The sequence below is a fragment of the Leiobunum rupestre genome, chromosome 4 (genome assembly GCF_980474605.1).
Source record: "Leiobunum rupestre chromosome 4, qqLeiRupe1.1.hap1, whole genome shotgun sequence".
NCBI lineage: Eukaryota > Metazoa > Arthropoda > Arachnida > Opiliones > Sclerosomatidae > Leiobunum > Leiobunum rupestre.
The window spans coordinates 66,731,749-66,975,541 of NC_143387.1; the positions used below are offsets into that span (position 1 = coordinate 66,731,749).

Genomic DNA, 243,793 nt, shown 5'->3' on the forward strand with positions numbered 1-243,793 from the left:
AATATCTTTTTGGTGATTAATCCATTGATTTGGAAATATCATTTTGGTGATTAATCCATTGATTTGGAAATATCTTTTTGGTGATTAATCCATTGATTGGGAAATATCTTTTTGGTGAATAATCCATTGATTGGGATATAACTTTTTGGTGATTAATCCATTGATTGGGAAATATCTTTTTGGTGATTAATCCATTGATTTGGAAATATCTTTTTGGTGATTAATCCATTGATTTGGAAATATCTTTTTGGTGATTAATCCATTGATTTGGAAATATCTTTTTGGTGATTAATCCATTGATTGGGATATAACTTTTTGGTGATTAATCCATTGATTGGGATATATCTTTTTGGTGATTAATCCATTGATTTGGAAATATCTTTTTGGTGATTAATCCATTGATTTGGAAATATCTTTTTGGTGATTAATCCATTGATTGGGAAATATCTTTTTGGTGATTAATCCATTGATTGGGATATATCTTTTTGGTGATTAATCCATTGATTGGGATATATCTTTTTGGTGATTAATCCATTGATTTGGAAATATCTTTTTGGTGATTAATCCATTGATTGGGAAATATCTTTTTGGTGATTAATCCATTGATTGGGATATAACTTTTTGGTGATTAATCCATTGATTGGGAAATATCTTTTTGGCGATTAATCCATTGATTGGCAATTATAATTTTGGCGATTGTTACATTGATTGGCAAACATATTTTTGGCGATTATTCAATTGTTTGGAAAATATATTTTAGGCGATTATTCCATTGATTAGCAATTATATTTGGGGCGATTATTCCATTGACTAGCAATTATATTTGGGGCGATTATTCCATTGATTGGCAATTATATTTTTGGCGATTATTTCATTGATTACTAAATTGCTTATCACGATTTCCATTGCAAGATATGTTTATTTCGATTTTTCCATTGATTACCAGATATTTTATTTCGATTTTTCCATTGATCACCAGATTATCCAGATATTTTCTTTTGATTTTTAAATTGGTTATCAGATATTTTTTTACGACTTTTGCATTGATTTCTAGACATTTTCCTTTGATGTTTTAAAAGGGGCTTAACAGATATTTTTTACGACTTTTGCATTGATTTCTAGACATTTTCCTTTGATGTTTTAAAAGGGGCTTATCAGATATTTTTTACGCCTTTTGCATTGATCACCAGATAGTTTATTTCAATTTTTCTATTGTTTATCAGATATTTTCTGTACATTTTTGCATTGATTTATGTGCTGCGTTCAACAACCTTCTGATTCATTCCCGATTATGCATCAGAAAAACAGTAACAGTTTTTGAACGATTTTTGCTTCTTCCGGTTGTGACGTCACGATAGGTATCGGAAAGCTATAAAATTAACCTGTTCTACGAGCAGGTTTTTCTGATATGTATCATAGAGGTCACGCGCACGTAGAAGATTTCTGCTGGCGGCCATTTTGATTGATTCATTTTAAACGGGTTTTGAGCGTTTTGGCGTTCAATAACCCTTTACGTCACTATAAGCATTAAGCGATTGGACCGAACGGTCACGCAATCAGAAGTATTGGATTATTTTACGATTTTAGTTGTTGAACTCAGCTTTGATATTTTCTTACGATTTACGCATTGATTACAAACTGATTCAGTAACGCAAATCTTGGAAAAAATCGGTTTTTACTTGATGTTTGCTTGATGATCGCATGTCGTCATAGTGACGTAGCAAGTTATTGAACGGTTTTATTTTTAGTGAGCGCGGTTTTTAAAGATGGCGGCTATAAATGTTACGGGCCCGAAAATCAAAGGAAGCGAAAAAATTATTTTCAATAATTAATGAGTTGGTAAATGGCGAAATTGTTGACGACCAATTTCTTTATTGTTGCAACGATCAGTCTTTTATTAAAAAACCGAAAATGGCCATTTCAGTAGCTGAGGCATTGCAATTAAATGATAGGCCGTTGACCAAACCAGTAGAATTGTTTATTAAAACTACAGTTGTATAATTTTAACCCCTCCGCCAGCTAAACTGTAAACACCGACGCGTTTGACGTTAAGACATCAAAAAAATCTTATCTCCGAAATGTTTTTTTTATGAGCATCGGATGCCCATCGTGACGTCAAATCGGAAACGCGAAAAATCGTACAGTAACAAAATGTTTGCATCGATTACTCATGGATGTTTTTTATGAGCGTTACTGAACATACCGCAGATATGTTCCTGATTTCTATATATATTTATTGTGATTTCCATTGATATATTTATTGTGATTTCCATTGATATATTTATTGTGATTTCCATTGATATATTTATTGTGATTTCCCTTGATATATTTATTGTGATTTCCATTGATATATTTATTGTGATTTCCATTGATATATTTATTGTGATTTCCATTGATATATTTATTGTGATTTCCATTGATATATTTATTGTGATTTCCATTGATATATTTATTGTGATTTAAATTGATTACTTCCTTTGATTTTGTAACATATTTATTGGGATTTCCATTGATATATTTATTGTGATTTCCATTGATATATTTATTGTGATTTCCATTGATATATTTATTGTGATTTCCATTGATATATTTATTGTGATTTCCATTGATATATTTATTGTGATTTCCATTGATTACTTCCTTTGATTTTAAAACATATTTATTGTGATTTCCATTGATTACTTCCTTGGATTTTAAAACATATTTATTGTGATTTCCATTGATTACTTCCTTTGATTTTAAAACATATTTATTGTGATTTCCATTGATTACTTCCTTTGATTTTAAAACATATTTATTGTGATTTCCAATGATTATTTCCTTTGATTTTAAAACCTATTTATTGTGATTACCATTGATATATTTATTGTGATTTCCATTGATTATTTCCTTTGATTTTAAAACCTATTTATTGTGATTACCATTGATATATTTATTGTGATTTCCATTGATATATTTATTGTGATTTCCATTGATATATTTATTGTGATTTCCCTTGATATATTTATTGTGATTTCCATTGATATATTTATTGTGATTTCCATTGATATATTTATTGTGATTTCCATTGATATATTTATTGTGATTTCCATTGATATATTTATTGTGATTTCCATTGATATATTTATTGTGATTTAAATTGATTACTTCCTTTGATTTTGTAACATATTTATTGGGATTTCCATTGATATATTTATTGTGATTTCCATTGATATATTTATTGTGATTTCCATTGATATATTTATTGTGATTTCCATTGATATATTTATTGTGATTTCCATTGATATATTTATTGTGATTTCCATTGATTACTTCCTTTGATTTTAAAACATATTTATTGTGATTTCCATTGATTACTTCCTTGGATTTTAAAACATATTTATTGTGATTTCCATTGATTACTTCCTTTGATTTTAAAACATATTTATTGTGATTTCCATTGATTACTTCCTTTGATTTTAAAACATATTTATTGTGATTTCCAATGATTATTTCCTTTGATTTTAAAACCTATTTATTGTGATTACCATTGATATATTTATTGTGATTTCCATTGATTATTTCCTTTGATTTTAAAACCTATTTATTGTGATTACCATTGATATATTTATTGTGATTTCCATTGATATATTTATTGTGATTTCCATTGATATATTTATTGTGATTTCCATTGATATATTTATTGTGATTTCCATTGATATATTTATTGTGATTTCCATTGATATATTTATTGTGATTTAAATTGATTACTTCCTTTGATTTTGTAACATATTTATTGGGATTTCCATTGATATATTTATTGTGATTTCCATTGATATATTTATTGTGATTTCCATTGATATATTTATTGTGATTTCCATTGATATATTTATTGTGATTTCCATTGATATATTTATTGTGATTTCCATTGATATATTTATTGTGATTTCCATTGATATATTTATTGTGATTTCCATTGATTACTTCCTTTGATTTTAAAACATATTTATTGTGATTTCCATTGATTACTTCCTTGGATTTTAAAACATATTTATTGTGATTTCCATTGATTACTTCCTTTGATTTTAAAACATATTTATTGTGATTTCCATTGATTACTTCCTTTGATTTTAAAACATATTTATTGTGATTTCCAATGATTATTTCCTTTGATTTTAAAACCTATTTATTGTGATTACCATTGATATATTTATTGTGATTTCCATTGATTATTTCCTTTGATTTTAAAACCTATTTATTGTGATTACCATTGATATATTTATTGTGATTTCCATTGATTATTTCCTTTGATTTTAAAACATATTTATTGTAATTTCCATTGATATAGTTATTGTGATTTCCATTGATATATTTATTTTGATTTCCATTGATATATTTATTGTGATTTTCCTTGATATATTTATTGTGATTTCCATTGATATATTTATTGTGATTTCCATTGATATATTTATTGTGATTTCCCTTGATATATTTATTGTGATTTCCCTTGATATATTTATTGTGATTTCCCTTGATATATTTATTGTGATTACCATTGATATATTTATTGTGATTTCCATTGATTATTTCCTTTGATTTTAAAACCTATTTATTGTGATTACCATTGATATATTTATTGTGATTTCCATTGATTATTTCCTTTGATTTTAAAACATATTTATTGTAATTTCCATTGATATAGTTATTGTGATTTCCATTGATATATTTATTTTGATTTCCATTGATATATTTATTGTGATTTTCCTTGATATATTTATTGTGATTTCCATTGATATATTTATTGTGATTTCCATTGATATATTTATTGTGATTTCCCTTGATATATTTATTGTGATTTCCCTTGATATATTTATTGTGATTTCCCTTGATATATTTATTGTGATTACCATTGATATATTTATTGTGATTTCCATTGATTATTTCCTTTGATTTTAAAACCTATTTATTGTGATTACCATTGATATATTTATTGTGATTTCCATTGATTATTTCCTTTGATTTTAAAACATATTTATTGTAATTTCCATTGATATAGTTATTGTGATTTCCATTGATATATTTATTTTGATTTCCATTGATATATTTATTGTGATTTTCCTTGATATATTTATTGTGATTTCCATTGATATATTTATTGTGATTTCCATTGATACATTTATTGTGATTTCCCTTGATATATTTATTGTGATTTCCCTTGATATATTTATTGTGATTTCCCTTGATATATTTATTGTGATTACCATTGATATATTTATTGTGATTTCCATTGATTATTTCCTTTGATTTTAAAACCTATTTATTGTGATTACCATTGATATATTTATTGTGATTTCCATTGATTATTTCCTTTGATTTTAAAACATATTTATTGTAATTTCCATTGATATAGTTATTGTGATTTCCATTGATATATTTATTTTGATTTCCATTGATATATTTATTGTGATTTTCCTTGATATATTTATTGTGATTTCCATTGATATATTTATTGTGATTTCCATTGATATATTTATTGTGATTTCCCTTGATATATTTATTGTGATTTCCCTTGATATATGTATTGTGATTTCCCTTGATATATTTATTGTGATTACCATTGATATATTTATTGTGATTTCCATTGATTATTTCCTTTGATTTTAAAACCTATTTATTGTGATTACCATTGATATATTTATTGTGATTTCCATTGATTATTTCCTTTGATTTTAAAACATATTTATTGTAATTTCCATTGATATAGTTATTGTGATTTCCATTGATATATTTATTTTGATTTCCATTGATATATTTATTGTGATTTCCATTGATATATTTATTGTGATTTCCATTGATATATTTATTGTGATTTCCATTGATATATTTATTGCGATTTCCATTGATATATTTATTGTGATTTCCATTGATTCTTTCCTTTGATTTTTGAACATTTATTGTGATTTCCATTTATATTTTTCTCGCGATTTCCATTCGTAATTAAGTATATTTCTGGTGATTTCTCTAGAATAGATTTTTGTCAAGTGCGTGTTTAAGGGGGGGGGGGTGTGTTCATGCCCCTTCCAAAAACGGGTGTGCACAGTTTAAAATTGAAATGAAATTCTGGATACGCCTTAGGTTTCTGTAAATTGTGTGCGTTATTTTAAGTGATTTCTTTATCACTCCTCCTTCTCCTGTGTTGCATATTTTAGAGTGTTTCCCAAATCCTAAGGGTTTTGACCCAACTTGTTTGTATGAAAAAAATATGTTGTAAATTTCAATAATGTTACTTCCAAATAATCCCAAAATTGTTTCTAAGCATTCCTAAAAATGTGAATCATTGTAATCCATTTAATTTAATATTTAACCTAAGTGTATACCATTTAAAATTAACGCGTTTCCCGAAGGGACGTTGTAAAACTATAAAAATAAGCCAAAATTCGAACCCTAGCCTTCGTAGCGTTAATGTTGTATTTTACCGTCCCTTCTAAGAAAGCCCATTTTTGTCCCTTTGCCATTGTAAAGAAAGGATGCTGGCACCGAGCGTTACTGGGTTTCCCCAAAATCCCTTCGGGCGATTTAGCGATGACCGGGACAGCCCGACACTGTGACGCTCGGAGCTTGAGGAATTTCTACCCCAAAACAAAGAACTTTCCATAGCATGGTAAGCGCTATTTCTGTGGAAAGTGAAATGCGCGCGAAAAGAAAGCAATTTGGCGCGGGACCCATCAGGTCCAAATTTCCTCACTTCTCCAGAAAAAGAGAAACCCCAGAAAAATTCAAGTCGCGGTCGCTCCATAAGAGCGAAATATAATTCAATTTGTTATTAACTAACTGTGATTTATTAATTCAAAGTCATTAAATTGGTTAACTGTTAATTACCTCGTCGTCTTCAATTAATTCCTAATTTCCTATACTTAGAAATTTTTCAGTCGGTTTTTAAGTAAATTTAGTCTCTCCCAACAAAAAGGGTGCCACATCCTGTAACTAAATTCGGAAGAAGGAAACTCGTACCGAACTAAAAATAGTTTAGTTTTCAAAATGAATGTACCCGGAAGCAATTAGCAACTCCTTTGTTTTAAACAACCCTTTCTCCGAAATTAGCAGCGGACTACAGACGATGGGAAACCGACGATTCGTGCTGAGCTTTGACCATGGCTATTACGCTCCATTGAATTTCAGCAGGGACTAATACGATGAACCGCGCGCTAACGTCATTGATCCCAGTTCGGTGCAGGCTGCTTTTGTAACAGGCAGTGGTGGGCGGGCTCCGCTCATTTTGGAGCGGGTTTGAGTGAGATGATCGAGGATACTAAATGTTATATCGCTGGTCTTGTTATTTAGCAGGAAAAGATACGTCTTTTATTTATTAACTACCACGCTCACTACCACGCAAGAACGAGCTTAAATGTCGCGCGTGGCTCTTGGCTAGTGGCTACAATTTGATTATTTCGACAAAATTCGAGATAATTTTGCTACCTCTAATGTGGATCAAAGAATCTCATGTTTTTGCCGCTGGAAGCTCTTTTGACTGACTGTTAGAGGAAGATTCTGCTAAACAATTCACTGTGTCAATTTGGGAGAGCCTTCTATCATACTATTAGGGAGTGCTAAATTTGGTTGCGTGAAATTTCAGTTTGAGTGTAGTCCTAAAAAAAAGAACCGGGGCGCTACCAGGGTACGGCCAACTTCGATCTCGCGCGTAATCGAAGTTGGCTGTATCGGCTGCTATAAATGTACGTCCAACTTCGATTTTTAGCGTGATCGAAGCTGGCCGTACCTAGATAACTATTTCAAATTGTTATGGCTATAGAGATAGAAAATAAGTAGAGGCCCAGACAGGTTGAAAAAAGAGCTTCTTTCTGTTATGGAAATTCCCGTTATAGGGAAGAAGTACGTAGCGCCACCACACCGTTCTGGAGGAACTAGAAATAGGCGTAAGAAACCATGGAAACAAACTACAGCTTTCGAAAAACAAACTTTTTAGACTTAAGGAAGTTTTTGTAACTTGTAATAGGCTTTAATATCATAAATAAAGTATCATTTTTTGAAGTTTGAAATATTACTTGTTTTACATACAATTTTGAATGAATTATAATAATTTAATTATAGTAATTATGTAAATTTAAATAAATCTTAAAATAGTTGAAGCTTGTGAAGTTCCAAATTGGATTTTCCCTTGAGATTCAACAAAACCGAGAGAAAAGTATACAATTTTAAGGGTTTAATAATATTAGTGATATCAGAAATACTTCTGGTGATATCGGTATATACCAAAAACAACTTAATAGCGTACTTACTGCTAACATATTGATTTGGTCAGTTCGAAGACTCTCGAGATTAATAATATACATCTAGCATCTACTATTGCACGGAAACATTAAAACTCCCAAAAACGTCTTTGGATATCCAATATGAAACGTTCTATGGTCTCGACACTCTCGAGTTAAAAGTGTCATCCTCAGATACCCGAATAATTAATATTCCATGATTAATGTTATTTAAAATTTGTAGTCAGCATGGATGGATTTTGAATCTACTGAAATGGACCAACTTCAATAGAACTGTTTAAATTTTTACACCAAACTGTATTGAAGAATAAAAAACAGCAATACCCTCGGTTACTACGAAGCTTTGCCATGACAGTTCATTTTTATTATCCGAAAGCATACGATTTCTTGAGAAAAAACCTTTGTTTACCACATCCCAACCCTCTACATTAAAAATGAGAGTGACAAATCAGATCATCAACTTTTAATAGCATTATCTATTGATGAAACGTCAAGCAAGAAACATAATGAATGGACAGGAAATTAATTTTCCGGATTCGTAAACTCAAGCCACTGACGAAATTGCAACATCAGCCCTTGTATTTATGGCTGTGGCTATCAACGGCCATTGGAAAGTCCCCATAGGATACTTGAAAATTAAGAAAAATAGGCAGATACATACTGTGTTGTCAAAAACATTTTCGGTTGCCATGGCAAAACTAATGTCCATTGCAATTTTTCCCTTGGAGAAATTTCATGTTACCATAAGGTCTACATACCCACCTAGTTTCAACCAAATCGGTGATTATCACCTCGGGTAGTCTCCTCGTAAGTGATTTCATACAGATTGGATATAAGGTTTTTTACCGGAGAATATGATTGAGGTGAGAAAACTGTAGCTGTAATTACAGTAAAAATGGTGTGATGAAGGAGCAATAGATAAAATAAGCTACCCATTAATCATTAAAACATCAGACAGGGAGATGAGCGGTGTTATAAAAAAAATCTAAAAGGTGAATGAGAGTGAGCCGTTTGTGAGCTGAGATTGATTTTTAAAAAATGCCCATCACGGACATCGCCAGTTCTCGGAATATATAGAATCCATTTTGATGGCGAACTAATTACTCTAAAAGGACGTGGACCGCGGTGAGGGGGATGTCGGTGACTGCCTCCCCCCTTTCGCGCCGTTAACATTAACAAGATGATTGAAACACGTCGCTAAAACAGCCTCATAGTCGACTCCTACGGCCCGAGTTTCGATCATAACTATAATCGTAAAACTCAGTAACGTCCGAGGCGCGCCACCTACGAGCAGACTTTACTTCCAACGAATGAAGATTCTAGTCTAGTAGCTTGGAGATATTTTTTCCAAAAGTTTTCGCTTATCGTACGATGAACAGTATTTCGAAAACGGTCGGTCTCCCTGTTTTACGACTTTCAGTATATTTCGGAACTGATGGGGAGGCGAGGGGGAAGAAGGAACGCTAAGCCTCGCTTCACTCCGTTCCTCCTTTATCGGTTTCAGATTTCAACTAGGCTCTGAAACTAACACTTTATTTTTTATTTAATTTTTTTCTCCTTTCCTAAAAATGAATGTGGGACGTACAGGGTGTTGCCTTCCTTCTATGGACCCGCTCGTGCTTTCCCGTAAGGCTAGGCGCCCACTGGCTCTCCATTTTCTTATCCGTCCTGCCTTCCACAAGGCATGGTCTCCGTTACGAAGCAAAGGCTTGTGAAAGGTAGGACGGAGACGTTACGGAGAGCAGTGAACGCCTGGTCTAAGCTACGAATAGCGAAATGTATTACCTTAGATTAATAATAGTAGTTCCTACCACGATATATCACTTTTTAAAACAAAATCCTGACCAGCAAAGTGCTTTTGCGACAGCAGCGCCGGTTAACGGACAATTTCCGAAACTCCCGTAACACTTAACCTTCTAGAAGGCAGAACCCGTAACAAACACTTAGCAAATGCACGCGGAACGCTAGAGTGATATATCCAGGTAGGAGTTACTATTATTTATCCACAGGGCCGTGCTTAGAGGTCTCGCGGCCCCGGGCGAAATGCATGGGTGAAACTGAGTGTAGCGGCCCTCCGACATATACATCCCTATGGTAAAATTTTAGCGGCCCTGGGCGACCGCCCTGCTCGCCGTCCCCTAAGCACGGCCCTGTTTATCCAAGGTATTACACGTTTTGTGACTATTAAGTATTAAGTATTAAGAAGGAAGTGGCGTAGTGGATAGCACTTTCGCCTCGTAGTCAGAGAAACCAGGTACGATCCCAGCTTGGGGCACTCGGGTCTACTCCTGCGTTGAGTTTGCAAAGGGTTTCCCCTTCCATAAAAACTTGTAGAGGTTAGCGGTAATAAAGTGAGTGTAGGGTGATGTTGGTTCGCGTGGCTTGAAGGGCTTGCCAGTACCCTCCTACGCATTGTAACCCAGCCACCTGAATTAATGGCTTTAAACAATTTGTTTTAAAACGTTTTAAACTACTTTTTTTGAAAATGTTTTTCTTTTGAAGATAAACTGTATATTTTTTTAAGGGGTATTTTACTGGCCTATTTATTGTGTCAAAAACAGAAATGAATTCTGATCTAGTTCTTTTTGAAAAATAAAAAAGCAGATTTGACGAGTATATTACAGAGTTTAAGCAACGTGCCTGAACCCCAACGTCGGCAATACCTGAACGTTCACGAAATTCAGTTCTTTAAAATCAGCTTAGAGTGTTTTTTCCCACTGGCTAAAGAAAATTGGTACGGTTCCAATAGTTTTTAACTTTGCCAATTCGATAAACCAGGGTGCTCGACGATGATTAAAAATTGGTTTGAACCATACTAAAATGAGCTTCTCTATGATGGTTACATAGTGTCCTAATAATCATGTTTTAATCATTTTTAAACTTTATAGGTCAAAGCTACATATTTGATTTTAATCAGGTTTAACTACGAGTTAATCATACGATAGTGCTCCATTTATCGATTTCGCCTTAATTATACAAAGGTCAAGCGGCATTTCAATTTAAACCAGTATTTACACTTTTGAACACGAACAACTTACTCTTTAGATTGATTGAACAGGAAAATTGTAATATGCCGTATTTTTAATTAAACACTATAAATAGTTAGACATAAGGACGACAGAAATAAGGCGTTGTGTTCAAACATTCGGCTCAGAGCTTAACAGTTTCATTTGATGCGGAAACGTTACCATCCCAACCCATTTCCGTTTTCCAACCATTCCCATTTCATTTGACACAAATATTATCCCAATTAAGTCATCTAGCGACCTTTAAAGCCATTAATTCAGGTGGCCGTGTTACAATGCGTAGGAGGGTGGTGGAAAGCTCTTCATGTCACACTTACTATTACCAGTTTGACCAGGGAAATTAAACGAACAATTTACAAGAAAAATAGGAAATTTGAACGCGCTTGACTTGGAATATTTTTGATGTGCTAGCACCACTTTGATGCTTATTTGAATCACTTTGACAATTACTTGACTGTAAAGTGGGTTTTTTGGAAGGAGGTTGGGCAGAGCATCCAGCGACTTTTATTGCCTTTAATACAGGAGGCCGGGTTACAAGGCGTAGGAGGATGGTGGCTCGCGAGCCAACAGCTCCCTACACTTAATATTACCGTTAACCTCTACAAGTGTTTATGGAAAGAGGAAAACGAAAAGCTAAAACCCTTTTAACCGGTGATTAGAAAACTTGCAAACTCTACGCGGAAGGAGTTGTTCCGAGTTTTCACCCAGTGCCACAAGCTGAGACAGAATCCAGCTCCTCTTGCTGTGAGGCTAAACTCCACCAAGCCATTCCCTGATCAAAGTATTGCAAATAAAAAAACACTCCATTCGCGTACCATTAACGAAATTCGAAAGGCTGAAAAATGGTTAATATTAAGTATTTTTATACATTGTTTTATAAATATTGTAAAAATGGGACCTAAACTCAAGCTATATAATGTAGGACTCTAGAGCGCTTTATTTTATCTCTCTACTGCCCTACGTTTCAGAAACGCAATATCTCCAAAAATGGCATTTTGAGATAAATTGATTTTTTTAATTCTTATGAAAAATAACAATGCTACATTATTTAGGTAACTAAAAAGTAGTTGTTAGGGGTTTCTTTTAGTCCGCAATCTAAAAATGACAACGACTATTGCCAAAATTAAATAAATCTCAGAATAATTTGACATAATGCGTTTTGTACGTTTATATTTGGCTAAAACTCTTGGCAGAAACGCATTATGTGGTATAATAATACAGAGTAACGGCCATTGTGACTGTTAAACTGGGAATGCGGCTGAAGAAATTAGAGCAGAAGAAATTATACGAAATGAAGACTCTTATTGGTTAATAAGTAATGACGACATTATGCGTTTCTGCAAATTTCCGACGGTCGTTAATGCGTTTTTGTGAAGTATTTTCGAAACTTTTCGATTTTACTGCGTTTTTGCATTTTGGCATCTCGGAAACTAGACCAGATAGAAAAATACGGTCTTCAAATTTAGAATCAGCGCTCTAAAATTAGTACGAGGGGCATTCAAACTCAAAAAGTCAAAAATGGTCGATAATGCGTTTCTGAAACGTAGTAGTGTATTCTCCTCAAAGTTACAATACACCCGGGTGGGCTGGTCCCAGGAGCAACGCGCCACCCTGTATGTCCTTCATAGCGATATTTATTTTTCTCCGTCGTTTGCTGATCTAGGCCTGACTCGGAAAAATATTGAGCCGCGAATTTTTGATTTATGTCGGAAAGGGGGTTTCGTATTACGCCCACTGACGCCAGCGCCACCGTCTGTATGAAATCATTTCTATTTATTACCCAAACTCGGTTGTATTTTTGACTTGAGAGTATACTGTTTTTTCCGAATTTACTTTGTAACCTTGACACGAGCTCCGTTAAGAATGTATTTATTTGTACTTATAAAATGACCATGTTGAGACAATTTTTGGCGATTCTCCAAAACAGCTCTGTCCATTTTTCTGAATAAAATAATTTCATATCATTATTATCACTTTTATTTTGTTCAATGTGTACGAAAATTATTATATTTAAATCAACTGTCGGCTCTATTATTTTCACCTGTATTATGAAAACGCCCCTGTTATTAGAGATGGCCAAGAATCTTTCCAATTCTTCCAAAAAAAGAGACTTTAGTGGAGAGCGTGGTGCCATCTATTAAGGGAAAAGGAAGTTAAAATTTAAAATAGCCAAATTATGACAATGTCGTCAGAGAGTCATTGTAGAGTATTATATTTAGACAACTTATACTCTATTTAGTGGGCTTTAACCTAAATTATATATTTCCAGTAAAAATGTTGTAATTTATGTTACCAAAAGTAGCATAAGACCCAAAAGTGTGTCAGCTGTACATTCGCGCCTATTAAAATGTCTATTGAGACCTAGTCACACTATAGACTACATAACCTACTAGTTGCAATAGTACTAGCAACTTTATATTTAGTCTTTACTCTGGCGCGATTTTTATCTCTTCGATTTACTCGAACGTAGACATACGTTCTAAAACGCCTCACTCGGCGGCGCTGGAGTAACTCGATTTTGATGACGTATTTTCCGACCCCCTCTTCGTTTCCCTTTTTTACTTTGCAACAAACTCTCATTAACTACTATACCGTTCTGACACACTTTTCGGTCTTATGCTACTTTTGATGTTACTGACCAATTTACAAATTATTCAATCAACGCGAGGGGCACCTATAAGTACCGCCTTTTGGGTCAAAATGTAGCTTAAAATTGCTTCTAACAAAAATAAATAGACATAAACAGAAAGTCTCGCATTGGAGGCAAAGTTCGCGCCATGTAATCTGAGAAACTACTTTAACCCCTTTCGGCGGTGCCGACCCCCTTCGCGGACCGTTACAAATTTAGGGCATTGCACGAGGTACATGCGAAAACTGGTTTTAAAAACGTCGTTCTCCGCGAAATAGCTAGCAGCTAAGTTCGTAGTCTAGGCGCGCACGTGTGTACCAAAATCAAAACTTAATGTTTTAGTTTTGTGTTATAATGATGGAAAATTCTCGGGGAGTTATGGATGTTATTATTAAGAATTATGCTGAAGACGTAAACCTATTTATTTCATCCCATTTACTTAAAGGAATTATAAATCCGAATATTTCAGTGTTCGTTTCTTTCTCTTCCACAGATTTTGGATATTCAGTTACAAAGCCTAGGTCTACCTTATCTAAGTCTTCTAACGCTTTGCTTTTTTTTTAAATATCTCCATTGTTTTCAATTTCAACGAGTTCAGTTTGGACTCCAGTCGTATGCAAATCTTTTATGTATAAATTACATTGACTTGCCTGGTTTTTAGAATTTTCTGGCATTCATGCTGGGGTTTTTTTTTGAGCCATTTAGAACTGAAAATTAAGCGGACGATCGAAAGAGCTTACAGGCGATCTGATTGGGTGGCACTCTACGGGTGGGAAGCATTGGGGGTTTGCACCTTAGATTTCATGGAAACCAAAGGGAAAGGTACAGAATACCGCAAATGCGAGACTTTCTGTTTATGTCTATTTATTTTTGCTTCTAATCCCCTCATGTACTAACAGGTATCTCATGGGTTCCCTAAAAATGGCGTCTTCCGGTGTCACCGAAGCGCACGCCGGTGACAATTTTCGCTTCCTCTCTCTCGTAGAGGTCGCGAGTTTTCTCCTCGAATTGTTCGGTTTCCGCTTTCCATAAAAACCTGTGGAGGTTAACGGTAATAGTTAGTGTAGGGAGCTGTTGGCTCGCGTGGTACGAAGGGCTTGCCACCACCCTCCTACGCGTTGTAACCCGGCCACCTGAATTAATGGCAATAAAAGTCGCTACACGATTTGGGTGATAAAGGCTGCGTTCAACAACTATCAACGGAGAAAAACCGTTGAGTTATCGTTGATTTCTTTTAATCAACGTTACGTCACAAAAATCTAAAAGTTGTTGTACGATTTCAAGTTCGCTGACTTAACGAACAAAATATCGTCTGCTACCCCTCCTTTAACTTTGTCGAATGACGTCACGACACCGATGAGCGACGGAAAAACCATCTCGCTCAGCTGATGTTTCCGCTGAGTCTCCGATGATCAACGTGACGTCAAAAAACCGGTTCAGCAAAAAACCGCTGACCGTTGAGCTCAGCGCTGAGTCCGCTGAGTCCCGCTGAACGTAGCCAAGATTAGCGAATAAAGCCTGGTTTTCACTTGGCGGTTTTTGGACGAAAAAGCCCGGCGTCGACGGAAAATGGGCGAAAATTTCCGTCGACGCCGGGCGGAAATTCCGTCGGTTTTCGGTTTTGTGTGGCGATTTTCATTTCTATTTTTTTCGCTCAGTTGGGCGATTTCGCTCTTTTTCAACCAATCAAAAACCATTTTCGAAAGGTGACTGTGACGTCAGGGGGGATGGTTAATGCTTTTCTGTGAATTTTTTTAACGTGTTTTTTTTTCATGATACCCTTGTTGCCTTCTTTTCCAGTATGTTTCTTTCACACAAACCGATCTTTCATAACTCATATTTCTTTGAACACGATAGATCATGTAAAATAACATTAAATTTAAAATGCTTACATGAGCTTTAATCAATAGTTCACTATTATGATCAGATAAATCATCCATTTTTAGGCCTAGGCTTAAATCTCCACTATCAGACGAAAACCGACGAACTCGCTGGCAGAAACAAAATCGCTTTATTTCCGCCCAAAAAAAACGCCAAGTGAAAATGCTAAAACGCCGACAGTGAGCGAAACGTCGAAAACCATATCGCCGACGTCGAACTTTCTGTCGGTGATTTTCCGCCAAGTGAAAACCAGGCTTAAAGCTGGTTTCACACTCGACGGAAAATATGCCGGAAAGACGATAATAAACGCCGAGCTGAAAATTGGTTCTCATTCGATATACGGCTAACGTCCAACTTTACGCTGCTAATTTTCCGTCGAGTGTGAAACCAGCTTTAGTAGATTAGTACATTATGAAAAGGGAAGAAAAGTTAAACCCTAAACAAATTTTAAGAAATTTAAAAACTTACAAATAGCTCGTACCAATAGGTTTTCGAGCAAACAAAATGCCGGGAAACTCGGACCAAATAGATCTTCGAGTGAACAACAAAATTAAATTAAATAAAATAGCCAGAAATTCCAACGGTAGACCGGTTTCGTCCTATTTGGAACTCGTCAGTACCGTGCGGGAAATCTGGCTCGCGACTATTACAACGAAAAGATAAACTAAGCCTAAACATTAAAAATTTCAAAACGAGTTGCGTAGCAACGGAAAGCCGAATAGGGGGAGAGTGGAGAATAATAAAAAAGAAATGTTAAGTTAAAAGGAACCACGGGTATGGACTACATTGCAAAGGATGATAAAATTAGCGAATAAGTAAAATTTTAAATGAAATACAATTTTTCAGGTCAAAATAGTCATATGTAGAAGAAATTGACTTATTTCAATTCCAAAATGTAGATCGATGGCTCTCAGATCAATTTAAAGTAATAATATTAGATGAAACTCTTCTATTTATATGGAATGCAATATTCCCGGTCGAAATCGTCATATTTCAAATAAATAGACATTTCAAAATCATTTTTGCTTCTTTCGAAATAACCCCTAACAATAAGAAAATACTTACATACACCATCTTCTACGGCGACGAAAAATATACAGGGTGTTTCAAAAGGTTGTGCAAAAATTTGAAGGAGTTGTAGGTGGCGAGTTGAGAAGTATGCCTTTTCCCCCCCATTTCCCTACGATGAGTTAAAAGAGCGCCAGAGAGGTTCAAAGTGTGTTCTACTAGCCCCTGGAAGTAGGCTGCAACAAGCGCCAAACCAAGCAGCGGGGAAATGCGAACATTAAGGTTTGGGTTCGTGTGATAGGTGAAAAAGGACTTTGGAAACGAATCGAGGTAACCAGCGTAAAAAAGTAAACTTAAACAGTATTTAAAGTCACCGCTGCTTGGTTTTTCGCTTGTTGCAACCTACTTCTGTGATAGGAAAAAAAGGAATCTGTAAAGTGTAGCCTACTTCCAGGGGCTAGTAGGCCGCACTTCGAAGCTCTCTGGCGCTCTTTAAACTCATCGTAGCAATATGTGGAAAAAAACCGGCATACTTCTCAACTCACCCCCTACAACTCCTTCAAATTTTTGCGTAACTTTTTGAAACACCCTGTATATATCGATAGAAAATATGGGATATCAGTCGAAGCGCGAAGAACACTTCTACACCGGCCAATATAAGTGGAAATAGGGAGCTACTTCCGTTGAAGAGTTATTGCCGATATTAGACGGGAGAAGATTGTCCAATAGAGGAGTTGCTTTCTCCGCGGGAATCGAGGTCGTTCCGGATTCCAGCTCAGTCCATGGTGCTCCATACGGGGGGACCCCGCGCTGCCGCCAGCGCTGGAATGGCTGCGGAGAGACAGAGAGGAAATGAGATGGACGCTGTTAATTGCGGCCAAGAGTTTAAATTAGCCGCTCGACTCTCCTCCTTTTGTCGCGTCCATGCCACGGATGTCTCCCATTCTGTGTCTCTCCGAGAATCCATCGCATTCTCCGAATAAAGGGACTGTCATTCTTTTCTTCCACTTCTTTGTTTGGGCCGGCTTCTTAATGAGTTTGCAGCCAGTGAAACATTCCATACTCTCTCCTTCATCACTCCATTTCACTGGAAATAGACTAATAGTTTTTGTTTACCGTATTGGTCGAAGAGTAATTATAAGGTGCAACGGCGGATATTTTGCGGTTTTGACCACCACATTTTTTAGATCCCAGTTTCGTCGCCGTTAAAACAAAACCACGTAACTTGAGATACGTGGTTTTGCCAAAATTGACATATTTAGATTCTACACCCCAATTTACGTATATAACATTAAAAACATTAATAGGTTGAAATTGGATTTATTTTTTTAAATCGAGAAAACATTTAAACGTATCTTTGATATTCACAACTTATTTCGCGCAAAAGCACGTATCTTGCTTATTTTCAGCTCCTATCTCACTTCATGACGCAAAACTACGTATCTCTAAAAATTCCCCTTTAGCAAAATATTTTTTAAATTAAAATCCTCATAAATTCCATATTGAAACGAAATTATTTAACTATAAAATTAACTCGCGTGTAAAAACCTAACACGCGATTTCATAAGTCCCTGCAAAATTAAAAAATCCATTTTTCTCAAAAAGGCCACCGAAGAGATACGTGGTTTTGTTTTAACGGCGACGGTTTGTGGCAATGGGTGAAAACTCTGAGCAGCTCTTTCTGTGTTGACGTTTGAAAATTATCTCCCCACTGGTTAAAGGAGTTTTCACATTTCCATAAAAACTTGTTGAGGTTAACGGTATTAGTTAGTGTAGTTAGCTGTTGGCTCGCGTGGTACGAAGGGCTTGCCACCACCCTCCTACGCGTTGTAACCCGGCCACCTGAATTAATGGCAATAAAAGTCGCTTGGTGAATTAGGCTGATTATTAATATTATTATTATTATTTTAATTATTATTATTATAATGTTTAAAAAACAAAAAGATCTATATTGAAATGGTGTCAGAAAATTATTTTCGCTAACTCTTTATAAAATACATTATAGAAAAGTTATCGTATTTGTTCGTATTTTTTGCTATTTACCGTTTAGTTACTGGTTTAATTAATTTTAATTCGACGAACCAACTCAAAACCATACATTTAGACGACTTTTAAATCAATTTTTTTGTAAGATTAGCGTTAGATAAATGGATATGGTTGGTTTTACTTTAATCAGCTAAGCTAATACACAAGGAACCAAACAGGCCTAAGTCAGTTAGTGACTTGTGGAAGAAATTACCGGGTTTAATTACGTAGGAGGGTGTCCCTAAAGCCACCAGCTCCAACACTTACTATTACCGTTAACCTCGACAAGTTTTTACGGGAAGGGGAAATCGAACCAGTAGGGATATAACTTACAAAGTCAACGCAGAAGGAGTGGTTCCGAGTTTTCACCCAGTGCCAGCTAGGAGCAACAAACACAGCACTGTCCACACAAGGAGAACGCAACCCGTCAAAAGTCGTGCATTTTCTCGCGTACAATTTTCATTGGTTAGACACTTTAGCACCTGCTGCCGTCGGAAGGGGAAAATTCGGAAATTGTCTTCCTCCTTTCCGTAAAACGCTCAGCGTAATGGCTCGTCCAATGAAATTTGTACACAACACAGCGTTAGCGTGTTTAAAGGCTAGCTGCGTTCCCCTTGTGTTTGTTGCTCCTAGGTGCCACAGGCTGGGAATGAACCCGGCTCATCTTACTGCTATAGGCGAGAAAGCACATAATTATTTAAAACAATTGTTTAAAATTGGCGATTTTAGTAACAGCTACATTGTTCTCGACATATAACGCCCTATGGACTCTGTTTTCATATTATTTATTATAGATTCAACACTATTAAACATGTAAAAACTCCAGACATTTTAGAACTTTATTATTTTACTAAACATGGTTTCCCCATAAACATTTTTTTGTTTATTGTTAAAGTTTGAAAATAAAACAATATAAATATGAAATAAATGCACAAACGGACGTATTTGATCCTGTAAGAATAGATGAATATTTTATATTGAAATATCGACACACTATACGTTTTCCTGTAAAATTTAATATTTTATGAAAATTTGGTTTGGTGGTAAAGCGTTTTAGAGCAATCCTTCCATATTAATACTCATATCATTCCCCCTAAGATATTTAAATTCGATAGCCGTAAGAATATCAATAGTAGTAACATTAATGTTTATCACGATTAAATAGTAGACGTAACTCATTTCAAAGCTTCACGAGCTCTCAGTACAGGGATAAACATCGGAGTGCCTCTTCCGCCGCAAAACCTCGTAAGCGCCAAAAGGGAAAATTTTATATATTTAAATTTTTTGCTTAATTCATTGATTTTAACGACGTGAGTCGTACATGTAAGTAATTTCTAAGTATTATTTTAAAATATTAACCAAAAATTTTGTATGTTAATTAGATAATTAACGCCCTCCAAAAAACTTGTTTTGTAGGAAGTTGTAGGTCCGAAAATTTTCCGGAAATATTTAAGTATTTTTCTGAAAATCAGAAGAAAAAAAGTTTTCATTCCATGATTAGCCTAATATTGTTCGCAAATTTAAATTTCGCAGCATTTTCGCCTCATTTTATCGAATCCAAAAGTAAAACTAAACCTCTAGACTAATCTAGAATAAAAACCCTTAAAAAGTAATATATTTTTAAATTTTTTATTTTTCCGATTTGTGGAAATTTTTCCGTATTTAATTTTTAACTCTATTTTGCCCTGAAAAATTTAAATAAAATCCCATATTTTAATGGTAAAATCTCTTACGTGGGAATTATATGGTTCTGGGATGTAAAAAAATATCTAAATTCCGAAGTCGAAACCATGGACGCTAATGTCGAAACCCAATAAATTGGATTTTTTATGTTTTTATTTTCTAAAGCTTTAAACTCAAATATTACCGTGACAAAATCAAATATGTTTTAAATTATATTGGTTTATCTAGAACATATTCCCATGGTAAAAAATATGTGGGAAATCAGAATGATCAGTAAACCAAATATGCAGCAAGCACGTTGTTTTATAAAAACAATTCAATTACCATGGAAAAATGAAGCACGTTTTCGCTTTTAGTAGGTCGGTCGATGGGCATTTAATATCCCAATGGTAAAATGGTATTTTGCAAATACTGCCTTTCGACATGAGTTATCGAGAAAAAATATTGAATTTAATGATCAAGATTTTTAGTTGGACTATGCTGGAGGAATACCTATTGATTAAACTACAGTCTCGAACGTAGTAGGCCATTCCAATAGGTCTTTTTTGTAACGACGGTAGCTTAGCCTTCCTTGCTTGTGTAGTGTTAACTTAACTTACAAGGAGAGTACCCGAGGTGTTTATTGCCGATTTTGTTCAAAGTCGTAATGTAGTCGTCTACTACCAATTCTGAATTCGGCGCTTTTATAGCTCATTGAAATTATGTTTTGGCCGGGGTTCAGTTTGTAAAAAATCCTTATTTTAGGCCCTGATCTAACAATGTGAGTACCCGAGATGTTTATTGCCGATTTTGTTCCAAGTCGGGCGTAATGTAGACCTATATGAGATATGAAATTTCCCAAAAGGAGACATTGCACTACTCATTCGATTTGCCATGGCCATTGAGTTGGGAATATTAATCTAGAGATCCAATCAAATCTGCTCCCCGCGAAACAAGTTTTTGAAAATTACGAATGTGCCGTATCCTCTAAAATCATATGACCCGTGGCGCCATCCATTATTTAAAAAAAAAATCTTTTTGCCGGAAAACGTGTCTTATTTGAATGAACCATTGAGAGATAGACGGCGCCACGGGTAGAATCAAAGACTATAGAAGCTTACGCTAAGAATTATTTAGTTTTATTATTATTATAATTATTATTTATAAAGTTTTCTCGTCATTTGGGAGCAGACGGCAGTATTCTTTTTTTTTTAAACTTGTTTCGCGAAATACTGAAATTCGACGTTTTGATTGGATTAATATTCCCAACTCAATGGCCATGGCAAACGAAAATGTTTTTCACCACTTAAAACAAAAATCTCCATATAAAAAAGCATGGTATTTTTTGTGTTTCCTAAGAATTTTTTTTTAAATTTGAAAATCACGAAATGGGTCATTTAGACCACATTTAGGTAAATTTTATCAAGTTTGGGCAAATTGGAACATTTTTGGGGTAAAATTGTAACACTTTTTGGGTAAAATAATAAAAAAAATCTTATTTTAGTTTTAAGTGGTCAAAAACGTTTTCGGTTGCAATGTCAAATCGAATGGGTAGTGCAACGTCTCATTTTGGGAAATTTCATATCTCATATAGGTCTACATTACGCCCGACTTGGAACAAAATCGGCAATAAACATCTCGGGTACTCACATTGTTAGATCAGGGCCTAAAATAAGGATTTTTTACAAACTGAACCCCGGCCAAAACATAATTTCAATGAGCTATAATAGCGCCGAATTCAGAATTGGTAGTAGACGAATATTTTAACAAAATTATGAGAGAAAAAAGGGCTGTAAATAAGTAACTTACAATTGTTAGTTCAGCAAAATGGGCTGCGTTTGTCGATATGTACCAGAAGCGCGAAGGGGAGCTGGTCGCCCCATTGCTGCGCCTTTTGTCGGGATGAGTGGCTCGCGGCGAGGGTGAGACCATCAGTAGTAGCATAAGCCTATCAACCCTAAGTTTGAATCGAAAGGCAGTGTTGGTTCAAGCAAACGACTGGCGAAAGTACAGCGCTAATCCACCCGGTGGGGGAAAAGAGAAACGTAACGCGTCCCGCAATGCATGATGCCAGCTGCTTTGTTAAGAGAGAGGTGCGTAGAGAGAGAGAAAGGGGGAAGGAAGAAGCTTCAATTTATCTCTACCAGGTGCCGGTACTATCGCCTGATTTCTTCTTTTTCGCCCGTCCAGTGGTGGTACAAAGGGCGCCATGCGCGTTTCAAACTTAGATGTTATAGGCTTATGGTAGTAGGGTACTACTACCCATGCTGAATTGTCACCTGTCCGGCCTTGTGGACGCTGATGTAGGGCATTCTGATGAGACCACCGGTCCGGTGTAGTAGGCTGTTTGATCGCTCGGAGCACCGGGATATAAATTCCTGACCACTGGAAAAACCCATCGCCCGCGACATCTTCCATGAGGTTATCAGATATTTTAAATTTTTCATACTTTTTAGAGATAAATTCACGATAAATAAATAAATCCGATTTTTAGAACTGCCCAAACTGTCATAACTGCCCGCTATTTTAGGCCCTGACTTCGATCGAAGACCATTTACACCTGGACAGGAGAGGTAACGCTATTCCGCTTTTTCTGAATTGTCCCCGCCAAAACACCAGCAAGCGGAGAAAATCCGCGATTTTCGTCCACAAACTCGTAGTCCCCTTTTATTTTTCAACCCCCTTTCCGAGGCGGTGAACGCTTCGTGTTTAGAGTTCTTAAATTATCGTAATTTAGGAAATCAGTAAATTACGCGGTAATTGTCTTTTTTAAAATAAAAAGGTTTTTCTTACGATTAAAACAAGAAAAACAAAGAAGAAACGCTTTTGTTGGGTATTATACATTTTATAAATTACCACAATAGGTTATAAATGCCCAAAAATGTTCATTTTGAGATGCATTATCAGTATCATCATATTCCTCAGGGTACTCACTACCGTTTTCATAGATTCACCGATAGTTAATTGAACCGGTATAAACAGGGTTAGACATAAGTATTCTTCCTATTAAACGTATCAAACTATTCTAACACGGCCTTCGACTGCTTGGAAATTCGCAACCAAAACGAATCTAGGTGGCGCAGCGGTGCCTAGCTCTTCGACTTAGTGCGTTAAGTGGTTAACGCCTATGACATAGTGTTTGCTGGAGTGAAATTACATTATTAAACGATGCAAAAATACACTAAAACGCGAATTACGTTAGGTTTTGAGTTTTGTAATCTTGCGCGACGTATTTTAGGTACATTTTAGCCCGAAAGATCAAAGAAAATTGAGAAACAGTGAAACACGAATACGATGGTAACACAGTAAATTACCCTGGTAATATGTAATTACCATTTTCGTAATTTACCCGAGAAAATTGTAAATTACGGTTACCAGGGTAATTTACCGCGTAAATTACCAGGGTAAATTACCGATTCGTATCTCTATTCGTGCTCCGTAGTCCGGTTCGAAGGCAGCGGGATGCGCGAGAGAGAGAACGAAGTAAACGTGTTTTCTCAGGTCCCTTTTTTTGTGGGCGAAAGTTTCATAAGAGAGCCAGTGGTGGCGCTTCGGTAGCGGGGACTCTAGTAAAACGGAAATGCCTATCTTGACTCCAGTCCAGGTGTAAATGGTAAATTCGAAAAATATCATAAAAGGAGGAGCCGGGTTCGATCCCAACTTGTGGCACTGGGTGAAAACTCGGAACTACTCCTTCCGCGTTGAGTTTGTAAGTTCACTCCGCACTGGTTTAAGGGGTTTTCCCCCGAGTTGTTCGGTTTTCCCTTTCCTTAAAAATACTTGTAGAGGTTAACGGTAATAGTGAGTGTAGGGTGGTGCTGTTGGCTCGCGTGGCATGAAGGGCTTGCCAACACCGCATTGTAGCGCGGCCCCCTGTTTAAGGCATAATAAGTCGCTGGATGACTTAGCCTAGCTGATTATGAATTTTTTTTTAAATAGAAATACGATACAGAACACGACAGCTGGGTTTCTACTCATTTTAAAAATTATTTTATTTAATTTATTTACTGGAGATGCGAAACAATAGTTTTTTTATAAAATAACCTTGGCCATCTTGTTGAAATGTTGCCTCCCCGCTCAGGGCCGGCGGATCGTGTTAATCTCGGGTGGGTAGTGAGACGAGGGGGGGGGGAGATTTATTGGGTTATCCTACATAAAACGATAGGCCTATATAATACTAATTAAGAGAAATTGATAGAGGTAAAAACTACAAAAATTTAGTATTCTCAAATTTATTATCACATAGTATTAATGGTGCAATGCAAAAACTGTACTGCGCTTTACATTTTCGGAAATGAACTGATTCAACAATTTTTCCAAATATTTTGACGCGTGACTTCATGTAGGTCTTAAAATTCATATGACTCTACATGTAAAGATGTTTGAAGGATCTGAGTACAAATATTTAAACTCAATTATATAGAAAGGTAGAGTCAACGTTATAAAACGTAGTACTGACAACTGTGGGTACTTTCCCTACCCCAGTTTGTGGTAGAAAACGTCGTTCCTTTAAATTAGGCACCGATTATTTAAATTACAATTATTTAAAAAATAAATGGAGCCTTTATGGCTTTGGTGTCAAATAAGCAGTTTTGGGAGAATCAGTTATTTTTTATTTGAACACTTACATTAGAGCCCACTACTAACCGAATAATCAACTCAATTTCATACAGGTCATATACATTTAGTATCGTTTACCTTCTAAAAGTTATAGTGTACGCACTTATCAATCCTACTTCACAACGCGGGGTAGAAATGTAACAGCTGATAACTATTTTATATAAATGTTTGATACAGAGAGACTAATGACGACAAACATTAACGTTTAAATACACTTATGAAAATTATGCTTTTGTCATTTTATGTATTTTTAAATTTTGATTTTGATAATTTACTTTAATCTATTTCAATCGGGGCAGTGCCGCGTGCATAGTTGTCAACAGCACCGATATTTAAAGCGTGAGATAAAGATAGTGTTGTATTGATCTTCCGCATCACTTCCCGATATAAGTCCGTCTTTACCGTATTTTCAGAAATAGAAAGGGGATTGACGCGAGGGAAATAAAAAAAAACTTGTCAAAGGTCTATGTTTAAGTTGTGATTTGCCCTTTTGCGAAGACTGCGTTTTATTATTCACGCTTGTCTCATTAGAATTAATAACTTATATTTAATAACCTATTTTACAAATTTACTTCCGCAGTTTTTATACTGAAAAGTGTCACGCGTTACTCGGACTCATTCCTACAATGGGGAGAAGAAGAAGGTGGGGAAAAACAGGGAAAGCGGTTCTTCTCTCAGTGACGAATTTTTAATTGTGGCCGGTACAACGAAAACCATTAAATATGATCCCGTTTATGAACTAACTTCATCAAGGAGGGGATAGGAAAAACACGTAGTCCCGGGAAAATGGTGCAAATTATGATGTAGGCGGCATGGCTCTATTATTCGTTGCAAAACCTTTTCGAGGAGAGTGGAAACCAAGCTATTCTGTGACAATGGCCGTGGCTCTATCCCCACAGTACCGACTTTGATGACATCAATTCCGGGTGGGTACTTCTACCCACCATACCCACATTATCCGCCGGCCCTGTCCCCGCTTCAGCTGTGGATCCGTTTTCTCTCCCACTAAAGAGTTTATGAACTCATTTTTAGGCATTGGCTGAACTATTCCAGGGCAACATTTCAACAAGTTGGGCAAGCGTAAAGACATTTTATAAAATCAACAATTCCCTAAACCTTAAATTAACTAGCAACTAGGAAAATGAGGAAAATGTCGTTTACTAGTTTCTGGCTCTATCCGCGCTGACTTCATCTGGAGGGCGAATTTGGGGGAAACACATCGAGGAAGAGGAGAGCCAGATTTGATAAGCGGGCCCGAAAGGGGAGCATTTCTCATCAACGGGACTACTGAATTTGGTGATCTATTAGCTGGGATAATGGCGAAGGGATTTAAATTCTCTGCTTAATGTTCGAGAGCCACCCGCCACTTGTACCGCGAGAGGGGAGTTCCCACAAGGGCGACCTCTATCTTGCTTTCCACGCCCTACTTATGTTCCGCGTATTCTCGACTTCACAAATTTTACCAAAACCATTTTGTACATTTTTAATGTAAGAATTATAGGATCATTTATTAGCTAATGAGCAACATAAGGAACGTAATCAAAATAAGTATGATACTCAGTGACGTAAAAAGAACTCTGGAGTAATGCCCCGAAAACTCGTTAAAGGGTGCTTTTTATTCATGAGGACCAATTATTTTTCGGGGCCCTTATTCTTCCGGGGCCCGCACACGAAATCCATTTAGGGGCCCCTTTCTATCACGAGTGCTTTATTTTTCGGGCCCTTATTCTTCTGGAGCTTATCCGTGAAACCCATTTAGGGCCCTTTTTTATCATGAGGGTTTTGATTTTTAAGAGTTTTTTAAGGCCACTTATTATTCCTGGCCCCGCCCCCGTCGCAGGCCCTACGGGTCCATTATTTACACTACGGATGATCTGTGTCATTCGCAATAGTTTGTTCCGCCACTGAACATAAAAATAATTACGTAGTTAAGGACAGAAATTTCCTCGAGTGGTTACTAGTCTTTGGAAATGCGGGAGAAATACCCAATGTTAGCCTTACTTACGGAGTAGCCCAGTGTCCTACTTATGTTTATTATGTTACTTATGAAAGTGATAAACTTTGGTCGCGAGTTTCCTACCTCCGAAGACGGTTTTATTGCAGGGTTTTAAATCACAATTTGTTATACGAGCTGTTATATTTGACTTTCTGAAACGTTGAGAGTTACTTAATTAAAGACTTTAATTAAATTTTTCTTGACTAACGGCGAATCTAGTTGATATTACAATGTAATACACCTGGTCTTAAAATCAACTTAATTATACGCCAGTCACTAATTATGAATTTTAAATAACTTTGTTGTCAAACTTTTAAATGCCAAAACACCGTTAATTAATTTTATATTTATTATCTTAGTGATAGCGGAAGTACATAATATCTGTGTAAGTAATCATCAATGTATACTGTTAATGTTGTTAACTTGTTATTGTTAATGTACCTTCAAGCTGAATTTTCAAAATAAGTTGAATTTAAGTCTCCCGTGACACATCGTCACCCGTGACCTGTTTGTGAATAGCACTACAAAATGGCGGACATAGCCAAAACTACGAAGTTACCCACTTTATTACATAGGAAACTGACTCAAGGGTGTGAATTAAAGGGGATTTCCCCGAGTTCTTCGGTTTCCCCTTTCTATAAAAACTTGTTGAGATTAACGATAATAGTGAGTGTAGGCACGGCCAACTTTGATCTCTCGCGCTACAGCGGCCATCTCATTCCATGACGTTTCTGTGTTAACCTATGAGCAAAAAATGTGTATGACGTGAGCGCCCCTAGCGGATTATTATTTTTAGAATAGCTTTTACATTGCAGTCATTATAAAAACCGAGCGTGGCGCTGAACTCCTACACGTTATAGTACAGTTTATAGGGGGAAAATCCTTGCTCGAGGAATTTCGACGAATGTGTTGGCCGCTGTAGCGCGAACAGCGCGTGATCAAAGTTGGCCGTGGTGTAGGGAGCGGGTGTCACGAAGGTCTTTAAATTACGTAATTATGTTAATTTTGGTGTTACGCTTAAAATGTAGGTTGCGTAATACGTGGATGAAAGCGTTAATTTTTTATTAATTAATTCCTAAATAACGTAATAACCATAAGTATAACACTTTCTATTATTTAAATGCTAATTTTCTTATCAAACTTTTTTTCAAAACTGGCTCTCTAGCCCACTTTCTACTTGGTGTTACAACTGAACAAAGTAACTTAACATAACATAACATAACTGGGTAACAAAAACTTATTGAGGTCAACGCTATTATTGAGTGTAGGGAGCTGTTGGCTCGCGTGGCATGCAGGGCTTGCCACCACCCTCCTACGCGTTGTAACCCGGCCACCAGATTTAAAGGCATTAAATGTCACTAGATGACTTGGGCATAAGGTGGTGCCTTAGGTATTAGCCTAGCTGAATATTATTGTCATTATTATTATTATTAAAGAAGGAAAAGATCTCGATTGAAATTGCGTCAAAAAATAATTTTCGTAAGGTAAACGTTTCCTTTTCACAGATGGATACTTCTCTTTAAGCTGTATATTATATACTTCTGACGATAGTCATTTGAGAAGCGAGCCTACGAAGGTGCCCGTTTCATTTTTCAAAGATGGATACTTCTCTTTAAGCTGTATTTTATATACTTCTGACGATAGTCATTTCAGAAACGAGCCTACGAAGGTGCCCGTTTCATTTTTCACAGATGGATACTTCTCTTAAAGCTATATTTTATATACTTCTGACGATAGTCATTTGAGAAGCGAGCCTACGAAGGTGCCCGTTTCATTTTTCAAAGATGGATACTTCTCTTTAAGCTGTATTTTATATACTTCTGACGATAGTCATTTCAGAAACGAGCCTACGAAGGTGCCCGTTTCATTTTTCACAGTAGGATACTTCTCTTTAAGCTGTATATTATATACTTCTGACGATAGTCATTTGAGAAGCGAGCCTACGAAGGTGCCCGTTTCATTTTTCAAAGATGGATACTTCTCTTTAAGCTGTATTTTATATACTTCTGACGATAGTCATTTCAGAAACGAGCCTACGAAGGTGCCCGTTTCATTTTTCACAGATGGATACTTCTCTTAAAGCTATATTTTATATACTTCTGACGATAGTCATTTGAGAAGCGAGCCTACGAAGGTGCCCGTTTCATTTTTCAAAGATGGATACTTCTCTTTAAGCTGTATTTTATATACTTCTGACGATAGTCATTTCAGAAACGAGCCTACGAAGGTGCCCGTTTCATTTTTCACAGATGGATACTTCTCTTTAAGCGGTATTTTATATACTTCTGACGATAGTCATTTGAGAAGCGAGCCTACGAAGGTGCCCGTTTCATTTTTCACAGATGGATACTTCTCTTAAAGCTGTATTTTATATACTTCTGACGATAGTCATTTCAGAAACGAGCCTACGAAGGTGCCCGTTTCATTTTTCACAGTTGGATACTTCTCTTTAAGCTGTATATTATATACTTCTGACGATAGTCATTTGAGAAGCGAGCCTACGAAGGTGCCCGTTTCATTTTTCTGGCCTACTTTTGATAAATGAAGACTAGAAAGGAGCAGAAAATGTGATCCGCTTGGGCCCGCTGGGCGACTCTCGAGGTGTGCGCGTGTCGGATCTTTCTTAATTAGCTATTGTCGGCACGCTCTCAGTCTCGCCTCTTTAACGAAGATAAGAAAATGTATATTTTATTAAGGCGGAGAAAATGATCTAGTTGATGGTGCAATTTCGGTACTTATTTAGCGAAGGGAGGAGCCGCTATTTCCCGAGGAATCTCCAATTTTCGCCCTTGAGCTGACCATTAAATATACGACGCGATATTGAGTCATTTTGGAGCGTGTCTGGCGCCTAATTTACCAGCTACGTCTCGCGTAAATGGAATGCCGAAAATTTGCATTTGTAGAAGAGATCTGCAGTCGCGATTAAACCTTCGCCACGAATCGTCGAGATCGGGCCCGGGCCCCGGTTAAAATAATAATTACACGCCCCAAGAGAGCCGTTATTACTGGAGATTAGTATACGGGACAAGGGTGCTTCGTTGGCTCAAACCCGGGCCCTCCAGAATGCACGGGCCCCGGTTCCGCCGGCCTCTCTCGTCGTGAAATTGACATACTTTGGACTACACTCTTAAGGGGGAAGACTACATTGGCCATTGTCTACTTTCGCGCTATTTCAAGCTGAACTCTTTTAATTTTGTATTTTAACTTATAAAATTAATATTTAAGTGTAGAACAGCCTCTTGTTTAGTGACTAAAATAATTTTAACAATTTTAAATTTAAAAGTAATTAATTTATTACGTTTTAATTCGGACCCCCGGAGCTAAACAAGTTGGGCAAGTGCCCAAACTACCCTTTAGTTAGAAACTTATATCTCGTTAACTATTAATATTAAAATTATCAAAATTATTTTAAGCACTAGAGGAAGGTTCAGCCTAATAATAAAAATATAATTCAATTATGTAATTGTTAAAACAGAAACGTTTAGCTTGAACGAAAAAGAGGCTTTTACTGTATTCTTCCGCCTTAATACTGCCCAGTTACGGATTCGTACGAAAACTGCCAGTCATAATAAAAAGCAGACAGTCTAGAATAACGAAACTCTGGTAAGATTCACTTGGAAATACGAAGCATATTTCAGATGACTCACAGTTACCAATAAAAAATAAAATAATTTCCTTTAGAAATTTTAATTACTGATTATATTAACTTACTTTGCATAAGATTATTAAACTACTAAACGTTAAAGTCAGATAACAGTTCAGCTAACTGAATTTGGTGAGATATATTATGGCAGGTTTACCCCCATTTCGCCCAAAATAGTTCTCCCAATTCCAATTTATCCCAATTCCCATTTCTCCCAATTCCCATTTCTCCCAATCCCATTTCTCCCAATCCCATTTCTCCCAATCCCATTTCTCCCAATCCCATTTGTCCCAAAATTACACTTGGTATAAACATGAATCTAAGTTTTATTTTAATATGCAAGTACATCAAATTTTGCCCATTTAACCTAATCTAACCTAACCTAACGCCAAGTCAATTCACATATTCACAAAACGGTAAACTTACTTTGTTTACCGATTCCAAAGGGCTGGACTCAACTGCACGTTTTTTGATTACTCGTAAATGATCTATGGCGTAAATTTCTCGTTTTGGGCCCCTTCCTATTTTATTAGACAATGTCGTCAAAAAATATAATGCCGTCAAAATGTTACGCTGTATTTTTTTCTACATATCGACTCGTACCGATGAGATCTAAAACCGCGCAATTACCATATATTTGGAAAATAATGATTGGGAGAAAGAGGAATCCATATTTTTGGGAATATTGATCGTTGGGAGAAATGGGAATCAATTTTTTTGGGAAACTTGATCGTTGGGAAAAATGGGAATACATATTTTTGGGTTAAATGAACTCCGGTTCGGAGAAATGGAATTGGGACAAATGGGACACCATGTTTTTGGGAGAACTGATAACTTTGGGAGAAGGTAAAATTGGGATAAATGGGAACATACCTTATGGCAGATCCGTTACGGCAGAAGAAAATAGGGGAAGTACGTATCTGTAGCTTTGAGCCATAGAAGTCGTCGTGTGACCCACGAAAATGCCTTTTTACGCATAATAAACCAAACTGAAAAAGTAGTTCCACTTTTGTTTTGATTCAACTCGGCTATAAACGACGAAAGCAAATACGCCTTAGCTCAATTAGCAGAGAATGAGAAGGACATTATGTTACAATTGTTCTATTTAAGAAAAATTGATTTTTTAAACGATGTATTCATCCGCGATTTCCCGCCAAACCGTTTTGGCGCGAAAATTCGTGAAAAGTGACGCCTTTCCAAAGCTGACTAGAAGCGTACTTCCCCCTATTTTCTTCTGGTTACGGGTAATCAGATACCATTTGAGATAAGATACACCTGATCGGACTAACTGATTATCTTAAGGTATCTGAAAATTACCACCTGAATAACCTGAACAGTTGGTCGTTAAAAACACTAACAGGATATACTAATAATGTATATATATTCTAAATATAAATCAATGCATTCTTGATAATGATCTTACGCGTGGTAATGAGGATCTAAAGCCCCATTTTCATGCTCGCTGGTAGCGGGTAAAAATCGACAAAATCCGCTTCCGCTACACACTTTTTCACTTTCCGCGTCGATCTGTTTCAAACAGATATTTTAGCTTTATTTTCACGCTTGCGAGTGGCGGATGCGAATTTTGACGATTTTTATCCGCTACCAGCGAGCATGAAAATGGGCCTTAAGAATGAAAACCAGACAGCGCTTATTTATCGTGAAAACTCTCTAAAATGCGTCTAATGTAAAAACGATTCTTCTAAAGATGACGCCTTACGAGAATGCCACGAACGTTGTAAACTAAGCCTTTGACCATAAATATTATTTTACACGATTTCACAACAATATATGAAGGAAGAAAACATTTTATTTATAATTTAAAAGGAAATATTTCATCGGAAATTAACTTAACACTCGGTTTTCTCTTAAGGGCCTAGGTTTTCTTCTGTCTGTCCCCCTTAAATTAACTTGCCTGAGAAGCAAATACCCTGGTGGTAGGCCAACCGCTGAACATGTTGGCCCACCACCAGGGTATTTGCTTTTCAGGCAAGATATTTTAAAGGGGGACAGGCAGAAGCAAACCTAGGCCTTTAAATTAATTTTCATCCACAAAAATGTCATATTATTTATTATCTTCAGCATCAAGTAATATTAGCTGCCATTTTTATTTATAATTTCCCCCCCTTTTTGACCAAGTGAGAATACTCGGAGGCATTTTCACTTTTCTCAAAAGAACTCGTGCAGCATTGCCAGATTTTCCTGACCGAATTGGTGTACAAAGGGTAAAAAATTATAGTACAACAATAGAAATTATGGCACCAATATAAAATAGTATTAATTACTTTTAATTTAAAGTGTTTGTTGCAAAGCATGCGGATAACTGTTCTCGTGTGTCGTGTCTTTATGGGGTCCTGGGGAGTGGATGTACTCATTGTCAATATCGACCATAGAAATCGGAATAACCAACTAGAACGATTTTTAAAATTTTGCCGCGCGCGCCGATTAGAAATTCCGATTTCTATGGTATGGACTATCGAGTGATCTGGCAACACTGAACGTGTGCCTAATATTTCGTCACCTGAAAACAAAAACTACGTAACTTTAACTATACTTTTAATTAGTGTAAAGTTACGTGGTTTTTGCTTTCAGGCGACGATTTTATGTATAGTCAATAAGAAATTCTTAATATTTAGTAGTGAAATAAATGTAAATATAAAAATAGTACCATAATAGCACGATAGGTTGGAAATATGGTACATTTTGGTACTAATAATAATAATAATAATCAGCTAGGCTAATACCCGAGGCACCACCTTAGGCCCAAGTCATCTAGCGACTTATAATGCCTTTAAACAGGTGGCCGGGTTACAATGCGTAGGAGGGTGGTGGCAAGCCCTTCATGCCACGCGAGCCAACAGCTCCCTACACTAACTATTACCGTTAACCTCGACAAGTACGCTCTCAAATAATAGTATCATTTATAATATGATGCAAAATTATTGTATTTATACCATAATAGAGTAATGGCAGTGTGACGTCACGTCACGACACCCATGCTTTTTCCTATAGATAAAAAATCGCGACCAAAATGGCGACCATGGTCAAAGCTACGGAGTGCCATTACTCTATTACAATACGTATGGTAACGCTGAACTCGTGAGAAGGCCCGTCAAAATTTTGAGAAGTGCGAATTCTCACTATCAAGGGAAGAATTCTTAGAAGCCGTCTAGATCAGCCACGCCATTAACGGCCAAATGTTCTTCGCACATTTCGTTTTAGTATTAAATAAAACGGACGCCATTTCACAAAAAATTTACAAATATATTTCAACTATGGAACTACTAATCAATAGAATAAATTAGGAAAAGGGGAGCGTACGGGTTATTATTTTTTGAAGTACTTCGTTAATACCCCCGCTAATCTCCCAGAATAGTTTATTCACAAAAGAGCCCAGTGTTTTGTGTCTGCACCCACTTATAATATTCTCCTGGATCGTCTATCGCTACTCCAAAACGAGTGAAGCAAAGTTAAGGAATAATGGTAAAACCGCAGACGTTAGGGAATGGCGAATTACGACGGGCTTAAATAATATTTCACGACGAGTCTCATTTTCGTTTCGACGCGGCTACGAGAGCTACTGGCTCCCCTACCAGGAGCCTTTCGAGCCCAACCGTACAGCGTGGTCCCTAAAGCCACTAGTATACGCTATTAGTTAATCAAATATCCAGAGACTTCGCTGCCAGCTAGGTTTGAGCGAAGGATTATCATTGGAGTAGTCGTCGCGCTGAGTGGCGGAGGATTATTTTCGCTTAATCCCTCTTAATCCGAGATACTGAAGGGGCACGGCAGAGGATAGAATCCCCTTTTATTGGATAACGGGCGATCTGCAGCGTCTATTACCCCGCCTGCCGGTAATTAGTGGCGTTATTTGAATTAATTACAACATTGAGTAAACTCTTCATTAAGAGGACGTGTTGGGTGTCTCTCGAGCTCCCTCTGTCGGCGATGAAGCCCTCCATCGTCTCCGAGCTGTTGTCGTCATAGCACATCCCCCCCATTGCCTTACCCCTCCCACCAAAACCTCGAACTTAGTTCTGTGTACATTAAATTTTAGCAGGCCTATCAGCTCCCAAAAACGCGCGATGTAACTTACGCTCGATATAAAGACTGCGTTTTGGAAAAGCGAGGGTCCTTGATTGATGTTGTTTGTTCCGTGACGTCTCTCTCTTCATTGGACAGTTTTTCTTCTCGTTGTTTCAAACGATTTCACGCACTCTCGCCTATCAATCGTCCACAGTTACGATTGTTCTGCAGGATCGTTCAATCGTTTTTATCACGGGATGAAAATCAATTGGAGGTTTTCGATTAACTTGTTGTATCAGAAGTTTATAATACGAAGTATCCACAAATGAAACGTGTACCTACGTAAGCTCTACGAACCTAAAAAAAATGTCAAATTTATCCACGAAATGAATGATTTTAACCACGGGTAGTTTTTTCCACAAAAACGTTTGAAAACCATTTAAAAAATACAATATTCCACAATTATCCTCAGATTTTTTTAAATAATAAAAAAATAAATAAAATCTAATAAAAAACTTAAATATTACCTATAAATAATAATTTCCATTGGGAAATATCGAACTGCACATGTCCAGTGTTTTTGAAGACGTACATGTGCAAGCATATCATCGGAATCAAAAGTTGGTGCAAACTAGGAGCAACAAACACAAGGAGAACGCAGCTAGCCTTTAAACACGCTAACGAAGGGTTGTGTACGAATTTCATTGGACGAGCGTCCCGAGCCTTTACGCTGAACGTTTTACGGGCGGGGGGGAAGACAATTTCCAAATTTTCCCCTTCCGACGGCAGCAGGCGCTAAAGCGTCTAGCCAATGAAAAATGTACACAAGAAAATCCACAACTTTTGACGGGTTGCGTTCTCCTTGTGTGGGGTGTTGTGTTTGTTGCTCCTAGGTGCAAGTTACCGAAGAAGCCAAAAACGTCGCTCTCGGGGAAAAAAGAAACATAATAATAATCAGCTAGGCTAATACCCAAGGCACCACCTTAGGCCTAAGTCATCATGCGACTTTTGAAGCCCTTAATTCGGGTGGCCGGGCTACAATGCGTAGGAGGGTGGTGGCAAGCCCTGCATGCCACGAGATCGAGCCAACAGCTCCCTACACTAACTATTACCGTTAACCTAGACAAGTTTTTATGGAAGGGGAAACCGAAGAACTCGGGGGAAAACCCCTTAAACCAGTGGGGAGAGAACTTGCAAACTCAACGCGGAAGGAGTTGTTCCGAGTTTTCACCCAGTGCCACAAGCTGAGATCGAACCCGGCTCCTCTTGCTGCGAGGCGAAAGTGCTAACCACCCCGCCACCCCATAGAGTGGAAGGCTATCAGTGAAACTTGTTCATATAGTATGTTTGAACTTATAGGAACCTTGAAACTTGTTAACACTTTTCGTACGCGGGAAATAAACAAGTTGTCCTAAAGTTAATGTACAATATCTGGATAAAAAAGTAACTTTATACTCCAAAAAATGTAAAAACAATACCATAGCTCTTCGGACTATATTTATTCACGCCTCGAAAACAAGTTGGCCCGTTATGATTAATGTTTCATGCGCTTCCATAGGGCCTTCCACTCTATGCGAGTGGTTTATTCTATGATCAAAGGCTAAGAAAGCTTTGATTGTTCAATAAACGTTCATGTTTTTATGCCAATAAATTTGTGGTTATGATTTCTTTATTTGTGGACATTTGTTCCTATTTAGTGTGGTTTTTATTTAATGTTTGTGGTAAATTTTACCCTTGAATAAAATTATTCGATTTGTGGTTGATTTTATGATTCCATGTAGAGAGCTGCGGAAATTATTCCGTTTCCGCGGACTCCGTTCCGTTCCGCGGCGCTGGAACGGAATCGGAGCTAATTTATAAGAAAGTAGAGGAACGGAATGGAATCGGAGCAAATTTCCGAAAATTTGTTGTAACGGAACGGAATCGGAGCAAATTTCCGAAAAATTGTTGTAACGGAACGGAATCGGAGCAAATTTCCGAAAATTTGTTGTAAAGGAACGGAATCGGAGCAAATTTCCGAAAATTTGTTGTAACGGAACGGAATCGGAGCAAATTTCCGAAAAATCGTTGTAACGGAACGGGATCGGAGCAAATTTCCGAAAAATCGTTGTAACGGAACGGGATCGGAGCAAATTTCCGAAAAATCGTTGTAACGGAACGGGATCGGAGCAAATTTCCGAAAAATCGTTGTAACGGAACGGGATCGGAGCAAATTTCCGAAAAATCTTTGTAACGGAACGGAATCGGAGCAAATTTCCGAAAAATCGTTGTAACGGAACGGGATCGAAGCAAATTTCCGAAAAATCTTTATAACGGAATGGAATCGGAGCAAATTTCCGAAAAATCGTTGTAACGGAACGGGATCGGAGCAAATTTCCGAAAAATCTTTGTAACGGAACGGGATCGGAGCAAATTTCCGAAAAATCGTTGTAACGGAACGGGATCGGAGCAAATTTCCGAAAAATCTTTGTAACGGAATGGAATCGGAGCAAATTTCCGAAAAATCGTTGTAACGGAACGGGATCGGAGCAAATTTCCGAAAAATCTTTGTAACGGAACGGGATCGGAGCAAATTTCCAAAAAATCGTTGTAACGGAACGGAATCGGAGCAAATTTCCGAAAAATCTTTGTAACGGAACGGGATCGGAGCAAATTTCCAAAAAATCGTTGTAACGGAACGGAATCGGAGCAAATTTCCGAAAAATCTTTGTAACGGAATGGAATCGGAGCAAATTTCCGAAAAATCGTTGTAACGGAACGGGATCGGAACAAATTTCCGAAAAATCTTTGTAACGGAACGGAATCGGAGCAAATTTCCGAAAAATCGTTGTAACGGAACGGGATCGGAGCAAATTTCCGAAAAATCTTTGTAACGGAATGGAATCGGAGCAAATTTCCGAAAAATCGTTGTAACGGAACGGGATCGGAGCAAATTTCCGAAAAATCGTTGTAACGGAACGGAATCGGAGCAAATTTCCGAAAAATCGTTGTAACGGAACGGGATCGGAACAAATTTCCGAAAAATCTTTGTAACGGAACGGAATCGGAGCAAATTTCCGAAAAATCGTTGTAACGGAACGGGATCGGAGCAAATTTCCGAAAAATCTTTGTAACGGAATGGAATCGGAGCAAATTTCCGAAAAATCGTTGTAACGGAACGGGATCGGAGCAAATTTCCGAAAAATCGTTGTAACGGAACGGAATCGGAGCAAATTTCCGAAAAATCGTTGTAACGGAACGGGATCGGAGCAAATTTCCGAAAAATCTTTGTAACGGAATGGAATCGGAGCAAATTTCCGAAAAATCGTTGTAACGGAACGGGATCGGAGCAAATTTCCGAAAAATCGTTGTAACGGAACGGGATCGGAGCAAATTTCCGAAAAATCTTTGTAACGGAATGGAATCGGAGCAAATTTCCGAAAAATCGTTGTAACGGAACGGGATCGGAGCAAATTTCCGAAAAATCGTTGTAACGGAACGGGATCGGAGCAAATTTCCGAAAAATCTTTGTAACGGAACGGAATCGGAGCAAATTTCCGAAAAATCGTTGTAACGGAACGGGATCGGAGTAAAATTTTCCAAAACCTTTGTAATGGAACGGGATCGGTGCAAATTTCCGAAAAAAACGTCGTATATTGAAGCATGGACACTGTTTTCATTTCTCTCTTGGGCTGCTGATTGGGTCTCCCACTTTTCCAGACAGTGAGATCATAATCCCCCTTCTTCACCGGCTCGTGGGAAACATAACTGCAACTGAAGCCTTTTTCTCTACGTTGCGTACATCAATGCGCAGTATCGCAAAAGGTACAAAGGCCGTTTAGCGAAAAGGGGGAATAAATTGGCGGGGTGACCCGGATTCCGGTAAAGTTTTAGTTTTACATTCAATTCAATAGAAATAATAATTGTTTCTGTAAATTTCTGTATTCCGGAAAATAAAATAATTTTTCCTCATTTTTCAAGACTATAGACTCTGAAACGCGCCTTCCCAATCGACCGCCATTACCTTACAGTCTACGGGGAGGGTGATGAGAAAACCGGTTTTGGGGGGATGACATTTCTGCGGTAGAGGGCTTGCTTGTTGGTTGTCTGTACGATAATGGCGGCGCCCAGTAAACGTTTCTAAAAAGAGTGTATACTGAGGGAAAGCAAAATATAAAACGGGAGCGTAAATAAATATTAAGTAATATAGACGATTAATGAAACTGAGCGGAACACGAACGGAAATAATATCGGAGAAACAAACGGAGCGGAAACGGACGGAAAATATTGACGATAAATGAAACGTAGCGGAAACGGACCGAAATGATAGGCGACAAACAAAACGGAGCGTAAATGGACGGAAATAATGGGATAGAAATAAACCGGAGCGGAAACGGACGAAAATAATGGGCTAGAAATAAACCGGAGCGGAAACGGACGGAAATAGTTGGCTAGAAATAAACCGGAGCGGAAACGGACGGAAATAATGGGCTAGAAATAAACCGGAGCGGAAACGGACGGAAATAATGGGCTAGAAATAAACCGGAGCGGAAACGGACGGAAATAATGGGCTAGAAATAAACCGGAGCGGAAACGGACGGAAATAAAAGGCGTGAAACTAAACGGACCGGAAACGGACGGAAACAACGGATGAGAAACAAAGCGGACCGGAAGCGGTATGGTATTTTCGCTGCTCTGCAGCTCTCTAACTCCATGCCCTTTTTAATAGGGGCGAATATCTTCTCCAAATTGAGGATCTGTACACCGCATTAAAGTTCAAAATTTACCTCGTTTCAAGCCAAAAACATTAGATGGATACTTCTCTTTAATAAACATCTTATTTACTTCTGCTATCGGAAAGCTTACATTATAAAATGAAATATTTAATCGCATCAACTATTTATTCGGTATGATATTTTATAAAAGCTTGACTGTTTATAGTTCTCGTGTTTCTCACTAGATGACAGCGCGCTATCCATAGGCTAGTATAGCTCGATATACCCTTAGAAGTAAAATATTTACCAAAAACCCATATAAAATTTATTGAAAATGCTAATTGGTCCCTCCAAGCTAACGTATTACTATTCGAAGTTCAAATATACTAAAAGTTTCAAAATCATAGAAACTGTGGAAAAAGTTTTTTGTACGTTTATGTATTTGGTTTTTGGTTATAATATTTGTTGGGGGAATATATTCGGGTGGTAATACGGTAAGATGTAAATCAGGATTCGTCATTGTTATTCCATATATATGCGGATTTTTTTGGGTGGAGGTTCTGTCCTGAGGGACCGAGATAGCCCCAAAATTGTCTTTCCAAAAAAAAAAACACTATTACCGACGAGCTTCAACACCCTCTCGGGCCCCCACCCCTCTAAGCCATCCCGCCAATCTCCGTTTTTACGTCTGTTTGTTCTTTGGCGTGGTTGTCCGGAGAAAGTCGGGAAAAGATCAAAGTCGTATCTCTCGCTCTTCTCGGAAGCTGAATTTTGATGAGAGGAAGCTCTTTACGCGCGTGCTTGCTTTTTCGAGTAACGAGATTCGGATTTGTTGAGACATGTCTTCGTATCATCTCCGCAACAGCCAGCCCGGGATTATGTTTTGAATTATTGATTATGCTCGCATCAAATGCAGCCCCCCCTCTCCCCGCAGCCTTCTCTTTTGTTTTGTTTTTCGAGACAGTCACTTCATTTCCGATCCTCTTTAATACTCTTATGATGGAAATGCTTTCGTGTAAGAGCGTAAGAAGTTGTTTAAATTTGGATTCGCTGATAACAATGGGGGAAACGGTAATGTCTCGACGTTTGAGGGAGAAGAGTTTGCTTTGGGAGTGAAATTCATAAAATAGGATCAGATCAACGACGTAAATGGGCGCCTTCAAGATGCGTAACGAGGCAAATACTCCCCCTTTCGTGGGTATGAAGATTGATTCTATGTATAAAGATTGACCCCTTAGAAAAATATCTGCAAGTGTTAGAGCTCGTGGAAACGGATACATTAACCGCCAAAATTTCAATTAATCATAAAAAATTTGATTAACTGTTTATTTATGGATATTATTCACTACTATTATACGATTTAATGGTGTTGGTCCATTTGATCGAAAAATATGTAATCGGCAGTCGATCATTATACGTTGCAATTGATCGAAATTCCATTTGATCGAATCCCATTTGTCATTTGTTTCATAAGATCAAACCTTCAAATGATCGAATACTATTCGATCGAATTCAAAAGTATTTATAGTACCAGTTGGTATGTTTTTATTTTACCGAATGTCAATATGAAGTGCAGAAGGAATAATGATGGAATAATTCATTGCTTAAGTGCAGAAGGAATAATGATGGAATAATTCATTGCTTTAACTGTATTAAGCTACAAAGATGAAGAGATTTTTACTTTATACACTATATGATGCAATTTTTTATGACATCGACGATAACGGCCCGTTGTTTTTGATATATATAAATAGGGTCAGGTTAGGTTAGGTTAAGTTAGGTTAGGTTAGGTTAGGTTGATGTACGCGCGCCGTAGGCGCGTATGCACCGTTGCATTTTCGATTTACTCCCAAAAACTAGTAGTTTTACCCTACAGTAGCTTTCGATCAAATTTCGTTCGATCAAATGCCATTCGATCAAATGGAAATTCGATCAAATGGGACCCGTTCGATCATTTGGGAATCGATCAAATAGACTTAAACCGATTTAATATGCAACAAATAAGTTTTTATTCTGATAATTTTCGGATATGGTTAAAAATGAAATGAACGGAAAATTACTTATCCGAACGCCGAGCCTTAGCGAGTGTGCATGCAATACCGGATTTACTGAAGGCCGATTTTGGTGTTGGCCTATGTAAGGAAAGCGTAAAAACGCAAAGCTCCCATGTCCCGAAGCTGAGCTTATGCCACGAGAATAATGCTTTATCAAATAATAAAGCAACAAGCCTGATATGTTTTTCTCTTAAGCCGAATCAGTGAAAAATCCATTGATTTCATCAGTGGTGGCGGCTGCGGTTGGTGGGGGCCCATAGGCCTGTGCCTAGTAGGCCTAGTCCTTAAACCGGCACTGTGTCCATGCTGCTGAATGCTTTACGTTCCTGAGTCAATGTTGTCACGGGTGAGGGAAAACAGATGAAACAGGGTTTTTTTTTAAGTTTTAAAATGTCAGGGAATTTAAAATTATTTTGACAATTTTAAGCTAAAGTGTGTTAACGTTGCGATATAATATTTTTAGTTAAAACAGAACACGAAGAATCAACGTTTTATTATAATATAAGATGAAGTAATTTCATTAACTTTTGATAAATGTAAAATATATAGTTAAAAATAAACTAATTTTGGCCTTAAGTTGAGCCATTCTGAAAATGGCGTTTTCTGATGTGTTGTTATCCAGTTTGTAGGCGTTTGAATTAAGATTTACGATATGCACTCTAGGTTTAAATCCCTATATTTAAAAATCCCAAACACGGGCTAAATACTCAAAACTCCATAATTGCCAATTTCACGGTCACCTTTATGGCAACTAGCTGTTCTGAGATAGAAAATTGGGGTTTCGTTTACTTTGTTAAGCAGATATTAGACAACTAGCTGGGGCCCAGTCGTAGGCCAGCTAGTTGTAGTTATAATTAGTGTAACAAAATCTTAAAAAATTAATTAATTTTTCTTGTAAGTAATATGTTATTGAAAACGATAGGAAAATTTATGCCTTAGATTCGAAAAAATTAACTTTTAGTTTGGTAGGCAGCGTCACTCTCGAAAATGCCACGGAAAGCTGACCATAAGAAAAGATTGTCAAAATTACCCTGAGATTATAGTTACCACTGTGATTGAATAGAGTGGTAAACTTAAGGCCTAGTTGTCACAATGTAGCAAATCACACCTTTAAGTTTTGGAGTAAAAAGAACCCCCCCCCCCCACACACAATGCCCCCCCCCCCCTCCGAAAAGTTATAGAGCTCGGTAATTTTCCCTTTGTTTTCAAAAAGCAGCACCCAATCATTGACCCCCTCCGAAGTTTTAAATAGTGGCCAAATTTAGGTCTTGTTAGCAAAATCAAGTGTATCTTACCTTCGAGTTGTGGAGTCTAAAAGTACCCTTCTCCCCCAGAAGTTGCTTAGACTTGGTAAATTTAGGCATTGTTGCCAAAACGAAGTGTAACTTACCTTTGAGTTGGAAAGTTAAAAAGCTTCAAAATTAAGGAATGTTCAACCTAAACCGCTGAGAGAAATCTCATTGAACAGACCACAATGGGAAAATTTGATCCTAGACATCCTGATGATAGAGTTAAAGACCCTGAAAGAATTAAACGTTTTGTTAAAGCCTTAATCGACATTTATCCTCAAACTGGAGCTTGGCATTTTTGGGATCTTGATGGTGGAACGGAAACAGTTAATCTACCTTATCACAGTATCGAGGTGGAAATATCAACTTCCAGCAATGAATCAAGTTATGATATATCTCTTGATCTGCTCTATCAAGCCTCAAATCTCATCCTGCCGGGTTACTTGGACTGCTGTGCGCTCGTCATTCCCCTTTAGGAGCTCACTCCAAAGGGTTTGACTCTTTACCTACGTAGGTAGAGTGTCGGCTGGAGTTGCTACAGCATCCTCTCTTAATCCCGCTGCTGTGTGCGAAGTGGGGATTGGTCCACCCATTGCTGCACCTTCTGCTGGGTTGTGTGGTTCGCGTCTAAGGTGCGACCATCAGTAGTAGGGTACTACTACCCATGCTGGATTTGTCACCTGTCCGGGCTAGGTGGACGCTGGCGTAGGGCACTATGATGATAGGCCTCCGGCGGTATGGTCTCTGTTACTAGGTACACCGGGCTATAAATTCTGACACACAATTTATGGAAAACCACACGAATAGGACGAGTAACTAGTTCAATGTTTGGACTAATTTTTAACTGTAGAGAAAAAAAATCCAACATCGATTGTAGATTCAATATTGCACCCCTCGAAGTTAGATAAATATACTAGACAAGCACCCGCTATTTTGCGGGGTAGAAATCTGGAACCTGTTGCCAGAAATGAATATGAAAGGTTATTTGGTTTCAATGTTCAACCTAGTGGCTTGTCACTAATAGCGGAGCGATCATTTATTGGAGCTAGCGGAGATGGCAAAATTACAGATTGAACCGAAAGTACTCCAGGTGTTTTGAAAACTAAATGTTTAGCGTCAATTAAAGGGGAATTGTCACCAAAACCAAAATTTACGAGGTTTTTTTACAGAATGATAGAAAATATATTAATGATTATATCCCTGAAATTTGATAGTTATTGGGAAAGTATTTAAAAAGTTACGCAACTTTTTCCGCAACCTACATATGATCAAACGGCTCCAAAAATGTCAGAAATCGCGGTTGAACCTACGTGCAGCGCCAAAAGAATGAAACGGCAAAAATTTGAGAAAGTGCGGCGTGTAAGGCATTTTAAAAACACGATTAACTACTACGAATATAACTCGGTTAAAAAGCCAAGGAGAATGTCGTAGCAGACGACAGTTCCGACCAAAAAACGATAAAACCGGAGAAAATAATATTTCGTTCACGAGATGGCGCTGCTAGTAGGTTCAACCAAGCGGTTCTGAGATTCTCGAGTCGGGGGGATAAAACTCGAAATTTGGTTGCTAATAATAAATCAAATACTGGAAATATTAACATACATTTTTTGTATCACCATTTTCGGACGTCCTCTATCCATTCAAATGGTTTTTAACCAATTTTAGGGTGGTGACAATTCCCCTTTAAGGGGACTGATATTACAAAAATGGCAATCACAACCATTGTTGATAATTTTCCTAGCTTTTGTTTAAAACGGAACATTGATGGAGTAATAAAACTAGATATGAAATCGAATTATTATTGCCAAGTTCCAGGGGAGATGGCAGTGAAAAAACTTAGTTGGGCAGATTTTGTTGTATCGGAAGATGGACTTTTTAGAGAAAGAATTCACTTTGATGATAATTTTTGGAATGCTGAACTGTTGCCAAAACTTATACATTTCTTTGCAAAATATATTGCTCCATTTTTAATAAAAGCTAGTGTTTCTCTTTAAAATAATTGTTCCTAAAAACGAGGTGCTTTCAAAATTTGTGATGATTTCATGAATATATTGATTAAATATGCAATGTTTACAAAAGTGGTTCATAGATATTTGTTACATAAGTGCAAACTGTGAAAATTCTACTTGCCATTTTAGTTATTGTTATTGGCATAACACCGTCAAATTTGTTATTTTTTTTCTTTCTCTACATGTAGTCTTAACTCTACAATTCTTCGAGTTTCAATAATTTCATTTTCAGAAAACTGAGCCTTCCTTTGAGAAAAGGAGGCAAATTTAGTGTACATTTTTTTCTTTCAATAAGTCTTCTATCAAGAAATCCGCAACAACGTTATCATTTTCATTAAGTAAAAATATTAAATTTGATTTATCAGTTATTTTTTATCGGATACTCTCCCTCCCCATCCTTCAGATACGAAAGAAATGACACCACCTGGTGTAATGCCTACAATAAATTTTATGGTGTTATGCTGCTTATAGCATAATAATAAATTAATAAATAATTTAATAATTTTTGATTTTGATTTTATTTATTTAACTTTGTTTTTTTGCGTTCTGTAATCTAATTTATTTGTTTGTATTGTCCTGGTAACCACCACGTATAGGCTTTGAATCTGTGGTTGCCTGTAAAGTTTGTTTCTTTGCGAAATAAATATTATTATTATTATTATTATTATTATTATTATTATTATTATTATTATTATAGTTAGAAAATGTAAAGTTCTGAGCGGTTAATGATATTGAAAGTTCTATGAACAGCTCTGAACAATCAATAATTATTCTCGTGTTCGGATACTTCAAGAGCCCTGGAAGGAAATGGAAACATGCCCTTTAATTCTTTTAAATCCACGTTTAAAACAAGTCCGAAAATGATGAAGGAGAAATGTGGAACCGGTCAGCAATATCCTGAGAAAACAAGCCTACCTTGAGTCTCATCATTACTGCTAAGAACTGATCAATTAAAGGTAGTTTAAAAGTTTGCTTTCTTATACCAGGAATTTGATTTTTCGTTCCTCTTTTAAAAGACATTCTTTCAGCTTCCTCCTGAAAAAAAAATAATAAACCACAATATGAAAAAGTGCATAATATAAAATTTTAATTTTTTTTTAAATTATAAAATATATTTATTCACTTTAAGCACTTAAACAAAGTTACATAGAATGTTTATGGTGAACCAAAATAAAATAAAAGAAATTAGCACAAGGTTGCCAGGTAATCGGCAAGCGAAGCACCAGAGAGGAACGAGTTTAGAACTGATGCTGCGTTCCCTCTTTGAACCGCAATAGCAATTCTTTGCGTGAGAAATTCCACCAATCGCGGCTCGCCGGTAACCTCACGAATTCGACGCCCGATGGCATGTATCAACGCCAAACCGTCCCGACTTTTAATTACTTCTTATGTCATACCTATAAAGCCACAAGAAAACTGCAACAGTTGGCAATCTTGCATAAAATTTTGTCATCTCATCGTTATCCTTTAATTGATCAGCATTCCATGTTCGTTGTTTGAGGGTTTCTTCAAGCTGCGATATCTTCTGTTGCAAATTTCTATTTTCCGTTTCCAAATCACAGTAATTTGTTTGAGTCCCTTGACTAAAAAATATTCTTGGATCTTTGATATTCATTGAGAAGTCATTGTCAATAGGAATTTCCATTTGTATTTTTCCTGAAGCTGAAGTTTCAATAGGAATGTTTCTATAGAAGTTTCTTTCTCTACGCTTTCACTTAGGCTGGTACCAATGTGGTCATGAAATCTTAATGAGACCATAGTATCCACAAATTGATTATACTTTTCATCCTAAAATAAGAAATACGAGACAGTGAAAACGGCAACGGCTTAAAATATTGAGGAAGTTTTATGACCTAACAAGATTCATATAACTTTTGCTTACCTTAATTTTCCTACTTTTTTCGTTACTGTTATTTATCCTATACGCTAATTGCAGTTGAGCTTCATATTTCCTTAAACTTCTTGGCAAATTTAAAGTAGGAACCGAGGAGTCGGACATTCCCAAAAAAACGTACGGGATTTCGAAATCTCTGAGATTTCGCGATTTCGTCAGAGATTTGGAAATTTGGTCAGAGATTTTGCGATTTCGTCAGGGATTTCGCGATTTCGTCAGGGATTTGGAAATTTGGTCAGATATTTTGCGATTTCGTCAGGGATTTCGCGATTTCGTCAGGGATTTGGAAATTTGGTCAGATATTTTGCGATTTCGTCAGGGATTTCGCGATTTCGTCAGGGATTTGGAAATTTGGTCAGATATTTTGCGATTTCGTCAGGGATTTGGAAATTTGGTCAGACATTTTGCGATTTCGTCAGGGATTTCGCGATTTCGTCAGGGATTTGGAAATTTGGTCAGAGATTTTGCGATTTCGTCAGGGATTTCGCGATTTCGTCAGAGATTTGGAAATTTGGTCAGAGATTTTGCGATTTCGTCAGGGATTTGGAAATTTGGTCAGAGATTTTGCGATTTCGTCAGGGATTTCGCGATTTCGTCGGAGATTTCTTGCTAAGTGTACGGGATTTTGTACAAATGTCCGACCCCTTGGTAGGAACCCAATCAGGATCACTAGGTTCCCATCCTGCTACACACTCGCGAGTTCACAGACGGAGTGAAATTTTTCCTATTCATTATTTTACCCCATAGTCTAATTCTGGCGTCAGGAAATCTATAAAACCTTACATTTTACCAAGAATTTATTTATTTATACCTAGGGAGAATGTCTATGTCGAGACGGTTTTTAGCCTTTCTCTCAATCCACCCGTTGGTCCCCCCAGTACGCTCCTCCGCTTAAAATAAAACGAATAGTCCCGGTATTTCATTGGCTGCTTAAAATTTACGTCACCTAACGCGATGGAAATCAAACGCCGGTGACGTTTTGTCTTCCCCCCCCGCGCGAGACGGGGAAAGGCATTCAACGTGCCCGGCGATTGTCGCAACATAATCATTCTTCCTAAATATAAATAAATACATTCTTGATTTTACTATATAGATGAAACCACTTAATAATTTTTATAAAATATTTTATATTTTATATAGGTTAATGGTACACTTTATTCATATTTAATTTAATGTCGTTTAATTTAATGTCGTTTAATTTAATGTCGTTTAATTTAATGTCGTTTAATTTAATGTCGTTTAATTTAATGTCGTTTAATTTAATGTCGTTTAATTTAATGCCATGTCATGTCATGTAATGTCATTTAATTTAATTTAATTTAATGTAATTTAATTTAATTTAATTTAATTTAATGTAATTTAATGTAATGTAATGTAATGTAATTTAATTTCATTTAATTTAATTTAATTTAATTTAATGTAATTTAATGTAATGTAATTTAATTTAATTTAATTTAATTTAATTTAATTTAATTTAATTTAATTTAATCAGAAGTAAATGAACCGAAGTTATCGAAATTATTTTATTTTATTTTATTTTATTTTGTTTGGTTTTGTTTTATTTAGTTTTATTTTGTTTTATTCCGTTTAATTTTTTTGTTTTTGTATTTGTATTGTTTGGTTTTGTTTTATTTTTTATTCGCCCTTGTTCGGACAACGTTAATTTCAACCTAATACAGAAACATAGCGCGAAGCTGCGGGCTTTCTCCCCCCATCTAGTGTCAGACGCCCGTACTAAATATCCGCAAGGTTTCAACTTAAAAAGGTCAGGGATCATTTCTGAAAATAGGGAAAAGTCACGGAATTTCAATCTGGAAATATTGTGGCAACTTCAGTGTTGGATTAAAGCTTACTAGGTCCCTGGACCCACTAACTTATTAGAAGCCCCTAAGTTCAAGTTGCACTTGTAGGGATGACGACGATTTTCCCTCGAGTCCGAATAAAAAAGCATTTTAACCTTTGCGGAAAGCGTAAATGCAAGGGGAAGTTTCGAGGGTAAGCAAATTTCAAGGGGCACAGGCAGAAGAAATTCTAGGCCTTTAAGAATTAATTTTTATTGAGATTTCGTAAAACTACTCGAAAAATATTGTATAGGGTATACAAAATGATTTAGACCGAATTTTTGATAGACGCTGTTTGTAGGGGAAATGTAACATCTGATTTCCAATTAAAAATTACATTTTGAATTCTGCTCCATATTTTAATAAATTATTATTAATACTTTAAAGGAATACTTTAAAGGAATAAATAAACCTGTATTGCACACTAAAAACCTTTTGTTTATTAAAACGCTACGGCCGTTTCGGCGCACTAACCGGCGTATTATTATTATTAATACGTTCAATAAATACCAATTTAAAAATAAATTATTAATCATTTCAGTTAAAATGAGCGTACTATTGCATCGTCGCCATGACGGCAAACTCTAGCTAACTTTTCAGGGGCGTAGAAACTGGGCCATGGTCTTGAGGTAGAAACGTAACCTGCGGCGTTAGCACTCACAAGGAGACATCCCGAAGTGTAACCCACCGATTTTGTTCAAACTCGGGGGATTGGTAGACCTTCATGTATCATGAAAAAACCTAAAGAGAATTTATTCAATGGGAAACCGTTTTGCCATGTAAACGAAAAATGTTTTTGACAACACCAAATAATAAATTTTCCCATTGAAAATAACATGGGATTTTGACCTCAAATTGATCAAAAGTTGATCAATTTGGATGGTTTTTTTTGTCAATTTTTATCTATTTTTTCAATTTTTGGCATTTTCGAAATTTTGAAATTTGTTCAAATTGTTCACAGGGGGGGACCCTCGGAATCGGTCAAAATCCCATGTTATTTTCAATGGGAAAATTTCCATTTGTTGTTGTCAAAAATATTTTTCGTTGCCATGACAAAACGGTTTCCCATTGAATAAATTCTCTTTAGGATTTTTACAGTTACATGAAGGTCTACCAATCCCCCGAGTTTGAAAAAAATCGGTGGGTTACACTTCGGGATGTCTCCTTGTCAGAGCTCCCGAACCATTTTTAAAGGAGAAAACATTTTTATGAACGAATAAAGAATGCATTTCTTTATACTTAGGGAAAATGACTAGGATGAGAACATCAAAATTTGCGCGCTCCTAGGCCGAAAAAAAAAAGTTTTTGGTTTTTATGAAACCATGTTTTATACATAGAAATAGCTATACCCACCTTTCTCAAGTGCAATTTATCGCATCAAAAGACTGGGATGGAAATTAACATTTATTTGACTCGATTTTATCATCATTTTCATAAGGAAAACGCTCTCCGATTCTGAGCGCTATATTTCGATAAAGTCGGTTCATTTACTTGTGGTGTAAATTGATGGGATATGTTTTAATCATTTTTCACGAATACTCAACGTACGCTATCGAGTTGAAAATCATGTCCACCTACAAAGTTGGACAGAAATGTTGGCTCGCGTGAATGCTCCCTTAATTTTATTGATTTTACTTTTCAACCAATTAAAAAAAAATAATCAGCTAGGTTAGTAATACCCAAGGCACCACCTTAGGCCTAAGTCATCGAGCACCAATTTGTAGATTGTTAATTATTACTTCGTTCTACTCTTTTAAAAATTTAAACCCTCTTGTTAAGACGTCAAATTTAAGAACTTTAGCGATAATCTGATTAAAATTAAGAATATTTAGGCTAAGACTGCGAACATTTCTGGAGTTTTTCAGTTGATAAATATATTTAAAGTTCAACGGAAAAGTTTATTAAAATTAATGAGACAAAGCTTCTTCGTTATATTACCAAGATTAAATTTTTAATTTTAATTTTTCCAGTTGAAGAAATTCTTCGGACCACTTTCCTCCGAGAGTAACATTTCCCCCACGAGAGATTATTTTGAAGCCTGGAGCGAAGCTCGAATGCCCTAAACCTAGCAAATAAATTTATTCATTTTTGAAAACTTGCAAATTAAAAAGAGCCCTTAAGACGAACTTTAACGAGGTACGGCCGGCCAAATGATTCTGATACAAATCTTGGCGTGTCGAGTCCCGGAGGCGAAGGCCGGATCCTTCTCTCGTCCGCAACATGTATTGTGGGGGAAGCGGAAAGGTTGGCAGGGGGGGGGGGGGTCTTCCATTTGGTTAGATAGCGGTGAGAGAACCGAGTCTACTTCTCCGGCATTTCGGATCTCGCTTTCTCGGAGGCGAGCTTCACCGCGGAACACTCTCCAGTTGGCGGGCGTCAGGAGCGAACGGCTTACCCCTGCAGCGCGCGCTTTTCTGTCTGGCTTTCGTTTCTGGGGACAAGAAAAAAAAGCCTATATACGGAGCGAACATTTTAAAACTTATTGAAGTCTTAATTTTATCGTCGCAATATTTTGCGAGGCATCGTGATCAGGATTCAGATGTTGGCAGAAGCGTATTGTGGTAAGATGTCATTTTTTTGTTGTTTTGTCGTGTGTTTTGAAACTGTTTGATGTACTTTTTAAAGGGGTTGTGCACGGCTCTTTGCAACAGAGTCAAAAGTACCGGAAGTGGGGTAAAAATAGGAATATCTATATATCGCTATTTTCCATCATCCGTATAAAACCCTAAAAACCTTAGTTTTCAATTTGAGTTAGCAACACACGTTGCTACACGACAAACACTTTAACCTGCGAAGAAATTTACTCCTAGTTCTTAAAAAATGCCTATTCTACTTCAAAATATGTTAATTTAAATTAGTGTTGTTAATTTTCCGAAAAAATAAAATGCGGAAAAATTTCCAGAAAATTTTTCGCAAATCGGAAAAATAAAAACTTGAAACATAAATTACTTTTTAAGGGTTTTTAATGTTTTTAACTTTTTATCGATATAAAATGTCTTATATCAGTAAACATATTACAAAACTTTAATAGTGTTACATTGCTAATCAGTTTAAACTAGTCTAGAGGTTTAGTTTTACTTTTAGATTCGAAAAAATGAGGTGAAAATGCCACTTTATTTAAATTTTCAAACAATATATTAGACTTATCATGGAATGAAACCTTTTTTATTTTTTTCGGAAAAATACAGAACATTTTCCGGAAAAAAGGTCTCGGTCATTTTCCGTGGAAAATATTCCGACTTAATCGTATTTCATATTGATGTGTCCGTAAATTATTAGATTTAAATATTTGGATTTAAGCCTCGGTTACTCAAACAACAAGAGCGTTTGCGTGGCCAACACGTTGAGGAAATATTTTCTTCATTCTCTCGGCTTGGGTTTGGTCAACAATGTTTTGCAAAAATCTTGACTCGTGCATATAGATTTGTTACTTGTGGCTTGTTTGTTTTAGACTAGCAATACACTTTAAATTCCTATTTATCTATTATATTTAAATACTATTTATCTTAGGCGAAAACCTTGTCAAAATTCGAGTATTAAATTCCACAGTTTGTTTTGATTTTCATATAACAATAATATTCGACCGTGCGATTAGTAAATTTAAAAAATATTAAAACAATAATATGTAAATTAAAACGGGTAAGCTGATCCGCGTTTAGTAACTTGCATATGTTATCCCCATCGTTTATTTCCCTCTCTCTCTCTCTCTCTCTCTCAGTATCTTCCATCTCTGAAAGGGGAAAGTTCCCTGTTAAGCTTTCTCCGTGAGTCGCCAATTTGCCGCTTAATTTTTAATTTCCAAAATTTGCAATCGTCAGTAAATAGTTTTCGCGACTCTTCTTAAAAGTGTTCGTTTATTTTGCAACCCGTTCTTTCGAAAGGGTGCATTCCAAATTCTCTTTGAGATCCAAACCTCATTTTCTAAATAAATATTTAATTTCAAAGTGCACTTTGATTTCATTACTTTTATTTTAATTTTCGGAAATAATTTAGTTTTATCCGAAACTTCGCTTGGATTCGAGGAAAGATAAATTCTTAAATTGGAAAAATATTTAAAACTTTTGGTACAAACTAAAAGATTTGTTTCTAAATTTATTCCATATAGCTATGCTCAGTCAAAGTGGAAACTTCGGAATTTTACACGTCGAAATTTACAATGTATATGGAAGTGATGCTTTTTGGGAAATTTTGAAAAAAAAACATCCTATGAACTTTAGTAGATAATTACTATTTTAGACTATTATTAGCTCGAAATTTAAGCTCCATCGATCCCCCCCCCCAAAAAAAAACAAATTAAATCAGAAGCCATTTAAGCTCACTTCAGTGACGTTTTTTATTCCCCCCTCTCATGCCCCTCGACACAGTTATTATCCCAAAGTATAAAGAAATACATCATTGGTTTAATTAAATATTCTAATATCAGAATTAATCACAAACACACTATTCGGAAATTAATCAAAAAAATTTCGCAAATGATCCGACAAACAATTATTGTAAAGTGTTATATTGTTCCATTAGAAAAAGGGTGTACCAAAGTAGGTTGAATGGACGAAAAAAGCTGCCTTCATTTTTCCAACTCTACACAATTGTTTCCGAGTCATTGGCGAAATGTTTTTTGAATTTATCTTGAAAATATAGTTCTTAAAAAAAAAGGTCACCAAAACCTTCGAAATGAGAACAGGACCTCATTTTGCCAACGGACCAAAATAATTCGACGGCAGGCAAAGGGAAGTTCCTGCACAGACGAATTTACATATCAGAACAATCAGACGCGTTTGCTTCTATTTTCGATCGGTAATGTAAAGGTTTTAACGCCAAACCACCAAAACGCTCGGATTTCAACGAATAGTTTACGATGTAGTATCCAATAGAGTAAATAGGTGGGGTGGCGAAGTGGCTAACACTTTCGCCTCGCGGCAAAAGCAGCCTCGATCGATCCCAACTTGTGGCACTTGGTGAAAACTCCGATAAACACCTTCCGCGTTGAGTTTGCAAGTTCTCTTCCCACTGGCTAAAGGTTTTGTTGAGGTTAACGGTAATAGTGAGTGTAGGGAGCTGTTGGCTCTCGTGGCATGAAGGGCTTTCCACCACCAACCTACGCGTTGTAACCCGACCTACTGATTTAAGGCATTATAAGTCGCTAGATGACTTGGGCCTAAGTTGGTGCCAAGGGTACTAGCCTAGCTGAAAATACTATTAAGAAAAATTGTCAACCGAACAATTTAAGAAGTAGAAAGTACAAGATTTTACTACTAAACCTAACGTTTATCAATAATGTTTGTCTTAGTAATAAAAGACTTGTAGCACCCTGAAGGCGTATCTTGCTGGAGCAGAGCAATTTTAGTTATATTGAAAGTACGGTTTTCACAAACACTTTTTTCTTAAATTGCAACCGTCGGTGGCTTCGCATCTTTTAAGCCAACATAACTTAAATAAGTAACAGAAAGAATCAATTAGTGAAGTCAAAGACGCCCACAACATGACCTTTGGTTAATGCACTTTTTCCAAATGTCCTGGACGGGCAATCAAATGAGTAAGGACGCTAGAAACTTAAACCCAAAGAGGGATGCCATTTTAATCACATGTGATTAATTTGACGTTCCAGCTGACGTATTATTCCAGCAAAATTAGAATTTTGGAAATAAAGTATTTAGCGTTAGAGAGTTGTACTTGAAAAAGAAACGTTACCATTCCCACCCATTCCCGTTGAAAAAAAAATACATTCCCATCCCATTTTCGTTGATTAATTTATCTTCAATCATTTGACATAAACTTTTCGAATACTCCTTACCGTTTCCGAAATCCCCATTCCCGATTCAAAATATTGAGAACTGATGAAAAATCCATTCCCCATTTCCGAACTAAAAATTTCCTTTCTATTCATATCTACCCTTACTTTACCTTTTATATCCATTCCCTGACCCAAAATTACCTTTTCCATTCGTTCCCTACCTCAAAATTACCTTTTCTGTCCAATCCCTTTTCCATTAAGTTCGTAACCCAAATTTATCCTTTCCATACAGTTCCTAACCCGAATTTATCCTTTCCATACTGTTCCTAACCCGAATTTACCTTTTCCATACAGTTTTTAACCCAAATTTACCTTTTCCATACTGTTCTTAACCCAAATTTACCTTTTCCATACACTCCCTAACTAAAATTTATTCTTTCAATACAGTCCCTAACCCCAATTTATCCTTCCCATACAGTCCCTAACCCGAATTTATCCTTTCCATACAGTCCCTAACCCGAATTCATCCTTCCCATACAGTCCCTAACCCGAATTTATCCTTTCCATACTGCTATTAACCCAAATTTACCTTTTCCATACAGTTCTTAACCCAAATTTACCTTTTCCATACTGTTCTTAACCCAAATTTACCTTTTCCATACAGTTCTTAACCCAAATTTACCTTTTCCATACAGTTCCTAACTAAAATTTATCCTTTCCATACAGTCCCTAACCCGAATTTATCCTTCCCATACAGTCCCTAACCCAAATTTACCTTTTCCATACAGTTCTTAACCCAAATTTACCCTTTCCATACAGTTCCTAACCTAAATTTACCCTTTTCATACAGTTCCTAACCCAAATTTACCCTTTCCATACAGTTCCTAACCTAAATTTTCCTTCTTCATACAGTTCCTAACCCAAATTTATCTGAACTCATACTCTAGCATGGGGGCAGGTCTAGTTACGCAAGTATTTAGTGAAGTATTGGCAAACGCTCTAGAATTTGAGTTCGGTGAACGCCACCGTAGAATTAGAGTTCAGAATATGCTCTAGAATAAAAATTCATTGACTTGAGTCGTAATTAATCAATATTATTTAAAAAAGATTTTGACGGTATCAACTCTATAAATTTAAAAGATTTAATTTTTTTGGGCAAACATTTAGTTTTTTGGAATTAATTTGATTAATTCGAATTAAATTTATGGTTATTTAGTGGATTGAAGGATCCTTCCTATAATAATCAGCTAGGCAAAACACCCGAGGCACTACCGTAGACCCAAGTCAGCTAGCAACTTTTAAAGGTGTCCGGGTGAAATTGCGTAGGAGGGTGATGGCAAGCCATTCGTGCCACGTGAGCCAACAGCTCCATACACTAACTATTATTGTTAACCTCATCCAGTTTTTATCTAAAGGGAAAACGGAAGACCTTTAACCTATGGGGAAAGAATTTGCAAACTCAACGCAAAAGGATTGGTTCATAGATAAAATAACTTCGTATATAGATAGGAAACTTCAATGGGGCAAACTGACTCTCACGAGATTGCCCTGACATCTAGTGACTGCGCCAGTTGGCTGTGTTCTCAAGAGCGTAGAACGTATTGAGAAATTTGAGGTCGGAGTTTTGGGAATAAACGTATTTTGCAAGGTAAATGTCTTCAAATATACCAGAAATAGCGTTTAAAACAAACTTGAAATCTTTACTGAATGCTATTTCTTTAGTGCTATTTATTTAAATTTGCTCTCAGTTCAAGAAAATGTACTTACATATAGCTCGCTCAAGCCTTGCAATTGGGATTGCGTTACACCAGGGTTCTAGCACGTACTTCGAGTTGTGCGAGCTTATCCAAATAATATTATTCGGGTGCCGCCACCAGATGTCGGCCAAAATTCTGGCGTCACTTCTACAACATGAAGTTTCCTATCTATATACGAAGTTATTTTATCTATGGATTGGTTCTTACAGTATTTGCAGGAATATCAAATAGAAATGGATGGACTGCCCAAATCAGTCGCAGTTGAGAGATTGTTTACGGTTTTCAGAGAACAGTCAAATCAATTCCAGCTAGGATACGTTTTCTTTCATGAAAATTCTAAGTTTGTCTTATCAAGGCATATAAATCAGGATTGTTGGAATAAGAATTCAGTAAACAACGAACATCTACTATGATCTGTTGCACATTGCGCAAAATGGGGATCGATTTAAAGATCTGTTTGGAATTATTTAAGCTCCGCAAACTGGAAACTCTCTAAATGAATACGAATGGAAATTTTAATTAATCATTCTTAAGCAATATCATTAACATTTAATAAATGAAAAATATACAGCAAATGCTTTTCGTTCAGACTTTCTTTAAAACGCGAGATCATTACAAAATATCACTTAAAGCAATTTAGTTTATTTTCTAAAAGAAATATTTCTCATGTTTATCTTAAGTGAAAGACTGAAGGCTTTCTTCACTAAAATCAAATCGGTTTTTTTTAATTTAATTACTGGTCGGTGTCTTCTCATTATTTTATTAACACTTTTCTTAAACTCGGCTGCCCAAAGTTGCAGGCGTTTTTTTCCTTTCTAGCCGCCATTTTCCAAGATGGCGGCAAAAGCACAAGGGGAATACCGCTGTCGCTCATAAACGCCAAAGTGAGATTTTAGATATTTAAGTATCTGTGTTTGTTGATCAATTCATTGCTTATGAAACGAAATTATATTTAAAAAATTATGATGAAAATTATAATTAAAAAAAGTCGTACCTGCGACAATTTACCCATGAATAATATTGCAAAAATGCAAATTTCAAAGAGCTCATCCAAGTTGGGGCTGGAACGCGTTATGCATTGCACTATAACTGTAAATAATGCGGTACTAATCTTGACCGTTCAGAGTGTTAGCACCATCCCCCTCCCCCAAATTTAGAAATGCGAACGAAATTTTTCAAAATATTTTAGCGAAACCCATGAAACCACTATAGCGGAACACTAGGGTTCCAAGTCACACAGTTTGGGAACCCACTGCCGAAGGCGATTGACTTTTCCAACAGGTTATAGTTTTTTATAAGCAAAATACAGACACTTTTAGACGTTCGTATTTCCCCTTTGTTATTTTTTGTATGGGCCATATTCTATCGATTAAATCAAACTAAAATCATAGCCTGCAGAGCTCGCGCTTAAGAACGTCAATTTTAAATAACTGGCGTTTCCCTATGGCATTTTAAATTCAGTCGAAAGGCCTCTCCATAGTCCACAAAGAAGAAAGCAATTATGAAGATAAACAAATCAGAAAAGGTTACCTCTCGAAACCGAGCGAGTGTTTTTAGAAATCCATTTTTATATACCTACTCAATAATTCAACATTATTTTCCTCCAGTAAGACTTTTTCAAAGCTTTTTAAATTTCGCTGAGCCTTGGCCTCTAAGCGTAACAATGCGACCGGATGAGATTATATTAGCGGAAGTATTGTTTATGAATCCGAAACCGAGTATAGGTGTATTTTTCTCGACGGACCTTGCGTCTAGGTATCTCGAAATCGTTTCACGTCATTTCGACTATATGAAGAAAGGACATAGTAAAAATAATTCGCCAAGTGTGTCGTGCTTAAGTATATTACGTTATTTATGATAAAATAAAATATAATTGAGATTCTAAATAAGTAAAATAAATAATCAGCTAGCTATGCTAATACCCAAGGCACCACCTTAGGCCTAGGTCATCAAGCGACTTTTAAAGCCATTCAGGTGGCCGGGTTACAATGCGTAGGAGGGTGGTGGCAAGCCCTTCATGCCACGCGAACCAACAGCTCCCTACACTAACTATTACCGTTAAAGGGAATATAACCTCTGGTATTTCTGTCGCCCTCCGAGGGTTCCGATATTGTCCGCTGATTGTGAAGTTAATTAAAGGAAATTGATAGGGTCTTCCAAAAAGAACGTGTTGGAGGTTCTATTCCCTTTAACCCCGTCAAGTTTTAATGGAAGGGGAAACCGAAGAGCTCGAGGGAAAACCCCTTAAACCAGCGGGGAGAGAACTTGCAAACTCAACGCAGAAGGGTAATTTACCAACACAGAAAAAACAACGTTTAGGCGCTAAATGTTTAAATTATAAACGCATTTAATCGCCAAATGATTAAGTTTTAACGCGTTTAAGCGCCAAGCGTTTAACTTATAAACGCGTTAAAGCGCCAAGTGTTTAGCTGATAAACGCGTTAAAGCATCAAAGTGTTTAGCTGATATACGCGTTAAAGCATCAAAGTGTTTAGCTGATAAACGCGTTAAAGTGCCAAGTGTTTAGTTGATAAATGCGTTAAAGCATAAAAGTGTTTACACTGCAAATAAAATGTTCAATTATACATCACTAAAGTTAAGCCTTTGGAGCATCGAAGGTGCGCAGCAAAATTGGATCACTAATCACTTGTAGATCACTTTAGGCACATGTAATTATGTCACTTTTGATGAAACTAAGCACTTGCCAATTTCAGAATTACACGTGCACTGGTTTTATTAAGTGCATGAGGAACTCTTAAATAAGTTCGCGCGCTTATAGCCTTGAGAAGAAGCGCGAAACACGTTTATTTGGTAAACACCTGGTGGCAATTAAACACCAATAGCTTTTTTTAAACACTATAGTTATGTTGTCGATTAGCTGACGTTCTGTTTAAATATTAAATGCATTTTGTGCTCTTCTCTTGCCACTATTGTGTTTACCTTTTATCTGTTTAAAAATTCAACACTTAGGTGTTTCAAATTTAAACAGAAAATGATGTGTACACTTCTTAAACATGTGTATTTATTTATTTTGTGTTGAAAACCTAAACGTTGTTTGTTCTGTGAAGGATGTCATACTAACGATAAGTACGTTACTTATAATAAAATTAATTATAATTACAAATCCTAATAAGAAAACAAATAAACTAAGAGGCACAATTAAATATATTACGTTACTTTTCATAAAGTTAAATGTAATTGGGAACTATCATAAGTAAAATAGTTAACCAAGTTGTATTAAAATATTACGTTATTTTTGATAAAATTATATACATAATTGGGATCCTTAATAATTAACCAATGTGTCATACTTATGACATTTCCGTTACTTATGATAAAGTTAAATGTAATTGGGATTCTTAATATAATTAACCAAGTTTGCCATATCTAAGATAATAATAGATGTAATTGGGATTCTTAATATAATGAACCAAAAGTGTCATACTTACGATAAAATTAAATGTAATTGGGATACTTAATATAATTAACCAAGTTTGTCCTACTTAAGATAGTAATAGATGTAATTGGGATTCTTAAAATAATCAACCAAGTGTGTCATACTTACGATAAAATTAAATGTAATTGGGATTCTTAATTTAATTAACCAAGTTTGCCATGCTTAAGATAATAATAGATGTAATTGGGATTCTTAATATAATTAACCAAGTTTGCCATACTTTAGATAAAATTAAATGTAATTGAGATTCTTTAGATAATTAACCAAGTGCGTCGTATGTTATTTATGATAAAAGTACATGTAATAAGAATCGTGAATAAGAACCCTTCGAAAGTAGTTCTTAAGCCGAGTATACAGAAATAGTTAGCTAGCAAAGAAAAAATCGCCAATTAAATTGGCAAAGTGAGAACTGGGAATGAAGTGGCACTCCATTCCTTTTTATTCGAAAGCAAAGCGGTTCAATTAACGCGGTGTAAGAGGAAGGAAAAAATGAAAGTTGGGAAATTTCGAACGATGGGAAGACGTAGAATGTATGGAAGGTTTGATAAATAAAAGATGTTGGCGATCGGGGGTTTCGGGGAGAGCTAATAGCATTTAGCCACAGTCTGTCTTCCATTATTCAGACCAGTCGCCGACAAACTGCGGCGCTGTCCTCGTATGATGGCTGGCCCGCTGGACGAGGAGGAACTCGCTTCCTGGGACCAGACGCGCGGACACCACCTCAACAAGCTGACCAAAGGCAAGATATAGGCTGCCGCTACATTCGTGAAACCTCACGTGGAGGGAAAAGCGTGCTGTAATAATGCTTTAATATGAATTAAATTTAATTCGTTTAATATTAATTTAATTCTTCATTTTGAATTAATATAAATTTAATTCTTCATTTTGAATTAATATAAATTTAATTCTTCATTTTGAATTAATATAAATTTAATTCTTCATTTGAATTAATATAAATTTAATTCTTCATTTTGAATTAATATAAATTTAATTCTTCATTTTGAATTAATATAAATTTAATTCTTCATTTTGAATTAATATAAATTTAACTCTTCATTTTTAATTAGTATTAATTTAATTCTTCATTTTGATTTAATATTAATTTAATTCTCCCTTTGGGATTAATATTAATTTAATTATTAATTGAACTTTTTATTTTTAATTGATTTCTTAAATTACCTTTATTATCAATTGATTTCTTAATTTAGCTTTAATGATAATTAACTCTTAATTTTAATTTGATATTAATTTAACTCTTCATAATAATTCAATATTATTTAACTCTTCATTATAATTTAATATTAATTTAAATTTTCATTATAATTTAATATTAATATAACTCTTCATTATAATTTAATATTAATCTAACTCTTCATTATAATTTAATATTAATATAACTCTTCATTGTAATTTAATATTAAGCTAACTCTTCATTATAATTTAATATTAATCTAACTCTTCATTATAATTTAATATTAATATAACTCTTCATTGTAATTTAATATTAATCTAACTCTTCATTATAATTGAATATTAATATAATTATAAAATTCGGCTTTTAAGTTTAACCTGAAACAGGAATCGATACCCCTACATGGAATGCTTATCCTGGCGTATCGCGTATGGTAAGATCACTCTGACGGCTTTGGCCCCGCCCACGAATGAAAAAATCCCCTTTGCGCGCGCTCCCCTCTCACATTGTTGTTTGTTAAGTTAACGTAGTGACGTCAAAAAAACCGTCAGCCACATCGAGACGAACATCTGCCGCGATAAGCATTCCAAGTAGAGGTATGGATTCCGGCCTTAAGTCAATGTTACCTTCGACAACTACCAAAGGCGGGGATTGTTCGGCCTCCGCTGGAAATATAGTTTGCTAGATAAAGTGATCTATGTGAAATATTATTAAATTAGGAGTTACATGTAGGTTAATTTATTGACTGCCACTAATGTGAAGTAAGAGCTCGTAAGGGCTTTCAAAAAATTTTGTATTTTCATAAAAATATTTTTCCAATTAAAAATTGAATCTAAAGTATCAACGTGACGAAAGTACCTCAACCACCGTCATCATAAAGTTTGTGGCAACCCTGTTCAAAACGATTTTACAACTAAGGACTAACGATTGAACATAAAACGGCAAATTAATGAAATGAACTAGAACCCGACGCCGCGAAATTTTGATCGGCGGTGGCGAGCCGGTCAATTTTAGTTGGTGGCGGCGGCGCGAACGGCGTACGCCGATTTTGTTGCGGCGGCGGCGTTGAATTAAAATGTGATAAAAATCAATTGTGTTTATCAAATTGATAGAGTGAGATAAATTCTATCAAATAATTTGCATTTTTACTTTTTCATCAAATTGAAAAAATTTGAAAATTTTTATTTTTTTTCGTCAATTTTGTTAATTTTTTCTAGTTTTTGCATTTTAAGAAATTTAAATTTTTTTGTAAAATTTTCCAAGAGGAATTTTTAAAAATCCCATGGTTTTTTTGGTAAGGAATTTTCCATTTGATGTTGTCAAAAACCTTTTCGGTTGGCATGGCAAAAATTATGCCCGTTGAAACTTTTGGGAATTGTCATGATTCATTAAGGCATACTTAACCCCCGAGTTTGAACCAAATCGGTGTGTTACACCCAATGAGGTAGAATAATTAGAGATCCAAACAAATATGGGATTCGCGGGACACGTTTTATTTGAGTCGGAGAATTAGGCTTAATTTTCAACTTTTTCCAATCGTGTTGGCGCCATCTGTTTCTATAAGCAGACAGTTTAGAAAAATATGTTAAGGTTTAGTTTTCCAATAACACGATCGATGGCGCCAACACGATTTGATTCAGTTCATTTACTAGGCCTAACTCTCCAACTCAACAAATACTGTCCCGCGAAACGGTAGGTCCTGGAAGGTGGATTTGGATCTCTTTTTATTCTACCTCATTGGTTACAACTTACACCTCGGGTAGTCTCCTTGTGAGTGCAACCGGGAGACCCTGCTTCAACTTTTGCAGACGATGGGGTAGACAAGCGAGCCTAGCGAGGCAGCGACTGCGAGCATGGCGCTATATAGCGTCCAAGCTGCGAGGCGAGTGCACGAAACACACAGACGGGTTGGAGAAAGAACAAGATTTTCGTTGGAAACCGCAAAAAGCGCGTGGCAGCATTTTAGACAGAATTAATCAGCGTCGCGCTGGAAAATAAACGTCGGCGGCGGTGGCGCGCCGTCTAAATTTTAAAATCGGCGGCGGCGTTGAAAAAAAAAATCAGCGTCGGTGGCGCGTCGGGGTCTAAAATGAGCACGTTGATTTTTTCGCGCGAGCTTGAGTGCAAAGTCCGTTATTTGTGAGATATTTATCCGTGTGTACTCTTATTTGAAAATCGCGCCTTCAAAAAACGCAAGAGGGCTAAGGCCATCTATTGAGCAGATAATGAAGTTACTCGGATGTTTATTAATGTGAAATTCCGACCGCTTTAGATGTCTCACTTAACATTGATTTCGAGTACGGTTATAGGACTCCATATTCCTAGAACAGACAACGACGAAGCGAAAAGTCCTCTATATACTCCCCTTTAAAGCATACATGGGCAAAACTCCGGAGAAAACCTTCAATATCGGAGTGAGCCGGAGGGAACGTGGAGGTACACATTTTTCCCTCTACCCTCTTTCGTCAGCCCTCCGGAGTGAAAAAATTAACTCCGTTAGCCCTCCACGGCATAAATGTCCCACTCCGCTGTATTCCCTCCAATCTCCGAAACATAACTGCCTCGTCCCCGCTTTATCCCTCCACACTCCGGAGTGAAAATATCTTCCGGTTTACGTCCCGCCAGAGGTATGCAAGATTCCGGAGATAAACTTCAAGATCCGGAGAGAATGGGATAGGGTGTTTGTGAAAATGTTTTCCCTCCACCCTCTGTATGAAACAATTTACTCCGTCGGCCCTCCAAAGCATAAATGTATCCCTCCGCTCTATGCACTCCCATCTCCGAAACAAGTTGTACTAGGAGGCAGAGCCATTAACGTAGACAATCGTTACTAATCACAACATACATGTACATTTATTGTAGGGAACTTACGCTTTAAGTTATGTACTGAATATTCAGATCTGCCAAAAGTAATTGTTAAAGAAAATGATTACGTCCAACACCTAGTTAGACAAAGTAGACAAAAAAAAATGCGTCTTCCATTTCAACGTGGTTACGAGTAAGATCCTAAAACGAAGATTTGTTGCCCAAATTTACGCTTATTTTTTGTTTTTTTCTACAACTGGGGTAATATCAATCCGAGGTTTCGTGGTCGTGCTCTCCAGGACATCGCCATTGAAAACACCATCCTTGCCTACTACGTCGCCTCTTCTCGAGAGAGCGTCAGGACCATAGAAATCTCATAGGTAACTAGAATGCTGCCGCCTACGGCCGAGCTTGACGCCAGTTCGCCTTGAATCTTCAGCCAATGAGAGGCCATAGAGTGGTTCCGCCAAGGAGGATAATAATCCTCCTTGGATCCGCTACTATAGCGGGAGATAGGTGACGTCATTCTCTCTGGTTACATTAAATTCTTGGCAGAACCACTCTTTGAGCTCTGATTGGCTGAGATCTGGCTATCGTCTGCCACGGCGTTTGGCCCATTTGCCAGTTACACGGCAGCATTCTAGTTACCTATGAGATTTCTATGGTCAGGACTGCCAGCTTCAACTTAGGGTTGGATCGAATTGTTCTTTGTTTATTTTCGAAAACCTATAACTGAAATGCACATGTTTCCTACAATTTCTTAAAGGCTATTGCCTCATAGTACAACTCGTTTTTTTCACGGCCTCTAAACTCACAAGCCAGTGATAAATAGGTCTTTTTCGACCGAACGAAATATATTGTTAAATTTTCATTTATACTCTACAACTTTTCCATTGGAACATGTTGCGTGACACTAACCGGTGAAAAACTAATTTTTCCAAAACCGCGAAAAATATGAAATTAAGAAAATATACCCTTAAAATTTCAGAAACCTAGGATAAACACCTTTAGAGAAAAATGGCCTGATCTATCAAATTGAGACACCCTGTATAGTATTATTATTACCATATATATAGTACCTTATTATTATATTATATTATATTTATAATATAAGTAATATTTTACTCAGAGTGTTCTAAGGTACATGTATCAAGCAGTGGCGTAGCTACAAATCTCGCGCGCTTAGACAGGCGAATCTAGTGTTCAAATAATTGTAGCCGAAAGATAAGTGTAAGCCACGGTCACACGATCGCTCGAATCCTGGTTTCAAGGCGAGATTTTCTCAATTTCATTGGTCAAAACTGGCAACGAAACCGACTTAAACGGACTTCTACGGCCTGGTGTGACAGTGGCTTTAGATTTGTTCTGTACACCCTAAACCTGGCATTAGTGAGAAGTTAGAAGAACTTCCATCGTCACAGATTAACGACTGCTACAATTGACATTATTTATTTGCGGACTACGAAGTTTGAGTTTAAAAAAGAAAACTAAATCATTATAAAACCACTGAAAACGTAGATAGGAAATTTGTAGCTCTGTAGAAGTAACTTTGTTTTAACGAAAAAAACCAAATCTGATAAAAAAACATTACACAAAATTTTTGAGGTTTCATTTGAGACTTTCCACCAAACTTGTCAAATCTGAAACGGTTTCACATAATGTTAATTTTTTGACTATTTTAAAGTTTATATTGCACCGAAACAGTGTAATGGACTTAGAAAAATTATCACTTTAATATTCGATTTCGTAAGTAAAATAACTATGTCTCGAGTATAAACCATATTTTTGATATACGGAAATCAGAGCCCAGGATTATCGAAGGGTAATGTTGATCACCTTTCCCCCCCAAGGCGTTATTTCACAATTGTTATTGTAGCCAATGGGTTCTAACACATACAATTTTCTACTTACGCCTACCTAAAACCATGCAGATACTCCTATCAATTAACATACATACATACACACGCACATACATACCTTCCTACATACTGAACTAAACCACAAATCATTATAATATTTTATTAAAATTTTAAATAATAATTGTACAATATTTCTATATAACCATGATCTTTGTGTTACTTGTGCAAGTTTATGAATTCGTTTGATTGGCTAAAAAATGATAACATTTCCATAATTACATAAAATAAAATGTCATGTATTATAGGAAGGCGTTATTTCATTAAACACATTATTTTTTAGACGTAGAGAGTCCTGAATAAAACTCCGGAGTTCTGGAGGGAATCGTAAAAACCTCCAGCACTTCCCCCTCCACCCCTCTACCCTCCAGTCATAGTGGCAGTCTTTTTCCCTCCGCCTGAAGAGTATCGCACTAGCATTTTCCCTCCGTCCCTCCGCCTGAAGATTATCGCTCCAACACTTTCCCCTCCGTCCCTCCACCCTCCAATCGTAGTGGTATTGTTTTTCCCTCCGTCCCTCCGTCTGAAGACTAACGCTCCAACACTTTTCCCTCCGTCCCTCCACCCTCCAATCGTAGTGGTATTGTTTTTCCCTCCGTCCCTCCGTCTGAAGACTATCGCTCCAACACTTTTCCCTCCGTCCCTCCACCCTCCAATCGTAGTGGTATTGTTTTTCCCTCCGTCCCTCCGTCTGAAGACTATCGCTCCAACACTTTTCCCTCCGTCCCTCCACCCTCCAATCGTAGTGGTATTGTTTTTCCCTCCGTCCCTCCGTCTGAAGACTATCGCTCCAACACTTTTCCCTCCGTCCCTCCACCCTCCAATCGTAGTGGTATTGTTTTTCCCTCCGTCCCTCCGTCTGAAGACTATCGCTCCAACACTTTTCCCTCCGTCCCTCCACCCTCCAATCGTAGTGGTATTGTTTTTCCCTCCGTCCCTCCGTCTGAAGACTATCGCTCCAACACTTTTCCCTCCGTCCCTCCACCCTCCAATCGTAGTGGTATTGTTTTTCCCTACGTCCCTCCGTCTGAAGACTATCGCTCCAACACTTTTCCCTCCGTCCCTCCACCCTCCAATCGTAGTGGTATTGTTTTTCCCTCCGTCCCTCCGTCTGAAGACTATCGCTCCAACACTTTTCCCTCCGTCCCTCCACCCTCCAATCGTAGTGGTATTGTTTTTCCCTCCGTCCCTCCGTCTGAAGACTATCGCTCCAACACTTTTCCCTCCGTCCCTCCACCCTCCAATCGTAGTGGTATTGTTTTTCCCTCCGTCCCTCCGTCTGAAGACTATCGCTCCAACACTTTTCCCTCCGTCCCTCCACCCTCCAATCGTAGTGGTATTGTTTTTCCCTCCGTCCCTCCGTCTGAAGACTATCGCTCCAACACTTTTCCCTCCGTCCCTCCACCCTCCAATCGTAGTGGTATTGTTTTTCCCTCCGTCCCTCCGTCTGAAGACTATCGCTCCAACACTTTTCCCTCCGTCCCTCCACCCTCCAATCGTAGTGGTATTGTTTTTCCCTCCGTCCCTCCGTCTGAAGACTATCGCTCCAACACTTTTCCCTCCGTCCCTCCACCCTCCAATCGTAGTGGTATTGTTTTTCCCTACGTCCCTCCGTCTGAAGACTATCGCTCCAACACTTTTCCCTCCGTCCCTCCACCCTCCAATCGTAGTGGTATTGTTTTTCCCTCCGTCCCTCCGTCTGAAGACTATCGCTCCAACACTTTTCCCTCCGTCCCTCCACCCTCCAATCGTAGTGGTATTGTTTTTCCCTCCGTCCCTCCGGCTGAAGACTATCGCTCCAACACTTTTCCCTCCGTCCCTCCACCCTCCAATCGTAGTGGTATTGTTTTTCCCTCCGTCCCTCCGTCTGAAGACTATCGCTCCAACACTTTTCCCTCCGTCCCTCCACCCTCCAATCGTAGTGGTATTGTTTTTCCCTCCGTCCCTCCGTCTGAAGACTATCGCTCCAACACTTTTCCCTCCGTCCCTCCACCCTCCAATCGTAGTGGTATTGTTTTTCCCTACGTCCCTCCGTCTGAAGACTATCGCTCCAACACTTTTCCCTCCGTCCCTCCACCCTCCAATCGTAGTGGTATTGTTTTTCCCTCCGTCCCTCCGTCTGAAGACTATCGCTCCAACACTTTTCCCTCCGTCCCTCCACCCTCCAATCGTAGTGGTATTGTTTTTCCCTCCGTCCCTCCGTCTGAAGACTATCGCTCCAACACTTTTCCCTCCGTCCCTCCACCCTCCAATCGTAGTGGTATTGTTTTTCCCTACGTCCCTCCGTCTGAAGACTATCGCTCCAACACTTTTCCCTCCGTCCCTCCACCCTCCAATCGTAGTGGTATTGTTTTTCCCTCCGTCCCTCCGTCTGAAGACTATCGCTCCAACACTTTTCCCTCCGTCCCTCCACCCTCCAATCGTAGTGGTATTGTTTTTCCCTCCGTCCCTCCGGCTGAAGACTATCGCTCCAACACTTTTCCCTCCGTCCCTCCACCCTCCAATCGTAGTGGTATTGTTTTTCCCTCCGTCCCTCCGTCTGAAGACTATCGCTCCAACACTTTTCCCTCCGTCCCTCCACCCTCCAATCGTAGTGGTATTGTTTTTCCCTCCGTCCCTCCGTCTGAAGACTATCGCTCCAACACTTTTCCCTCCGTCCCTCCACCCTCCAATCGTAGTGGTATTGTTTTTCCCTACGTCCCTCCGTCTGAAGACTATCGCTCCAACACTTTTCCCTCCGTCCCTCCACCCTCCAATCGTAGTGGTATTGTTTTTCCCTACGTCCCTCCGTCTGAAGACTATCGCTCCAACACTTTTCCCTCCGTCCCTCCACCCTCCAATCGTAGTGGTATTGTTTTTCCCTCCGTCCCTCCGTCTGAAGACTATCGCTCCAACACTTTTCCCTCCGTCCCTCCACCCTCCAATCGTAGTGGTATTGTTTTTCCCTCCGTCCCTCCGTCTGAAGACTATCGCTCCAACACTTTTCCCTCCGTCCCTCCACCCTCCAATCGTAGTGGTATTGTTTTTCCCTACGTCCCTCCGTCTGAAGACTATCGCTCCAACACTTTTCCCTCCGTCCCTCCACCCTCCAATCGTAGTGGTATTGTTTTTCCCTCCGTCCCTCCGTCTGAAGACTATCGCTCCAACACTTTTCCCTCCGTCCCTCCACCCTCCAATCGTAGTGGTATTGTTTTTCCCTCCGTCCCTCCGGCTGAAGACTATCGCTCCAACACTTTTCCCTCCGTCCCTCCACCCTCCAATCGTAGTGGTATTGTTTTTCCCTCCGTCCCTCCGTCTGAAGACTATCGCTCCAACACTTTTCCCTCCGTCCCTCCACCCTCCAATCGTAGTGGTATTGTTTTTCCCTCCGTCCCTCCGGCTGAAGACTATCGCTCCAACACTTTTCCCTCCGTCCCTCCACCCTCCAATCGTAGTGGTATTGTTTTTCCCTACGTCCCTCCGTCTGAAGACTATCGCTCCAACACTTTTCCCTCCGTCCCTCCACCCTCCAATCGTAGTGGTATTGTTTTTCCCTCCGTCCCTCCGTCTGAAGACTATCGCTCCAACACTTTTCCCTCCGTCCCTCCACCCTCCAATCGTAGTGGTATTGTTTTTCCCTCCGTCCCTCCGTCTGAAGACTATCGCTCCAACACTTTTCCCTCCGTCCCTCCACCCTCCAATCGTAGTGGTATTGTTTTTCCCTCCGTCCCTCCGGCTGAAGACTATCGCTCCAACACTTTTCCCTCCGTCCCTCCACCCTCCAATCGTAGTGGTATTGTTTTTCCCTCCGTCCCTCCGTCTGAAGACTATCGCTCCAACACTTTTCCCTCCGTCCCTCCACCCTCCAATCGTAGTGGTATTGTTTTTCCCTACGTCCCTCCGTCTGAAGACTATCGCTCCAACACTTTTCCCTCCGTCCCTCCACCCTCCAATCGTAGTGGTATTGTTTTTCCCTCCGTCCCTCCGTCTGAAGACTATCGCTCCAACACTTTTCCCTCCGTCCCTCCACCCTCCAATCGTAGTGGTATTGTTTTTCCCTCCGTCCCTCCGGCTGAAGACTATCGCTCCAACACTTTTCCCTCCGTCCCTCCACCCTCCAATCGTAGTGGTATTGTTTTTCCCTCCGTCCCTCCGTCTGAAGACTATCGCTCCAACACTTTTCCCTCCGTCCCTCCACCCTCCAATCGTAGTGGTATTGTTTTTCCCTCCGTCCCTCCGTCTGAAGACTATCGCTCCAACACTTTTCCCTCCGTCCCTCCACCCTCCAATCGTAGTGGTATTGTTTTTCCCTCCGTCCCTCCGTCTGAAGACTATCGCTCCAACACTTTTCCCTCCGTCCCTCCACCCTCCAATCGTAGTGGTATTGTTTTTCCCTCCGTCCCTCCGGCTGAAGACTATCGCTCCAACACTTTTCCCTCCGTCCCTCCACCCTCCAATCGTAGTGGTATTGTTTTTCCCTCCGTCCCTCCGGCTGAAGACTATCGCTCCAACACTTTTCCCTCCGTCCCTCCACCCTCCAATCGTAGTGGTATTGTTTTTCCCTCCGTCCCTCCGTCTGAAGACTATCGCTCCAACACTTTTCCCTCCGTCCCTCCACCCTCCAATCGTAGTGGTATTGTTTTTCCCTACGTCCCTCCGTCTGAAGACTATCGCTCCAACACTTTTCCCTCCGTCCCTCCACCCTCCAATCGTAGTGGTATTGTTTTTCCCTCCGTCCCTCCGTCTGAAGACTATCGCTCCAACACTTTTCCCTCCGTCCCTCCACCCTCCAATCGTAGTGGTATTGTTTTTCCCTCCGTCCCTCCGGCTGAAGACTATCGCTCCAACACTTTTCCCTCCGTCCCTCCACCCTCCAATCGTAGTGGTATTGTTTTTCCCTCCGTCCCTCCGTCTGAAGACTATCGCTCCAACACTTTTCCCTCCGTCCCTCCACCCTCCAATCGTAGTGGTATTGTTTTTCCCTCCGTCCCTCCGTCTGAAGACTATCGCTCCAACACTTTTCCCTCCGTCCCTCCACCCTCCAATCGTAGTGGTATTGTTTTTCCCTCCGTCCCTCCGTCTGAAGACTATCGCTCCAACACTTTTCCCTCCGTCCCTCCACCCTCCAATCGTAGTGGTATTGTTTTTCCCTCCGTCCCTCCGTCTGAAGACTATCGCTCCAACACTTTTCCCTCCGTCCCTCCACCCTCCAATCGTAGTGGTATTGTTTTTCCCTCCGTCCCTCCGGCTGAAGACTATCGCTCCAACACTTTTCCCTCCGTCCCTCCACCCTCCAATCGTAGTGGTATTGTTTTTCCCTCCGTCCCTCCGTCTGAAGACTATCGCTCCAACACTTTTCCCTCCGTCCCTCCACCCTCCAATCGTAGTGGTATTGTTTTTCCCTCCGTCCCTCCGTCTGAAGACTATCGCTCCAACACTTTTCCCTCCGTCCCTCCACCCTCCAATCGTAGTGGTATTGTTTTTCCCTACGTCCCTCCGTCTGAAGACTATCGCTCCAACACTTTTCCCTCCGTCCCTCCACCCTCCAATCGTAGTGGTATTGTTTTTCCCTCCGTCCCTCCGTCTGAAGACTATCGCTCCAACACTTTTCCCTCCGTCCCTCCACCCTCCAATCGTAGTGGTATTGTTTTTCCCTCCGTCCCTCCGGCTGAAGACTATCGCTCCAACACTTTTCCCTCCGTCCCTCCACCCTCCAATCGTAGTGGTATTGTTTTTCCCTCCGTCCCTCCGTCTGAAGACTATCGCTCCAACACTTTTCCCTCCGTCCCTCCACCCTCCAATCGTAGTGGTATTGTTTTTCCCTACGTCCCTCCGTCTGAAGACTATCGCTCCAACACTTTTCCCTCCGTCCCTCCACCCTCCAATCGTAGTGGTATTGTTTTTCCCTCCGTCCCTCCGTCTGAAGACTATCGCTCCAACACTTTTCCCTCCGTCCCTCCACCCTCCAATCGTAGTGGTATTGTTTTTCCCTCCGTCCCTCCGGCTGAAGACTATCGCTCCAACACTTTTCCCTCCGTCCCTCCACCCTCCAATCGTAGTGGTATTGTTTTTCCCTCCGTCCCTCCGTCTGAAGACTATCGCTCCAACACTTTTCCCTCCGTCCCTCCACCCTCCAATCGTAGTGGTATTGTTTTTCCCTCCGTCCCTCCGTCTGAAGACTATCGCTCCAACACTTTTCCCTCCGTCCCTCCACCCTCCAATCGTAGTGGTATTGTTTTTCCCTACGTCCCTCCGTCTGAAGACTATCGCTCCAACACTTTTCCCTCCGTCCCTCCACCCTCCAATCGTAGTGGTATTGTTTTTCCCTCCGTCCCTCCGTCTGAAGACTATCGCTCCAACACTTTTCCCTCCGTCCCTCCACCCTCCAATCGTAGTGGTATTGTTTTTCCCTCCGTCCCTCCGGCTGAAGACTATCGCTCCAACACTTTTCCCTCCGTCCCTCCACCCTCCAATCGTAGTGGTATTGTTTTTCCCTCCGTCCCTCCGGCTGAAGACTATCGCTCCAACACTTTTCCCTCCGTCCCTCCACCCTCCAATCGTAGTGGTATTGTTTTTCCCTCCGTCCCTCCGGCTGAAGACTATCGCTCCAACACTTTTCCCTCCGTCCCTCCACCCTCCAATCGTAGTGGTATTGTTTTTCCCTCCGTCCCTCCGTCTGAAGACTATCGCTCCAACACTTTTCCCTCCGTCCCTCCACCCTCCAATCGTAGTGGTATTGTTTTTCCCTACGTCCCTCCGTCTGAAGACTATCGCTCCAACACTTTTCCCTCCGTCCCTCCACCCTCCAATCGTAGTGGTATTGTTTTTCCCTACGTCCCTCCGTCTGAAGACTATCGCTCCAACACTTTTCCCTCCGTCCCTCCACCCTCCAATCGTAGTGGTATTGTTTTTCCCTCCGTCCCTCCGTCTGAAGACTATCGCTCCAACACTTTTCCCTCCGTCCCTCCACCCTCCAATCGTAGTGGTATTGTTTTTCCCTCCGTCCCTCCGGCTGAAGACTATCGCTCCAACACTTTTCCCTCCGTCCCTCCACCCTCCAATCGTAGTGGTATTGTTTTTCCCTCCGTCCCTCCGGCTGAAGACTATCGCTCCAACACTTTTCCCTCCGTCCCTCCACCCTCCAATCGTAGTGGTATTGTTTTTCCCTTCATCCCTCCGGAGTAATCGTTCACTCCTCTAATAAATCCCTTGTGACTCTGCAAAATTGGAGGTATTTATCAGGCTCTCCGAACTTATGGAAGTTCTCTCCGGAGTTGCGGAGTTTTTTGGCGTTCCCTCCGGAACTCCGGAGTTTTGCCCATCTATGCTTTAAAGTGGGAGTTTTGTCAGTGTCGTCAACCAAAATGAAATTTCGGAAATTTGTCCTTTGATCAGAGTATAATGCCGGCGGCAGCGATAATGGCGCCTGCCTAAAAAAGAACGGGTTGGTCGAATGGACCCGCGAAGTCCTTCCTACAACAAGTAAAGCAATGAAAGAGCTGATTTAGGAGAAGAGCGCTTTCTATAAGAAAAGAAAACGCTCTTAGATTAATTTCGACTAGAGATCTAAGCGACAGACGAAAGAGTGTTTGCATTAGGCGGGGGGGGGGGGAAGCGCTAAGCCTGTAGACTACTCCTTTCTCTTAAACCCCCCCCCCCCCGTCCATCGTCGGAAGATTGAGCTGAATCTTAGTTAAAAAATAAAGCCGACGAAGTGAAAGATAGAAATCGCGTGGTTACAGCGGTGGGGCAGAAATTGCGAACTATACTCGGAAGAAGAAAAAAGCGCTTAGCTTTGGATTATTAATAGGAGAAGCCTGTTTCGTCCATTAGTGAAATGACGGATTTCGGGTGGGGTGCCGGGTGGCGGAAAGGTCTAATAGATTTGGCGGGAAGAAAAAGGCTTGGATTAAATGATCTCTCATAGTACTAATAATTTAATAAAGTGCCAAGTCAAGTTATTCGGAAATACTCGGATTTGAGTACGCGATGCAACAATTGCTACGCACGTGTTTAGAAAAGCTGGTGCGAAACGGGGACTACACTTTGATCTTAGCTAAAAAAAACAATAATTGCATGTCAAAATAATTATCTTATACCAAGTCATCAATTTTCCTTGATGCGAAAATGTACTATACTTTGATCTCAGCCCATCGAAGCTTTTTATTAAATTATAAAATAAATTTTATGTAAAATCAATTATTTTTTGATGTGAAGAAATACTACACTTTGATCTTAGCCAAACGTCAAAGAACGTATTATTAAATTTCCCAAAAAAAAAGATTATTTGATACCAAGTCATCTATTTCCCTTGATGAAAAAGAACGTTGATCTTAGACGAACGATGAAGAAGTGTATTATTAAATTACAAAAAAATATTATTTTATACGAAGTCCATTATTTTTATGCTTAGCCAAACGACGAAAAATCTTAAATTATTAAATTAAAAAATATTATTTTAATAATCAGCTAGGCTAATACCTTAGGCCCACGTCATCTAGCGACTTTTAATGTCTTTAAATCAGGTGGACCGTGGCCGGCTATACAAAGTCCATTATTTTTAGTGCTAAAAGGTATTACTTTGATCTTAGCCAAATGACAAAGAAGCTAATTATTAAATTCCCAAAATTATATGTTTTATACAAAGTCATCTAAACCAAGTATTTTAGAGGTTTCTATCTTGGAGGAATAACGTCTACCCTGGAGTAGAAAAGGGGGAAAACATCTGTGGCAGGGAAAAATTCCCAGCACGCTCTTCGGGCGGTTGACTTCACTTACAGTGCAGCCACCTACATTCCAAAAAAGACGTTTTTTTGTTTATTCGTATCAAAAATGGAGATTTTTTTTTGGGTTTTCTGGGGGGATCATTTATTGGTCTTACTTTAAAAAATTATTAAAAATGTATTTTCATGATCATACTTATAGTCAGGCATCAAAGAGAACACGTCAAGGTAATTATACTTTATACTACAATTTAAAGTTAGGATTGTCTTATAGCAGACGCGAGTGATGCGACTTTCACAAAAAATCCAGATGGCAGCTAAAGCAGACGTACACCACGATACCGAGGGCTTCTGGGTAAATTCTAACGCCTAACGTGGGAGAGAGCGCTCGTATTGCCCGATTAAGAATATTCTACTCCAGGGTAGACGTTATTCCTCCAAGTTTCTATCAACAATTATGTTGTCCAAAAACTCACAAAATTACAGAAAGAACTTTAAAAATATATCAGTTGATGTTAGTTATCGCGTAATGACAGGGCATACACAAATAAGTTCGAATTAACTCAGAGGCGTAGTGAGGGGGGCGGGGGGGGGGCATACGCCCCGGGCGCCGACGGTCAGAGGGGCGCCAAAAAGGCGCCTAAAGTATTAAAGCGGATATTGGAAACTGGGCGCCAAATAACCTCACTACGCCACTTATTAACTATCGTAGAACTTAGCTTTTAGGTATATTTGTCCTTAAGGTTGCTTAAGATTCGACATAAGGTAGGCTTATAATTCTATCTAGATTTCGGTGATGATCAAAGGGAAGTTTAATCTGACTGCATCCTCGTGATAGTATATTACAGAAAGATTGGTTCCGTTAATTTATTATATAGTATAATTTTTTTATTAAATTTCCCAAGGGTGAAATTAATTTAATTAATTTAATTAATTAGTTCCTCGTAAGTTCACTATTGACTAATATTTCTCAAAATTTAATTAATTGAGCGTATTCTTATTTGCTAATTATGGGATTTATAACCTATAAAATTATTTTTTAACTTAATTTTATTTCTTTGGAATAATATAATTTATTATAATATTTTAATGTATATAATTTTTTTATAAATAATTTAATTTGTTATAATAATTTAATGTTTATATTTTTACTTCTTATTTTATTTCTAATTTCTTTTTAAAAGTCTTTATATAAAAAAGAGGATAAGCCGTCAACTTTATGAACAGTGCTTCGTTTCGTCAAGGTTTCTTGGCAGTGCTCTCAAAGTATTAAGAATTTTCCGTTTAAACTTATATGGTTCTTTGCTTAACCTCTCTCGGTACGCCCGCAAAATTTGTTATGTATGGAGGAATTTTAATGGTTCTTTGTCGTTTGATAGAAGTGCTGGTAGATATAATCTTGCAAGAACATAACAAAAACGCGACTTCATTGAATATGGTATATCGAAATATTGAGGCTTTGAATTTAAATGGAAATTTTCAAAATGTTCACAGGGAAACCAACATAGAGTGAATCCCTTAGAGGTTCAAATTTAAGACATTTATTTATACTAGATGGAGCCAATTCAAACATTTCGACGGGAAGGGAATAAACACTGTTTTATTACAAAAACAACTTCAAACACCGTTTTAAATAAGTAGCGGCTTTAGTGTAGTACCCGTATGGCACGATAGATGTCGTTATCGGCAGCGCATCCAACGAGGTGTAATAAATCCTATTGGTTTAAAATTTCCAAAGCTTACGGACGGAGACTAATTAACTGAATAATATTTGAAACGGACGTCATTGTTCAAGTACTTCTCTCTCGAGCTTAATATGTTCACCGTCTTATGAATTTTAATCGTAAATCCATAATCAGCTAGGCTAATACCCAAGGCACCACTTTAGGCCTAAGTCATCAAGCGACTTTCAATGCCTTTAAACAGGTGGCTGGGTTAGAATTCGTAGGAGGATGGTGGCAAGCCCTTCATGTCACGCGAGCCAACAGCTTCCTACACTCACTATTACCGTTAACCTAGCTGCAAGTTTTTACGGAAAGGGGAAACCGTAGAACTCAGGAAAAAACCCCTTTAACCAGTGAGGAGAGAACTTGCAAACTCTACGCAGAAGGAGTGGTTTCGAGTTTGCATCCATATAGTGCCACAAGCTGGAATCAAACCCGGCTCCTCTTGTTGCGAGATGAAAGTGCCACTTCTCCACCCCTTCATATAATTATAATACACTTTTCTATTGTACAAAATTAAGTTATAATGTGAAAATGTACACACCTACATTATGTTTATCAACAGATATTAAGTAGATTAATAACTTTTAGCAGCGTTACGAGCCAGGTGATAAAATCAAAGTATTTCGCGTTGCGACTACGATAGGGGGTGATACTTTACTTGGTTTTTTTTTGGGTTTTATTTGGAGTCGCCATTTGCTTTAATGTATTTTTAATTCCCACTTAGGAAAATTATATTTTTCAGCGGTTTTATTAGATAATTTAAAACATGTACTGTTAGAGCCATCTAGTAACACTTGGGGTATTTAAAAATTGACCTCTAATGGCTTTACCCTCGTGATGGACCTTCTCCCTGGTCAAATGAGTCAAATACGGACCATATCGCGATGATACCTGAGAGCCATGGACCACCACACCAGTTGGGTCAAACGCGTCGAAACCCTTAGATCGTTCGTACGGCTGTGGCCACGCGCGTGGTAATGCTAAGACTGCTTCCCAATGGACCAAGATCGTTGAGAGGGCAGTACGTGAAAATTCTACCATCAAATGGCGACAAGAAATTGCTAATGATCGCAGCCTCGCCTTGTATGACCAGGAGGAGAGGGTGGGAGTTGAGCCTTTTTACAATAATGACCGTCCCAGTCATCTACTCTTTGTCGCTCGATCGGAGCTCTCCCAACTGCCACGAGATTTACCGATATCTTTGGAGGGATTCCGGAATGTTCTCTTCGCGGTGTCCACGTTTCGCGAATGTGAGAACAGATTATATTTACGCGGGAGAATTAGATAGGTCAGACGAGTGCGGGGCTTTTTGACCAGGGCTAGGGTCGGGATGCGCGGAATGGCAAGACTCGGACGTCGCCAAAAGCATTCTCGCTCGATGGGGAGGTCTCCGAATAAAGCCATTTCAAGAAGCGCGATCTGATATCTTCCTTATTAAAGAACTTTCATGTCGTTTGGCCGGCTCCTCACTTCAGTGTCGTAAACTTGAAATTCTATTTTAAATTTTAATTTCAATATTGTAAATATTTTGAAGTTCATTGGTAATTCACTATCGAGAAAGTGTAGTTTTTGTTTTTATTTAATCCTGCTCCAGTATTTGGATTCCTCCCTGATTTAAAAGGGATTTGTACAAAAAACATAGAGCAAATAAATATTCATTCATTCGTTCATGTATCCGAGGTATGGGTTACAATACCAAGTGGGTCAAGAGGCTCGAGTACTTGGATAGAGAATTTGGCTGCGCGACATCCAGGTCTGGTGGGGACGACTTAAGAACGTGGTATAACCTCGTAGACAAGTCCGTGGAAATAAAATCCCAAGAAAAATGGCACAGCGATTTGAACAAACAACAAAGCCTTAGCACTTATTGAAATAAAGAAAATACATCGATGGAGCTCTGCTATTCTAACTCATCCACAAGCTGACTCCTGTTCCAAGCTAGATCAGGTGCTTTACCAACTGCATCGAGATTGACAACCATTTTTTTGTGATGGGCCAGGTTTCTGTCCCATGCGCGAGGATTTATGGAAAGATTAATATAATTATGCACCTACCTGAATATCGCGAAGAACGTGAACTGTTGGATACGTTCGGTAGTAATGGCCTTATGCTCTAAGCGCGTCTCGGTTATACGGACTGTAAAAATAGCAGCCAAGTACTTTTAAAAAAGTGGGAGTAAAAGCGACCTAAGAAAGATATGTGACTGACTCATGTTTTCCCTCTCTGTACAGAAGAGATTGGTTTTGTAAATATGGTTTATATAAATATGTAGTTAATTGTAAATAAACTTTGTAACTCACAAACTTTAAAAAATTTAAATGTTCTTCCCTGATTTAAAAGGGATGCTAGTTAGAGCAAGGATCCTATATGTTAGAAGGATAGGTAGCCCTCCGGCCAGCCCGTGTTTTCAAAACGCCGGCAGCGCCGTCGATATTAAGAGAGCCTTTAAACGTGGGACATGTTGTTTCTATTCCCTCAAGGTCAAATTTTGGCGGTGCTTCCTCCATGTTTGGTCCTTGACGGAATCTAAAGACGGATTCTCTATCGCGCATGACCCACCGACGGCGCTGCCATTTTTCGTCCCTCGCCTCATATCCTTCTAACATATAGGATCCTTGGTTAGAGTTAATATAATTCATCATTAATCAGGATAGGGTTTCTAAGGCACGCACCATGGCCTAAATCCCCAAAAAACATGACCTGTTTGCGAACAAATAAAGGATGCCCCAAGGAAGACATAAGCATTCCAGGCCGTTTGTCCTTTTGAAAGTGTCGCGGTAAATAACGCGGCAAGAATTTCGCTCGTCGGTATGACTGAATACGCTTAAAAGAAAAAGGGACGCGCTATCACGATGGACAAAGTTTCTCGAAAAAATGGCCGTCAATTTTCTTAATACGATATAGGGCCTTTTAAAAGAAAAATAAAGGAGACAAAAGTGGATCGTTCCCGGAGCCTTCATTCCTTTTCAAAGAACAGGGACGACGCAGTCGCCGCTAATAGCGACGCCAGCGGGAGGCCAGAACTCTTTGGCCAAGCTGTCGCATTTTTGTCTGCCCGTAAAAACAGTCGCGTGACTCGAAATAAGGGTCTTTTTCACCCCGCTCCCGTACAATACCACCGGCCGCACCGTTGGCCGTTTCTCTTTGATAGAAATTACCATAAAATACCGAAACTTTGGCCCGTTAGACGCCCTCCCACTAAGGATCCAAATTTGGGCGTCCTCCTACGCGTCAAGATTCTTCTTTTGTCAAATGGGGACTTTTTTCTACCGGCCCTTTTTACTCTTACTTTCTTTCTTTCGGGTAAGGGTCCTTTTTAATTCTTGGCCTCAAGTTTAGCGGGATAACGGTATGGTTAAAATTCTTCGGACAACTTGGAGCGCGCTTGACAATCCGGTGGGTGGTGATTTCTGACCCAGAATGGAAGGAATAGGTTTCGAACATACCCTTCCTTCTGACTAGCGGTACCTCGTCTACCATCCATTTTACCCTTTGGTGCCTTTGACCACGCTGTCTGGGGATCCTTGTCTCCGTAATAAAATATTGCAAAAAGAGGATCTTTTTTCTGCCACTTGAACGTCTCCCTCCCTTTCTGTGCTCGCTCGCTCTTGACACGCTTGACTCTTATTACAAAAAGGATTCCTCCTTCGGCCGCGTCTTTACTTTAGCCAAGTTTACTTTAAGAGCCGTTTATTTGGACACGGACTAGCCTGACTTCCTTCGAGTAATAACACTAAAGAGTCGACGCTAAATGGTTATTGGACAGTCAATTGTATAACTATCGACTTTAGTTTGATTTAGACCTTAATTTAAGTTGCTAAAATCAAAATGAGACTATATAGACGAATAGAAAAAAACATTCAAATATTGTAACCATCGAAAACTGGGTCTAGAGGAAATCTTAAAGGGAAGGGACACCGTGATTGGTTTGCTTTAGATCGTAGTACACGCATGCGCATTTACGATTTTTATGTTTTTATTTAATTACACATGGCTGCCTTCAAAACATATCCACGACAGGATCTTAGTCATTGATCTCTTATAGCGTTTTCCATTTGATGGCTCAAGATTCACTCCGTATCTGTCACTGACGTCATAGATCTCGCCCCAATCGACTAGAGTAAAACTGCAAATGGAACATTCCATGAATATATTCCCACGTTTTGTTGTTTTTCGTCTGTTTGTAATTTTAATTTTCGCGTCTTGGTCTGCTTTTTTGCCCAAAAAATCTAAAAAGAACACGCAAAAATTTGCTCCGATCTCGATCTCGATCCGTTGATCTGTCGAAATCGGCAGATCGGTTTCGGGCGATCTCGGAGCAGCCGAGAGCTGGAAATGGAACACGCGAAACTTGATCGGAGCAGATCCGAGCACGCAAATGGAACATAAAATATTTGTCAGAGCGATCTAGAGCGCTCGAGAGCAGTCAAATGGAACAAACAAAACCTTCCTTTGGGAAGAGTACTGGCGAGCTTGTTTATTTTTTTTAGCCGTCTATTAAATGTGCTTAGTGAATTCAAATATCTTGTTTGTTAAAGAGTAAGTTGCATATAACCTTTTGAAACACCCTGTATATTCTTTTTATCCATCATAACCTTCTAAGACACGTAATTGTGTGCCATAAAAAGTCCGTACGCTGCTAGCTGCAACTGTTAATACGCTCGCTATCTAGTTTTTGCCGGCAACCAAAAGCGGGCGGAGGGATAGCTTTCGGTCGGGAAGAAAATTCCATATTTATGGAGGATTAACAACAGTAGGGTTTAGCGGAATCTGGAGCTAGTTACGTTAAAACAAATGGTACCTAGAAGTAGCAGACGATATTTCGATTTAGTTTTTACTATCTTCAAGGGTTTTCAATCCGTTTAAAAATGTATAATTAATTTATAAATTCCAATAACTTTATGTATATTTCGTCGCTTGAAAACCCAAACCACTTAACTCTTTAGCGATCATTTAAAGTAAATTTGATTTAAGTACTTGAAGAGTAAGGCATGTCCTTTTTAAAAAGTTTTATCTTGACGAGTCATAGTCGCGGAAGACAGTGTTTTTCGTCATTGGTTTAAGAAATCATCTTAGATTGGAAATAGTTCATCATAGACAAAACCACATCATTCGAATTACGTGGCAGTAGCGGCTTTATGGGTTGCGTGGCCAGGGCCGTTTTATCCAATTGGCACAATGGGCACTGTGTCCAGGGCCTACGAAGGTTTGAATGGGCCAACGAAAGTCTATGGATCTGGAAAGGATCAAATGTTTGTGGATCAAACTTTGATACAAAATAGTTTTAATCCAGAAAGATTTAGCAAATTTGGAATCAAAATATTTTGTCCCAGCGCGATTTGTTAAAATTTTTATCCGAATTATTGTAATCCAATAAGATTTGATGGAGTTTTGTGCAAGATTTAATACAATTTTTTTGTCAATAATTAATTTCATTTGTATTTTATCCCCATTTAATCCGTTCAATTTTGATCATATCTGGATCAAATTTGGATAAATCATACTGGAAACTAAGCCAGCTATAAATATTAATTTCAACATGACACGTTGATCGGCCTTGCGAGGCCTTAGCTAGGCATTTGCCGAAACTGCCTATACATAAAAGCATAGGTTTTGGTTTTCTGTCGACGATTTATTTAAGAGAAGTGTCGGCTTTTCCCTGAACACCAGTGCACCGGTAAATTGTGTAAATTGTAAATAGTTATACATTCATCTGTTTTTTTACTACGCTTGTGTTAGTTTATCGTTTATATCGATAAGTATATTTGTGTCTAATTTATGATTATTATCTTTATCACTGCTTGTGAATCCTATTTTAAATCAGATTCCTCCCTGTTATAAAAGGGACTTTTGAAAAAGAAGCAAATAAATATTCATTCATTCATCGAGTGCGTTTATAGGTCAAAATTAGACCACATTTTAATTTTGGAATGTAGTACAACGTTCGGGAGAAAAACTTTCTTCGTGTCGTCCTCAAAGCTGAAAGGATTGACCTTTTTTGACCCCCTGCCGGCATAGGGGCGGGAATGGTGACGTTATCTTGTAAAATCTCGAGTCTAGACGTAAACTTTCCAACTCTCCTTTTAATCCAAACAGTTTTATTTATACCCAAACTAAAACGAAAGAAAATAAAATATAGTCGTATAAGGAAAAAAAGTCTTAAAAGTCCTTCTTATCTGTGAAGCGCGAAACACTTTTCTCTAAGATTTTTCTCTCCAAGTTTGGCACTTTTTCTTTCAGGGTGGTTGGCGCTAAAGGGAGTCCAGGGCTCTCTTGGCGCTAAAGGGAGTCCAGGGCTCTCTTGGCGCGCGAACCCGATAGTCGCTGGAAATCAAAACCTCTCTGGAAAGAGTTTTCAAGTTCTCCACGCTCTCCCTGGGAACTGACAAATCCAATTAAACTCAATGACGCCGTACCTTTTGGCAATTAAGCGAAATATTATAAAAATCTTGGGCGCGATATCTCTTCCAGCTTCCACTGACGATTCCGGTGGTCCTCTCGCGTGGCGAACTTCCATTTACCGTTATTAATGCGTTGGGATAAATTGGATACGGTCGGGTTCACACTGACAGCTTCTGAAATTTCTACACCCTTTCCCCTTAAAAGATATCGCTTAAGATAGTGTCCTCCGCTGATATCTTCGAGACCATAATGGGATCTAGTTTGCGAGTTTCGGCTGACTGCTAGTTTTAAGCCATCTTTTGCCCGCTGTTTTGGATTCTAATTAGGTGGCGCCCAGAAGTATGTGATATCACTCTTTGGGAGAAGAATACATTTCCCTATTTTCCTAATGTTACTTACTTTAAAAATGGGCCTGATGTTTCAAATTATCGTTAGGAAGTTAAATTAGTTCTTAATACATTACATAGGGTAAATATGGTTTTAACTAACGAGGAGTGTACCCGAGGTGTAAATCACCGATTTTGATGAAACTCGGGGGGTATGTAGACCTTGGGGTAACATGAATTTTCACCAAGGGAAAAGTTACGCTGGGCTTCCGTTTTGCTATGGCAACCGAAAATGTTTTTGACAACATAAAATGAAAAAAATCTTCATTTAAAAAAGCATGGGATTTTCTCGGTTTCAACTAAAATGCTAAATTTGAACAATTTTGGGTGAAATTCATCAAGTAGCCCCCATGTGAAACCGAGAAAATCCCATGCTTTTTTAAATGCAGATTTTTTAATTTTAAGTTGTCCAAAACATTTTCGGTTGCCATAGCAAAACGGAAGCCAGCGTAACTTTTCGCTTGGTGAAAATTCATGTTACCCCAAGGTCTACATACCCCCCGAGTTTCATCAAAATCGGTGATTTACGCCTCGGGTACACTCCTCGTAAGTAAATATCTCTATACAATTTAATTTTCACATTTTACTAGAAGTTTTAATAAATATTTCATATAGGCTATTAAAATGAAACAAGCACATTTGCCTGGTAGATTGAAATCCAATTGGAAGCGAATGTTTCGAGGGAATAACATTCACAGCTATGGACTGATTCATATTTATTCGTTAGAGTTATATTATTGGGTTGATTAATACTTTATATTATATTATTAAAACATTGTTCTCCACAAATCAGTTTAAAGGAGTTGTGCTCTTCCAAGGAACAGATATAGTGTATTGGGAAATATATATTTCTTGAATCGTTTTCGACATTTTTGGAATCATTTTAAAATAAAAAATAAATATATTTTTAAATGTTTGTTAATAAATTCCATTGAGTTTTCTTTCGTTTTGCAAATTGATATGCATATTTATCAATTGGAATTAATACATATTTTTAGTTCTGACCCTTCAAACTGTAGTCGTAATCGGATCAAAATCCATTATATTTATATCAAATCTCCAACAATTATTACTTAAATCGTTTCGGCCATGATGTCGTATTGTAGAGCCTACCGAAGGGGTAGCCATTTAAGAAATCTGGTGTACCAACCGTGAGAAATCGAAATAATTATTTCCGGAAATCTAGAAATTCACAAGAAATATAGGAAATATTGGAAATCCTGGATAAATGTAGGAAATATTGGAAATCCAGGATAAATATAGGAAATATTGTAAATCCAGGATAAATATAGGAAATATTGGAAATCTAGAGAAATTAACAGAAATATTAGAAATCTAGAGAAATAAACAGAAATATTGGAAATCTAGTGAAATAAACCGAAATCTTGGAAATCTAGAGAAATAAACAGAAATACTGGAAATCTAGATAAATAAACAGAAATATTGGAAATCTAGAGAAATAAACAGAAATCTTGGAAATCTAGAGAAATAAACCGAAATCTTGGAAATCTAGAGAAATAAACAGAAATATTGGAAATCTAGAGAAATAAACAGAAATACTGGAAATCTAGAGAAATAAACAGAATTATTGGAAATCTAGAGAAATAAACAGAATTATTGGAAATCTAGAGAAATAAACAGAAATATTGGAAATCTTGAGAAATAAACAGAAATATTTTCGATATTTCTGGAAATCTATAGAAATACAGAAGCAATATTAGAAATCTAAAGAAATCCAAATAAATATTAGAGATCTCGAGAAATTCAAAGAAATTTTAGAAATATCGAGAAATTCAAAGACATATTGGAAATATAGAGAAATAAATAGAAATATTTTCGAAACTTCTGGAAATCTAGAAATACAGGAGAAATATTAGAAATCTAGAGAAATCCAAAGAAATATTGGAAATTTAGAATAATAAACATGTATATTTTCGATATTTCTGGAAATCTAGTAATACAGGAGAAATATTAGAAATCTAGAGAAATGAACAGAAATAGTTTCGATATTACTGGAAATATAGAAATAAACGGAAATAGTTTCGATATTACTGGAAATATAGAAATAAACGGAAATATTTTCGATATTTCTTTAAATTGAGAAATAAACGGAAATATTTTCGATATTTCTGGAAATCGAGAAATCCAAAGAAATATACGAAATATTGGAAATCTACAGAAATAAACAGAAATATTTTTGATATTACTGGAAATCTAGAAATATCTTAAATATTTTTGAATTACTGGAAATCTAGAAATATCGGAAATATTTTTGAATTACTGGAAATCTTGAAATATCGGAAATATTTTTGAATTACTGGAAATATAGAAATATCGGAAATATTTTTGATATTACTGGAAATCTAGAAATATCGGAAATATTTTTGATATTACTGGAAATCTAGAAATATCGGAAATATTCGCAATATTTAAGAAATATCCGAAATATTTGGAGCTCAGAAATCTAGTTTACACTTTGTTTCGAAGGTGCATGTTCCATATTTATGACCCAGTTGGCTATACTCCTAACGTCAGAAATTTATTTTATACTTTTGGTGTTGCTAATTGCGCTTAAACGATTTTTGGGTAACTTAGTCTAGTGTTTATATGGCATGCTACAAGCCATCTAAGATTTGGCTTTTTTTTCCGTAAGAATATATTTTTCTTTACGCTCGCAAAACTTTTGTACGTGCCAAAGTTGAACGGAATCCAAGCATTAAGATTATAAGATTAGTTTGCGCTTTATTTTAGCAAGCGCGTGTCTAAGAATAATTTAAACTCGAAAACTTGCCCACCTACTTCATTGTTTTCGGGGTCTCGTACTTGGTTGTAATATAGCAATTAGAGTCGCGTGCATGACGCCGATTGTAGAGTTGAAATCTTACGGCTAAAGATTGTTCAGCGCTTAAATATCGTTGTAATATTCAATTGGGAAACGTATTTTCTAAAAGAGGTTTTCAGTGGATAGTGGCTGTGTCTTTTGCCTGCCATACGCAGCATTAAAAATAATAAATTAATCCCTGCACAAGTAAGACAGTGTCCTAAACAGTGAGGACGAGTTCCTCCCGAAATGTATCTTTCTATAATTACTCGTTTTATTCTTTTTCCAGCTGTGTAACCAAAATCCAGAATAAGAATGGCTTCTCTCAAGACTGATTCACAAATTGGTTTCAGGGAAACAAACTTTTAGCCTTAGACGTTAGATTTTTTATGTTTTAATTTATACAAAATGGAGCTATAGCTTAACTCTTTTGGCACACTCATTAAAAACATGTTACAATATTTTAATCAAGGCTTTTAGGTAAACACTATAAACAATATTTCAATTCCGGAAAATTTCGACGTGAAAAAAACAAGAAAAGATTTTATTTTCGCGTTTTATTAGATAATTTAAAATTGCCACAGGAATGGCCGACGAACAGATTTTCGGTTAAGTAATGGCTGGAAAAGAATAATTTTGGAGTCGGGTGTGCTCTTGAATGGATTTTCCCTCTGGTCGTGATTTGTTGTATAGGGAACGGAAATGTCGGTAACGGACAGCAATGGATTTCCCATCTGGTCGAAATACTTTGAATCGAGAAATTGATTTTCGGGAATGGATGGGAATGGTCGGGAATGGATTTTCCATCTGGTCGAAATACTTTGAATCAGGAATTGGGATTTCGGTAATGGTCGGGAATGGATTTTCCCTCTGGTCCCAATACTTTCTATCGGGAATGGAAATTTCGGTAATGATTGGTAATGGATTTTCCTTCTGGTGGCGATACTTTGAATGGGGGAATGGAATTTCGGTAATGATCGGAAATGGGTGGGAATGGTCAGGAATGTATTTTTCTTCTGGTCACAATACTTTCTATCGGGAATGGAAATTTCGGTAATGGTTGGTAATGGATTTTCCTTCTGGCGGCGATACTTTGAATGGGGAATGGAATTTCGGTAATGATCGGAAATGGGTGGGAATGGTCGGGAATGTATTTTTCTTCTGGTTGCGATAATTTAAATGGGGCCCCAAGGGTTCACAGTGTGCAATAACTGGTGGCTTTACCGGAGAGTCGGGGTTCGGCTCTCGCAACACATAAGGGTGGTGGCACACTGGGATGTGTTAGCCCTATCTCCACATCCGACTTCAGTCAGGTAGGGGCCGGAAACTGATTTGCGGTTCAGGCTAATGGAGAGGGTCCAGGCATTCTGGTAGCCAGCTGTGTGTATGAGGGGTTGCGGCCCTCACTTTCCCGCCTTTTGTGCCGGGTAGCGCTGGGTTGCATTGTGACCATCGTCGACTGGAGATGCTAGGGCATCCGCTTTTATTAACACAGCTGTGCGCGAAGTGAGAGGCTGGTCGTCTCATTGTGGCTCCTTTTGCTGGGTTGAGTGGCTCCCTCTGGCTACCTCTGGCGGTTTGGTCACCCGTTCGGGTTGTGGACGCTGGCGGTGCTAAGGGCTTGGTCTCAGGAGCAGCGGGCTATAAATCTGACTAACATGATACTTTAAATCGGTAATGAGAATTTCTGAAATGCTCGTTAAAAAGAGGAAATAAAAATTGTATTAAAAATGGAATGGGAATGGTTAAAAGACAAATATTTAAACGGAAAAGGGATTGGAATTAAATATCTTTTCAGAGGGAATTCCAATGTTACGGCGTCAAACGCACCTCTCTGGTACCGTATTTAATCTATCGCCAAAGAATTTACCGATTTATATTTTCCCAAATTTAACAATTTTATTTTATCGCGTCGAAATGTTAGTAACAAATTGAAAAGGGACTTAGTAACGGTCAAGTTTCCCCGTAGGGCTAATCGGCTGGCCTACAATCATTTCATTTATTGAAGCCCGTAAGCCGGATTTCTGAGATTTAATCTGCGGAGCTCCGAAAAGGCCGCTCTCAGGAATCCGTTCTTGCGTTAAATCGCAGCCTGCAGTTTCGAGTTTAGTCTCATTATCTCCGCCTGTATCCTATACGACGCATACTCCTACTAAACTCGCTGGCCGCATTCTAATAACTACGCGTCATATATATATACTCGGTAGATATCGCACCAGGATCTCCGCTTCGAAAAGCCTCACTAAGAGGCTCTGTATATATAGCCTATACCAAACTCGGGGAACTATTTCGGCCCTCGATGGAAATCCCTCTAGCGGGAAAACGTGGAAACAGAACGGGGGAGAAAGAGGGCATAAAATAGTATTGGTAACAGGCCATTTAATGGGCGATATCGACGGAGGGTAAGGGGGTCGCGACTCACTCTTGAATTATTGAATAAGCAATAAGCCGGTGCTGGTTTGGAAGCGGATAAATTTCCTATCTGCGCTTCCTTTCTGCCGCGTACCCACTCTCGAGATAAGCAAATCTGGCAAAATGTTAATATCCTGCTAGTTTCCAAAACTGCGCGGCGAAGGGGGTGTTTGCCTGGGATCGTAGGTACGGTGTACTAAACTTTCAAAAGCGACGAAATTTTGACACTTGGTTTTGTGCGTGCGTTGAAGGATGCAATTTTGTTCTTTGTCCAGAACTAGCCCGCACTCGGGAATATTGTTTGTCTCTAAACCTATTATACGTATAGATCAAAAGTAACATAATAACCGTAAGTATGACATTTTGCAAAAATTATAGTAAAAACTTTAGTTATTACCCAATCAAGGTTAAGTTCAGCACAGAGACCACTAGTGACTAAATATTCCAATAATTACTATATATAGGGACGTAGGGGCTAGGGTAGGAGGCTGTTGACTTGCCACGGAATGCCACCACCCTCCTACGCACCTACATGTTTAAAGGCTTTAAAAGTCGCTAGATGACTTTGGCCTATAAGGTGGTGCTTTGGGTATTAGCCTAGCTGTTGATTAATATTATTATTATTATTAACCTCTGCAAGTTTTTTTTGGAAAGTGGAAAACGAAGAACTTGGGGGGGGGGGGGGACACCTTTAACCAGTGGGAGGGGAACTTGAAAACTCTACGAGTTTTCACCCAGTGCGACAGTGTAGTAGGCTTTTTGATTCGCTTGGAGCACCGCGATATAAATTTCTGACCCACAGTCTGCGATCGACCCCGGCTCCTCTGGCTGCGAAGCAAAAGTGCTATCCACTTTGCCACCCCACCATATAGTTATTATAAAACTTTTTCGGTGGGGTGGTGGAGTGGTTCGGTAAGAAAATTACCATAAGGAAGAGTCATGCTTATTGTAATTATATTACTTACGATAGATACAAAATTTGTAAATGAACAAATTAATTTTCAAGAAATTGACGGTATTTCTGTTATTTTAAAAGTACTAAATATATTCGATCGACTGTCTAAAAATGTCGGGGAAAAAAATTTGGTAACGAAAAATCATAGGCATTTCGTTTACTTCCTGTCTGTGAAAGTCGAAAAAGGACAGAGCGGATATGGTTGATGGCCTCGTGGCGCGCCCTAATAGACGTATCTTGAACTGGGAATGGTTGGCGTACGCGAGAGGAAACCTAGTCGGGGAAAAACCAGCGCGGGGGAATTGTCGGAAGAGATAGAGGCAATTATCTCGGCTGGGAGAGACGCGCGACCAAAGTCAATTCCTCTCTTTCCAGTCTCCGCACTGGTGCCAAGTTTGCCACTCAATATTAGCGATGACGGTTATTTTGGCATTTGCGTCGCGGACTTTCGCCTTATAGTTTCCTTCCAGAACAGACAGATAGATACTGGGAAGCTATTACCAGAAGAAACTATACCGATGAGAGCCGGATGCTGGAGGTGACTTTCTGCAAACGACGCCCTCCTTGGATGACGGAATGCCCGGGGACCAGGCTGCTAATATCCGCGGGGAAATAACTGCGGCCCCAAAGTCGGATGGCGGAGGGATTTATCTTTGGCCGTGAAAAAAGTGTCCTCGCAGTTGCTTAATGGAGAAACTTGGAGATGTCTTCCTACGCGTCATTTTATCAACAGTGCGTTACGAGAAAACCAAGCTATCTTACCTGTCCCGTCTGCCCATTCCGAGCCTGCGAAACTGCCTAAATTAAGACGGAGACATAGTTTCTAATAAGACGTTGCAGATGTCGCTAGCAACCTACTTTACAACCTCATTTGTCTCCATTTTATTAAATTATACGTGGAAGAGTCTCTGTTTTGACTTCTTATTCTTATTAAGTCTTTTTACTTTATAAGATTAAAAGTTATAGTGTTTTCAAGAATGGCTGGCTGGATTTCTCGTGTTCATTTTCATTAAAAACTTACTTATTATTAACTTTCTTTAATGATTTATATTCAATTAGAGGTTTGAAATATGAAATCAGTGTGATTGCTTGGGAATTTTATAGGGCATGGCGTTCGGTTAAGAAATTTTCCGTTCATTTCTTTTATATCCATAACCGAAAATTATCCGAATAAAAACTTATTTGTTGCATATTAAATCGTATAATAGTCGCGAATAATATCCATAAATAAATAGTTAATCGAATTTTTTATGATTAATTGAAATTTTGGCGGTTAATTTATCCGTTTCTCCGAGTTCTAGAATTTCACCAAAGAACCACCTCAAAAGTATAATTTGCGTTGAGACAACTTGTTTTGGTTAAAGGGCTATCTTTCCGCAGTCAACGACAATTTTTTCTTTTATTTCTTACATAAAACTGAGCGTATCAAACGGTGATATAAAATTGCCCGACACCAGCTGTATCGTGGCAGAAAATAAAAGTAAAAAAAAGGGAAACAAAATACACAAATAAGCGCGAACGGTACAATCGTAATGTAATATTTATACGCTCCATTTCTTTCACTCACGTACGAAGTTCGATTAAAAACAGAAATATATAAAGTACAGCAGTCAGCCAGCCAGTAACGAGCGGCCAGCTATACCCAAGCTGACAGCCAGTCGACATCTGTTACCTTTCGTTAGAAAAAGCCACCGGGGATCTCTGATAATGTGTATTTTACGACGGAGAAGCTGAAACTTCGTAGACGTTCAGGCGGTATTAGGGATATCAACGCCGTCTGCCGCTAAACAATAGTTTGTCTTCCCACAGTATCGACGAAAAAATGCCGTCCTCAATATTTCCACTTCAGTGACAACGTATTTTCGGTTTATATTTCGTAATAGGCTTCACTGTCAGCGCTGTATGACAGATTCAGTTGTCACTGCACCCTCTATATACAATGGCTGTAACGCTTTCGATTGATTTTATTAGACGAAATGTCACTGAAGCTGATGAAAAGTGTCTATCAATGTCACTTTTCAGCGAGCCATGCGCGTTACGGTGTCATATATAGTTCTTTATCTTCTGAAGTGTCAGTGGCGTAGCCAGGGGGGCACAGGGGACACATGCCCCCCCCCGAAACGCATGGTCGTACGTACAAATATTTTTATTTTTTTTACTTTTTTTTTCAATGGTGTGTCCCCCCGAAAAAAAATCCTGGCTACGCCACTGTGAAGTGTATAAGTATTTTACCTATACTGATAATATCAAACGATAGAAACGTGATCAGGTATTTCCAAATTCATTTTGGAAGAAAAATAGTGCAACGTCACTATTACAGCGAAAATATTATTTTATAAATAATTTAATATCCATTGGAAGTATATATATATTTATTTATTAGGTGGTGTAAAATGGGTGAAAACTCTGAGCAGCTCTTTCTGTGTTGAGATTGCATATTTTCTCCCCACTGGTTAAAGGATTTTTCACCCCCGAGTTCTTTGGTTTCCCATTTTCATAAAAACTTGTAGATATTAACGGTAATAGTAAGTGTAGGGAGTTGTTGGCTCGCGTGGCATGATGGGCTTACCACCACCCTCCTATACGCAGCCTAACCCGGCCACTTGATTTAAAGGCATTAAAAGTCGCTATCTGATTGGGGCCTATAAGGTGGTGCCTTGGGTATTAGCCTAGCTGATTATTATTAATAATATACGCGTATAATTTCTAAGCTGCCTACAGTCTGCGAAGGTCATTTTTACGTCCAAAATAGATACTTATCTCGTAAGGGACGTATTACATACTTCTGGTAAAAGGAAGTAGAGTAAATTCTGCGTCGATAAAAAGTGACGTTCCGTCGATTACCTTATCGTACGTAGTGGAAAGTGTATTGGGGCGTGTCCATCTTTGCAAACGTCGGGTATTGTGTCAAGATATAAATTGCGTGACCGCGCAACTTAAAGTAAGGTAACCCCGCAGTCTCTCGCGCTTTCAACGGTCACGTCTGGGATTTCCATAGTACGCCGCCGAAACGTCTGCCGGATATTCCCGGGACGAAATTGTTTTTCGGACACGGCCGATTTTTCAATCGAACGCTTTCTAGATCCTGTCTTTTTTACATCCGTATTCTACCTTCCGCGGCGGCCATGTTCTACGTTGTCCAAAGCCGCGTTCACACGTATACCATCCGAAACGTTTTGCATCGTTTCGACCAAGTAGCGGTTCGTTGTGGTTGGAAAACGTTTTGGCTAACACGTTCGATTTCCAGCGCGTTTTGATGAAAATCGCGATACGTGGAATGAAGTTTAATAATAATCAGCTAGGCTAATACCCAAGGCACCACCTTAGGCCTAAAACATCAAGCGACTTTTAAAGCCATTAATTAAGGTGGCCGGGTTACAATGCGTAGGAGGGTGGTGGCAAGCCCTTCACGCCACGCGAGCCAACAGCTCTATACACTAACTATTACCGTTAACCTCAACAAGTTTTTGAGGAAGGGGACACCGAGGAGCTCGAGGGAAACCCCTTAAACCAGTGGAGAGATAACTTGCAAACTCAACGCAGAAGGAGTTGTTCCGAGTTTTCACCCAGTGCCACAAGCTGGGATTGAACCCGGCTCCTCTTGCTGCGAGGCAAAAGTGTTAACAACTCCGCCACCCCACCTTACAAGGTCATCTGAACGTTATAAAGCAACTAATTAAGTGGGTGGTCACGTGGTACGCGAAAGCTTACGCGATGACGTCACGAATGGCTGTGAAACCTCTTAGCGAAGCGGTTTGAAACGCTATGAACAGTGGTGTTTATACCCGGGAAAACTCGGAACCACTCCTTCTGCGTTAAGTTTGCAAGTTCTCTCCTCACTGGTTAAAGGGGTTTTTCTCCGAGTTCTTCGGTTTCCCCTTTCCAAAAAACTTGTAGGGGTTAACGATTATAGTGAGTGTGGGGTGATGTTGGCTCGCGTGGCACGACAGGCTTGCCACCACCATCCTACGCGTTGTAACCCGGTCACTTGTTTAAAGGCATTAAAAGTCTCTAGATGACTTGGACCTAAGGTGGTGCCTTGTGTATTAGCCTAGCTGATTATTATATTAGAGCCTATCTTGGCATTACATTGTAAAAGTTCCGGTTTCCTAGGTTTAAGGCCATTCAGCCACTGACCATGATCCAAACTTTACACTCGCAACGTTTAGACGGCTAAACTCCTCCGTGATATGAAACATTTGGACTTGGAACATTAATTGTTCGTACGACATGATCCCAACGTTGCGGGACATTTCCAAAGGTACGTGTGAACGCGGCTAAACAGACGCGATCGAAAATTCAAAACAAGCGACTAAAAACACGCGCCACGATAGGATCCTCGTTTTGTTTTCGTTCCGTATGAGGTTTCGACCAGCGAACGACCCTAAAATATCCGCCATTACAAAGGCGTCAGTGGCCCCAGGGAATATATACAAGAGGATCAGGATGAGGAGGAGGGCCTTTCTCTTGATAAACGATTTGTTCCGGGTCGACTTGTTATATATCTATCGAAGGGTCGTTTCCGATCTCGAGGGAGTTCATTTTGTAGGCCTTTAAAGGAAGTCGGCCACTGCGCAGAAAGACGCGATTTACGACCGTACCAGTCTCTTCTTTCATCCGCGAGACTATATTTCGATCCCGTCTGGTTGACAAATCGCCATTTGGGGGAATCTTTCGAAGTTCCCGAGAGGGAGAGCGTAGACTTTTTGCCCGAACAGCGGAAAAATATGGGCCAATTGTGTACGTACATAAATTTACGTTCATTTGACGTAACACGATTTGGTTAAATTTAAAACGTATAGCTTTTCTGTCGCGTTTTAATTTTAGAGGCTTCCGTTGACTAGTGGGCGTAAAGGCGCGACACTTTTTACGCGAGTATATAAAAATAAATTATTACCCGTGCTGGGCTGGTTTTCACTAGAGAAAAAAGTCGCGACGGTGAGCGTCGACGCAAGAAACTGCCGTTAAGGCTAGTTTTCATTAGGGCAAAAACGCCACAACGGTGACAGTCGACGCAAAATATTGCATTAGGCCTAACGGGAATTTTTCGCGTCAACGTTCACCGTCGTGGCGTTTTTGCCCAAGTGAAAACCAGCCTTTAGGTCTGATGCAATTTCTTTGCGTCAATGGTCACTCTAGCGACGTTTTGACCCCACTGAAAAGTAGCCTTTACACGGGTTAAGTCCGAACGTGTAGTGCCATGGTGTAGAAGTGTAAGACGTATCTTTCTGGCGAACATGCTGTTTACCCTACGTGTTTCTTATACTCCTTTTTATAGCGCTAGCATATCCCTGTATATTGCTCACGTCATAGCGTTGGAGTCTGAGGACCAACTGTTTCGGAATCTAGGATCGTTGTGGGTAGTCGAAGGACCAACTATTTCGGAATCTAGGATCGTTGTGGGTAGTCGGAGGACAAACTATTTCGTAATCTAGGATCGTTGTGGGTAGTTGGAAGACCAACTATTTCGGAATCTAGGATCGTTGTGGGTAGTCGGAGGACAAACTATTTCGTAATCTAGGATCGTTGTGGGTAGTTGGAAGACCAACTATTTCGGAATCTAGGATCGTTGTGGGTAGTCGGAGGACAAACTATTTCGGAATCTCGGATCGTTGTGGGTAGTTGGAAGACCAACTATTTCGGAATCTAGGATCGTTGTGGGTAGTCGGAGGACAAACTATTTCGTAATCTAGGATCGTTGTGGGTAGTTGGAAGACCAACTATTTCGGAATCTAGGATCGTTGTGGGTAGTCGGAGGACAAACTATTTCGTAATCTAGGATCGTTGTGGGTAGTTGGAAGACCAACTATTTCGGAATCTAGGATCGTTGTGGGTAGTCGGAGGACAAACTATTTCGGAATCTCGGATCGTTGTGGGTAGTTGGAAGTCCAACTATTTCGGAATCTAGGATCGTTGTGGGTAGTCGGAGGACAAACTATTTCGTAATCTAGGATCGTTGTGGGTAGTCGGAGGACCAACTATTTCGGAATCTAGGATCGTTGTGGGTAGTCGGAGGACAAACTATTTCGTAATCTAGGATCGTTGTGGGTAGTTGGAAGACCAACTATTTCGGAATCTAGGATCGTTGTGGGTAGTCGGAGGACAAACTATTTCGTAATCTAGGATCGTTGTGGGTAGTTGGAAGACCAACTATTTCGGAATCTAGGATCGTTGTGGGTAGTCGGAGGACAAACTATTTCGGAATCTCGGATCGTTGTGGGTAGTTGGAAGACCAACTATTTCGGAATCTAGGATCGTTGTGGGTAGTCGGAGGACAAACTATTTCGTAATCTAGGATCGTTGTGGGTAGTCGGAGGACCAACTATTTCGGAATCTAGGATCGTTGTGGGTAGTCGGAGGACAAACTATTTCGTAATCTAGGATCGTTGTGGGTAGTTGGAAGACCAACTATTTCGGAATCTAGGATCGTTGTGGGTAGTCGGAGGACAAACTATTTCGTAATCTAGGATCGTTGTGGGTAGTCGGAGGACCAACTATTTCGGAATCTAGGATCGTTGTGGGTAGTTGGAAGACCAACTATTTCGGAATCTAGGATCGTTGTGGGTAGTCGGAGGACAAACTATTTCGGAATCTAGGATCGTTGTGGGTAGTTGGAGGACAAACTATTTCGTAATGTAGGATCGTTGTGGGGAGTCGGAGGACAAACTATTTCCGAACATAGGATGACGTTGAGTGCGAACCTATTTTCTATTCTAAGATAGCTTTAGGTTGGAATGAACAAAAATTATTTAGGAACCCTCCCATTTCCGCAACAGCCCATCTAGGAAATATTTCCTAATAATAAATGAAAATTTAATAAAAATATTCTATTATCTGATTCGGAGCGTTTTAAGGCAAGTTTTCCAAACCTGAATTACATATGGTGTACCCTAGGAAAAAGGCAATTTCGTAAATATCCCAAATACGCGATATATTAAAGAGGGCGCTCTTAGAGTTCTAATATCAGATCATAAAAATAATATAATTAGGAGAAAGAGGGAGTGGTGGGGTGAAAGTAGTCGAGGACAGCTGCGGCGCTCGAGGACAGGCTTATCGCTGATCAAGCTTAATGAAAGCGAAAATGTCGTTTCAAGAGGAGAGAGGGGGGGGGGGGACGGGGCGGGCTAAGCTATATGGAAAATTTGCCCAATTTATTTCCTTCGTTCCACAGTCGGCCTCGGGCTGGTTTCCGTACATTGTCGGGCAATCTTTTTATTATTATTCCGTTTCGGATTTGCGGGCTAATGCGCGGACCAATCTTTCTTCTTCCGACGCACCGGAGTGGAAAAACTCAATCGTTCGTATTATAAATGAGAAACTACTAAACTAGTAGAATGGTGCGTGGATATATTGGGAAAGGGAAGAACGGCCATTGCAAAGATTACCAATTTCTTTCCCGATTTCCCACACCCCACCCCTCCCTCTCTATCAGCCTTACTCTTCCATACATAGTTCGTACAAGATTACGCGTATTTTTCTTCGGTAGGTTCCTATGATCGTATATCGTGTTGGATTCAGTACGGGGATTCCTAACTGAGTAGTTTAATTAAAGCTACGGATTGGGTAAAGTGAGTATATTCTTGACTCTAAGGTACACTCTCGGTAAGGAACTATAAATGTATAGAGAATGAAAGAAAAACGGTGCCCTTTTCTGTTCATTCCTTTTTCTCGATTTCGCTCTTGGATTCTTCAAGCGTGTAATAGACAATCGTGAACTGCATGAACCGCCACTATTTTCCTGCCTCCGCCTCCCTTCCTTCCATCTCGCTTTCAATATTTTAAGTTTTCTTCCGCTCGGAACTCTCGTAATAGAAAAGGGGGCTTTGTTTAGACTCGTGTATTAAGAGTTATATCGAAATCCCCGTCTAATCTTGTTGTTTTATTTTTTACGATTCTTTTAGTTTATTTTTAATATTTTTAATGTTGTCTTTATTCAAATTCAAATTCAAGTTTATTAGGAAAATATTTTTTAGTATATTTTACAGGGGTGTAAGGGTTGGAATAGAACCAGCCATACCGGTTATAACCACCTGGTTCAATCCGGTTATAGCCACTTGAAAAAATCCAGATTTTTGTGGCTTTTTTAAAAAAAATTACAATATGAATATTTAGTAAATTAATAGTTTTTATTTAGAAATTGAGTTTATTTTTTGTTTCATATTTAGAAACCGGTTTACTTTTACCAGTTTTTCGGTAGGTTTAAAGTTCCAAAGTTCCCTGCCTCGCTTCTGTCCGTGCGTCATACACAAAAACTAGGGGGAATTTCCCGAGGAAATCAAAAGAATTCAGTTATTTTATATAGTTATTTCACTTTCTTTGTTTAGTTTCTTATTTACGAAAATAACTGCAGACAATTTCTACTTACATAAGTAAAAGGTACTATTTATATTTTAGCAGGTTATAACGGGAAAAAACCGGTCATAGCCAATTAAAACCACTGGTCTGGATTTTTTTTTTTTAAAGCCGGCTTTTTTCCAACCCTGGGTGTAAGGGCTAAGTCATTGGCTGACTTGTAAGCCCTGCTTGGGTGCTTATTCAGTTATCAAACATTTAGATCAATTTAACAAAAAGGAATATACACAATTGATACTTTACGGTCATTTTCCCCGTCTCGCTATAAAAAAAATAAACTTGTCATCCGTATTTTTAATTTAGAAAAAAAATGGACACGACATTTTTGTTGTTAGTTAGGTCTCTTCTTTTTGAGGTCCTCGATTCTAATGTAGAAACCAGGATTTAGTGGACGCAAATATACTGATGGGGAAGATTTTACGCTTTTATCTTAGACAAACGATGAACAGGCTTATTATTAATTTTAAAATATATTATTTTATACGAAGTCATATAAATGTTTTATTTGTTCAAAGAGTATGTGTCAGTACTCCAAAGCCTATACAGCAAAAAAAGATATATCAATTGACGTATTGATAAAATGTCAATGTTTTAGGAGAAATTTAGCTTTAGTTCTCGCGTCAGGACAAAACACACAAACAAAATGATTTCGAGTCTCCTAGCAGAATCCCGTACCATAAAACGCGTCTGTAATGATTTTATTTCACCTTGAACAAATAAACTACTATCTATTGGAAACATTTCTACCCAATTATTAAAAACGAACGCAATTTAAGCGATCAAATACTAGGCTTATTATCTTTATCTTTTCACGTATGACAAATCTTAGCAACGGTTCATTATTTTAGTTGGTCCCAAAGTATAATTATACATCCAGAAGATTTTGGTATTCATATAGAATCCTAATTTACCAAAGCCTAGCCTAGCCTAACCTAACCTAAAGTAAACGTAACCCAACCTAACCTAACGTAACCCAACCTAACATAAACCAACCTAACCCAGCCCAACCTAACCCAACTTAACCTAAACCAACCTAATCTAAACCAACCTAACCCAACCCAACCTAAACCAACCTAACCTAAACCAACCTAACCTAAACCAACCTAACCTAAACCAACCTAACCCAGCCCAACCTAACCCAACCCAACCTAACCCAACTTAACCTAAACCAACCTAACACAGCCCAACCTAACCCAACCCAACCTAACCCAACTTAACCTAAACCAACCTAACCCAACTTAACCTAAACCAACCTAACTAAGCCCAACCTAACCCAGCCCAACCTAACCCAACCCAAAATAACCCAACCCAACCCTACCCAACGTAACCCAACATAACCTAACCTAATCTAAACCTAAGCCAACTCTTACCAATACCTAAGCACGAAAAAAGGCCTAGACATCAGTTCGCGATTTTCTTAGACCCCAGAAAAGAAAGAAGATGACGTAATCCTCAGCTAATAAAATTGGGAATCTTGCTAAAGTTTTTAGGAACGGGCTTTTTATTTGAGTGGAATCGTTTCTCGTTTCTCTGAGTAGGAGAGTTAGCAAGTGATTCGATTTGAAGAATTGGGTTTTTGCTTATGATAAGGATCTATTATTTATTGGTCCAAGATTAAATATTCGTCGATATTTGAAAGAAATTTCAGTATAATAACAAAAATTCGTGAAGTGTACGTGTTCTCCCAAAGAATGAGCCCCTTTAGGAGAGATTTGGCGTAAATAAAAAAATGCATCCTCCTTATTAATTAATTAATTGAAGAGATTAATTAACGAGCTTCGCTAAAAGATATACCTGGGATTTCTCGTGTATTTTTTTGTGTTACCATGGTGACTGTTTTGTTGGGATCTGAAAACAACGTATTCCGCTTGGTGACGTTTGGAACATTTTTTCCGGTTGACTTCAGCTTGTTAATTAATCCATGTTCCTACGTTGTAAGCAATTTCGGGTTACGCTTTCTAATGATGTTACACTGAGTTCGTGGATCCAATAATAAAGTCCATATTTTAAATTTTAAACTGATTACTAAACCAACAAATCAATCGGTAGTCAGACGCATTTAGGCTACAAAACCTGATTTCGAACGCATAAAACATCCGAGGATCGATTTTATACCCTAAATTTCTGGTAATCCTAGGATCTGTGCACCGATTGCAACGAGTACAGCATTTGGTAGTGCAAAATCTGTAATCGATTACGTAATCACTTTAGTACAGTCAAAGTTACTGACTCTTACACCGACTTTCGGATAGTGATCAGCCCCTCGATACTAGGGTAAACGTATTTTGAGTAGAAACATAGACCCCAAATAAGCTAACTCCTATAGTAACATATGTTGAGTTCAGGAAACAATAATTGGTATTAGAAGTATGTAATATATCTTATAAAGAAGTATTGATTTTCAAATACTGTAAATATTTTTTTAGGAAGAAATAATAATTTAATTTTAAAACCATTATACAAGGTGTTTCAAAAGGTTATGCAAAATTTTTAAGAAACAGCAGGGAAACGCGAACATTAAGGTTTGGGTTCGTGTGATAGGTGAAAAAGGACTTTGTAAACAAATCGAGGTAACCAGCGTAAAAAAGTAAACTTAAATAGTATTTAAAGTCCCCGCTGCTGGGTTTGCGCTCGTTGCAGCCTATTTCCAGGGGCTAGTAGGCCGCACTTTGAGGCTCTCTGGCGCTATTTTAACTCATCGTATGAAAATGGGAAACAAAACAGGCATACTTCTTAACTCACCCTCTACAACTCCTTAACATTTTTGCATAACCTTTTGAACAACCTGTATAGGATAAAATGTCTAAAAAATAAAACATTTCATTATAAAATGATAAATCTACCATTAAACTATATTAAAAAAACTAATTAGCGTGTATTATAACATTTATTTTCAATGCTAATTGACTTTGACTTAATAGGCCGCAAGCTGCTTATTAATAATTGTTCACTAAAAATAAATGTATATCAAATATAACGTACGAAGACGAGACTAATTAGATTTTTGTGGCCTTCGGGTTTCGTTGTAGATCCATGGCGGAAGTTGAAGTTATTGCAGGATCGAAGATGCTCTTGGTCCAAAGGCTTTCTGAAGGTAAGAAAAACTTTCCACATTATTTCTTTCGTAGGTAAAATGTATCGGACACGCGGGGGACAGGGGACCCCGGGGAAGAACTTGCCCTAATTTTGCACGCTTTACCAACCGTGAAGTTTATGCTAGAGTAATTTTATGAACCGCGGATAATGAGATCGTGATAGACTCGACTTATAGGCTAGCTTTAGTTTGCCAAGTGAGCACCTCTGTTTAGAAGGAAGAGTTTTAAATCTCTCGCAAATTGAGGATTTTCGATCGGCTCGATTACGAAGATTACAGAGTTTAAGAGCGCGATAGAAAACGAAGAGGTTGAACCAAGGATATATTCTCCACCTGCACGGAGGTGTTCCCCCCTTACCGGGAGAAAGGGGGAAAGATTAAACGATGAAAGGCGGAGGGGCGTAGTTTATCTTCCGGGCATCACGTGGCGAAAAGGGTGCTGAATACAATCTTGGTAGAATGCGTAGGAGTGTAACCGTAGGCTTTAATGCGTGTAGACTAATCGTAGTACGATCAAGCTATTGGCTTTTGCTAGTAGATTATATTTTTTTATTTCGACTATCAACCTTATATTGGTAGCCTTATGAATCAAATGAAAAATTTCTGTTTTCAGTGATATTAAGATCAATTAAATTAATCTTCTATGATCTATCAAGTCATTTATTTTTAATATAAATGTGCGTTTTGACTTAACTATTGTAGTTGTTAAATGTGGTAATATTGTTTGATTTATATAGTTGAAAATTGACTTTATTTTTTAACTTTATATACTTAATTATATCTTCTTTAGTAACTACTTCAAAACCACGGTCACACTAGACTTTTAAACTCAATTTTAGACGGTTTGATAATCAGGTTTTTTCCTAAAAAATTAAGAGAAACTCGCCTTAGAAACTGGTTTCTAACAAATATATAGCTTAAGTGTATATTTTTGTACCTAACCGTTGTTAATAATTTAAATCGTGAATACAGCCTTTTAATTTTATTATTATTAAGAGCTAGTGTAACATTAGTATGACTGTGTATAACATTTGCATAGAATAAAGTTCAATACACCTTGTTTCAAGTGTAACAGGACCCAAGATTTCTAAAATTATTATAAATAATAATTATAGAAATGAAATCACGTGAGCTAAATTCTAGATTGTTAAAGTTAGAAACGCGTAAGAAATTCTCCACTAACTTTCGATTCCCATCATTCAGTAAAGCTGATGCCGCGTTTTTCGTCACGGAGCCGAAAGTTACGTCATTTACGTTATATCCCGTTAACTAGGTTTCATTAAATAAAATGTTTTTATGGCATATGTTAAGAGTAATTAAAAGTATTGTGGATTATGTTTAAGGGGAAATACACTTGACATTGATTGTGGCCATTGATTCGATTAAATACTGGCTCCAGATTGAAAAGGTACCTGCTTCATTTTTACGTCTTAGATGGATCGTTTTCCCCACGAGTAACAAACCGCTTCAAATTACAGGGGGCCTCTGCAGCCCGGGTTGGGGGGCCGGGTTTGGACCCTTCTCCCGTTGCACTCCGCTAAAACTTATAGCTATCTCAGTGATAACGGCTTAATTGGGGTCCGAAATATTAGTTTTTTTCGGGACCGGGCCTGTTCATGTCAGCCCTGGGAATTTGAGCCCAAAATTATTGTTTTACTAGGGCCCGGTCCCACTCATGTCGGCCCAGGGAATTGGGGCCCAAAATTATTGTTTTTCTTGGACCCAGTCCCGCTCACATCAGCCCAGGGAATTGGAGCCCGAAATTATTGTTTGGCTCGTACCGGTCCCGCTCATGTCGGCTCAGGGAATTGGAGCCCGAAATTATTGTTTGGCTCGTACCGGTCCCGCTCATGTCGGCCCAGGGAATTGGAGCCCGAAATTATTGTTTGGCTCGTACCGGTCCCGCTCATGTCGGCCCAGGGAATTGGAGCCCGAAATTATTGTTTGGCTCGTACCGGTCCCGCTCACGTCGGCCCAGGGAATTGGAGCCCGAAATTATTGATTGGCTCGTACCGGTCCCGCTCACGTCGGCCCAGGGAATTGGAGCCCGAAATTATTGTTTGGCTCGTACCGGTCCCGCTCACGTCGGCCCAGGGAATTGGAGCACGAAATTATTGTTTGGCTCGTACCGGTCCCGCTCATGTCGGCTCAGGGAATTGGAGCCCGAAATTATGGTTTGGCTCGTACCGGTCCCGCTCATGTCGGCCCAGGGAATTGGAGCCCGAAATTATTGTTTGGCTCGTACCGGTCCCGCTCACGTCGGCCCAGGGAATTGGAGCCCGAAATTATGGTTTGGCTCGTACCGGTCCCGCTCATGTCGGCCCAGGGAATTGGAGCCCGAAATTATTGTTTGGCTCGTACCGGTCCCGCTCATGTCGGCCCAGGGAATTGGAGCCCGAAATTATTGTTTGGCTCGTAACGGTCCCGCTCATGTCGGCCCAGGGAATTGGAGCCCAAAATTATTGTTTGGCTCGTACTGGTCCCGCTCATGTCGGCTCAGGGAATTGGAGCCCGAAATTATTGTTTGGCTCGTACCGGTCCCGCTCACGTCGGCCCAGGGAATTGGAGCCCGAAATTATTGCTTGGCTCGTACCGGTCCCGCTGATGTCGGCCCAGGGAATTGGAGCACGAAATTATTGTTTGGCTCGTACCGGTCCCGCTCATGTCGGCCCAGGGAATTGGAGCCCGAAATTATTGTTTGGCTCGTACCGGTCCCGCTCACGTCGGCCCAGGGAATTGGAGCCCGAAATTATTGTTTGGCTCGTACCGGTCCCGCTCACGTCGGCCCAGGGAATTGGAATCCGAAATTATTGTTTGGCTCGTACCGGTCCCGCTCACGTCGGCCCAGGGAATTGGAGCCCGAAATTATTGTTTGGCTCGTAACGGTCCCGCTCATGTCGGCCCAGGGAATTGGAGCCCAAAATTATTGTTTGGCTCGTACTGGTCCCGCTCATGTCGGCCCAGGGAATTGGACCCCGAAATTATTGTTTGGCTCGTACCGGTCCCGCTCATGTCGGCCCAGGGAATTGGAGCCCGAAATTATTGTTTGGCTCGTACCGGTCCCGCTCATGTCGGCCCAGGGAATTGGAGCCCGAAATTATTGTTTGGCTCGTACCGGTCCCGCTCATGTCGGCTCAGGGAATTGGAGCCCGAAATTATTGCTTGGCTCGTACCGGTCCCGCTCATGTCGGCCCAGGGAATTGGAGCCCGAAATTATTGTTTGGCTCGTACCGGTCCCGCTCATGTCGGCCCAGGGAATTGGAGCCCGAAATTATTGTTTGGCTCGTACCGGTCCCGCTCATGTCGGCCCAGGGAATTGGAGCCCGAAATTATTGTTTGGCTCGTACCGGTCCCGCTCATGTCGGCTCAGGGAATTGGAGCCCGAAATTATTGCTTGGCTCGTACCGGTCCCGCTCATGTCGGCCCAGGGAATTGGAGCACGAAATTATTGTTTGGCTCGTACCGGTCCCGCTCATGTCGGCCCAGGGAATTGGAGCCCGAAATTATTGTTTGGCTCGTACCGGTCCCGCTCACGTCGGCCCAGGGAATTGGAGCCCGAAATTATTGTTTGGCTCGTACCGGTCCCGCTCACGTCGGCCCAGGGAATTGGAGCACGAAATTATTGTTTGGCTCGTACCGGTCCCGCTCATGTCGGCTCAGGGAATTGGAGCCCGAAATTATGGTTTGGCTCGTACCGGTCCCGCTCATGTCGGCCCAGGGAATTGGAGCCCGAAATTATTGTTTGGCTCGTACTGGTCCCGCTCATGTCGGCTCAGGGAATTGGAGCCCGAAATTATGGTTTGGCTCGTACCGGTCCCGCTCATGTCGGCCCAGGGAATTGGAGCCCGAAATTATTGTTTGGCTCGTACCGGTCCCGCTCATGTCGGCCCAGGGAATTGGAGCCCGAAATTATTGTTTGGCTCGTAACGGTCCCGCTCATGTCGGCCCAGGGATTTGGAGCCCAAAATTATTGTTTGGCTCGTACTGGTCCCGCTCATGTCGGCTCAGGGAATTGGAGCCCGAAATTATTGTTTGCTCGTACCGGTCCCGCTCACGTCGGCCCAGGGAATTGGAGCCCGAAATTATTGTTTGGCTCGTACCGGTCCCGCTCACGTCGGCCCAGGGAATTGGAGCCCGAAATTATTGTTTGGCTCGTACCGGTCCCGCTCACGTCGGCCCAGGGAATTGGAGCCCGAAATTATTGTTTGGCTCGTACCGGTCCCGCTCACGTCGGCCCAGGGAATTGGAGCCCGAAATTATTGCTTGGCTCGTACCGGTCCCGCTGATGTCGGCCCAGGGAATTGGAGCACGAAATTATTGTTTGGCTCGTACCGGTCCCGCTCATGTCGGCTCAGGGAATTGGAGCCCGAAATTATGGTTTGGCTCGTACCGGTCCCGCTCATGTCGGCCCAGGGAATTGGAGCCCGAAATTATTGTTTGGCTCGTACCGGTCCCGCTCATGTCGGCCCAGGGAATTGGAGCCCGAAATTATTGTTTGGCTCGTACCGGTCCCGCTCACGTCGGCCCAGGGAATTGGAGCACGAAATTATTGTTTGGCTCGTACCGGTCCCGCTCATGTCGGCTCAGGGAATTGGAGCACGAAATTATGGTTTGGCTCGTACCGGTCCCGCTCATGTCGGCCCAGGGAATTGGAGCCCGAAATTATTGTTTGGCTCGTACCGGTCCCGCTCATGTCGGCTCAGGGAATTGGAGCCCGAAATTATGGTTTGGCTCGTACCGGTCCCGCTCATGTCGGCCCAGGGAATTGGAGCCCGAAATTATTGTTTGGCTCGTAACGGTCCCGCTCATGTCGGCCCAGGGAATTGGAGCCCAAAATTATTGTTTGGCTCGTACCGGTCCCGCTCATGTCGGCTCAGGGAATTGGAGCCCGAAATTATTGTTTGGCTCGTACCGGTCCCGCTCACGTCGGCCCAGGGAATTGGAGCCCGAAATTATTGTTTGGCTCGTAACGGTCCCGCTCATGTCGGCCCAGGGAATTGGAGCCCAAAATTATTGTTTGGCTCGTACCGGTCCCGCTCATGTCGGCTCAGGGAATTGGAGCCCGAAATTATTGTTTGGCTCGTACCGGTCCCGCTCACGTCGGCCCAGGGAATTGGAACCCGAAATTATTGTTTGGCTCGTACCGGTCCCGCTCACGTCGGCCCAGGGAATTGGAGCCCGAAATTATTGTTTGGCTCGTAACGGTCCCGCTCATGTCGGCCCAGGGAATTGGAGCCCAAAATTATTGTTTGGCTCGTACTGGTCCCGCTCATGTCGGCCCAGGGAATTGGAGCACGAAATTATTGTTTGGCTCGTACCGGTCCCGCTCATGTCGGCCCAGGGAATTGGAGCCCGAAATTATTGTTTGGCTCCTACCGGTCCCGCTCACGTCGGCCCAGGGAATTGGAGCCCGAAATTATTGTTTGGCTCGTACCGGTCCCGCTCACGTCGGCCCAGGGAATTGGAGCACGAAATTATTGTTTGGCTCGTACCGGTCCCGCTCATGTCGGCCCAGGGAATTGGAGCCCGAAATTATTGTTTGGCTCGTACCGGTCCCGCTCACGTCGGCCCAGGGAATTGGAGCACGAAATTATTGTTTGGCTCGTACCGGTCCCGCTCATGTCGGCTCAGGGAATTGGAGCCCGAAATTATGGTTTGGCTCGTACCGGTCCCGCTCATGTCGGCCCAGGGAATTGGAGCCCGAAATTATTGTTTGGCTCGTACCGGTCCCGCTCATGTCGGCCCAGGGAATTGGAGCCCGAAATTATTGTTTGGCTCGTACCGGTCCCGCTCACGTCGGCCCAGGGAATTGGAGCACGAAATTATTGTTTGGCTCGTACCGGTCCCGCTCATGTCGGCTCAGGGAATTGGAGCACGAAATTATGGTTTGGCTCGTACCGGTCCCGCTCATGTCGGCCCAGGGAATTGGAGCCCGAAATTATTGTTTGGCTCGTACCGGTCCCGCTCATGTCGGCTCAGGGAATTGGAGCCCGAAATTATGGTTTGGCTCGTACCGGTCCCGCTCATGTCGGCCCAGGGAATTGGAGCCCGAAATTATTGTTTGGCTCGTAACGGTCCCGCTCATGTCGGCCCAGGGAATTGGAGCCCAAAATTATTGTTTGGCTCGTACCGGTCCCGCTCATGTCGGCTCAGGGAATTGGAGCCCGAAATTATTGTTTGGCTCGTACCGGTCCCGCTCACGTCGGCCCAGGGAATTGGAGCCCGAAATTATTGTTTGGCTCGTAACGGTCCCGCTCATGTCGGCCCAGGGAATTGGAGCCCAAAATTATTGTTTGGCTCGTACCGGTCCCGCTCATGTCGGCTCAGGGAATTGGAGCCCGAAATTATTGTTTGGCTCGTACCGGTCCCGCTCACGTCGGCCCAGGGAATTGGAACCCGAAATTATTGTTTGGCTCGTACCGGTCCCGCTCACGTCGGCCCAGGGAATTGGAGCCCGAAATTATTGTTTGGCTCGTAACGGTCCCGCTCATGTCGGCCCAGGGAATTGGAGCCCAAAATTATTGTTTGGCTCGTACTGGTCCCGCTCATGTCGGCCCAGGGAATTGGAGCACGAAATTATTGTTTGGCTCGTACCGGTCCCGCTCATGTCGGCCCAGGGAATTGGAGCCCGAAATTATTGTTTGGCTCCTACCGGTCCCGCTCACGTCGGCCCAGGGAATTGGAGCCCGAAATTATTGTTTGGCTCGTACCGGTCCCGCTCACGTCGGCCCAGGGAATTGGAGCACGAAATTATTGTTTGGCTCGTACCGGTCCCGCTCATGTCGGCCCAGGGAATTGGAGCCCGAAATTATTGTTTGGCTCGTACCGGTCCCGCTCATGTCGGCCCTGGGAATTGGAGCCCGAAATTATTGTTTGGCTCGTACCGGTCCCGCTCACGTCGGCCCAGGGAATTGGAGCCCGAAATTATTGTTTGGCTCGTACCGGTCCCGCTCACGTCGGCCCAGGGAATTGGAACCCGAAATTATTGTTTGGCTCGTACCGGTCCCGCTCACGTCGGCCCAGGGAATTGGAGCCCGAAATTATTGTTTGGCTCGTAACGGTCCCGCTCATGTCGGCCCAGGGAATTGGAGCCCGAAATTATTGTTTGGCTCGTACCGGTCCCGCTCACGTCGGCCCAGGGAATTGGAGCACGAAATTATTGTTTGGCTCGTACCGGTCCCGCTCATGTCGGCCCAGGGAATTGGAGCCCGAAATTATTGTTTGGCTCGTACCGGTCCCGCTCATGTCGGCCCTGGGAATTGGAGCCCGAAATTATTGTTTGGCTCGTACCGGTCCCGCTCACGTCGGCCCAGGGAATTGGAGCCCGAAATTATTGTTTGGCTCGTACCGGTCCCGCTCACGTCGGCCCAGGGAATTGGAACCCGAAATTATTGTTTGGCTCGTACCGGTCCCGCTCACGTCGGCCCAGGGAATTGGAGCCCGAAATTATTGTTTGGCTCGTAACGGTCCCGCTCATGTCGGCCCAGGGAATTGGACCCCGAAATTATTGTTTGGCTCGTACCGGTCCCGCTCATGTCGGCCCAGGGAATTGGAGCCCGAAATTATTGTTTGGCTCCTACCGGTCCCGCTCATGTCGGCCCAGGGAATTGGAGCCCGAAATTATTGTTTGGCTCGTACCGGTCCCGCTCATGTCGGCTCAGGGAATTGGAGCCCGAAATTATTGCTTGGCTCGTACCGGTCCCGCTCATGTCGGCCCAGGGAATTGGAGCACGAAATTATTGTTTGGCTCGTACCGGTCCCGCTCATGTCGGCCCAGGGAATTGGAGCCCGAAATTATTGTTTGGCTCGTACCGGTCCCGCTCACGTCGGCCCAGGAAATTGGAGCCCGAAATTATTGTTTGGCTCGTACCGGTCCCGCTCATGTCGGCCCAGGGAATTGGAGCCTGAAATTATTGTTTGGCTCGTACCGGTCCCGCTCATGTCGGCTCAGGGAATTGGAGCCCGAAATTATTGCTTGGCTCATACCGGTCCCGCTCATGTCGGCCCAGGGAATTGGAGCACGAAATTATTGTTTGGCTCGTACCGGTCCGGTTACGTCGGCCCTGGGAATTGGAGCCCGAAATTATTGTTTGGCTCGTACCGGTCCCGCTCATGTCGGCCCTGGGAATTGGAGCCCAAAATTATTGTTTTTCTCGGGCCCGGGCCCTAGGACTGTTTGACGGCAAAATATTTTTATTCATTTTATGCTAGATCGGATTCAACCCATCTAGCGTGACGACTTGTTTTCTATCATTTCAGATTTTTTTCTAACTCTTTCTAAGAAAGATCACGTTCTCTTTGGGGAAAATATGGCGCATATAAAAAAAAATTAAAGGCATCGGAAAATAAAGTAAGGTATTCCGTTTTCGCTGCTCGACTCGAGTTCGCTGCAGCGCTTTATCGAGTCAAAAAAAAGGCTTCGTTTTCGATTAACTTTCAAAAGCTGCGAGCCCAAATTCGCGGGGCTCGACCCTCAACTCGTGCGCCGTTAACAGCTCCCATTCCAGCGTAGACTGCACATGTGCGCTACCAGAAAGCGGGAATTGAATACAAAAATATTCCTAGCGGATCTAGGTTTTTAAGAATACCGTCGAGAGAGAAAAATCACTTTTCTAAATGAGAAACGTATGAAATCACGCCTGTAGTTTATGTCCTTCATCGCGAAAAAATAAGAAATAAATGTTGCACCGACGTATGATGTTACAATCCATTAGATTGTGTTAAACAATTAGATATGCATTATGATTATACACTAATATCCCCTGCCAAAGAATTTTCTCCCTTTTCCAATTAGTTTTTTGGAAATATTGTAAATATTATTTAGTGTAAATGTTTCTCATCTAGCGACTTTTAATGCCTTAAACATATGGTCGAGTTACAATGCGTAGGAGGGTGGTGTCAAGCCCTTTATGCCACCTAGGAGTAACAAACACAAGGAGAACGCAGCTAGTCTTTAAACACGCTAACGCAGTGTTGTGTACAAATTTCATTGGACGAACCTTTACGCTGAACGTTTTACGGAAAGGGGGAAGACAATTTCCGACCATTCCCCTTCGGACCAATGAAAACTGTACACAAGAAAATCCACGACTTTCGACGGGTTGCGTTCTCCTTGTGTGGGGTGCTGTGTTTGTTGCTCCTAGATGACACTCGAGCTAACAGCTCCCTACAATCACTATTACCGTTAACCTCTACAAGTTTTTACCAGTTATTACCCGTTGGTCAAATTTAAACACTAGGGGGCTCTGTGCTGAACTAAACCATGGTTACGCAAACAACACTTGAAAGAACTTTGGAATATTTTAAAGCGAATCCCTGATGTTGAGTAAATCTTCAACTTTCATTAAAGTATAATTTTTAGTCATCTGGTTGCATTGTAATTTCTTATCAACCAAGACTAACACCATCTTTATACCGTTCGCTCCAGGGGCGGATTAACCCCTTTTGCGGCCCTAAGCACTTTAAACATTTTGATGTCCCCTGGGCTCCTATGGAATAATGAAAACAATAATTACTCTCCACTGCTCGAACTTCAACCTCGAGAGTAGAAATTCCCTCTATTTTCTAAAATTTTGACAATGTAAGTTTGGGAATAGTGTTTAATAGAAACTTTTCGTAGCAACCAATTCTCTTATTGCCCTAAGTAATTGCTTATCCTGGTTAAAACTTCGCTCCTTCCTGGTGATTTTAATACATTGCTTCACCTTAAAATATTTTATACGCGTATATTTAACTACGAGACATTTTCGCTGTGGAAAATTCCATCCGATGATGAGAGAAATGAGAAAAGATTTTGCTTGAGAACGAACTATTTCCAACCATGGGCAAACTGGCTATCTTCAGGAGCGGACTTCGCCGCTACGAAAGTTGCCTCTCTTTGCGTAGCCGAGATAGAACAGACTTTATAAGGTCGACAATGCTACGGAAATCGGAAATGGGGGTACAGTTTGCCCCTCTTTAACACTATCCAGACTGTCAAATCAATTCTTAGCTCTTTATATATTGATTTATGTGAGGTAATGCATAATGTATAGAAGGCTGCGATAGAGAAAAAAGAAAATTGAGGAAAATAGTAAAAGGGAGAGGGGAGTGTCAGTACTACAGGATCGGCGTGTTATTAAAGTTGCCCTGATGAAAAGTTCCGCGCACCCCTAAAAAATTGCACCTCGGACCTTTTTTTATACACCCGTTTTTTTATGACGAATGATTTGAGTTTTTATATATTTTTTATTACGGCTAAGTGAAGTTGAAGTTTTTAAGCGAAAAAAAAATAAAAGTGTACATAGGCGGCGCTGCGTAAGCGGCGTTGACCTTTTAACGACTAGCTGTAGGCGCTGCTAGACTATTCCCAAAATCGAATAATTCAAAAAGATTGTTAAAAAAATGTAAAAGTTTTACGATTACATTTATTTCCTTTTTCATTTACATTTTTAAATATGACGTCGTCTGCTTTATGGTCGTGTTGGGAAAAAATTCGTAAATCATTTTCTTCCTTTTACCTTAATTACTATCTAACTGTAAATCTTATACCATCCTATTCCGCCCCAAATTGTTTTAGGACCCGGACGGGGTAGAGGGGTTTGTAAAAATAAGCTAAGCGTAAATGTCTTTGTTTCCAACACCTAAGAGAGAAATTTCTCAAGTTTATTTATATTTTTACGGCGCGTTCGTAGAGATAACGTCAAAAAAAACCACTGCCGGAAAAGTAACCTTATTTTAAACTAAATGCGAAAGGAAGCATTTTTCAACACCGAAATTTGTCCTCAGTGTAGTGAAACTGAAAGGCAGAACGAATTAGGACAAGTTGCCAACAGGCAAAAATGCAATCCGGCGCTTACATCGCCATCTGCATTCGTGAAAAACTAATAATATTTTAATATTAATTAATGTAATTATTTTAATATACTTCATAATTTTAATTTGATTATAGTTTAATTCTTAATTTTAATTTGATAATAATTTAATTATTAAATTTAATTTTATAATAATTTAATTCTTAATTTTAATTTATTATTAAACTTATTCTTAATTTTAATTTATTATTAAAATTATTCTTAATTTTAACTTATTATTAAACTTATTCTTAATTTTAATTTATTATTAAAATAATTCTTAATTTTAATTTAATATTAAAATGATTCGTAATTTTAATTTTATAATAATTTAATTCTTCATTCCAATCTTATATTAAGTTAATTTTTCATTTCAATCTAATATTAAGTTAATTCTTCACTTCAATCTAATTTTAAGTTAATTCTTCATTTCAATCTAATATTAAGTTAATTCTTCATTTTAATTTGATATTAATTTAATTCTTAATTTTAATCTAATATTAATTTAATTAATTATCTATTTTAATTTAATTCTCAATTTAATTATATATTTTATTTTAATTCTTAATTTAATTATCTATTTTAATTTAATTCTTAATTTAATTATATATTTTAATTTAATTCTTCATTTAATTATCTATTTTAATTTAATTCTTCATTTAATTATTTATTTTAATTTAATTCTTCATTTAATTATCTATTTTAATTTAATTCTTCATTTTAATCGAATATTAATTTAATTCTTCATTTTAATCGAATATTAATTTAATTCCCAATTTTAATTTATAATTAATTTAATTCTAATGGTACACTTTTAAGTTTAACCTCCAGTCCCACTATATAAAAGGATCCAAACTACTAGAACAGACAGCGACTAAGCGCTCTAGGTACTTTCCCTCTAAGCCTTGGTAGCCCGTTTGCCAGTATCCAAGCACAGCTTCGCCAATGGTGTCAACCATAATGAAATTTAGAATATTTGTCGCTTATATCCGAGTATAATTCCGGCGGCATCTATGATGCGCCGTACTAAGAAACAAAAGGGAAAAAACATAAAAAGTAGAGAAAAGCTTCCACCATTAATCTGGAAGCCGGGTCTCCGAACGCGGACTCTTATCTCCGCCGTTCTATTTTTACTATTTATTTTTTCCGTTATTTTCGGTGAGTATTGCGAGTCTCTTTCCATTGGTTTTTCGTTCGTGGCAACGTATTTCTTTTGTTTACATGGAAATTCGGGCTATATTTAACGATTGCTGTTTCTACGCGACGTTTCCTAACGTACACGAACTTCCTGAGGAAACCGTTATATTATTTATCCATTTTCCCCTGGTGGCTAGCTTCTTTCTGAACATGGGTGTGCCGCGTGTGGAACACTTCTACAGGCGCTTGGTCTATTATTGACCTACTAATGTTAGTATGGCTTAATGGAGCGGTTTGGCATACACGAAGCAATATAACAAAGGCTTATTTACCTCAACTGAAAAGCTTTCTTTAGCTGCTTCTTCAATTCTAAGTAGCTAAATAGGGTCATTGTACGAAATATTTTTGGTTGACTGCTTTTAAGTCCACTACAATCGATACTCATGTCAAACCAAGTCTACTAAATAATACTTACGCCTCATCTATTCAAATATGTATTAACCGAAAGTAAATCGTTCAAAACCCCTGGTGTTAAAAGCTTGAGATAATAAAGCCTTGTTAATATGGAAGTTGCTATTCCTCTTCTATATTTTCTATGCAAATACTATAAAAAAGGGAGCTCTATGTATTAATACTTTTTGGAAAATTTCTGAGAAGCCGGTATGAATTTGCGAATTGATTGCTAGACCTAGTTAATTTAGCTTAAATTAAGGTAATAATTAACAATTAAAGAGGCTTTTCCCCCGAGCTCATCGGTTCCCCTTCCATAAAAACTTGTTGAAGTTAACGGTAATAGTTAGTGTAGGGAGCTGTTGGCCCGCGTGGTGTGAAGGGCTTGCCACCACCCTCCTACGCCTTGTAACCCGGCCACCAAAATTAATGGCTTTAAAAGTCGCTTGATGACTTAGGCCTAAGGTGGTGCCTTGGGTGTTAGCCTAGCTGATTATTAATTAACGGATGTATTCCATGTTTTGATTGCCTACTAAAATATTATAAATTTAAATATCTTATCGATTAGGCTGGTAATGATTTTAAGTGAGGTTCATTAAAATGCATTACCTGCATAAGCAAAAGAGAGCACATTGTTTAGAAGGTTAGAAGAGGTGCACGGTTCATTATAAATTTGGAATAAAAGCGCTTTATTGGTAAAAATATGACCACAGTGGGTAATGGCGATTTATCAGAGCTAATGACATTTAGCTGATGACCGATATATAGATTTAAATTCCATTGGTTGTACATACAACACTTAAATAGTAATAATGGTATTTGTGAATTTAAGGCTTTAATTTCAGGTAGATCCAAACTGTTTTTTACGTGTTGTAGAATGGTTTTCGTAATGATATATGACCCTCAATAAGCATTTAGCTTCTTTTATACAAAAATAAAAATCTGAACAAATTTCTCCATTTATATCTTTAATACTTTTCTGGTAATTAGAAGTTTCCAATTTTGAATTAAAGACGATGGAACGTCCTTGTTTGATCTATAACCCTAAGCGATAACCTTTCATAGGGACCCTTATAGTAAGGTTCAAAATTAAATGATACTTTCAAATAACTCGAAATAATTATTTTGACCTCAACCAATTATGTGTAAGGATCTGGTTCACTCACTTTAGTCCTTATTTGCGTAAAAGATTTTGTCAAAAGGATCTTTTCGTTTGAGGATGACCGTCTATATAGAAATAGCCCCATCTACCGGATAACAAATAGAATAACGCACCTGCAACCCCTTCCTACAATAAGATATATTATTAAATAAAACAATTATAAGTATTTATCACATACACGCGGGTTATTAAAGAGATATGTCCAAATGAGATTGCAATCAAGACAAACGCCGGGAGAAACTCTTCTGTTTACCTAAACATTTCGTTTGAAGATTCTTCGAGAGCTCTTATTCAATTGTCATTCAAATTGGGTTTGATTCAAATTCTATCCGCGAGGGAGCAGACTAGAGGGTGGCTCTAAGAAGGTGACTCTTTATTTTCGCGTCTTTTGCTTTGAAAACTTTTCCGTCTTGAAGTCTTTCTCGAGACGAAGCGGCGCGCACTTATCAAGACGTTTGCTGGCGTACTTTTGAGCCTCCTCAACCTCCTACTCTTTCAGGCTTTTCCGCTTGAACGCGCCTCGCCCAAAATCCGGCGTCACCAACCACCAGGACTCTTAATTAGTTCTGGGAGTCTCAGTTCTATTTCGGAGTGTTTTCTCTTTCTCAAGGCTTGCTTTCATTTTTCCTAGATTTTTAGCATTTGTAGGACTCTTGCATATTTTTGTACGACCGCCCGCGGCTCTTCGATGAATGCGGCTCCACCTCGCGGTTATTAAAGAAAATAAAATATGCAATTTTAGTGTACACAAAATTGACCAAACGTCTATAGTTTTATTTCTACAGGCTTTGGATGATGTTAGGAAATTACCGAGACTACGAAATCTTATATTTATTTCTAGCAAGCTGATAAAGTTTAATTTTCTCGAAACAGTTATTGAATTTTTCATTTCAGTGTCTACAGGAGAGTATATATGTATCCACTTGGAAATTCCAAGGACGAAAATGGTGGTCTTGATGATCCTCATGGAAAATGGGCGTGGTTTAAAGGCGATATTTTAACTCAACGTCAATTAATTCTCAGACATTCCAAACGTACATTGTTTCTGTAAAATTATACTTATCCCAACCTTCCGGCGCTATTTCTAAAATCGTAAAAAGACAATAGGACGTTTTGTTAACTGGATCGTATTATATTTAGCAATTCCTGACTATAAATGTGATAGGGTGTGCTTGAAACATTCCAAGTTAGCTACAATTTGATTGGTACAACACCCCACTGGAATGTTTTATTATTTTTAGCTCTTAAATTGGCGCACTTATTCCTCCCCGCCCCCTTCGTATCGAAATCGCTCGCGTCCCTTCCTATCTTGTCAGTGAAGAGGAAACGGCGAAAGCGGTTCTTTTCGATTGATTTCTATAGTACAAAGCTAGCCTTTCTCTTCGCTGTCACGCGATCTCCGCAAAATTCTTCGGTTTCGGAGGAAATCTTCCCGACGCCGCATCCGAAAATTTGCAATTTCGAGGCGCTCATGCGAATATTTAACAAAATTTCTTCAGAGGTTTAACCCCCAAAAGGCGAGAAAAGGGAGCCGCCAAGCGATGAATTTGGCCGTCCGAAACAGGATGGCCACCTCGCTAAATCTTAATTTCACCTTAATATCAACGAAACGTTTTATTGAATCTGAAATCTTAAATAAACATCGAACCCTCACTGAAGCGAACAAATGTCAGTTACAGCATTCGAAGGAAAGTTATTCCTGACGTGATTTGATCATGGAAAATATAGAAAAGGAATAGCATTTGTACACTCTTAGGCCTCTAAAGTGGTTAAAAAATTTCCAATATCCAAACCTTCTGCTCTCCAAATTCAGTACTTTTGTGGAGTGTTTAAGTATTTATTTCACTCTTTTTTGTCCATTTTACTCTATTTTCAGTCCTTCATTGGCACTTACTTAATCCCATTTTTTAAAATTATTCAATACGACTTAATACATTAACCATTGACGTGGCCAGATTAAGCTGAACCAAGGGGATTTGCAAAACGTAAAATATCATCTTATAATTATAGATATAACAAAAATTCTTCTATCCTCTATATTTACAATCTTTTAAATATTTAACTATTGTGAAATATTCCAGGTGATTAGATTCACATTGCAACACTTAATTTTATGAATCTTAATTTATTAAAATATTTTTAAGTTTTCTATATTCTTAACGTCACCATTGATTTCTTAAAACAGCTGTCGAAACTTCAATTTAGCTTTTCGTATATTTTCCCACATACAGATAGCATTCTCAGTATCCCTTAGTAATTTTACTTTTACTTTTCTTTATCATTCGTGTCTTATTCTTACAAAAGTATTTTATCGTTCGCGAAAGTTTTACTACCCCAACTTGTGTTCAAATGGCTCTCCTCTATACATACGTTGTTTTACCCGCGGTAACCATTTCTTGCCCTATTGCGCGCCACCGAACCCCGCTCGGTCTCTCTATTCTTCGATATTCGCATCTGACTTTTTTTACAAACGTAATGTTTTAAATGTCAACTTCGAGGTATAGTGTAAGTTAACCGATTTGAATGACAAAAGGTGGTACCCCACGTGTCACCGGCCGTCACCAATTTCTACTACCGACTATAAACTACTAGCGTTCTTCCATACAATTATACTTCACCCAAAAACCTATCAACGAAACGCCTCTCAATTTTCTCAAAGGCTTCTTTTGACATTTCACCTTCGCCAATCGTCAACCGAAGAATTAAGATCTTCAAAATTTAACTTAAACTAAAATTATTTCACGTGACATCCCCGAGGAACAAAACCGAACAGTTGGGCAATTTGAAGTCAGAGTCCATCATGGTTGCTGAGTGGAACTTGTAGGAAGAGTCCGGACTCCGGAGACGAGTAGTCCCGGGTTAAGTCAAAAAGGTCGAGGTTGTGAACAAAGAGTTCTGGCCGAGTATCAGGCGGAGTTAAAAGAAGTTTAAATTATAAAAGTCTTTCAAAAGCGAAGTAGATTCCGAGTCAGCTGGAGCCAGAACATATCCGATGTCGCCAGGCAACAACAAATTACAGGTCCTCTGACACCGACCCAGCGATTGAGTGAACAGACTTTAATCATCTTTGGTGAGCCAAAGGCTTTAAATTAATTTTAGAGAGAGCCCACGTTATTCCCGCACGTGATTCCCACGAAAAGAATTTCATTTACTTGCCCAGTTTATATTAGTGTCGTGTATATTTTATTTAGGTGCTTTTATTTTTATATAAATGTATTGGTTAGCATTGGGCAGCCGACATCCGCGTACTTATTTCTGTAACGTATAATCATACCCCTGGACATTGAAGCAGAAGTACTTTTCCAAGCTAGACGGGGCATCTGGCTTTTATCAAATTCCGGAGAGTGAGCTGCTTACGACCTTCAACAATCAACACTCCGTTTGGCAGATACTGCTTCGAAAGGCTACCTTTCTAAATTGCTTCGGTGCTGGAAATTTTCTTCAAACACTTTAGCCAAATCTTTGACTACGTATCCGGCACAAGGCCACTACACGACGATGTTCTGGTCTGGGGGAAAACGTCGGGGAAGGTGACAATGATCTCATAATGGCGCTCTCGTACATGGGAAAAATTATCTCGAGAAAGGGAGTAGCGCCGGACCCCAGGAAAGTCGCAGCGATACTGGAGATGCGTCCAAGGCAGAGGCTCAGCGTGCACTCCGAGTTGTCAATTTTGTGGTGAAGTTCATTCCAAACCTCTCAGCACACACGACGCATTTACGTAGCCTCAAGCGCAAGGACATAGATGATCTACAAATACTCCCGGAACACCACCAAGAGTGGAGGCGCGTAAAAGAGATCCTGACGAAATCTCCAGTACTACGGTACTACGACCCACGGAATGAAACGAAGATTTCGACCGATGCTTCGAAAGACGGTCTGGGAGCAGTACTAATGCAACGGCATGGGGACGATTGGTGCCCAGTAGCATACGCCTCGAGGACCCTCACCGTGGCGGAAACCCGATACGCGCAGATTGAGAAGGAGAGCCTGGGCCTTGTATTCGGGTGTTAGAAATTTCACAATTATATCTATGGAAAGGAGCTGACCCTAGAAACCGACCACAAACCCCTGCTGGCCATGAAGAAGAGAGTATTGGCGGAAGTCCCACCTCGCCTCCAGAGACTATTTATCAAGCTGATGAGATACCACTTTACGAAGATATTCACGCCGGGGAAATGTTTAGTCCTTGCAGACGCTCTATCCAGAGCCAGCCTTCCGTTGAAGCCCGGGGAGAAACGATAAAATTGGCCAAGAAACCGAGATCCATATCAACTCGGTGGTCAAATCACTCCCATTCGGACAAGAAATGATGGAACGTCTCAGGGTTGAAACCGGAAAGGATATCCGACAGCAGATACAGGGCGGGTGTACATCAAACAACAGAGCAATATCAAGCTACGCCAGCATCAGACACGAACTCACAGAAGTCTGATTTTGAAAGGCTCTAGAATCATAATTCCGAAAATATTAAGGGAGCACATACTAAAAGTCATCCACGATGAACACTTGGGCATCGACAGTCAGTATACTGGCCAAATCTCAACATAGTGATATAAGATCAATGCAAGAAATGCTCCACTTGTAACATGTACCAATATGCCCAACAACAAGAGCCGTACATACTTAGAGAAACACCGAACAAGCCGTGGGACCGAGTCGCCACGGACCTATATCATCACGCAGGCAACAACTTTCTGGTTGTCATAGACGCATATTCCAACTACATCGAAATGGAGCGAGTGAAGACAACATCGGTGAAGGTCGTAATTAGTAGCCTGAAGAGAATCTTTGGCCGCCATGGCATTCCGCAGGAGGTCTTGTCCGACAACGTACCGTTCGACTCTCAGGAGTTTCAAGATTTCGCAAGAAGCTATGGGTTTGCGCCAACGAGGTGAAGTCCAAAATATCCGCAGCCGAATGGTCTTGCGGAAAAAGGGGTCCAGATTGCGAAGAGGATATTAAAGAAAGCACTGCACTCCAACGAAGATGTTCAACTGGGCTTGTTGAGCTACAGGAACACGCCGTTGGACGGGGGGAAATCACCGGCGGAACTGATAATGTAACGTTTCTTGAGAACACGCCTGCCAACGTTTCAGAAAGAAAAACAAGAGAGGAAACCGTCGAAACAGAAGCAATTGGGGAAATTTAAACCCGGCAACGTCGTACGCGTACAAAATCAACAAGACGTTTGGGCGAACAAAGGCCAAAAAACTAATTCAAATCGGTTAACTTACGCTATACCTACGAAGATGACAAATATTTCACCATTTGAGTCACTTCAATCATATAGATAACCCTTGCCTAGTAACTCTGTAACAGAGATATTCAGAGGTGCTAAACTCTCACCTGATGCCGAAAAGCCAGCGTTTATACTGACTCTAAGAGTTTGTAGCTCGGAAATATCAGTGTTATTTTAACAAGGGCTTTATTAATATTTGAGCGTATCGTGTCTAGTTTCTGTTAGACATGTTTATAATACCGAAAATTAATCTTAAACGTTATTAAGATAATTTATGGGAATAGTTGATTTCATAAAGGAGGATCAGCTTAGCGATAAGATGTTGTCCTTTACGTCACAGCTTAGCGTCAACGAGCTCGATCTAATGTCACGAGCAACGTCAGAGTATCTATATTGCGCGCATTGAAATTACGCGTGATAAAAACATAATAACAAAAGTCTGGCTCCTGATGTTAGAGCTTGGAGGTATAAAGTGGGCCAGTAGCGATTTTGGTTTCACCTGCGGCTCTAGGGAAACGCCGAAGCCTCGCCCTCGGAATCGGGGCTATTTACACCTCGCGCCATCTGTTGGAATGAAGCAACTATACACTATTTCGACATTTTTATAATATAATAAAATAATCACAGATGGCGCGTGGTGTAAATAACCCCGATTCCGAGGTGAAACCAAAATCACCGCCCAATCACTACTTCCCCACTTCATTCCTCCAGGTTAAAGGGCCACAGAATCGTTTGCGAAATTCCGGACGAAATTTTAAATAGTTCCTCCCTTTCACGTGACTTCGATATACCTTCTCGCTTCCCTAAACACGTGATTTTCTAACCCCACCCTCAAAATTGTGGTGAAATACCGCTATAATGGAATCGATTTTTGAATCGAATTTAATCAAGACTTGATTGTAAATGTAATTTAATTACGAGGCATAATAATTGAAAACTACGCCGAAACCTAGCCACCGTCCTTGGACTAGGTTGTTTGCCAACTCGATTATTTCGGCATCCGAAGACATTTATAAAGACGCGCTACTCAAAAGAGGCGGTGATTCTTTATTTATCTTATTTTTGCTAATACACTTTGGTCCACGAAACACTTTACTAACGGGCCGATGTGGAAACCGGGACGCTGCTAGAGAAAAAGTCGGAGAGATCAAAGGAAAAGACGTAGAAGGGTTGTGAATCTATAGAAAAGTCGGTCGTGTGGGCGAGTAGGTGGGGCGAGTAGGTGGGGCGGCTAGGATGGGTGATGGCCCAGTTGAGTAAGGCTTTGTCCCGTTCGCGCCTATTTCTTTTTTTTCCGCTCGGCATCCGAGATAAAATTAATCCCGTTGCTTGAACGAGGTTCTCCGTAGCGCTTTATCGTTCCTATTCAAACCGACCGTAAATTAATCCGTAGAAATAAAATGTAGCTGATTGCCGGCTTATACTTGACAGGATTCTTCTCGCTCTGCTCCGATACATTGACTCGCCTTTTTCTCATTTATTTTATTTTTTTTCGGTATTCTTTTGGTGGCTTTTTTTAATTTGTTTGTTCTGTTCTGGCAATTCCAATTAAGTGAGTTTGTTGCGGATGCAAATTTCGGTGATTGTCTCGGTTCGACGAAGATGGATTTGCGAAATAATGCAATTAATTATTTTGCGAAAGACCGGGCTACCTTTCCCCACTTTAGATTTCATTTAAATTAGTGAGCGATTTGGAGCTCTATTCTTTTTTTTTTTCAGAATGACTTTTTTCGTTTTTTTTTGTATTATTCCTAATTAATTACAATTTATTTTACCAGTTACTTGTTGGTGAAATCGCGGAGAAAAGCTAGACGTTTTTACGTCGAAAGTTTAAAATTAATAATTTTCATATCAATTATTTTAATTAAACAAAACTAAATTAAAATAATACTATAAACCGCCTTTAGGTATGTCGTTAGTAGTAGTGTTTTGATGGTAATAAATTCCATTGAAAATATAAAATAGAAATAGCAATTCGGTCAATTTAAAATCTCGGGGAAACTTTAGCCTTATTTACTTCCGGTAATTTTATGACTTAAGTTAATTCGTCTATTGAAATTTATGTATTAAAAACTATAGTGACGAAAACGTTTCGCAAAATTTATTTATTTGAAATTAAACTAAATTAAATAAAATTTATTTATTTGAAATTAAACTAAATTAAATTAAATTTATTTATTTGAAATTAAACTAAATTAAATTAAATTTATTTATTTGAAATTAAACTTGGACTTTTTATCATAAACAAAGTTTTTACTGAGAGCGATACACGATACATTATCAAACAAATATTTATCATTACGAAAATTATGGATAAAATTTTATTCCGAAATTATATCCAAATTCGACTTTGATCGAAAATTCCCATCCAAAATGAGCTACCTTCGATCCAATTAACAAAACATGAAATTCCACTTTATTCCGATCCGATCGAAAATATTTGATTCTAATAGAATAAGTTAGTTTCAACTAGGAGCAACAAACACAAGGAGAACGCAGCTAGCCTTTAAACACGTTACCTTTTTTTGCCGTTTTCCACATTTTTTACCAAAGTACTGTCGGTTTATATTCTTTGGTTAGGTCAAACATTCTTTGGCTAAAATAATATTATATTCTTTGGTAAGCTTAAAACCATTATACATCAAGGTGTTAAGGATAAGCATGTCAAAAATTAAGTAACGTGTTCTTTGGGTCATATTGAGTCGAAAATGGGTCTCAAAATTCATTACTTCCGAGTAATTGGCACTCAAAAATCGTCGTCCAAAACGTTTAAAAACGAGCAAATGTGCAGTTTCTATTATGCCTTGGATCAAATTGTTTCGTTTTACCAAGCATTTGTTTTTTATCGAAAAAGATAAGAAAACTATCTCTATAAAGTGCGATATTAAATTAGAATAAGTAGGGTAAGTGCGTAAATTACATTTTACGTAAAACGAAGGTGTTTCCAAGTGTCACCGTTGTTTAAATGAAAGTTCCTTATTAAATTGGGGATCTTTTAATATTTCAAATGTCATGAACCACGTAGAAATTTAGTTTAATTACAAAAATTGTTCGAAACGATCACCTACAAATGATTATTGAACCCCTTCGAAGATTCCAGGCATATAACGGATATTTTCACAAGAATCAATTATTCCTTGTCGTAGGTCATCAATGTCGCGAACCAAGTCTTTAATGTGTCCCCCAGAGATATAGTTGGGATATCGTGCAGAACACGCAAAAGTGACCCCTCGACTAATCCATCTCGCAGGAAACGTCGCATCAAGGTGAGCTGTTCTCGGCTACAATGTGGTGGGGCTTCATCGTTCAATTACCACACGCTCCTCAGTTATTCAGGCAAAGTATCTTATATAACCATACATACACCTCACCATTTAGCCTAAGTGCAAGAAAGTAAGTTCCAAATAAATGGTTACTAACAATACGACTATATTGCTGTTGGTGTGACTTAACACTTGTCGCGACTCGCGTGACGTTTCTTTGACTCCACTGGTGGTTAACTTTTGGTGATATTCAGTATAAAACAACGGAAAAATTGTTGGCCAAATATTATTCGTCACAAGTTCACAACTTAACATTATTGCCACCTAGGAGCAACGCAGCTAGCCTTTAAACACACTAACGCAGTGTTGTGTACAAATTTCATTGGATGAGCATTTGCGCTGAACGTTTTACGGCCAGGGGGGAAGACAATTTCCGAATTTTCCCCTTCCGACGGCAGCAGGCGCTAAAGCGTCTAACCAATGAAAAATGTACGCGAGAAAATGCACGACTTTTGACGGGTTGCGTTCTCCTTGTGTGGGATGCTGCGTTTCTTGCTCCTAGCTTTCATAAACCACTCTGCCATCTATCGGCTTTAAATTATTACGGTACTTGTCACAACAAAGGGAAGTCTAGCTGACGTCATAGGTCACAGGGGTATGAGGTCAAAGTACCACTATCGTCCGCTTGTTCGTCTAGCTGCGCGTGTATCAGATACTATTGAAACTCACTTATGGGATTCAAACTGAATGTGTATTGATTCCAATTGGAGTCTATTTCGACATTGGATATAGTCATACTTAAAGGAAAATTTTATAGACTTATGAGGATAATGTAGACTTCAAGTGGTTTTGTCAACTAAAGGACTGGGATATTTTCCATTATATTTATCCTTTTAATACCAAATATATTAACGTCGAAATGGAAAAAAATTAACTAATACCTTTGAAAAGCTTGTATAAACAATATAAATCAATCGTGTGGAAAATACCGCTTGAGCGATTCAAAATTGGCTACTTTTGAGAGACAGTTTGTCAAACTTTTCAATAAATCGGATCTAACCCAAGATTGAGAACGCGCGTAAATTGTGAGTTTTTTTGCGAAGTCTCAACGATGTGTCAAACTGGCTAAACTAAACTAATACGGTGGCTAGCTGCGTTGTTTTTAAACCTTTTATGAAAAGAAAAGGGAATAATATCATAAAGGAGGGACTGGGAAATTCAATTTACGCTCGAACGCGAGAATGGACTCCCCCGAAAATCCATCGCTTCGTCGCCGGTTTGTATTACTCCTTTAAACTTCTCAAATCAAATGACAGCTATAGGACCCCCAATTTTCTTATAAAAGGGTCGAGCCTTAAAGCGTCTTTTTATTTATTTAAGTCTGCCCCTGCCACTGCCCCTGCCCCCGTCATATCGCCTTCCTGTCAATACATATTACTTTCACCGCGCTAAAATTCAAACTGCGGATTTTGGCCTTTGACCTTTGCCCCGATTTATGAAAATCTTTCCGATTTGTTAAGTTGAAGTCCAACCGATTCTCAAATACAGCACCGGATTTACTGAAGGTGGGGCAATAGGTAGAATTTGGTGGGGGCCTATGTAATTAAAGCGTAAAAACGCAAAACTCGCGTGTCCCGAAGATAAATCCATTGATTTCATCAGTGGTGGTGGCCTTCGGTTGGTGGGGGCCCATAGGCCTGTGTCTAGTAGGCCTAGTCTTTAATCCGGCACTGCTCAAGTAACAGTTGAGTTATCTGAACCGATTTGGTTATTACGAGACATCAGATATCAGACTATCCGCTCAGATTTTGTCAGATCAGTTGATATTGGTTAGAATGCATACCCTAAACTTATCGGAATTTATTGCCAATCGACAGACCGAAGGTGGTGCCTCACAGTTATTGATTTTACATATCACTTGATTAAATTCTAGTGCTCGGCAGTTGATTAATTTTTATCCATGAATAAAATAAGCTCGGCTATATTTAAATAATATTTATTTAAATAACCAATAGTTGAAAAAAAATTGTAAAATGTTTAAATAATCAAAAGTGAATAAGCCTATTATTTAAATAATACAAACAATTATTTAAATAAATACCACTTTTATTCAAATAAATGCTTGGTTGCGTAAAAAAACATAATTAAATAAGTTAAAATGATATTATTTTTACCAACGTTTTTTAAATAAATCGGAAAATTTGTGGATAATGAATAAACAATTCCGAACACTATTAAATTCCTTGTCAATTTTAATTTCGGTTTATTTCGGTTTGTTTACTAGTAGATTATATATTTACTAAACGTAAAGTCAGATAACTGTACGGCTAATTGAATCTTATGAGTAAATATAGCAAATCAGTTCATATTGGTTAGGAACTTAGGAGAATTAACCTGATCTGACTAGCTGATTATCTTCAAATATCAGAAAATTACCACCTGAATAACCTGAACAGTTGGCGGTTGGAAGCACTTTTTGCCTAAACCTCTAGCGGTTGCAACCTGTACATTAGCATTACCAAAGGATCTACGTTGTTTCGTACGCTTGTAATCGGTGTACAGAAAGGGGTTATACTCTGCTCATAAGTTTGTAACTTTTTTCCGGAAAAATTAAATATAAATTACTTTTAAGGGTTTTGATTCTAGACTAGTCTAGAGTTTAGTTTTACTCTTGGATTCGACAAAATGAGGCGAAAATGCAACGAAAATTAAATTAAATCAATACCAAGCTAATCGTGGAATAAATTTTCTGGAAAAAAAACTATCAACATCTATCAACATTTTAACAGTACTCTCGAATTTGAAATTGACTGACCAATCTTAAAACTACTTATGGTGTAGGTGCTACTTATATAAACACGCAAACAAGCGGGAACAACGCAAAAAAATGTGGGGGCGGATTTGTTAGCATTTTCGCTTCGCAGCAAGACGAGCCAGGTTCGAACCCAGCTTGTGGCACTGGGTGAAAACTCGGAAACACTCCTTCTGCGTTTGAAAATTATCTCCCCACTGTTTAAAGGGGTTTTCCACCAAGTTCTTCGATTTCCCCTTTCCAAAAGTAACTTGTAGTGGTTAACGGTAATAGTAAGTGTAGGGTGCTGTTGGCTCGCGTAGCACTAAGGGCTTTCCACCACCCTCCTACTGATTGTAACCCGGCCACCTGAATTAATAGCGTTAAAAGTCGCTCAAGAACTTGCGTCTAAAAACGCGTGCAATCATGGATAAGTTACAAGTGCCATTCTTATTTCAATTATGTTGATAATGTAAAAAAGCGAAATGAAAAATAGCGCTTTGATAAATTTTGCGAATATTTAAAGACTAAAAAGAGCCTAAGAATCATTTGTGAAATTCGACCCGAATAGTTGATTTTATAAAATGTCTTTACGCTTGCCCAACTTGTTGAAATGTTGCCCTGGAATAGTTCAGCCAATGCCTGAGAATAAGTTCATAAACTCTTTAGTGGGAGAGATAACGGATCCACAGCTGAATCGGGAAGGCAACATTTCAACAAGATGGCCAAGGTTATTTTATAAAAAGAACTATTTCACGTGACCCCTCCTCGTGAAAACCGATCCGATCAATCAAATTCTGGATACTAGCACGCGGAAATTACTGAAATTCAAAGGATACTTTGGCCATTTAAGTGTACGTAAAAGTATCTTTGGAAACACGTCAAGATCAGATTGAATCTCATTTTCGAGAGCCAATTACTAAAAATAATCGATTTCCCAACGGTAGCGGTGCCAGCAATAGGCCGGGGTAGGCCTGGGCCTACTTGAAATTTTGGTAGGGGCCTCCAAAAGTCGTCTTAAGGGGCCTCCAAAATTTAATATATGGGCCTCCAAATTATTTAATATAAAAAGTTCTGTAATTTGTTTGCGAAAAAATTTATTTATTTATTAATTTTCCATTATTCAACGCGAGTGGTTCGCTTAACGACACTGCTGTTTTTATTCCTTTCAAAGGTACGAGTAACTTTTCTTTGGCAGTAGTTTATTTTTTAGTTTTAACTTTTCGCTAGCGCTACTATATCGAAATTGTATCTTTAATTTTATCTTTACAAATTAATTCATTTTCTTAAAGTTGTAAGTTCTGATGTAAGGGATGTACATGCGAAGTACCGAAGGAATGGATTTAAATTGATAGACTGGAATTCAGTCGTAGAAATAAGTAAATAACCACTCATTTGTTAAGTTTTATCGGTACACAAAAGAGGATCAACACACACTCAGTTTTTAGTAATAATTAACTAAAATTTTTTCGTCGCGTACCCATTTTACCCAAGCATTTCACCACTTGTTTCGAAAAAATTAAATAATCCACGTGGACGGATTTGAAAAAATTGTGGTGAGAGGGGGGGGGGCTCCATAATTTTGGTGGGGCCTCCAAATGGTTGGCCTACCTCCCCAAAAATCCTGGCGCCGCTATTGTTTCCCAAATTGGCACTAGTCTCTAATATTTGTCGGGTTGAAGGATGAGAAGGCGATCATCTCCGGGTGTCAGCGTCGAAATAATTTGGGTAGTTCTGGGGTTTTACGCCTCGTCGACGGCTTGTTTCCGCGCCCGTTAAACTGGCAATTCTCCATTTCAAAGGGAGGCTTTGGCTGCCCAATTGACGATATGGCCGATTTGGATATATTAGCCTATACATCAAGGAGCCAAACCGTTCAAAGGTAGCTGTAGCGGAGTCTCGATTTGCGATAGCTGCGAGCTTTGGCTGCCAGCGTCGAGCTCGCATTGCCGATTCACGAGCGTCGGCAAACACGGATTCATCCCCCCCTTATTGCTCTCCCCCTTTTAATCAACGCATTGTGTAAACAGAATTCTCGCTGGAATAGCGCCTGCAGATTCAACAGCCCTCGAAGCCGCCAGAGCTCGCTGTTGCGCCGTTTCTCAAATGCCTCTTTTGCGCGTCGTCAGGGGTCGCCACTGACGAATTCACTTCTACCACCCTCCTGCTTAAGCTCTTGGGCTATTCTTCTATTTATAACGTTTTCTCAATTACGTCAATTTTTAAACTAAATTTAAATTTCTCGTTTGTGGGCCATTTTGGATCTGCGAATGTCACAATCAGAGAACAAATACATATCTCAACAAGTGTTAGGCACGTTTACCTTAGTCCAAATTAGGTATGAAGTTGATACCCCTACATAGTTCAAAATTGAAGTTCAATATCGCCGTAGTCTCAATTATAAATAAAGTGGTTTAATAGTGCCATAGTCTATATTACGTGTAAAGTTGATAAATAGTGCCATAGTCTAAATTACGTGTAAAGTTGATAAATAGTGCCATAGTCTAAATTACGTGTGAAGTTGATAAATAGTGCCATAGTCTAAATTACGTGTGAAGTTGATAAATAGTGCCAGTCTAAATTGCGTGTGAAGTTGATAAATAGTGCCATAGTCTAAATTACAGGTGAAGTTGATAAATAGTGCTAGTCTAAATTGCGTGTGAAGTTGATAAATAGTGCCATAGTCTAAATTACAGGTGAAGTTGATAAATAGTGCCATAGACTAAATTACGTGTGAAGTTGCTAAATAGTGCCGAAGTTTAAATTACAGGTGAAGTTGATAAATAGTGCCATAGACTAAATTACGTGTGAAGTTGCTAAATAGTGACAGTCTAAATTACATGTGAAGTTGATAAATAGAGCCAGTCTAAATTGCGTGTGAAGTTGGTAAATATTGGCATGGTCTAAATTGCGTGTGAAGTTGATAGTGCCATAGTCTAAATTATATATATGGTTAAGAATGTATTTATTTATTCTCAGGGAGAATGAATATGTTGAGATTATTTTTAGCGTTTCTCTAATTCCACCCGTTGTGCCCCCCGGTATGCTCCTCCGTTTAAAATAAATCCAATTCGTCCTGCAATCTCATTGGTTCTTAAAAATTACGTATTTTGACGCGATTAACGCTGCTGCGAGGACGCAAAAAATAAGACCGCCTCCTTTTTCTATCCCCCCCCTCTAGCGTGAAGGGGGTAGGGGCTCAACGTGTCCGTCGATCGTCTCAACATATTCATTCTCCCTGAGAGTAAATAAATACATTCTTGATATGGTTGATACATAAAATATTAGGAATTTTCTAAAAAGAATTACTTTAGGGCCAGTAAGATAATTAAGATTGAAGATGGCCTTATCACATTCGCAAGTTACGTTTTGTCTCTTGTGACGTAGGCCAAAACTGCACTTCTCGGTGGACGCTTACCACTCGCTGTGTTTAACTAAATTTGACCATCTGCATACCGTATTAACTCGCAATCTCTCATCTCAGGCGAGGAGCGCCATGCTGAGCCGCGAAATGAGAAACATTTCTTCGGAATTAATAACGACGCCGTTAAAGCTCGTTCATACTTGTTAAAACCGCGCCAAAATCGGAGGAAAAATAGGTGCGGTAGAATAGAGTTTTTACGCGTTGCTTCACGAAATTATACAGAGTGTTTCAAAAGTTTATGCAAAAATTTGAAGGAGTTATAGGGGGTGAGTTGAGAAGTATGCCTGTTTTCCCCCATTCTCCTACGATGAGTTAAAAGAGCGCCAGAGAGCTTCAAAGTGTGGCCTACTAGCCCCTGCAAGTAGGTTGCAACAAGCGCAAAACCAAGCAGAAAGGACTCTAAATACTGTTTCAGTTTACTCTTTTACGCTGGCTACCTCGATTGGTTTAGTGGCGTAGGTACGGGGGGGTACAGGGGTACAATGTACCCCCCCCCCGAAAACGGAAAGGGGCGCCAAAGTGGTATGTAAAGGGCGCCAAATTGTTTTAGAAGGGGCGCAAAAAGGATGCTGATGAGGGGGCGCCAAAATTCAGCATCCAAGCTGTACCACCCTTAATCCAAAACGTTCCTACGCGCTTGTGTTTACAAAGTCCTTTTTTACCTATCACATGAACCCAAACCATAATGTTCGCGTTTCCCTGTTGCTAGGGTTTGCGCTTCCCTGTTGCTAGGGTTTGCGCTTATGGCAGCCTACTTCCAGGGGCTAGAAGGCCACACTTTGAAGCTCTCTGGCACTCTTTTAACTCATCGTAGAAAAAATGGTAAAAACAGGCTTACTTCTCAACTCACCTCCTACAACTTCTTCAAATTTTTGCATAACCTTTTGAAACGCATTGTATAAGTATAGACTTGAAATGCCAAAGGCTAAGGAAAACGAGCTAGGCTTAAACTACGTCGAATGTAAAACATTGGGCTTATTTTTAAATTGATTGTCTGGCCGCCGTCTCTAATGAAAGTCCTTCACTTGGAAAACAGACTTACCAGAAAATGGATTTAAGAAACTCCAATTACACCGAAGTTCTGTGATAAATTATAAGGCTCTTCGCGAATCTGGTCTAGATTCCCGACAAATGACGTATTTAGATGGTTAAAACGAGGAAAAAAGGTATTGTGAACGCTTATTCGAGGCAAGTCTTAACACATTTTAACCTTGGATTAATAATAGTCCTATTATTAATCCCAGTTTTTACCTAAAACGCGCGAGCGAAAATTTCGTCTATAAACCACGCCATTTTCTACTGAAAATCATCAGGACCACCATAGTCTTCTTTAGACCTTAGGCAAATAATCCATACCCAATCCGAATCTAAATTCTTGGTTCTTTTAGAGCAGCGAGGCATACAGCGCCACTATGTCCGATATTGGAAACAGTTCTACCCAAACATATATATTGTTATTATATATATTAATTAATTAATTAATATATATTATAATAATATTATATAATATATTAATTATATATATTTGGTTTTATTTGGGCACAAATTTTTTAAATTGGATTTACGCTTATGATTCTGGTTCAGTACTTTATTCATCCACGCTTAGACATTCTAAGTGTACTCATTTATAAATTCCTCTATATTTTTCCGCTCATTTTTATTAAGGTTGACGTCGCGAATTTTTTAGGTCTTCCTAAAACCATAAGTCTATAATATTGTTCCATGCGTTTGTCACTTTGGATAATTTATTACTGAGCGCTAGTAAAGAGTGACGTCATCACAAGAAGAAAATCTCCCCCAAGCGGAACACTGTCAACTTTGGCTACGTGTGACGCATTAAGCGGACGCAAATCGGCGACAAAGCCCGTAATGCAGTCTGTCATGTGAATAGCTCTCAGTAAAACTTTTGCGTGTGAAGAATTGGAAGTGTCACACTTTTTAACAATATTATACACTTATGCTAAAACGTATTCCGGCAAATGCTCTATACAGGGTTGGCAAAAACCCGGCAAAAACCGGGAAAAATTGAAAAAATCGGAAAAAAGTGGAAAAACTCTTTTCGTACTAAATTAATCATTGATATATCTATTAAGTGACTAATTTGGTCATTGCAAATAGGAGAGGTGAAAAAAAGGCCAGAAGAAGAGTGAATAAAATAGAAGAATATACTGCTTTTATTATTTATTTTTTATTGCATTTTGCTACTAGAGGTGGAAAAACCATGGAAGTACGATTTTCCACACGGTTTTTAACAGATAAACAAGAGGTGGAAAAAAACCGCGGAAAAATTTAGTTTTTTCCACCCGGTTTTTTCCTAGTAAAAACCGCGGTTTTTCCCACCTTTGGCAAAATTGTGCCAACCCTGGCTCTATAGTCTACACGATACACTCCGCTCCCATTTCTATTCCAGGCCCAATTTTCTGTAATTCCATCTAACGGCAGGGCTCCCTTCAGCTTTTGTTCGCTGGAGAGTTTTTGTTACAGTTAACCACCGCCCTAACTACTTTGGCGACGAAAAAATAACATTGGAACGAAAAAATGTTTTTAAGAAATATTATGATAATTGAGAATGCTTTTCCCTTTTGACGTCATTAGGCGGACTTCATTCACGCCTTCTAATATCGCAAATGACTTTTTGATGGGCCACGGACAAGCGAGGTCTCTCCTTTAATTATATTTATTCATTCTACCAGCTATTTGTATAGGATTGGCTGGGTGAACACCCTTTCTGCGTTGTCGAGGCTTTAATAGGGCGGGGACTTTTTACGCTAATCTTCGCGCGCACGCTTATTATGCAAATTGAATAACAATGCTTGTCACCTTGGAAACATTCTTTTCAGTTGTCTGTAGCCTTCTAATTACCATTATCTATCTAATTTTAGTAATTGGTGATAATTAACCCCTAACGGATACCGTAACTAGTTTAAATTACTTTTTAATAATAATTATTTGAAATGTAATATGGTTTCCTTTTCATTTTACATTTTCAAGCTCAGTACTTAATATAATTTATCAAGAATGTATTCAGTTTAAGAGATAATATCTAGTTACAGTTATAGCCTTAATTTTAGATATTATCAGCCAGGGGCGTAGGAACCAGGGTAGGCAGGGGGGCAATGCCCCTCCCTAGAATTTTGCTGGGAGGGGCAACTAATGTTATTGCCCCCTCCAACATTTTGGTCTGTTGAAATCTTCAAAAAGCTCAAATGCTCATTTTAAACGCATATAAAGCTTATAGAACCACAACTGTGTTTAAATTTCAGTCTTTTCCCACCAATTCACATAGTAGTAAAAAGTACACATGCACTCGGAGAAGCTACACTCCATTAAAAATTCAAAATCATTCTTCAGACCTCTTTTCGTTTATCTTTGCCCCCTCCAACTTCTAGAACGTTCCTACGCCCCTGTTATCAGCCTACACAAAAAATAGAGTCGCTTGATGACTTAGGCCTAAGGTGGTGCCTTGGGTTTTAGCTATAGCTGATTACACGAGATAAAGCGAAGGGAGGGGCGTGGCTTTTCTCCCGGGAATCACGTTGCGATCCGGGTGCTGCCCACATATTTCCTGTTCATATGAATACATTCTGGCTTACACCATAAGTAACCTAATATTCAATTGTGATAACTAGCAAATATTATCACGGAACTAACTTTTAGAGTTATTTCTAAATCAAGGTTTAGTTCTCAGCACAGAGCGCCCTAGTGTCTAAATATGACCACGGTTCAGTGGCGTAGCTAAGACCCGCGAGGCCCCCCCGCAAAACAATATTCGGAATTTTATCCGGTATCTAGTATATACTTTGATATGAAATTAGGGGGCCCCTAAAGCTCCGGGGCCCCCCCGCACTGCGGGGTCTGCGGGGGCCTTATCTACGCCACTGCCACGGTTAAATATACTACTACCAAGGACGATTACAGGAATCCATACTTCTACTTGGAATGCTTATCACGGCAGATTTTCGTCTTGATGTGGCTGGCGGTTTTTTTTGACGTCACTATGTTAGCTTAACAAACAACAACGTGAGAGGGGAGCGCACGCAGAGGGGATTTTTTCGCTTGTAGGCTGGGCTAAAGCCGTCAGAGTTATCTTACCACACGCGATACGCCAGGATAAGAATTCTAAGTAGAGGTATGGATTCCTGACGATAGCTAACTACTCAATTCGGTTGCAAGTCGGAGTTGTATATAAGTGTCAGTGTTGAGAAAAGACTCTGTAGGAAAATTAGCATTAGAACAATAGGAAGTGTCATACTTATCATGTTATGTTACTTTTGCTTCTACTTAATGTATTTTACGTGTATTTTATATTAGTTTTCAGTCGCGTTATATACATTTCCCGTAGTAAGAAATAAAGTTAACTTTTTATGGCTTTTTTGGCCTTTATTTTAAAGGTTTATTTTTGCTTTGAGTTCCATACGTTTTTATGGCGTTTTTTTTGTTTTAACCAAGGTATTAAATTCAGCCCCACGAAGTCAATGCTATTATTGAAAAAGAGAACAAAAGGGGGAGGGGGAGTTTACTCGTATTTTCATTATATTTTCCCTTGTTGCGGGTTTAAAATAAATCCCCCTGTATTTTGCTCTTCCGCCCAACACGCGAGATCGGTGTATACGGATATATTCGTGCCCCGACCTATTTCGTGTCAAACGAAATTCACTCTACGATTCTCGTGTTATGGAAAGTTAATTTAGCCGTAGTTGATTCAGACTGCCTTTTTCTAAATTTATAGTTAAAATTATAATACTCTATAAACCGATTTACAGATTGCTTACAGGGAAAAATCATATTCTATAAACCGATTTACAGATTGCTTACAGGGAAAAATCATATTCTATAAACCGATTTTCAGATTGCTTACAGGGAAAAATCATATTCTATAAACCGATTTACAGATTGCTTACAGGGAAAAAGCATATTCTATAAACCGATTTACAGGTTGCTTACAGGGAAAAATCATATTCTATAAACCGATTTACAGATTTCTTACAGGGAACCTAACAATAGATTGCTTACAGGGAACCAAACAATAGATTGCTTACGGGGAACCAAACGATAGATTGCTTACCGGGAACCAAGCAATAGATTTCTTACAGGGAACCAAACGATAGATTGCTTACAGGGAACCAAACAATAGATTGCTTACAGGGAACCAAACAATAAATTGCTTACAGGGAAACAAACAATAGATTGCTTACAGGGAAACAAAAATGTTTGAAAAAGCTCGATTTTAATGCTTTTATTCATACTAGAAGGCGCCAGTATTTGCCGGGAGGTTAATACAGACTTACCAATTTATTACAATAAATAACTACTAACTCTATTATAAGCGCTGTTTTAGGTAAAAACTGTAAACAAAAGTTGAACTTACAAAAAATTGGTCATCAATAAAAATGCAAAAAAACAAAGAATATTTTTCACGGTTTCTAAGTTACAGACTGTTGGCGCCATCTGCTCACACTTCTGGTAGTTAAGATAAAAACTTATTATGGAAGAATCGTTTTCTTTGACCAATGCGCAACAGTATATAAGAAAAAATGTAGTCCGTATTTTTCTTTGGCATATAGAAATTTAAAATAATGTTTCACACTTTATATCATAATGATGATATTTTAAGATTATAGCCGCGTTCACACCTAGCTTTGATATCGATTCAAATCGATTCAAAACGTTTTGAAGGAGTTGCGTGAACCAGGCTAAATCATCGAAAACAGATGTAAGTTAAGCTTTATCGGTAAAGAAAACTAAGCAGAAAACCACAGAAATTACGTTATACGAAAGTAAACTAATCTGATAGGAACTCATAAGTGAATTCTAGGAATATATATAATTGACAATTATTACAGAGCATATAGCGAACTTCTTTTATCGAGTAACCAAGGATCTTAAACCTAGTTGTGAGTCCTTCTACGCAGTTGTCGGTCCACGAGGTAAAACGGATCTCGTCTTTTAGCACTGAACTTAAATTGAAACAGATAAGCTTATTAAAAATGGAAACCTCGTATCTGTATACATTACCCAAATTATAATTTGAGCTATATGGAACGCTGGTAATTTAGTTCCCCATCGCTTCACTTTTTAATTTGCACACACGCCCTTTAATTTATAGACGACATCAATTGGTCGAAAGCCCTAATTTACCAAAATTGTCCTCTCTTAAAAATGGAGTATTAAGTTCCATATTTATGGGAGATCTCCCAATTTCATATTTCGCTCACTAGGGGGTCCAGGGTTACCAGAATTTACCGTAAAACGGCTTTAGTTACGTTAAAACCCAGTGATGATGTAGGTGACGTTCAGATGCATTCGTTAGTAACAAGTCGTCGAGCTAGTTACTTTGAAAACAGTACATTAAAAATAAGTCGAGGTGTTAATTTGTACAAAAACCAACTGTGGCGCTAAATACGTATATAACCAGTCTTTTGCGAGAGGAATGTTAAAAACACATCATTATGTTCAAAACCATTCGTGGCGCTAGTTACCTTTAAAAGCAGTTGTGGCGCTGACTACCTTCAGAACTAATCTTCGAGCTAGTTACGTTCAAAACAAACCGTGGCGTTGGTTACCTTAAAAAAATAGTGGCGCTAGCTGCGTTGAAAACAAATCGTGGCGTTAGTTACTTTAAAAAAATAGTGGCGCTAGTTACGTTCAAAACAAACCATGGCGTTGGTTACCTTAAAAAAATAGTGGTGCTAGTTACGTTCAAAACAAATCGTGGCGTTAGGTACCTTAAAAAAATAGTGGCGCTAGTTACGTTCAAAACAAACCGTGACGTTGGTTGCCTTAAAACAATAGTGACGCTAGTTACGTTCAAAACAAATCGTGGCGTTGGTTACCTAAAACAAATAGTGGCGCTAGTTACGTTGAAAACAAATCGTGGCGTTAGTTACCTTAAAAAAATAGTGGCGCTAGTTAAGTTCAAAACAAATCGGGGCGTTGGTTACCTTAAAAAAATAGTGGCGCTAGTTACGTTCAAAACAAATCGTGGCGTTAGTTACCTTAAAAAAATAGTGGCGCTAGTTACGTTCTAAACAAATCGTGGCGTTGGTTACCTTAAAAAAATAGTGGTGCTAGTTACGTTCAAAACAAATCGTGGCGTTAGGTACCTTAAAAAAATAGTGGCGCTAGTTACGTTCAAAACAAACCGTGACGTTGGTTGCCTTAAAACAATAGTGACGCTAGTTACGTTCAAAACAAATCGTGGCGTTGGTTACCTAAAACAAATAGTGGCGCTAGTTACGTTGAAAACAAATCGTGGCGTTAGTTACCTTAAAAAAATAGTGGCGCTAGTTAAGTTCAAAACAAATCGGGGCGTTGGTTACCTTAAAAAAATAGTGGCGCTAGTTACGTTCAAAACAAATCGTGGCGTTAGTTACCTTAAAAAAATAGTGGCGCTAGTTACGTTCTAAACAAATCGTGGTGTTGGTTACCTTAAAAAAATAGTGGCGCTAGTTACGTTCAAAACAAATCGTGACGTTGGTTACCATAAACAAATAGTGGCGCTAGTTACGTTCAAAACAAATCGGGGCGTTGGTTACCTTAAAAAAATAGTGGCGCTAGTTACTTTCAAAACAAATCGTGGCGTTAGTTACGTTCAAAACAAATCGTGGCGTTGGTTACCTTAAAAAAAATAGTGGCGCTAGTTACGTTCAAAACAAATCGTGGCGTTGGTTACCTTAAAAAATAGTGGCGCTAGTTACGTTCAAAACAAATCGTGGCGTTGGTTAACTAAAACAAATAGTGGCGCTAGTTACGTTGAAATCAAATCGTGGCGTTAGTTACCTTAAAAAAATAGTGGAGCTAGTTACGTTGAAATCAAATCGTGGCGTTAGTTACCTTAAAAAAACTAGTGGCGCTAGTTACGTTCAAAACAAATCGTGGCCTTGGTTACCTTAAAAAATAGTGGCGCTAGTTACGTTCAAAACAAATCGTGGCCTTGGTTACCTTAAAAAAATAGTGGCGCTAGTTACGTTCAAAACAAATCGTGGCGTTGGTTAACTAAAACAAATAGTGGCGCTAGTTACGTTGAAAACAAATCGTGGCGTTAGTTACCTTAAAAAAATAGTGGCGCTAGTTACGTTGAAATCAAATCGTGGCGTTAGTTACCTTAAAAAAATAGTGGAGCTAGTTACGTTGAAATCAAATCGTGGCGTTAGTTACCTTAAAAAAACTAGTGGCGCTAGTTACGTTCAAAACAAATCGTGGCCTTGGTTACCTTAAAAAATAGTGGCGCTAGTTACGTTCAAAACAAATCGTGGCCTTGGTTACCTTAAAAAAATAGTGGCGCTAGTTACGTTCAAAACAAATCGTGGCGTTGGTTAACTAAAACAAATAGTGGCGCTAGTTACGTTGAAAACAAATCGTGGCGTTAGTTACCTTAAAAAAATAGTGGCGCTAGTTACGTTGAAATCAAATCGTGGCGTTAGTTACCTTAAAAAAATAGTGGAGCTAGTTACGTTGAAATCAAATCGTGGCGTTAGTTACCTTAAAAAAACTAGTGGCGCTAGTTACGTTCAAAACAAATCGTGGCCTTGGTTACCTTAAAAAATAGTGGCGCTAGTTACGTTCAAAACAAATCGTGGCCTTGGTTACCTTAAAAAAATAGTGGCGCTAGTTACGTTCAAAACAAATCGTGGCGTTGGTTAACTAAAACAAATAGTGGCGCTAGTTACGTTGAAAACAAATCGTGGCGTTAGTTACCTTAAAAAAATAGTGGCGCTAGTTACGTTGAAATCAAATCGTGGCGTTAGTTACCTTAAAAAAATAGTGGAGCTACATGTAGTTACGTTGAAATCAAATCGTGGCGTTAGTTACCTTAAAAAAACTAGTGGCGCTAGTTACGTTCAAAACAAATCGTGGTCTTGGTTACCTTAAAAAATAGTGGCGCTAGTTACGTTCAAAACAAATCGTGGCGTTGCTGGTTACCTTAAAAAAATAATGGCGCTAGTTACGTTCTAAACAAATCGTGGCGTTGCTGGTTACCTTAAAAAAAATAGTGGCGCTAGCTACGTTCAAAGCAAGTCGTAGCACGCGTTAGCGGACGACTTTTCAATTACGAATTAACTCCCCTGTAAAACCTAACTGTATATAGGCAATGGATAATATTTTGAGTCGCGGCATCTACCACGACGAACTCTATATGATCGCTCAACTGTAATTGGGCCTTTAATCAAGGTTAATGCGGGGTTTCCGAAGAGATCAATGAGGATTTACGAGCCGAACCCGATGCTTTATTCGGGACATAAAGCATCCTAGGGGTCCCAGTTCCGCTTAAAGGCCCAAATTGGTCCGCTATATTCTCCATCCGTTCTTTATGTCTTTTTGGGGGTCCGCGGCGCTTATAGGCAAATGTCCGCCGTCATTTTATTGTCCCTGTCCCTTTTATAGCTCAAAGAGCTCTTTTATTTTCCTCTCTTCGCGGTGAAACCTATCTCTAAAACTACCCGACTCATAAAATTCGGCGAGCAGGACAGGACGTACAACCACCGTCGTATATTGGAAGGGTCTCTCTTTGTTTATTATAGCTTAGCCAATGTTTTGTCCTCATTTTTTTGTACTCGCGAAATTCATGAAGCGGACAATTTACGTACTTCCGTACGACTTCGGCGGATACTGCTTTATATTCGCGGATACATCTTTATGGCTTATTTTAAAACATTAATTACGGCATTATTAAAAAGAATATTAAATCGAGAAAATATTAATTTATATTTAGGGACAATGACTATTTAGAGACGATCCACGGGGTTCATGGTCGAATTTTCCTCCGACACGAATAAGGGGTAAGTTAAAAGGTCACCGGCTTGTACTTCCATCACCTTGGAAGACGTCAATGGGCATTGGGTAATTGGTGGATCTAAAAATCCATATTGCGAGTGAATATACTGATATATAAGAACTAAGAATAAAAGTTAAGTTAGAACACAAAAGAGCGTGCGTTTATTAGCATAAAATACCAAGGCAGGACTGCCAGAAAATAGAAAAATATATATCCCAGGACACAGTGACCTCTAACATATACGCCACCATGTTAGGGTATAAAGGTAGTATGCCTGCTATACCTCACAATTTAAAGTTACTGTCCCGCGACAAAAAGTAATTTTGAAATCAGTCAATAGTCTTTTAAATAAAAAATCATTAATAGTCTATTATAGAGTTTGTGTTGCTGCGACTGCCCATAAAACTGGTTTGTCTATGATCTTTAATTTGAAAAGTTGGTTTGTCTATGGTGTCTCTTTATATTTCCAAAGCTGGGAATTTTCTATTCATAGATCTGGCAACATTTTTCAACAGGGGCCGCAAGACAGTCAGAAAGATTTATTTAACCGCCTATTAGCCCATTTATTTTTCTAAGCCTAACGCCGGAACTACTGACTCAACCATGACTCAACACTATTCAAATCTGCTCGTTCCTTCAGCAACTGAACTCAACTCCAACTCGAATCTACTTCTCCCAAATGTTAAGTTAAAAGGAACCACCTATGAACTGCATTGCAAAGGATGATAAAATTAGCGAATAAGTCCCAGTCCGAACATGAAATCAAGTCTTTCCTAGTAGAATCTATGATTCTTCCAACATTAATTCATTTATTTAATTTGCAGCAACTAAACTTCATATATTGTTCATTTACAAACCATATCTATTTATTGTCAGGAATACATAACTCTACTTGGAATGCTTATCGAGGCAGATTTTCGTCTCGATGTGGCTGACTACATGTTTTTTGACGTCACTATTTTAACTTAACAAACAATAACGTGAGAGGGGAGCGCGCGCAAAGGGGATTTTTTCTCTCGTAGGCGGGGCTAAAGCCGTCAGAGTGATCTTACCATACGCAATACGCCAGGATAAGCATTCCAAGTGGAAGTATGGATTCCTGTTATTGTTTATTCTCTATCCTTATTTTGTATTTTTATGTCATAACCAAATCTGACTTATTGTATATATTTTATCTTCCATATTGCAAACCTAACTTTATTCCGGCTAAATAAAGCTTTTTTATACTCTATCTCCGTGCAAGAAGCAAATTGGGTAGGGTTGTCCTTAGCGAAGTTATGAGAAAACAGACTATTAATATAAAACTATGAAGTTACGCTAAGCCATACGCCTGACACTCGCATGCAAAGTTGCGTAGTTAGAATGCACGCGATACGGTTGGAAATAGGGCGCTTGGAAGATTTAATCGCGAAGGGGCGCCAACATCAGTGATTGATTTGCAAATCCTGGTAATCTCGCGGCTACCGAACTTTTCTTTTCCGACGCGACGTCCCCGTTTAAGCCTCGCCTTCTTATCAAACAATGCGGACCTGACACAAGGTTTCTTTTCTCCAATCTTCTTTCTTTCTTGTCTCTCTTCTTCGAGATTTTTTGCTGAACTATCCCAATTTAGGCGCTATATTTTTCTTTCTAAGACTTTTTTTTCTTTAGATAAGAAAAATATTAAAAAAAAATATATATAGAAGCTTTCTCGCTGTCCTTTGATAACAGCAGCTCCAGCGGCATCGCTTAGCCTAGGTTTTGACGCCAATAACCTCCCAGGTGATGCTTTTTCCGCTGGGGGTTAGTGGCTAAGATACGCTTCGCGATTCTATCAAATTCCAAAGAAAAGCCTTGACTGACAATCTCGGCTATCTGACGATGTTTGCGCCAAAGAATGGCGCTATTACTACGGAAAGAGTGGTACGGGCCTGATAAAAAGAGCTTCAATTCATAGAAAGTCTTCTTTTATTTGCTTATAGCTTTTTCTCCACGTCCAACTAGCATTTTTTTTGGGTAAACTCCTCTATAGAAAGAACTTTTAAATTGCTTGTATTTCGTCCCGACGGGTTTTAAAATGCTAATACGGCTATTATACTATTCAACCTATTTTATTCAACGCAATTAGACTAGGATAATGATCTTTGTATACGAGATAGAAGCTTCACCTTACACATAAGTAGGGGTGGGCGAATAAAAAAATATTTTGAATAGTATTCGTTTGCTTCGAATTGATTATTCGATTCGAAGAATGGAAATTTAAATTTCGTGAAAATAAATTTTTTTTAAAACAATTCGGACAATCGTTTCACTTAGGAATACCTCTTATCTAAACGAATAATCGTTTGAAAACGAATAAAAACCGAATACACGTTTGAAAACGAATAAAAACCGAATAAACGTTTGAAAACGAATAAAAACCGAATAAACGTTTGAAAACGAATAAAAACCGAATAAACGTTTGAAAACGAATAAAAACTGAATAAACGTTTGAAAAGGAATAAAAACCGAATAAACGTTTGAAAACGAATAATAAACGAATAAAAACCGAATAAACGTTTGAAAACGAATAATAAACGAATAAAAACCGAATAAACGTTTGAAAACGAATAAAAAGCGAATAAAAACCGAATAAACGTTTGAAAACGAATAAAAAGCGAATAAAACCGAATAAACGTTGGAAAACGAATAATAAACGAATAAAAACCGAATACACGTTTGAAAATGAATAAAAACCGAATAAACGTTTGAAAACGAATAAAAACCGAATAAACGTTTGAAAACGAATAATAAACGAATAAAAACTGAATAAACGTTTGAAAATGAATAAAAACCGAATAAACGTTTGAAAACGAATAAAAAGCGAATAAACGTTTGAAAACGAATAATAAACGAATAAAAACTGAATAAACGTTTGAAAATGAATAAAAACCGAATAAACGTTTGAAAACGAATAAAAACCGAATAAACGTTTGAAAACGAATAATAAACGAATAAAAACTGAATAAACGTTTGAAAATGAATAAAAACCGAATAAACGTTTGAAAACGAATAAAAAACGAATAATCGTTTGAAAACGAGAGTAAAACTTCTGTCAGGTGACTCAGCGACTGGTCGCGTTTCATTTCATTTGTTTTCGAGAGTGACGAGTTAAGTGTAGGGCAGCTTATTTCTAAGGTTTAAAGCATTTGGGCAAGAAATTACTGAAATTTAAATAAAACAATGACTCCAGGGAGAGTTATTTAGATTTTTACGGCGAAATGTCGGACGATGACGATGAAGCTTGTGGTGATTCGCGATTGGACGGATCGGTTTTTACGGCCACGCCATGTAGTTCAGAACAAGCTAGTCCAAATACCGGCGAAGACAGAAGAAGAAAGAACCGTAGTGGCGTTTGGACCTTTTTTGAAGACTTAATTTTTAAATAATTTAAAACACAATTCCGATTAATTCTGACTCCTAAATCAAAGAGGCTAAAGATTTTAATTAAATTTCTAAAATTTTCAATGATTTTTGAAAACGAAAAATCATTTTAAAATAATTATCCCTTAGATTAAAACGATTAATTGGAAATTCGAATAATCGCCTCTTAAAAATCGATTCATCGAATTCAAACGAATAATATTCGATTTTTCGATTAACCGAATCGAATTTCGAATAGGCCTTTCTATAAAGTAACATTGGTTTTCTTGTTTTTATGTATCGGGCGCGTCACTCGTGACGTAGAAGTGACGTTTCACTATGAAAATTCGACGAGTCACCCTTTTTATAAAGATCTAACCTTCAAAACTGAACTGAACTCCTACGTATGTCGTGACGAAAGCGATACATTAAAACAAGTTCGGCAAGCGTAATGACTTTATAGAAAGGACTATTGGGATTTACTTTTCGATTCGTTTCCGAAATTCAATCTTCGCCCACCTCTACACATTAGTGTTCGGTGAGTTTGGGCATTGCAGACGAAAATAGGTAAATCTTAGACAAAATGCAAAAATAATTTTTAAAAGATGATATTAAATTAGTGGTTTCTACTACAAGCCGCAGTATTTCTCTTAATACCGATGCATAAAATCTAATCTATTTTGCTAGGAATCGATGCTCAACCACGCTTGGGGCTTTCACTCTTAAACTTTAAAAAAGAATGTATTTAGGTTATCAAGAACGAACGAGTTTTTATATCAGGCCTACATATGCAGTTAAAATTACGATTCTCAGGCAGGCTTAGGTAGTACTTCTCGCTCCTGTACGTTCTCAGTAATTTAAATACGTTCCCGATTTAAATAATATTAGATATTAAACGTTTGGTAAATAAAATATTTCTAACTCATAAAGGGAGTAGAAACTAAATATAACAATCATCTGCTAACCAGTCTTACGGCATGCGTTTAACGTAACTAGTGACAATCAGCACTAGATTCCTTTAAACCTGGTGGCCTAAATCTAAAACTCGTTCGTATTCCCTTTAAGTTTACGTTGTATTTTCTAGACCATTATGCAGTTTAATTCAGTTAATATATTCTATTGTTAAACTTTAAATTTAAATTTACCGAAAAAAGTTAAAAATGCAAATCAGTGGGTACTAAACTATACTTTTCAAACTGAATATTTTTTCCTCGCGTGTATGCAAAAAAAGGCAGTCCAATCAAAGAGTACCCATCCGTGGGGGAATAAAGGGGGGATAAACAGAGTAATAGGCTCGTTAAATCCCCACTATTTATAGGAAACTCCGGAACTAAAATAGGAGTAAAAAATGGCAGCGCGCGAGAGCCGAATCACTAGATTGGGCACGTTTGGAAATTTATCTCGGACAGATTCTTAAGCTTTCAGGGCACGTAGCGTTACCGCCTAGAGTAAAACTCTAGATAGTCGGGACACTTCACGACAAACAATTTCGCGCAGACTTTACCCCGGTTAACTAGTTCGATAACGGTGTTCACTAAAGCGGAAAATCCACTCTAAACTTCCCAGGATTAAAGTGTTCGTTGGTTGGGACTCAAATCTCTCCAAATTAGCTTATTAAGAGTTTTTGGGAACTCTCTTCTAGTCCTCTCTCTCTCTCTATCTCTATCTCTCTCTCCCTCACTCAACGATTTTAGGCCCTCAACTATTTTTTTATACACGCTTAGGATTCTTACGTCATTGTCGAATTTCCTAGTCATTTCCATATAGAAAATTTAAGGCCTCACTACATATTTTTTAATACTGCGCGTTACTCATAATTTAACTTATTGCTAATTTTTTAAATATCTGTAAAACACAGTAAGAAACTCTTTTTTCAAAATCACAAAAAATTTAATGTTCTAGAACATTTTTTTTATAAATTTTCAGATGAATTTAAGGTGATATAAGGTGGTAAAATAAGGTACATATGAGTAAAATCAAAGGATACTTTTATTTATTATCACATTACTACAAGTATTCAGTAATATCGTACGGGATAAATGTTTGCTTCATTATGCCATTTATATCTCGTCATTTTGGAGCTAGTATTTAAAAATCGTTGTAAGGGACGATTTCATTAGGTACCCCTCCAAGTAACATTTTTTGGGAAAGCCAATACCTCCTTCCCGCCGTGCTCCGCCTCGGTTCATACATATCTGCCTATATTCCTTCTTTACAGTGGCGTAGCTAGCATGGGTGACACCCGGGGTGGATATCATGGTCAGGTGTCCACCCCAAATCCAGTGGCGTCACCAGATATTCCAAACTGGTGGCGCTTAAGCCATAAGTACTATTCAGCCCTGTACCGTGCCTTAGGCTAAAGCGCCATTGAGTGATATAGGGAGAGGGGCTCTCCCAAAAAGTTTGTAAAGTTAAAATATTGAGGCCGGCTAGGAAAAATGAAATTGTTAATTCCCATTTTTAAGATCGAAGAAACTTTTAGCCAAGTGAATTACAAAAATTCTGAATTTTAGGAGGCGCTTTTCGGAAATTTTAGGTGGCGCTTCAGAAATTTTACAGGTGGCTCAAGCGCCGCCTAAAACACCCTAGCGACGCCACTGCCCAAATCACGCCCAAACGGGTGGCACCAGGGGCGGACCGTCCACGCCAGACTTGGAATTAGCGGGAGTCTTGGGGACAATGGCTCTTAATAAAAATCAGTGGGCTCTTAAAATAAATCATTCGAACGGGGGTTGCGGGCCACCGGGGCTCTCAATTTAATTAAAAAATATTTATTAAACATTTTACGGAAATTTCTGGAACATGATTTCATGGAAGAAGAAAGCTTTCTTCTTCCATGATGATTTGTACGCCGTTTTTGAAACTATGTTTTCCTACCCTATACGAGAGCGGGATCTAGCGTTACAAATGATTATGTGTGATATTATAATATACTTGCTTGTTTTAAAGTTAATTAATGTTATTTCCTATTTTCCCTACCTAATTTTAAACTTTTACCCCCAATTTCCCCCCCGGCTTGGGCCAGTGGCTCTTAATAAAAATAAACTTAAGGGGGGTTGGGGGCCCGCAGGGCCCCCCTAAAAAATATCACTATTTCCGAGCCTGGTCCACGCCACCCCCCCCCCCTAGCTACGCCACTGCTTCTTTAGTTAATCAAATTATTTGAATTTTCGTTAATTGTTTCGAGACTTGATTCTGTTTTTCTCCTTTGATAGGATCAAGTGCCAAAGAAAAATGGGAAGAAATTGAACGATAAGAGGATTCCGGAGCAGCAGCTTAAAGTAAGTCGGAAATCGGATTTTTCAAAGGCGCTTTTCTACGGCCTTATTGAAGCGAAGCCAGCTAGGCTTCCGAATCACCGGACTAAAATAATGAAATGTTGGCCATCGTTGTAGTCCTGAATAATAAATATTAATCGATTTAATTAAATTCCGAACATAATTTAAATAAATGCAAAAATGTGCCGTAATGGATTTCAAATTTCCATCTAGTCTAAGAAATTCCAGGTTAAAGTTTATAAAACGTAAGTCTATGTGAATCGGCGACCGCGTGAAAAACACTTGTGACTTACCGTGACTTTGTACCCTAGGAGGGGTTATAAAACCACCGTGTCTGTCTGTCTGTCTGTGGGTGGGTGGGTATGTCTGTCGGTCTGTGGGTCTCTCTGTCAGGCCTGCGAACGCGTTCGCATTTTCGAGGCAAAGGGTAATCACTGCGTACGCAGTTTCTTAGAATCAGGGAAAAGGTTTTTCCAAAAGCGCCCTCTTTTGTCATTGGGTGTAGTATAATTTTTTAATTACCACGGATACAGTTACGCTTCACTGAAAATTAAAAACTCTTCCGATGAGAGGTATATTTTGGCTTGCCAACTTGTTATAAATTCACATTGGCCTTCTTGTTTGCTGCTGCGTCACGGGTGACGTATCGATGACGTTTTACTACGAAAAGCCCTGGACATAAGAGTAAATTTGACGAGGCACCCTGTTTTTAGGCATAAACTGAACCACGGCCGTCTCGAGATCTGCTTCGCGCTCATAGCGGCCCAGGCAAAGATTTCCTCTCCTATGTATTTCCGCGAATACCTTTTTTTAACACTAGGAGCGCTGTCCTAGCCCCCCCTTAAATGTAAAAAATCAGCGGGATATTTAATAGTTTTCTATGGCGGTAAATTCATCTAGGTAATACTTTTAGCGTTGTTTTTCAAAAACTTCTGGAAAGTTTGGGATATAAAACTTACGATTTGATCTTTATCCAATAAGTTTTCATTTAAAATATTTATTTAATTAAAGTAATATGCTTATATTGAGTTTTATTAGTTAATTGCTAAGAATAACCAAAGTTTATTTTGCTTTTCACAGGTTTCAAGTTTTTAAGTTTTCAAACCAGTATTAGCATTTATTTTATCAGAATTTTAAATAAATAACCACAATATTATTCATATTATTATTATTATTATTATAAATAGCTTTAATATTCTTTAAATTAAGTTCACATTTCTCAAACTTTAGTTTTAAAATATTGCCTTTTTTTAATATTCAAAAATGCCCACCACAAAAATTTGTTGTGTTCCATTCTGTGAATCTAAGAAGAATATCAATGTATCATTTCATCAGTTTCCAGTTAATGAAAATTTATGCAACTTATGGACTAAGAACATATCTAGAAAAGATTTTGGGGTCAATGAAGCTTACGCATCACGCAAAAGATTTGTTTGTAGTGTACATTTTAAGGAAAGTGATTACTATGAAGGTCTAAAGATACGCAAATTAAAGAAAGGTGCCTTTCCAACTGTATTTCCTGATTATCCAAAATACATGCAACAAGACGAGGAAGTTACCAGGAATGTTAGAGAAAGAAATCTAAAGGCTCCACCATCAAAGATCTTAAAGGGAGCATCAACTTCAACTCTACAAGATGCAAGACTTATTCCAAATATTTCTAGCTCAAATGAACTTTCACTATCTGAGCCCTTCGGAAATAATGAAGTTGAAACTGAAATAACAGTTCCAACATATGCCATTTTACGAAATCAGCCAACTGCTGAAAGTTATCTACAGATGAAAAGAACCATTAACACCTTTAGGAGCAAAGTCTGGCGCCAAAACCAAAAATTACAAGATCTGCAAGAAATAATTGACTCACTTCGGACCCAACTTGATGCATTTAATAACCCTCCAGTAAAGAAGGTTCAACAACTGATGGCTGATGCTGATGACGAAAATGACGAGGCTATTTTCTTGCTGAACATAGTTTGCAACTATAAAAAAAAGCGTCCTACATGGAATGAAGCTGCAGTGAGACAGTGTGCTCTGTGGAACTTTTCTTCTCCTAAAGGGTATAACTACCCCAGGAAAAATGGAATCCTTTCCTTACCTTCCAAGAGAACACTGAAGAGATTTGTAGGTGGTATCAATGGAGAAACAGGTGTGACAACAGTCATCAAAGAACGACTCAGACTTGAAGCTAGCAGACTTGATCCTAAAGATAGATTCGTGTCAGTAATTATTGATGAAATGTCCATCAAGCCCCAAGCGATTTATGATAAAAAGTTAGACCGGATCTTTGGCTTGAAAGACACTGCACGGAACATCACTGTTGTTGTTGCTAGCGCAAGTGATGAACCACAGCCTAAAAAACCAACAGTCCCAGTAATTGCAAATCAGTTATTATGTTTCCTGATGAGTGGGATGTCAATGTCATTTAGTATACCAGCTGCTTATTATTTTTCAAAGCAACTTACAGGTGTAGAGCTCCACAAGTTAACCATTTTAGTTATCCAAGAAATAGAAGCTTGTGGTTTCTTTGTCATTAGATTAGTGACAGACAACCACAAAACAAATTGCGCCATGATGCGATTGCTTGGTAATGGTCCTCGCTCCACCCTTATACCAACAGTACCACACCCTGTGGACAAAAGCCGAGTTTTGAATCTTAGTTTTGATGCTAGCCACGTAATGAAGAATGTCAAAACTCGATTCCTAGAAACTGATAGTGAAGAAGGCTCTGAAGATGTTTCGGGTAAGTACGTTAAATGGACTTACGAGCTTCAAAAAGACGAAAACATCAAACCAGTTCGTTGCCTCACGAGAAAAGCTGTTTACCCAAGTAATATTGAAAAGATGAGTGTAAGGCGAGCAATAGATATATTTTCAACTCCTGTCATAGCGGCTTTGGAATATCTAATGAACTACCAAGGAAGTCATCCACAAGCGCACAAGTTTAAAACAGCAGGTGCAACTATCACTTATATGAAAGTTATTCAAAAGTGGTATGACATTCACAATGTAGCCACTATGAGTCTTGGATACAGGTCCAGAAATCAGAACAAGTGTCCATTCTTCTCTGTTAATGACGAGAGACTGGCTTGGCTAGAAAATGATTTTCCTCAATATCTAGAAAAAGTTCAAACCGACTGCGAGAAGAAAATATTGACAAAGGAAACATATGAATCTATTAGAATAACTTCATTGTCTACAATATCTTGCGTGTCATACCTCCTTAAATCTGGTTTACAATTTGTCTTGACAAGAAATTTAACGAGCGATGCTATTGAAATGTTTTTCAGCATCCTCAGGCAAATGGCTGGAGGGAATGACATGCTTGATGCAAGAGCCACTATATTCAGTTTGGAATCCATCCTTAAGAGAGGCACTATATCATTAACAAAACCTAAAACATCTAACGTTCCCCAAGACAGCTTCACAAATCTATCAGCCATGATTGACACCAGACTCGATGAATTTTCAACTATTTTTAACAGCAATGAAGTTACGTTACCTTCTGAAGTTACTGACATACTAAATGCTTTGGATGAGTACCCAGATACACAGAGATGCACCTTACGGCTAGCAAGTATCGCATACTTGGCAGGTTATGTAGTACAAATCCTAGAAGAAAAACATTTTTGCAAATTGTGCCTTGAAAATGTATCGCAGGCTAATTCTGACTCACCATTACTTGGATTGATAAAATTATCCGACAGAGGAAACCTTAGGTATCCCCAGCAAAGCTTTATCATGTTAATCGCTATAGTAACAACATTCATAGAGAGAGCTGTACCGGGATTCACCTGCAATTTTAAAAAACATTGAAATCCACTTGTGGCCAAAAATTGCTCTATGCCCTTACATCCAATGTGATTTGAATAATAATCACCCGAATGAAATTGCTGATTTAATTTGTAGAAAGGTCGTACCTCCAATTATCACAAATATTACCAAAACTCTGTCCGCAAAATTTGAGAAAGTGAAAGAACTTGTGCAAAAGCCTCTTTCTCGAAAAGTACTCAAGTTGTAAATTGTAGTTTTCTAAATTTTTCCTAACTATTATTATATTTATCAGATTTAAATACCTTCCAAGTTTCAATCACTATTTTCGTTCATAGTGATCTTCCAAGTGACAGTTAGTTAATTAATCCATGCCAGTATAAATTATCATTATATGTCAACTCTATTCCACCTAGTCAATACCTGTATAAATATATATATGTTAACCAATATTCTAACTTGTAAATACCTGTATTTTATGCGTTAACCGCTAACTCATATTCCACCTAGTCAATATCTAAATAAATTATCATACTATGTTAACCCATATTCCACATAGTCAACACATGTACCTGTATAAATTATTACACGTTAACCCATATTTCAACTAGTCAATATCTAAATAAATTATCATACTATGTTAAACCATATTCCACATAGTCAACACATGTACCTGTATAAATTATTACACGTTAACCCATATTTCAACTAGTCAATATTTGAATAAATAATCATACTATGTTGAACAATATTCCAACTAGTCCTGTATAAATTATCATTATAATACATCATCCCATATTCCAATATTATGTATTATTAAACTTATTTCGGCTCTTAAAAAAACAAGTCATTACCTTGATAATAAACTTTTACGTATTCTTCAAGAGAAGTCGCATTTGTTTACTTTTAAAATTCATTTATTTTACTACTTTAATTAAATTAAATTTTTAAACATTAATACAAAACAAAAGCCTCTGGAAGTTACTACATAGCAAAAATACAGCTGTAAGGAGAACCACTTGTTTATGTTTACATTTATATACAGAAAACGGCGACTTCTGGCTCCAGAATGACCAAATTTTAATAACGTTTTTCAAAACTTTACTTTGTGTTAAAAAATCTCAAGAGGTGTTTAACTTTTTTATTATTAATTCACTTAAATATTACTAAAAAAATATTTTAAAAAAAATTACACATTACGCGATAATAATTGAAATTCCAAAGTTCCGTGCAGTTCCTCCCATTCGATAACATGGCTGCGAATTTTCTCAAGGGGGGGCTAGACTAGCGCCAGAAAACAATGTGAGAAGTTTTTGAACTAATTTCCCATACGCGATTTTCGGACGATCGCCTGGGCCGCTATGAGCGCGAAGCAGATCTCGAGACGGCCGTGACTGAACTGAACTTCTACGTAATTCTTGACGAATGTACTACATAAAAACAAGTTCGGCAACCATAGCTTATTTTATAGAAAGGCCTATTGGGTGATATTTTATATTCCAATATTTTTAATTTTAATTAAATTTAATATTTAATTTTTGTGGTTTTAGCAAGAATGTTTATAAATCTTTAGATTGTATGTCGGGAGTTTTCACCCCTTCCATAAAAACTTATTGAGGTTAATGGTAATAGTAGGAGTAGGGGAGCTGTTGGCTCGCGTAGCATGAAGGGCTCGCTTGCCACCACCCTACTACGCATTGTAACCCGACCACCGGAATTAATGGTTTTAAAAGTCGCTTGATGACTTAGGCCTAAGGTTGTGCCTTGGGTATTAGCCTAGCTGATTATTATTATTATGATTATTATTATTAAAATATACTAAAACGAAAGTTGAAGTAACATTAGGATTTTTATTTAGAATTTCTTTAAAAAGTAACGTATCTCGATTTGCTTGATTTTTGCTCTAAATTTAAAGCTTGGTTTTCACGCGCGTGATAATTTATTTTACTTTACGCACGTATACATTTTTGTGCATCTCAAAGTTGAGTGACGTCCCATTAGGGCCAAAACACTTTATGGATCGCGTTAGAGGAAACTAAATTTTAGTTCGCTTACATTTTAATTTGATCCAGAACCTTTAAATTAAATTGGAATCTTATCGTTTAGGCGAAGTACATTATCCTTTACCAGAATCAAACCTTCCCAATTCGTCTTTCAGCGTCCGGGAAACCATTAAAATTCTCGAATTTTCATTCCATGTAAACCTCGATCAAACTATGTAACAACCATTATATTATCAATCGTTTTATGGCACAGACAAACCCCGCCGTTGTCCATCCGTGTTAGTTCCCCGAATGACTCCTCGCATTCCGAACTAATGGATGGCCAATAATCCTTTTCCGGGAAGAAAACTAGGACCAAATCTACGCGGGATTGCCTTCCGACCTATAAGCTTCGCGCTAAATCGTAACGTCATCTTACACACCGAGTTAAAAGCCGGGTACGTGGGTAAAGTATACGCTGATTTCGCCGCCATCCTACAAGTTAATGATGGTTCATTACGACATCATTATCCGCCGTACGCCGTATCTCTTCCCTGTTAAATCCAATAACTTTGAAAGTAAAATATAACCATCATTTTTCCCCATTCTTCCAATATGTCTTGGTCTTTCGTAATTTCTCTGGACTTTTTTTATTATTTTTTAGTGGAAAATTTAAAGACACAAATTTTGTTTTCTTTCATGAATTATAATCGGAAAGAATTATTGATTTTTTTCCAGTTAAATGAATATCTTATTTTTCACTTCTATCTGGAAAATTAATGGTTTTAAAAACTCTAAAAGATGAATGGCTCTTTTTTTTCGAATTTTTAATCTTCTTGGGCATAGATTTTTAGTAGAACCAAAAGTAAATAATACGTCTCTTATGAGAGCAGTGTCCATCTCCCTATGCTACTAATGTTATTCGCCTGAAACATTGAATTTCGCAAGCTGTAGCAGGATTCAAAAATGCATTAGATTTGGAAGAAAAAATAGTGCATATAGTTTATTTTCTAAAGCTATTTAGTAGGAAAAATAAGATTTACAAAGAAGTTAATATCCTGAGGCTGTTAGGCAGTGTCATTTTTATATTTTTCATCGTTTGGCGGAGTAATACGCGAGGTAAATTTCCAGCCGTGATGCGGTTTTTGTTTCCGCGATTTGGCGGGAAATTCAAGTTAAGTCAAAACTGGTTTCACATTTATGATCTAGACGGACACTTCTCTAGTTGGGGGTTTTATAAACTTCTGATGGTGCTAATTAAGCTGGGATGATTCCTTTTTATGACGCAGATGAATACTTTTCTTTTAAAATGAATATTATAAACTTCTGGTAGAACGTCTTTTGGTTTCCTCTTATTTTCGATAATGGTAATTTGACTAATGGATAAAAGGGCCGTCTCTCCATTCACCTTAAGACTAATCGGTTTTCATTTCTGGTCCCATTTAGCTATGCATTTTTTCCATTTTTTTTTAACATTTTATAATGGGGTAATATATTTCAAAATTTTATATACTTTGAGCAATTGATTTGAAATATTTCACGTAATGATGTTGGGGATTTTTTGAATATAGTTCTTTAAAGAACCAGTGTTATTAATATTTAATTTCCTAAAAACTTGTTTAGAGCTTATAAAAAAAGACTGGTTAAAAATAATATTAAAATAATTTTGTTATTTAAAATATTATAAATACTTAGTATAAATAAAAATTGGATATTATGTAAATATATAAATATACAATATATAATAATATTTATTTCCTTTACAATTTATTTTCCAAAATTGCATTTTTGGTGACGTTGTAACGCAGTTGCGCCACCTACCGCTAGTTGAGAGAAACGCAAATATCTCACCTCTCCCGAGCGAGTGCGTGGTTTTTTCTCCTTTTCGCCAAATTTTTGCTTAATGTAATGCAAGAGTCTTCTGCTATCCATCTCTGGCGCTAGAGGTAGGTGCGCTCAAGGGAAATGGGGGTCCCGAATATTTTGGGGTTACGCGAGTTATTTACGTTTTGAGTACTTGTAGGTCGAATATTTTTACAAATTATATATCGTTTATAGAGAACAGCCCCCACTATCATCTTACATTAAAAACAAATAAATTTAATTTTAATGACGCTGGCCGTTTAACTTTAATTAAATATTTGAAAAGATTTCTTTATTTTAATTTAATTTCTTAATTAAATGTTTGTTTGGTGTGATTGTTTTCCGGGCATGATTTTAATATATAATTTGAATCTAGATTAATATGTCAGCGAACTTTGATCAAAAAAGTGGAAATTTATAGGTTTTTTTTTTCGAATTTGCCTTTTATATTCCCGAGTTATGGCGGTTCCTTTTACAATCGTTTTCGCGAAACCTGAAGGAGATAAATGGAAATTGGATTTTTTTCTGTAAGAGGAGTATTTTTTGTATCCCGTTTTGAAAGGGAGAAAAGTATGAAATGACCGAGGCTAGAAATAAGCCTTCCATTCACACTCCGACTCTAAAAAAAAATTAGATTTCATTAAAAAAAATAAGTTTTCAAAATTGAAAGTCGTCCTATCTTTGAATGCACCGCCTCGTTGATAGATTACGTTATTAGTCACCGAACCCTGTGAATTAGCTTCACCCTGAACACCGGTTTTTGGAGAAACCGGAATGCCCGTTAGGTTGTTATTCGGTGGAGGACATCCCTCATAATTTAGCGGAGTGTTTGAAATTCGTGCCGGTTTGAAAATAATTAGTTTTGCCGCTGAACTGATTCGGTCTGATGACTGTGTAGCTTTTCTTCTCGGGTTAGGACGTTTATTTTTCCGAAGTATTAACAACTCTATTATTTTTCTTACGAAAGTTTTATTACATTTGTGGGACTTGTATACGTACAAAATACGATTACTAAATTGTAAGAGTGATTTTGTTGAAGAAGTCGAAGACATTTTCAATTTTTCCAAAGTGAATATAGGGGTAATAAAAAGATCTAAGAAAAATCTTTCTCAAGTTACGACGGGAATCCCATTTCAACTAAGTTGAAACCAAAAACACACTTCGCGGAGAGAGATAAAGAAGAGAAAACGAAGGCTAGCCCTATCGTTTCTATAACATCACTTTCAGGCCCGAATTCGAGTATATCCCCTTCGCAGCCACCGGCTCTATAATATTGAAGCGCCAGTGGCCCGAGTTTCCCCAACTATATCTTTATTCCGCGGCCCGGAGGCTACACTTTCGCGGCGCTAGATGGGGCTATCGGAGAATAAGGGAAACTCTCCAAAACTCTTGTCGGAGTTTAACCCGCTTCTCCGCGCCTCGACCGTAAGAGAATGAAAGAGGCGCGGATCAGATGAAAAGATATTTTTCTTCCTTCTATTTTAGGTTGCGAAATTCCCTCAATTCTTGAAAAAATAAAGTTGGCTTTTCTCTCTCTCCTTTTTCTTATTCTTCTAAATGACCATCCTATTTTTTCTACCGGCCCTTCTTTTTCTGTCTCTCTTCCTCGGTACTTGTCCTGCCCTGAGCCCAGTCCTCTCTGTTTCTATCAATGATGGGCGCGTTCCGCTCATCTTAGAGCGGATTGGAGCGTTTGGAGTCGCGATGAGCAGTGGATTTCAACTAATTGAGCGGAGTGGGCTCTATATTTAGCTACGAATGAGTGAAAGAATCGAACACCTAAATTTTAGCTTCATGAAATGAAGATGAGCTGTTCTTAGAGATGAGCGTCTCAACTAACCAGGAGACATCCCGAGGTGTTTCTCCCCGATTTTATTCCAACTCGGGGGTTAAGTAGACCTTCTTGTATCTTGAACCAAAAATGTTTTTCACAAATAAAATTTAAACTTTATCTACGTAAAATAGCATGGGAAAACCACGGATTGTAAGGGCCCTTTGACATTTTCAAAAAATTTTAAAAAATTAAAATTTTGGCAAAACAATTGGGTAAAACTGATAAAATTGGGTAAAATCGATAAAAAAGGGTTCAATAAAATTTCGGTCAAATCGTAGTGGTTTACAGTCCGTGATTATCCCATGCTATTTTACGTAGAGAAAGTTTAAACTTGAGTTGTGAAAAACTTCTTTGGTTGCCATGGCAACATGAATGTCCATTGAAACTTTTCCCTTTGGGAGCTTTCAAGGTACACGAAGATCTACTTAACCCCCGAGTTTGAAAAAATCGGAAGAAACACTTCGGAATGTCTCCTCGTTAGTCTTAGATTGTGTGACAGAAGACGAATGATAATTAGCCAAAACAGATTGTTTTCGGCGCTATAAAATGTACTCTTGTCCGTTGATTTTTCCGAATTTTATATTATTTCGGTAGTTCTTGATTTTTTTTTCGTTGATTAAACGAAAGAGTGGTTAGAACTGATTCAGTTTTATTTAGTTTTCTACGTTCGCTGAGCTGTTGGATGAGGCGAGCGTAATATGCTATTTTAATATTGAGCTGAGCTTGAAAAAGCTTTAGCAGTATTCAATTCAATATTGATCTAATGAGAGGGCAAGCACTTCAATTAGAAAATTGAGCGAGAGAAGCGATGATTAAACGCGTTTAATCTGAATGCCTTTGAGAGAACGTCATTATCTGAACTGCTCTTGAGCGAAACGTGAGACCGGTTAACATCAACGGCTTGTGAGCTGAGATTGTATTTTCAAAAAATGCCCAGCTCTGGTTTCTATCTCTTCATCCCATAAGGTCTACGATTCAGAAATGTCGGGACTGTCTGTAGATGAGATTTCGCGGTAGGTTAATTTTTTCGCCCACAATTAAGGTCACCTTGGTGGAAAATGGGGTGAACTTTGATACTAATCGGTTTTGATTAATAAGAACTTATTTATTTTACTGGTGGCGTGGTCTACTACTTAAGCCATTGTAAATTTTTCTTAAATTTTAATATTTTATAAAAAAAATATATAATTTAAAATTATCCATATTATATTTTCAAGTGAAACATTTTGAAGGTTAAGTTAACTATTTTCAAAGTTAGGATCACTAAAGATTGGCTATTTGGGCACCGATGACCTACGCTATCCTCTATTTCGCCAATTATATCACGCCATCTAGTATAGATCTTTCCGAATAATGTGTATAATTAGTTACAGACGAGTAATTAATTCGAGCGACTTTAACAAATTCTATATATTCACCAAAAATTATGAAATTTAACACTTCTCCGATTGTTCAAAATTTACAGCCAGTTTTGACTAGATTTTAAAACATTTTGGAGTCCAACGAACACGCAAAATATAATCTGTGCTTAAAAGGGCTTTTCAAAGCGTTAAACTGGGGTTATCTAACTTTAGAAGGTTGGATTACGTCAGACTGCCTTACACCAAATTATCCCTCTTTTCTCGTTATTTCACCGGAGCGCCATCTAGGTAACCTATTTCTTAACTTTTTAATTACATTGAGTGAAGATATTCATAATTTTAAGTAAATAGTTACTAAAAATATTTATTTTCAAAGTTATAGAAGTTAATAAATTTTATAATTTATTTTTATAATTTATCCACTTTTTCTAATTTTTACGAGCTATCTACAATAGAGAGAGTTACTAACAAATCAACATAAAATCTCCCTCCTTCACCCAGGGGGGGAGAGAGAAAGTCTGACTTACTAAAATCGGCTTCGGTTTAATAAACCCGGTTTAAAAATAACTTCAGTTTATTAAATCCGATTTTTACTATAGTCAGTTGCAGGCTAAGAAAGACAAAATATATAGTACAGTCGGCGCAAGGATACCTCAGACCATTTCCGGCCAGTCGACCGCGCGTAATTTAAATTTGACCACTTTACGGTCAATTTCAAATTTCGTGAGTTTCATCGTTTTTTCGCGCCATCTAGGAACCGAAATTGGAATCTATTTTTTAATTTCATGTTGTCATGAGTTTAATTACTGAATGCAGCTAAAGAAGGTTCGATAATTGAAGCTCCAAATATTTTAAATAGCCCAAGAGGTTACTATAAAAAGCACGATAAAGGTTTATTGTTAAAAAGTAAAGATAAAAACATAATTTTAAACGTCTATAGCTCATTAAGACAACGTTACCCCAAAGAAAGCGTGGTAACTATTTTAAAAGAAACTGCCGATTTAACTGGTAAGACGTAGAAATAAATTAACAAAATTAAATAATTATAAATACTATTTTAAATTTAAGAATGATAGGAATGCCTTATCTTTTAAATTTGCTCACCACCACAATTATGAAATTTACAAATAAAGATTCCAATTTCGGTCTCTAGATGGCGCTAAAAGACGACAAAAAGAGCAAAATTCGAATTTGACCGTAAAATGGCCAAATTCAAATTTCGCGCGGTGGAATGACCGGAAACGATCTGAGGTATCCTTGTGCCGATTGTACTATATATTTTGTCTTTCTTAGCCTGCAACTCACTATAGTGGCGAATTGTGTGATAAATAATAATAAATAATGAAATGAAACAAAATATATATAAATATCAGTAAATAATAAACTACCACCAATGATTTATAAAATTTGTTAAATTAGTATTTATATTTACCTTTATTTACCTTTATTTACCAATATTTAACTTAATTTACCATTATTCACCATTACTTACCTTAATTTACCTTTTTTTACCATTATTTACCATCATTTACCTTTACTTACTGTTATTTACCATTATTTACCTTTTTTACCATTATTTACCTTTTTTACCATTATTTACTATTATTTGCCTTTATTTATAATATTCCATGTAATAATATGTTCTATTTTTGGAACTCCGCTCACGGCCAAAATTCTAAAGCTATAAACCGTACCTTTTCTTTACCGAAAAAAAGCTCATAAAGTGAAGTTTCTAATATATAACGTCGCGTACGTCAAAAGCCGTTAGATGGCGATTAAATCCTGCTTCTCTAGTGGCACGAACTAAATTTAATTCATTCGTAATATCGAAGCCTACCGTCCGACGTTTCCTCATTCGTTCCGTTCGTAATAAAACGGTCCTTTCCTTAAGAATACTCCAAAATTCAAAAGGGGGGGAAATCAGGTAATCTCTTATTTTGACTCCCCCTCCTCGCATACTGGTGTGTCGAGTCATCCTTTTAACTAGATGGTTTTTGTTAGATGAGTTTTCAAAGTACACCGCGTGAGGGGTCGAGGGTAGTCGAACTCGGGATGGTTTTCTGGTATGGAGGGCACTTTCAATTCCCACCCGTTCTTGAATGTCGAAAAGAGAGGAGATAAACCCCGATATTTGGGGGTATATATGGTTGCTCAATTTTATAGGAACGGTCGTGGTCGTTCGGGGAATATCTGCCGTAATTCAGAGCCACTTCGAGCGCGCGTCTTAATCGACCTTAAACGAAATTTCCCAGGCGACTTTGGCCAATGATATATTGGGAAGGAGAGATGTCCAGGGGTCTTTGCGAAATTAACTTCGTAGAAAGGCTTTGTTTGCGTTGCTTAAGGACAAAGATGGGCACTATCATATCTTTTTTGAATCTGATACTTTTTTTAATCGATTTCAGTAATAAACGCATTGTAACCCGGCCACCTGAATTAAAAGGCTTCAAAAGTCGCTTGATGACTTAGGCCTAGGGTGGTGCCTTGGGTATTAGCCTAGCTGATTATTATTATTATTATTTATTCTATTAATTTTGATACGATTTTTAACGATAAAATTATAAACAAATTGATTGGTTGTGATTCCACTGATTTTTATTGATAGAAAAATTGATCGGAATAGTGATAGTGGTGTTATATTAAAAAATTTGAGATAAAAAAATTGATAGATAAAAGTTATTCATCTTTGATTTTAAAACGATATTTAAACGTTACGGGGTTTTAAAAAAAATTGATCGTGATAGTGATATTGGCGCCGCCTTGATAATTTTGAGAGGTAAAAGATCGATAGGCAAAAAAGTGCCCATCTCTGCAAGTTAGGGCCCACATATTTGTTAAATAAAGGGCTGCCGAATCATTTTAATTTTGGGGGTGAAGCTACGTAATCACGTGTTTTGAGTCACGTGACGGTAAAGGAAAAGCTATTTAAAATTCAGTCTTAATTTTTCAAACGATTATGTGAAACTTAATAAAATGATGTTACGCTAGTGCGAAACGCGCTTATTTCTATCCCTCTATCGGGGAAAATAGGCGTAAATTACTCTGTGTAAGTGCGAAGGTATCACAAGGAGTGACCCATTTAAAAATAAGTATAAGCAAGAATGTATTGAAGTTTCTAAGAATATTGGACTATAGGATTTTGATTCCCATCCACCCAGCCTTCGTAGCTTAAATTCGTCCGCTTTCCCATTCAAGTTTGCTATATGGTATGACCTTGAATGCCCCTTAAATGCAGACGAACTTTATTATTTAAAAAAACTTGGTGAACTCATGCAGTTACTCATATTTAGCGCGTTAACCGTCGAAGAAATTACTCTATATATTACTACAAAATACGTAATTTTTTATTAATAAAGGTGTAAAACATTATTATTATTAAGTTTTGCGTAATCAAACGTATGTGTATGAAAATGATTAAATGGCAACAATGTTTTGCAAAAATGTTGTCTCTTGTGAATAGGCTTCTACTTTCCAGCTTAATGAAGTTCTGGCTCTACCCACAGAACCAGTCAAGGCGGTATAGTTTGAGATCGAAGTGTCTGTTTGCCATAGGAGCCGACGATGTGATTTTAAGTCACCCAGCCGTACGCTTTGTACGAATTATTCTGGGCTTAGCGATATAGGCCGCAACTATGGCGTTTGATTTCATAATAGCCGAAAGAGTCAGTGTTGCCAATGTTTGAAAGTTGAAATTCCCATTGCTGGGTAGTAAATTTCCCACAAATTCTCACACCCCTATTTAGCCCCACCCCCAACGAAAACTCAACGGAAAACATGCCATAATTTTCAATATTATTGAAAAATTAACTTTTTAAAATAAAATTTTATTGAAATTACAGTGTTTTAACATTTTGGTTGTTAGGCCTATGCATTGATTTATTGTAGTATTAGGAGGCACCTTCTTTATATTATTTTAAAAAAACAAGATTCACGAAAATACACTGCTCTAGTTAATTTGGGCTTTTTATTGATAGTCAAATTAAAAAAACATAGGTTAAATACCCGCAGACATAAAAATTCCCACAAAATCAACGTTTTGGAAAAAAAATTACCTTTTCCCCACAGAACCAAAAGGACCCCAAAAATTCCCACAATCTGGCAACACTAACCGGAGTGTCTTCCCCTCTTACCCGGGGTAAGGGGAAAGCATTACTCGAGGAAAGGTGAAAGGGCGGGGTTTCTCTTCAAGGAATCACGAGGAGAAACATGAGCTTACCGACATATCAGTGGCGTAGCCAGGGGGGGCACAGGGGGCACGTCCCCACCCGAAACGTATGGTTGTATGTACAATATTTTTATATTTTGTTTTACTTTTTTTCATTGTGTGCCCTCCCCGAAACCAAATCCTGGCTACGCTACTGCGACATATTATCCGTTAACACATTCTTATCTATAGTAAATATGTTTTGATAGTGTATTGAGGTTCTTTTCCATTTTTGGGTTTTCATTTTTTCCCGGCATATTTGTTCTTCATTTCGAAGGTTTTATGCCCTCGGGAATCTTCTCTCTACGGTTACATTGTAATTTTCGTTTTTATATATTTTCTTTGAAGAAATCTTTTAATATCAACTACTCAATGGGGTACGTAGGTGAATACATTTCTTGAACTAAAAAAATAAAATGTACGCTTGTTTCGGTGGCCATAATTACTCTACACCGTAAAATATTGACCAAGAGCAGTAGATTTCTGCTACACATTCTATTCGTCCTTAAAAACCAGTGTTTAAGATAGTTATTTTCCAGGGCCGGGTTAACTATTAGGCTGACTAAGCTGTAGCCTAGGGCGTGGCACTTTGGGTAAAAGTAATGGGATTGTAATTTGGTAATAAATTACAAAGTTTTAGTTCATTTTGTACTCAGGCACACGTTTACGAGAAATTATTGTAAAATAGTTGTTTTCATAAAATCCCCATCAAAGAACTGCCTATAGGAGGTGGTATACTCTAGGAATGGACTTGTAACAGTCTGTAGTCTTTGGTTTTTATAGAGACTTGGCACTCCGTAGCTTTGGCCATGGCCGCCATTGTGGTAACATTTTTCTCCCCACGATAAAAACTATTGAAAAAACACTATGACGTAGTACTGCCAAGTCCCTATGGATTTTTCGGGAAACATGTTTGCCAGCTTGTTGACGTATATTCATGCGAGTCGCGCCGACAGTTTTAGAACTGGAACGTACTGAACTGAACTCCCATCAAAGACTGAAAGGACTATTTTTGTCCGGGGGGGGGGGGGACAACATAGCCGGATTTTATGAAAACACCTATTGTTTAGAAATATTTGAAGCGCTTTCTAAACTGTTTTCTACGAGTATTTTATTTAATTAGCCTATGGCGCCCAGATACCATAATTCAGCCCTGGTATTTGCGTTTGGTCTTAATGAAAGTCATATTCTGTTTAAAAGTCGAGTTTGGAGCTGCTCTATTGGTTTGAGAGGTGAATAGTTAAATCTACTTTGCGTTTATTCTTAGATCTATATAATTTATAAGGTGGGGGGGCGGAGTGGTTAGCACTTACGGCTCGCAGCACGAGGAGCCGGGTTCAATTCCAGCTTGTGGCACTGGGTTTAAACTCGGAACAACTCCTTCTGCGTTGAGTTTGCAAGTTATCTCCCCACTGGTTAAAGGGGTTTTCCCCCGAACTCTTCGGTTTCCCCTTCCATAAAAACTTGTGTTGAGGGTAACGGTAATAGTTAGTGTAGGGAGCTGTTGGCTCGTGTGGCATGAAGGGCTTGCCACCACCCTCCTACGCTTTGTAACCCGGCCACCTGTATTAATGGCTTTAAAAGTCGCTAGATGACTTAGGTAGTGCCTTGGGTATTAGCCTAGCTGATCATTAGTATTTTTATTTAAATATGTTCTCGAACTAAATAGTGTACTCCTTTTAGCCTAAAATGAACTACTCACCTGTTCCAGCGTGATAATTACTATGTCCCACGTTGTTAGGACTACACTTTCTACTCTTCCTAAAAAGCATAAGTACGAGTGAGTTCGCAGACGCCCAGGAGAAAGGATTATAGTAAAAAGTGTACGCTTTTAGTCCAAAACGGGTGAAAAGTGTTTAGTATCCACTGATTATTTTTACGGAAACTTTTTTTATCCCAACCTGAACTATTAACAAGAACAGAATTGAAGTAAAATTACGGCATGGGGTTATAACTAACTTCGCAGGTTATTATTTGTTGTAAAGGTCTGTTTATAAGTTTCATTTAGATATTAAACCAGGTCTTGTACTTATATTAACAATATTTATGAGTTTCAAGAAGATTTAAAATATTTGAAGTATTACCATAATATATATAATAGACCGGCAAGGCCTAGTTCAGACATTGGCAATACTAACTTATTCACCAAACAAAAACAGACAAAAACTTAGAGAATATAGCCAAACAAAAGTCATCGTTAGTACAACTCATCAATCGAGGGTGTCACTCAAAGGTCATTGGTAATACGTATTCAAGGTCAATAGCTCAAATTATCATTCAAACGTAAATATAAATATCCTAAAGTTAGTGTTAATCATTTAATAGAAATTAAGAATAATTTATTAACAAATTAGATTATAGTTAATAATATTTATGTGTTATGTAATTTACACTGTTTTCTGTTTCCTCGATTTGGTCGCGAATACTCGCCTAACAAATATCCGTGGTTGTATCTTTAAAACTTTAATGAATTCCCATTTCAAATTAGATATAATTACTGTCTAGGAGGAATTTCGCCAACAGAACAGCAATTTATTCGCAATTTGGTAATTGTTATAATTAATCGTAATACCAGCGCATCCACGATTGGAATCGGGAGATAAATTTCTGCGTTTGGCGGTTCCCAACATTTCCCACAGGAACTCATATAGATGACCGCTTTTACTCAATAGTCGACAAACTTCGACTAAATCTCGATAATCTTAAAGCGCTTTTCACTCTCTTACATTTAGTTCGCTCTGAGGAACCCTTTTAAGCCTATCTCGCCCGCGTCGCAACTTCAAACGTGTACAGCTTTGCTTCAATCGAGCTTCACGTTACGCAGTCTCGACTATCTGGGAACGCCTATAAAGATCATTTTTCATTCTAGCAAAATGCCAATAAAGCTCCCATAACTACAGATTTCGGGGCCTAATGAAAGGCTAATTTATCATCCTAAGACCGCGCCCAACAACGTTTACTGTCACTGAAATACCCTTTTAAAAGTCTATACGTTATAATTATCAACAGTGTACAGTGTGACGACCATCAAGAATCCAAGAATGTATTTGGGTTAAAAGAGAATATGTTGCCGCAACTATATTATACGCTGTTTTCATGATTCCCGCAAAATATTATCCGCCTTCACCTAGGAGCAACAAACACAAGGAGAACGCAGCTAGCCGTTAAACACGCTAACGAAGGGTTGTGTACGAATTTCATTGGACGAGCGTCACGAGCCTTTACGCTGAACGTTTTACGGGCGGGGGGGGGAAGACAATTTCCGAATTATCCCCTTCCGACGGCAGCAGGCGCTAAAGCGTCTAGCCAATGAAAAACGTACGCAAGAAAATCCACGACTTTTGACGGGTTGCGTTCTCCTTGTGTGGGGTGTTGTGTTTGTTGCTCCTAGCCTTCACAGAGAGAGGCTGTGAAGAAAGTCGAAGGGGCGTGGTTTTTCTTCACGATATCACAAGACGAACAGCGTGCTTCCCATCTATTCTCCGCCCTCCAAATAGCACGATACGCGCGGCCAAGACTTTTTACCAGCGAAACGCATTTAGGGTGGAAAATAGCCTCCATCAGTGGTGAGTCTATTTACCACCGAAAATCAGACAGCCCCGATTTTCGGTGGCAAATCGACTCGATCGCGCGGCGGCGCTATAAGCCACCGAAATTCCCAAGCCCCGACTTTCGGTGGTAAATAGCTTCGGCCGCGCGGTTACAATATTGGCCACCGAAAATCGGGGGTAAATAGACACAGGCTTATTACCACCGAAAATCGGGGGTAAATAGACACAGGCTATTTACAACCGAAAATCGGAGGTAAATAGCAACGTCCTATATTCTCTGTTAATCTAAATACACGCTTAACGTCAATTTTTTAATAACGTTGAACCTTCCAGGAGATGCATAATGGAAGGCGCTGTTTATAAGTTAGGGAATCCAATAAGGCCTGACTGATAACGGAAAAAATATAAATGATAATAAAATCATTATTCTGCCTATTCATCACATCCTGACGAAAACTGGTGGCGTAAAAATATAATTTACGGCGTGTTTCTTTTATCGATTAACTATTATTATGTCTACGAAAAACAAGAGGTGATCTCGGGTATCATCAATTTTATTGCTATTCCATCAAAATGTCTAGGCATATATTTTCAATACTTTGGAAATATTTTTTATTGGATGATGCTAGTTGGCCGCCGAGTAGTGAAAATAATGTTTGGGGAGGCGGACAAGCCGACGAATTTGAGTCAAAGCTTCTTTTTATTACACTCGCTTGAGAATAATTAATCGATCGATTGGTCGTGGTTCTAAGACGGTAACTGGATAGTGTTAGTTACGCCCACGGTGATCTTAAGGAATTAACAGCCAATACTCTCTGGTGACCTCGGCTCCTGGCAATGGGTGTCTGAGGAATAAAAAGAATGATTAATTAGAGCGGATTTTTCTTTCTTATTTGACGTAAGCAAGAAGGCTGTTTTTCTCATAAATACCATCCGTACGAAATAGCCTCGATTACTCATTACAGAAGTTTGTAATTATAAATTCACGTAAGTGCGTCAGTTCCCTGTCTTCCAAACGTTCATTTTTTACTGAGATTTTTAGAATGATCACAGATTTTTGGTGAACTATACGTGACTAAGTTTTTTTTAAAGCTTTTTGCTTCGTCGTCATAGTGACCAAATGTAGTGCCAAGGCGTAGAACCGGAACGTGATAGCTATAGGTGGGTTTACTGATGTGTAACTGGGTAGTAAGTCACAGGGGCATTGCGATGTTAGGATTTTGTTTTTAATTTCAGAATTTCTTGAGATGGCACCACTAGTACGTTTTCGCTACAATTTAGCAACTATTGGCGCCATCTCTCGATTGAAAGAAGCTAAAAAAATCCGAGTTTTTGCTTACCCCTGTAAAGCAAACTCGGCGTCGAACGAACTGTAAACCGACCTATTGTTTTTAAGTCGAGTATGGTTTCTCCGGCCAGAGGGGCTAATCGTTTGGAGTTTGACCTTCAATTCTACCCCACTACACACCTAACTATCGCCATTAGTAACATAAAAAACATAAGTATGACACTTCCTATTCACCCAATGCAAATTTTTTAATGATAGTCTTTTTCTCCAATGACAACGTAAGCCATTACGGACTGACAACTCTTCGCAAACTACTCCTAGTATTTGGAGGATGCCCGGAAAATCGGCGACGGTCCGCCGGCAGCCTTTTCGACGGACCAGCCAAGGCCTATTGAAAATTGAAATGCTTTCAAAAGTGTAAATAACGTTTACTTTTGGATAATAATGATGACTTATTGAATCGGAAGATAAAAATAACTATTCAATTTTTTTTGTAATTTTTTTCATTTAATTATTTTAAGCGTGATGAATAGAGCGAGGGGCTAACCACTCTTAGAAAGTCTGTACACCGGATTACGCTTAGATTAGCACTGCCAAAGGCAGGGACTTCAAAGATTACGCGTAGTCCCATTAGTACAGTCAAAGGTACGGCTCTGTATACCGATTACGCGGAGTGATCAGCCCCTCGGAATAGAGGTTAGAGGGCCAAGTCTTAGTGCGACTTATAGCTCTCAGAAACACTGGCTCCATTTCAGATGTTAATTTTTTTCAAATTTCAAATCAAAACGCGTGCACGATCGTATTTCCCCCCATCACACTAACCAACTATTTTGGCAACGGAAACAGTAGGAAGGGACTCTTAATTTTCGCAATAACTCAGACCAAGAATGTAGTCATTTTAATGAAACTTATGTCCGCGTGACACCCTCTTGGAAAGCGTTTAAAGGCTGGTTTTCACTAGGACAGAAACGGGACGACGGCGACGGCGGACGCAAAAATATTGTATTAGGCCTAACGGGAATTTTTTGCGTCGAAGCGTTTTTGGATTAGTGAAAACTAGCCCTAAATTTTTCAATAGGCCTTGCCTATATTTCGTAACAAAGCTAGAGTCGACGTTTTCTTGGGCAGTTTCATAGACTAATAGCAAGAATTTATTCGAGTTAATAAAGAATATGTGTCAAGCATGAAAACGGAGGCTATAATTGCAGTTTCATATTCTAGACTAACTTGAATACATTCTTGTAGAGACTTATGGTCTTTATCCAATATTTTCTCGATTTCTAATTTTAATAATAATGATCGTTACGACTTTAGACACGAAATGGGAAATATTCTAATATTTTAATTAAAGCTTAAGGTGTGTTTCGGAGCGCTGAATAATTGCTTCGCCTGGTCAGTAAACCCATGACCAATGGTCCCTTTATCATCCATTAATTTCGCTGAGTCCATAAATGGCGACATACTCGGAGGCAGTTTAGGTCTAGACCATTTTATAGAGGCGAATAAGATAAACAATAATGTTTATTCGGGATTCGTTAAATATTAAAGGAAAAGTCCAGGTTGGGTAAAACTTGGGTCTATTTGAAAGATCATGTTTAAATAAACTCAAAAATATCAGTCGTAAAATTGTATCTTTTTTTAATGACGAGAAATTAATTTTTAAACGAGCCAAATTTACCGCCAAGCGATCTGCTATTTTTTGTTTCGGGGTGACGTTTTAGGACTTTAATCACGCGCTGTTCGCGCTATAACTGGCTTTAACAGCGCTATGTTCCCCGCGCGCTTGCTCCGCGTGCGGTCTGCGGAGGGAAGGCGAAAGAAAATGGCAGCTCGCTTGGTGGTAAATTTCGCTCGTTTAAAAATTAATTTCTCGTCATTAAAAAAGATACAATTTTACGACTGATATTTTTGAGTATATTTAAACATGATCTTTCAAATAGACCCAAGTTTTATCCAACCTGGACTTTTCCTTTAAATTCAACATTTTATTTTCTATACCTTGAACCAACTCTTTTACGCAAATAATTTTGTAATATATATGAAGATTTCTCGCGGTCCCACGCTCGAACGAGCTGTCTGCTAACGAGTAAACTGTAAACCCCAGATATACGTCATCGAGGAAATCTACTTGTTGGTTTATTCCCGAGAGTTGGCGATATTTCCCAAAAGCCCTTTGCAAATATCCAGGTTACCGCTGTTTCGCGTCAATATTTCAACCATGGGGGATTCGGTACTTTCCAAACTAAGTTTCACCAGAAGAATATAAAATATATCTCTTAAAGAAGTTTCCATCACCCTATACTACTCATATTATTCGCTTGAAATATGTATCTTCACAGGCAAAAATGTTTATAGCAAAGTATATTATACTATTATTATAATTTTACTGTTTTAAATAAATAAATATCCCAACACAGTTTAATTTGTACACTTTGCATCGTTAGTCAAAGCATAAGTAACATAATGAACATAAGTATGACACTGAAAATATTCGTTAATGATAGTCTATCGTAGAGCGTAATCGATGGTTTCGGAATAGGAAATTCATAAATTACTATATTACGTAAAGAAGCGAATGCTAATAATAAAAAAATTATGTTCCAATTCAATAATTCATCCTAATTTTGCCAAAGCAACCATTATTTTTACTTTTAAAAGGGTTTAAATTTTCACTAAGCCTTAGTTGATCCGTTAAAATGGCTGAAAGCTCCAAAGACTAGTAACTACTATCGGAGCCTTGTCCGTCCTAAACCACGTTATGATTTACGCGGTCATTGGTGAAACTGACCATCCAAAAAAAATGCCGTTAGAAGAAAACACCTTGTTATACTTAAGTTTATTATATTACTTATGTTAATAGAGATTAAGTTTCTTCGTGTAAATCTCATGATGTTATTTTAATTAGAAATGGAAAAACGTTAAAAACGTAAATGTGTCAACTTATGTTAATTATGTTACTTATGGTAGGAGTAATAGTGGCAGTGAAGTAATAGACGAGATGCGGTGTACGCTTCCACGGTTTGAATTGAAAAGTGCCCGCGAAGTACTGTGGTTACATTTTTATATTATCTCCTAAAGAGATATGTAATAAACTTCGGGTTGGTTTGCGGAAGCCTGATGGCAATCTGTATCAGAGTCGCCGCGATTTCGGTTCGGAGAAGTCTTCCGCTCTCCCGAAGGCAAACGAAAATTCTGAGCCATGTTTATTTGCGCTACTATACGGCCTTTCAACGTCTCCACGAGTATAAAGTCCCGTTCACACGAGTCATGTAAGCAGTCGTTATTCGGTGTCCAAGCGATTCCAATAAGTTAATCCGATTCGCTGCAGTTTGGCTTCTCGCTATTTTAATAACTTAAGTGTGAATAAAGGTAGCTAAAGGTAACTCAAAGTAATTATCAATCAATAGTAACCTAAACCTATCCTAACTTAACCCAGCCACAGGTTTAAAAGGCATTATAAGTCGCTAGATGACTTGAGCCTAAGGTATAAGCCTAGCTGATTTATTAGTATTATTATATAACCTAAACCTAACTAAAATCAAGACTAACCTAAACTTAACCTAACTAAATTCAAGCCTAACCTAAACTTAACCTAAACCTAACTAAAATTAAACCTAACCTAAATTTAATTTACAGTTAACCTAACCTAACTTAAACCTAACAAAAAACTAACCTAAGCCTAATTTTGATTTAACCTAAATCTAATCCTAACCTAACCTCACCTAAGCTTAAAGTAAACCTAATTTTGATTTTACCTAAATCTAAATCTAACCTAACCTCACCTAAACTTAAAGTAAACCTAATATTGACCTAACCTAAATCTTAACCTAACCTAACCTCACCTAAGCTTAAAGTAAACCTAATTTTTATTTAAACTAAATCTAAACCTAACCTAACCTCACCTAAACTTAAAGTAAACCTAACCTAACTTTAACCTAAATCTAAATCTAACCTTAACTTTCCTAAGTTAACCTAGCCTTAACTTACATCTCCCAAGTAATTTTTCACCCAATGACCTAAGTATTCATATAGTAATAATAATAATAATAATAACCAGCTAGGGTAATACTCAAGGCACCACCTATCACAACCGTAACCTAAACCTAGCCTACCATTAATCTAAACCTAACCTTAACCTAAATTAATCAAAACAGCACGAAAATACTAGGCCTTGCCATCAATTACCTATTTCATAGATCCAGAAAATGAAACAAAATGATGTAATCCGTAACCAATGAAATCGGGTACCGTTGCTACTTTTAGTCGCTTCTATTCGCTTTGTTTTAAAACGCACGTGCCGATGAACTCGTAATTGTCCGATTTCATCGCGCATGCCCGATTTTCCCGAAAACACGTCTCCCAAAAGATGCGAAATGTTTCGTGCGAACGCGTCTTAAATGTATAATATTCTTAAAGGGTGACTGACCCTCTTTTTTCCTCCTTCCGCTCGTCGGGCGGGCATCGTACCGGCTATATTTACAAGGCTGCCGTAACCCTCCGCCCATTGAGTGCTTCATTTCCGCTACGAGTTACTTCAATGGCTTTTAATCTTCGTCGTCCTAGCGTGATATTCCTGTCATCCGGCTTTGCTCGAAATATATATTGAATAGAGAGACCACTGCCGCGGAATTGGATTTTCCGTCTCAATCCTCCACGCGCATTCGGATAAATTGGTGGACAGAATCGAACCGTTTTTCTCCCTTCATTTAACTGGTCGTGTTGCGGTTGTTTCAATTCCTATTCAACGTAATTTGAGAATTTCAGTTGAAAAGGCTATGTTATAAAGAGGATCAGTTTAAAGGGAGTAGAAACTAAATCGAAACATCGTCTACTAACGGGCGCCTATACTCCTAGAGTACTAGTGGCAAAAGTGTGATTCTTGTTTAAATTTGAGATAAAAGGGCAATGTTGTAAATAGGATCTATTTAAAGGGAGTAGAAACTAAATCGAAACGTTGTCTACTAACGCGAGCGTTGTTTACGTAACTAATGCCAATCTCTTATTAATTAAATAATTTATTTTTTAGGAGAATCAATACTAGAAATCAAGACCGGATTTTTAAAGGATTTGGGTGCCCAAGAAATCTGGGTATTTTGTTTTTAAAATCAAAATTAGAAATCAAGACCGGTTTTATAAATGATGTGGGCGCTCAAGAAATCTGGGTATTTTGTTAGGAAAATCAAAATTATAAATCAAGACCGGTTTTATATATGAGGTGCGCGCCCAAGCAATCTGGGAATTTTATTTGGAAAATCAAGAAAATCAAAATTAGAAATCGAGACCGGTTTTATACATGATGTGGGCGCCCAAGAAATCTGTTTATTTTATTTGGAAAATCAAGAAAATCAAAATTAGAAATCGCGACCGGTTTTATACATGATGTAGGCGCCCAAGCAATCTGGGTATTTTATTTGGAAAATCAAAATTAGAAATCGAGACCGCTTTTATACATGATGTAGGCGCCCAAGAAATCTGGGTATTTTATTTGGAAAATCAAAATTAGAAATCAAGACCGGTTTTATAAATGATGTGGGCACTCAAGAAATCTGGGTATTTTGTTTGGAAAATCAAAATTATAAATCAAGACCGGTTTTATATATGAGGTGCGCGCCCAAGCAATCTGGGAATTTTATTTGGAAAATCAAGAAAATCAAAATTAGAAATCGAGACCGGTTTTATACATGATGTGGGCGCCCAAGAAATCTGTTTATTTTATTTGGAAAATCAAGAAAATCAAAATTAGAAATCGAGACCGGTTTTATACATGATGTGGGCGCCCAAGAAATCTGTTTATTTTATTTGGAAAATCAAGAAAATCAAAATTAGAAATCGCGACCGGTTTTATACATGATGTAGGCGCCCAAGCAATCTGGGTATTTTATTTGGAAAATCAAAATTAGAAATCGAGACCGCTTTTATACATGATGTAGGCGCCCAAGAAATCTGGGTATTTTATTTGGAAAATCAAAATTAGAAATCAAGACCGGTTTTATAAATGATGTGGGCACTCAAGAAATCTGGGTATTTTGTTTGGAAAATCAAAATTATAAATCAAGACCGGTTTTATATATGAGGTGCGCGCCCAAGCAATCTGGGAATTTTATTTGGAAAATCAAGAAAATCAAAATTAGAAATCGAGACCGGTTTTATACATGATGTGGGCGCCCAAGAAATCTGTTTATTTTATTTGGAAAATCAAGAAAATCAAAATTAGAAATCAAGACCGGTTTTATAAATGATGTGGGCACTCAAGAAATCTGGGTATTTTGTTTGGAAAATCAAAATTATAAATCAAGACCGGTTTTATATATGAGGTGCGCGCCCAAGCAATCTGGGAATTTTATTTGGAAAATCAAGAAAATCAAAATTAGAAATCGAGACCGGTTTTATACATGATGTGGGCGCCCAAGAAATCTGTTTATTTTATTTGGAAAATCAAGAAAATCAAAATTAGAAATCGAGACCGCTTTTATACATGATGTAGGCGCCCAAGAAATCTGGGTATTTTATTTGGAAAATCAAAATTAGAAATCGAGACCGCTTTTATACATGATGTGGGCGCCCAAGAAATCTGGGTATTTTATTTGGAAGATCAAAATTAGAAATCGAGACCGCTTTTATACATGATGTAGGCGCCCAAGAAATCTGGGTATTTTATTTGGAAAATCAAAATTAGAAATCAAGACCGGTTTTATAAATGATGTGGGCACTCAAGAAATCTGGGTATTTTGTTTGGAAAATCAAAATTATAAATCAAGACCGGTTTTATATATGAGGTGCGCGCCCAAGCAATCTGGGAATTTTATTTGGAAAATCAAGAAAATCAAAATTAGAAATCGAGACCGGTTTTATACATGATGTGGGCGCCCAAGAAATCTGTTTATTTTATTTGGAAAATCAAGAAAATCAAAATTAGAAATCGAGACCGGTTTTATACATGATGTGGGCGCCCAAGAAATCTGTTTATTTTATTTGGAAAATCAAGAAAATCAAAATTAGAAATCGCGACCGGTTTTATACATGATGTAGGCGCCCAAGCAATCTGGGTATTTTATTTGGAAAATCAAAATTAGAAATCGAGACCGCTTTTATACATGATGTAGGCGCCCAAGAAATCTGGGTATTTTATTTGGAAAATCAAAATTAGAAATCAAGACCGGTTTTATAAATGATGTGGGCACTCAAGAAATCTGGGTATTTTGTTTGGAAAATCAAAATTATAAATCAAGACCGGTTTTATATATGAGGTGCGCGCCCAAGCAATCTGGGAATTTTATTTGGAAAATCAAGAAAATCAAAATTAGAAATCGAGACCGGTTTTATACATGATGTGGGCGCCCAAGAAATCTGTTTATTTTATTTGGAAAATCAAGAAAATCAAAATTAGAAATCGAGACCGCTTTTATACATGATGTAGGCGCCCAAGAAATCTGGGTATTTTATTTGGAAAATCCAAATTAGAAATCGAGACCGCTTTTATACATGATGTGGGCGCCCAAGAAATCTGGGTATTTTATTTGGAAGATCAAAATTAGAAATCGAGACCGCTTTTATACATGATGTGGGCGCCCAAGAAATCTGGGTATTTTATTTGGAAGATCAAAATTAGAAATCGAGACCGCTTTTATACATGATGTGGGCGCCCAAGAAATCTGGGTATTTTATTTGGAAGATCTAAATTAGAAATCGAGACCGATTTTATAAATGATGTGGGCGCCTCTCCGAGATATCACTTCTTAACCTTTTTAGCCATACCATTAGGAAGATCTCGATATACGCTTAATAGAAAATTAAATTTAAAAAAATTACTAGCTTTATTAATCGCATTTTAATGACATTATTAATAGCATTATCAGGACCCTTATTAATAGCATTACCAGTAGCTTTATTAATCGCATTACCAGTAGCTTTATTAATCGCATTACCAGTAGCTTTATTAATCGCATTACCTGTAGCTTTATTAATCGCATTACCAGTAGCTTTATTAATCGCATTACCAGTAGCTTTATTAATCGCATTATTTATAGGATTATTATTAGTAGCATATCAAATTCTTAGCCGCATTGTATATAGCATTATTAAACGCATTATTAAAATCATATATAATACTATTACTAATAGCCAACCGGATTTTTGGTAAAATAAAATCTGCGTTATCACTGATCCAAAAGTCAACAATCTTAGTTGTAGTCTGATGGACCTCTTTGGGATGGTAAAATAATATTGATAACCGGTTTTTGACGAGTTTTCTCATCACTGACTCGCCAAGTAACGCGTGCCAAGTTGTCCACTGTCGCGCCATTCTTAAAGGCCCTCTGGCAGGCTATCTGGGCACCTCATTAGCTGGCATCTCTTAGCTAAATCAACAAAACGCTTTGAAGTTTCCCATTCGACCATGTTTGTTCTTAATTACTTCGCTCCCTCGTGGAAGAGGAGACTTTTCGGCGAAAGTTTTAGATTCAGAATCTTTGGTGGAACTATCAGCTTCCCCAGTTTCATTACGTGACGACAGAAGTTTATATTACGCTAGAAGTATCCATCCGGACCAATAAAATGAAAACTTTGCGGGCTCGAGGTTAATTCCATTGGGCACGAACCGCTCACAATTTTCCGAGTCCATTGCTTCGCTTTGAAGGTATAAACAGGAACAATTAACCCGCGTAGGGATATTTACCTTATGATAAACCGTATTTTCAGAATGAAATAGTATTAGGAAATCAATATACAGGGTGGAAGTCTCAGTCGTGGTCCAGCTCTGGTACTTCTCCTAGTACACCAGAGTACTGCGGGTGGAACACTTCTACAAGCGCTGGTAGGCCAAAAATAGACCAATGGGATAATTGGAAGCCTCAGCCGTGGTCCAGCCTCGGTACTTTTCGTAGTCTAAAAATAGACCAATGGGAGAATTAGAAGCGCATCTTCCAAATGCTTTATCTGGCGATTAGATAAGGATGCGCTTATAATTATCCCATTGGTCTATTTGTGGAATACCAGCGCCTGTAGAAGTGTTCGATCCGCAGCACTCTGGTGTACTAGGAGAAGTACCGATGCTGGACCACGGCTGAGGCTTCCACCTTGTATGGTAATCTTCGCTCCACACTATTTTTTCTTCCCAAACGCGTGTTTTTAAATCAACGGGAGCCTGCGAAGTTACGTGTTTCGAGCGAAGAACATTAGCGGGATAGTTAGATGCGTACTTTACTCGTAAGATATACATTATATACCTCTGGTAACGGGAGAGAGAGAAAAAAACCGTGGAGTTGACAAACTTAATGGATTTTTGAGTAGCGTCGACTATAGATGGCGTGAGCTGTCAAGCGGTAAAACGATAAGGTCAAACCTACGAAAGGAGAGAGAGAGAGCCCTCCTTTAAGAAAACAGCTTAAAGTAAACGATTCTCTGGTGGGAGACAGAACCAGAGACGGGGTTAGTCCGCCCGTAAAGAAAAGTTTTCTCCTTTGTTTGAAAAACTCTTTTCATCTGTGTAGTGCCGATACAATTACGACAGATTACATCGATTGCGGGCATCAGCGGACCCCCGCCCCGCGACAAACGTGTCCGTCCCAGGTCTTTCCGAACGCCTCCGCTATCTTCGGAAACAAGTCTTTCTCTAATAACATCTCGAGTGGAAGAAAAATGTCATTAGGTGAAGAGAAACGAACAACAATGGTAGGTTTCGGGATCGGAGGGGCTAGGAACGTTTATTTTCCGACGTTGGTAGGTGGCGTTGTCCGTCTTGGACTAAAGTGAAAACAGAGTCTGTGCCTGAGCCGCTATCGACGAGACCAGGAGCTCTGAGAAACGTCCGCAACGAGAAGGAAGAGAGAGAAGGTTTTTCGTCGATTTACGAAATTGGATTTTTCCATCCTTTAATTTGGTGTAACCGTACTTTTGTTTTGTTCAAGGGACTCTTCTCTCGAGGGACTACTTGTTTAAATTATAGCTGCCATTTTATTGGCTGACGCGGAAGGTTCTCTCCTTGACGTCGTTACGCGCCTTCTATAGAATTAGAAGATAGTTCGGTACGTAGAGGCGCCTCATTTGAAACAGAAACGTGTATTCCAGCCCATTCCCGTTGAAGCAAAATCTATATCCAATCCATTTCCGTTTAAATATTTGCCTCCCATCCATAACCATTCCATTTATCATAAAGTTTCTCATTCCCGCCCATTCTCGTACCATTCCCGAACGTCGCTTTTTCCATCCATTCCGTAAGCGAAAATAAGAAACGAATCTGATTCCCGTCCATTCCCGTGGAATTTCCGCGGTTACGGTTGCCTTTAATCGAAAGTACATTTCAACCTTCGTTTCTATTAAATTATATTAAAAAAGTTAGCGAATTTTAACCATTGCGAAATACCAACTATGTATTTATTTATATTTCGGGAAAATGATTGTGTTGAAACATTTCAGCTTGGCTCCAAGTCCCCCTTACGCTCAAAGAGTCGTTTTCTTCCCCCCTAAAATTCGACTATAATGCCTGTGTGTATTCTCAACAAACTCATTCTCCCTCAGTATAAATAAATGTATTATTTATTTTAAAACTTAAATGATTTTTAAGTTTGAGAAACTTGATTTTTGGAACTGCATGCTGTATAAAATCAGTTGAATTAGATTAGAGAAAACTTCTACTGAAAGAATAATATCCAACTTGAGATATTTCAGTCCACTTTTATCAAACTAAATATTTGTATTGGAATAGAGTAATATCGGCTTGACGTATGTCGACGTCACCCATGCTTTTTCCTAAAGATAAAAAACTGCCCTCAAAATGGCGGCCATAGCCCAAAGCTACAGAGGGATACTACTCTGTAGCTATTTCCTGGCTCTAAAACTGAAAGTAGGGAGTCAGTTACGAATTTACTAAGAATTTAGAAATAAATATTTTAGTAGTAAAACGTTTTTGGGCTCCTAAATATTTTATATTATATTTTATTCATATTTTATAGAATATTATTTTTTACCCGAGGTACACTATACGAAAAGTACATTTATTTTTATCCTCTTTCCCTCTTCATTTCTCAATCTTTTCTTTTTTTAAGTGGTTCCACTTTTCGTCCATTAATCCACATCGGAAGTCCCATTTTAAAGGCGAATCCAAAAATAAATAGCTTTCTCAATTTCGATGCGTTCGATAGAGATTACCCCCACTTGAGTTACGCGGAAAATTTACCAGCGCCATTAAAGAAACCCGAAAAAAAGATGCGGAAGGATCAAAATTAAATCCTTATTTTCATCTAAAAAGTCACAGTATTTGCTTTTCCTTTCGAAGTTCTTCACAAAGTGCTTCTTCTCGTCGCTACTAGATGGAGTTAGTCAATACGCTGAAATAAGCTATAAAGATAACCAAACAAAAAATGTTTTCTCCACTCAAAAAGCAAACGTTTTTAAAAGCATTCCTAAGAGTGTATCCTTTTGGGGGGGATTCCACCTTTCACGCGAGTGTAGAAACCTTTCTCGGTTTAATCTTAAATGGAACCTTTTTTTAGTCTGACTCATCATGGATGACGCCCGAATTACACTCCAATACTGTCAAAGGAAGAACGGCCCTTGCAGATCGGCCAACTATGTCGGGGTATAGAGGGAGAGTATATATAAAGGGCTTTTCTCTTCGCTTTGTCGCTGTCTATTCTAGAACTGGATGTATTTTAGAATTAATTTAATATAAGATTAAAATGAAGAATTAAATTAATATTCGATTAAAATGAAGAATTAAATTAATATTCGATTAAAATGAAGAATTAAAATGATATTCGACTAAAATGAAGAATTAAAGTAGTATTCGATTAAAATGAAGAATTAAAATAAATTCGACTAAAATGAAGAATTAAAATAAATTGGACTAAAATGAAGAATTAAAATAAATTGGACTAAAATGAAGAGTTAAAATAAATTGGACTAAAATGAAGAATTAAAATAATATTCGATTCAAATGAAGAATTAAAATAATATTCGATTCAAATGAAGAACTAAAATAATATTCGATTCAAATGAGAATTATAATAATATTCGACTAAAATGAAGAATTAAAATAATATTCCATTAAAATGAAGAATTAAAATAATATTCCATTAAAATGAAGAATTAAAATAAATTCGACTAAAATGAAGAATTAAAATAAAACTCGGGTAAAATGAAGAATTAAAATAATATTTGATGGAAATGAAGAATTATAATAATATTCGATTAAAAGGAAGAATTAAAATAATATTCGATTAAAATGAAAAATTAAAATAATATTCGATTAAAATGAAGAATTAAAATAATATTATTATAATATTATTAAGTTAAATAAATTAAATTAATATTAAGTTAAATAAATTAAATTAATATTAAGTTAAATAAATTAAATTAATATTATTATAATATTATTAAGTTAAATAAATTAAATTAATATTAAGTTAAATAAATTAAATTAATATTAAGTTAAATAAATTAAATTAATATTAAGTTAAATAAATTAAATTAATATTAAGTTAGATAAATTAAATTATTATTAAGTTAAATTAATTAAATTAAATTAATATTAAGTTGAATAAATTAAATTAAATTAATATTAAGTTGAATAAATTAAATTAAATTAATATTAAGTTGAATAAATTAAATTAAATTAATATTAAGTTGAATAAATTAAATTAAATTAATATTAAGTTGAATAAATTAAATTAAATTAATATTAAGTTGAATAAATTAAATTAAATTAATATTAAGTTGAATAAATTAAATTAAATTAATATTAAGTTGAATAAATTAAATTAAATTAATATTAAGTTGAATAAATTAAATTAAATTAATATTAAGTTGAATAAATTAAATTAAATTAATATTAAGTTGAATAAATTAAATTAAATTAATATTAAGTTGAATAAATTAAATTAAATTAATATTAAGTTGAATAAATTAAATTAAATTAATATTAAGTTGAATAAATTAAATTAAATTAATATTAAGTTGAATAAATTAAATTAAATTAATATTAAGTTGAATAAATTAAATTAAATTAATATTAAGTTGAATAAATTAAATTAAATTAATATTAAGTTGAATAAATTAAATTAATATTAAGTTGAATAAATTAAATTAATATTAAGTTGAATAAATTAAATTAATATTAAGTTGAATAAATTAAATTAATATTAAGTTGAATAAATTAAATTAATATTAAGTTGAATAAATTAAATTAATATTAAGTTGAATAAATTAAATTAATATTAAGTTGAATAAATTAAATTAATATTAAGTTGAATAAATTAAATTAATATTAATTTGAATAAATTAAATTAATATTAAGTTGAATAAATTAAATTAATATTAAGTTGAATAAATTAATTAAGTTAATATTAAAATTTAATTACTGTGCTTTTCTCGCCTTATTTTTGGTTTAAGGAATGTAGATGGCGATTTAAGCGCCTTATTTTATTTTGCCTTTTGTCGCCTTGTTTCCACGAGTCTTTAGAACTTCCAAGAACAAAGGCGACTCTCACCAGCCGATCGCTAAAACTCTCTAAACTTAAACCTTTTCCTCGGTAGAGTAGAGACGAACGTACAAAGGCCTAACGACGAAATCGCGTGTTTCTCCTCCGTTTTCGTCAACTAAATTGCCATTTTCTTTTATTTTTAAAGTTCTTTTTTGTTCTCATCATTTTTAATGCGCTGCCTGAAGATGGGAGGACCAGTTGCCTAATTTTGATTGATCCGCCGGCGAGCGTGCTACCTATAAAACGGGTTCCTTTGATCTCGCATCAATCTTGTTTACTTTGAACTCCTCCGCCCGCGTTCCGTGTTTTACGAGAATGGATAATTTATTTTCAAATAACGCGCCAAAATCGTAGCGTCGCTGCTATTACCGTTATGGATAATTTAATCTTAAAATTACCCCTCAGCTTAGATGGCGCTAGTAGGTCGCACCCCGTAAGTTAACTTCTCCCTGAACACCGATGCTGCGCGTGTAGAATACTTCTACAGGCGTCAGTAGGCCATTTTTGATAGCGACGTTTCTGATGCTTTAAGTTACATAATAAACGTAAACAAAATAACAATAAATAACATTATAATCATAAGTAACAAAACAATATAAGTACGTCATTCCTTCACACTGACGCCAAAAAAAAATTAAAAATAGCACCACCAATATAAAAGACTATGAAAGGTTTGCCAATATCAACTTCGTAAACTACTCGCTTGTTTACAATTTGAGGCCAAGGCTTAGTAAAACGAATGCTACAATTTCCATGCTTAATGTTTATTATGTTATGTTATGTTTTGTTATCTTATTCCTGTTTCATTCTACACGAAAACTTAGTTCCGAGGGGAAATTGAAGAGTTTTCAGTAAATACATAAGTAACATAAAAAGCAGAAGAATGGCACTTTTCTCCAGACGCTTAGTATCTTAATGATAGTGTGTTTCTCCAATAAATCATTAAGTGGATAAGGACTGAGAACTCCGCGAGCTGTTGTTAGTCTTTGAAGTAACGGTAGCCCAAAAATCTAATTGAATCGCTTTCAACGGTAAAAATTAAATTTACTTTGGCAAATAAATTCTAAATTTTTTTAATGGAACATAAATTTAATATTATAAACACTCGATTTCGTTTCTGAAATCTGAATGTAGTTATCAATTCATTAAGGTTAAACTGATTAGAAAATATTAAACAACGCCATTTTCACGAAATCGTTGAGTGTCGTACTTACTTATTATGTTACTTATGGTATTTAGGATATCTAAAAGATCTTTAATGTCAAATCAATAAGAAGGCTCTTCTTTCGAATGATAGGGGTTTTAAATTGTCATTTACTCTATCTTTTTCCGTCCCGATTCAACAAGGGAAAGGGGCGTGGTTTTTCTCAAAATCCTCTCTCTCTCTCTCTCTCTCTCTCCCTCCTGAGATTTTCGTAATGGATTTTTAACGTGCTTAATATGTGTTCCGTGCTTTCTTTTATCTTCGGAATCATTTATTTCCCCCCAAAAACTCTTACTGTGTTTTAAGCCCCCATGTCCCATTTAATATCTTCGCTCTCCAAGAAAACGTTTTTATTTCAAATATACAATGTTTCCCTCTCCTCCCTACCCACGTTGTTTTGTGCCAAAAAATTACGATTATCATTTAAAACTATTAAGTGGCACTACTAAATCATAGGAATTATTCCAAGCCCACTTGTTTTACCTGGTCAATTTTAAGAAACGTACTCGGACCATTAACTATTTGGCGATTTCATTGCGCGAGTTTCAATATTTCGCAACAGATGGCGGTAGCGCATGGTCAATTTGATATTGTTTTTGCAATTTACGGTAACCATTAAAAACTATTTTTGGGGAAGTTTTTATGCACGTTTGTAAAAGAATCCAATTAGATTCAGAAGTTATTCAATTTGTTATCATTATATAGAATTATGTTTTTTAATTTAAAAAAAAAAAGTTCTTTCCCCCCTGTTAATTTAATACGTCATTGGAAAGTTTCAGATATATTAGTGCATATGGCATCGAGGTCTTCACACCACTAACTCTCGAAAACGTGGGTTTTTTAAATACCCGAAGACTTACCAGATGGCGACAACTGTTTGAAAAGTAAAAATTTTAAATGATCTAAAACCCGCCAAAAATATGATTTTTTTTTTTCGTATTTTCATTCTTTATGCCAAACTTTTCCTAATTTGACCTATAGAGACTTGGCACTCCGTAGCTTTGGCCATGGCCGCCATTGTGGTCATATTTTTCTCCCCACGATAAAAACTATAGAAAAAAAACTGTGACGTAGCACTGCCAAGTCTCTATTGTTTATAGTCAAACAAAATAGTATTTGAAATTGTTTAGTAATAAATCATTTAGTATTTCATCCCTTCACAGCAAAAAAAATAAAAATCTGCGCCATCTAGTATAAATAAGTGCATTAAAATCGAACCTCTAAGGGCTGCACTGAATGGAGTGAAGGTCTTGTTGCTATGGAAACCAATCCCCACTACTTGTTATTCTGCCACCCCCCTTAAATGTTTGTTTTCCGGTATTGGCTTGTTCTGAATATAGAAACGGCTTTACCCTTTTCAGAGTATGTCTATAAAAGCAAGTTTAGTAATCCCAGGTTTATAAGCCTTGTCTGGAAAGCGTATTACCAACTTCAAATAATTTTTATTATTTTTATCCATAGAATATTTGCAGTTCTAATACTTTTGAAACTTTTTTAATCTGTTTGATAATAAAAGTTTCGGTATTCGCCGGTAATTGTCAAGGCAGCCGAACTTTTGTTTGCTTATTAGGCGGCCGAAATCCGTGGGCAGCCTCGGTTCCAGGTGATAACCCCGAGGGAAATCTTCAGCGTATGATTGCCTTAACGCCGGGCCAAATAACAAAGAGGAAAAACCATGGTCTTCGGACGAGTTTCCCACGCGCGGATCAAACCCCAAAGCCGCGCCAGGGGTATATCCCGCCAGAGCGCCACGGCACTACCTGATTAAGGACTCGGAGATTGGCCATGGGAAATGAGACAGCCAGGACCTTGGAACAAAGAGGGAATGTCCAGAAGAGCAAAAAGAGAAGGTTCTTAACCAGACCGACCTCTGACCACTTACATCCAATTGGACTAGTAATGCTTCAATAGAAATAAACACGGTTTATTTTTATTTTTTTAAGTCGAGTGATACGACATCTGTTGTTGGTTTCTAAAAGCTTTCAAGGTTCTTGGTAAATTAGTAATTAGTTAGTTAAAATATTAAATATCTTACTAATTAATAGGAATAAAAGTTTTGAAGGCTCTCATTTAATTAATATTTGGTTAAAATATTAAATATCTTTCTAATTAATAGGAATAAAAGTTTTGAAGGCTCTCATTTAATTAATATTTGGTTAAAATATTAAATATCTTACTAATTAATAGGAATAAAAGTTTTGAAGGATCTCATTTAATTAATATTTGGTTAAAATATTAAATATTTTACTAACTAATTCGAATAGAATTTTTTAAGGTTCTTATTAATTCCATATTTAGTTAAAGTATTAAATATTTTACGAATTAATTATACGAATAATATATTTGGAAGGTTCTTATTATATTATTATTTAGTGAAAATATTAAATATTTAACGAATTATTACGAATAATTATTTTTAAAAGCACCTTAAAAGTTTATATTAACAGATAAATGATGGCGCCTCCAAAATTGTCGTAACTTGACGAATACTTTTAGCGTGGCGTTTCGAGTCCTGTTCGATGTAAGTGGTCTGAGAATAGACGGAGGGGTGGGCAGGGGAAGGTTCAAAGTTTTCGCTGGTTTCGGTCCTCCTAGTATAGGGTCCACTGAGACACAGTCTTCTTTGTCATAGATACTTTCCAGTTAGCCAACATCTCAGGGGATCTGTTTGGTCTACTCTTTGCCGCTGCTTCTGGTGAGCTCGTCCGAACTAATCCGTCTTTAGACCTCGCGCGGATCTGGTTTTGTACATTCGCATCTTGTAGGAATAGACCAGGCGCATTTTTTGTGCGGCACACTATAGATGGCGCCAGAACAAATTTTATGAATTTCATTTTGGATGACACCATTGGCGAACGTAGAATAGAGGTTGAACTTAAAAGCGTAATATTAGAATTAAATTGATATTAGATTAAAATAAAAAATAAAATAATGCTACATTAAAATTTATAATTAAATTAATATTAGATTAAAATTAAATTGATATTAGATTAAAATAAAAAATAAAATAATGCTACATTAAAATTGATAATTAAATTAATATTAGATTAAAATTAAATTGATATTAGATTAAAATAAAAATAAAATAATGCTACATTAAAATTGATAATTATGATAATATTAGATTAAAATTAAATTGATAATTAAATTAATATTGGATTAAAATTAAATTGAAAATTAAATTAATATTAGATTAAAATTAAATGGAAATTAAATTAATATTAGATTAAAATTAAATTGAAATTAAATTAATATTAGATTACAAATTAAAATTAAAAATTGATAATTAAATTAACATCAAATTAAAATTGATAATTAAATTACAAATTAAAATTAAAAATTGATAATTAAATTAACATCAAATTAAAATTGATAATTAAATTAACATCAAATTAAAATTGATAATTAAATAAACATCAAATTAAATTTGAAAATTAAATTAACATCAAATTAAAATTGATAATTAAATAAACATCAAATAAAATTTGAGGATTAAATTAACATCAAATTAAAATTAAGCATTAAAATTAAAAATTAAATTAATGGTAAATTGAAGTTGAGAATGAAATTAACTTGAAATTAAAATTAAGATTAAAATTAACACCAAATTAAAATTAAGAATAAAATTAATATTAAATTAAAATTAATACTTAATTAAAATTGATAATTAAATTAACATCAAATTAAAATTAAGAATAAAATTAATATTAAATTAAAATTGAGGATTAAATTAACATCAAATTAAAATTAAGAATAAAATTAATATTAAATTAAAATTGAGGATTAAATTAACATCAAATTAAAATTAAGAATTAAATATTAAATTAAAATTAAGAATTAAATATTAAATTAAAAATAAGAATTAAATATTAAATTAAAATTAAGAATTAAATATTAAATTAAAATTAAGAATTAAATATTAAATTAAAATTAAGAATTAAATATTAAATTAAAATTAAGAAATAAATATTAAATTAAAATTAAGAATTAAATTAAAATTTAAGAATTAAATTAAAATTAAGAATTAAATTAAAATTAAGAATTAAATATGAAATTAAATTTGAGAATTAAATTAACGTCAAATTAAAATTAAGAATAACCGTAGATCTCTTCAAACTGGTTCCAAGGATATAGAGGGGAGTATGTCGCTGTCTGTTCTAGTAAGAAGTATCCCTCTATGGGACTAGAGGTTAAAATTTAAAGCGTAATTTTAAATTAATATTTAAATAAAATAGAGAATGAAATTGATATTTAAATAAAATAGAGAATGAAATTGGTATTTAAATAAAATAGAGAATGAAATTGGTATTTAAATAAAATAGAGAATGAAATTGATATTTAAATAAAATAGAGAATGAAATTGATATTTAAATAAAATAGAGAATGAAATTGATATTTAAATAAAATAGAGAATGAAATTGATATTTAAATAAAATAGAGAATTCAATTGATATTTAAATAAAATAGAGAATGAAATTGATATTTAAATAAAATAGAGAATGAAATTGATATTTAAATAAAATAGAGAATGAAATTGGTATTTAAATAAAATAGAGAATGAAATTGATATTTAAATAAAATAGAGAATTAATATAATTTAATTTAATTAATATTTAACTAAAATAAAGAATTATTTTAATTTAATTTAATTATTATTAAAATATTATTACTGTGCTATTCTCGCCAAATGTTCGGTTTCACGAATGTAGATGGCGATTTAAGCACCGGACTATTTTTGGTAATTTGTTGTACGAACTTCAAATACCAAAAAGCCGGTAGACGATTAACTTCTAGATGAACTTTACCGCCGACTTCCTTCGGAAAGTTATGTTTTCTAAGGAATTCGGCAAAATATTAAGAATTATTATGAAAATTCCATCTCATACTCCGTATTTCAAGGGGTACGTCAAATACTAAGAATTCTTAGGAAAAATAGCTCTTACGCCAGTCGAGTCGAATTAAAGATAGCCAGGGGCGTAGGAACCGGGAGGGGCGGGGGGGGGGCAATGCCCCTACCTAGAATTTTGTTGGGAGGGGCAACTAATTTTATTGCCCCCTCCAACATTTTGGTCAGTTGAAATTTTCAAAAGGCTCAAATTATCATTTTAAAAGCATATACAGTTTATAGAACCTCAACTGTGTTTAAATTTCAGTCTTTTCCCGCCAATTCACATGGTAGTAAACAGTACACGTGCATTCGGAGAAGCTACACCCCATTAAAAATCAAAACCATTCTCCAGACCACTTTTCGTTTCTCTTTGCCCCCTCCTACTTCTAGAACGTTCCTACGCCCCTGAAGATAGCAATTACAATTATCTCGTTCTCAAGTATAATTATCATTTTCAGATAACATAAGAGTCCCCTATAGCGTAACTCAAAATATTAAGAATTACCCTTTTCAGTTAACTAAGCAGACGCTATGCGCTTTAAGAACGCTTAGCAGACGACAATTTAGAAGCTAAGTGAACTTCTCGCGTTTGCCGCTAGGTTACTCTATGTTAACTGAAAAGTTAATTCTTAATATTTTGGTGTACTCCCGATTTCAAGTAAATTATTGAAATTTTGGAAGCATGAAATTTGAAAAGAGTGATCGATTTTTCTATAGTCTATTGCAGATACCTCCTAAATGCCTACGTTATTATAAAATCCCATACACGGGAAATTTCTTCAATTAATTTCTGGCATTTCAGTTCGCCAATTCTAGCCACTAGGTTCTCTCGTATCTGCACCCCGTTGCCTAGGGAATAACAAGGTTTCAACTCTCAAGTGTCAAAACCAACAAAACAATATGGCGATAATGGCGTTGCAAAATGCAAACTGTTTCATTATTGCAAATTTAGAATTTAATTTACTTTTTGTAGCTCCTTCAAGAAGTTTAAATGTTTAATTTCCAGAATTGTAGAAAAATAAAGTTGAGGACCAAATATTTCATGAATTTAAATGGTTTTAGTATAGATTGTTGTTTATCTCAATGGAAAAGACTAAGCCTAACTTTTGGGAAACCCCTCATTAGGTCCAGATCAGAGAGCCATCTTCCGTGAATCAGACGCAAAGAAATAAGTCATCGCGTTGTTAAAATGAACACCCTGGTCTGGCTGAGTACACCGGCTTCTATAATAACGTCGGCAACGGTCAGCATTGGACTCGTTTTTAATTCGTAGCCTGCTCGTGGGTGTGTCTTGTGTTCGTTGCCACGGTAACATCTAGGTCACGTGATTATTTCGCAGGATCGTGTGGCGTTTCACCTCGTGATCTGTGACGTGAAACTAATGTCATGGCGGCCGTTTCAAGGCGGGGCTTAGCTATGACGAATGCCTACAACGCTACGAGCAAGAACCCAATTGAATGTAGGAAAGTCGTATACTCAATCAAAATTATATTTGTACAACTGCTGTACATTACAACCTGAAACGTGAAATATCGTCTGCTATTAACCCTACATTAAATTTACAAGTAATTAAATCAATTGTAAATAGTTTCTATAAAATAAAACAATAAAATAAGTATAAAGTTTATTTTTATATCACCTTAAAGTAACATATTAAAAATAAAATAAAATAAGTATAAAGTTTATTTATATATCACCTTAAAGTAACATATTAAAAATAAAATAAGTATAAAGTTTATTTATATATCACCTTAAAGTAACATATTAAAAATAAAGTAAAATAAGTATAAAGTTTATTTATATTTCACCTTAAAGTAACATATTAAAAATAAAATAAAATAAGTATAAAGTTTATTTATATATCACCTTAACTAACATATTAACGATACGTATGAAACTTCAAATAATATTTTGAGAAATGTTTTTTAGAGTTGATGTTTAATATCATAAGTTAATGATACCTCAATTTATGTTAATATCTATTAACGGATCCAGCTAATCGATTCTTCCCTGATTTAAAGGGCCACAGCGGTGGTTAAATTGGAACTGTTTCACGCGCTAGTTTCCAGAATAGGGTTGGTCGTATTTGTTTCCACGTGCTAAATTTGGGACGACTTTTTCAAACGCCGGTGTGGCCCTTTAAATGGAATTTGTATTAACATTATAAGTATGACACTTCCAATTGTTTTGCTGGCTTAGAATTACAGTCGAACTGAGTAGTATACTATCATTCTTCGTACTAGTATATTTCGTCTTAGTCGAATTTAGACACAAGATGGGTCTGTGCTGAACTAAACTTTTGATTGTCTCATGTCTCTGAAAATCAGATCGTGCCAATTTCTGATAATTATCATTCTTATTATGTCAAAAGTGACATAATTACCAAAAGTGTGACAATCCCTGTACTTTCGTATGCTACAGGTTTAATGAATGCTCGACTCGAGATCGACCACATAAAAGACTATTTATTGTCGCCTTTCTTGATCTTCATTTAGTCTATGGCATTATATCGTAGGTAGATGGCAATAGCATCTCCACAGAACGATGAAAAATCAAAAAATACACTAACTTTGACAAGTGCTACTTAGTTCCTCCGTTCCTCACTACGAGGCGTTATTTGTTGGTTTTAATTTCCTTCCCTCCCCAAGGCATACTTTCATTAAGAAATAGGTCCGATTGACACACTTTTGGTAATTATGTCACTTTTGTTATTACGTTACTTATAAGCAAGATTGTATTCATTTTAATAAAGATTATGACTCGTTATTTCACATATTCTCTGTAACATCAAGTAACGCTCTTGAAAAATAAAATTAAAATTACACCTTTTTTAAACTTCAAATAATTATTATTAAAACATGTTCATACTTATAGGTGATATATTACTTATAATATCACTAAACCCTTATCTAATCAATGCAGTTGCAGTTTGTGACTATAACAACTTCCAATTTTGGCGGCGTGGCTAGCAAAAGCTAGACATTTAACGAAGCCAGCACGAAGCGGCGGCGGTGGCTCCAGTCAAAATATCGCGTCCCATCGATTAGTCACGTTGAATCCCAGTAGACGGCGCTTTTGGAAATACCCGTTTCATATATAGGAGAGCAGCCGCGTTAAGTCGTTGGGCGCCGATAAAAGTGTCTATTCACTCGTATACCCCCGTCTTTGTGGCGCTGTCAACTTCCGCCCAAATAAACTGGCTTCAACCTATTATACCAGTCAACATCACGAGGCCATTTTTACAAAGGCCCGCCGTCAGATGTCGCGGCTTTTTTAAAGGTTTCTGGAGGCTCCACCGAAACTCTACCCGACTTTGCCTTCGGGATTAATGAAATTGACCGTGTTTTGGAAATTTGGCGCTACCCTCTCTTTTTAACTTAATCCATTATCTTTATTGAAAGTGAGTCATCTTAGAGCTTGCACTTTTCCAGAGTTTGCGAGTGACCGTTGTAGTTCGACAGCGCGTTATTGCTCTCCGTTCAATTCAAAATTGCGTCGTTTCTGTTTGACCAGATTTGCCAGTTCGTCACGAAATGTGTTCCAACTTGGGGGAGCTATGTTTTACCGGTGAGATCACTGTTATACGCTTCTCAGACGAGGCTTAAGCTCCGTTTAGTAAACCAAAGTTAAAGTTCGATACTTAAGGGGGAAGGATACAGTAAAAGCCTCTTTTTCGTTCAAGCTGAACGTTTCTGTTTTAACAATTACATAATTTAATTATATGTTTCTTATTAGGCTGAACCTTCCTCTAGTGCTTAAAATAATTTTGATAGTTCTAATATTAATATTTAACGAGATATAAGGTCCTAACTAAAGGGTAGTTTGGGTGCTTGCCCAACTTGTTTAGCTCCGGGGGTGATAACTAAAACGTAATCACTTAATTACTTTTAAATTTAAAATTGTCCAAATTATTTTAGTCACTGAACAAGAGGCTTTTCTACACTTAAATATTAATTTTATAAGTTAAAATAGCTTGAAATAGCGCGAAAGTAGACAATGGCCACTGTAGTCTTCCCCCTTAAATATGTAGGAAAAATACACTTTGGTTAAATAAACCAAGTTTGAAAAGGGTATTAGATAATTTAGACATTTTGCACTTGTGTGATTTCGGGAAGCGCTGTTTACCGTGAATTACAAATTGCTTAAAGGGAAGCCCTTAAAGGTTAGTTTTTAACGCTTTAAATTTACACCAGATGGAGACAATTTACACTTTTTGGGTGGTAAAGAATAAATACTTATTTCCTTTTTAGACTATTCTTAGACTCCATTTAGTAAAGCAAAGTTAAGTCTTTATAATGAATAGTTCTTTTTATAAACTAACGTGGCCTTCTTGTTGAAATGTTGCTCTTACGTCACAGTCTCTTACTTTGACAAGCCTACGAGCGCGCGCTACAGTCGCGAGGAATATAGCTTTTTCTAGAGCGCGTGCAAATCGCTCGTGCGAGGAATACACTAATAAAGCTGGGTCTTGTGACGTAAGAGCAACAGTTTAACAAGTTGGGCAAGACCACTTTTTATTTTATAAAATCAACTATTATGTATGCGATAGTAAACTTTGGTTTGTTAAAACCAGTTTAATAAGCGTATTACTCATGTATAGCTAAAACAAAACACTTAAAGGCCGATTACATAGTTATTTGGTTTGCTCTGTCTTTCACTGGAAGTTGGCTCGCTGCAAGACACTCGTGATATGCAAGCAGCCAACTACCAGTGAAATACAGAGTAAACCGAATAACTATGTAGTCGGTCTTTAACACTATTTTTGCCAAGATTTTATGTTAAAAGTTCAATTCAGAAAACAATTATCATAAAAACCATAAAATAATTATACTTTTTGCTGTATTTCAATAATTAAAAATTTGCACGTTTCAGACTGTTGGCGCCACCTAGTAAGACTTCGCGTTATTAAAAATTCGTTATCCCTCGTGAAATTGGATTTTGTACACATAGATTTTAAAATGAAAAATTGTAGCTTAATAGTTCTTTCTATAAAGTAACATGGCCATCTTGTTTAAATGTAGCTCTTACGTCACTGTATTTACCTTCTCCAACACTACGAGCGCGCGCTCGCATCACGAGGAGCTTCGTATTTTCTAACGCTCGTGCAAATCGCGCGTGCTAAGATAATTCCACCAAAGCTCAGTCTTGTGACGTAAGAGCAACATGTTATACTTCTACTTTTAACAAGTTGGGTAAGCGTAAAACATTTATAGAAAGAACTATTCAGAAACAACTGAATTTGAATTTTCACTGTGCCAGATATTTTTGTGACGCTAGTGGTAATTTGTAACCCAATCGTGTGGTATTTTTTGTCTATTCGAATTTGTTATAAGCATAAGCAACATAATAACAATAAGTATGACATTTAACGAGATTTACAACCAAACAGATTTTCATAGTTATTGCGTAATCAAGATGTTTTCTCCAAAATATGCGAGACTTCCGCTAAGCCGAAATATCTGGTTTCCGATAGATAGGTGAAATATTAGGCTAAAATGATAAAAATTAAAAAAGTTTTTCTCGGCGCCACGAGCTCATTTTAACACGCGTGATTCGCACGCGGGCTTCGAAACAAAGCCAAAGCCCCTCGCGACTCCAGAACGTGCTCTCCGATATTAGGCTTACATTTTTATCAAAAAGTAGTCATCCAAAACGGTAAGTCGCGAGTCCAAGTCACAGCTTGAAGAGAGTATCAGTGCCGTTAGAAAATTAGCATTAAAGCAATAGGAAGTGGCATACTTATTGTAATTATGTTACTTATGTTATAAGTTAGTTTTAGTTTCAAACCCATGAATGTGATCCCCAGCTTAAATAAACGTCACGTTTAACAACCATCAAAATCAAATTTGTTGAACCTAATTTGAGACGTCCCTTTTGGGGCGATAGAGAGGCGCCCCCCTCCCTAATATTTTTGGTCAGTTGACCAAATTGGGGTAGGGTAAGAAGAGTAACGCTATGACGTCATTTTACTCCAATTCTGTGGTGGCAGATAGTTCGAGTCGGAGTAAAAACGTTTTTCCAAAATGGCTGCCTGTGGCCCTTTTAGTGGATAAATTCTGGCTAGCAGACGACAACCTGTACACCTCGTTTTCAGAAAGAGTAAAAAGAGTAGCGAATAAAACGTTTTATGGTAAAAAGAGTACACTTTTAGTCCGAGAACAGGTGAATAAAACGTTTTAGGGTGACAAGAGTACACTTTTAGTCCGAGAACAGGTGAATAAAACGTTTTAGGGTGACAAGAGTACACTTTTAGTCCGAGAACAGGTGAATAAAACGTTTTAGGGTGACAAGAGTACACTTTTAGTCCGAGAACAGGTGAATAAAACGTTTTAGGGTGACAAGAGTACACTTTTAGTCCGAGAACAGGTGAATAAAACGTTTTAGGGTGACAAGAGTACACTTTTAGTCCGAGAACAGGCGAAAAGAAACCACCTATTGAAATATTAAGCAGGGTACGTTTTCAGATATAAGGTTTTTACCAGTATGTCCCGTGTTACTACTTCTAGGCAAATCTTTGAACAGGTTTGATAAGGGTCAGTTGGCCAAATGAAGTTATTCACCACCATTTTTAGGAACATTTATTTTCAATATTACTTCGAACAGACATTTCGGAAAAAAGGGTTAAATTGCTAAAATTAAAGCTCAAAACCGCCCAAATTTACCCTTTGCTACGCCCCTGAATATACACCACCTATCTATGTAAATATATTTAATTACTTATTAAACCATATATTTCCGATGACATAGGTTTAGAAAAATAGTGTAATGTTCTCTTTCATAATTGTTTTTTAAAAACCAGAAAATATCATTAGAAGTATACACTCTTTTACGAAGTTGGCCATTTCATTACAGGCCTAATTTAAAATAGTACAGGCAAGGGCGCCTGCACGTGCTCATCAGCTCGAGACGTCGCGTGCACTTGACCGCGTGAAGCGGCCTTGCATGCACTATTTGAAATCAGACCTGTAATAAAATGGCAGCTCTCACAAATAAGGATATAACAGAGTGTATATAGATCACAGACCATCTACCCCAATAGGGACATGTATCGCCTTTTTTAATGTCTCGAATGTGATGCGGCTTTCTTAAGAGCGCGCCCTCTCACGGCAAGTAGAGACAATTTTAAAGGTACAAAGACTTTTTGGTTTTTATTTCGTAAAATAAACGTGTTTCAAGCGCTATTTTCTGTTTGCTGTTAAAAAAAGGCGTGTCTCTTTTGAGACACCTTTTTTCGAGCTCGGGGTAGATCGTCTGTGGCGTGGTGAATACTTATCTATTATACGCTTCTGTTTGTAGTAAAAGCGAGCCTACGAAGTAACTCAAAATGACGTCGGAGGAAAAAGTAAACGTAGGCGCGATTAAACTATTTCGGTGTCCCGAAAACTTTAGTGCTGGTGTTTTTTTTTCTCTTTTGGGTCTTTGAAAATAACATTAAAATAGCGGTGCCGGAGCCTAAAATTGAAGTCAAAGCTTAGAGGTCTACGGCTCGTAAATCAGCGTTGAATAGAAAGCCAGCGAATAAAAAACGGCAAAACTAAAAAAAAGCTCGAAAAATCTTGGCGGGATCCTGATTTTAAAGTTCTCTCTTTCAGAGAGGAATTTCGGCCATAGAAAGTCTAGCCGCGTTTTATGGTGAAGAGGGGTAAATATAGCGGTGTACACGGGCCATCCTCCGATGGGAAGGATTTAGGATCAGCGCGGAGGGCCATCAATATCTCTTTTGACTCCCCGGACAACGAAATTTCCTCCGCGGGAGAGAGTGGAGCGCCGTATCGGATGTCCGCTCTCTTCAACCTCTGGCGGCGTCTAATGTTCTCCGCTCGGATCTCTCGAGGGGATTTTCTTGCCCGTAATACGTCAAAAGTGATGTTGATGTTTTGATATTTTATTTTTCCTAGTTTTTTTCTACAACTTTATATCCTCACTTTGAAAAGAGTTAGCGTTTCTGTTGGTATCTTATTTATACGTCCACGGGATGTGACGTAAATTACGTCACTTCCAACTCCGTTACGAAGAACGCGTCATCAACTTTATTGATGGGAAATGGAAGTTATTGATGAAAACAGGCAGAAATTCTCGAGTGGTTGGTCGGTTACCAGACTCGCCTGGGGCGCGTCAAAATTCTAAGAAGCAATTCTTCTCTTGAGGATGATAAAATTACCGAATAAGTAGATTAGTCCATTATGAAAAGGGATAATAAAGCTAAACCCTAAACAAAATTGAAGAAATTTAAAAACTTACTAATAGCTCGTACCGATCGGTCTTCGAGCAAACAAAATGACGCGAAACTCGGACCAAATAGATCTTCGAGTGAAAAAATAACCTTAAATAAAATAGCCAATCTATATAACATTAGCTATTGCGAACTATAGTGCTAGCTAGGAGCAACCTAGAATACTGGAGGGGAAATATGGGATTCATAGGCCTGGCAATGTGGGGAATTCGGACATAAGATACTAGAGACACCTAGCGGACACCGTAGTCAAAATTTCGTCCGAGTGTTCGTTGGGACTTGGTTAGAAATGCGTGCCGGATTTAAAATTGTGTTAAAAATGTATTTATTTTGTCTTCAAATTAAATAAACATCTCCGAAATTAGTTTCTTAGAATCCAGGTAGAATATTCGTGTTTCAACTTGTACAAAAAATCCTTGTGAATAGAATGAAAAGTAGGCAAAATTTATAGAGACAAAAAATTCCGCCTATTTTTACGATGGCGCTACGCTCGTATGTCAGAAATTGTATAGCTCTCGCGTTGCCGAAGCTAAAACAGCGAGTCCGTGATGGGGGAATACAAATTTCAGTTCCAGGTACGCAGTATTATATTCCTAGGAGCAACAAACGCAAGGAGAACGCAGTGTTGCGTACAAATTTCATTGGACGAGCCTTTACGCTGAACGTTTTACGGAAATGGGGATGACAATTTCCGAATTTTTCCCTTCCGACGGCAGCAGGCGCCAAAGCTTCTAACCCATGAAAACGGTCCGCGAGAAAATGCACGACTTTTGACGGGTTGCGTTCTCCTTGTGTGGGGTGCCGTGTTTGTTGCGCCTAGCTGTAATGATCATCCTCGCGTACTCCGCTATATAGAATTGTTTCTCGTGACCCCTCGTGTTTTGGAGGTTTTCTGGTATCGAATTGTCGCCTAGTTCTAAGGGCTCCGCCTCCTGGCGGCTCGGATTGCTCTCTTCTGGGGTCGCGATCGAGAAGAATACGGTTACTCGAGACCGTACTATTATGGAGAGATAAAAAAAACTGGTGGAAAGACAAGTGAGAGGGGGCACCTTGCTTTTTACGAGTGAGTGACTTTAAACACTCTCTTCAAACAATAGATGGCGTAATTTGACGCCTTTCGCGAAACGAGATGCTTTGTGTCAATTAACTTCTTTTCTCTATGAGGATCCGGTTACCGCGATCTAGTTAGGAAAGTGCCAAGCCATACTAACATTCACTCTTCAAGGTTCCGCCTCACCATATTATGCGTCAAAGACAATTTAGCGAGGAAATCATTATTTCTAAAATTTCTAAATTATAATTTAAATTTAACGCTTATTTTTTGGTGTGACACGCGCCATTATTTATAAAATTTCTAAATTATAATTTAAATTTAACGCTTACTTTTTGGTGTGACATGCGCCATTATTTATAAAATTTCTAAATTATAATTTAAATTTAACGCTTATTTTTTGGTGTGACACGTGCCATTATTTATAAAATTTCTAAATTATAATTTAAATTTAACGCTTATTTTTTGGTGTGACATGCGCCATTATTTATAAAATTTCTAAATTATAATTTAAATTTAACGCTTATTTTTTGGTGTGACATGCGCCATTATTTATAAAATTTCTAAATTATAATTTAAATTTAACGCTTATTTTTTGGTGTTACACGCGCCATTATTTATAAAAAAATTTAAATTATAATTTAAATTTAACGCTTATTATTTGTGTTAATGTCAATATTTATGCCATTTTTAGGATCGCATCCGCGGTTTGGCGGGATATTCACGCCCATTAGAATCTACGTTGAGCCTGTGAATTTACACGTTTGATTTTAATAGTCTATATACTTATCTCGTAAGACATATGTTATATATTTCTGATAATACTAAGATATTTATTATTAATTTTATTCAGCGCAGTTTTTTAAATAAACCTTTTAAAAAAAATTAAATTGACGTAATGTTTTCCTCAAATTTAACCCATTCTCAAATGATATTTTCGTTATCTGAAAGAAATTTTAATTACTGTTTATTTTAATTTACATTCCGGAAGGTCTTTATCTACTGGACATAGAAATCAGATAACTGTTCAGATACCGGATTGGGTGAGATCGGTTACTACAAGGGGAGACCTATATAAGATCTGAAATTTCCCAAAAGGAGAAGTTGTACTACCCATTCGATTTGCTATGGCAACCGAAAATGTTTTGACCTCTCAAAAACAAAACATCTAAATTTATAAAAGCATGGGATTTTCTCGGTTTTTAAAAAATTTCAAATTTAATTTTTTTTAAATCACGAAATGGGTAATTAAAATTTTAAATTTTTTAAACAGAGAAAATACCACGCTTTTTTAAATGAAGATCGCATTGTTGGGTGAGCAGAATATAATACGTAGTTTGCGTCCCTACGTCATCAATGACGCTGTTCCAAGTATAGATATAAGAACCAAGAATAAATATTTAATTTGAGCAAGAATGAACGGTTCTTTGCAGCCATTTTGAAGGTGTAGATTTCTTAGTAAAACGGGAGGGTTAACAGTTTCAATCGTCTGTTTGCGGATTTTAATTATTTTCAAATGATTAAGGAATTCTGCCGTGATTTGCACAAAGGCATTAACGACCAAAACGTCATTTTAAGAAAAACTCAGTTTTGTTGCTTTTTTTTATCAATGAAAAACTTTCCCTCAGAATTTTCTGGAAAATATCCTATCTAGAAGTATTTTTTCTGCTCTTTTTAAATTTATAGTTCCTAATTGAAACTAGCGGTTCCTTTATCCCGCTTTTTAAGTTAAATTCCGATGTGCATGGTATTTTTTGAGTTTTAAATGTTCACAAAGGCAATAATGCTTTTGCGCAAATTATTTAAAGGTAATCTCATATTACTTAAATTATTCGCACAAAAGCATTTAATGCTGATTGTATAAACCCATAAAATGCTTTTATGCTAAGTAAAGGATGGCGCTTAATGCCTATTTGCGAAGTAGTTCCGTGAAAGTACCGAAATAATGCTTTTGTGACAAGCGTATATCTTAAAACCTAAGAGGGCTAGAAACAAACTAATTTCAGATTCAGAATCAGCACCACCAACTTACCCAGATAAAACTAAAACATTAAAATGTCAAAAATGGTCGTTAATGCCTTTGTGCAAATCACGGCAGAATTATTTTCGCGTTAAAAATGGTTATCTGCCTGGTTAAAAATTGTTCGAGTAGTTCAATTACCAATGGAGAGCGAAAATTGTTTATTTTATTCGATAGTGAAGGTAATTGTAAAAAGGATGACCGCAAAGGCCTAACTTTGATAAGCTTTGTTAACTTCTTTTCGTAGATATTTCTACCCGGCCTTAGAATCTTATCTGGCTTTGTTTAGGGCCCATTTAAAATTTTAAAGCATAAATCTAATACGTTTTGTAGCTTTGACGAGATTACCAACAAAATGGCTACCTATTTAGTAGCTACGCGCGAAATGGTTTGAATTTTTGATCGCCCTCCCAGTTTCCTTGGAGACCATAGGCCCCTCCCTTCGGTGCAAACTATGAATATATAAAAGATAAACCTGATCTGACTAACTGATTATCTTCAGATATCTGAAAAATACGACCAGAATAACCTGGAGAGTTGGTCGTTGCACTAACTAATTAACTAACCAACTGTTATTTTTTCATTTGCTTATTTGAATTTATATGAATTAATAAATAATAATAAAAACGTGCTCTTAATCGTTGGAGGAAATTTATTTAATTATTACTCTAACAATAAAGCGCGAAGTTGAAGGAATCCTTACCCCATCTGGTGGCAGAAAACGCTACTAAACATTCAGAGGTTTCCCATTAGACCCTTCGAATGTTTACTATTATTTTTTTAACAAACAGATTTTAAGTTATTATTTTTTTAACAAACAGATTTTAAGTTATTATTTTTTTAACAAACAGATTTTAAGTTATTATTTTTTTAACAAACAGATTTTAAGTTATTATTTTTTAACAAACAGATTTTAAGTTATTATTTTTTTAACAAACAGATTTTAAGTTATTATTTTTTTAACAAACATATTTTAAGTTATTATTTTTTTAATAAAATGAATCGAACCAAACCCATTTATATTTCTTCGTGTCAAATGTATGGAGTGAAGTTGGTTCTTTAAGTTTAAAATTCATTAAAACAATAATTAATCATCAGAAAATGGCTCTGAAAAAATTCGAGTAAATATATCAAAGTTTAAAAGAACTATTCTACTAAAACCAAAGCCATGAAAACTGATCCAAATTAAAAAATAAATAAATAAATAAATTCAAAGGACTGGTGTTCTCCTACAGATGGGGATACTGGGCTTATATGTTTCAAATTTTAAACCAAAGAATAAATAGCTCCTTCAACTTAATAAGCCTTATCCATGCACGCTTACCGAGAGATGGCGATAGGGGGCTGCTTATTATTATTTTTAAAACGTAGGCAGTCCGGTAATTTTAAATTTATCTCAAATCTTTGTTTAAAAGTTATAAAAAGCTTTTAATCTAATTTATTTTATGTTTTAAACTTATATGAACGAAACTCATGTTTATAATTCGATTTTTAAATAATTAACGCTCGTTTAAGCTTCCATCTAAAATTTTAATCATTTTATGTCGCAAAACCTTCGAATTATCTCAATTCAAAGTTATTATATGATTTACTTATGTTTTTTTCTATATTATTTTATGTGTGAGTACTATTTTCATTTAATTACGATGTTCATTTATAAGTCCACAGATCTTCATGTACAGATTATAGTTGAATAAATAAAATAAAAATATTACGCGATATTGTTGTTATAGTAATATAGATGGCGACAACGATCCCGTCTCCTTCTGTTTTTTGCGATAAAGATTTTACCTTCCAAATTTAATTATAGTTTATGCGGTTTATTTTTTGTAAACATATCTATGGCACTTTGAAGTTTGACTTTATTTCAACCGCCGCCGCGTAAGCCATTTCGTAACGGAAATTGGTAAGGACGTGATCCAAAGTCCAAGCTCTTTCAAAACAAAAATGAGTGCTTTTTTCATTTAATTATGATGTTCATATATAAGTCCACAGGGGTTCATGCACATATTATTGTGGAATAAATAAATAAATAAAAAAAAATATTTAAAATGGACTAGGGGGGAAGCGGGGAGTCTACGATACAGGTAACGTGGCGCAATAATATAGCTCGAACATTCTCGCCTTCGCTGTCTGTCTGCCGCTGACGTATTTGGTATTGTATAGCACTATAGCTGCCTCTTTGGAATGCGGTTGTTGCACGAAACTGGAATGCCACCTAGTGAGGAAATTTGGCACGCTTTGCTGCGGGCACTTTTTTTTAATTCTTCGCGTTTGATCATAGCCTTTACCTGTTTCTTAAGACTCTTCTATAACAAACTCGATATTGAAATGACTGGAGTCGGCTTATGAAACTCTATCTTCATTTACCTATGTGGAATCTTACGTGCCGGTTAGCTTTTCAACCAGCTGTCCTGAAAAATCAATAAAGAACACATTTTTTTAATTGTATGTTCCTTTTATTAATAATGAGAAGTAAAAACAGTTTGATTTCACTTTATTAAAAATATTAAATTTTCCCAAATGAATACTCAAGTTATTTCGAGAATATAGTATAAAAATATACTGTTTGGCAAAAATATGAAAAAGTGTCTACAGATATATTTCATATCGGGTTTATTTTGACGTTTTACATAAATAAATATATGGGCGAAAAATGTAAATGAACCTTTATGGAAAGCCCCTTTTATTTTTCGGAGGGAAAAATCGTATGTCGTAATGATACCACGTGACCGACTAGACGCTTAGCGTATGGCTGAATCCGTCATTCCTCGCTTGCAGCAAGCTCAAGGCGGTAAGCGTGAAATGCCACCGTATAGAGAAGCCGCGTTCGTCACGGGCGAGTCCGAGCTTTTTGTACCACGAAAAATGCCTTATTTGCCGTCGCTTTAGTTGGAAATTTTTAAGCCGTAGTTTCTGGATTAGAAATCGGGAATGGTGTTTGTGATATTTCCACATTCTTCGTGCCTTTCTTAACCGAGGTTTAAAGAAAATACGAGACAATGTTTAGTGGCGAAACCGCGCTCTGTGTTTTCGCGTGAAATTTCATAAGCAGACGCCGCCTTGGATTTACTCGTCGCATTCCTCTCGAGGGAGCCATGGTGCTGGTGAGTGTTAAGCCTCGGCCCTAAACTTTTTCATTATAGAAGAGCCATAGGGGGAGAAAACAGGACAGGAACTTTTTAGAAAAGTCGATTAGGGCTATGTAAGTTGGGTTGATACCTACAAGGAATAGTCATACTTCCCTTTTTTTAAGAGGTTCAACCGGTTTGTTTTTTTAAAGTTTTTTTTTTTAAACTTTGGTGAAAAACCTTGGCCTAGCGTGCTGATCGAAAAAGAAAATATTGTTGAGGCATAAAAGATAATATATTTTTTGCTTTATCAGAATAATATCGGTATGAAAAAGTAATGTCTACCTAACAACTCGTAGGTGTAAATGGGATGTAAAACATTGCAATGCGAGAATTAAAAAGGTTTTTAGATTAGATAAGAAAGGTGTAATATAAAGGTATACTTCGTTACGTTCGCGGGTAAATAAATACAGGTAAAAAACAACTCTGGGGGAAAAGTGGGAGTATAAGACAAGAATTGTTAATTAAGGAAGCCAATTATCCAAAAAGCCGCGACTGTCAGAAACGCGTCCCCGATATTTTGGGCCGTCTAGGGATATAACCTAGAAACCACTTTTTGGGCAATAAAGGACAAGCCGCCTGCGCTGATAAATAATACGACATAAACCGGCGAAAACTCGCGGTTTTTTTTCTGGGTCAGCCCTCTAAGTCGATATCCAAAAATAAATTAAATTATACGAACTGGGAAAGATCTCGTGGAAGAGGGAACGAAAATTTAATTCTAACCGACAGTTTCGCGGAGTACGCGAAAAATAGGTTTTAAGCGTGTTTTTTTTATTCAAAATGATGGAGGATTGTGGGTCTTGTACTATAGCGGGTCGAGAATGTTTTGGGAAATAATTTGGATATGATCCAGAACCGGGAGCGTAAACTTGGCGCTCATCGCAACTTCGCGTAACGCGGTAAAGTTAAGTAGCGTCTAGCGTCTGTCGAAAGTAGACTCCGAGACATCACCCTGCCACAAAAAAAATGAGTATCGTGTCACCCGCTATTTCGTTTACTTAGGTACTAGGCATCCCGGCGACTTATATCGCGATATCAGGTGGCGTAGACGAGCGCCGACCATGTTTATTCAATGAATTTTCCAACGATATAGTGTAAAATTCTTTTATCTTGGCTAGGCTCAGAATCGCCGCAAAAACCTGAAAGCTCTATATATAAATATGAAAAGAAAAAAACTAAAAAGTTTTGCAACGTTAAGATATTTACCACGCTACTTCTAGAATGGTTATTTTAGGCAGTTTTCGAAAAACTTTAACACTCTCCTATAAATAGATAAACGTCAACTTGATATTCTCAGATATGTTTTACGAGCCCCCAAAAACCCACCAAATAAGGTCTATAAATTGCCCGAAAGATTATGCAACGATAAACACCTTAGAATTTTAAAACGGGGTTCATTTCAATTTAAATGCGAAGAAATTTCGTGATAACCTTAGAGCTATTCCCAAAACCCATATAGATAACGGGTTTTTTTTTAAATAAAAAGATTAATAGTTTATCAATTATAGGAAGTGTTTTATTTTATTTGGTTGCTAATTTAGGACGGAGGGTATAGAGTTCATTATTTTATCCCTGGCTTTAAATTGTTTTTATAAAATTTCAATTTGATATATAGAACTTTCTGAAAATGTTTTGAAGATAATTTTACTGAAGTTATGTGATAAGTTTTATGATCTTTATTTAGTTCCTTTAATAAATGTGGTAATTACAACGTTAATATAAAACTTTTGAGTTAAATTATAACCCGAAGAGTCACCTTTATACGAAAATATATAAGTTGGAAGCAGGGGCTGTCAAAGTGCCTGGATAACCTGGAAACGCCAGGGAGTTTCAAAAACTAGCTACAACGCCGAGGTAAAATTCAGGGAATTTCAAGAACTAGGACAAACGTCAGGGAATTTAATTTTGGTTGTAAATGGTTTACTAAAATGTAAATTCAAAATTGTCAGTCAAGGAAATGGTCAGGGAATTAAAATGTGAAAAAAAACCTGTGGCAATCTTGGGAACTAAATTCTTTAACTTCTGATAAAAGTAAAATATAAAGTTAAAAAATTGGCTAATTTTGACCTTATAAAGGTCTGATTCTACCCTAAATTCATCGCTATCATCATTGTAAAAAGGAAAGGGTTACAGTCAGTAGCAGCTTAAATTGGGGTTTCTGATAAATTTTAATACCGTGGTAGTCGATTTAAGTTGTCAGTAAGCACGTAGGGCTGCCGTTGGCTGTTTCGCCTCATCATAACAGCCAAGGGGTTCGGAAAATCGTTTCAGGAAAGTATTTTTGCTTCAAATTACCATAATTATTTTTATTGTAATGCTTTTTATAATTATAAACACCCCAGGCTATTTATAACGTGGCTTGCAGAGATCAGAGAACTTTGTAACATTTGATTTCAAAACCATTTTCTTTTTCAATTTCGTTTACCCCTTCAAGTTCGGTTTTCCCGCCTCGTTTTGCCTATTTCCTTAAACCGGTCAATTAAAAGTTGTTTACGATATAAACATTTAAATAAAAATAAGCAACATTACATTCCGCCGTGCTTAGAATTTAAAATTCAAATTCTCAAAGAAAAAATTTAATATGTTTTAACGAGTTTATTCCGAAATTATTTAAATTACGGCCCTTTAAAATACGTCGATATTATAATATAAAATAGTAGATCAACCGCGCTGGCAAAATACCGCTAAGCCCATAATTAAAGTCTCCCAACGCCAAATAATGTAAAAATGATAGAGTCGAATTTTTCTCCCAAATGAGTCTTAATTATCGGTTTAAATGCCACGCGGGGGGGGGGAGGGAAACACGTAAACGTATAAGGGGTGATAAAAAAGCAGGAACAATTAAAGGGATTCCTATAGGGCTCTCCCTCCTTCGCGTTAAAAGGGGAAAAACAGAGGGGGATGGAGAGACATCAAACTATAAAACAGCTTTTAATCGTCTCCGTTGTCTCCTGGCGGCGGTCGCCAAGGACGGAGAGGGGTGGATGTAGCCGCCGAACTCGCTGACGAGTGACGCCGTCGCCATCTATAGCCGCCCCGGAGTGATTCTCGTATTCGAAAAGGGTCGCGGATTACGGAATTGAGATTCGGCTACGTACGGTTGAACGCGAAGGCAGAACGTCTGGAAATTGGTCAATTCGGTGCACGGGTTATTTTCATGGTTGAATGATTTAAACAAACGATTTTTTAACTCGGGTGATTTTGGTGAATCAATTTGCTTTAAGTCGAGTGATTTTTGTAAATCAATTTGATTTAACTCCAGTGATTTTTGTAAATCAATTTGATTTAACTCGAGTGATTTTTGTAAATCAATTTCATTTAACTCGAATATTGGATTGAAATTAAGCGATTTTTATAAAAAAATATTTGATTGAAATTAAGTGATTTTTATAAAACATATTTGATTTAAATTAAATGATTTTTTTAAAAAATATTTTGATTTAAATCAAGTTATTTTTATTTAAACAAATCTGAATTAAATCAAGTTATTTTAATTTTAAAAAATCTGATTTAAATAAAGTTATTTTCATTTTAAAAAATCTGATTTAAATCAAGTTATTTTTATTTAAAAAAATCTGATTTAAATCAAGTTATTTTTATTTAAAAAATCTGATTTAAATCAAGTTATTTTTATTTAAAACAATCTTATTTAAATCAAGTGATTACTTATTAAAAAGACATTAATTTTAAATCAAGTTATTTGTATCACATTATGTGTCTCAATGTACCAACTACCAACAAAAATTGACAAAAAAATATTTTCTAAATCAAAATTCCAATACAAAAAAATTCGGCGATTTAAATCGATTGATTTCATTTTTATTAAAAAAATCAAAACGGTGCCAACAATGATGATCTTATAACAATAATTTCGTTGTATTCGAATTAAGGATATCTAACAAAAAATTACGTTAATCGCGAAACGTAGTGAAATTAAACATCGTCTAGGCGTATCCGTTTGACGTATGTAGGTACCGTACTTAATCTCTGTATAATTAGCTTATTCGCTAATGAACCCCGCGCGATGTTTAGGGAAATGCGATATATCTGTAGTTCTAGTTCGAATGGAAAAGTTCCGCTTTTCGCCAATGATTCCGCGGCGCCCCTTTGGCTGGCGGGGTGTCAACTGGTTTCGTGGCCCGCCTAGATCTTCGGGGTTCGTTCTACGACTAATTTCGAGGGTGGCTTGTCATAAACAGTCGTAGAAATTAAAGCGCTTTTATGTTAATTAGCTCCTTTGATGAGCGCACGAATTTGGCTTTTGTGGTTTGTCATCGGAGTATTCAGTTGAGATTCGCTGTAGCCTTATTGCTATTTTTTTAGTAGGATCAGAAGTTTATAATTACTTTTCACATACGTGGGTCAATTTCTCATCTTCCGCGTGTTCAGTGGCGTAGACAGGGGGGGTTTCCGTTTCCACCCCCCTTGGGTCTACCTTTGACTGTACTAAATTTCCACCCTCTTCTCGACCCCCCTCTTAACATTCACATACTTCGACCCCGCTCCCCTTGTCGAATCTCTGGCTACGCCACTGCGCGTGTTTAATGTTTACTGATTGCTATTTCTACAATCAGTAATCATATAAATTGAATATTTTTCACCATGGTTAAAACTTTTATTAAAAGTGAAATTAATTAATAATTATAATTATACATATATATTTATATATATAAACTTAAATAATATGTTAACAACAGTTACTTTTTTTGCATTTATTAGAAATTATTTTCACATTTCAAGGGCTTGTCTAGACACATAGTTGTTACAAATTCAAGGTTTTAATAAACTGACACACTTATGGAATATAATTATAATTAGAGGTCGGCAGTCGATTAATTTTTATCCATGAATAAAATAAGCTCGGCTATATTTAAATAATATTTATTTAAATAACCAATAGTCGAATAAAAACTGTAAAATGTTTAAATTATCGAAAGTGTATAAGCCTATTATTTAAATAGAACAAACAATTATTTAAATAAATACCACTTTTATTCAAATAAATGCTTGGTTGCGTAAAAAACAATTAAATAAGTTAAAATGATATTCTTTTTACCAACGTTTTTTAAATAAATCGGAAAATTTGTGGATAATGAATAAACAATTCCGAACACTAATTATAACTTATGATATGTGTGAGTGGATCGTGCTCCTTTCGTTACTATTAGCGCGCTTTGGTGGGACGTCACCGAATTAATCAGCCGACATTTTGGTCTCTCCACTCGAGTGCATTAGTAACGTTCCTTTTTTCTAAGTGTTTTGACAGTAGCCCGAAACTCAATCGCGAATTGGCAGTAACCACTCTGTAAGATTAATGTTTGGGAGCTCAGTTCTTGATACAAATAATAGCGAGTATGTTACAATCGTGGCTTTCATTACGCGTTTGGGAAACCTGCAACGTGCGGTGGGGTTTTCTCATTGTCTGTCGTTGCTATTAGCGAAATTAAGAAACAGGATTCACGCTGTTCAAATCGGCACAAAGGCAGATAGCTGTTGAAGCGAATCTGCCACGGCGTTGCCAGTTGTAAATGAATATCACCCAGCCCAAATGGACATAAAAATCGCCCAAGAAGTTTTCAATTTTTAAATATACCCATTGAATTAAAATAATTAAGACTATTTTATAGCCAAATATTATAGATTATGTGGCAATAATTTTTCAAGTAGTCAAATTCTAGGGCAAATAAGTTTAATGTTAATATCAGGGTTGGGAAAAACTTTTTTTTTGGTTTATACCAGGTTTTTTTTTTAAACATTGGTTTATATTACTTTTAAACTATTTTTAATTAATTAGTTTTAATTGAACATACTGTTCTTTATTAAAATTTAATTTGACTTAACAAAATTAAAGTACCAAAATTATATGCCCAGATTAAAAAATTTACTTTTTTTATTTTCTGGCACTATACTTAAAGGGCTTAAACTTCTTTGACTCTCTTTAAAATCTTTGTTAAATACAAGTTTAGATGCTTGTAGATTATCAATTTATTATTAGCCAATAATGAACAACAGTATCATTTTAAAATGTGTTATTGTAGATTTATTTTCGGTTTTGAATATTACACGGGTCTCGCTAGAAAATAAGTTTTAGTTTCAGTTTCGGTTATGTACAAATATTTGGGCCAAGAAGACGTTTTCGTTTTTGTTTAGTAGTGTTTTGGTCAGAAAATGTACAAATAATTGGGAATATTTAAGAGCGGGAATTCATACCTTTACTTGGAATGCTTATCCTGCCGTATCACGTATGGTAAGATCACTCTGACGGCTTTGGCCCCGCCTGCAAGAGAAAAATCCCCTTTGCGCGCACTCCCCTCTCACGTTGTTGTTTGTTAATTTAACATAGTGACGTCAAAGAAACCGTCAGCCACATCGAGACGAAAATCTGCCGCGATAAGAATTCCAAGTAGAGATATGGATTCCTGTTAAGAGTAAATCATAGCAAAGTTAAACAACAAAGGATTAAATAAACCACTTGGTTCAAACCAGCGAACCGTGTTTATTACTACAAGTAATATTTTCGAATTTAATTAGTGTATCGAGGAATTTCACGAAAACGTAAACGGCTAAACTTGTAGCTGAGTGTAGATTGTACTCAATAAAGCTACGTCTACACTCAGCTGCAAGTTCACGTTTTGGAGGACGGGCTTAACTTGTCTACTAGCGTATTTATCTTTAATCTGCTTCAAAAAACTTTTTCCATCCGAAGCATTTACCCTCAGTTTTAAATGAAGCCCAATAGGCGAAACTATAAAGTCCAGGAGGGCTGAATAGATGGTAATCACGTGACTTTGCGGAGAACTGCAGCGCCATCTATCCTAAGAAATACGAACTATTATTCATTTTCTTTTGCTAATGGCGGTTTAAATTTTGATCGATTCATCTAAATTATCTAATTATTATTATTTTAAACTTCTTGTAATAGAAAGGTGTAAGTTAATTAGCTGTCTGCAGTATCTGGAAGGAATAATTTTTTTCTTTACCGTCGCACGGCCAACTATGAACACGAGTTACCGAATCGAAGTTGGCTGTGAAATGGTAGTCACGTTATTTTGTTTTCCCATTTTAACAAGTTGGCTAAGACCAAATTTCCTTGATAGTTTCGCCAATTTGGGCGGGAATATCTCCCAACTGGCAACCCGGCATATAGTGTTTTTGATAACAAAACAGCGCCCCCCTCTCCACCGCTCTTCCTCTCTGGGTTTTGTATCGCGGGGTTATTATAAAAACACGTGCCCCATTGAGAACCGACTCAATCAATGGAAAATAGATATTGTACGTAATTGGCTGACATACCTGGCGTGGTAGCCACGGTTCAGATATTCCTTTCAGACCCATTTTGCGTAACTCTACTTTTTCCAACTATAAGAAATAACCGGGGGGGGGGGGGTATCCCATCGCTTTTATTGTAAAGCGCCGTTGAAATGAAGTTTCGGACTATTTAAAGGAAAAATACTACGTTATTCAACAGGACGATTTTAATGAGGAAAAAAGAGTTGGTCTCTACTTTAAGGTCGGGTACGGTAATTAAGAATTTGGTTGACCGGAAACTAAGCAATTACAATCGCTAGCGAGTATTCTCAATTATTCAGATCATTGGCAGGGTTGGCTGATTTAAATCAATGCTTTAAAAAAAAACGATTTATTTGATTTTTTTTTTAAATAAAAAAACTTCCAACCCTGATCATTGGTTATTTTATATTTATTTTATATCGATGGGCTGCGACTCTTAACTCTCTTGGATAGCGATTAGGCGCTTGAAAAAGGATTGAAATAATGGCAGCCTCGACCCTGAGCGACGGTGTATCGCGTGTGAAACACTACCTCAGGTACACCTCGTAATTATAAAGCCTTTGCTCGCAATGGGCCCGCAATGTTGCTGCCTGTACGTCGTGCTCACCAACCTTAATCGTATTTTTCAAATACACTATTTTCAAATACATTATCAGACCGATATCTGAACAGGGTTCGTACACGACCTGGAATATCTGGAAAACCTGGAAAAGTCAGGGAATTTTAAAATGTTTCCAAAAGGTCAGGGAAAAGTCAGGGAATTTGAAAATTATTCCCAATGGTCAGGGAATAGTCAGGGAAATTTAAAATGGTCCAAAATAGTAAGGGAATTTTAAAATGACCCCAAAAACAAATCCGACAAATAATTTTTTGAAAAATGTATTAAAAATACATAATTAACATTTTTCAAGATTTTACATCAAAACATAAATTTATTCTACAAAAATGGTCAGGGAATTTTGGCAATTTAGTCAGGGAAAACCTGGAAATGTCAGGAAATTTTGTACGAACCCTGCTGAAGCAGGGTTGTTGATTTCAATATTTTTTTTAACGTTTTATGCCTTTTTTTCTTGACAAATTGATTAATAATTTTAGTGGAAAGGTAATGTAAACTAAAATTTAAATTATTATTTTATTAAATTTAATTATTGTTTAAAAACTAAATTTACTTTATATATTTAAATATTTATATGGTTTATATTTCGATGTAGCTTCAATTTTTGTACACTTTAAATATTAGCATAAGTTTATGATAAACTTACGATATTAGGGGTACGTTCAGTATCGAAAATCAGTTGGAAATCGGCGTTTGCTTTTGATTTTGGTTTGATGAGGTCGTGATGTCACAGGTTGTTTAACGGGTTTTTATTTCAGTCACCGGTGTTTTAAAACATGGCTGCGAAATCTACTAACAACGCTTGTGCGTCACGCCAGTAAAAAAAACACATATCTTCTAGCTGGTTTTTCTGATGGGCATCATGACGTCCCAACCGGAAACGCAAAAAGTTGGACAGTAAGAAAATGATATCATCGATTACTCACCGATGTTTTTGATGAGCGTTAATAATAATAATCAGCTAGGCTAATACCCAAGGCACCACCATAGGCCCAAGTCATCTTGAAAAATGCTGCCAGATCTATGCATAGAAAATTCCCAGCTTTGGCAGTATAAAGATAAACCATAGGCAAACTTGTTATATGTCCAGTCGCAGCAGCGCAAACTCTATAACCGGCTATGGATGATCTTTTATTTAAAGGACTATTCCTGAAAAAGTCAGGGTATAAAAATCAGGGAATTTTAAAAATTAGTCTAAAAATGAGGGATTACGGTTCCAAATTGGAAACTTTTACTAAAATATAGGTTAAAAATACAAAATCTTGGCACAAAATAAGTCGGGGAAAATCTCAGGAGATTGTCAGAGAATTTGATTGTGAAAAAACTGTGGCAACCCTGCTAATTTTCAAATAATAAACACCTTATATATACCTATTTGATTCGATGTGACCCGTTAAATAAAGGGCAATAAATTGTAGCAGCCCCATTGGCAGCCTTGTACCTAAAAGCAACATACATTTCGGTACTGAACTGAATATAAATACTTGGCGGGGGAAAAAACAACCTTGGCGAGATATTAAATTAAAAATAGAACTCAATTCGTTCGTAAACTCCGGCGTGGACTCTCTTATATATGGGTCACTGAACAATGTAAATACTATATAATAATATTGAAATTTTTTTCATCCCCGTCTCTCTCTCTCTCTCTCTCTCTCTCACAAAAGCCCAATGAATAACATACCTGCGCATGATTCCTCGCCAAAAAAAAGTTGGAATGGGGCGGAATGGAATTTGAGGCAAAAAATGCGGAGCCCCACCCCTGTGCAAGGACTACGTGCGTGTAGTTACGAGTTTTCATGCTCTCTCGGATTCCCCTATTAACCCTGGGCCCCCATTACACCAACTCTCACCCCCCCCCCGTCCCGTCCCCTGATCCTTGTCTGTCCCCCCCTCCATCTTCCTTCGGAGTTCTCGTGTAGATATACTCGTAGGCCAACCCTACTGTGCACTGGGTAATAAGCCACCGTACTAATAAGAGAACCGCGCGATGCTTCTTACCTTTTACGTCGTTGATGGTAAAATTCCTAGTATTTTTAGATATTCTCCAAAATAAAGAAACGAGTCGTCGCGTTTAATGTTTAGCCCAACTGAGGGCCACCATTTAATTTCCATTTTTATCGGAAATGATCGTTGCCAGACGTACTATAATTATAGTATTAGTCGATATTTTCGAGCGAATAATTGGGGGAACGATACACTTTGTTTTAAATTTCATCGGAAATGATCGTTGCCAGACGTACGATAATTATAGTATTAGTCGATATTTTCAAGTGAATAATTGGGGGAACGATACTCTTTTGTTTTAAATTTTATCGGAAATGATCGTTGCCAGACGTACGATAATTATAGTATTAGTCGATATTTTCGAGTGAACAATTGGGGGACGGTACTCTTTGTTTTAAATTTTTCGGAAATAATCGTTGCCAGGCGTACGATAATTATAGTATCAGCGATATTTTCGAGTGAACAATTGCCAGATGCGCGATAATTATAGTGCACGTTGATAATTTCGAAACAATATTTTGGCCGTACCATAATTCAATGGCGTACTATATAGTTCTCTAGAATCGATCATTTATCCTGAGAGTACGATTTTAAAATTTAGGCGAAAACTTGTTGTAAATATCACTTCTAATGTTAGATATTTTGTAAATATCACTTTTAATGTTAGGTATTTTGTAAAAATCCCTTTTAATGTTAGATATTTTGTAAATATCACTTTTAATATTAGATATTTTGTAAATATCACTCAATATTAGATATTTTGTAAATATCACTTAATATTAGATATTTTATAAATATCACTTTTAATATTAAATATTTTATAAATATCACTTTTAATATTAGATATTTTATAAATATCACTTAATAATTGTAAATATCACTTAATATTAAATATTTTGAAAATATCACTCAATATTAGATATTTTGTAAATATCACTTAATATTAGATATTTTGTAAATATCACTTTTAATATTAAATATTTTATAAATATCACTTAACATTAGATATTTTATAAATATCACTTTTAATATTAGATATTTTATAAATATCACTTTTACTATTAGATATTTTATAAATATCACTTTTACTATTAGATATTTTATAAATATCACTTTTAATATTAGATATTTTATAAATATCACTTTTAATATTAGATATTTTTTGTTTTAGTAAAGAATTTTTCGGTATGATTAATTTAAGCGTTAATAAAACTTTTGATTTATAATTATAAACAAATATTGTTAAATTATATAATATTATAACATAAATATTATAATATTTATGTATAAAATAATATCGCACGCTGTATATTTGATTTACTTATAATTTCGACAAGTTTAACCACCAATATTTCGACAAAATTCAAATTTTACCGAAACATTTTAAACGTACGACAATTTTATTCTGAAATCGATATTTTCCTAAATATAATTTGCAACTGGCAACTCTGCCGGGTATTATTACGAAAAGGTGACTTCGTAAGACGTCTAATAAGTGAATATTTTTAAATAAAAAAGGGCGTTTGGTGGCGCGCGTTTTTTGCTTAAAATTTACGTACGGTAGCTTAGAAAAATGCGTAAATCGTAGGTTGAGTCCGTCTCTAGGAAGGATTTTCTTTTCCGTTCAAGCCGTGACAAAACAGGGCGTTTTTCGGGGAAGGCTTTGAAAGCTGGCTCGGTGCCGGCCAGCGTTTTGTTCGCCTAATAGATGATGGGTGTTTTTGCGGTCGCAAATTATCCGCATTTTTGCCCGCTTTACGTGCCACGAACAAATGTATTCTACTTTCCCGTATAATATACCCCGTGTTTAAGGCTGTAATGAGTTTTTAAGTTATATCCTAATCCTGGTCAACTCTTTTTTTAACGTCACCGTCCTCCGTAATGGGTAGAATATTTTAAATTCAAATTCCACGAAACATTTGATAATGAGTAAATAATGTGGATTATTTTCGTCTGTTCTTAGGCTAAAAGTGTACTCATTTTACCTGTTACAGATGTCAGAACGATAAACCAGCTGTGTAGACTACTGAACCCGAATCATAAGCGTAAATTTAATTCTTCAAAGGCTTCGACAGCCAGCGCGAAACATTTCCACTCAACTTAAAAATTACTAAAGAAAAATTAGGCCTAATATTTGGGTGGAAATATTTAAAATATCGAACACCGTGGCGCTACGAGCGGCGTCGCTCACACAAAACCAAGCACGCGAGTTCAGAAGTTTTTGTCCAAGTTTAGAGATACAATTGCTGCTATTCGTCAACAGTAAGAGTTTTAAAGGAGTAATATAATTTGATCGTCTGCTAAGTCGGGGCTACTGATGGAATGGGAGAAGCTACCATAAAAACTTGTTGACAAATGTAATCCTATCAATTTACCAATATAATTTTGTAAATTGACCAAAAGGACTATCAATTGACCAATATAATCCTATCAATTGACCAATATAATCCTATCAATTGACCAATGCAATCCTATCAATTGACCAATGCAATCCTTTCAATTGACCAATGCAATCCTTTCAATTGACCAATGCAATCCTTTCAATTGACCAATGCAATCCTATCAATTGACCAATGCAATCCTATTAATTGAATAATGCAATCGTATCAATTGAATAATGCAATCGTATCAATTGAATAATGCAATCGTATCAATTGACCAATGCAATCGTATCAATTGACCAATGCAATCGTATCAATTGACCAATGCAATCCTTTCAATTCACCAATGCAATCCTTTCAATTGACCAATGCAATCCTATCAATTGACCAATGCAATCCTATCAATTGACCAGTATAATCCTATCAATTGACCAGTATAATCCTATCAATTGACCAGTATAATCCTATCAATTGACAAATATTGGTGCGTATGGTGGTACTGCGTTCTCAGTGTTTCCACTCAACGGTCGAAATTTTATCTTATTTTACGAGCAAACATTTCGTTTTTAACCGGTCAAATACTTGATTTTTTTTTATTACCCCATTAAAATGTAAGTTTTTCCCTCATTTTATAAAAAGAATAAATGGATATCCCGAGTTTCAAAGTGTTTCTTTCCATTCCTATAGATTTCCCCCTTCAGATATATCCGGAAAAGCGATTATCTCGCATTGAAAAATGTTCGATCGTCTCGCGAAGTTGTGAAACTGCGCGCTCCCATTATCAACAGCGCGCCTCGCACCTTTATCAAAGTTTTGGTAATGTTTCTGGCCCCTCAAAGTGTTTTCTAGTGTTTTGATAGAGATTGAAGGTTATTTTATCCGGAGAAACGAGCGATTCTTAAATTGCGTACTGGGAAAGGAACGTTTAAAGCAAAGCCGCGATCGCTTCCATTTTAATGCTCTTATTTATACTAGATGGCGCCCTTTGAAAAAATTTCGGGCTAAAAGCGGAAATAAATAGATTTACTCACAGATTTCTAACACTATTTTAAGTCATGTTTTATAAAATATAAACAAATGAATGCTTGAGCAACCCCAACCCGACCGACACAAAAAAAAAATCGATTGCTCAACTACCAACTTATATCATATAACATCGGTTAATTGTATTTTTAATAAAATATTATGTTTTCCACGAAGTTGAAATGTATAATTTAAAAAATAACAAAATAAAGCCAATTTCGGTATATTTACTAATTTCAGGAGTGGGAGTTAAAAATTACGATTTTTAGTATCAAGGCATTGGCAACCCCCAAAACATTTAAGGACCCCCCCCCCCACCGAGTTTTTGCGGCTGGTATAATGAGCGAAGGAACTAAATATGGAATTTGTCTGCTATCACTCGCTACGACTTGTTTTTAACGTAACTAGCGCCAATCACCCCTAGCTTCTGTTAAACCTGCTGGCAGAAATATGAAATTCGTTGATCCATCATAAATACGAAATTGTATAACACCCTTTTAAAACGTGTTTTTTCAATAGGGTCTGAAGAATAAAAAACTTTTAAAGGAATCTGAAAATTTCATTTATCTAAAAAATATCGTGTTTTAACTAAAATTAATATGATTAAACCAAATCTTTTAAAGTTCATACTCCCTTTGAACCGATACACCAAAAATAAATATTTATTGCAAAAACTATAATGTAAAATTCAATTCTGCAAAATTTCATGAAAAAAATAACACTTTAAAAATTTTGTCGCGGATTTTGGATAATTTAAATTATCTACGTGTCAGACTGCTGGCGCCATCTGGTAAAACTCGTGGTATTTAAAAATGAGCCCTTAATGTCTTTACCCCTGTAAATGAATTTTCTCACTTGTCAAATGTGTATCGGTCTTGTAAGCAATCTTACATTTATAAATATTTTTTGGCGAACAATCCCGAATTTGCGCGCTTAAGGGGTTCTACGACTTTGGTTCACTCTCATCTGGATATCGAGCGCGCTGTTTTCCGCTTGACAGCATTCCACATTTCCGAGCCGAGCGAAGAAATGTTTTCTTTTAAAATAAGAATTCTTCTTTTTCATACTCGTATATAAAAAAAGTGTTTGGAAGAATCATAAAAGTTCTTTGAAATTTGTATTTCTCGCGGATGGTTTATTTCCTAATTCCCACGCTCTCTTCCGCTTCACGGAATTCCGACCGGGTTTTCACCTCCCTTTTAACCCTCTGTGGGGGGGGGGGGGGGGAGTGACTGAGCCAACAACTCCATAAATATTTATTATTACATCACGAATTTTAATAAATCAGACTGCCTACCGTTATATTTGAAATTTCCCTTCTTTTTATATAAAATTAAGTAAAATATTGGCTGCTTCTTTTTTTCGTAGCAAATTGATATTTTGCGTGAATCAGTAAACTAAAATTTCAATTAATCTTAATTAATTACAGTCTGATTATGACGCCTGTCGAACTGGGCTTGTAGCTAAATTTTATTTGGTAAATTGCATTAAGTATAATTTCAATTGATCAAAAATAAATTAAATACAATAATTTTTAAAAATCATTTGATTTAAATCAATTTCGTTTTAAAAAAATCATTTGATTTAAATCAATTTCGTTTTAAAAAAAAACATTTGACTTAAATCTACTTTTTACGTTCCATCATTTTACAATATTTTTTCTGGCTGACAGATAAAAATAATGTATAATTTTTAATTTACAAAAAAATTTAATTAATTTAAATGTAATTAAATTTCACTTGAAAATTTTACCGAGACGTATACTTATAAATCTTACTCTTCTTTATTGTACATATTTGGAATTTTCTTTTTGACTGGTTTCGATATGAATAATTTTTCGCAAGTACAGATTAAAATCGCAGTGTCTCTTCATTTTTGTTTTATTTTTGTAAGAAGTTCTAAATCAGGTTTTATGATAAACAGACACGTGTAGAGTACGCGATAAACTTGTATGACTACACACGCGCGCAAGCCTCGCGAGATTTGGGTCTTTTTAACATTTTATTTCGGAGGTAATGGTGGGATCGCTCGCTATGAGACGTTGTATAATCAGTACCGAAAGGGGGATGGGACGCCTAGGGTCTTATTCGTACACTGAACCCCCTCTCGAAGGCCTGTTCGCACGAGACCATTGATTCCAACACCAGGTTGCCTGATTGAAATCATTTGATTTTTGAAAATAAATCGTTGATTTAAATCACTTATTATCCTTAAATGTATTTATGAAAAATGCGCAAAAGTTGCTTCTCTAGCAATGTCAATTCAAAACCAACTAAATTAAATTAAGTGTTTATATAATTATATTTAATTAAGATTAATTTAGATTAAATTACCGCATCGCTCAAATTATTAACCATTTGTTAAGAAAAGAGTCATAGCACTTACAAAAAATAATTAAAATATCAATTAAAATCAATGAAATTGAATTAAAACAAATAAACCTATTTTTTCGATTTAATAAAAAAATCAAATTTTACCAACATGGATCGCAAACCAAGTTGCTTCGTGTGAATGAAGAAACAATTTTGAACACACAAACCAACTTAGTTTGTTGATTAAGTTTTATATCTTAATATTTAAGCGTAATAACTCCTCATGCACATCCTTTTGATCAAACAAATCTAAATGATAATAGTAATATTAAATATTATTCTTCATAAAGTATAGTATACTTAATAGTAATGTAAATATAGGCAACAGATTTTGTGACCATTGCAGTGTTTTATAATCTTATTTGTCTAATTTTTTTACTTAAAATATGTTCAAATTAACTTTAAATGTTGAATTTCCTTACGGTACGTAGTTTTGGTGTAACCATGTAAACTGACATTATTTATAGTAAAAGTGTAATTTAAAAACAAAATACAAGTAATTTCATTGAAGGAAAATGTAACATTTTTCGGCAAAATTGTTGGTTGATGCGAATAAGACTTTAGAATATTCTTGTTTATACGGCGTACCAGTTCTTATAACGAACAAGGAAATCCGTTGTCTCCGTCAGTACGATCAGACAGACATTTTCCCTGCTTTTGATAAGCCCGCCTTGTTCGTTGTCTCGATTTAAACAGTTCGCCTAGTCTCGCTTACATTAAGCTATTTGCATTGTTTCTACGGATTAGATGCATTTGCTTCGGATTAACTTGCGAATAGCACAGCCACGTCGGAAAAGTACTTGGACAAGTTTTGCGGCTTAAGACTTGGCAAACGTAAGGAGCCTACTTTTGGGGGGTCACCCGTAAAGTATCTTTTGCATTCATTCATACGTGTTTTTGTTTTGTTATTTTTCCGTGTTTCAGTATTATAAATTAGGATTTAGTTGAAGCTACGTATATTTCTATATAATTGTAATATATTTTAAAATTTGAATATGATTTTTAACAAATCTCCTTTTTTGAGATACCTGATTTTGTAACTAAGGTAATGATGTGAGCAATACACATTATTCACGGCTGATGCGAAAAAATACTACACTTTGATCTTATTATTAAATTTAAAAACATTTATTCGTACGAATCTCCTAACTGGGAGAAAGGCGGGAAGATTACATTAGGAAAGGTGGAGGGGTGGGGTTTATCTTCCGGGAATGGCATCGATATCTTAGTTCAAAATCACGTATCTCAAAAACGGAAATTTGCTTAAAAATTATTCAAGTTTTAAAATATAATATTATCAAAATACTATAAATAATTAAAAATCGATCATCATGGAGACTATTTTACAAATTTTTATCGCAAATGAAGGTTGAAATGTTCTTTCGGAAACGCCAAAAAATCCATATTCGCTTAATTCAACCACGGCCTAGCGCGAACAGCGCGTGATCAAAGTTGGCCGTGATTCAATTTACCTAGATTTGGAACATGTTTTCTCTGTTAACCTTAAAGGGAAAATAACCTGCAAAGCAATCTTTACGGAAGACCCCTTCAATTTTTCAAATTTCCCTGTACAGTGGCGCCAAACATTTTTAAAGCGAAAGGCAAGAGCGGCCAGAGCTGCAAGCGTTGGTGTTCCACACCAAATACCTGAGGTTATATTCCCTTTAATCAGGAATCCATATCTCTACTTGGAATGCTTATAGCGGCAGATTTTCGTCTCGATGTGGCTGACGGTTTTTTTGACGTCACTATGTTAACTTAACAAACAACAACGTGAGAGGGGAGCGCGCGCAGAGGGGATTTTTTCGCTCGTAAGCTCGGCCAAAGCCGTCAGAGTGATCTTACCATACGCGGTACGGCAGGATAATCATTCCAAGTAGAGGTATGGATTCCTGCAGTGGCGTAGCTAGGAAAGTTCGGCCCCATTGCAAGATAAGAAAATGGGCCCTGTGACATGTCAATTTTATAAAAAATCTTGGCACAAAATAAGTCTGAGAAAACCTGGAAAATTCGGGACATTTGATTGTGAAAAAACTGTGGTAACCCTGTAGCTAAAACCTTTTTACTGAAATATAAATCCCTTTAAATTTATTACCTTCTGATAAAATTGAAATATAAAATAAAAATTTTGGCCTTTAAAAAGTCAGGGGAAATCTCTTAAAATAGTCAGGGAATTTGAATCTAAAAATTTTGTGGAAACACTCAACATAGTCATTCTCGCTACAAATAAATCCATTCTTGGTAATACTATTCACGCGATACAAAAAGTACTTAGTGACATCAAAGATTGATAGGTAGAAACGAAGGCTGATCTCTAAACGGCAATGCGTGGGCTTTCCCTCGCTCTTTCATTCATTCATTGATGCAATTTCTCAGGCAGAGGTAATTCTAAACTATGCTCGTTCTGGAAGTTCGAAACCTTGGCATTTTCGCAGCTCACCAAAGCGAATCATTGCGCCGAATTATTGCAATTTATTCGCACTCCAAATACGACCGCCTGATTCTTAAGCAATGTGTTTTATCGGAGACTTTTAACACTGACACGCTAACGTCCTTCATTTACTCAAAATTTTTAAAAAATGTTTAGCGTCTAAGACAAATCGCGGGCTTCCCACGGGTCAGGCATATTTCGCGGGATTAGAAAATAGGCCTTAAAGTCAGGGCTAGGACGAGGAATTGAAAATGGGCCTTAAACATTTTTGTGTGCAAAGAATATAAAGCCCCAGGAATGGAAGGGGTAGCTCCGTCTAGTGGAACTTTTGCGCCTCTCATTTTTAAAGAGAGACCAGGTTGCGTTAACCGTTTCCGGTTACTCTGATTTGCTTTGCCGGAAGTTTCTAACGCAACCAAAACACGCGGCCAATAATATCAATCCTTCCATTCCTGGGGCTTTATATTCTTTGGTCAGAGAATTTGAAAATAGGTTTAACAGTTGAAGGAAAATCCAGGGTTTTTGGAAATAGACCTAAACATACAGGGAATTTGAATGAGGCCTAACCATTCAGGGAAAAGGATTAGGCCTAAACATTCAGTAAAAAATCAAGGAATTTGATTTAGGCCTAAACATTCAGGGAATTTGAATTAGGCCTAAACATTCAGGGAAAAGTCAAGGAATTTGAATTGGCGAAATAATAAAGTAACGTGGCCTTCTTGTTTTGATGGGAAAGGCCACCTTCCACTATGCTTCCATTAGCTTTCCCACCAAAGAGCCTATGAATTCATCCGTAGGCTTTAACTGTACTATTTCGTTATCCCATTGTAACAAGTTGAGCAAGCATATCTGACTTTATAATATCGCCTATTAGGCCTAAACATTCAGGTAATTTGAATTAGGCCTAAACATTCAGGGAAAAGTCAAGGAATTTGAATTAGGCCTAAACATTCAGGGAAGAGTCAAGGAATTTGAATTAGGCCTAAACATTCAGGGAAAAGTCAACGAATTTGAATTACGCCTAAACATTCAGGGAAGAGTCAAGGAATTTGAATTAGGCCTAAACATTCAGGGAAAAGTCAAGGAATTTGAATTAGGCCTAAACATTCAGGGAAGAGTCAAGGAATTTGAATTAGGCCTAAACATTCAGGGAAAAGTCAACGAATTTGAATTACGCCTAAACATTCAGGAAATTTGAAAATAGGTCTAAAAATTAGGGAAATTTCAAAATAGGTCTAAAAATTAGGGAAATTTCAAAATAGGTCTAAAAATTAGGGAAATTTAAGAATTGGTTAGTGAATTTAAATTTATCTTGAAAAGGTTATGAAAGTGATTTGAAAACCTAAGGTTTGTAAAAATTGCAGCAAACGTTTTTTAGTTAAAACATAACTTTATATTAAAGTAAATTTATTCTCTAATAAAAATAAATAATAAACCGAAAAATATTTAAAAAAAATTGTCCTTAAAAAGGTCAAAGAGAAAATCACAAAAAATGGTCAGGGGGAAGCCTGGGAATAAGAATCAGAAAATATCGGGGCAACCCTGAATCGTAATTATATTTAATTTATTTTTACGAGCCGTCCTTTTAAAGACACTCGTTGTCTCGCATCCGGCGGATCCGCTAGACGACTCCTAATGATCGGTTTATTTGGCTTCAGTAGCTGGCTACCTCGGCACCTTGGGAAAACGCACTCCGGGACACCTTTGGTTCGTTATTTGGCGAGCCCGTTTTCTATTTGGCCCGCGGGTTGACCCGCCAATGATGATTCTTACACACACCGGAAATTCACGTTAATAGCGATACTCACGTAACGCGCTCTTTTCTTAATCAAAATGTTTCGTCGAGTGTGTTTCGCGTGGGGCGAATCTGCCTTCGCGATGAAGATCAGGAAGCCTTTAGAACCGCAACGGAAGCTTCAATAACGTTCACACTTACCCCTAGATTCGCTTCGTTTAGATAACTAGTTTCCAAAACCAGCAACTCGTCCAAGTCGGTTCGCTTAGAATCGCTTTCAGAACGATAAGGCGGGCAAGTAAAATTGCTCGTAATTTCCAAAATAATGGGAATAAAATTTTAAATAATGTCAAATAATATTACCGTATGTATAGTAAACATGATTAACTAATTGTTTTGGGATACATTTTAGTATTTTCAAAATTCTAGTCATAATTTGAAATGGCGTTAAGCCTTAGCTATAATCGAACCGGGTTGAAGCGATTTTGCACGTGTGAACCAAGAATTATCGTCGGCGGTCAAAACTGGCGTTCAAACTGACCTAAACTGGGTTTTAGGCTCTAGTGTGAACGTGGCTTAACAATTCCGCTTTTTACACATTTGTGTGTATTAGTTTCACGTACTGTGTCCGCCGCCGGTGTTCGCACCATTTCTCGCGGTACGTTGCAGGTACAAAGACCCATGATACGTCAATCGTTTGGAAATATCAGGCCCTCGCCGGCATAGTTAACATTTGTGAGTTCGGGGCCCCGGAAGTTGGGCATTTGCCCGTTTTAGTGATTTTTAGCGATTTTCAATGTACATAATTTTTTTACATTAAAACCGACTTGGTTGAATATTTTCAGTAAGTACTTGTAACTTATCATTTCTGAACTACGTTTTCGATTGCATTCAGAAATTTTAATTTTAAGTGAGATTTCTGACCCATATTCGCGGGACCCCGCAAGCCTCGTTCGCACTATTGTGATATTTGAATTTCGTACCAATTGATACAGGCGCCATCTAACTCCAAAAAACATTCGACTTGAGTGAAAATTAATTTAAATTGCGGTGCTCACGTTTCGCTACCTTATTTCTAAAACAAGTTAAGTCCAACAATTCAATTTCGATCAAATTTCTCTTGGGTTTATTAAGTACAAGATGATTGAAAATTTGTTAAAATTTAAATTTAGGATTTGAAATATATTGAATGCATCGGGGGATTGTCTGTATTTAAATGTCCGTGACATCTTGTTCTCGTTGAATGTAATTTATTTACCCGATAATTCTAATAGGGCTGTGCGAGTACTCAAACATAATCGAGTATTCGGCCTTTTTTGAGGTCGAGTACTCGAACTCGACCTCGAATAAGTAATTGGAGAATACTCGTCGATTACCGAGTACCAAAAAATTGCATATTCCGGTACCCGATTACTCGAATAAGCTGCTCTCTTAACTCCTCGAGTATTTGTTTTTTCTATCCTCGTTGCTTCAAAGTTCAAAGAGGGGTTTTTACAACTTTTTGGGGGTAATAAACGGTACCTACAAAGTTGTGGAACTGCATGTGGTTCATTTAAATTAAAGGAATATTTTTCAGCATTGAAAGGTACTTTATACTACATTTAAATTTAATTTCATAATTAATTGAATAAAACCAGCTGATAATCAAGTACTCGATAACCCGACTCGTTAAAAATATTACTCGAGGTTTTTTTTAGTTACTCGACTCGAATAAGAGAAAGTTTCCCCTTAATCAAGTACTCGATTACTCGACTCGACTTCAATATTACTCGACTCGAATACTCAATGAAAAAAATTTGGTACTCGATACCCGACTCGATTGCCTAAAACCACTAACCGCGCAGCCCTATTATCTAAAGGTTTTTAAACGTCATTGACGAAAGATGACGCCACTTATCCACGACCGTAACTTAAGATAAGCCCATCTTATTAGAGAACGTAAAAACAACTCCGTCATTATAACGTATGATCAGAAGTTTATAATACATATCTTACGACAGAAGTATCCAACTATGACGTAAACATTAAACTAAATTTTCGAAAAGTTCGCGGTTGAGTGTGTCATTACACATATCGATGTAAAATGTAAAAATTGCACGGCCTAGGGATGTATACTTTTCATAAACTATCTTTCAATGTAATAGATAGATTCCAAAAGCTAGTGCGCTATAATTGCGAAGACTAACTTATCCTTTTTTTAAGCTTGGGAGAGTAGACGGGACGTAGGGTAAGTTAGTTTTGACAAGATGTGACTTTTGGAATCAACCTATAGTTTTAGAATGAGGTTCGAACGACTAACATTATCAATTTAGGAAGATGATGTTTCCCTCGTAAGATAAATATTATTTACGATGTTTTTGTCTATTTAACTCTGTTATCTTAGCCGGATAATCTTTAGATTTGGTTCGCGGTATGCAATAGCGTGAAATCACTGTCTAGTTGGACTGTGCTTGTACTCGGTCAGCATCGAGTACCCGATGATTTTGGAAGTCAGATACTCGAACTCGAAAAAGAACATTTTAAATAATCGTCGATTATCGAGTATCTGAAATTTGCCTTAATTAGGTACTCGAATACTCGAATAAGCCACCTGTAAATCTCGCCGAATTGTTTTTCCCGCCGACAATATTCGGGTAATCGACCACTCGTCGGGTAATCGACAATAATCTCTTTGTCATAGCCAGTCGCCGGGGTAGAAAATCGGGGAAATAAATCCAAAGGAACATCCCTTTCCAGGACCTTGAGTGATTGGCTGCCTGGCTTCGTATAGATGTTTTTAGTCTTACACGAGCCGTATAGGCTCTTAGTAAGACTCCTGGTCTCGCTCCGTTGTCCGGCGTCCGCCGCCGCCGTAGGCATGACACGGCACGGTATAAATCATACTAAACTTAGAAGAATCCTCGCACGCGATTGCGAATAACAGCCACGCGAGGAAATCAGCCTCTAGAAGTAACAATCAAAAGCTAGAAGAATCTTCCTACAACACAAGAGAGGACGCGGGAATCGTCACTACGTCTAGACTGGCGCTGGGGTAGAGCTGTACCGCGAAAAGGCTGGGGAGATGACGCGGGAATCGTCACTACGTTTAGACTGGCGCTGGGGAATAGTAGTTTAATAAATATATGTACACTCAAATAAATCGTCGTGCTTATTTATTTTTGGCTTAGTTTAACTCACAAACTCGATACAGTAAGCTCGTGTAAGACTATTATTTGGGTCACGTGACCCACTTGTTTAGTTTTGATTTTGGTTTTGAGAGTCTTCAGAATTATCTCTGCCGTGAGTGCCTGAGTAAAGTTCTTTAATTTAGCGTGTTGTTAATTATTTTATTCTTTTTTAACTCGTTAGTTTAAGTAGTAACTAGTAGGCTATTTTAAATTTTCCTTAATTACTCGACTACGCGAATAGAACTCGTCGATTAATCAAGTACCCGAACGATTTTTTTAACTACTCGAGTACTCGAATGGGTTTTTCTGACTACTTGACTATTCGAACAAGAAAAAATTTGAAATAATCGAATAATCGACAACCCGAATCGATCAAAATATTACCCGACTCGACTACTAGATGAAAAATTGGTTAATACTCGAAATCCGACTCGATTGCGTAAAACCACTACTCCCACAGCCCAACAGTCTAGAAGGAAGTGAAAGTTATAGTCTATTGTTTTATGGACGTCGAGTGAAAGTCATTGTCTTGTCTGAAGTTTTATACGAATACGAAACAATGGGATCATTCAGCGTTGGTTTCCCTCGCGTCTTATCTCGCATCGAGACAATTTCCCCGTTTAAATTACAGGTAATTAGGTTCAAAGAGTACCCCAATCTTTCCCTACAATTTTGCCAGTAAAACGGGATTATCATTGTTCTTGAATTCTTAAAGGAATTTTGATTTGTAAAGCGTTGGTGTTTTGCTTGCCTGCCTATAATAGACAGTCTTAGCGAGGCATAATTTGCATTGGCATTTCGAGGTAGGGTAGTTAATTGACGCCATTTTACGCCGATTCTGTCCTGGCGAATAGCTCGAGTTGGTGTAGCCAGTGAACCTGCACAATGGCAAGTGGGCCCCATGAATAATAATAATCAGCTAGGCTAATACCCAATGCACCACCTTAGGCCTAAGTCATCAAGCGACTTTTGAAGCCTTTAATTCAGGTGGCCGGGTTACAATGCGTAGGAGGGTGGTGGCAAGCCCTGCATGCCACGCGATTGAGCCAACAGCTCCCTACACTAACTATTACCGTTAACCTCGACAAGTTTTTATGAAAGGGGAAACCGAAGAGCTCGGGTGAAAACCCCTCAAACCAGTGGGGAGAGAACTTGCAAACTCAACGCGGAAGGAGTTATTCCGGGTTTTCACCCAGTGCCACAAGCTGGGATCGAACCCGGCTCCTCTTGCTGCGAGGTGAAAGTGCTAACCACTCCGCCAGCCCACCGTTCATGAAGTGGGCCCCCTTAAACATGATAGCTTTATAGTTGTTAAGGCTGGGGCCCTTTGTCTTCTGGCAACCAATAATATTAGACCCAGTCCGCCACTGGGTGTAGCGTAGATAGGGTTCGAACCGTGGGATCCGACATTAGTACAGATCCCGTACCCTAGAGAAAAATGATTTTAGAAAACTTGAAATCCCGAAAAATGGGCGAAAATCAGTTTTAAAATCTCGAATGCAGTGTAACAAACCGGAAATCAACGCGAAAATTGTGCTCGGAAATCTCAAAATCAGTGTCTGATTTCTGAAATGATTTTGAAGTTCCAAATCGCGTACGCAAAATTTGCAAATATCGGACCACTTGGTGAAAACATTTCTAAAATATAATAAGTTAATACTTTTCACCCACTCTGAAACTAAACGTCTACACTTACAACCAAGCAATGTTAATTCAAATACTTAGGAATCAAGAAAAAGTTGATCCAAATACCCGCAGTAGTAAAAATTGTAATAGCAGAAATGATTGTTAGAGCCTAGCGCCGCCGATTCAACGCCGCCGTCGCCGATATTTTCTATGGCACCGAACCGACGCCGCCGCCGCCTAATCATTTAATGTTCGGCGCGCCGCTGACGCCGCCGAAATATATTGAGTTTTCCTACGTAACCTAATTTCTCTCTTTCAAAAACATTTAATTTTTATTTAATTTTCAAAGGGGGGCGAGACACTTTTTCCCCTTCACGCCGCCGCCTCCGAAAAAATCAGCGGGTGTTTTTCGCCAAATGCCACCGCCACAAATTTCTGTCACGTAGTGTTAAGCCTATTTATTCCGGGAGTACGAAGCGGAAGTGGCTCCAAACTTTTAAATGGCTGACAAATTTCAACCCCCCCTTAACCTCATTCGTGTATTTAACTATACGTCTTCGATAGAGCATCTCCAAACTCTCTCCAAGATGTTTATTATAATCTATGATTAAAATTTGACGCTAAGCCTCGTTCGAAAGACGGTGAACGTGTTAAATTCGAGAGACTAGGACTTGAATAACGACACAGCGTGCCCGTTGCAAATGTACGACAATTATTTAGTCCGCGTTTCTACATGTAAGCTTGGTAAATCTCAACCAATCGAAGCTAATACATTAGGTATGAGGAGCTGACGAAAACGATATCTATCGTACTATCCCGGTACTACACTAAAGCCAGCAGGTTTAACAGAAGCTAGGGGTTAATAACGAATAGTTTGATTTAGATATCCACCTTGTATCGTTGGCACCGGTTGGCACGTCTTAGAAAATATTTAGTGCTATTTCTATTTCAAAAATCTACATATCTCTCCCACGACTAGACGCCAGAGAAAAATCAGTAAATTTGTCATAGGTAATCCTCTATTTTTCAGTATTTGTATTTGTATTCGCGAGAAGTCTATCATTTGTTAAAATCCCGTATACAATCCACATAAAAACGATTTCTTACATCTAAAAAATTTCTACGAAAATCAGCACCGAAATCGCTTTAAAATCTCGATATAACTTTGAAATCGCAAAAACCCCAACGGAAAATTTTCAAGCTTCCGATCAGGGTTTGACATAAGGATATTTTTTTTAGTAGTCAGCCTCACTAAAGTGCCTCCTATCTGAATTTATTTATTTTAGACTAGTGGGCGGTAAAAATGGGGGTATAAGAACAAGAAGGACAGCCAACATTTTGCATTACCCGTCAGAATGAAAATAGGAATCGCAATCGCCGTACAACGAGGCAATGCGGCCTCGGTTTCTGAACACTTTTCCGCCGGGCTCCTCACTCGAGGAATGTTTGTTTTCTCTACCACAGTGGCGGTTTAAGAAGGCTGGGTCCCCGGGGCGGCGGCAGTGTTATGTGACACCCCCCAGGACCGTGCAGAAGTTTTCACAGGTCCGTCTTCTTCAAGTTTAATCGTTCTGATTTGCACCCCCCCCCCCCCCTCGAGCTTCTCCGATGGCACCCCCTGGTACCCGGGGCGGACCGCCCCCATCCCTTAGGCCGCCACTGCTCTACCATAATTGGTTACATGTTGATTTTAAATAATATTTATTCGCACTGTATTTTGATATTGTTTCACTAGAATTTTGTAATGATATATACCATCCAGTAACCAATAAATATTTTATTTTCTACTATAATGGAATTTATTATCACTTGAGTTATATGACTTTGGCTGATCACAATTTTTTAAATAAAAATATTTAAATAAATAAAAATTTGACTACTAAAATAAATGCTCTTGACTACTAAAATTAAACGAAATCACCTAAATATTCATAAATAATGGTGAATATATATATATATTATTATTATATATATATATATAGTAGTCAAATGCCGTGACTAGTGCCTTATGTCCAACCCTGCTTCCGACCCTCGTATTAAAATTATGGTGCAGCGTTATTTCACTTTTTACATTCTGACGTTAAAATAACTGTACCCGAAAAATGCTAGTTCTGTATTTAAATAGCGTAGTGACCACATTCCCCCCCTGTTCCATTGTTTTTCATTTCTGTATAATTTAAAGACCAGTTCAATGAGGCATTGTTTGAATTCCGACGTAGTTTTCGCCCTTAGGAATCATTTAATGAGCGCTTTAAAATATACGGTACCCTTAGGTTAAGTACCAAAATTATTTATCTCTAAATATATGAGTAACGGATGGTTTCTTTCCATCTAAGCGCCACGTAACGACCAACGTTGGAAGTTGGTAAACTGTTAAGCAGATGATTTTCTATTATGAACACGCAAAGCGTCTGCTTAACAAAAGAAAATCAAGCAATTTATGAGCTTCTCGCGTTGGGTGCTACGTGGCTTTATGTCAACTGAAAAGGATTATTAAATATTCGGCGCGTTATTTCAGACATGGAGAAATTGTAAGGAGTCGTTTCGTTAAACAATTTTAGCACTGACGTCAGCGGGATTCCAAAAAAAGGGGACGACACCGTGTCTTTTAATCGCGGGTGATAACTTCGAAACAACTAATTCCCATTTGGCGTCCTTGCGCGGTAAAAAACACCCGGTGTTTACCCCCTTTTAAGAACTTGTTGTTAACCCACTCTCGGGCTGAGCTAAAAATTCTAAAAAAGTATAAAAAAATTAAATATATGTAATCAATTTAAACCGACTAACTGTTCTTTAAAATAATTATTTTTCACAAACATTTATAGCGTTTTCTTATATAAGATAATAATTCTCAGTTAGATTTATTTTCAAATCCTTTCTTAGCTTCTTGACGTACAATTGGCATCACGTTATAATTGTTTTACAGCATCACTACTGATCCTTTCCCGCACGCCAGTGTTTACGACAATAATTGTCAGTGGTCTTGAAAATGAGAATTTGTGTTTCGTGGAAACTGATACGTAGCAGTTTATTTTTTTCTCTCATCCAATCTTTGGCGGGGTGCATAATTTATGTGACGCTCCAAGAATTTTTTGCGGTTGTTTTTTTTTTTGTTTCTGGTTCGTGCGTTTATTCTTCCCATTCTTCCCACGTGAAAGTTAAAGCTCTCGCGTCACGATTCTACACGCATCTTCCTTGTCTAATTTCGGTCGAAACCAAATTGGGTAGTCGCGGACTTGGTCCCTCTATCAGGAATTCTATGCCCCTATTAGCCGGGAAAAGAACCAAAATTGCGTGTTGGGAAACCAGGTCTTCTCGTCTCAAAGATATTCGTTTTTACGCAGCTTTTATCATTCGAATGATAAATTTTCAGTTCGCATTCCGTATCTTTGCAATTTTGGGCAATGTTGCCAGGTCCTGATAATCAAATAATTGTACCAAGACCAGAAACAATTATCGTACGCCAGAAATTTGACGTTATATTTAATCGAAGTTATATTTAAAAGAAATCAAAAAGTTCAATAACACTTAAGTTTGGCCTATTGATCAAATCTTGACCAAAACCATAAAATAATATTAAATTTAGTTTAAAATTATTTACTGCCCATTTATCCAACGTTATCGCACCACGGGGGCAATTCTGTAAAAATTATTCGATCTCGATGCCCTACACCATGTCGAGATCGACTTCGACAATTTGCATTGATTTATGCTTATTCGAAATCCTTACCGAATACCATTCGTCGAGATCTCGAAGTTCGAAATCTAGTTTTCGATCGAAAATTTGATTTCGAATATTTACAGAATAGGCCCCCAGGATGAATTATAGAAAATAGCGTTGAGATGTTTCCAAAAACTCCCCGTCAAAGTCAAATATAGAGTTTGTGCTACTGCGACTGTACTTGAAACTATTTATTCATTATACTGCTAAAGCAGTTGTCAAAGTCCTGGCAGCAACGTTGGGGGGGGGGGGGGCTAGACAGTCGGGGATGATTCTTTGGAAAAATTGGCTCGAAATTATCGTACGCCTTGCAACACTGGTTCTGGGAGTCTTAAACGAGAGAACGGTTTTGCAATATTGACCGACTGCTCCGGCCACTGTCAATTTCGGAAGTCCCTTAACGTATTGCTGTTTGCTTTGGTCTTCCTTTAGAGGGCCGCTTTTGGTTTGTTTGCTTTTCGCGCCTTCCTCTCCCCCCCCCCCCTTCCTTCAGTGTGGATTTATTTCCAGGCGTGAACTTGCGGATTTACATTACCACATATTTTTTGGAAACGTCCCTTTATGTTTGTAGACCGCTTTTTAGTGACTACGGAATTCAGTTCCATGTTGGGCTTTTCATTTTCTGGAAATGAAACACCTTTCCGGTCGTATAGTTCCAAGGTCACCCGAGAGAAGATACCATGAGTGTTAGCGTTTCAGCCATTTTAAATTGCGCCCCTATTAGCCACAGGCTATGTAAAATCAAAGACTGTGTAGTCTTTAGTTAATTTGAAAATAGGCCTGAAAGGTCAGGAAATTTAAATTTATCTAGAAAATTTTATCAATTCTGTGATAAACCCATTTTTAGAGGTTGTAAGTAATTGAACGTTGCTATAAAATATAACCTGTAGAGTAACTTTTTTACTAAAATATAAGCTGATTCACTTTTGATAAAAGTAAAATATGAAGTTGAAAATGGTCGAATTTTAGCCTTATAAAAGTCAGGAAAAATATCAAAAATGGGCCGGGTTTAGTTTTAGTACCAATAACTTGATTACGAAATTATTGTTGTTGAGAAACAGCGCTGCCGGAAAAAATCGTTTCATAGACATCCAAAAAATATTGCCAGATTCACACCCAAAATAGCGCGTTTTTATTTCCCGCCAAATTTCAATTCGGGTATGAATATTTTGAGGCGTAGTATCGACGTATGGACTTGTATTTCGGTACAACTAAATAATCTTATAATCGACCGTAACGGTTGTAATGGGACTTTTGAAAAGTTCGGTGGTCCGCCAGGTGGTGGTACAAACTTTTACACTTTGGCGCCCTTTCTTACGATTGGTTAAAAATTCAAAACGGGTTTTCGGAGAGCGTAAGGTGTTCTTGTGTTTGTTTTACGAATTTTGGATTGAACATTTGAAAACTAGATTAAATGTATCGTTATTTTTGTTTAATGTAAAATATCGCGATAAAAAGGATTAGCTTTCAAATTGGGAATTTTACGCTAAAACGAGTGTTTGTTCAAATTAATGGAATGGTGTTCCAAAGGGCAAACGCGAATGGAGGCCCCTCTATTTCGCTCATAAATATTTCTAGAGAGAAAGAGGCGCCTTAACGTCTAGGTCAGGGATCCCCACAGTATGAAGAAAAAACAAAAAACATGAGAGCGTGACATCCCTCCAGCTTCTACCAATACGTGTACCTAGTTTCCTTACATATATCCCAAAAGGGGAGTGGAAGACACCCATATTATGAAATGACTGGGAGCTAAATATATATATCATTTTTTTTAGTTCCATTCAACCTCCTGCAATGTATCAAACTTTATATGATTTTCGCTTTTTTATGGGAATTACTTTTGCCAAGTTTATACTTCGCAATTTTAATTTTTTTAAGAACAAGTTTCGTTACCGGGTTTTATTGATTTTAATTTCAAGTTCAGGTTGTACAATTGAGTAACGATTTGCATTTGAGTTTGAAAAGTCACACTCGACTGTACATATTGATTTTTTTATAGGTTTTATTTGGTTTTATTATTTTAATGGGTTTTATTTATTTACTTTTTTGCCTTATATAGCTCCCCGAAGGCTCCGAGGTAACACTGGCAGAACTAAGGGAAATTGCTGCTCGACAGCAACAACAGATTGAAGCTCAACAACAATTACTCGTAGCCAAAGAACAAAGATTAAAGTTCCTCAAGCAGCAAGAAGCCAGACACCACCAAGGTGCACAAACGGTAGAGGGAGAGAGGCTGCGACCCTTGCGAGACAAAATAGAAACGCAGGAATTAAAGTTAAGAAGGCTTCGAGCTCTCAGAGGACAGGCAGAGCAACAAAGAGCTAGCAATCACAATCTTAGTATGCTTTACTTTCTCATGTGGCAAACTTATTTGGCCAACAAATGTATCATTTAAATGTCGTGGTTGTTTTCGCTTTTTATAGCAGCGGAACTAGATTCAATTAGAGCACTATTCAATGAAAAAGAAAAAGAGCTATCATTGGCAGTCGCTAAAGTCGAGGAGCTTACAAGGCAACTTGAAGAACTCCGACGTGGAAATGTAAATGGGCTATTATTAGACAGTAGTGGCGGAAATTCCAACTCTCCCTCAGTTGTGGAACTGGAGAAACTTCGAAGAGAGCTCTTGGTTAGACATTTTTATATACATATTTTAGGCTTGTTGACCTCGATTATTTATAAGTGTGAATAATTAATCCTTTCTCGGTTTCCTCACAGTATCGAACTAAATTAAATGAACAGCAGAATGCTCGTATTCTTCAACAAAGGGAGACCCTGGCCAAGCGCCAGGAAGAAATATCGTTGATGGACCAGAGAATAGCCTCTTTACAGCAGAGGTTGCACAGGAAACGCACTTTAAACCAGCAAATTGCCAGTCATATCCACGCAGCGACGTTAGCAAAACAAGCTCAGATCCATCCACTGGGAAGCAACAATAATGTTACTAATTTGGTAGATAATCAGGTACATTTAATATCCATTCAGCCATAGCATCAAATGAGATTAATTCAATGCACTTTATTAACAAACAGAGTAAACCAACAGCGGCTACTCGTCTTATACGTCCCCTTAACACAAATATAGCAGCTGTGGAACCATTGAAAAGGGCACCGCAAGAAACTGAAAATTCGTTGGAAGATGTTAATTCTTCCATGAAGGGTGATGAAAATGATCTATCAGAGTTTGCCTTGAACAAGAAAGACCCCAAATATCAAACGCTACCTTACAACACCAAGTTTTCTGTTAAAAGCACCAGGTATAAAATTAAAATAAGGTAACTTTATTTTAATTTTTTTTAAATTTCATAGCAAATTGTTTTGTTATAGGGATGGTGAAGATTTGGTGGATAAATCTCAACTTATATCAGAGTCTGAGAATCCTGCAAAATCTAATGAAGTACATCAGGATAATCCGTCCTCTACCTATTTAATTTGTCAGAAGCAACCAACCTCTAGCAGCTCTACTAGTAACGCTAATTGTATGGGGTCTCATACCTTCAGCAAAATTCCTTCGCCTCATAATCTGAGCAATTTGGCGCCCAGACCCTTTGGCAGCTCTTACAGTTCAAGTTTGTTAATTAGTTCTGCATCTACAAACAAAATACCTTCAACCAACATTTGCAATGCAATTGGCTCCACTACAAATGCTCAGGCGGTCACCTCTCAGAGCCTTATCAACTCAAATTCCATGGTAAAGTTCCACTTTTGTTTTAATAGTATCTCTTTCACTCTATACGTCTGGGTTTTCACGTATTAGATTACAAGTCCTATAATGGGAAAACATCCAGTACTAAGTCCTCAACCGTCGAATGGTGTTGTGCCAAGATCTAAGCTTCCAACGGCAACTGGTATTCCTGTTCTTCCTGCTACGGCACTGACGTCGGTGATTAAAAAGCTTGGTAACAGCAATAACCAAAACTCTGGCTACAAAAATGACATTCCACCTTATGCGGCTCCTCCACCCGCCAATCTAAGAATTTCCAACCTCCATTCTTCAAACTCTCCCCAAAGTTCTTTAGAGAGTAGAAATTCTTCAAGTCCTAATTGCAGTAAAACTTCTTCGAGTCAAGCAGAAACTCACAATAATTCGGACAGTAAGTAACATTTGCTTGGTAAAATGAAACCCCTAACTTAACTTGACTCTTTTATTTCATTTAGGCTTTGATTCTCCATCTGACTCGACATCCTCCAGTGACAACTCCGGTGACAAACTGAAGCCTGCTTTGCCTCCTAAACCTTCAATCCCAGTGAAACCTGTCCCACCTCCGAGACAAACGCACGTTGTTGGTGTAACTGGAGCAACGGGTACAAAGAAAGCTGACGTCGATTCCGCGCTGATGGTTCTCAAAGGAACAAATAAAAATGAGACCAGAAATGGGAATGGATACAGGTACTTCTCTCGTCTATACTTTTTATTTCTTGATTTATACTCTGGTTTTTGTTTTGAAAGGGTTTTAATAATTTAATTTAAATGCTTTAATATAATTCAGTTGAAACTTTTTTACTTTTTTATCAGCTATCGAAAACGTTTACTTTATTATAGGTGGGTGAAGGGTTCTATTTAAGTGTGCTCCAGTTTAAATATTGTGCTAACTGGATGATTCTAACATTACTGATTGCGTGTAATTTCTTTGCATTTACTAAACTAACAATTTTACCATTATATCGAATAATTATAATCTAAAATATGCATTGTATCTTGCCCTTGAGAAAATCTTGTTTTAGTCATTTCAAACTAATTGGCTTACTTTTAATGTAGATACGTAATGAAGCCAACACACAACTTTCCATCTCACCTTCCAATTGGTCCAGCAACGATGGATCAGTATGCTAAAGCGATTAACCATGTTTATCGCAACGAAATGCAAAATCAGCAAATGTCTGAGAATTTGCTTTCCTCTGAAAGTGAAACTGGTGCTAACGAGCTATCTAGTGAAAGTGACGGAAGTCGTAAAATTGGTTCCACCCAGCTTCCAATTCAGCCTAGACCTTTAACTATAAAAAAACCTTCCGGCTTGGACCCTCCGCGTCTACGGTCGAATTTATCTACCCAAATTAAAAGGCAAAATGATGTAACTAGCCCTACTCAACTTCTTAGTCCAACTGGTATAACCAACCGGAGAATAGAGATGCCTCCTGCCTTTTTGTTCCCTGAAAATCAAAATTCTGATAACAAGCATCCATTAGGAGAAAGAGTGGACGCTGATGGTGATTCGATAATGGAAAAAACTGGTCAGCTACCTCATAGTCCCATACGCCATAAAAATTCGTCAAAACAAAATAAAGACACTGGTAAGATATTCGTTAACTTTGGGAAGTTTAAGATTTAAGCAAAATTTTTCTAATGGGATTTCAAATTATCAGAGAAAGACAATGGAAATGTTTTGGAGAGGCTTAATGGGAATCATGAATCGGAACACGTTGAAAGTTTACATTCCAATTCAGAACAGGGGACCGAGGATGAAACTGAAACGGAACCCAAGAAACTTATTTTAGGTACAAATATATCAAATTATGTCATAATTATAATGGGGTGCCAATTTAATCGGTAATTTACGCCACAGAGGGCTCCCAAGATGAATTAGATACGGATGAAAGTCAAGTTAGCAGCACAACATCTCATAAAATGTCCCATTTAAGTGGCAATAGTGCGGCCTTCCGAAGAGTGAAAAAAGGCAATCTTAAAACCAAGGGTTCGGCTAAAAACCCTCGAAGGGTTAGCTTTGATCCTTTAGCTTTACTCTTGGACGCTTCATTGGAAGGAGAGCTAGAACTGGTTAGAAAAACAGCCAAAGAGGTTACGAATCCCAGCGCAGCCAACGATGAAGGGATCACGGCCCTACACAATGCCATATGCGCTGGTCATTTGGAAATTGTGAAATTTTTGGTTGAATTTGGCTGCGATGTGAATGCCCAAGACAGTGACGGCTGGTAAGACATTTTTCCTTGCAATGTTTTGCATGTAACAATAAATTCATAATTTTGGGCTCTCTAGGACGCCTTTGCATTGTGCAGCGTCATGTAATAACTTGCCAATGGTTAAGTTCTTGGTTGAACATGGTGCTTGTATATTTGCAACCACTCTCAGTGACCATGAAACTGCAGCTGAGAAATGTGAAGAAGATGAAGAAGGTTTTGATGGCTGCTCAGAGTATCTTTACAGTAAGTATTGTAGCACTAGTTGTCATTCTTTGAGTTAAATATAACTAAATAAACATTTATCTTCTAAGGTGTCCAAGAGAAATTGGGTATTTTAAACGCTGGTGCTGTATTTGGTGTCTACGACTATGAAGCTCAAAATCCGGATGAATTGAGTTTCAAAGATGGTGAAATGTTGATTGTTTTAAGAAAGGGAGACGACTTGGAACGGGAATGGTGGTGGTCCAAACTAAGAGATCGAGAAGGATACATTCCACGAAATTTGCTTGGGGTAAGATAGTACTTTCATATGTATACTTGATTGAATTGTTGCTGGAATAAGATTTTAATGAAATTTATATTTTATAGCTTCATCCTCGTGTAACAGCGAGACAAGATCCATAGCTGAAATCTGTAATATTACATGTACATGTTTATTTGGTTTTTTTTTTGGGCCGTTACTTGGTCACATTTTGGTTACATTTTTATATGCCAAAGGGATGCACGATTCATTTAATAACCAATATTTCAAAAACTATTTTATCTTTTAAAAACCACTCTGGTCTACGTCATGCACAGTTTTACACTTATACCCCTTTTCAAAATAGTATTATTTCATTTTATCATTTATTTTTAGTCCATAAATGTGATTTTAAAATGCGTGTAATGGACACTGGACTTTTAATAAGTTGCGAAAGAGTACAATTTATACAATTAAAAATAATCGTGCATCCCTTATTTAAACCAAAAAGTTGTATTATAGGCATGAAAAAAACTTAAATTGTGAATAGTTTTTGTTACGTTTGAAAAACAATTACGCGGTGGTTTTTTTAAATGGCCCTATGTTGTATTTCCATAGCTGTATTAGTTCTAAGCCCTTAATTTTTGTTTGTTGATTTACTTTAGCTTCCAAAAATGTTCCTTTTACAAAAAATATGTTCAAGGAACATTAGTTGCCAAATTTCACTGCCCCAATGCCGTCCATGTTATTTGTAAAATTGAAAAGTCTTTAAGAAAGGCTAGGCGAATTGTTTTTTTTTGGATACAATAACTGATTGTAACCATAATAGGTAGAATGTGTGATAAAACCACAAGTGCCCCAAATTTCTTTTTATTATCAATTCCATCTATCAAAAATTATTTGTACAGTTGAACTAAAATACTTTAAAGGAATAAAAAATATTTTGAAAATGGCAAATGAGACGTGTGTTTGAATTATTTAAAAAGGGAAAATTTTTTCGTTTAGTACTTCCAATTTTTTTGGAATGTTTACAAGGCCACGTGGAAAATCACATAAATTGACATTCACGTGACCTTAATATATTGCGTAACATGACCTGCCTACTTTTAAACCAATGGAATACTAGGAGATTGTGACGTTTCTTTAGAAGACCATTGCGTCAGCCATTACCCATTTTCGTCGCCGACGCCGCCGATTGATTTTTGAGAGCCGATGCCCCAGAGTTTTAACAAAATTTTATATTTTATTTCAATTGAAAGATTTTTCTATTATTTGGTACGAACAATTTAAAAATTTTCGACTCTTCTTAGTCGAAATTTTTCTTGCAAAACGAGTTTATTACACATGTAAAATGTTCAATAAACGCCCCGCCATGCCGCCGCCGATCAATTTTTGGAAAATGCCGCAAATTAACTGAATCACTGCCGCCGGTTAAAATTTAGCGGCGTTGAGGATTGAGCCTTTTATCAGGGCTGTTATCGTTCCTGCCTTCGTGCTGCTGCAAGCTGTTTACATATCAATTGTGTATTAAGATAAGCGGATATTTATATTTTTATATGAACAGTTTATAATGGTATGTATTGTTTATTGGTTGGAGATATAATTTAATGGATTGATTGTAGGATTGACAAAGATATCATGGCCTGGGGAGGGGGGTCAGAGGAGGATAGGTACAGGTGTAGTTTTACTTGGGCTACTGCGGGAAATTCAAAACGACTTTTACGTTGTCTTAAAAAACCTCTACTTTTTCTCATATTCTAGCAAATGAAAGAATTGGTTAAAAAAATTATAGAATAATCTTTTTATTTGTTTCGATTGCAGGCTTCATTAGGATGCAACAAATACTTTATTTCGAAGTATTTGAGTTTTCCCCTGAGAAAATTAGGGAAACAACTTCAAATTACAAATGTTATCTCTAAGAGAGGGTTATCTACTTCAAATGTTTCAAAGAGTAAGTCAATTTAGGGTGTTTATAGCTTGTAAAGTTTTGCAAAAGTGAAATCCTTCATTATGTTTAACTTTGGATTCAATCAATTTTCATGTTTATACAGTGTTGATACATAAATTATTAGCTTCTATTGTTAATCGGAGGTTATAGAGATTTAAAAAATAAAAATAATACAAACAATATTTGCAACTTGGATATAGATATGTATTTAAAATTTAAATATAAATAACACAATGAAATGTGTATGCCTAAGCGGCTAGAGGTTTTAAAATCGTAATTGTTGTTGAAACTTCATATAAATTTTATTTTTACCATTAGACAAGGTGGTAATAATATAGTAATAATTAATATTTAAAAAAAAAATTCTTCATTAAACAATTATTTTTAGAAGGCCTCATTTCCTATAAATCAAGTTTTAGAATTACAGAAATGTCTGTTGATCATCAATGTAAAATTACCGTGGAGGTTGATATCATATGGAAATTTTGCCCAGTCAAGGCTACTAGATTCTGGACGTCAATAGTTCGCCATGTCTTTTTTTTACTTCACCAAACTTTGTTTTATATTTCAGATTTTTACCGTGGTAATATGGATACCAAAAATGAAAACCCAAGAATATTGATAACTGGTGAGTTTTGCTACTCTACACAGTTTTCTAGTTTTAATTATGAAACTTCATTTTCAGGTAGCCTGGGTCAACTAGGCACTGGCTTGGCTACTCTGTTTAGGTCATTATTAGTTTCTCACTTGTCAATAAATATATTTTAATTATGTATATATGACATCACATTACAGACAAAAATTTGGAGTTGAAAATGTTATAATGTCAGACATTATTAGACCCTCTAAAGATATTTTTAAAAGTGGTAAGGTAATGTTTACTTATATTTTACATGTAATAATGTTTTATGTATTTAATGGGTCAACTTTATATTTAAGGTCCGTACATTTACGCTGATATATTAGACTTCAAAAATCTCCAAGAAATAATAGTGAACCATCGCATCGATTGGCTCGTTCACTTTAGCGCTCTTCTGAGTGCGGTTGGGGAACAAAACGTGTCTTTAGCAATGCGAGTTAATATTGAAGGAATGCACAATGTAATGGAACTAGGTGAAATATTTAAATTTTAGTAAAAATAAATTCTGATTAGTTTGCTTTAATTTATTCTTGTTGTAATTTAGCGAAACAATACCATCTGAGACTTTTTGTTCCCAGTACTATTGGAGCTTTTGGTCCCGACTCTCCTCGTAATCCAACTCCGGATTTTTGCGTGCAGAGACCAAGAACCATTTATGGTGTTTCCAAGGTTCACGCTGAATTGCTTGGAGAGGTGAAAGATGAAGTATTATAAAGTTTTTTATATATTTTTGACGAATGTTTTTGCGATTTTAGTATTATCAGCATAAATTTGGGCTTGACTTTAGATGTTTGAGATTTCCTGGAGTTATATCCTCAAATACTCACCCAGGAGGTGGAACTACTGGCAAGTAATTGGTTATTATACAGGATATATTCAGAATTTTAATAGAGAATTTCGAATAGATTATGCTGTTCAAATATTTCATGACGCACTTCAATACGGAAAATTTGAATGTTATTTAAGACCAGATACAAAATTACCAATGATGTACATAGATGACTGTCTCCGTGCCTTAAGCGAGTTCATGGAAACTCCTAACCATTTATTAAAGCAACGGACATACAATGTATCAGCTGTAAGTTTCACGCCTGAAGAAATTGCGAAAGAAGTTAAGAAACACGTGCCTGATTTTGAAATTAGTTATAAGCCAGATTCCAGACAAATTATTGGTAAGTTGTACTTCTTGACCAGGGAATTTTGGGGTTTGACCTGGAAAAATTATCGAAAAGATAAAAGAACAGATCAATTACTAGATCTTGAATTAAAAAAAAATTACCTGTGACCTGTTTTTATATTTGAGGTCAAATTTACCATGATATGCTCAGGGTATTCTACATCCATGTTGAAGATTCATTAGAGTGGAAATTTACCCATCTGAAAATGCTATTATCAAGTCTCTTGCTATTATGTTTCACATCTATAACCTTTAAAAAGGTAAACTTCAATCTTTATCTTTTTACACAGGGTTGCCACACGTCAGGGAATTTTAAAATGGGAGTAAAAAATCATGGAATTTAAAAAATTTGTAAAAAATCATTGAAAAGTCAGGGAATTCAATTTTATCTTAACACTTTTTGAAGGTAATTTTACTCTAAATCTCAGACAAATTCTAGGATTATCATTTATTTCCTTGAATATGAAGCTAATTTTTTCAACATTCCAATAACCTTTTTACTGAAATATAAGTCCATTCAAATTTATCACTTTTGGCCTTAAAATGGTCATGGAATCTGAAAACTTACGTGGCAACCCTGTTAAAGGTTAGAGATGTGAAACATAATAATCTTTTCAGATGCGTATAATCTTCTTCCAATGATTATGCTACGTGTTTCTCACCATTATTGAGATTTCTGCAAAAATACCCCTTATTCAATGCCATTTTCGAAGATGGTAGCCAATTGGGCTTATATGCCCATTTTCTGTATTTTTGTCGATTTTTTCCAGGTTGTATCTTATTTTAAACTCTTTGGTCTTTTTTCCTTCTATTTATGGGGTTACGCATTAAGATACTTGTTCTTAGCTGATAGTTGGCCCGAAAAATTTGATGATAGCAACGCTAGGCGAGATTGGGGTTGGAAGCATCAATACAGTACTGATCTTCTTTGTCAAGTCATGTTTGACGCTCTCAAACCAAAATATGAGCAGCTGGCAATACAAGCTCATCAGTGATGGTAGCGGAAACAATTTTTTTAAGGACTTTTAATTATTCCTTTATTGAATCTCTGACATTCCCAAAAATTCTTAGAAAGCACACAAAAATATTTTTAACTAGTGGCTAACTTTAAAAAAAAAATTGTTTGTGACATTCCAAATTAGCTACTTTATTTTTTACCTGTTGCTGTTATATTTTTCTTAAGTTTTAACAAAGTTTATAAATTTAATGTTGGTAAAATGGTTTACACTTGAAATAAAAAAAATTGTTACACACTATGCTCTGGATTTTAAATATCTCCAAAATCCAATTCGTCATTTAACATTTCCATATCAATATCCATACTGTTATTGTTTTCATTTGGAGGTTTTTCAATTGTTCTCTTCACCTGCGTTGTCTCAAACTTTGTTTTAACTACATCAATTGCATTGCCATTACCAATTTTTTTACTCTCTTCGTAATACTCCACAGGATGATTTATAGCTTGGTGTAATGTAACGTTATTAGATGAATGAGATAGCTCAAAAAACTTGGTACAGGCAATTTGGTAATGACCATTAGTACACAATTCTACAATCTATAGAAAAATTCAGTATTAAAATAAGAGGAATGTTTTTATTAATTGAAGAAACCATTTATAATTCTCACATCTTTAATTCCATGCTGAGAAATATTTAAAGACCTCAATTTCAACGATAAGTTTCCTTTATCCATATGTTTGAACGGGCACCCATGGGCTTCTCCAGCAGCAGGTGGATTTCCAGTAATTATCTTTACGCAACTATAGGAGGAATAGTTTTTACGGATTCCTTCTTTGCCATAGTTATGCCGGATATTGTAGGCATATTGTTTGTCAAACTAAAAATATACGTTAAAGACCTGTTAAAGCGTTGGAGTCATTAAAACGAAATTGTTGACGCATACATCGTCAATGCCAATTTTCTTAGTAAACTCTTCTCTCCAAAAACGAAGGGCATCTTCAAGTTTCATTCCAATAGCTTTTAAGAAAAGCCCGTATTGCATTCTTCCACCATGACGTAGATGATGGTTAGTTCTGAATGATTCGTGTAACATTCTCATACAAAGTGGGAAAGATGATTTGGATAGCTATGAAAAACAATCAATTATGTAATAATTTTACCTTCATTTTAACTTTTTTTATTCTTACAGAGTCAATCATTGCAGGTACAACCTCGCCAGATTTGGCCAATTCTAATTTCCCATAATCTTTGCCCAAGTAGACTTCATTTATATTTCCTAATAGTTTAAGAAGTCTACCATCTTCTTCCATTTGGGGAATAGCTCTCGCTGTAATCTACAGGAAATAAAGATCTATATTTCATACTGTTATATAAAATTTAAACAATTACTGACCGCCAGTTCTCTGGATAATTTAGTCCGGAAACTATTCACTACAACTGAGACTAATTGATCATCAGTAACGTAAGCGTAGCCCTTTTCCAAATATACTGCTCCGGTTTGAACCAAATCCAGTACATCGGTAAAGTAGACCTTAACGAAATGTCAAGTAACGATTAGTTATTTTCCAACAAGCCATAGCTCAGTATTTATTACTTTATAAACAGAGGCAGACTTTTTAAGTGGTTTGGGTTCATCCAATGTATTGTCTATTTTAACCATTAATCGTTCAAATTCAGAGCCATCTATCTGGTTAGTGAAATTCTTATGAATATGCCAAATAATGGGAATCTAATGGGAAATAAATACTCACTGATTTATAATGCATATTATTGTGTTCCAAGACTTGAGTCATACAAAAACTATTTTCTAATAGACGAATTCTGAGTAAGTCACATTCTTGTTGTAAAAACCAACGTCTTAGATCTTCCCTAAAGACGGGGCATTAGTTATTTTTCTTTCAAAGTGTTTATTTCAATTTTATTTACGTTCTACAATATGCCAATCTCAAGACGAAATGGGATATGTGATCTCTACGTCTTTCTTCATAAGTTTTATCTGAAGAGTTCAATGAATTCTTGAAAAACAAATATAGTTTAACTTATAAAATGGTAGATTTAAATAACGTAACTTACTGATCTAATATAATATATTAGGTTCATCCTAGTAAGTTCTTTAGTTAAAGCATCACGGTACATTTGGAAATTCAACTTGAAATGCTTCATGCCTACAAATTCTACAGTTTTCAACACTAAAAAATATAAACAATAATATTTGCTTCGGTAATCAAAGTTAATTGCTTTAATAAAGCCAATTTTAATGTGAGAATTAATATTAACCATTAAGTCTTTCGATAGCAAGTTCTTCAAATTCTTCTAATCTTATAACTTCTGTTGGGGGAAGATTGTAAAACTGAACACAGTACGGATAAACTCTTTGTAACTCATCATAATTATTAATATTAAAGCTTTTTCCTTGGATATTTCTGGTTCTAGTTTTTCTATTGAAATCCATATTTAATTTCTATACCAACACCAGACTATAAAACGTTTTGGAGAATAGACCATCGAAAAAAGCATGACAACATTCCCGCCAAAAAATGACATTCATGATGATTCTACGGATTTCCGTTTGTGTCTTTCAAACTATGGGGTGCGTAAAGTCGACCAGAATTTTTGCAAGATCTTCGAAGCAGAGTTAACAAGAAAGTATCTTATTTGAAGACCGAGGTGGAGAAACAAGGTTTTCGTTGGTGTAATTTGATACATCTTAGCGAATTAAGAACGTGGAAAAAAATTTCAAACAACAGTTACAACTAGTTAATAGTAGCAGAATAGTTCTACCGTTGCGCCAATTAGTGTTATCACTTGATAACACTATAAGTAACATAATACCCCTAAGTATGACATTAGGAAAATGTTCTACTACATCCTTTCTTCACAGTGTCGTCAAATTTTTTTCGAAATAGCGCCACTTGGTAGCGGCGGCACGAACTAATCTAACCCAACTTCCGGGAACGTGATTCCCGCGGTTTTGAAAACAGTCATTTTTAGGCTTAAGGCGTATAGCCGCACTAATTTCGTTTTCGCCGCGGAAACTTTAACAACGGAAGAAATTAAAGAAATTGTATCTATTTTCCCCAACAATATTAAATCTTTATATCGGGCAAATGGTATTATTTTAGAAATTCACCAACAACTCGAAATTTGTAGATCACTAGTGTAGTATATTGAAAAGATCAATCTCACTGTTATCAAAGATAATTTAAACTCGTACCCTAGATTCGAAATCACTCTCTCGCGCGTTGCCGATAGCGTTTACCCACTTCCCGCCGGAACTCAGAAAAAATTCACTCCATGGTTTGCGCCTTACCGCAACCACGCCCAACTTCGATCACGTGATGCCGCGCTAGCAGCGCGTGATCGAAGTTGGCCGTGCCGCAACCGATTTAGCCAGATTTTTCTGAGGTCACGTGCCGGAAAAGGGTAAACGCTTCGTAACAAAACCGTCAATGGGAAAGCTCTCAGTATTCGAATCTAGGGTACGAGTTTAAATTATCTTTGCTGTTATGCACCAAATACTGTAGACGTTAAAAAACCTTCAGCTTGTTACGTTTTTAATGTAAAAAGGTTTCTCATTTAGTTTACGAATATTTTATTACAATTTCTTCCAGATTTTTACTATTATAATTTGAATATACTTGTATTTTGTACCTGCATGAATGCCTGGTTTTGTCCGCTGTGATCAAAATAAAAATGAATTGATGAATTAAAATGTAAGAATTAACCTTTTTCAAACTTCTGGAATAACTTTTACAATTGCTAATTACGCAATAAAAATATTTTTTTCAGTTCAAACTTTGAAAATGACCCTAATAATATTTAGTATTTACTAAATACTAAATATTATTACGGTCATTTTCAAAGTTTGGACTGAAAAAAAAATATTTTTATTGCTTAATTATCAATTGTGAAAGTTATTCCAGAAGTTTGAAAAAGGTTAGTTCTTACCATAGATATAAGAAATGTATATAAAGGTCTAGATAAATTTCGGGGCGTCTAAGCCTAACATAAAATACGGAGTTGACACCTAGCAGACACCAAGGAAGGCACGTGACCAAGAGCGCGAGCTCTCTTAGCATTTTAGTACTAAGTGCTTGACCTTTCCGCAGGCCGTAGTCTTTAGACACCATCTGTTGGTGACCTTTAGTATCATTTTTAAGCAGGAGACAATGGCTCTCGCGACGATAGCACGAGCTTTCTTACCGATAGATAGCGCTTTATAAGGATAGCCTGCAGAAATTACGCGTTTCTGCTAGCTGTCACCTCCGTATTCACTCCCTTTGAAATATTTTATCTAGACCTTTATATACGTTTCTTATATCTATGGTTCTTACATTTTAATTCATCAATTCATTTTTATTTATTTAGGTATAATTTTCCGATAGAGTTAGGCCTAACAAACCGACTACCATAATGGCCATTTTATTTCTTACATTTCGTACCTCATAATCATTGAATTGGGAATAATACTGCTAGAATTACAATTACGATTTCGGTTGCCATGGTTACGCGGGACCTGTTCTGATAAGACTGTACGAAATTCATCTTTCTAATTAGGCGGTAGCGCCATCTATATTTTGTAAAGTTATATGGCTAAAAATAAATAATTGTTAGCTAACTCACCGTAACTTCAGTTAAAAAGGATCGTGTTGACAGAATCAAATTATTTTTAAACAACTTCAAAGGTTTGTTTGTTACGAGAAATCATATATTTCAATTTCGCGTCAGATTCGTGAAAAAATTCAATTGCAATATAGTTGCCACCACTAGAGACAGATGCCGCCACGGTAGAACGATAAAGTTTAATAAGTCTCCTTATTGAACGAAATTGGTCCCGCGCCAGCCAGATTTAGTTGTACCTCTATTTATTCCCAACTCAATGCTCATAATATTTTGTAGCGCTATATGATTGGCTAAATTTGAATTCTGACTCCTTTTCGATGACCAATAAAAAAAATCAAATCCCAAAGAGTATTAAACTTCCGGGTTACAGAGTTGCTAGTCGTTTTTCTGATTTATCGTTGGTGAAGAAAGGATGTAGTAATAAAAAAAGCATGAGCAAGGGTACAAGTGTCATACTTAGTGGTATTATGTTACTTATGATAAAACTAATTTCCACACATACTTATATTAGAAACAATATGAACTTAATCTAATTGCACAAGTTATCGCTAGAGTACATAAAAAGATTTAATTCTCGGATAAATACCGAGAGGCTGATAAATCCCCGCAATAGGTGTACAAACTTTTAGCTTTGACGTGCCAATTCGCAAGTAATTAACTTTTAAATAATTGGCAAGTGAATCGCGATTCGCGCGCCGCGAATGGCACAAAAGTGAACGTTGCCGCTTTGCTAGGTGCGCTACGGCCCTGCGTGAGACAAGACCATCAATACCATTTGTTTCTTGAGATTGTACTTACAGAAAAGTTTAAAAAAAGGCCTCTTGTATTAATATTTAAT

At 37.3% G+C, this 243,793-nt stretch overlaps 3 protein-coding genes and 1 long non-coding RNA gene across 7 annotated transcripts; 2 read left to right on the top strand and 2 right to left on the bottom strand.

Moving 5' to 3' along the window:
- Positions 1-51,088: 51,088 nt before the first annotated feature.
- On the top strand, positions 51,089-234,557 carry ASPP (Ankyrin-repeat, SH3-domain, and Proline-rich-region containing Protein). Of its 3 annotated transcripts, XM_090173941.1 has the most exons (17): positions 51,089-51,125; positions 100,209-100,273; positions 144,946-145,011; positions 229,293-229,572; positions 229,657-229,859; positions 229,949-230,194; positions 230,263-230,486; positions 230,557-230,920; positions 230,987-231,323; positions 231,388-231,619; positions 231,746-231,772; positions 231,989-232,521; positions 232,594-232,725; positions 232,794-233,160; positions 233,225-233,391; positions 233,460-233,659; positions 233,737-234,557. In XM_090173941.1, the coding sequence occupies exons 1-17, from the start codon at positions 51,104-51,106 to the stop codon at positions 233,770-233,772; spliced, it is 3,501 nt and encodes a 1,166-aa protein (XP_090030067.1). In that variant the 5' UTR covers positions 51,089-51,103; the 3' UTR covers positions 233,773-234,557. The 3 variants fall into 3 exon arrangements, with proteins under 3 accessions (XP_090030067.1, XP_090030068.1, XP_090030069.1); XM_090173942.1 differs by lacking the exon at positions 231,746-231,772; XM_090173943.1 differs by lacking the exons at positions 51,089-51,125; positions 100,209-100,273; positions 144,946-145,011 and adding an exon at positions 198,460-198,840.
- Positions 81,807-114,363, bottom strand: LOC149948808 (uncharacterized). Its single transcript, XR_016480704.1, has 4 exons — positions 114,108-114,363; positions 113,859-113,980; positions 100,162-100,267; positions 81,807-81,964 (listed from the first exon to the last, which is right to left on the bottom strand). It is a non-coding gene; the product is annotated as an uncharacterized LOC149948808 (long non-coding RNA).
- Positions 234,558-234,783: 226 nt separating the features above from the next.
- On the top strand, positions 234,784-238,545 carry Tdh (L-threonine dehydrogenase). Of its 2 annotated transcripts, none has more exons than XM_090173945.1 (10): positions 234,784-234,883; positions 235,430-235,559; positions 236,128-236,184; positions 236,242-236,284; positions 236,352-236,422; positions 236,496-236,669; positions 236,741-236,889; positions 236,952-237,042; positions 237,102-237,368; positions 238,220-238,545. In XM_090173945.1, the coding sequence occupies exons 1-10, from the start codon at positions 234,821-234,823 to the stop codon at positions 238,366-238,368; spliced, it is 1,194 nt and encodes a 397-aa protein (XP_090030071.1). In that variant the 5' UTR covers positions 234,784-234,820; the 3' UTR covers positions 238,369-238,545. The 2 variants fall into 2 exon arrangements, with proteins under 2 accessions (XP_090030071.1, XP_090030072.1); XM_090173946.1 differs by lacking the exon at positions 234,784-234,883 and adding an exon at positions 234,945-235,181.
- A 1-nt stretch (position 238,546) lies between these two features.
- LOC149948810 (DNA primase large subunit-like) lies at positions 238,547-240,801 on the bottom strand. Its single transcript, XM_090173944.1, has 10 exons — positions 240,610-240,801; positions 240,406-240,521; positions 240,259-240,347; positions 240,084-240,201; positions 239,927-240,019; positions 239,726-239,863; positions 239,520-239,666; positions 239,276-239,458; positions 239,000-239,209; positions 238,547-238,928 (listed from the first exon to the last, which is right to left on the bottom strand). The coding sequence occupies exons 1-10, from the start codon at positions 240,782-240,784 to the stop codon at positions 238,641-238,643; spliced, it is 1,557 nt and encodes a 518-aa protein (XP_090030070.1). The 5' UTR covers positions 240,785-240,801; the 3' UTR covers positions 238,547-238,640.
- Positions 240,802-243,793: the final 2,992 nt, after the last annotated feature.

Bases quoted from the DNA above. Each gene is read 5' to 3' on its own strand.
- ASPP (XM_090173941.1), top strand. From the start codon at position 51,104: ATGTTGGCAGAAGCGTATTGTG. The intron at 51,126-100,208 runs GTAAGATGTCAT...GTTTCGTTGTAG, and splicing joins GTTGGCAGAAGCGTATTGTG to ATCCATGGCGGAAGTTGAAG. The intron at 231,773-231,988 runs GTGGGTGAAGGG...CTTTTAATGTAG, and splicing joins AAACGTTTACTTTATTATAG to ATACGTAATGAAGCCAACAC.
- Tdh (XM_090173945.1), top strand. From the start codon at position 234,821: ATGCCCCAGAGTTTTAACAAAATTTTATATTTTATTTCAATTGAAAGA. The intron at 236,670-236,740 runs GTGAAATATTTA...GTTGTAATTTAG, and splicing joins GCACAATGTAATGGAACTAG to CGAAACAATACCATCTGAGA. The intron at 237,369-238,219 runs GTAAGTTGTACT...ACTTGTTCTTAG, and splicing joins AGATTCCAGACAAATTATTG to CTGATAGTTGGCCCGAAAAA.
- LOC149948810 (XM_090173944.1), bottom strand. From the start codon at position 240,784: ATGGATTTCAATAGAAAAACTAGAACCAGAAATATCCAAGGAAAAAGC. The intron at 240,348-240,405 runs GTAAGTTACGTT...TTGTTTTTCAAG, and splicing joins TAATATATTATATTAGATCA to AATTCATTGAACTCTTCAGA. The intron at 240,020-240,083 runs GTGAGTATTTAT...TTCACTAACCAG, and splicing joins ATAATATGCATTATAAATCA to ATAGATGGCTCTGAATTTGA.